Source organism: Clavelina lepadiformis, chromosome 4 (genome assembly GCF_947623445.1).
Source record: "Clavelina lepadiformis chromosome 4, kaClaLepa1.1, whole genome shotgun sequence".
Classification (NCBI taxonomy): Eukaryota; Metazoa; Chordata; class Ascidiacea; order Aplousobranchia; family Clavelinidae; genus Clavelina; species Clavelina lepadiformis.
Window position 1 is genome coordinate 13,208,811 of NC_135243.1, and position 288,358 is coordinate 13,497,168.

Here is a 288,358-nt window from a genome sequence, read left to right on the forward strand (position 1 = left end):
TTCTTTTAACGATAACAGACAAACCTTTTATTGGTTAACTGTTATACTTTTATTATTTACTTATTAGACTCTAATAAACATTTTGAGACCCGTTAGAACTTTTTGCAATGTGAATTGCACATTTGGCACCATATAGTTGACAAGGCACTTTTTAGGACCTATATAACTAATGTATAGTGAAAATTTTTTAGTTAAGTTCTTTTAACGATAACAGACAAACCTTTTATTGGTTAACTGTTATACTTTTATTATTTACTTATTAGACTCTAATAAACATTTTGAGACCCGTTAGAACTTTTTGCAATGTGAATTGCACATTTGGCACCATATAGTGGACAAGGCACTTTTTAGGACCTATATAACTAATGTATAGTGCAAATTTTTTAGTTAAGTTCTTTTAACGATAACAGACAAACCTTTTATTGGTTAACTGTTATACTTTTATTATTTACTTATTAGACTCTAATAAACATTTTGAGACCCGTTAGAACTTTTTGCAATGTGAATTACACATTTGGCACCATATAGTTCACAAGGCACTTTTTAGGACCTATATAACTAATGTATAGTGCAAATTTTTTAGTTAAGTTCTTTTAACGATAAGAGACAAACCTTTTATTGGTTAACTGTTATACTTTTATTATTTACTTATTAGACTCTAATAAACATTTTGAGACCCGTTAGAAATTTTTGCAATGTGAATTGCACATTTGGCACCATATAGTTGACAAGGCACTTTTTAGGACCTATATAACTAATGTATAGTGCAAATTTTTTAGTTAAGTTCTTTTAACGATAACAGACAAACCTTTTATTGGTTAACTGTTATACTTTTATTATTTACTTATTAGACTCTAATAAACATTTTGAGACCCGTGAGAACTTTTTGCAATGTGAATTGCACATTTGGCACCATATAGTTGACAAGGCACTTTTTAGGACCTATATAACTAATGTATAGTGCAAATTTTTTAGTTAAGTTCTTTTAACGATAACAGACAAACCTTTTATTGGTTAACTGTTATACTTTTATTATTTACTTATTAGACTCTAATAAACATTTTGAGACCAGTTAGAACTTTTTGCAATGTGAATTGCACATTTGGCACCATATAGTTCACAAGGCACTTTTTAGGACCTATAAAGCTAATGTATAGTGTAAATTTTTTAGTTAAGTTCTTTTAACGATAACAGACAAACCTTTTATTGGTTAACTGTTATACTTTTATCATTTACTTATTAGACTCTAATAAACATTTTGAGACCCGTTAGAACTTTTTGCAATGTGAATTGCACATTTGGCACCATATAGTTCACAAGGCACTTTTTAGGACCTATATAACTAATGTATAGTGCAAATTTTTTAGTTAAGTTCTTTTAACGATAACAGACAAACCTTTTATTGGTTAACTGTTATACTTTTATTATTTACTTATTAGACTCTAATAAACATTTTGAGACCCGTTAGAACTTTTTGCAATGTGAATTGCACATTTGGCACCATATAGTTCACAAGGCACTTTTTAGGACCTATAAAGCTAATGTATAGTGTAAATTTTTTAGTTAAGTTCTTTTAACGATAACAGACAAACCTTTTATTGGTTAACTGTTATACTTTTATCATTTACTTATTAGACTCTAATAAACATTTTGAGACCCGTTAGAACTTTTTGCAATGTGAATTGCACATTTGGCACCATATAGTTCACAAGGCACTTTTTAGGACCTATATAACTAATGTATAGTGCAAATTTTTTAGTTAAGTTCTTTTAACGATAACAGACAAACCTTTTATTGGTTAACTGTTATACTTTTATTATTTACTTATTAGACTCTACTAAACATTTTGAGACCCGTTAGAACTTTTTGCAATGTGAATTGCACATTTGGCACCATATAGTTCACAAGGCACTTTTTAGGACCTATATAACTAATGTATAGTGCAAATTTTTTAGTTAAGTTCTTTTAACGATAACAGTCAAACCTTTTATTGGTCAACTGTTATACTTTTATTATTTACTTATTAGACTCTAATAAACATTTTGAGACCCGTTAGAACTTTCTGCAATGTGAATTGCACATTTGGCACCATATAGTTCACAAGGCACTTTTTAGGACCTATATAACTAATGTATAGTGCAAATTTTTTAGTTAAGTTCTTTTAACGATAACAGACAAACCTTTTATTGGTTAACTGTTATACTTTTATTATTTACTTATTAGACTCTAATAAACATTTTGAGACCCGTTAGAACTTTTTGCAATGTGAATTGCACATTTGGCACCATATAGTTCACAAGGCACTTTTTAGGACCTATAAAGCTAATGTATAGTGTAAATTTTTTAGTTAAGTTCTTTTAACGATAACAGACAAACCTTTTATTGGTTAACTGTTATACTTTTATTATTTACTTATTAGACTCTAATAAACATTTTGAGACCCGTTAGAACTTTTTGCAATGTGAATTGCACATTTGGCACCATATAGTTGACAAGGCACTTTTTAGGACCTATATAACTAATGTATAGTGCAAATTTTTTAGTTAAGTTCTTTTAACGATAACAGACAAACCTTTTATTGGTTAACTGTTATACTTTTATTATTTACTTATTAGACTCTAATAAACATTTTGAGACCCGTTAGAACTTTTTGCAATGTGAATTGCACATTTGGCACCATATAGTGGACAAGGCACTTTTTAGGACCTATATAACTAATGTATAGTGCAAATTTTTTAGTTAAGTTCTTTTAACGATAACAGACAAACCTTTTATTGGTTAACTGTTATACTTTTATTATTTACTTATTAGACTCTAATAAACATTTTGAGACCCGTTAGAACTTTTTGCAATGTGAATTGCACATTTGGCACCATATAGTTCACAAGGCACTTTTTAGGACCTATATAACTAATGTATAGTGCAAATTTTTTAGTTAAGTTCTTTTAACGATAAGAGACAAACCTTTTATTGGTTAACTGTTATACTTTTATTATTTACTTATTAGACTCTAATAAACATTTTGAGACCCGTTAGAACTTTTTGCAATGTGAATTGCACATTTGGCACCATATAGTTCACAAGGCACTTTTTAGGACCTTTATAACTAATGTATAGTGGAAATTTTTTAGTTAAGTTCTTTTAACGATAACAGACAAACCTTTTATTGGTTAACTGTTATACTTTTATTATTTACTTATTAGACTCTAATAAACATTTTGAGACCCGTTAGAACTTTTTGCAATGTGAATTGCACATTTGGCACCATATAGTTGACAAGGCACTTTTTAGGATTTATATAACTAATGTATAGTGCAAATTTTTTAGTTAAGTTCTTTTAACGATAACAGACAAACCTTTTATTGGTTAACTGTTATACTTTTATTATTTACTTATTAGACTCTAATAAACATTTTGAGACCCGTTAGAACTTTCTGCAATGTGAATTGCACATTTGGCACCATATAGTTCACAAGGCACTTTTTAGGATTTATATAGCTAATGTACAGTGGAAATTTTTTAGTTAAGTTCTTTTAACGATAACAGACAAACCTTTTATTGGTTAACTGTTATACTTTTATTTTTTACTTATTAGACTCTAATAAACATTTTGAGACCCGTTAGAACTTTTTGCAATGTGAATTGCACCTTTGGCACCATATAGTTCACAAGGCACTTTTTAGGACCTATATAACTAATGTATAGTGCAAATTTTTTAGTTAAGTTCTTTTAACGATAACAGATAAACCTTTTATTGGTTAACTGTTATACTTTTATTATTTACTTATTAGACTCTAATAAACATTTTGAGACCCGTTAGAACTTTTTGCAATGTGAATTGCACATTTGGCACCATATAGTTGACAAGGCACTTTTTAGGACCTATATAACTAATGTATAGTGCAAATTTTTTAGTTAAGTTCTTTTAACGATAAGAGACAAACCTTTTATTGGTTAACTGTTATACTTTTATTATTTACTTATTAGACTCTAATAAACATTTTGAGACCCGTTAGAACTTTTTGCAATGTGAATTGCACATTTGGCACCATATAGTTGACAAGGCACTTTTTAGGACCTATATAACTAATGTATAGTGCAAATTTTTAGTTAAGTTCTTTTAACGATAACAGACAAACCTTTTCTTGGTTAACTGTTATACTTTTATTATTTACTTATTAGAATCTAATAAACATTTTGAGACCCGTGAGAACTTTTTGCAATGTGAATTGCACATTTGGCACCATATAGTTCACAAGGCACTTTTTAGGACCTATATAACTAATGTATAGTGTAAATTTTTTAGTTAAGTTCTTTTAACGATAACAGACAAACCTTTTATTTGTTAACTGTTATACTTTTATTATTTACTTATTAGACTCTAATAAACATTTTGAGACCCGTTAGAACTTTTTGCAATGTGAATTGCACATTTGGCACCATATAGTTCACAAGGCACTTTTTAGGACCTATATAACTAATGTATAGTGCAAATATTTTAGTTAAGTTCTTTTAACGATAACAGACAAACCTTTTATTGGTTAAATGTTATACTTTTATTATTTACTTATTAGACTCTAATAAACATTTTGAGACCAGTTAGAACTTTTTGCAATGTGAATTGCACATTTGGCACCATATAGTTGACAAGGCACTTTTTAGGACCTATAAAGCTAATGTATAGTGTAAATTTTTTAGTTAAGTTCTTTTAACGATAACAGACAAACCTTTTATTGGTTAACTGTTATACTTTTATCATTTACTTATTAGACTCTAATAAACATTTTGAGACCCGTTAGAACTTTTTGCAATGTGAATTGCACATTTGGCACCATATAGTTCACAAGGCACTTTTTAGGACCTATATAACTAATGTATAGTGCAAATTTTTTAGTTAAGTTCTTTTAACGATAACAGACAAACCTTTTATTGGTTAACTGTTATACTTTTATTATTTACTTATTAGACTCTACTAAACATTTTGAGACCCGTTAGAAATTTTTGCAATGTGAATTGCACATTTGGCACCATATAGTTGACAAAGCACTTTTTAGGACCTATATAACTAATGTAAAGTGCAAATTTTTTAGTTAAGTTCTTTTAACGATAACAGACAAACCTTTTATTGGTTAACTGTTATACTTTTATTATTTACTTATTAGACTCTAATAAACATTTTGAGACCCGTTAGAACTTTTTGCAATGTGAATTGCACATTTGGCACCATATAGTTCACAAGGCACTTTTTAGGACCTATATAACTAATGTATAGTGCAAATATTTTAGTTAAGTTCTTTTAACGATAACAGACAAACCTTTTATTGGTTAACTGTTATACTTTTATTATTTACTTATTAGACTCTAATAAACATTTTGAGATCCGTTAGAACTTTTTGCAATGTGAATTGCACATTTGGCACCATATAGTTGACAAGGCACTTTTTAGGACCTATATAACTAATGTATAGTGCAAATTTTTTAGTTAAGTTCTTTTAACGATAACAGACAAACCTTTTATTGGTTAACTGTTATACTTTTATTATTTACTTATTAGACTCTAATAAACATTTTGAGACCCGTTAGAACTTTTTGCAATGTGAATTGCACATTTGGCACCATATAGTTGACAAGGCACTTTTTAGGACCTATATAACTAATGTATAGTGCAAATTTTTTAGTTAAGTTCTTTTAACGATAACAGACAAACCTTTTATTGGTTAACTGTTATACTTTTATTATTTACTTATTAGACTCTAATAAACATTTTGAGACCCGTTAGAACTTTTTGCAATGTGAATTGCACATTTGGCACCATATAGTTCACAAGGCACTTTTTAGGACCTATATAACTAATGTATAGTGCAAATTTTTAGTTAAGTTCTTTTAACGATAACAGACAAACCTTTTATTGGTTAACTGTTATACTTTTATTATTTACTTATTAGACTCTAATAAACATTTTGAGACCCGTTAGAACTTTTTGCAATGTGAATTGCACATTTGGCACCATATAGTTGACAAGGCACTTTTTAGGACCTATATAACTAATGTATAGTGCAAATTTTTTAGTTAAGTTCTTTTAACGATAACAGACAAACCTTTTATTGGTTAACTGTTATACTTTTATTATTTACTTATTAGACTCTAATAAACATTTTGAGACCCGTTAGAACTTTTTGCAATGTGAATTGCACATTTGGCACCATATAGTGGACAAGGCACTTTTTAGGACCTATATAACTAATGTATAGTGCAAATTTTTTAGTTAAGTTCTTTTAACGATAACAGACAAACCTTTTATTGGTTAACTGTTATACTTTTATTATTTACTTATTAGACTCTAATAAACATTTTGAGACCCGTTAGAACTTTTTGCAATGTGAATTGCACATTTGGCACCATATAGTTCACAAGGCACTTTTTAGGACCTATATAACTAATGTATAGTGCAAATTTTTTAGTTAAGTTCTTTTAACGATAACAGACAAACCTTTTATTGGTTAACTGTTATACTTTTATTATTTACTTATTAGACTCTAATAAACATTTTGAGACCCGTTAGAACTTTTTGCAATGTGAATTGCACATTTGGCACCATATAGTTGACAAGGCACTTTTTAGGACCTATATAACTAATGTATAGTGCAAATTTTTTAGTTAAGTTCTTTTAACGATAACAGACAAACCTTTTATTGGTTAACTGTTATACTTTTATTATTTACTTATTAGACTCTAATAAACATTTTGAGACCCGTTAGAACTTTTTGCAATGTGAATTGCACATTTGGCACCATATAGTTGACAAGGCACTTTTTAGGACCTATATAACTAATGTATAGTGCAAATTTTTTAGTTAAGTTCTTTTAACGATAACAGACAAACCTTTTATTGGTTAACTGTTATACTTTTATTATTTACTTATTAGACTCTAATAAACATTTTGAGACCCGTTAGAACTTTCTGCAATGTGAATTGCACATTTGGCACCATATAGTTGACAAGGCACTTTTTAGGACCTATATAACTAATGTATAGTGCAAATTTTTTAGTTAAGTTCTTTTAACGATAAGAGACAAACCTTTTATTGGTTAACTGTTATACTTTTATTATTTACTTATTAGACTCTAATAAACATTTTGAGACCCGTTAGAACTTTTTGCAATGTGAATTGCACATTTGGCACCATATAGTTCACAAGGCACTTTTTAGGACCTTTATAACTAATGTATAGTGGAAATTTTTTAGTTAAGTTCTTTTAACGATAACAGACAAACCTTTTATTGGTTAACTGTTATACTTTTATTATTTACTTATTAGACTCTAATAAACATTTTGAGACCCGTTAGAACTTTTTGCAATGTGAATTGCACATTTGGCACCATATAGTTGACAAGGCACTTTTTAGGATTTATATAACTAATGTATAGTGCAAATTTTTTAGTTAAGTTCTTTTAACGATAACAGACAAACCTTTTATTGGTTAACTGTTATACTTTTATTATTTACTTATTAGACTCTAATAAACATTTTGAGACCCGTTAGAACTTTTTGCAATGTGAATTGCACATTTGGAACCATATAGTTCACAAGGCACTTTTTAGGACCTATATAACTAATGTATAGTGCAAATTTTTTAGTTAAGTTCTTTTAACGATAAGAGACAAACCTTTTATTGGTTAACTGTTATACTTTTATTATTTACTTATTAGACTCTAATAAACATTTTGAGACCCGTTAGAACTTTTTGCAATGTGAATTGCACATTTGGCACCATATAGTTGACAAGGCACTTTTTAGGACCTATATAACTAATGTATAGTGCAAATTTTTTAGTTAAGTTCTTTTAACGATAACAGACAAACCTTTTATTGGTTAACTGTTATACTTTTATTATTTACTTATTAGACTCTAATAAACATTTTGAGACCCGTTAGAACTTTTTGCAATGTGAATTGCACATTTGGCACCATATAGTTGACAAGGCACTTTTTAGGACCTATATAACTAATGTATAGTGCAAATTTTTTAGTTAAGTTCTTTTAACGATAACAGACAAACCTTTTATTGGTTAACTGTTATACTTTTATTATTTACTTATTAGACTCTAATAAACATTTTGAGACCCGTTAGAACTTTTTGCAATGTGAATTGCACATTTGGCACCATATAGTTCACAAGGCACTTTTTAGGACCTATATAACTAATGTATAGTGCATATTTTTAGTTAAGTTCTTTTAACGATAACAGACAAACCTTTTATTGGTTAACTGTTATACTTTTATTATTTACTTATTAGACTCTAATAAACATTTTGAGACCCGTTAGAACTTTTTGCAATGTGAATTGCACATTTGGCACCATATAGTTGACAAGGCACTTTTTAGGACCTATATAACTAATGTATAGTGCAAATTTTTTAGTTAAGTTCTTTTAACGATAACAGACAAACCTTTTATTGGTTAACTGTTATACTTTTATTATTTACTTATTAGACTCTAATAAACATTTTGAGACCCGTTAGAACTTTTTGCAATGTGAATTGCACATTTGGCACCATATAGTGGACAAGGCACTTTTTAGGACCTATATAACTAATGTATAGTGCAAATTTTTTAGTTAAGTTCTTTTAACGATAACAGACAAACCTTTTATTGGTTAACTGTTATACTTTTATTATTTACTTATTAGACTCTAATAAACATTTTGAGACCCGTTAGAACTTTTTGCAATGTGAATTGCACATTTGGCACCATATAGTTCACAAGGCACTTTTTAGGACCTATATAACTAATGTATAGTGCAAATTTTTTAGTTAAGTTCTTTTAACGATAACAGACAAACCTTTTATTGGTTAACTGTTATACTTTTATTATTTACTTATTAGACTCTAATAAACATTTTGAGACCCGTTAGAACTTTTTGCAATGTGAATTGCACATTTGGCACCATATAGTTCACAAGGCACTTTTTAGGACCTATATAACTAATGTATAGTGCAAATTTTTTAGTTAAGTTCTTTTAACGATAACAGACAAACCTTTTATTGGTTAACTGTTATACTTTTATTATTTACTTATTAGACTCTAATAAACATTTTGAGACCCGTTAGAACTTTTTGCAATGTGAATTGCACATTTGGCACCATATAGTTGACAAGGCACTTTTTAGGACCTATATAACTAATGTATAGTGCAAATTTTTTAGTTAAGTTCTTTTAACGATAACAGACAAACCTTTTATTGGTTAACTGTTATACTTTTATTATTTACTTATTAGACTCTAATAAACATTTTGAGACCCGTTAGAACTTTCTGCAATGTGAATTGCACATTTGGCACCATATAGTTCACAAGGCACTTTTTAGGATTTATATAGCTAATGTACAGTGGAAATTTTTTAGTTAAGTTCTTTTAACGATAAGAGACAAACCTTTTATTGGTTAACTGTTATACTTTTATTATTTACTTATTAGACTCTAATAAACATTTTGAGATCCGTTAGAACTTTTTGCAATGTGAATTGCACATTTGGCACCATATAGTTCACAAGGCACTTTTTAGGACCTATATAACTAATGTATAGTGCAAATTTTTTAGTTAAGTTCTTTTAACGATAACAGATAAACCTTTTATTGGTTAACTGTTATACTTTTATTATTTACTTATTAGACTCTAATAAACATTTTGAGACCCGTTAGAACTTTTTGCAATGTGAATTGCACATTTGGAACCATATAGTTCACAAGGCACTTTTTAGGACCTATATAACTAATGTATAGTGCAAATTTTTTAGTTAAGTTCTTTTAACGATAAGAGACAAACCTTTTATTGGTTAACTGTTATACTTTTATTATTTACTTATTAGACTCTAATAAACATTTTGAGACCCGTTAGAACTTTTTGCAATGTGAATTGCACATTTGGCACCATATAGTTGACAAGGCACTTTTTAGGACCTATATAACTAATGTATAGTGCAAATTTTTAGTTAAGTTCTTTTAACGATAACAGACAAACCTTTTATTGGTTAACTGTTATACTTTTATTATTTACTTATTAGACTCTAATAAACATTTTGAGACCCGTGAGAACTTTTTGCAATGTGAATTGCACATTTGGCACCATATAGTTCACAAGGCACTTTTTAGGACCTATATAACTAATGTATAGTGTAAATTTTTTAGTTAAGTTCTTTTAACGATAACAGACAAACCTTTTATTTGTTAACTGTTATACTTTTATTATTTACTTATTAGACTCTAATAAACATTTTGAGACCCGTTAGAACTTTTTGCAATGTGAATTGCACATTTGGCACCATATAGTTGACAAGGCACTTTTTAGGACCTATATAACTAATGTAGAGTGCAAATTTTTTAGTTAAGTTCTTTTAACGATAACAGACAAACCTTTTATTGGTTAACTGTTATACTTTTATTATTTACTTATTAGACTCTAATAAACATTTTGAGACCAGTTAGAACTTTTTGCAATGTGAATTGCACATTTGGCACCATATAGTTCACAAGGCACTTTTTAGGACCTATAAAGCTAATGTATAGTGTAAATTTTTTAGTTAAGTTCTTTTAACGATAACAGACAAACCTTTTATTGGTTAACTGTTATACTTTTATCATTTACTTATTAGACTCTAATAAACATTTTGAGACCCGTTAGAACTTTTTGCAATGTGAATTGCACATTTGGCACCATATAGTTCACAAGGCACTTTTTAGGACCTATATAACTAATGTATAGTGCAAATTTTTTAGTTAAGTTCTTTTAACGATAACAGACAAACCTTTTATTGGTTAACTGTTATACTTTTATTATTTACTTATTAGACTCTACTAAACATTTTGAGACCCGTTAGAAATTTTTGCAATGTGAATTGCACATTTGGCACCATATAGTTGACAAAGCACTTTTTAGGACCTATATAACTAATGTAAAGTGCAAATTTTTTAGTTAAGTTCTTTTAACGATAACAGACAAACCTTTTATTGGTTAACTGTTATACTTTTATTATTTACTTATTAGACTCTAATAAACATTTTGAGACCCGTTAGAACTTTTTGCAATGTGAATTGCACATTTGGCACCATATAGTTCACAAGGCACTTTTTAGGACCTATATAACTAATGTATAGTGCAAATATTTTAGTTAAGTTCTTTTAACGATAACAGACAAACCTTTTATTGGTTAACTGTTATACTTTTATTATTTACTTATTAGACTCTAATAAACATTTTGAGATCCGTTAGAACTTTTTGCAATGTGAATTGCACATTTGGCACCATATAGTTGACAAGGCACTTTTTAGGACCTATATAACTAATGTATAGTGCAAATTTTTTAGTTAAGTTCTTTTAACGATAACAGACAAACCTTTTATTGGTTAACTGTTATACTTTTATTATTTACTTATTAGACTCTAATAAACATTTTGAGACCCGTTAGAACTTTTTGCAATGTGAATTGCACATTTGGCACCATATAGTTGACAAGGCACTTTTTAGGACCTATATAACTAATGTAGAGTGCAAATTTTTTAGTTAAGTTCTTTTAACGATAACAGACAAACCTTTTATTGGTTAACTGTTATACTTTTATTATTTACTTATTAGACTCTAATAAACATTTTGAGACCCGTTAGAACTTTCTGCAATGTGAATTGCACATTTGGCACCATATAGTTGACAAGGCACTTTTTAGGACCTATATAACTAATGTATAGTGCAAATTTTTTAGTTAAGTTCTTTTAACGATAAGAGACAAACCTTTTATTGGTTAACTGTTATACTTTTATTATTTACTTATTAGACTCTAATAAACATTTTGAGACCCGTTAGAACTTTTTGCAATGTGAATTGCACATTTGGCACCATATAGTTCACAAGGCACTTTTTAGGACCTTTATAACTAATGTATAGTGGAAATTTTTTAGTTAAGTTCTTTTAACGATAACAGACAAACCTTTTATTGGTTAACTGTTATACTTTTATTATTTACTTATTAGACTCTAATAAACATTTTGAGACCCGTTAGAACTTTTTGCAATGTGAATTGCACATTTGGCACCATATAGTTGACAAGGCACTTTTTAGGATTTATATAACTAATGTATAGTGCAAATTTTTTAGTTAAGTTCTTTTAACGATAACAGACAAACCTTTTATTGGTTAACTGTTATACTTTTATTATTTACTTATTAGACTCTAATAAACATTTTGAGACCCGTTAGAACTTTTTGCAATGTGAATTGCACATTTGGAACCATATAGTTCACAAGGCACTTTTTAGGACCTATATAACTAATGTATAGTGCAAATTTTTTAGTTAAGTTCTTTTAACGATAAGAGACAAACCTTTTATTGGTTAACTGTTATACTTTTATTATTTACTTATTAGACTCTAATAAACATTTTGAGACCCGTTAGAACTTTTTGCAATGTGAATTGCACATTTGGCACCATATAGTTGACAAGGCACTTTTTAGGACCTATATAACTAATGTATAGTGCAAATTTTTTAGTTAAGTTCTTTTAACGATAACAGACAAACCTTTTATTGGTTAACTGTTATACTTTTATTATTTACTTATTAGACTCTAATAAACATTTTGAGACCCGTTAGAACTTTTTGCAATGTGAATTGCACATTTGGCACCATATAGTTGACAAGGCACTTTTTAGGACCTATATAACTAATGTATAGTGCAAATTTTTTAGTTAAGTTCTTTTAACGATAACAGACAAACCTTTTATTGGTTAACTGTTATACTTTTATTATTTACTTATTAGACTCTAATAAACATTTTGAGACCCGTTAGAACTTTTTGCAATGTGAATTGCACATTTGGCACCATATAGTTCACAAGGCACTTTTTAGGACCTATATAACTAATGTATAGTGCAAATTTTTAGTTAAGTTCTTTTAACGATAACAGACAAACCTTTTATTGGTTAACTGTTATACTTTTATTATTTACTTATTAGACTCTAATAAACATTTTGAGACCCGTTAGAACTTTTTGCAATGTGAATTGCACATTTGGCACCATATAGTTGACAAGGCACTTTTTAGGACCTATATAACTAATGTATAGTGCAAATTTTTTAGTTAAGTTCTTTTAACGATAACAGACAAACCTTTTATTGGTTAACTGTTATACTTTTATTATTTACTTATTAGACTCTAATAAACATTTTGAGACCCGTTAGAACTTTTTGCAATGTGAATTGCACATTTGGCACCATATAGTGGACAAGGCACTTTTTAGGACCTATATAACTAATGTATAGTGCAAATTTTTTAGTTAAGTTCTTTTAACGATAACAGACAAACCTTTTATTGGTTAACTGTTATACTTTTATTATTTACTTATTAGACTCTAATAAACATTTTGAGACCCGTTAGAACTTTTTGCAATGTGAATTGCACATTTGGCACCATATAGTTCACAAGGCACTTTTTAGGACCTATATAACTAATGTATAGTGCAAATTTTTTAGTTAAGTTCTTTTAACGATAACAGACAAACCTTTTATTGGTTAACTGTTATACTTTTATTATTTACTTATTAGACTCTAATAAACATTTTGAGACCCGTTAGAACTTTTTGCAATGTGAATTGCACATTTGGCACCATATAGTTCACAAGGCACTTTTTAGGACCTATATAACTAATGTATAGTGCAAATTTTTTAGTTAAGTTCTTTTAACGATAACAGACAAACCTTTTATTGGTTAACTGTTATACTTTTATTATTTACTTATTAGACTCTAATAAACATTTTGAGACCCGTTAGAACTTTTTGCAATGTGAATTGCACATTTGGCACCATATAGTTGACAAGGCACTTTTTAGGACCTATATAACTAATGTATAGTGCAAATTTTTTAGTTAAGTTCTTTTAACGATAACAGACAAACCTTTTATTGGTTAACTGTTATACTTTTATTATTTACTTATTAGACTCTAATAAACATTTTGAGACCCGTTAGAACTTTCTGCAATGTGAATTGCACATTTGGCACCATATAGTTCACAAGGCACTTTTTAGGATTTATATAGCTAATGTACAGTGGAAATTTTTTAGTTAAGTTCTTTTAACGATAAGAGACAAACCTTTTATTGGTTAACTGTTATACTTTTATTATTTACTTATTAGACTCTAATAAACATTTTGAGATCCGTTAGAACTTTTTGCAATGTGAATTGCACATTTGGCACCATATAGTTCACAAGGCACTTTTTAGGACCTATATAACTAATGTATAGTGCAAATTTTTTAGTTAAGTTCTTTTAACGATAACAGATAAACCTTTTATTGGTTAACTGTTATACTTTTATTATTTACTTATTAGACTCTAATAAACATTTTGAGACCCGTTAGAACTTTTTGCAATGTGAATTGCACATTTGGAACCATATAGTTCACAAGGCACTTTTTAGGACCTATATAACTAATGTATAGTGCAAATTTTTTAGTTAAGTTCTTTTAACGATAAGAGACAAACCTTTTATTGGTTAACTGTTATACTTTTATTATTTACTTATTAGACTCTAATAAACATTTTGAGACCCGTTAGAACTTTTTGCAATGTGAATTGCACATTTGGCACCATATAGTTGACAAGGCACTTTTTAGGACCTATATAACTAATGTATAGTGCAAATTTTTAGTTAAGTTCTTTTAACGATAACAGACAAACCTTTTATTGGTTAACTGTTATACTTTTATTATTTACTTATTAGACTCTAATAAACATTTTGAGACCCGTGAGAACTTTTTGCAATGTGAATTGCACATTTGGCACCATATAGTTCACAAGGCACTTTTTAGGACCTATATAACTAATGTATAGTGTAAATTTTTTAGTTAAGTTCTTTTAACGATAACAGACAAACCTTTTATTTGTTAACTGTTATACTTTTATTATTTACTTATTAGACTCTAATAAACATTTTGAGACCCGTTAGAACTTTTTGCAATGTGAATTGCACATTTGGCACCATATAGTTGACAAGGCACTTTTTAGGACCTATATAACTAATGTAGAGTGCAAATTTTTTAGTTAAGTTCTTTTAACGATAACAGACAAACCTTTTATTGGTTAACTGTTATACTTTTATTATTTACTTATTAGACTCTAATAAACATTTTGAGACCAGTTAGAACTTTTTGCAATGTGAATTGCACATTTGGCACCATATAGTTCACAAGGCACTTTTTAGGACCTATAAAGCTAATGTATAGTGTAAATTTTTTAGTTAAGTTCTTTTAACGATAACAGACAAACCTTTTATTGGTTAACTGTTATACTTTTATCATTTACTTATTAGACTCTAATAAACATTTTGAGACCCGTTAGAACTTTTTGCAATGTGAATTGCACATTTGGCACCATATAGTTCACAAGGCACTTTTTAGGACCTATATAACTAATGTATAGTGCAAATTTTTTAGTTAAGTTCTTTTAACGATAACAGACAAACCTTTTATTGGTTAACTGTTATACTTTTATTATTTACTTATTAGACTCTACTAAACATTTTGAGACCCGTTAGAAATTTTTGCAATGTGAATTGCACATTTGGCACCATATAGTTGACAAAGCACTTTTTAGGACCTATATAACTAATGTAAAGTGCAAATTTTTTAGTTAAGTTCTTTTAACGATAACAGACAAACCTTTTATTGGTTAACTGTTATACTTTTATTATTTACTTATTAGACTCTAATAAACATTTTGAGACCCGTTAGAACTTTTTGCAATGTGAATTGCACATTTGGCACCATATAGTTCACAAGGCACTTTTTAGGACCTATATAACTAATGTATAGTGCAAATATTTTAGTTAAGTTCTTTTAACGATAACAGACAAACCTTTTATTGGTTAACTGTTATACTTTTATTATTTACTTATTAGACTCTAATAAACATTTTGAGATCCGTTAGAACTTTTTGCAATGTGAATTGCACATTTGGCACCATATAGTTGACAAGGCACTTTTTAGGACCTATATAACTAATGTATAGTGCAAATTTTTTAGTTAAGTTCTTTTAACGATAACAGACAAACCTTTTATTGGTTAACTGTTATACTTTTATTATTTACTTATTAGACTCTAATAAACATTTTGAGACCCGTTAGAACTTTTTGCAATGTGAATTGCACATTTGGCACCATATAGTTGACAAGGCACTTTTTAGGACCTATATAACTAATGTATAGTGCAAATTTTTTAGTTAAGTTCTTTTAACGATAACAGACAAACCTTTTATTGGTTAACTGTTATACTTTTATTATTTACTTATTAGACTCTAATAAACATTTTGAGACCCGTTAGAACTTTTTGCAATGTGAATTGCACATTTGGCACCATATAGTTCACAAGGCACTTTTTAGGACCTATATAACTAATGTATAGTGCAAATTTTTAGTTAAGTTCTTTTAACGATAACAGACAAACCTTTTATTGGTTAACTGTTATACTTTTATTATTTACTTATTAGACTCTAATAAACATTTTGAGACCCGTTAGAACTTTTTGCAATGTGAATTGCACATTTGGCACCATATAGTTGACAAGGCACTTTTTAGGACCTATATAACTAATGTATAGTGCAAATTTTTTAGTTAAGTTCTTTTAACGATAACAGACAAACCTTTTATTGGTTAACTGTTATACTTTTATTATTTACTTATTAGACTCTAATAAACATTTTGAGACCCGTTAGAACTTTTTGCAATGTGAATTGCACATTTGGCACCATATAGTGGACAAGGCACTTTTTAGGACCTATATAACTAATGTATAGTGCAAATTTTTTAGTTAAGTTCTTTTAACGATAACAGACAAACCTTTTATTGGTTAACTGTTATACTTTTATTATTTACTTATTAGACTCTAATAAACATTTTGAGACCCGTTAGAACTTTTTGCAATGTGAATTGCACATTTGGCACCATATAGTTCACAAGGCACTTTTTAGGACCTATATAACTAATGTATAGTGCAAATTTTTTAGTTAAGTTCTTTTAACGATAAGAGACAAACCTTTTATTGGTTAACTGTTATACTTTTATTATTTACTTATTAGACTCTAATAAACATTTTGAGACCCGTTAGAACTTTTTGCAATGTGAATTGCACATTTGGCACCATATAGTTCACAAGGCACTTTTTAGGACCTATATAACTAATGTATAGTGCAAATTTTTTAGTTAAGTTCTTTTAACGATAACAGACAAACCTTTTATTGGTTAACTGTTATACTTTTATTATTTACTTATTAGACTCTAATAAACATTTTGAGACCCGTTAGAACTTTTTGCAATGTGAATTGCACATTTGGCACCATATAGTTCACAAGGCACTTTTTAGGACCTATATAACTAATGTATAGTGCAAATTTTTTAGTTAAGTTCTTTTAACGATAACAGACAAACCTTTTATTGGTTAACTGTTATACTTTTATTATTTACTTATTAGACTCTAATAAACATTTTGAGACCCGTTAGAACTTTCTGCAATGTGAATTGCACATTTGGCACCATATAGTTCACAAGGCACTTTTTAGGATTTATATAGCTAATGTACAGTGGAAATTTTTTAGTTAAGTTCTTTTAACGATAACAGACAAACCTTTTATTGGTTAACTGTTATACTTTTATTATTTACTTATTAGACTCTAATAAACATTTTGAGACCCGTTAGAACTTTTTGCAATGTGAATTGCACCTTTGGCACCATATAGTTCACAAGGCACTTTTTAGGACCTATATAACTAATGTATAGTGCAAATTTTTTAGTTAAGTTCTTTTAACGATAACAGATAAACCTTTTATTGGTTAACTGTTATACTTTTATTATTTACTTATTAGACTCTAATAAACATTTTGAGACCCGTTAGAACTTTTTGCAATGTGAATTGCACATTTGGCACCATATAGTTCACAAGGCACTTTTTAGGACCTATATAACTAATGTATAGTGCAAATTTTTTAGTTAAGTTCTTTTAACGATAAGAGACAAACCTTTTATTGGTTAACTGTTATACTTTTATTATTTACTTATTAGACTCTAATAAACATTTTGAGACCCGTTAGAACTTTTTGCAATGTGAATTGCACATTTGGCACCATATAGTTGACAAGGCACTTTTTAGGACCTATATAACTAATGTATAGTGCAAATTTTTAGTTAAGTTCTTTTAACGATAACAGACAAACCTTTTATTCGTTAACTGTTATACTTTTATTATTTACTTATTAGACTCTAATAAACATTTTGAGACCCGTTAGAACTTTTTGCAATGTGAATTGCACATTTGGCACCATATAGTTGACAAGGCACTTTTTAGGACCTATATAACTAATGTATAGTGCAAATTTTTTAGTTAAGTTCTTTTAACGATAACAGACAAACCTTTTATTGGTTAACTGTTATACTTTTATTATTTACTTATTAGACTCTAATAAACATTTTGAGACCCGTGAGAACTTTTTGCAATGTGAATTGCACATTTGGCACCATATAGTTCACAAGGCACTTTTTAGGACCTATATAACTAATGTATAGTGTAAATTTTTTAGTTAAGTTCTTTTAACGATAACAGACAAACCTTTTATTTGTTAACTGTTATACTTTTATTATTTACTTATTAGACTCTAATAAACATTTTGAGACCCGTTAGAACTTTTTGCAATGTGAATTGCACATTTGGCACCATATAGTTCACAAGGCACTTTTTAGGACCTATATAACTAATGTATAGTGCAAATAATTTAGTTAAGTTCTTTTAACGATAACAGACAAACCTTTTATTGGTTAAATGTTATACTTTTATTATTTACTTATTAGACTCTAATAAACATTTTGAGACCCGTTAGAACTTTTTGCAATGTGAATTGCACATTTGGCACCATATAGTTGACAAGGCACTTTTTAGGACCTATATAACTAATGTAGAGTGCAAATTTTTTAGTTAAGTTCTTTTAACGATAACAGACAAACCTTTTATTGGTTAACTGTTATACTTTTATTATTTACTTATTAGACTCTAATAAACATTTTGAGACCAGTTAGAACTTTTTGCAATGTGAATTGCACATTTGGCACCATATAGTTCACAAGGCACTTTTTAGGACCTATATAACTAATGTATAGTGCAATTTTTTTAATTAAGTTCTTTTAACGATAACAGACAAACCTTTTATTGGTTAACTGTTATACTTTTATTATTTACTTATTAGACTCTAATAAACATTTTGAGACCCGTTAGAACATTTTGCAATGTGAATTGCACATTTGGCACTATATAGTTGACAAGGCACTTTTTAGGACCTATATAACTAATGTATAGTGCAAATTTTTTAGTTAAGTTCTTTTAACGATAACAGACAAACCTTTTATTGGTTAACTGTTATACTTTTATTATTTACTTATTAGACTCTAATAAACATTTTGAGACCCGTTAGAACTTTCTGCAATGTGAATTGCACATTTGGCACCATATAGTTCACAAGGCACTTTTTAGGACCTATATAACTAATGTATAGTGCAAATTTTTTAGTTAAGTTCTTTTAACGATAACAGACAAACCTTTTATTGGTTAACTGTTATACTTTTATTATTTACTTATTAGACTCTAATAAACATTTTGAGACCCGTTAGAACTTTTTGCAATGTGAATTGCACATTTGGCACCATATAGTTGACAAGGCACTTTTTAGGACCTATATAACTAATGTATAGTGCAAATTTTTTAGTTAAGTTCTTTTAACGATAACAGACAAACCTTTTATTGGTTAACTGTTATACTTTTATTATTTACTTATTAGACTCTAATAAACATTTTGAGACCCGTTAGAACTTTTTGCAATGTGAATTGCACATTTGGCACCATATAGTTGACAAAGCACTTTTTAGGACCTATATAACTAATGTATAGTGCAAATTTTTTAGTTAAGTTCTTTTAACGATAACAGACAAACCTTTTATTGGTTAACTGTTATACTTTTATTATTTACTTATTAGACTCTAATAAACATTTTGAGACCCGTTAGAACTTTTTGCAATGTGAATTGCACATTTGGCACCATATAGTTCACAAGGCACTTTTTAGGACCTATATAACTAATGTATAGTGCAAATATTTTAGTTAAGTTCTTTTAACGATAACAGACAAACCTTTTATTGGTTAACTGTTATACTTTTATTATTTACTTATTAGACTCTAATAAACATTTTGAGACCCGTTAGAACTTTTTGCAATGTGAATTGCACATTTGGCACCATATAGTTGACAAGGCACTTTTTAGGACCTATATAACTAATGTATAGTGCAAATTTTTTAGTTAAGTTCTTTTAACGATAACAGACAAACCTTTTATTGGTTAACTGTTATACTTTTATTATTTACTTATTAGACTCTAATAAACATTTTGAGACCCGTTAGAATTTTTTGCAATGTGAATTGCACATTTTGCACCTTATAGTTCACAAGGCACTTTTTAGGACCTATATAGCTAATGTATAGTGTAAATTTTTTAGTTAAGTTCTTTTAACGATAACAGACAAACCTTTTATTGGTTAACTGTTATACTTTTATTATTTACTTATTAGACTCTAATAAACATTTTGAGACCCGTTAGAACTTTTTGCAATGTGAATTGCACATTTGGCACCATATAGTTGACAAGGCACTTTTTAGGACCTATATAACTAATGTATAGTGTAAATTTTTTAGTTAAGTTCTTTTAACGATAACAGACAAACCTTTTATTGGTTAACTGTTATACTTTTATTATTTACTTATTAGACTCTAATAAACATTTTGAGCCCCGTTAGAACTTTTTGCAATGTGAATTGCACATTTGGCACCATATAGTTGACAAGGCACTTTTTAGGACCTATATAACTAATGTATAGTGCAAATTTTTTAGTTAAGTTCTTCTAACGATAACAACAAACCTTTTATTGGTTAACTGTTATACTTTTATTATTTACTTATTAGACTCTAATAAACATTTTGAGACCCGTTAGAACTTTTTGCAATGTGAATTGCACATTTGGCACCATATAGTTGACAAGGCACTTTTTAGGACCTATATAACTAATGTATAGTGCAAATTTTTTAGTTAAGTTCTTTTAACGATAACAGACAAACCTTTTATTGGTTAACTGTTATACTTTTATTATTTACTTATTAGACTCTACTAAACATTTTGAGACCCGTTAGAACTTTTTGCAATGTGAATTGCACATTTGGCACCATATAGTTCACAAGGCACTTTTTAGGACCTATATAACTAATGTATAGTGCAAATTTTTTAGTTAAGTTCTTTTAACGATAACAGACAAACCTTTTATTGGTTAACTGTTATACTTTTATTATTTACTTATTAGACTCTAATAAACATTTTGAGACCCGTTAGAATATTTTGCAATGTGAATTGCACATTTGGCACCATATAGTTCACAAGGCACTTTTTAGGACCTATATAACTAATATATAGTGCAAATTTTTTAGTTAAGTTCTTTTAACGATAACAGACAAACCTTTTATTGGTTAACTGTTATACTTTTATTATTTACTTATTAGACTCTAATAAACATTTTGAGACCCGTTAGAAATTTTTGCAATGTGAATTGCACATTTGGCACCATATAGTTGACAAGGCACTTTTTAGGACCTATATAACTAATGTATAGTGCAAATTTTTAGTTAAGTTCTTTTAACGATAACAGACAAACCTTTTATTGGTTAACTGTTATACTTTTATTATTTACTTATTAGACTCTAATAAACATTTTGAGACCCGTGAGAACTTTTTGCAATGTGAATTGCACATTTGGCACCATATAGTTCACAAGGCACTTTTTAGGACCTATATAACTAATGTATAGTGTAAATTTTTTAGTTAAGTTCTTTTAACGATAACAGACAAACCTTTTATTGGTTAACTGTTATACTTTTATTATTTACTTATTAGACTCTAATAAACATTTTGAGACCCGTTAGAACTTTTTGCAATGTGAATTGCACATTTGGCACCATATAGTTCACAAGGCACTTTTTAGGACCTATATAACTAATGTATAGTGCAAATATTTTAGTTAAGTTCTTTTAACGATAACAGACAAACCTTTAATTGGTTAAATGTTATACTTTTATTATTTACTTATTAGACTCTAATAAACATTTTGAGACCCGTTAGAACTTTTTGCAATGTGAATTGCACATTTGGCACCATATAGTTGACAAGGCACTTTTTAGGACCTATATAACTAATGTAGAGTGCAAATTTTACAGTTAAGTTCTTTTAACGATAACAGACAAACCTTTTATTGGTTAACTGTTATACTTTTATTATTTACTTATTAGACTCTAATAAACATTTTGAGACCCGTTAGAACTTTTTGCAATGTGAATTGCACATTTGGCACCATATAGTTCACAAGGCACTTTTTAGGACCTATAAAGCTAATGTATAGTGTAAATTTTTTAGTTAAGTTCTTTAAACGATAACAGACAAACCTTTTATTGGTTAACTGTTATACTTTTATCATTTACTTATTAGACTCTAATAAACATTTTGAGACCCGTTAGAACTTTTTGCAATGTGAATTGCACATTTGGCACCATATAGTTCACAAGGCACTTTTTAGGACCTATATAACTAATGTATAGTGCAAATTTTTTAATTAAGTTCTTTTAACGATAACAGACAAACCTTTTATTGGTTAACTGTTATACTTTTATTATTTACTTATTAGACTCTAATAAACATTTTGAGACCCGTTAGAACATTTTGCAATGTGAATTGCACATTTGGCACTATATAGTTGACAAGGCACTTTTTAGGACCTATATAACTAATGTATAGTGCAAATTTTTTAGTTAAGTTCTTTTAACGATAACAGACAAACCTTTTATTGGTTAACTGTTATACTTTTATTATTTACTTATTAGACTCTAATAAACATTTTGAGACCCGTTAGAACTTTCTGCAATGTGAATTGCACATTTGGCACCATATAGTTGACAAGGCACTTTTTAGGACCTATATAACTAATGTATAGTGCAAATTTTTTAGTTAAGTTCTTTTAACGATAACAGACAAACCTTTTATTGGTTAACTGTTATACTTTTATTATTTACTTATTAGACTCTAATAAACATTTTGAGACCCGTTAGAACTTTTTGCAATGTGAATTGCACATTTGGCACCATATAGTTGACAAGGCACTTTTTAGGACCTATATAACTAATGTATAGTGCAAATTTTTTAGTTAAGTTCTTTTAACGATAACAGACAAACCTTTTATTGGTTAACTGTTATACTTTTATTATTTACTTATTAGACTCTAATAAACATTTTGAGACCCGTTAGAACTTTTTGCAATGTGAATTGCACATTTGGCACCATATAGTTGACAAAGCACTTTTTAGGACCTATATAACTAATGTATAGTGCAAATTTTTTAGTTAAGTTCTTTTAACGATAACAGACAAACCTTTTATTGGTTAACTGTTATACTTTTATTATTTACTTATTAGACTCTAATAAACATTTTGAGACCCGTTAGAATTTTTTGCAATGTGAATTGCACATTTGGCACCATATAGTTCACAAGGCACTTTTTAGGACCTATATAACTAATGTATAGTGCAAATATTTTAGTTAAGTTCTTTTAACGATAACAGACAAACCTTTTATTGGTTAACTGTTATACTTTTATTATTTACTTATTAGACTCTAATAAACATTTTGAGACCCGTTAGAACTTTTTGCAATGTGAATTGCACATTTGGCACCATATAGTTGACAAGGCACTTTTTAGGACCTATATAACTAATGTATAGTGCAAATTTTTTAGTTAAGTTCTTTTAACGATAACAGACAAACCTTTTATTGGTTAACTGTTATACTTTTATTATTTACTTATTAGACTCTAATAAACATTTTGAGACCCGTTAGAACTTTTTGCAATGTGAATTGCACATTTTGCACCATATAGTTCACAAGGCACTTTTTAGGACCTATATAGCTAATGTATAGTGTAAATTTTTTAGTTAAGTTCTTTTAACGATAACAGACAAACCTTTTATTGGTTAACTGTTATACTTTTATTATTTACTTATTAGACTCTAATAAACATTTTGAGACCCGTTAGAACTTTTTGCAATGTGAATTGCACATTTGGCACCATATAGTTGACAAGGCACTTTTTAGGACCTATATAACTAATGTATAGTGTAAATTTTTTAGTTAAGTTCTTTTAACGATAACAGACAAACCTTTTATTGGTTAACTGTTATACTTTTATTATTTACTTATTAGACTCTAATAAACATTTTGAGCCCCGTTAGAACTTTTTGCAATGTGAATTGCACATTTGGCACCATATAGTTCACAAGGCACTTTTTAGGACCTATATAACTAATGTATAGTGTAAATTTTTTAGTTAAGTTCTTTTAACGATAACAGACAAACCTTTTATTGGTTAACTGTTATACTTTTATTATTTACTTATTAGACTCTAATAAACATTTTGAGACCCGTTAGAACTTTTAGCAATGTGAATTGCACATTTTGCACCATATAGTTTACAAGGCACTTTTTAGGACCTATATAGCTAATGTATAGTGCAAATTTTTTAGTTAAGTTCTTTTAACGATAACAGACAAACCTTTTATTGGTTAACTGTTATACTTTTATTATTTACTTATTAGACTCTAATAAACATTTTGAGACCCGTTAGAACTTTTTGCAAAGTGAATTGCACATTTGGCACCATATAGTTGACAAGGCACTTTTTAGGACCTATATAACTAATGTATAGTGCAAATTTTTTAGTTAAGTTCTTCTAACGATAACAACAAACCTTTTATTGGTTAACTGTTATACTTTTATTATTTACTTATTAGACTCTACTAAACATTTTGAGACCCGTTAGAACTTTTTGCAATGTGAATTGCACATTTGGCACCATATAGTTGACAAGGCACTTTTTAGGACCTATATAACTAATGTATAGTGCAAATTTTTTAGTTAAGTTCTTTTAACGATAACAGACAAACCTTTTATTGGTTAACTGTTATACTTTTATTATTTACTTATTAGACTCTACTAAACATTTTGAGACCCGTTAGAACTTTTTGCAATGTGAATTGCACATTTGGCACCATATAGTTCACAAGGCACTTTTTAGGACCTATATAACTAATGTATAGTGCAAATTTTTTAGTTAAGTTCTTTTAACGATAACAGACAAACCTTTTATTGGTTAACTGTTATACTTTTATTATTTACTTATTAGACTCTAATAAACATTTTGAGACCCGTTAGAACTTTTTGCAATGTGAATTGCACATTTGGCACCATATAGTTCACAAGGCACTTTTTAGGACCTATATAACTAATGTATAGTGCAAATATTTTAGTTAAGTTCTTTTAACGATAACAGACAAACCTTTTATTGGTTAACTGTTATACTTTTATTTATTACTTATTAGACTCTAATAAACATTTTGAGACCCGTTAGAACTTTTTGCAATGTGAATTGCACATTTGGCACCATATAGTTCACAAGGCACTTTTTAGGACCTATATAACTAATGTATAGTGTAAATTTTTTAGTTAAGTTCTTTTAACGATAACAGACAAACCTTTTATTGGTTAACTGTTATACTTTTATTATTTACTTATTAGACTCTAATAAACATTTTGAGACCCGTTAGAACTTTTTGCAATGTGAATTGCACATTTGGCACCATATAGTTCACAAGGCACTTTTTAGGACCTATATAGCTAATGTATAGTGTAAATTTTTTAGTTAAGTTTTTTTAACGATAACAGACAAACCTTTTATTGGTTAACTGTTATACTTTTATTATTTACTTATTAGACTCTAATAAACATTTTGAGACCCGTTAGAACTTTTTGCAATGTGAATTGCACATTTGGCACCATATAGTTCACAAGGCACTTTTTAGGACCTATATAACTAATGTATAGTGTAAATTTTTTAGTTAAGTTCTTTTAACGATAACAGACAAACCTTTTATTGGTTAACTGTTATACTTTTATTATTTACTTATTAGACTCTAATAAACATTTTGAGACCCGTTAGAACTTTTTGCAATGTGAATTGCACATTTGGCACCATATAGTTCACAAGGCACTTTTTAGGACCTATATAGCTAATGTATAGTGTAAATTTTTTAGTTAAGTTCTTTTAACGATAACAGACAAACCTTTTATTGGTTAACTGTTATACTTTTATTATTTACTTATTAGACTCTACTAAACATTTTGAAACCCGTTAGAACTTTTTGCAATGTGAATTGCACATTTGGCACCATATAGTTCACAAGGCACTTTTTAGGACCTATATAACTAATATATAGTGCAAATTTTTTAGTTAAGTTCTTTTAACGATAACAGACAAACCTTTTATTGGATAACTGATATACTTTTATTATTTACTTATTAGACTCTAATAAACATTTTGAGACCCGTTAGAACTTTTTGCAATGTGAATTGCACATTTGGCACCATATAGTTCACAAGGCACTTTTTAGGACCTATATAACTAATGTATAGTGCAAATTTTTTAGTTAAGTTCTTTTAACGATAACAGACAAACCTTTTATTGGTTAACTGTTATACTTTTATTATTTACTTATTAGACTCTAATAAACATTTTGAGACCCGTTAGAACTTTTTGCAATGTGAATTGCACATTTGGCACCTTATAGTTTACAAGGCACTTTTTAGGACCTATATAACTAATGTATAGTGCAAATTTTTTAGTTAAGTTCTTTTAACGATAACAGACAAACCTTTTATTGGTTAACTGTTATACTTTTATTATTTACTTATTAGACTCTAATAAACATTTTGAGACCCGTTAGAACTTTTTGCAATGTGAATTGCACATTTGGCACCATATAGTTCACAAGGCACTTTTTAGGATTTATATAGCTAATGTACAGTGGAAATTTTTTAGTTAAGTTCTTTTAACGATAACAGACAAACCTTTTATTGGTTAACTGTTATACTTTTATTATTTACTTATTAGACTCTAATAAACATTTTGAGACCCGTTAGAACTTTTAGCAATGTGAATTGCACATTTTGCACCATATAGTTTACAAGGCACTTTTTAGGACCTATATAGCTAATGTATAGTGCAAATTTTTTAGTTAAGTTCTTTTAACGATAAGAGACAAACCTTTTATTGGTTAACTGTTATACTTTTATTATTTACTTATTAGACTCTAATAAACATTTTGAGACCCGTTAGAACTTTTTGCAATGTGAATTGCACATTTGGCACCATATAGTTGACAAGGCACTTTTTAGGACCTATATAACTAATGTATAGTGCAAATTTTTTAGTTAAGTTCTTCTAACGATAACAACAAACCTTTTATTGGTTAACTGTTATACTTTTATTATTTACTTATTAGACTCTACTAAACATTTTGAGACCCGTTAGAACTTTTTGCAATGTGAATTGCACATTTGGCACCATATAGTTGACAAGGCACTTTTTAGGACCTATATAACTAATGTATAGTGCAAATTTTTTAGTTAAGTTCTTTTAACGATAACAGACAAACCTTTTATTGGTTAACTGTTATACTTTTATTATTTACTTATTAGACTCTACTAAACATTTTGAGACCCGTTAGAACTTTTTGCAATGTGAATTGCACATTTGGCACCATATAGTTCACAAGGCACTTTTTAGGACCTATATAACTAATGTATAGTGCAAATTTTTTAGTTAAGTTCTTTTAACGATAACAGACAAACCTTTTATTGGTTAACTGTTATACTTTTATTATTTACTTATTAGACTCTAATAAACATTTTGAGACCCGTTAGAACTTTTTGCAATGTGAATTGCACATTTGGCACCATATAGTTCACAAGGCACTTTTTAGGACCTATATAACTAATGTATAGTGCAAATATTTTAGTTAAGTTCTTTTAACGATAACAGACAAACCTTTTATTGGTTAACTGTTATACTTTTATTTATTACTTATTAGACTCTAATAAACATTTTGAGACCCGTTAGAACTTTTTGCAATGTGAATTGCACATTTGGCACCATATAGTTGACAAGGCACTTTTTAGGACCTATATAACTAATGTAGAGTGCAAATTTTTTAGTTAAGTTCTTTTAACGATAACAGACAAACCTTTTATTAGTTAACTGTTATACTTTTATTATTTACTTATTAGACTCTAATAAACATTTTGAGACCAGTTAGAATTTTTTGCAATGTGAATTGCACATTTGGCACCATATAGTTCACAAGGCACTTTTTAGGACCTATAAAGCTAATGTATAGTGTAAATTTTTTAGTTAAGTTCTTTAAACGATAACAGACAAACCTTTTATTGGTTAACTGTTATACTTTTATCATTTACTTATTAGACTCTAATAAACATTTTGAGACCCGTTAGAACTTTTTGCAATGTGAATTGCACATTTGGCACCATATAGTTCACAAGGCACTTTTTAGGACCTATATAACTAATGTATAGTGCAAATTTTTTAATTAAGTTCTTTTAACGATAACAGACAAACCTTTTATTGGTTAACTGTTATACTTTTATTATTTACTTATTAGACTCTAATAAACATTTTGAGACCCGTTAGAACATTTTGCAATGTGAATTGCACATTTGGCACTATATAGTTGACAAGGCACTTTTTAGGACCTATATAACTAATGTATAGTGCAAATTTTTTAGTTAAGTTCTTTTAACGATAACAGACAAACCTTTTATTGGTTAACTGTTATACTTTTATTATTTACTTATTAGACTCTAATAAACATTTTGAGACCCGTTAGAACTTTCTGCAATGTGAATTGCACATTTGGCACCATATAGTTCACAAGGCACTTTTTAGGACCTATATAACTAATGTATAGTGCAAATTTTTTAGTTAAGTTCTTTTAACGATAACAGACAAACCTTTTATTGGTTAACTGTTATACTTTTATTATTTACTTATTAGACTCTAATAAACATTTTGAGACCCGTTAGAATTTTTTGCAATGTGAATTGCACATTTGGCACCATATAGTTGACAAGGCACTTTTTAGGACCTATATAACTAATGTATAGTGCAAATTTTTTAGTTAAGTTCTTTTAACGATAACAGACAAACCTTTTATTGGTTAACTGTTATACTTTTATTATTTACTTATTAGACTCTAATAAACATTTTGAGACCCGTTAGAACTTTTTGCAATGTGAATTGCACATTTGGCACCATATAGTTGACAAAGCACTTTTTAGGACCTATATAACTAATGTATAGTGCAAATTTTTTAGTTAAGTTCTTTTAACGATAACAGACAAACCTTTTATTGGTTAACTGTTATACTTTTATTATTTACTTATTAGACTCTAATAAACATTTTGAGACCCGTTAGAACTTTTTGCAATGTGAATTGCACATTTGGCACCATATAGTTCACAAGGCACTTTTTAGGACCTATATAACTAATGTATAGTGCAAATATTTTAGTTAAGTTCTTTTAACGATAACAGACAAACCTTTTATTGGTTAACTGTTATACTTTTATTATTTACTTATTAGACTCTAATAAACATTTTGAGACCCGTTAGAACTTTTTGCAATGTGAATTGCACATTTGGCACCATATAGTTGACAAGGCACTTTTTAGGACCTATATAACTAATGTATAGTGCAAATTTTTTAGTTAAGTTCTTTTAACGATAACAGACAAACCTTTTATTGGTTAACTGTTATACTTTTATTATTTACTTATTAGACTCTAATAAACATTTTGAGACCCGTTAGAACTTTTTGCAATGTGAATTGCACATTTTGCACCATATAGTTCACAAGGCACTTTTTAGGACCTATATAGCTAATGTATAGTGTAAATTTTTTAGTTAAGTTCTTTTAACGATAACAGACAAACCTTTTATTGGTTAACTGTTATACTTTTATTATTTACTTATTAGACTCTAATAAACATTTTGAGACCCGTTAGAACTTTTTGCAATGTGAATTGCACATTTGGCACCATATAGTTGACAAGGCACTTTTTAGGACCTATATAACTAATGTATAGTGTAAATTTTTTAGTTAAGTTCTTTTAACGATAACAGACAAACCTTTTATTGGTTAACTGTTATACTTTTATTATTTACTTATTAGACTCTAATAAACATTTTGAGCCCCGTTAGAACTTTTTGCAATGTGAATTGCACATTTGGCACCATATAGTTCACAAGGCACTTTTTAGGACCTATATAACTAATGTATAGTGTAAATTTTTTAGTTAAGTTCTTTTAACGATAACAGACAAACCTTTTATTGGTTAACTGTTATACTTTTATTATTTACTTATTAGACTCTAATAAACATTTTGAGACCCGTTAGAACTTTTAGCAATGTGAATTGCACATTTTGCACCATATAGTTTACAAGGCACTTTTTAGGACCTATATAGCTAATGTATAGTGCAAATTTTTTAGTTAAGTTCTTTTAACGATAACAGACAAACCTTTTATTGGTTAACTGTTATACTTTTATTATTTACTTATTAGACTCTAATAAACATTTTGAGACCCGTTAGAACTTTTTGCAAAGTGAATTGCACATTTGGCACCATATAGTTGACAAGGCACTTTTTAGGACCTATATAACTAATGTATAGTGCAAATTTTTTAGTTAAGTTCTTCTAACGATAACAACAAACCTTTTATTGGTTAACTGTTATACTTTTATTATTTACTTATTAGACTCTACTAAACATTTTGAGACCCGTTAGAACTTTTTGCAATGTGAATTGCACATTTGGCACCATATAGTTGACAAGGCACTTTTTAGGACCTATATAACTAATGTATAGTGCAAATTTTTTAGTTAAGTTCTTTTAACGATAACAGACAAACCTTTTATTGGTTAACTGTTATACTTTTATTATTTACTTATTAGACTCTACTAAACATTTTGAGACCCGTTAGAACTTTTTGCAATGTGAATTGCACATTTGGCACCATATAGTTCACAAGGCACTTTTTAGGACCTATATAACTAATGTATAGTGGAAATTTTTTAGTTAAGTTCTTTTAACGATAACAGACAAACCTTTTATTGGTTAACTGTTATACTTTTATTATTTACTTATTAGACTCTAATAAACATTTTGAGACCCGTTAGAACTTTTTGCAATGTGAATTGCACATTTGGCACCATATAGTTCACAAGGCACTTTTTAGGACCTATATAACTAATGTATAGTGCAAATTTTTTAGTTAAGTTCTTTTAACGATAACAGACAAACCTTTTATTGGTTAACTGTTATACTTTTATTATTTACTTATTAGACTCTAATAAACATTTTGAGACCCGTTAGAACTTTTTGCAATGTGAATTGCACATTTGGCACCATATAGTTCACAAGGCACTTTTTAGGACCTATATAACTAATGTATAGTGCAAATTTTTTAGTTAAGTTCTTTTAACGATAACAGACAAACCTTTTATTGGTTAACTGTTATACTTTTATTATTTACTTATTAGACTCTACTAAACATTTTGAGACCCGTTAGAACTTTTTGCAATGTGAATTGCACATTTGGCACCATATAGTTCACAAGGCACTTTTTAGGACCTATATAACTAATGTATAGTGCAAATTTTTTAGTTAAGTTCTTTTAACGATAACAGTCAAACCTTTTATTGGTCAACTGTTATACTTTTATTATTTACTTATTAGACTCTAATAAACATTTTGAGACCCGTTAGAACTTTCTGCAATGTGAATTGCACATTTGGCACCATATAGTTCACAAGGCACTTTTTAGGACCTATATAACTAATGTATAGTGCAAATTTTTTAGTTAAGTTCTTTTAACGATAACAGACAAACCTTTTATTGGTTAACTGTTATACTTTTATTATTTACTTATTAGACTCTAATAAACATTTTGAGACCCGTTAGAACTTTTTGCAATGTGAATTGCACATTTGGCACCATATAGTTCACAAGGCACTTTTTAGGACCTATAAAGCTAATGTATAGTGTAAATTTTTTAGTTAAGTTCTTTTAACGATAACAGACAAACCTTTTATTGGTTAACTGTTATACTTTTATTATTTACTTATTAGACTCTAATAAACATTTTGAGACCCGTTAGAACTTTTTGCAATGTGAATTGCACATTTGGCACCATATAGTTGACAAGGCACTTTTTAGGACCTATATAACTAATGTATAGTGCAAATTTTTTAGTTAAGTTCTTTTAACGATAACAGACAAACCTTTTATTGGTTAACTGTTATACTTTTATTATTTACTTATTAGACTCTAATAAACATTTTGAGACCCGTTAGAACTTTTTGCAATGTGAATTGCACATTTGGCACCATATAGTGGACAAGGCACTTTTTAGGACCTATATAACTAATGTATAGTGCAAATTTTTTAGTTAAGTTCTTTTAACGATAACAGACAAACCTTTTATTGGTTAACTGTTATACTTTTATTATTTACTTATTAGACTCTAATAAACATTTTGAGACCCGTTAGAACTTTTTGCAATGTGAATTGCACATTTGGCACCATATAGTTCACAAGGCACTTTTTAGGACCTATATAACTAATGTATAGTGCAAATTGTTTAGTTAAGTTCTTTTAACGATAAGAGACAAACCTTTTATTGGTTAACTGTTATACTTTTATTATTTACTTATTAGACTCTAATAAACATTTTGAGACCCGTTAGAACTTTTTGCAATGTGAATTGCACATTTGGCACCATATAGTTCACAAGGCACTTTTTAGGACCTTTATAACTAATGTATAGTGGAAATTTTTTAGTTAAGTTCTTTTAACGATAACAGACAAACCTTTTATTGGTTAACTGTTATACTTTTATTATTTACTTATTAGACTCTAATAAACATTTTGAGACCCGTTAGAACTTTTTGCAATGTGAATTGCACATTTGGCACCATATAGTTGACAAGGCACTTTTTAGGATTTATATAACTAATGTATAGTGCAAATTTTTTAGTTAAGTTCTTTTAACGATAACAGACAAACCTTTTATTGGTTAACTGTTATACTTTTATTATTTACTTATTAGACTCTAATAAACATTTTGAGACCCGTTAGAACTTTCTGCAATGTGAATTGCACATTTGGCACCATATAGTTCACAAGGCACTTTTTAGGATTTATATAGCTAATGTACAGTGGAAATTTTTTAGTTAAGTTCTTTTAACGATAACAGACAAACCTTTTATTGGTTAACTGTTATACTTTTATTTTTTACTTATTAGACTCTAATAAACATTTTGAGACCCGTTAGAACTTTTTGCAATGTGAATTGCACCTTTGGCACCATATAGTTCACAAGGCACTTTTTAGGACCTATATAACTAATGTATAGTGCAAATTTTTTAGTTAAGTTCTTTTAACGATAACAGATAAACCTTTTATTGGTTAACTGTTATACTTTTATTATTTACTTATTAGACTCTAATAAACATTTTGAGACCCGTTAGAACTTTTTGCAATGTGAATTGCACATTTGGCACCATATAGTTCACAAGGCACTTTTTAGGACCTATATAACTAATGTATAGTGCAAATTTTTTAGTTAAGTTCTTTTAACGATAAGAGACAAACCTTTTATTGGTTAACTGTTATACTTTTATTATTTACTTATTAGACTCTAATAAACATTTTGAGACCCGTTAGAACTTTTTGCAATGTGAATTGCACATTTGGCACCATATAGTTGACAAGGCACTTTTTAGGACCTATATAACTAATGTATAGTGCAAATTTTTAGTTAAGTTCTTTTAACGATAACAGACAAACCTTTTCTTGGTTAACTGTTATACTTTTATTATTTACTTATTAGAATCTAATAAACATTTTGAGACCCGTGAGAACTTTTTGCAATGTGAATTGCACATTTGGCACCATATAGTTCACAAGGCACTTTTTAGGACCTATATAACTAATGTATAGTGTAAATTTTTTAGTTAAGTTCTTTTAACGATAACAGACAAACCTTTTATTTGTTAACTGTTATACTTTTATTATTTACTTATTAGACTCTAATAAACATTTTGAGACCCGTTAGAACTTTTTGCAATGTGAATTGCACATTTGGCACCATATAGTTCACAAGGCACTTTTTAGGACCTATATAACTAATGTATAGTGCAAATATTTTAGTTAAGTTCTTTTAACGATAACAGACAAACCTTTTATTGGTTAAATGTTATACTTTTATTATTTACTTATTAGACTCTAATAAACATTTTGAGACCAGTTAGAACTTTTTGCAATGTGAATTGCACATTTGGCACCATATAGTTGACAAGGCACTTTTTAGGACCTATAAAGCTAATGTATAGTGTAAATTTTTTAGTTAAGTTCTTTTAACGATAACAGACAAACCTTTTATTGGTTAACTGTTATACTTTTATCATTTACTTATTAGACTCTAATAAACATTTTGAGACCCGTTAGAACTTTTTGCAATGTGAATTGCACATTTGGCACCATATAGTTCACAAGGCACTTTTTAGGACCTATATAACTAATGTATAGTGCAAATTTTTTAGTTAAGTTCTTTTAACGATAACAGACAAACCTTTTATTGGTTAACTGTTATACTTTTATTATTTACTTATTAGACTCTACTAAACATTTTGAGACCCGTTAGAAATTTTTGCAATGTGAATTGCACATTTGGCACCATATAGTTGACAAAGCACTTTTTAGGACCTATATAACTAATGTAAAGTGCAAATTTTTTAGTTAAGTTCTTTTAACGATAACAGACAAACCTTTTATTGGTTAACTGTTATACTTTTATTATTTACTTATTAGACTCTAATAAACATTTTGAGACCCGTTAGAACTTTTTGCAATGTGAATTGCACATTTGGCACCATATAGTTCACAAGGCACTTTTTAGGACCTATATAACTAATGTATAGTGCAAATATTTTAGTTAAGTTCTTTTAACGATAACAGACAAACCTTTTATTGGTTAACTGTTATACTTTTATTATTTACTTATTAGACTCTAATAAACATTTTGAGATCCGTTAGAACTTTTTGCAATGTGAATTGCACATTTGGCACCATATAGTTGACAAGGCACTTTTTAGGACCTATATAACTAATGTATAGTGCAAATTTTTTAGTTAAGTTCTTTTAACGATAACAGACAAACCTTTTATTGGTTAACTGTTATACTTTTATTATTTACTTATTAGACTCTAATAAACATTTTGAGACCCGTTAGAACTTTTTGCAATGTGAATTGCACATTTGGCACCATATAGTTGACAAGGCACTTTTTAGGACCTATATAACTAATGTATAGTGCAAATTTTTTAGTTAAGTTCTTTTAACGATAACAGACAAACCTTTTATTGGTTAACTGTTATACTTTTATTATTTACTTATTAGACTCTAATAAACATTTTGAGACCCGTTAGAACTTTTTGCAATGTGAATTGCACATTTGGCACCATATAGTTCACAAGGCACTTTTTAGGACCTATATAACTAATGTATAGTGCAAATTTTTAGTTAAGTTCTTTTAACGATAACAGACAAACCTTTTATTGGTTAACTGTTATACTTTTATTATTTACTTATTAGACTCTAATAAACATTTTGAGACCCGTTAGAACTTTTTGCAATGTGAATTGCACATTTGGCACCATATAGTTGACAAGGCACTTTTTAGGACCTATATAACTAATGTATAGTGCAAATTTTTTAGTTAAGTTCTTTTAACGATAACAGACAAACCTTTTATTGGTTAACTGTTATACTTTTATTATTTACTTATTAGACTCTAATAAACATTTTGAGACCCGTTAGAACTTTTTGCAATGTGAATTGCACATTTGGCACCATATAGTGGACAAGGCACTTTTTAGGACCTATATAACTAATGTATAGTGCAAATTTTTTAGTTAAGTTCTTTTAACGATAACAGACAAACCTTTTATTGGTTAACTGTTATACTTTTATTATTTACTTATTAGACTCTAATAAACATTTTGAGACCCGTTAGAACTTTTTGCAATGTGAATTGCACATTTGGCACCATATAGTTCACAAGGCACTTTTTAGGACCTATATAACTAATGTATAGTGCAAATTTTTTAGTTAAGTTCTTTTAACGATAACAGACAAACCTTTTATTGGTTAACTGTTATACTTTTATTATTTACTTATTAGACTCTAATAAACATTTTGAGACCCGTTAGAACTTTTTGCAATGTGAATTGCACATTTGGCACCATATAGTTCACAAGGCACTTTTTAGGACCTATATAACTAATGTATAGTGCAAATTTTTTAGTTAAGTTCTTTTAACGATAACAGACAAACCTTTTATTGGTTAACTGTTATACTTTTATTATTTACTTATTAGACTCTAATAAACATTTTGAGACCCGTTAGAACTTTTTGCAATGTGAATTGCACATTTGGCACCATATAGTTGACAAGGCACTTTTTAGGACCTATATAACTAATGTATAGTGCAAATTTTTTAGTTAAGTTCTTTTAACGATAACAGACAAACCTTTTATTGGTTAACTGTTATACTTTTATTATTTACTTATTAGACTCTAATAAACATTTTGAGACCCGTTAGAACTTTCTGCAATGTGAATTGCACATTTGGCACCATATAGTTCACAAGGCACTTTTTAGGATTTATATAGCTAATGTACAGTGGAAATTTTTTAGTTAAGTTCTTTTAACGATAAGAGACAAACCTTTTATTGGTTAACTGTTATACTTTTATTATTTACTTATTAGACTCTAATAAACATTTTGAGATCCGTTAGAACTTTTTGCAATGTGAATTGCACATTTGGCACCATATAGTTCACAAGGCACTTTTTAGGACCTATATAACTAATGTATAGTGCAAATTTTTTAGTTAAGTTCTTTTAACGATAACAGATAAACCTTTTATTGGTTAACTGTTATACTTTTATTATTTACTTATTAGACTCTAATAAACATTTTGAGACCCGTTAGAACTTTTTGCAATGTGAATTGCACATTTGGAACCATATAGTTCACAAGGCACTTTTTAGGACCTATATAACTAATGTATAGTGCAAATTTTTTAGTTAAGTTCTTTTAACGATAAGAGACAAACCTTTTATTGGTTAACTGTTATACTTTTATTATTTACTTATTAGACTCTAATAAACATTTTGAGACCCGTTAGAACTTTTTGCAATGTGAATTGCACATTTGGCACCATATAGTTGACAAGGCACTTTTTAGGACCTATATAACTAATGTAGAGTGCAAATTTTTTAGTTAAGTTCTTTTAACGATAACAGACAAACCTTTTATTGGTTAACTGTTATACTTTTATTATTTACTTATTAGACTCTAATAAACATTTTGAGACCCGTTAGAACTTTTTGCAAAGTGAATTGCACATTTGGCACCATATAGTTCACAAGGCACTTTTTAGGACCTATATAACTAATGTATAGTGCAAATTTTTTAGTTAAGTTCTTCTAACGATAACAACAAACCTTTTATTGGTTAACTGTTATACTTTTATTATTTACTTATTAGACTCTACTAAACATTTTGAGACCCGTTAGAACTTTTTGCAATGTGAATTGCACATTTGGCACCATATAGTTGACAAGGCACTTTTTAGGACCTATATAACTAATGTATAGTGCAAATTTTTTAGTTAAGTTCTTTTAACGATAACAGACAAACCTTTTATTGGTTAACTGTTATACTTTTATTATTTACTTATTAGACTCTACTAAACATTTTGAGACCCGTTAGAACTTTTTGCAATGTGAATTGCACATTTGGCACCATATAGTTCACAAGGCACTTTTTAGGACCTATATAACTAATGTATAGTGGAAATTTTTTAGTTAAGTTCTTTTAACGATAACAGACAAACCTTTTATTGGTTAACTGTTATACTTTTATTATTTACTTATTAGACTCTAATAAACATTTTGAGACCCGTTAGAACTTTTTGCAATGTGAATTGCACATTTGGCACCATATAGTTCACAAGGCACTTTTTAGGACCTATATAACTAATGTATAGTGCAAATTTTTTAGTTAAGTTCTTTTAACGATAACAGACAAACCTTTTATTGGTTAACTGTTATACTTTTATTATTTACTTATTAGACTCTAATAAACATTTTGAGACCCGTTAGAACTTTTTGCAATGTGAATTGCACATTTGGCACCATATAGTTCACAAGGCACTTTTTAGGACCTATATAACTAATGTATAGTGCAAATTTTTTAGTTAAGTTCTTTTAACGATAACAGACAAACCTTTTATTGGTTAACTGTTATACTTTTATTATTTACTTATTAGACTCTACTAAACATTTTGAGACCCGTTAGAACTTTTTGCAATGTGAATTGCACATTTGGCACCATATAGTTCACAAGGCACTTTTTAGGACCTATATAACTAATGTATAGTGCAAATTTTTTAGTTAAGTTCTTTTAACGATAACAGTCAAACCTTTTATTGGTCAACTGTTATACTTTTATTATTTACTTATTAGACTCTAATAAACATTTTGAGACCCGTTAGAACTTTCTGCAATGTGAATTGCACATTTGGCACCATATAGTTCACAAGGCACTTTTTAGGACCTATATAACTAATGTATAGTGCAAATTTTTTAGTTAAGTTCTTTTAACGATAACAGACAAACCTTTTATTGGTTAACTGTTATACTTTTATTATTTACTTATTAGACTCTAATAAACATTTTGAGACCCGTTAGAACTTTTTGCAATGTGAATTGCACATTTGGCACCATATAGTTCACAAGGCACTTTTTAGGACCTATAAAGCTAATGTATAGTGTAAATTTTTTAGTTAAGTTCTTTTAACGATAACAGACAAACCTTTTATTGGTTAACTGTTATACTTTTATTATTTACTTATTAGACTCTAATAAACATTTTGAGACCCGTTAGAACTTTTTGCAATGTGAATTGCACATTTGGCACCATATAGTTGACAAGGCACTTTTTAGGACCTATATAACTAATGTATAGTGCAAATTTTTTAGTTAAGTTCTTTTAACGATAACAGACAAACCTTTTATTGGTTAACTGTTATACTTTTATTATTTACTTATTAGACTCTAATAAACATTTTGAGACCCGTTAGAACTTTTTGCAATGTGAATTGCACATTTGGCACCATATAGTGGACAAGGCACTTTTTAGGACCTATATAACTAATGTATAGTGCAAATTTTTTAGTTAAGTTCTTTTAACGATAACAGACAAACCTTTTATTGGTTAACTGTTATACTTTTATTATTTACTTATTAGACTCTAATAAACATTTTGAGATCCGTTAGAACTTTTTGCAATGTGAATTGCACATTTGGCACCATATAGTTCACAAGGCACTTTTTAGGACCTATATAACTAATGTATAGTGCAAATTTTTTAGTTAAGTTCTTTTAACGATAACAGATAAACCTTTTATTGGTTAACTGTTATACTTTTATTATTTACTTATTAGACTCTAATAAACATTTTGAGACCCGTTAGAACTTTTTGCAATGTGAATTGCACATTTGGAACCATATAGTTCACAAGGCACTTTTTAGGACCTATATAACTAATGTATAGTGCAAATTTTTTAGTTAAGTTCTTTTAACGATAAGAGACAAACCTTTTATTGGTTAACTGTTATACTTTTATTATTTACTTATTAGACTCTAATAAACATTTTGAGACCCGTTAGAACTTTTTGCAATGTGAATTGCACATTTGGCACCATATAGTTGACAAGGCACTTTTTAGGACCTATATAACTAATGTATAGTGCAAATTTTTAGTTAAGTTCTTTTAACGATAACAGACAAACCTTTTATTGGTTAACTGTTATACTTTTATTATTTACTTATTAGACTCTAATAAACATTTTGAGACCCGTGAGAACTTTTTGCAATGTGAATTGCACATTTGGCACCATATAGTTCACAAGGCACTTTTTAGGACCTATATAACTAATGTATAGTGTAAATTTTTTAGTTAAGTTCTTTTAACGATAACAGACAAACCTTTTATTTGTTAACTGTTATACTTTTATTATTTACTTATTAGACTCTAATAAACATTTTGAGACCCGTTAGAACTTTTTGCAATGTGAATTGCACATTTGGCACCATATAGTTGACAAGGCACTTTTTAGGACCTATATAACTAATGTAGAGTGCAAATTTTTTAGTTAAGTTCTTTTAACGATAACAGACAAACCTTTTATTGGTTAACTGTTATACTTTTATTATTTACTTATTAGACTCTAATAAACATTTTGAGACCAGTTAGAACTTTTTGCAATGTGAATTGCACATTTGGCACCATATAGTTCACAAGGCACTTTTTAGGACCTATAAAGCTAATGTATAGTGTAAATTTTTTAGTTAAGTTCTTTTAACGATAACAGACAAACCTTTTATTGGTTAACTGTTATACTTTTATCATTTACTTATTAGACTCTAATAAACATTTTGAGACCCGTTAGAACTTTTTGCAATGTGAATTGCACATTTGGCACCATATAGTTCACAAGGCACTTTTTAGGACCTATATAACTAATGTATAGTGCAAATTTTTTAGTTAAGTTCTTTTAACGATAACAGACAAACCTTTTATTGGTTAACTGTTATACTTTTATTATTTACTTATTAGACTCTACTAAACATTTTGAGACCCGTTAGAAATTTTTGCAATGTGAATTGCACATTTGGCACCATATAGTTGACAAAGCACTTTTTAGGACCTATATAACTAATGTAAAGTGCAAATTTTTTAGTTAAGTTCTTTTAACGATAACAGACAAACCTTTTATTGGTTAACTGTTATACTTTTATTATTTACTTATTAGATTCTAATAAACATTTTGAGACCCGTTAGAACTTTTTGCAATGTGAATTGCACATTTGGCACCATATAGTTCACAAGGCACTTTTTAGGACCTATATAACTAATGTATAGTGCAAATATTTTAGTTAAGTTCTTTTAACGATAACAGACAAACCTTTTATTGGTTAACTGTTATACTTTTATTATTTACTTATTAGACTCTAATAAACATTTTGAGATCCGTTAGAACTTTTTGCAATGTGAATTGCACATTTGGCACCATATAGTTGACAAGGCACTTTTTAGGACCTATATAACTAATGTATAGTGCAAATTTTTTAGTTAAGTTCTTTTAACGATAACAGACAAACCTTTTATTGGTTAACTGTTATACTTTTATTATTTACTTATTAGACTCTAATAAACATTTTGAGACCCGTTAGAACTTTTTGCAATGTGAATTGCACATTTGGCACCATATAGTTGACAAGGCACTTTTTAGGACCTATATAACTAATGTATAGTGCAAATTTTTTAGTTAAGTTCTTTTAACGATAACAGACAAACCTTTTATTGGTTAACTGTTATACTTTTATTATTTACTTATTAGACTCTAATAAACATTTTGAGACCCGTTAGAACTTTTTGCAATGTGAATTGCACATTTGGCACCATATAGTTGACAAGGCACTTTTTAGGACCTATATAACTAATGTATAGTGCAAATTTTTTAGTTAAGTTCTTTTAACGATAACAGACAAACCTTTTATTGGTTAACTGTTATACTTTTATTATTTACTTATTAGACTCTAATAAACATTTTGAGACCCGTTAGAACTTTTTGCAATGTGAATTGCACATTTGGCACCATATAGTGGACAAGGCACTTTTTAGGACCTATATAACTAATGTATAGTGCAAATTTTTTAGTTAAGTTCTTTTAACGATAACAGACAAACCTTTTATTGGTTAACTGTTATACTTTTATTATTTACTTATTAGACTCTAATAAACATTTTGAGACCCGTTAGAACTTTTTGCAATGTGAATTGCACATTTGGCACCATATAGTTCACAAGGCACTTTTTAGGACCTATATAACTAATGTATAGTGCAAATTTTTTAGTTAAGTTCTTTTAACGATAAGAGACAAACCTTTTATTGGTTAACTGTTATACTTTTATTATTTACTTATTAGACTCTAATAAACATTTTGAGACCCGTTAGAACTTTTTGCAATGTGAATTGCACATTTGGCACCATATAGTTCACAAGGCACTTTTTAGGACCTATATAACTAATGTATAGTGCAAATTTTTTAGTTAAGTTCTTTTAACGATAACAGACAAACCTTTTATTGGTTAACTGTTATACTTTTATTATTTACTTATTAGACTCTAATAAACATTTTGAGACCCGTTAGAACTTTTTGCAATGTGAATTGCACATTTGGCACCATATAGTTGACAAGGCACTTTTTAGGACCTATATAACTAATGTATAGTGCAAATTTTTTAGTTAAGTTCTTTTAACGATAACAGACAAACCTTTTATTGGTTAACTGTTATACTTTTATTATTTACTTATTAGACTCTAATAAACATTTTGAGACCCGTTAGAACTTTCTGCAATGTGAATTGCACATTTGGCACCATATAGTTCACAAGGCACTTTTTAGGATTTATATAGCTAATGTACAGTGGAAATTTTTTAGTTAAGTTCTTTTAACGATAACAGACAAACCTTTTATTGGTTAACTGTTATACTTTTATTATTTACTTATTAGACTCTAATAAACATTTTGAGACCCGTTAGAACTTTTTGCAATGTGAATTGCACCTTTGGCACCATATAGTTCACAAGGCACTTTTTAGGACCTATATAACTAATGTATAGTGCAAATTTTTTAGTTAAGTTCTTTTAACGATAACAGATAAACCTTTTATTGGTTAACTGTTATACTTTTATTATTTACTTATTAGACTCTAATAAACATTTTGAGACCCGTTAGAACTTTTTGCAATGTGAATTGCACATTTGGCACCATATAGTTCACAAGGCACTTTTTAGGACCTATATAACTAATGTATAGTGCAAATTTTTTAGTTAAGTTCTTTTAACGATAAGAGACAAACCTTTTATTGGTTAACTGTTATACTTTTATTATTTACTTATTAGACTCTAATAAACATTTTGAGACCCGTTAGAACTTTTTGCAATGTGAATTGCACATTTGGCACCATATAGTTGACAAGGCACTTTTTAGGACCTATATAACTAATGTATAGTGCAAATTTTTAGTTAAGTTCTTTTAACGATAACAGACAAACCTTTTATTGGTTAACTGTTATACTTTTATCATTTACTTATTAGACTCTAATAAACATTTTGAGACCCGTGAGAACTTTTTGCAATGTGAATTGCACATTTGGCACCATATAGTTCACAAGGCACTTTTTAGGACCTATATAACTAATGTATAGTGTAAATTTTTTAGTTAAGTTCTTTTAACGATAACAGACAAACCTTTTATTTGTTAACTGTTATACTTTTATTATTTACTTATTAGACTCTAATAAACATTTTGAGACCCGTTAGAACTTTTTGCAATGTGAATTGCACATTTGGCACCATATAGTTCACAAGGCACTTTTTAGGACCTATATAACTAATGTATAGTGCAAATAATTTAGTTAAGTTCTTTTAACGATAACAGACAAACCTTTTATTGGTTAAATGTTATACTTTTATTATTTACTTATTAGACTCTAATAAACATTTTGAGACCCGTTAGAACTTTTTGCAATGTGAATTGCACATTTGGCACCATATAGTTGACAAGGCACTTTTTAGGACCTATATAACTAATGTAGAGTGCAAATTTTTTAGTTAAGTTCTTTTAACGATAACAGACAAACCTTTTATTGGTTAACTGTTATACTTTTATTATTTACTTATTAGACTCTAATAAACATTTTGAGACCAGTTAGAACTTTTTGCAATGTGAATTGCACATTTGGCACCATATAGTTCACAAGGCACTTTTTAGGACCTATATAACTAATGTATAGTGCAATTTTTTTAATTAAGTTCTTTTAACGATAACAGACAAACCTTTTATTGGTTAACTGTTATACTTTTATTATTTACTTATTAGACTCTAATAAACATTTTGAGACCCGTTAGAACATTTTGCAATGTGAATTGCACATTTGGCACTATATAGTTGACAAGGCACTTTTTAGGACCTATATAACTAATGTATAGTGCAAATTTTTTAGTTAAGTTCTTTTAACGATAACAGACAAACCTTTTATTGGTTAACTGTTATACTTTTATTATTTACTTATTAGACTCTAATAAACATTTTGAGACCCGTTAGAACTTTCTGCAATGTGAATTGCACATTTGGCACCATATAGTTCACAAGGCACTTTTTAGGACCTATATAACTAATGTATAGTGCAAATTTTTTAGTTAAGTTCTTTTAACGATAACAGACAAACCTTTTATTGGTTAACTGTTATACTTTTATTATTTACTTATTAGACTCTAATAAACATTTTGAGACCCGTTAGAACTTTTTGCAATGTGAATTGCACATTTGGCACCATATAGTTGACAAGGCACTTTTTAGGACCTATATAACTAATGTATAGTGCAAATTTTTTAGTTAAGTTCTTTTAACGATAACAGACAAACCTTTTATTGGTTAACTGTTATACTTTTATTATTTACTTATTAGACTCTAATAAACATTTTGAGACCCGTTAGAACTTTTTGCAATGTGAATTGCACATTTGGCACCATATAGTTGACAAAGCACTTTTTAGGACCTATATAACTAATGTATAGTGCAAATTTTTTAGTTAAGTTCTTTTAACGATAACAGACAAACCTTTTATTGGTTAACTGTTATACTTTTATTATTTACTTATTAGACTCTAATAAACATTTTGAGACCCGTTAGAACTTTTTGCAATGTGAATTGCACATTTGGCACCATATAGTTCACAAGGCACTTTTTAGGACCTATATAACTAATGTATAGTGCAAATATTTTAGTTAAGTTCTTTTAACGATAACAGACAAACCTTTTATTGGTTAACTGTTATACTTTTATTATTTACTTATTAGACTCTAATAAACATTTTGAGACCCGTTAGAACTTTTTGCAATGTGAATTGCACATTTGGCACCATATAGTTGACAAGGCACTTTTTAGGACCTATATAACTAATGTATAGTGCAAATTTTTTAGTTAAGTTCTTTTAACGATAACAGACAAACCTTTTATTGGTTAACTGTTATACTTTTATTATTTACTTATTAGACTCTAATAAACATTTTGAGACCCGTTAGAACTTTTTGCAATGTGAATTGCACATTTTGCACCTTATAGTTCACAAGGCACTTTTTAGGACCTATATAGCTAATGTATAGTGTAAATTTTTTAGTTAAGTTCTTTTAACGATAACAGACAAACCTTTTATTGGTTAACTGTTATACTTTTATTATTTACTTATTAGACTCTAATAAACATTTTGAGACCCGTTAGAACTTTTTGCAATGTGAATTGCACATTTGGCACCATATAGTTGACAAGGCACTTTTTAGGACCTATATAACTAATGTATAGTGTAAATTTTTTAGTTAAGTTCTTTTAACGATAACAGACAAACCTTTTATTGGTTAACTGTTATACTTTTATTATTTACTTATTAGACTCTAATAAACATTTTGAGCCCCGTTAGAACTTTTTGCAATGTGAATTGCACATTTGGCACCATATAGTTGACAAGGCACTTTTTAGGACCTATATAACTAATGTATAGTGCAAATTTTTTAGTTAAGTTCTTCTAACGATAACAACAAACCTTTTATTGGTTAACTGTTATACTTTTATTATTTACTTATTAGACTCTAATAAACATTTTGAGACCCGTTAGAACTTTTTGCAATGTGAATTGCACATTTGGCACCATATAGTTGACAAGGCACTTTTTAGGACCTATATAACTAATGTATAGTGCAAATTTTTTAGTTAAGTTCTTTTAACGATAACAGACAAACCTTTTATTGGTTAACTGTTATACTTTTATTATTTACTTATTAGACTCTAATAAACATTTTGAGACCCGTTAGAACTTTTTGCAATGTGAATTGCACATTTGGCACCATATAGTTCACAAGGCACTTTTTAGGACCTATATAACTAATGTATAGTGCAAATTTTTTAGTTAAGTTCTTTTAACGATAACAGACAAACCTTTTATTGGTTAACTGTTATACTTTTATTATTTACTTATTAGACTCTAATAAACATTTTGAGACCCGTTAGAATATTTTGCAATGTGAATTGCACATTTGGCACCATATAGTTCACAAGGCACTTTTTAGGACCTATATAACTAATATATAGTGCAAATTTTTTAGTTAAGTTCTTTTAACGATAACAGACAAACCTTTTATTGGTTAACTGTTATACTTTTATTATTTACTTATTAGACTCTAATAAACATTTTGAGACCCGTTAGAACTTTTTGCAATGTGAATTGCACATTTGGCACCATATAGTTGACAAGGCACTTTTTAGGACCTATATAACTAATGTATAGTGCAAATTTTTAGTTAAGTTCTTTTAACGATAACAGACAAACCTTTTATTGGTTAACTGTTATACTTTTATTATTTACTTATTAGACTCTAATAAACATTTTGAGACCCGTGAGAACTTTTTGCAATGTGAATTGCACATTTGGCACCATATAGTTCACAAGGCACTTTTTAGGACCTATATAACTAATGTATAGTGTAAATTTTTTAGTTAAGTTCTTTTAACGATAACAGACAAACCTTTTATTGGTTAACTGTTATACTTTTATTATTTACTTATTAGACTCTAATAAACATTTTGAGACCCGTTAGAACTTTTTGCAATGTGAATTGCACATTTGGCACCATATAGTTCACAAGGCACTTTTTAGGACCTATATAACTAATGTATAGTGCAAATATTTTAGTTAAGTTCTTTTAACGATAACAGACAAACCTTTAATTGGTTAAATGTTATACTTTTATTATTTACTTATTAGACTCTAATAAACATTTTGAGACCCGTTAGAACTTTTTGCAATGTGAATTGCACATTTGGCACCATATAGTTGACAAGGCACTTTTTAGGACCTATATAACTAATGTAGAGTGCAAATTTTACAGTTAAGTTCTTTTAACGATAACAGACAAACCTTTTATTGGTTAACTGTTATACTTTTATTATTTACTTATTAGACTCTAATAAACATTTTGAGACCCGTTAGAACTTTTTGCAATGTGAATTGCACATTTGGCACCATATAGTTCACAAGGCACTTTTTAGGACCTATAAAGCTAATGTATAGTGTAAATTTTTTAGTTAAGTTCTTTAAACGATAACAGACAAACCTTTTATTGGTTAACTGTTATACTTTTATCATTTACTTATTAGACTCTAATAAACATTTTGAGACCCGTTAGAACTTTTTGCAATGTGAATTGCACATTTGGCACCATATAGTTCACAAGGCACTTTTTAGGACCTATATAACTAATGTATAGTGCAAATTTTTTAATTAAGTTCTTTTAACGATAACAGACAAACCTTTTATTGGTTAACTGTTATACTTTTATTATTTACTTATTAGACTCTAATAAACATTTTGAGACCCGTTAGAACATTTTGCAATGTGAATTGCACATTTGGCACTATATAGTTGACAAGGCACTTTTTAGGACCTATATAACTAATGTATAGTGCAAATTTTTTAGTTAAGTTCTTTTAACGATAACAGACAAACCTTTTATTGGTTAACTGTTATACTTTTATTATTTACTTATTAGACTCTAATAAACATTTTGAGACCCGTTAGAACTTTCTGCAATGTGAATTGCACATTTGGCACCATATAGTTGACAAGGCACTTTTTAGGACCTATATAACTAATGTATAGTGCAAATTTTTTAGTTAAGTTCTTTTAACGATAACAGACAAACCTTTTATTGGTTAACTGTTATACTTTTATTATTTACTTATTAGACTCTAATAAACATTTTGAGACCCGTTAGAACTTTTTGCAATGTGAATTGCACATTTGGCACCATATAGTTGACAAGGCACTTTTTAGGACCTATATAACTAATGTATAGTGCAAATTTTTTAGTTAAGTTCTTTTAACGATAACAGACAAACCTTTTATTGGTTAACTGTTATACTTTTATTATTTACTTATTAGACTCTAATAAACATTTTGAGACCCGTTAGAACTTTTTGCAATGTGAATTGCACATTTGGCACCATATAGTTGACAAAGCACTTTTTAGGACCTATATAACTAATGTATAGTGCAAATTTTTTAGTTAAGTTCTTTTAACGATAACAGACAAACCTTTTATTGGTTAACTGTTATACTTTTATTATTTACTTATTAGACTCTAATAAACATTTTGAGACCCGTTAGAACTTTTTGCAATGTGAATTGCACATTTGGCACCATATAGTTCACAAGGCACTTTTTAGGACCTATATAACTAATGTATAGTGCAAATATTTTAGTTAAGTTCTTTTAACGATAACAGACAAACCTTTTATTGGTTAACTGTTATACTTTTATTATTTACTTATTAGACTCTAATAAACATTTTGAGACCCGTTAGAACTTTTTGCAATGTGAATTGCACATTTGGCACCATATAGTTGACAAGGCACTTTTTAGGACCTATATAACTAATGTATAGTGCAAATTTTTTAGTTAAGTTCTTTTAACGATAACAGACAAACCTTTTATTGGTTAACTGTTATACTTTTATTATTTACTTATTAGACTCTAATAAACATTTTGAGACCCGTTAGAACTTTTTGCAATGTGAATTGCACATTTGGCACCATATAGTTCACAAGGCACTTTTTAGGACCTATATAACTAATGTATAGTGCAAATTTTTTAGTTAAGTTCTTTTAACGATAACAGACAAACCTTTTATTGGTTAACTGTTATACTTTTATTATTTACTTATTAGACTCTACTAAACATTTTGAGACCCGTTAGAAATTTTTGCAATGTGAATTGCACATTTGGCACCATATAGTTGACAAAGCACTTTTTAGGACCTATATAACTAATGTAAAGTGCAAATTTTTTAGTTAAGTTCTTTTAACGATAACAGACAAACCTTTTATTGGTTAACTGTTATACTTTTATTATTTACTTATTAGACTCTAATAAACATTTTGAGACCCGTTAGAACTTTTTGCAATGTGAATTGCACATTTGGCACCATATAGTTCACAAGGCACTTTTTAGGACCTATATAACTAATGTATAGTGCAAATATTTTAGTTAAGTTCTTTTAACGATAACAGACAAACCTTTTATTGGTTAACTGTTATACTTTTATTATTTACTTATTAGACTCTAATAAACATTTTGAGATCCGTTAGAACTTTTTGCAATGTGAATTGCACATTTGGCACCATATAGTTGACAAGGCACTTTTTAGGACCTATATAACTAATGTATAGTGCAAATTTTTTAGTTAAGTTCTTTTAACGATAACAGACAAACCTTTTATTGGTTAACTGTTATACTTTTATTATTTACTTATTAGACTCTAATAAACATTTTGAGACCCGTTAGAACTTTTTGCAATGTGAATTGCACATTTGGCACCATATAGTTGACAAGGCACTTTTTAGGACCTATATAACTAATGTATAGTGCAAATTTTTTAGTTAAGTTCTTTTAACGATAACAGACAAACCTTTTATTGGTTAACTGTTATACTTTTATTATTTACTTATTAGACTCTAATAAACATTTTGAGACCCGTTAGAACTTTTTGCAATGTGAATTGCACATTTGGCACCATATAGTTGACAAGGCACTTTTTAGGACCTATATAACTAATGTATAGTGCAAATTTTTTAGTTAAGTTCTTTTAACGATAACAGACAAACCTTTTATTGGTTAACTGTTATACTTTTATTATTTACTTATTAGACTCTAATAAACATTTTGAGACCCGTTAGAACTTTTTGCAATGTGAATTGCACATTTGGCACCATATAGTGGACAAGGCACTTTTTAGGACCTATATAACTAATGTATAGTGCAAATTTTTTAGTTAAGTTCTTTTAACGATAACAGACAAACCTTTTATTGGTTAACTGTTATACTTTTATTATTTACTTATTAGACTCTAATAAACATTTTGAGACCCGTTAGAACTTTTTGCAATGTGAATTGCACATTTGGCACCATATAGTTCACAAGGCACTTTTTAGGACCTATATAACTAATGTATAGTGCAAATTTTTTAGTTAAGTTCTTTTAACGATAACAGACAAACCTTTTATTGGTTAACTGTTATACTTTTATTATTTACTTATTAGACTCTAATAAACATTTTGAGACCCGTTAGAACTTTTTGCAATGTGAATTGCACATTTGGCACCATATAGTTCACAAGGCACTTTTTAGGACCTATATAACTAATGTATAGTGCAAATTTTTTAGTTAAGTTCTTTTAACGATAACAGACAAACCTTTTATTGGTTAACTGTTATACTTTTATTATTTACTTATTAGACTCTAATAAACATTTTGAGACCCGTTAGAACTTTTTGCAATGTGAATTGCACATTTGGCACCATATAGTTGACAAGGCACTTTTTAGGACCTATATAACTAATGTATAGTGCAAATTTTTTAGTTAAGTTCTTTTAACGATAACAGACAAACCTTTTATTGGTTAACTGTTATACTTTTATTATTTACTTATTAGACTCTAATAAACATTTTGAGACCCGTTAGAACTTTCTGCAATGTGAATTGCACATTTGGCACCATATAGTTCACAAGGCACTTTTTAGGATTTATATAGCTAATGTACAGTGGAAATTTTTTAGTTAAGTTCTTTTAACGATAACAGACAAACCTTTTATTGGTTAACTGTTATACTTTTATTATTTACTTATTAGACTCTAATAAACATTTTGAGACCCGTTAGAACTTTTTGCAATGTGAATTGCACCTTTGGCACCATATAGTTCACAAGGCACTTTTTAGGACCTATATAACTAATGTATAGTGCAAATTTTTTAGTTAAGTTCTTTTAACGATAACAGATAAACCTTTTATTGGTTAACTGTTATACTTTTATTATTTACTTATTAGACTCTAATAAACATTTTGAGACCCGTTAGAACTTTTTTCAATGTGAATTGCACATTTGGCACCATATAGTTCACAAGGCACTTTTTAGGACCTATATAACTAATGTATAGTGCAAATTTTTTAGTTAAGTTCTTTTAACGATAAGAGACAAACCTTTTATTGGTTAACTGTTATACTTTTATTATTTACTTATTAGACTCTAATAAACATTTTGAGACCCGTTAGAACTTTTTGCAATGTGAATTGCACATTTGGCACCATATAGTTGACAAGGCACTTTTTAGGACCTATATAACTAATGTATAGTGCAAATTTTTAGTTAAGTTCTTTTAACGATAACAGACAAACCTTTTATTGGTTAACTGTTATACTTTTATTATTTACTTATTAGACTCTAATAAACATTTTGAGACCCGTGAGAACTTTTTGCAATGTGAATTGCACATTTGGCACCATATAGTTCACAAGGCACTTTTTAGGACCTATATAACTAATGTATAGTGTAAATTTTTTAGTTAAGTTCTTTTAACGATAACAGACAAACCTTTTATTTGTTAACTGTTATACTTTTATTATTTACTTATTAGACTCTAATAAACATTTTGAGACCCGTTAGAACTTTTTGCAATGTGAATTGCACATTTGGCACCATATAGTTCACAAGGCACTTTTTAGGACCTATATAACTAATGTATAGTGCAAATAATTTAGTTAAGTTCTTTTAACGATAACAGACAAACCTTTTATTGGTTAAATGTTATACTTTTATTATTTACTTATTAGACTCTAATAAACATTTTGAGACCCGTTAGAACTTTTTGCAATGTGAATTGCACATTTGGCACCATATAGTTGACAAGGCACTTTTTAGGACCTATATAACTAATGTAGAGTGCAAATTTTTTAGTTAAGTTCTTTTAACGATAACAGACAAACCTTTTATTGGTTAACTGTTATACTTTTATTATTTACTTATTAGACTCTAATAAACATTTTGAGACCAGTTAGAACTTTTTGCAATGTGAATTGCACATTTGGCACCATATAGTTCACAAGGCACTTTTTAGGACCTATATAACTAATGTATAGTGCAATTTTTTTAATTAAGTTCTTTTAACGATAACAGACAAACCTTTTATTGGTTAACTGTTATACTTTTATTATTTACTTATTAGACTCTAATAAACATTTTGAGACCCGTTAGAACATTTTGCAATGTGAATTGCACATTTGGCACTATATAGTTGACAAGGCACTTTTTAGGACCTATATAACTAATGTATAGTGCAAATTTTTTAGTTAAGTTCTTTTAACGATAACAGACAAACCTTTTATTGGTTAACTGTTATACTTTTATTATTTACTTATTAGACTCTAATAAACATTTTGAGACCCGTTAGAACTTTCTGCAATGTGAATTGCACATTTGGCACCATATAGTTCACAAGGCACTTTTTAGGACCTATATAACTAATGTATAGTGCAAATTTTTTAGTTAAGTTCTTTTAACGATAACAGACAAACCTTTTATTGGTTAACTGTTATACTTTTATTATTTACTTATTAGACTCTAATAAACATTTTGAGACCCGTTAGAACTTTTTGCAATGTGAATTGCACATTTGGCACCATATAGTTGACAAGGCACTTTTTAGGACCTATATAACTAATGTATAGTGCAAATTTTTTAGTTAAGTTCTTTTAACGATAACAGACAAACCTTTTATTGGTTAACTGTTATACTTTTATTATTTACTTATTAGACTCTAATAAACATTTTGAGACCCGTTAGAACTTTTTGCAATGTGAATTGCACATTTGGCACCATATAGTTGACAAAGCACTTTTTAGGACCTATATAACTAATGTATAGTGCAAATTTTTTAGTTAAGTTCTTTTAACGATAACAGACAAACCTTTTATTGGTTAACTGTTATACTTTTATTATTTACTTATTAGACTCTAATAAACATTTTGAGACCCGTTAGAACTTTTTGCAATGTGAATTGCACATTTGGCACCATATAGTTCACAAGGCACTTTTTAGGACCTATATAACTAATGTATAGTGCAAATATTTTAGTTAAGTTCTTTTAACGATAACAGACAAACCTTTTATTGGTTAACTGTTATACTTTTATTATTTACTTATTAGACTCTAATAAACATTTTGAGACCCGTTAGAACTTTTTGCAATGTGAATTGCACATTTGGCACCATATAGTTGACAAGGCACTTTTTAGGACCTATATAACTAATGTATAGTGCAAATTTTTTAGTTAAGTTCTTTTAACGATAACAGACAAACCTTTTATTGGTTAACTGTTATACTTTTATTATTTACTTATTAGACTCTAATAAACATTTTGAGACCCGTTAGAACTTTTTGCAATGTGAATTGCACATTTTGCACCTTATAGTTCACAAGGCACTTTTTAGGACCTATATAGCTAATGTATAGTGTAAATTTTTTAGTTAAGTTCTTTTAACGATAACAGACAAACCTTTTATTGGTTAACTGTTATACTTTTATTATTTACTTATTAGACTCTAATAAACATTTTGAGACCCGTTAGAACTTTTTGCAATGTGAATTGCACATTTGGCACCATATAGTTGACAAGGCACTTTTTAGGACCTATATAACTAATGTATAGTGTAAATTTTTTAGTTAAGTTCTTTTAACGATAACAGACAAACCTTTTATTGGTTAACTGTTATACTTTTATTATTTACTTATTAGACTCTAATAAACATTTTGAGCCCCGTTAGAACTTTTTGCAATGTGAATTGCACATTTGGCACCATATAGTTGACAAGGCACTTTTTAGGACCTATATAACTAATGTATAGTGCAAATTTTTTAGTTAAGTTCTTCTAACGATAACAACAAACCTTTTATTGGTTAACTGTTATACTTTTATTATTTACTTATTAGACTCTAATAAACATTTTGAGACCCGTTAGAACTTTTTGCAATGTGAATTGCACATTTGGCACCATATAGTTGACAAGGCACTTTTTAGGACCTATATAACTAATGTATAGTGCAAATTTTTTAGTTAAGTTCTTTTAACGATAACAGACAAACCTTTTATTGGTTAACTGTTATACTTTTATTATTTACTTATTAGACTCTACTAAACATTTTGAGACCCGTTAGAACTTTTTGCAATGTGAATTGCACATTTGGCACCATATAGTTCACAAGGCACTTTTTAGGACCTATATAACTAATGTATAGTGCAAATTTTTTAGTTAAGTTCTTTTAACGATAACAGACAAACCTTTTATTGGTTAACTGTTATACTTTTATTATTTACTTATTAGACTCTAATAAACATTTTGAGACCCGTTAGAATATTTTGCAATGTGAATTGCACATTTGGCACCATATAGTTCACAAGGCACTTTTTAGGACCTATATAACTAATATATAGTGCAAATTTTTTAGTTAAGTTCTTTTAACGATAACAGACAAACCTTTTATTGGTTAACTGTTATACTTTTATTATTTACTTATTAGACTCTAATAAACATTTTGAGACCCGTTAGAACTTTTTGCAATGTGAATTGCACATTTGGCACCATATAGTTGACAAGGCACTTTTTAGGACCTATATAACTAATGTATAGTGCAAATTTTTAGTTAAGTTCTTTTAACGATAACAGACAAACCTTTTATTGGTTAACTGTTATACTTTTATTATTTACTTATTAGACTCTAATAAACATTTTGAGACCCGTGAGAACTTTTTGCAATGTGAATTGCACATTTGGCACCATATAGTTCACAAGGCACTTTTTAGGACCTATATAACTAATGTATAGTGTAAATTTTTTAGTTAAGTTCTTTTAACGATAACAGACAAACCTTTTATTGGTTAACTGTTATACTTTTATTATTTACTTATTAGACTCTAATAAACATTTTGAGACCCGTTAGAACTTTTTGCAATGTGAATTGCACATTTGGCACCATATAGTTCACAAGGCACTTTTTAGGACCTATATAACTAATGTATAGTGCAAATATTTTAGTTAAGTTCTTTTAACGATAACAGACAAACCTTTAATTGGTTAAATGTTATACTTTTATTATTTACTTATTAGACTCTAATAAACATTTTGAGACCCGTTAGAACTTTTTGCAATGTGAATTGCACATTTGGCACCATATAGTTGACAAGGCACTTTTTAGGACCTATATAACTAATGTAGAGTGCAAATTTTACAGTTAAGTTATTTTAACGATAACAGACAAACCTTTTATTGGTTAACTGTTATACTTTTATTATTTACTTATTAGACTCTAATAAACATTTTGAGACCCGTTAGAACTTTTTGCAATGTGAATTGCACATTTGGCACCATATAGTTCACAAGGCACTTTTTAGGACCTATAAAGCTAATGTATAGTGTAAATTTTTTAGTTAAGTTCTTTAAACGATAACAGACAAACCTTTTATTGGTTAACTGTTATACTTTTATCATTTACTTATTAGACTCTAATAAACATTTTGAGACCCGTTAGAACTTTTTGCAATGTGAATTGCACATTTGGCACCATATAGTTCACAAGGCACTTTTTAGGACCTATATAACTAATGTATAGTGCAAATTTTTTAATTAAGTTCTTTTAACGATAACAGACAAACCTTTTATTGGTTAACTGTTATACTTTTATTATTTACTTATTAGACTCTAATAAACATTTTGAGACCCGTTAGAACATTTTGCAATGTGAATTGCACATTTGGCACTATATAGTTGACAAGGCACTTTTTAGGACCTATATAACTAATGTATAGTGCAAATTTTTTAGTTAAGTTCTTTTAACGATAACAGACAAACCTTTTATTGGTTAACTGTTATACTTTTATTATTTACTTATTAGACTCTAATAAACATTTTGAGACCCGTTAGAACTTTCTGCAATGTGAATTGCACATTTGGCACCATATAGTTGACAAGGCACTTTTTAGGACCTATATAACTAATGTATAGTGCAAATTTTTTAGTTAAGTTCTTTTAACGATAACAGACAAACCTTTTATTGGTTAACTGTTATACTTTTATTATTTACTTATTAGACTCTAATAAACATTTTGAGACCCGTTAGAACTTTTTGCAATGTGAATTGCACATTTGGCACCATATAGTTGACAAGGCACTTTTTAGGACCTATATAACTAATGTATAGTGCAAATTTTTTAGTTAAGTTCTTTTAACGATAACAGACAAACCTTTTATTGGTTAACTGTTATACTTTTATTATTTACTTATTAGACTCTAATAAACATTTTGAGACCCGTTAGAACTTTTTGCAATGTGAATTGCACATTTGGCACCATATAGTTGACAAAGCACTTTTTAGGACCTATATAACTAATGTATAGTGCAAATTTTTTAGTTAAGTTCTTTTAACGATAACAGACAAACCTTTTATTGGTTAACTGTTATACTTTTATTATTTACTTATTAGACTCTAATAAACATTTTGAGACCCGTTAGAACTTTTTGCAATGTGAATTGCACATTTGGCACCATATAGTTCACAAGGCACTTTTTAGGACCTATATAACTAATGTATAGTGCAAATATTTTAGTTAAGTTCTTTTAACGATAACAGACAAACCTTTTATTGGTTAACTGTTATACTTTTATTATTTACTTATTAGACTCTAATAAACATTTTGAGACCCGTTAGAACTTTTTGCAATGTGAATTGCACATTTGGCACCATATAGTTGACAAGGCACTTTTTAGGACCTATATAACTAATGTATAGTGCAAATTTTTTAGTTAAGTTCTTTTAACGATAACAGACAAACCTTTTATTGGTTAACTGTTATACTTTTATTATTTACTTATTAGACTCTAATAAACATTTTGAGACCCGTTAGAACTTTTTGCAATGTGAATTGCACATTTTGCACCATATAGTTCACAAGGCACTTTTTAGGACCTATATAGCTAATGTATAGTGTAAATTTTTTAGTTAAGTTCTTTTAACGATAACAGACAAACCTTTTATTGGTTAACTGTTATACTTTTATTATTTACTTATTAGACTCTAATAAACATTTTGAGACCCGTTAGAACTTTTTGCAATGTGAATTGCACATTTGGCACCATATAGTTGACAAGGCACTTTTTAGGACCTATATAACTAATGTATAGTGTAAATTTTTTAGTTAAGTTCTTTTAACGATAACAGACAAACCTTTTATTGGTTAACTGTTATACTTTTATTATTTACTTATTAGACTCTAATAAACATTTTGAGCCCCGTTAGAACTTTTTGCAATGTGAATTGCACATTTGGCACCATATAGTTCACAAGGCACTTTTTAGGACCTATATAACTAATGTATAGTGTAAATTTTTTAGTTAAGTTCTTTTAACGATAACAGACAAACCTTTTATTGGTTAACTGTTATACTTTTATTATTTACTTATTAGACTCTAATAAACATTTTGAGACCCGTTAGAACTTTTAGCAATGTGAATTGCACATTTTGCACCATATAGTTTACAAGGCACTTTTTAGGACCTATATAGCTAATGTATAGTGCAAATTTTTTAGTTAAGTTCTTTTAACGATAACAGACAAACCTTTTATTGGTTAACTGTTATACTTTTATTATTTACTTATTAGACTCTAATAAACATTTTGAGACCCGTTAGAACTTTTTGCAAAGTGAATTGCACATTTGGCACCATATAGTTGACAAGGCACTTTTTAGGACCTATATAACTAATGTATAGTGCAAATTTTTTAGTTAAGTTCTTCTAACGATAACAACAAACCTTTTATTGGTTAACTGTTATACTTTTATTATTTACTTATTAGACTCTACTAAACATTTTGAGACCCGTTAGAACTTTTTGCAATGTGAATTGCACATTTGGCACCATATAGTTGACAAGGCACTTTTTAGGACCTATATAACTAATGTATAGTGCAAATTTTTTAGTTAAGTTCTTTTAACGATAACAGACAAACCTTTTATTGGTTAACTGTTATACTTTTATTATTTACTTATTAGACTCTACTAAACATTTTGAGACCCGTTAGAACTTTTTGCAATGTGAATTGCACATTTGGCACCATATAGTTCACAAGGCACTTTTTAGGACCTATATAACTAATGTATAGTGCAAATTTTTTAGTTAAGTTCTTTTAACGATAACAGACAAACCTTTTATTGGTTAACTGTTATACTTTTATTATTTACTTATTAGACTCTAATAAACATTTTGAGACCCGTTAGAACTTTTTGCAATGTGAATTGCACATTTGGCACCATATAGTTCACAAGGCACTTTTTAGGACCTATATAACTAATGTATAGTGCAAATATTTTAGTTAAGTTCTTTTAACGATAACAGACAAACCTTTTATTGGTTAACTGTTATACTTTTATTTATTACTTATTAGACTCTAATAAACATTTTGAGACCCGTTAGAACTTTTTGCAATGTGAATTGCACATTTGGCACCATATAGTTCACAAGGCACTTTTTAGGACCTATATAACTAATGTATAGTGTAAATTTTTTAGTTAAGTTCTTTTAACGATAACAGACAAACCTTTTATTGGTTAACTGTTATACTTTTATTATTTACTTATTAGACTCTAATAAACATTTTGAGACCCGTTAGAACTTTTTGCAATGTGAATTGCACATTTGGCACCATATAGTTCACAAGGCACTTCTTAGGACCTATATAGCTAATGTATAGTGTAAATTTTTTAGTTAAGTTTTTTTAACGATAACAGACAAACCTTTTATTGGTTAACTGTTATACTTTTATTATTTACTTATTAGACTCTAATAAACATTTTGAGACCCGTTAGAACTTTTTGCAATGTGAATTGCACATTTGGCACCATATAGTTCACAAGGCACTTTTTAGGACCTATATAACTAATGTATAGTGTAAATTTTTTAGTTAAGTTCTTTTAACGATAACAGACAAACCTTTTATTGGTTAACTGTTATACTTTTATTATTTACTTATTAGACTCTAATAAACATTTTGAGACCCGTTAGAACTTTTTGCAATGTGAATTGCACATTTGGCACCATATAGTTCACAAGGCACTTTTTAGGACCTATATAGCTAATGTATAGTGTAAATTTTTTAGTTAAGTTCTTTTAACGATAACAGACAAACCTTTTATTGGTTAACTGTTATACTTTTATTATTTACTTATTAGACTCTACTAAACATTTTGAGACCCGTTAGAACTTTTTGCAATGTGAATTGCACATTTGGCACCATATAGTTCACAAGGCACTTTTTAGGACCTATATAACTAATATATAGTGCAAATTTTTTAGTTAAGTTCTTTTAACGATAACAGACAAACCTTTTATTGGATAACTGATATACTTTTATTATTTACTTATTAGACTCTAATAAACATTTTGAGACCCGTTAGAACTTTTTGCAATGTGAATTGCACATTTGGCACCATATAGTTCACAAGGCACTTTTTAGGACCTATATAACTAATGTATAGTGCAAATTTTTTAGTTAAGTTCTTTTAACGATAACAGACAAACCTTTTATTGGTTAACTGTTATACTTTTATTATTTACTTATTAGACTCTAATAAACATTTTGAGACCCGTTAGAACTTTTTGCAATGTGAATTGCACATTTGGCACCTTATAGTTTACAAGGCACTTTTTAGGACCTATATAACTAATGTATAGTGCAAATTTTTTAGTTAAGTTCTTTTAACGATAACAGACAAACCTTTTATTGGTTAACTGTTATACTTTTATTATTTACTTATTAGACTCTAATAAACATTTTGAGACCCGTTAGAACTTTTTGCAATGTGAATTGCACATTTGGCACCATATAGTTCACAAGGCACTTTTTAGGATTTATATAGCTAATGTACAGTGGAAATTTTTTAGTTAAGTTCTTTTAACGATAACAGACAAACCTTTTATTGGTTAACTGTTATACTTTTATTATTTACTTATTAGACTCTAATAAACATTTTGAGACCCGTTAGAACTTTTAGCAATGTGAATTGCACATTTTGCACCATATAGTTTACAAGGCACTTTTTAGGACCTATATAGCTAATGTATAGTGCAAATTTTTTAGTTAAGTTCTTTTAACGATAAGAGACAAACCTTTTATTGGTTAACTGTTATACTTTTATTATTTACTTATTAGACTCTAATAAACATTTTGAGACCCGTTAGAACTTTTTGCAATGTGAATTGCACATTTGGCACCATATAGTTGACAAGGCACTTTTTAGGACCTATATAACTAATGTATAGTGCAAATTTTTTAGTTAAGTTCTTCTAACGATAACAACAAACCTTTTATTGGTTAACTGTTATACTTTTATTATTTACTTATTAGACTCTACTAAACATTTTGAGACCCGTTAGAACTTTTTGCAATGTGAATTGCACATTTGGCACCATATAGTTGACAAGGCACTTTTTAGGACCTATATAACTAATGTATAGTGCAAATTTTTTAGTTAAGTTCTTTTAACGATAACAGACAAACCTTTTATTGGTTAACTGTTATACTTTTATTATTTACTTATTAGACTCTACTAAACATTTTGAGACCCGTTAGAACTTTTTGCAATGTGAATTGCACATTTGGCACCATATAGTTCACAAGGCACTTTTTAGGACCTATATAACTAATGTATAGTGCAAATTTTTTAGTTAAGTTCTTTTAACGATAACAGACAAACCTTTTATTGGTTAACTGTTATACTTTTATTATTTACTTATTAGACTCTAATAAACATTTTGAGACCCGTTAGAACTTTTTGCAATGTGAATTGCACATTTGGCACCATATAGTTCACAAGGCACTTTTTAGGACCTATATAACTAATGTATAGTGCAAATATTTTAGTTAAGTTCTTTTAACGATAACAGACAAACCTTTTATTGGTTAACTGTTATACTTTTATTTATTACTTATTAGACTCTAATAAACATTTTGAGACCCGTTAGAACTTTTTGCAATGTGAATTGCACATTTGGCACCATATAGTTGACAAGGCACTTTTTAGGACCTATATAACTAATGTAGAGTGCAAATTTTTTAGTTAAGTTCTTTTAACGATAACAGACAAACCTTTTATTGGTTAACTGTTATACTTTTATTATTTACTTATTAGACTCTAATAAACATTTTGAGACCAGTTAGAATTTTTTGCAATGTGAATTGCACATTTGGCACCATATAGTTCACAAGGCACTTTTTAGGACCTATAAAGCTAATGTATAGTGTAAATTTTTTAGTTAAGTTCTTTAAACGATAACAGACAAACCTTTTATTGGTTAACTGTTATACTTTTATCATTTACTTATTAGACTCTAATAAACATTTTGAGACCCGTTAGAACTTTTTGCAATGTGAATTGCACATTTGGCACCATATAGTTCACAAGGCACTTTTTAGGACCTATATAACTAATGTATAGTGCAAATTTTTTAATTAAGTTCTTTTAACGATAACAGACAAACCTTTTATTGGTTAACTGTTATACTTTTATTATTTACTTATTAGACTCTAATAAACATTTTGAGACCCGTTAGAACATTTTGCAATGTGAATTGCACATTTGGCACTATATAGTTGACAAGGCACTTTTTAGGACCTATATAACTAATGTAGAGTGCAAATTTTTTAGTTAAGTTCTTTTAACGATAACAGACAAACCTTTTATTGGTTAACTGTTATACTTTTATTATTTACTTATTAGACTCTAATAAACATTTTGAGACCCGTTAGAACTTTCTGCAATGTGAATTGCACATTTGGCACCATATAGTTGACAAGGCACTTTTTAGGACCTATATAACTAATGTATAGTGCAAATTTTTTAGTTAAGTTCTTTTAACGATAACAGACAAACCTTTTATTGGTTAACTGTTATACTTTTATTATTTACTTATTAGACTCTAATAAACATTTTGAGACCCGTTAGAACTTTTTGCAATGTGAATTGCACATTTGGCACCATATAGTTGACAAGGCACTTTTTAGGACCTATATAACTAATGTATAGTGCAAATTTTTTAGTTAAGTTCTTTTAACGATAACAGACAAACCTTTTATTGGTTAACTGTTATACTTTTATTATTTACTTATTAGACTCTAATAAACATTTTGAGACCCGTTAGAACTTTTTGCAATGTGAATTGCACATTTGGCACCATATAGTTGACAAAGCACTTTTTAGGACCTATATAACTAATGTATAGTGCAAATTTTTTAGTTAAGTTCTTTTAACGATAACAGACAAACCTTTTATTGGTTAACTGTTATACTTTTATTATTTACTTATTAGACTCTAATAAACATTTTGAGACCCGTTAGAACTTTTTGCAATGTGAATTGCACATTTGGCACCATATAGTTCACAAGGCACTTTTTAGGACCTATATAACTAATGTATAGTGCAAATATTTTAGTTAAGTTCTTTTAACGATAACAGACAAACCTTTTATTGGTTAACTGTTATACTTTTATTATTTACTTATTAGACTCTAATAAACATTTTGAGACCCGTTAGAACTTTTTGCAATGTGAATTGCACATTTGGCACCATATAGTTGACAAGGCACTTTTTAGGACCTATATAACTAATGTATAGTGCAAATTTTTTAGTTAAGTTCTTTTAACGATAACAGACAAACCTTTTATTGGTTAACTGTTATACTTTTATTATTTACTTATTAGACTCTAATAAACATTTTGAGACCCGTTAGAACTTTTTGCAATGTGAATTGCACATTTTGCACCATATAGTTCACAAGGCACTTTTTAGGACCTATATAGCTAATGTATAGTGTAAATTTTTTAGTTAAGTTCTTTTAACGATAACAGACAAACCTTTTATTGGTTAACTGTTATACTTTTATTATTTACTTATTAGACTCTAATAAACATTTTGAGACCCGTTAGAACTTTTTGCAATGTGAATTGCACATTTGGCACCATATAGTTGACAAGGCACTTTTTAGGACCTATATAACTAATGTATAGTGTAAATTTTTTAGTTAAGTTCTTTTAACGATAACAGACAAACCTTTTATTGGTTAACTGTTATACTTTTATTATTTACTTATTAGACTCTAATAAACATTTTGAGCCCCGTTAGAACTTTTTGCAATGTGAATTGCACATTTGGCACCATATAGTTCACAAGGCACTTTTTAGGACCTATATAACTAATGTATAGTGTAAATTTTTTAGTTAAGTTCTTTTAACGATAACAGACAAACCTTTTATTGGTTAACTGTTATACTTTTATTATTTACTTATTAGACTCTAATAAACATTTTGAGACCCGTTAGAACTTTTAGCAATGTGAATTGCACATTTTGCACCATATAGTTTACAAGGCACTTTTTAGGACCTATATAGCTAATGTATAGTGCAAATTTTTTAGTTAAGTTCTTTTAACGATAACAGACAAACCTTTTATTGGTTAACTGTTATACTTTTATTATTTACTTATTAGACTCTAATAAACATTTTGAGACCCGTTAGAACTTTTTGCAAAGTGAATTGCACATTTGGCACCATATAGTTGACAAGGCACTTTTTAGGACCTATATAACTAATGTATAGTGCAAATTTTTTAGTTAAGTTCTTCTAACGATAACAACAAACCTTTTATTGGTTAACTGTTATACTTTTATTATTTACTTATTAGACTCTACTAAACATTTTGAGACCCGTTAGAACTTTTTGCAATGTGAATTGCACATTTGGCACCATATAGTTGACAAGGCACTTTTTAGGACCTATATAACTAATGTATAGTGCAAATTTTTTAGTTAAGTTCTTTTAACGATAACAGACAAACCTTTTATTGGTTAACTGTTATACTTTTATTATTTACTTATTAGACTCTACTAAACATTTTGAGACCCGTTAGAACTTTTTGCAATGTGAATTGCACATTTGGCACCATATAGTTCACAAGGCACTTTTTAGGACCTATATAACTAATGTATAGTGCAAATTTTTTAGTTAAGTTCTTTTAACGATAACAGACAAACCTTTTATTGGTTAACTGTTATACTTTTATTATTTACTTATTAGACTCTAATAAACATTTTGAGACCCGTTAGAACTTTTTGCAATGTGAATTGCACATTTGGCACCATATAGTTCACAAGGCACTTTTTAGGACCTATATAACTAATGTATAGTGCAAATATTTTAGTTAAGTTCTTTTAACGATAACAGACAAACCTTTTATTGGTTAACTGTTATACTTTTATTTATTACTTATTAGACTCTAATAAACATTTTGAGACCCGTTAGAACTTTTTGCAATGTGAATTGCACATTTGGCACCATATAGTTCACAAGGCACTTTTTAGGACCTATATAACTAATGTATAGTGTAAATTTTTTAGTTAAGTTCTTTTAACGATAACAGACAAACCTTTTATTGGTTAACTGTTATACTTTTATTATTTACTTATTAGACTCTAATAAACATTTTGAGACCCGTTAGAACTTTTTGCAATGTGAATTGCACATTTGGCACCATATAGTTCACAAGGCACTTTTTAGGACCTATATAGCTAATGTATAGTGTAAATTTTTTAGTTAAGTTTTTTTAACGATAACAGACAAACCTTTTATTGGTTAACTGTTATACTTTTATTATTTACTTATTAGACTCTAATAAACATTTTGAGACCCGTTAGAACTTTTTGCAATGTGAATTGCACATTTGGCACCATATAGTTCACAAGGCACTTTTTAGGACCTATATAACTAATGTATAGTGTAAATTTTTTAGTTAAGTTCTTTTAACGATAACAGACAAACCTTTTATTGGTTAACTGTTATACTTTTATTATTTACTTATTAGACTCTAATAAACATTTTGAGACCCGTTAGAACTTTTTGCAATGTGAATTGCACATTTGGCACCATATAGTTCACAAGGCACTTTTTAGGACCTATATAGCTAATGTATAGTGTAAATTTTTTAGTTAAGTTCTTTTAACGATAACAGACAAACCTTTTATTGGTTAACTGTTATACTTTTATTATTTACTTATTAGACTCTACTAAACATTTTGAAACCCGTTAGAACTTTTTGCAATGTGAATTGCACATTTGGCACCATATAGTTCACAAGGCACTTTTTAGGACCTATATAACTAATATATAGTGCAAATTTTTTAGTTAAGTTCTTTTAACGATAACAGACAAACCTTTTATTGGATAACTGATATACTTTTATTATTTACTTATTAGACTCTAATAAACATTTTGAGACCCGTTAGAACTTTTTGCAATGTGAATTGCACATTTGGCACCATATAGTTCACAAGGCACTTTTTAGGACCTATATAACTAATGTATAGTGCAAATTTTTTAGTTAAGTTCTTTTAACGATAACAGACAAACCTTTTATTGGTTAACTGTTATACTTTTATTATTTACTTTTTAGACTCTAATAAACATTTTGAGACCCGTTAGAACTTTTTGCAATGTGAATTGCACATTTGGCACCATATAGTTTACAAGGCACTTTTTAGGACCTATATAACTAATGTATAGTGCAAATTTTTTAGTTAAGTTCTTTTAACGATAACAGACAAACCTTTTATTGGTTAACTGTTATACTTTTATTATTTACTTATTAGACTCTAATAAACATTTTGAGACCCGTTAGAACTTTTTGCAATGTGAATTGCACATTTGGCACCATATAGTTCACAAGGCACTTTTTAGGATTTATAAAGCTAATGTACAGTGGAAATTTTTTAGTTAAGTTCTTTTAACGATAACAGACAAACCTTTTATTGGTTAACTGTTATACTTTTATTATTTACTTATTAGACTCTAATAAACATTTTGAGACCCGTTAGAACTTTTAGCAATGTGAATTGCACATTTTGCACCATATAGTTTACAAGGCACTTTTTAGGACCTATATAGCTAATGTATAGTGCAAATTTTTTAGTTAAGTTCTTTTAACGATAACAGACAAACCTTTTATTGGTTAACTGTTATACTTTTATTATTTACTTATTAGACTCTAATAAACATTTTGAGACCCGTTAGAACTTTTTGCAATGTGAATTGCACATTTGGCACCATATAGTTGACAAGGCACTTTTTAGGACCTATATAACTAATGTATAGTGCAAATTTTTTAGTTAAGTTCTTCTAACGATAACAACAAACCTTTTATTGGTTAACTGTTATACTTTTATTATTTACTTATTAGACTCTACTAAACATTTTGAGACCCGTTAGAACTTTTTGCAATGTGAATTGCACATTTGGCACCATATAGTTGACAAGGCACTTTTTAGGACCTATATAACTAATGTATAGTGCAAATTTTTTAGTTAAGTTCTTTTAACGATAACAGACAAACCTTTTATTGGTTAACTGTTATACTTTTATTATTTACTTATTAGACTCTACTAAACATTTTGAGACCCGTTAGAACTTTTTGCAATGTGAATTGCACATTTGGCACCATATAGTTCACAAGGCACTTTTTAGGACCTATATAACTAATGTATAGTGCAAATTTTTTAGTTAAGTTCTTTTAACGAGAACAGACAAACCTTTTATTGGTTAACTGTTATACTTTTATTATTTACTTATTAGACTCTAATAAACATTTTGAGACCCGTTAGAACTTTTTGCAATGTGAATTGCACATTTGGCACCATATAGTTCACAAGGCACTTTTTAGGACCTATATAACTAATGTATAGTGCAAATATTTTAGTTAAGTTCTTTTAACGATAACAGACAAACCTTTTATTGGTTAACTGTTATACTTTTATTTATTACTTATTAGACTCTAATAAACATTTTGAGACCCGTTAGAACTTTTTGCAATGTGAATTGCACATTTGGCACCATATAGTTCACAAGGCACTTTTTAGGACCTATATAACTAATGTATAGTGTAAATTTTTTAGTTAAGTTCTTTTAACGATAACAGACAAACCTTTTATTGGTTAACTGTTATACTTTTATTATTTACTTATTAGACTCTAATAAACATTTTGAGACCCGTTAGAACTTTTTGCAATGTGAATTGCACATTTGGCACCATATAGTTCACAAGGCACTTTTTAGGACCTATATAGCTAATGTATAGTGTAAATTTTTTAGTTAAGTTTATTTAACGATAACAGACAAACCTTTTATTGGTTAACTGTTATACTTTTATTATTTACTTATTAGACTCTAATAAACATTTTGAGACCCGTTAGAACTTTTTGCAATGTGAATTGCACATTTGGCACCATATAGTTCACAAGGCACTTTTTAGGACCTATATAACTAATGTATAGTGTAAATTTTTTAGTTAAGTTCTTTTAACGATAACAGACAAACCTTTTATTGGTTAACTGTTATACTTTTATTATTTACTTATTAGACTCTAATAAACATTTTGAGACCCGTTAGAACTTTTTGCAATGTGAATTGCACATTTGGCACCATATAGTTCACAAGGCACTTTTTAGGACCTATATAGCTAATGTATAGTGTAAATTTTTTAGTTAAGTTCTTTTAACGATAACAGACAAACCTTTTATTGGTTAACTGTTATACTTTTATTATTTACTTATTAGACTCTACTAAACATTTTGAAACCCGTTAGAACTTTTTGCAATGTGAATTGCACATTTGGCACCATATAGTTCACAAGGCACTTTTTAGGACCTATATAACTAATGTATAGTGCAAATATTTTAGTTAAGTTCTTTTAACGATAACAGACAAACCTTTTATTGGTTAACTGTTATACTTTTATTATTTACTTATTAGACTCTACTAAACATTTTGAGACCCGTTAGAACTTTTTGCAATGTGAATTGCACATTTGGCACCATAAAGTTGACAAGGCACTTTTTAGGACCTATATAACTAATGTATAGTGCAAATTTTTTAGTTAAGTTCTTTTAACGATAACAGACAAACCTTTTATTGGTTAACTGTTATACTTTTATTATTTACTTATTAGACTCTAATAAACATTTTGAGACCCGTTAGAACTTTTTGCAATGTGAATTGCACATTTGGCACCATATAGTTGACAAGGCACTTTTTAGGACCTATATAACTAATGTATAGTGCAAATTTTTTAGTTAAGTTCTTTTAACGATAACAGACAAACCTTTTATTGGTTAACTGTTATACTTTTATTATTTACTTATTAGACTCTAATAAACATTTTGAGACCCGTTAGAACTTTCTGCAATGTGAATTGCACATTTGGCACCATATAGTTCACAAGGCACTTTTTAGGACCTATATAACTAATGTATAGTGCAAATTTTTTAGTTAAGTTCTTTTAACGATAACAGACAAACCTTTTATTGGTTAACTGTTATACTTTTATTATTTACTTATTAGACTCTAATAAACATTTTGAGACCCGTTAGAACTTTTTGCAATGTGAATTGCACATTTGGCACCATATAGTTCACAAGGCACTTTTTAGGACCTTTATAACTAATGTATAGTGCAAATTTTTTAGTTAAGTTCTTTTAACGATAACAGAAAAACCTTTTATTGGTTAACTGTTATACTTTTATTATTTACTTATTAGACTCTAATAAACATTTTGAGACCCGTTAGAACTTTTTGCAATGTGAATTGCACATTTGGCACCATATAGTTCACAAGGCACTTTTTAGGACCTATATAACTAATGTATAGTGCAAATTTTTTAGTTAAGTTCTTTTAACGATAACAGACAAACCTTTTATTGGTTAACTGTTATACTTTTATTATTTACTTATTAGACTCTAATAAACATTTTGAGACCCGTTAGAACTTTTTGCAATGTGAATTGCACATTTGGCACCATATAGTTCACAAGGCACTTTTTAGGACCTATATAACTAATATATAGTGCAAATTTTTTAGTTAAGTTCTTTTAACGATAACAGACAAACCTTTTATTGGATAACTGATATACTTTTATTATTTACTTATTAGACTCTAATAAACATTTTGAGACCCGTTAGAACTTTTTGCAATGTGAATTGCACATTTGGCACCATATAGTTCACAAGGCACTTTTTAGGACCTATATAACTAATGTATAGTGCAAATTTTTTAGTTAAGTTCTTTTAACGATAACAGACAAACCTTTTATTGGTTAACTGTTATACTTTTATTATTTACTTATTAGACTCTAATAAACATTTTGAGACCCGTTAGAACTTTTTGCAATGTGAATTGCACATTTGGCACCATATAGTTCACAAGGCACTTTTTAGGACCTATATAACTAATGTATAGTGTAAATTTTTTAGTTAAGTTCTTTTAACGATAACAGACAAACCTTTTATTGGTTAACTGTTATACTTTTATTATTTACTTATTAGACTCTAATAAACATTTTGAGACCCGTTAGAACTTTTTGCAATGTGAATTGCACATTTGGCACCATATAGTTGACAAGGCACTTTTTAGGACCTATATAACTAATGTATAGTGCAAATTTTTTAGTTAAGTTCTTTTAACGATAACAGACAAACCTTTTATTGGTTAACTGTTATACTTTTATTATTTACTTATTAGACTCTAATAAACATTTTGAGACCCGTTAGAACTTTCTGCAATGTGAATTGCACATTTGGCACCATATAGTTCACAAGGCACTTTTTAGGATTTATATAGCTAATGTACAGTGGAAATTTTTTAGTTAAGTTCTTTTAACGATAACAGACAAACCTTTTATTGGTTAACTGTTATACTTTTATTATTTACTTATTAGACTCTAATAAACATTTTGAGACCCGTTAGAACTTTTTGCAATGTGAATTGCACATTTGGCACCATATAGTTTACAAGGCACTTTTTAGGACCTATATAACTAATGTATAGTGCAAATTTTTTAGTTAAGTTCTTTTAACGATAACAGACAAACCTTTTATTGGTTAACTGTTATACTTTTATTATTTACTTATTAGACTCTAATAAACATTTTGAGACCGGTTAGAACTTTTTGCAATGTGAATTGCACATTTGGCACCATATAGTTCACAAGGCACTTTTTAGGATTTATATAGCTAATGTACAGTGGAAATTTTTTAGTTAAGTTCTTTTAACGATAACAGACAAACCTTTTATTGGTTAACTGTTATACTTTTATTATTTACTTATTAGACTCTAATAAACATTTTGAGACCCGTTAGAACTTTTTGCAATGTGAATTGCACATTTGGCACCATATAGTTCACAAGGCACTTTTTAGGACCTATATAACTAATGTATAGTGCAAATTTTTTAGTTAAGTTCTTTTAACGATAACAGACAAACCTTTTATTGGTTAACTGTTATACTTTTATTATTTACTTATTAGACTCTAATAAATATTTTGAGACCCGTTAGAACTTTTTGCAATGTGAATTGCACATTTGGCACCATATAGTTGACAAGGCACTTTTTAGGACCTATATAACTAATGTATAGTGCAAAATTTTTAGTTAAGTTCTTTTAACGATAACAGACAAACCTTTTATTGGTTAACTGTTATACTTTTATTATTTACTTATTAGACTCTAATAAACATTTTGAGACCCGTTAGAACTTTCTGCAATGTGAATTGCACATTTGGCACCATAAAGTTCACAAGGCACTTTTTAGGACCTATATAACTAATGTATAGTGGAAATTTTTTAGTTAAGTTCTTTTAACGATAACAGACAAACCTTTTATTGGTTAACTGTTATATTTTTATTATTTACTTATTAGACTCTAATAAACATTTTGAGACCCGTTAGAACTTTTTGCAATGTGAATTGCACATTTGGCACCATATAGTTCACAAGGCACTTTTTAGGACCTATATAACTAATGTATAGTGTAAATTTTTTAGTTAAGTTCTTTTAACGATAACAGACAAACCTTTTATTGGTTAACTGTTATACTTTTATTATTTACTTATTAGACTCTAATAAACATTTTGAGACCCGTTAGAACTTTTTGCAATGTGAATTGCACATTTGGCACCATATAGTTCACAAGGCACTTTTTAGGACCTATATAACTAATGTATAGTGCAAAATTTTTAGTTAAGTTCTTTTAACGATAACAGACAAACCTTTTATTGGTTAACTGTTATACTTTTAATATTTACTTATTAGACTCTAATAAACATTTTGAGACCAGTTAGAACTTTCTGCAATGTGAATTGCACATTTGGCACCATATATTTCACAAGGCACTTTTTAGGACCTATATAACTAATGTATAGTGCAAATTTTTTAGTTAAGTTCTTTTAACGATAACAGACAAACCTTTTATTGGTTAACTGTTATACTTTTATTATTTACTTATTAGACTCTAATAAACATTTTGAGACCCGTTAGAACTTTTTGCAATGTGAATTGCACATTTGGCACCATATAGTTGACAAGGCACTTTTTAGGACCTATATAACTAATGTATAGTGCAAATTTTTTAGTTAAGTTCTTTTAACGATAACAGACAAACCTTTTATTGGTTAACTGTTATACTTTTATTATTTACTTATTAGACTCTAATAAACATTTTGAGACCCGTTAGAACTTTCTGCAATGTGAATTGCACATTTGGCACCATATAGTTGACAAGGCACTTTTTAGGACCTATATAACTAATGTATAGTGGAAATTTTTTAGTTAAGTTCTTTTAACGATAACAGACAAACCTTTTATTGGTTAACTGTTATACTTTTATTATTTACTTATTAGACTCTAATAAACATTTTGAGACCCGTTAGAACTTTTTGCAATGTGAATTGCACATTTGGCACCATATAGTTCACAAGGCACTTTTTAGGACCTATATAACTAATGTATAGTGGAAATTTTTTAGTTAAGTTCTTTTAACGATAACAGACAAACCTTTTATTGGTTAACTGTTATACTTTTATTATTTACTTATTAGACTCTAATAAACATTTTGAGACCCGTTAGAACATTTTGCAATGTGAATTGCACATTTGGCACCATATAGTTCACAAGGCACTTTTTAGGACCTATATAACTAATGTATAGTGCAAATTTTTTAGTTAAGTTCTTTTAACGATAACAGACAAACCTTTTATTGGTTAACTGTTATACTTTTATTATTTACTTATTAGACTCTAATAAACATTTTGAGACCCGTTAGAACTTTTTGCAATGTGAATTGCACATTTGGCACCATATAGTTCACAAGGCACTTTTTAGGACCTTTATAACTAATGTATAGTGGAAATTTTTTAGTTAAGTTCTTTTAACGATAACAGAAAAACCTTTTATTGGTTAACTGTTATACTTTTATTATTTACTTATTAGACTCTAATAAACATTTTGAGACCCGTTAGAACTTTTTGCAATGTGAATTGCACATTTGGCACCATATAGTTGACAAGGCACTTTTTAGGACCTATATAACTAATGTATAGTGCAAATTTTTTAGTTAAGTTCTTTTAACGATAACAGACAAACCTTTTATTGGTTAACTGTTATACTTTTATTATTTACTTATTAGACTCTAATAAACATTTTGAGACCCGTTAGAACTTTTTGCAATGTGAATTGCACATTTGGCACCATATAGTTCACAAGGCACTTTTTAGGACCTATATAACTAATATATAGTGCAAATTTTTTAGTTAAGTTCTTTTAACGATAACAGACAAACCTTTTATTGGATAACTGATATACTTTTATTATTTACTTATTAGACTCTAATAAACATTTTGAGACCCGTTAGACTTTTTTGCAATGTGAATTGCACATTTGGCACCATATAGTTCACAAGGCACTTTTTAGGACCTATATAACTAATGTATAGTGCAAATTTTTTAGTTAAGTTCTTTTAACGATAACAGACAAACCTTTTATTGTTTAACTGTTATACTTTTATTATTTACTTATTAGACTCTAATAAACATTTTGAGACCCGTTAGAACTTTTTGCAATGTGAATTGCACATTTGGCACCATATAGTTCACAAGGCACTTTTTAGGACCTATATAACTAATGTATAGTGTAAATTTTTTAGTTAAGTTCTTTTAACGATAACAGACAAACCTTTTATTGGTTAACTGTTATACTTTTATTATTTACTTATTAGACTCTAATAAACATTTTGAGACCCGTTAGAACTTTTTGCAATGTGAATTGCACATTTGGCACCATATAGTTGACAAGGCACTTTTTAGGACCTATATAACTAATGTATAGTGCAAATTTTTTAGTTAAGTTCTTTTAACGATAACAGACAAACCTTTTATTGGTTAACTGTTATACTTTTATTATTTACTTATTAGACTCTAATAAACATTTTGAGACCCGTTAGAACTTTCTGCAATGTGAATTGCACATTTGGCACCATATAGTTCACAAGGCACTTTTTAGGATTTATATAGCTAATGTACAGTGGAAATTTTTTAGTTAAGTTCTTTTAACGATAACAGACAAACCTTTTATTGGTTAACTGTTATACTTTTATTATTTACTTATTAGACTCTAATAAACATTTTGAGACCCGTTAGAACTTTTTGCAATGTGAATTGCACATTTGGCACCATATAGTTTACAAGGCACTTTTTAGGACCTATATAACTAATGTATAGTGCAAATTTTTTAGTTAAGTTCTTTTAACGATAACAGACAAACCTTTTATTGGTTAACTGTTATACTTTTATTATTTACTTATTAGACTCTAATAAACATTTTGAGACCCGTTAGAACTTTTTGCAATGTGAATTGCACATTTGGCACCATATAGTTCACAAGGCACTTTTTAGGACCTATATAACTAATGTATAGTGCAAATTTTTTAGTTAAGTTCTTTTAACGATAACAGACAAACCTTTTATTGGTTAACTGTTATACTTTTATTATTTACTTATTAGACTCTACTAAACATTTTGAGACCCGTTAGAACTTTTTGCAATGTGAATTGCACATTTGGCACCATATAGTTGACAAGGCACTTTTTAGGACCTATATAACTAATGTATAGTGCAAAATTTTTAGTTAAGTTCTTTTAACGATAACAGACAAACCTTTTATTGGTTAACTGTTATACTTTTATTATTTACTTATTAGACTCTAATAAACATTTTGAGACCCGTTAGAACTTTCTGCAATGTGAATTGCACATTTGGCACCATATAGTTCACAAGGCACTTTTTAGGACCTATATAACTAATGTATAGTGGAAATTTTTTAGTTAAGTTCTTTTAACGATAACAGACAAACCTTTTATTGGTTAACTGTTATATTTTTATTATTTACTTATTAGACTCTAATAAACATTTTGAGACCCGTTAGAACTTTTTGCAATGTGAATTGCACATTTGGCACCATATAGTTCACAAGGCACTTTTTAGGACCTATATAACTAATGTATAGTGTAAATTTTTTAGTTAAGTTCTTTTAACGATAACAGACAAACCTTTTATTGGTTAACTGTTATACTTTTATTATTTACTTATTAGACTCTAATAAACATTTTGAGACCCGTTAGAACTTTTTGCAATGTGAATTGCACATTTGGCACCATATAGTTCACAAGGCACTTTTTAGGACCTATATAACTAATGTATAGTGCAAAATTTTTAGTTAAGTTCTTTTAACGATAACAGACAAACCTTTTATTGGTTAACTGTTATACTTTTAATATTTACTTATTAGACTCTAATAAACATTTTGAGACCAGTTAGAACTTTCTGCAATGTGAATTGCACATTTGGCACCATATATTTCACAAGGCACTTTTTAGGACCTATATAACTAATGTATAGTGCAAATTTTTTAGTTAAGTTCTTTTAACGATAACAGACAAACCTTTTATTGGTTAACTGTTATACTTTTATTATTTACTTATTAGACTCTAATAAACATTTTGAGACCCGTTAGAACTTTTTGCAATGTGAATTGCACATTTGGCACCATATAGTTGACAAGGCACTTTTTAGGACCTATATAACTAATGTATAGTGCAAATTTTTTAGTTAAGTTCTTTTAACGATAACAGACAAACCTTTTATTGGTTAACTGTTATACTTTTATTATTTACTTATTAGACTCTAATAAACATTTTGAGACCCGTTAGAACTTTCTGCAATGTGAATTGCACATTTGGCACCATATAGTTGACAAGGCACTTTTTAGGACCTATATAACTAATGTATAGTGGAAATTTTTTAGTTAAGTTCTTTTAACGATAACAGACAAACCTTTTATTGGTTAACTGTTATACTTTTATTATTTACTTATTAGACTCTAATAAACATTTTGAGACCCGTTAGAACTTTTTGCAATGTGAATTGCACATTTGGCACCATATAGTTCACAAGGCACTTTTTAGGACCTATATAACTAATGTATAGTGTAAATTTTTTAGTTAAGTTCTTTTAACGATAACAGACAAACCTTTTATTGGTTAACTGTTATACTTTTATTATTTACTTATTAGACTCTAATAAACATTTTGAGACCCGTTAGAACATTTTGCAATGTGAATTGCACATTTGGCACCATATAGTTCACAAGGCACTTTTTAGGACCTATATAACTAATGTATAGTGCAAATTTTTTAGTTAAGTTCTTTTAACGATAACAGACAAACCTTTTATTGGTTAACTGTTATACTTTTATTATTTACTTATTAGACTCTAATAAACATTTTGAGACCCGTTAGAACTTTTTGCAATGTGAATTGCACATTTGGCACCATATAGTTCACAAGGCACTTTTTAGGACCTTTATAACTAATGTATAGTGGAAATTTTTTAGTTAAGTTCTTTTAACGATAACAGAAAAACCTTTTATTGGTTAACTGTTATACTTTTATTATTTACTTATTAGACTCTAATAAACATTTTGAGACCCGTTAGAACTTTTTGCAATGTGAATTGCACATTTGGCACCATATAGTTGACAAGGCACTTTTTAGGACCTATATAACTAATGTATAGTGCAAATTTTTTAGTTAAGTTCTTTTAACGATAACAGACAAACCTTTTATTGGTTAACTGTTATACTTTTATTATTTACTTATTAGACTCTAATAAACATTTTGAGACCCGTTAGAACTTTTTGCAATGTGAATTGCACATTTGGCACCATATAGTTCACAAGGCACTTTTTAGGACCTATATAACTAATATATAGTGCAAATTTTTTAGTTAAGTTCTTTTAACGATAACAGACAAACCTTTTATTGGATAACTGATATACTTTTATTATTTACTTATTAGACTCTAATAAACATTTTGAGACCCGTTAGAACTTTTTGCAATGTGAATTGCACATTTGGCACCATATAGTTCACAAGGCACTTTTTAGGACCTATATAACTAATGTATAGTGCAAATTTTTTAGTTAAGTTCTTTTAACGATAACAGACAAACCTTTTATTGGTTAACTGTTATACTTTTATTATTTACTTATTAGACTCTAATAAACATTTTGAGACCCGTTAGAACTTTTTGCAATGTGAATTGCACATTTGGCACCATATAGTTCACAAGGCACTTTTTAGGACCTATATAACTAATGTATAGTGTAAATTTTTTAGTTAAGTTCTTTTAACGATAACAGACAAACCTTTTATTGGTTAACTGTTATACTTTTATTATTTACTTATTAGACTCTAATAAACATTTTGAGACCCGTTAGAACTTTTTGCAATGTGAATTGCACATTTGGCACCATATAGTTGACAAGGCACTTTTTAGGACCTATATAACTAATGTATAGTGCAAATTTTTTAGTTAAGTTCTTTTAACGATAACAGACAAACCTTTTATTGGTTAACTGTTATACTTTTATTATTTACTTATTAGACTCTAATAAACATTTTGAGACCCGTTAGAACTTTCTGCAATGTGAATTGCACATTTGGCACCATATAGTTCACAAGGCACTTTTTAGGATTTATATAGCTAATGTACAGTGGAAATTTTTTAGTTAAGTTCTTTTAACGATAACAGACAAACCTTTTATTGGTTAACTGTTATACTTTTATTATTTACTTATTAGACTCTAATAAACATTTTGAGACCCGTTAGAACTTTTTGCAATGTGAATTGCACATTTGGCACCATATAGTTTACAAGGCACTTTTTAGGACCTATATAACTAATGTATAGTGCAAATTTTTTAGTTAAGTTCTTTTAACGATAACAGACAAACCTTTTATTGGTTAACTGTTATACTTTTATTATTTACTTATTAGACTCTAATAAACATTTTGAGACCGGTTAGAACTTTTTGCAATGTGAATTGCACATTTGGCACCATATAGTTCACAAGGCACTTTTTAGGATTTATATAGCTAATGTACAGTGGAAATTTTTTAGTTAAGTTCTTTTAACGATAACAGACAAACCTTTTATTGGTTAACTGTTATACTTTTATTATTTACTTATTAGACTCTAATAAACATTTTGAGACCCGTTAGAACTTTTTGCAATGTGAATTGCACATTTGGCACCATATAGTTCACAAGGCACTTTTTAGGACCTATATAACTAATGTATAGTGCAAATTTTTTAGTTAAGTTCTTTTAACGATAACAGACAAACCTTTTATTGGTTAACTGTTATACTTTTATTATTTACTTATTAGACTCTAATAAATATTTTGAGACCCGTTAGAACTTTTTGCAATGTGAATTGCACATTTGGCACCATATAGTTGACAAGGCACTTTTTAGGACCTATATAACTAATGTATAGTGCAAAATTTTTAGTTAAGTTCTTTTAACGATAACAGACAAACCTTTTATTGGTTAACTGTTATACTTTTATTATTTACTTATTAGACTCTAATAAACATTTTGAGACCCGTTAGAACTTTCTGCAATGTGAATTGCACATTTGGCACCATATAGTTCACAAGGCACTTTTTAGGACCTATATAACTAATGTATAGTGGAAATTTTTTAGTTAAGTTCTTTTAACGATAACAGACAAACCTTTTATTGGTTAACTGTTATATTTTTATTATTTACTTATTAGACTCTAATAAACATTTTGAGACCCGTTAGAACTTTTTGCAATGTGATATGCACATTTGGCACCATATAGTTCACAAGGCACTTTTTAGGACCTATATAACTAATGTATAGTGTAAATTTTTTAGTTAAGTTCTTTTAACGATAACAGACAAACCTTTTATTGGTTAACTGTTATACTTTTATTATTTACTTATTAGACTCTAATAAACATTTTGAGACCCGTTAGAACTTTTTGCAATGTGAATTGCACATTTGGCACCATATAGTTCACAAGGCACTTTTTAGGACCTATATAACTAATGTATAGTGCAAAATTTTTAGTTAAGTTCTTTTAACGATAACAGACAAACCTTTTATTGGTTAACTGTTATACTTTTAATATTTACTTATTAGACTCTAATAAACATTTTGAGACCAGTTAGAACTTTCTGCAATGTGAATTGCACATTTGGCACCATATATTTCACAAGGCACTTTTTAGGACTTATATAACTAATGTATAGTGCAAATTTTTTAGTTAAGTTCTTTTAACGATAACAGACAAACCTTTTATTGGTTAACTGTTATACTTTTATTATTTACTTATTAGACTCTAATAAACATTTTGAGACCCGTTAGAACTTTTTGCAATGTGAATTGCACATTTGGCACCATATAGTTTACAAGGCACTTTTTAGGACCTATATAACTAATGTATAGTGCAAATTTTTTAGTTAAGTTCTTTTAACGATAACAGACAAACCTTTTATTGGTTAACTGTTATACTTTTATTATTTACTTATTAGACTCTAATAAACATTTTGAGACCCGTTAGAACTTTTTGCAATGTGAATTGCACATTTGGCACCATATAGTTCACAAGGCACTTTTTAGGACCTATATAACTAATGTATAGTGCAAATTTTTTAGTTAAGTTCTTTTAACGATAACAGACAAACCTTTTATTGGTTAACTGTTATACTTTTATTATTTACTTATTAGACTCTAATAAACATTTTGAGACCCGTTAGAACTTTTTGCAATGTGAATTGCACATTTGGCACCATATAGTTGACAAGGCACTTTTTAGGACCTATATAACTAATGTATAGTGCAAATTTTTTAGTTAAGTTCTTTTAACGATAACAGACAAACCTTTTATTGGTTAACTGTTATACTTTTATTATTTACTTATTAGACTCTAATAAACATTTTGAGACCCGTTAGAACTTTCTGCAATGTGAATTGCACATTTGGCACCATATAGTTCACAAGGCACTTTTTAGGATTTATATAGCTAATGTACAGTGGAAATTTTTTAGTTAAGTTCTTTTAACGATAACAGACAAACCTTTTATTGGTTAACTGTTATACTTTTATTATTTACTTATTAGACTCTAATAAACATTTTGAGACCCGTTAGAACTTTTTGCAATGTGAATTGCACATTTGGCACCATATAGTTTACAAGGCACTTTTTAGGACCTATATAACTAATGTATAGTGCAAATTTTTTAGTTAAGTTCTTTTAACGATAACAGACAAACCTTTTATTGGTTAACTGTTATACTTTTATTATTTACTTATTAGACTCTAATAAACATTTTGAGACCCGTTAGAACTTTTTGCAATGTGAATTGCACATTTGGCACCATATAGTTCACAAGGCACTTTTTAGGATTTATATAGCTAATGTACAGTGGAAATTTTTTAGTTAAGTTCTTTTAACGATAACAGACAAACCTTTTATTGGTTAACTGTTATACTTTTATTATTTACTTATTAGACTCTAATAAACATTTTGAGACCCGTTAGAACTTTTTGCAATGTGAATTGCACATTTGGCACCATATAGTTCACAAGGCACTTTTTAGGACCTATATAACTAATGTATAGTGCAAATTTTTTAGTTAAGTTCTTTTAACGATAACAGACAAACCTTTTATTGGTTAACTGTTATACTTTTATTATTTACTTATTAGACTCTAATAAACATTTTGAGACCCGTTAGAACTTTCTGCAATGTGAATTGCACATTTGGCACCATATAGTTGACAAGGCACTTTTTAGGACCTATATAACTAATGTATAGTGGAAATTTTTTAGTTAAGTTCTTTTAACGATAACAGACAAACCTTTTATTGGTTAACTGTTATACTTTTATTATTTACTTATTAGACTCTAATAAACATTTTGAGACCCGTTAGAACTTTTTGCAATGTGAACTGCACATTTGGCACCATATAGTTCACAAGGCACTTTTTAGGACCTATATAACTAATGTATAGTGTAAATTTTTTAGTTAAGTTCTTTTAACGATAACAGACAAACCTTTTATTGGTTAACTGTTATACTTTTATTATTTACTTATTAGACTCTAATAAACATTTTGAGACCCGTTAGAACATTTTGCAATGTGAATTGCACATTTGGCACCATATAGTTCACAAGGCACTTTTTAGGATTTATATAGCTAATGTACAGTGGAAATTTTTTAGTTAAGTTCTTTTAACGATAACAGACAAACCTTTTATTGGTTAACTGTTATACTTTTATTATTTACTTATTAGACTCTAATAAACATTTTGAGACCCGTTAGGACTTTTTGCAATGTGAATTGCACATTTGGCACCATATAGTTCACAAGGCACTTTTTAGGACCTATATAACTAATGTATAGTGCAAATTTTTTAATTAAGTTTATTTAACGATAACAGACAAACCTTTTATTGGTTAACTGTTATACTTTTATTATTTACTTATTAGACTCTAATAAACATTTTGAGACCCGTTAGAACTTTTTGCAATGTGAATTGCACATTTGGCACCATATAGTTCACAAGGCACTTTTTATGACCTATATAACTAATGTATAGTGTAAATTTTTTAGTTAAGTTCTTTTAACGATAACAGACAAACCTTTTATTGGTTAACTGTTATACTTTTATTATTTACTTATTAGACTCTAATAAACATTTTGAGACCCGTTAGAACTTTTTGCAATGTGAATTGCACATTTGGCACCATATAGTTGACAAAGCACTTTTTAGGACCTATATAACTAATGTATAGTGCAAATTTTTTAGTTAAGTTCTTTTAACGATAACAGACAAACCTTTTATTGGTTAACTGTTATACTTTTATTATTTACTTATTAGACTCTAATAAACATTTTGAGACCCGTTAGAACTTTTTGCAATGTGAATTGCACATTTGGCACCATATAGTTCACAAGGCACTTTTTAGGACCTATATAACTAATGTATAGTGCAAATATTTTAGTTAAGTTCTTTTAACGATAACAGACAAACCTTTTATTGGTTAACTGTTATACTTTTATTATTTACTTATTAGACTCTAATAAACATTTTGAGACCCGTTAGAACTTTTTGCAATGTGAATTGCACATTTGGCACCATATAGTTGACAAGGCACTTTTTAGGACCTATATAACTAATGTATAGTGCAAATTTTTTAGTTAAGTTCTTTTAACGATAACAGACAAACCTTTTATTGGTTAACTGTTATACTTTTATTATTTACTTATTAGACTCTAATAAACATTTTGAGACCCGTTAGAACTTTTTGCAATGTGAATTGCACATTTTGCACCATATAGTTCACAAGGCACTTTTTAGGACCTATATAGCTAATGTATAGTGTAAATTTTTTAGTTAAGTTCTTTTAACGATAACAGACAAACCTTTTATTGGTTAACTGTTATACTTTTATTATTTACTTATTAGACTCTAATAAACATTTTGAGACCCGTTAGAACTTTTTGCAATGTGAATTGCACATTTGGCACCATATAGTTCACAAGGCACTTTTTAGGATTTATATAACTAATGTATAGTGTAAATTTTTTAGTTAAGTTCTTTTAACGATAACAGACAAACCTTTTATTGGTTAACTGTTATACTTTTATTATTTACTTATTAGACTCTAATAAACATTTTGAGCCCCGTTAGAACTTTCTGCAATGTGAATTGCACATTTGGCACCATATAGTTCACAAGGCACTTTTTAGGACCTATATAACTAATGTATAGTGTAAATTTTTTAGTTAAGTTCTTTTAACGATAACAGACAAACCTTTTATTGGTTAACTGTTATACTTTTATTATTTACTTATTAGACTCTAATAAACATTTTGAGACCCGTTAGAACTTTTAGCAATGTGAATTGCACATTTTGCACCATATAGTTTACAAGGCACTTTTTAGGACCTATATAGCTAATGTATAGTGCAAATTTTTTAGTTAAGTTCTTTTAACGATAACAGACAAACCTTTTATTGGTTAACTGTTATACTTTTATTATTTACTTATTAGACTCTAATAAACATTTTGAGACCCGTTAGAACTTTTTGCAATGTGAATTGCACATTTGGCACCATATAGTTGACAAGGCACTTTTTAGGACCTATATAACTAATGTATAGTGCAAATTTTTTAGTTAAGTTCTTCTAACGATAACAACAAACCTTTTATTGGTTAACTGTTATACTTTTATTATTTACTTATTAGACTCTACTAAACATTTTGAGACCCGTTAGAACTTTTTGCAATGTGAATTGCACATTTGGCACCATATAGTTGACAAGGCACTTTTTAGGACCTATATAACTAATGTATAGTGCAAATTTTTTAGTTAAGTTCTTTTAACGATAACAGACAAACCTTTTATTGGTTAACTGTTATACTTTTATTATTTACTTATTAGACTCTACTAAACATTTTGAGACCCGTTAGAACTTTTTGCAATGTGAATTGCACATTTGGCACCATATAGTTCACAAGGCACTTTTTAGGACCTATATAACTAATGTATAGTGCAAATTTTTTAGTTAAGTTCTTTTAACGATAACAGACAAACCTTTTATTGGTTAACTGTTATACTTTTATTTATTACTTATTAGACTCTAATAAACATTTTGAGACCCGTTAGAACTTTTTGCAATGTGAATTGCACATTTGGCACCATATAGTTCACAAGGCACTTTTTAGGACCTATATAACTAATGTATAGTGTAAATTTTTTAGTTAAGTTCTTTTAACGATAACAGACAAACCTTTTATTGGTTAACTGTTATACTTTTATTATTTACTTATTAGACTCTAATAAACATTTTGAGACCCGTTAGAACTTTTTGCAATGTGAATTGCACATTTGGCACCATATAGTTCACAAGGCACTTTTTAGGACCTATATAGCTAATGTATAGTGTAAATTTTTTAGTTAAGTTTTTTTAACGATAACAGACAAACCTTTTATTGGTTAACTGTTATACTTTTATTATTTACTTATTAGACTCTAATAAACATTTTGAGACCCGTTAGAACTTTTTGCAATGTGAATTGCACATTTGGCACCATATAGTTCACAAGGCACTTTTTAGGACCTATATAACTAATGTATAGTGTAAATTTTTTAGTTAAGTTCTTTTAACGATAACAGACAAACCTTTTATTGGTTAACTGTTATACTTTTATTATTTACTTATTAGACTCTAATAAACATTTTGAGACCCGTTAGAACTTTTTGCAATGTGAATTGCACATTTGGCACCATATAGTTCACAAGGCACTTTTTAGGACCTATATAGCTAATGTATAGTGTAAATTTTTTAGTTAAGTTCTTTTAACGATAACAGACAAACCTTTTATTGGTTAACTGTTATACTTTTATTATTTACTTATTAGACTCTACTAAACATTTTGAAACCCGTTAGAACTTTTTGCAATGTGAATTGCACATTTGGCACCATATAGTTCACAAGGCACTTTTTAGGACCTATATAACTAATGTATAGTGCAAATATTTTAGTTAAGTTCTTTTAACGATAACAGACAAACCTTTTATTGGTTAACTGTTATACTTTTATTATTTACTTATTAGACTCTACTAAACATTTTGAGACCCGTTAGAACTTTTTGCAATGTGAATTGCACATTTGGCACCATAAAGTTGACAAGGCACTTTTTAGGACCTATATAACTAATGTATAGTGCAAATTTTTTAGTTAAGTTCTTTTAACGATAACAGACAAACCTTTTATTGGTTAACTGTTATACTTTTATTATTTACTTATTAGACTCTAATAAACATTTTGAGACCCGTTAGAACTTTCTGCAATGTGAATTGCACATTTGGCACCATATAGTTCACAAGGCACTTTTTAGGACCTATATAACTAATGTATAGTGCAAATTTTTTAGTTAAGTTCTTTTAACGATAACAGACAAACCTTTTATTGGTTAACTGTTATACTTTTATTATTTACTTATTAGACTCTAATAAACATTTTGAGACCCGTTAGAACTTTTTGCAATGTGAATTGCACATTTTGCACCATATAGTTCACAAGGCACTTTTTAGGACCTATATAGCTAATGTATAGTGTAAATTTTTTAGTTAAGTTCTTTTAACGATAACAGACAAACCTTTTATTGGTTAACTGTTATACTTTTATTATTTACTTATTAGACTCTAATAAACATTTTGAGACCCGTTAGAACTTTTTGCAATGTGAATTGCACATTTGGCACCATATAGTTCACAAGGCACTTTTTAGGATTTATATAACTAATGTATAGTGTAAATTTTTTAGTTAAGTTCTTTTAACGATAACAGACAAACCTTTTATTGGTTAACTGTTATACTTTTATTATTTACTTATTAGACTCTAATAAACATTTTGAGCCCCGTTAGAACTTTCTGCAATGTGAATTGCACATTTGGCACCATATAGTTCACAAGGCACTTTTTAGGACCTATATAACTAATGTATAGTGTAAATTTTTTAGTTAAGTTCTTTTAACGATAACAGACAAACCTTTTATTGGTTAACTGTTATACTTTTATTATTTACTTATTAGACTCTAATAAACATTTTGAGACCCGTTAGAACTTTTAGCAATGTGAATTGCACATTTTGCACCATATAGTTTACAAGGCACTTTTTAGGACCTATATAGCTAATGTATAGTGCAAATTTTTTAGTTAAGTTCTTTTAACGATAACAGACAAACCTTTTATTGGTTAACTGTTATACTTTTATTATTTACTTATTAGACTCTAATAAACATTTTGAGACCCGTTAGAACTTTTTGCAATGTGAATTGCACATTTGGCACCATATAGTTGACAAGGCACTTTTTAGGACCTATATAACTAATGTATAGTGCAAATTTTTTAGTTAAGTTCTTCTAACGATAACAACAAACCTTTTATTGGTTAACTGTTATACTTTTATTATTTACTTATTAGACTCTACTAAACATTTTGAGACCCGTTAGAACTTTTTGCAATGTGAATTGCACATTTGGCACCATATAGTTGACAAGGCACTTTTTAGGACCTATATAACTAATGTATAGTGCAAATTTTTTAGTTAAGTTCTTTTAACGATAACAGACAAACCTTTTATTGGTTAACTGTTATACTTTTATTATTTACTTATTAGACTCTACTAAACATTTTGAGACCCGTTAGAACTTTTTGCAATGTGAATTGCACATTTGGCACCATATAGTTCACAAGGCACTTTTTAGGACCTATATAACTAATGTATAGTGCAAATTTTTTAGTTAAGTTCTTTTAACGATAACAGACAAACCTTTTATTGGTTAACTGTTATACTTTTATTTATTACTTATTAGACTCTAATAAACATTTTGAGACCCGTTAGAACTTTTTGCAATGTGAATTGCACATTTGGCACCATATAGTTCACAAGGCACTTTTTAGGACCTATATAACTAATGTATAGTGTAAATTTTTTAGTTAAGTTCTTTTAACGATAACAGACAAACCTTTTATTGGTTAACTGTTATACTTTTATTATTTACTTATTAGACTCTAATAAACATTTTGAGACCCGTTAGAACTTTTTGCAATGTGAATTGCACATTTGGCACCATATAGTTCACAAGGCACTTTTTAGGACCTATATAGCTAATGTATAGTGTAAATTTTTTAGTTAAGTTTTTTTAACGATAACAGACAAACCTTTTATTGGTTAACTGTTATACTTTTATTATTTACTTATTAGACTCTAATAAACATTTTGAGACCCGTTAGAACTTTTTGCAATGTGAATTGCACATTTGGCACCATATAGTTCACAAGGCACTTTTTAGGACCTATATAACTAATGTATAGTGTAAATTTTTTAGTTAAGTTCTTTTAACGATAACAGACAAACCTTTTATTGGTTAACTGTTATACTTTTATTATTTACTTATTAGACTCTAATAAACATTTTGAGACCCGTTAGAACTTTTTGCAATGTGAATTGCACATTTGGCACCATATAGTTCACAAGGCACTTTTTAGGACCTATATAGCTAATGTATAGTGTAAATTTTTTAGTTAAGTTCTTTTAACGATAACAGACAAACCTGTTATTGGTTAACTGTTATACTTTTATTATTTACTTATTAGACTCTACTAAACATTTTGAAACCCGTTAGAACTTTTTGCAATGTGAATTGCACATTTGGCACCATATAGTTCACAAGGCACTTTTTAGGACCTATATAACTAATGTATAGTGCAAATATTTTAGTTAAGTTCTTTTAACGATAACAGACAAACCTTTTATTGGTTAACTGTTATACTTTTATTATTTACTTATTAGACTCTACTAAACATTTTGAGACCCGTTAGAACTTTTTGCAATGTGAATTGCACATTTGGCACCATAAAGTTGACAAGGCACTTTTTAGGACCTATATAACTAATGTATAGTGCAAATTTTTTAGTTAAGTTCTTTTAACGATAACAGACAAACCTTTTATTGGTTAACTGTTATACTTTTATTATTTACTTATTAGACTCTAATAAACATTTTGAGACCCGTTAGAACTTTTTGCAATGTGAATTGCACATTTGGCACCATATAGTTGACAAGGCACTTTTTAGGACCTTTATAACTAATGTATAGTGCAAATTTTTTAGTTAAGTTCTTTTAACGATAACAGACAAACCTTTTATTGGTTAACTGTTATACTTTTATTATTTACTTATTAGACTCTAATAAACATTTTGAGACCCGTTAGAACTTTCTGCAATGTGAATTGCACATTTGGCACCATATAGTTCACAAGGCACTTTTTAGGACCTATATAACTAATGTATAGTGCAAATTTTTTAGTTAAGTTCTTTTAACGATAACAGACAAACCTTTTATTGGTTAACTGTTATACTTTTATTATTTACTTATTAGACTCTAATAAACATTTTGAGACCCGTTAGAACTTTTTGCAATGTGAATTGCACATTTGGCACCATATAGTTCACAAGGCACTTTTTAGGACCTTTATAACTAATGTATAGTGCAAATTTTTTAGTTAAGTTCTTTTAACGATAACAGAAAAACCTTTTATTGGTTAACTGTTATACTTTTATTATTTACTTATTAGACTCTAATAAACATTTTGAGACCCGTTAGAACTTTTTGCAATGTGAATTGCACATTTGGCACCATATAGTTCACAAGGCACTTTTTAGGACCTATATAACTAAAGTATAGTGCAAATTTTTTAGTTAAGTTCTTTTAACGATAACAGACAAACCTTTTATTGGTTAACTGTTATACTTTTATTATTTACTTATTAGACTCTAATAAACATTTTGAGACCCGTTAGAACTTTTTGCAATGTGAATTGCACATTTGGCACCATATAGTTGACAAGGCACTTTTTAGGACCTATATAACTAATGTATAGTGCAAATTTTTTAGTTAAGTTCTTTTAACGATAACAGACAAACCTTTTATTGGTTAACTGTTATACTTTTATTATTTACTTATTAGACTCTAATAAACATTTTGAGACCCGTTAGAACTTTCTGCAATGTGAATTGCACATTTGGCACCATATAGTTGACAAGGCACTTTTTAGGACCTATATAACTAATGTATAGTGCAAATTTTTTAGTTAAGTTCTTTTAACGATAACAGACAAACCTTTTATTGGTTAACTGTTATACTTTTATTATTTACTTATTAGACTCTAATAAACATTTTGAGACCCGTTAGAACTTTCTGCAATGTGAATTGCACATTTGGCACCATATAGTTCACAAGGCACTTTTTAGGACCTATATAACTAATGTATAGTGCAAATTTTTTAGTTAAGTTCTTTTAACGATAACAGACAAACCTTTTATTGGTTAACTGTTATACTTTTATTATTTACTTATTAGACTCTAATAAACATTTTGAGACCCGTTAGAACTTTCTGCAATGTGAATTGCACATTTGGCACCATATAGTTCACAAGGCACTTTTTAGGACCTATATAACTAATGTATAGTGCAAATTTTTTAGTTAAGTTCTTTTAACGATAACAGACAAACCTTTTATTGGTTAACTGTTATACTTTTATTATTTACTTATTAGACTCTAATAAACATTTTCAGACCCGTTAGAACTTTTTGCAATGTGAATTGCACATTTGGCACCATATAGTTCACAAGGCACTTTTTAGGACCTATATAACTAATGTATAGTGCAAATTTTTTAGTTAAGTTCTTTTAACGATAACAGACAAACCTTTTATTGGTTAACTGTTATACTTTTATTATTTACTTATTAGACTCTAATAAACATTTTGAGACCCGTTAGAACTTTTTGCAATGTGAATTGCACATTTGGCACCATATAGTTGACAAGGCACTTTTTAGGACCTATATAACTAATGTATAGTGCAAATTTTTTAGTTAAGTTCTTTTAACGATAACAGACAAACCTTTTATTGGTTAACTGTTATACTTTTATTATTTACTTATTAGACTCTACTAAACATTTTGAGACCCGTTAGAACTTTTTGCAATGTGAATTGCACATTTGGCACCATATAGTTCACAAGGCACTTTTTAGGACCTATATAACTAATGTATAGTGCAAATTTTTTAGTTAAGTTCTTTTAACGATAACAGACAAACCTTTTATTGGTTAACTGTTATACTTTTATTTATTACTTATTAGACTCTAATAAACATTTTGAGACCCGTTAGAACTTTTTGCAATGTGAATTGCACATTTGGCACCATATAGTTCACAAGGCACTTTTTAGGACCTATATAACTAATGTATAGTGTAAATTTTTTAGTTAAGTTCTTTTAACGATAACAGACAAACCTTTTATTGGTTAACTGTTATACTTTTATTATTTACTTATTAGACTCTAATAAACATTTTGAGACCCGTTAGAACTTTTTGCAATGTGAATTGCACATTTGGCACCATATAGTTCACAAGGCACTTTTTAGGACCTATATAGCTAATGTATAGTGTAAATTTTTTAGTTAAGTTTTTTTAACGATAACAGACAAACCTTTTATTGGTTAACTGTTATACTTTTATTATTTACTTATTAGACTCTAATAAACATTTTGAGACCCGTTAGAACTTTTTGCAATGTGAATTGCACATTTGGCACCATATAGTTCACAAGGCACTTTTTAGGACCTATATAACTAATGTATAGTGTAAATTTTTTAGTTAAGTTCTTTTAACGATAACAGACAAACCTTTTATTGGTTAACTGTTATACTTTTATTATTTACTTATTAGACTCTAATAAACATTTTGAGACCCGTTAGAACTTTTTGCAATGTGAATTGCACATTTGGCACCATATAGTTCACAAGGCACTTTTTAGGACCTATATAGCTAATGTATAGTGTAAATTTTTTAGTTAAGTTCTTTTAACGATAACAGACAAACCTTTTATTGGTTAACTGTTATACTTTTATTATTTACTTATTAGACTCTACTAAACATTTTGAAACCCGTTAGAACTTTTTGCAATGTGAATTGCACATTTGGCACCATATAGTTCACAAGGCACTTTTTAGGACCTATATAACTAATGTATAGTGCAAATATTTTAGTTAAGTTCTTTTAACGATAACAGACAAACCTTTTATTGGTTAACTGTTATACTTTTATTATTTACTTATTAGACTCTACTAAACATTTTGAGACCCGTTAGAACTTTTTGCAATGTGAATTGCACATTTGGCACCATAAAGTTGACAAGGCACTTTTTAGGACCTATATAACTAATGTATAGTGCAAATTTTTTAGTTAAGTTCTTTTAACGATAACAGACAAACCTTTTATTGGTTAACTGTTATACTTTTATTATTTACTTATTAGACTCTAATAAACATTTTGAGACCCGTTAGAACTTTCTGCAATGTGAATTGCACATTTGGCACCATATAGTTCACAAGGCACTTTTTAGGACCTATATAACTAATGTATAGTGCAAATTTTTTAGTTAAGTTCTTTTAACGATAACAGACAAACCTTTTATTGGTTAACTGTTATACTTTTATTATTTACTTATTAGACTCTAATAAACATTTTGAGACCCGTTAGAACTTTTTGCAATGTGAATTGCACATTTTGCACCATATAGTTCACAAGGCACTTTTTAGGACCTATATAGCTAATGTATAGTGTAAATTTTTTAGTTAAGTTCTTTTAACGATAACAGACAAACCTTTTATTGGTTAACTGTTATACTTTTATTATTTACTTATTAGACTCTAATAAACATTTTGAGACCCGTTAGAACTTTTTGCAATGTGAATTGCACATTTGGCACCATATAGTTCACAAGGCACTTTTTAGGATTTATATAACTAATGTATAGTGTAAATTTTTTAGTTAAGTTCTTTTAACGATAACAGACAAACCTTTTATTGGTTAACTGTTATACTTTTATTATTTACTTATTAGACTCTAATAAACATTTTGAGCCCCGTTAGAACTTTCTGCAATGTGAATTGCACATTTGGCACCATATAGTTCACAAGGCACTTTTTAGGACCTATATAACTAATGTATAGTGTAAATTTTTTAGTTAAGTTCTTTTAACGATAACAGACAAACCTTTTATTGGTTAACTGTTATACTTTTATTATTTACTTATTAGACTCTAATAAACATTTTGAGACCCGTTAGAACTTTTAGCAATGTGAATTGCACATTTTGCACCATATAGTTTACAAGGCACTTTTTAGGACCTATATAGCTAATGTATAGTGCAAATTTTTTAGTTAAGTTCTTTTAACGATAACAGACAAACCTTTTATTGGTTAACTGTTATACTTTTATTATTTACTTATTAGACTCTAATAAACATTTTGAGACCCGTTAGAACTTTTTGCAATGTGAATTGCACATTTGGCACCATATAGTTGACAAGGCACTTTTTAGGACCTATATAACTAATGTATAGTGCAAATTTTTTAGTTAAGTTCTTCTAACGATAACAACAAACCTTTTATTGGTTAACTGTTATACTTTTTTTATTTACTTATTAGACTCTACTAAACATTTTGAGACCCGTTAGAACTTTTTGCAATGTGAATTGCACATTTGGCACCATATAGTTGACAAGGCACTTTTTAGGACCTATATAACTAATGTATAGTGCAAATTTTTTAGTTAAGTTCTTTTAACGATAACAGACAAACCTTTTATTGGTTAACTGTTATACTTTTATTATTTACTTATTAGACTCTACTAAACATTTTGAGACCCGTTAGAACTTTTTGCAATGTGAATTGCACATTTGGCACCATATAGTTCACAAGGCACTTTTTAGGACCTATATAACTAATGTATAGTGCAAATTTTTTAGTTAAGTTCTTTTAACGATAACAGACAAACCTTTTATTGGTTAACTGTTATACTTTTATTTATTACTTATTAGACTCTAATAAACATTTTGAGACCCGTTAGAACTTTTTGCAATGTGAATTGCACATTTGGCACCATATAGTTCACAAGGCACTTTTTAGGACCTATATAACTAATGTATAGTGTAAATTTTTTAGTTAAGTTCTTTTAACGATAACAGACAAACCTTTTATTGGTTAACTGTTATACTTTTATTATTTACTTATTAGACTCTAATAAACATTTTGAGACCCGTTAGAACTTTTTGCAATGTGAATTGCACATTTGGCACCATATAGTTCACAAGGCACTTTTTAGGACCTATATAGCTAATGTATAGTGTAAATTTTTTAGTTAAGTTTTTTTAACGATAACAGACAAACCTTTTATTGGTTAACTGTTATACTTTTATTATTTACTTATTAGACTCTAATAAACATTTTGAGACCCGTTAGAACTTTTTGCAATGTGAATTGCACATTTGGCACCATATAGTTCACAAGGCACTTTTTAGGACCTATATAACTAATGTATAGTGTAAATTTTTTAGTTAAGTTCTTTTAACGATAACAGACAAACCTTTTATTGGTTAACTGTTATACTTTTATTATTTACTTATTAGACTCTAATAAACATTTTGAGACCCGTTAGAACTTTTTGCAATGTGAATTGCACATTTGGCACCATATAGTTCACAAGGCACTTTTTAGGACCTATATAGCTAATGTATAGTGTAAATTTTTTAGTTAAGTTCTTTTAACGATAACAGACAAACCTTTTATTGGTTAACTGTTATACTTTTATTATTTACTTATTAGACTCTACTAAACATTTTGAAACCCGTTAGAACTTTTTGCAATGTGAATTGCACATTTGGCACCATATAGTTCACAAGGCACTTTTTAGGACCTATATAACTAATGTATAGTGCAAATATTTTAGTTAAGTTCTTTTAACGATAACAGACAAACCTTTTATTGGTTAACTGTTATACTTTTATTATTTACTTATTAGACTCTACTAAACATTTTGAGACCCGTTAGAACTTTTTGCAATGTGAATTGCACATTTGGCACCATAAAGTTGACAAGGCACTTTTTAGGACCTATATAACTAATGTATAGTGCAAATTTTTTAGTTAAGTTCTTTTAACGATAACAGACAAACCTTTTATTGGTTAACTGTTATACTTTTATTATTTACTTATTAGACTCTAATAAACATTTTGAGACCCGTTAGAACTTTTTGCAATGTGAATTGCACATTTGGCACCATATAGTTGACAAGGCACTTTTTAGGACCTTTATAACTAATGTATAGTGCAAATTTTTTAGTTAAGTTCTTTTAACGATAACAGACAAACCTTTTATTGGTTAACTGTTATACTTTTATTATTTACTTATTAGACTCTAATAAACATTTTGAGACCCGTTAGAACTTTCTGCAATGTGAATTGCACATTTGGCACCATATAGTTCACAAGGCACTTTTTAGGACCTATATAACTAATGTATAGTGCAAATTTTTTAGTTAAGTTCTTTTAACGATAACAGACAAACCTTTTATTGGTTAACTGTTATACTTTTATTATTTACTTATTAGACTCTAATAAACATTTTGAGACCCGTTAGAACTTTTTGCAATGTGAATTGCACATTTGGCACCATATAGTTCACAAGGCACTTTTTAGGACCTTTATAACTAATGTATAGTGCAAATTTTTTAGTTAAGTTCTTTTAACGATAACAGAAAAACCTTTTATTGGTTAACTGTTATACTTTTATTATTTACTTATTAGACTCTAATAAACATTTTGAGACCCGTTAGAACTTTTTGCAATGTGAATTGCACATTTGGCACCATATAGTTCACAAGGCACTTTTTAGGACCTATATAACTAAAGTATAGTGCAAATTTTTTAGTTAAGTTCTTTTAACGATAACAGACAAACCTTTTATTGGTTAACTGTTATACTTTTATTATTTACTTATTAGACTCTAATAAACATTTTGAGACCCGTTAGAACTTTTTGCAATGTGAATTGCACATTTGGCACCATATAGTTGACAAGGCACTTTTTAGGACCTATATAACTAATGTATAGTGCAAATTTTTTAGTTAAGTTCTTTTAACGATAACAGACAAACCTTTTATTGGTTAACTGTTATACTTTTATTATTTACTTATTAGACTCTAATAAACATTTTGAGACCCGTTAGAACTTTCTGCAATGTGAATTGCACATTTGGCACCATATAGTTGACAAGGCACTTTTTAGGACCTATATAACTAATGTATAGTGCAAATTTTTTAGTTAAGTTCTTTTAACGATAACAGACAAACCTTTTATTGGTTAACTGTTATACTTTTATTATTTACTTATTAGACTCTAATAAACATTTTGAGACCCGTTAGAACTTTCTGCAATGTGAATTGCACATTTGGCACCATATAGTTCACAAGGCACTTTTTAGGACCTATATAACTAATGTATAGTGCAAATTTTTTAGTTAAGTTCTTTTAACGATAACAGACAAACCTTTTATTGGTTAACTGTTATACTTTTATTATTTACTTATTAGACTCTAATAAACATTTTGAGACCCGTTAGAACTTTCTGCAATGTGAATTGCACATTTGGCACCATATAGTTCACAAGGCACTTTTTAGGACCTATATAACTAATGTATAGTGCAAATTTTTTAGTTAAGTTCTTTTAACGATAACAGACAAACCTTTTATTGGTTAACTGTTATACTTTTATTATTTACTTATTAGACTCTAATAAACATTTTCAGACCCGTTAGAACTTTTTGCAATGTGAATTGCACATTTGGCACCATATAGTTCACAAGGCACTTTTTAGGACCTATATAACTAATGTATAGTGCAAATTTTTTAGTTAAGTTCTTTTAACGATAACAGACAAACCTTTTATTGGTTAACTGTTATACTTTTATTATTTACTTATTAGACTCTAATAAACATTTTGAGACCCGTTAGAACTTTTTGCAATGTGAATTGCACATTTGGCACCATATAGTTGACAAGGCACTTTTTAGGACCTATATAACTAATGTATAGTGCAAATTTTTTAGTTAAGTTCTTTTAACGATAACAGACAAACCTTTTATTGGTTAACTGTTATACTTTTATTATTTACTTATTAGACTCTAATAAACATTTTGAGACCCGTTAGAACTTTTTGCAATGTGAATTGCACATTTGGCACCATATAGTTGACAAGGCACTTTTTAGGACCTATATAACTAATGTATAGTGCAAATTTTTTAGTTAAGTTCTTTTAACGATAACAGACAAACCTTTTATTGGTTAACTGTTATACTTTTATTATTTACTTATTAGACTCTAATAAACATTTTGAGACCCGTTAGAACTTTCTGCAATGTGAATTGCACATTTGGCACCATATAGTTCACAAGGCACTTTTTAGGACCTATATAACTAATGTATAGTGCAAATTTTTTAGTTAAGTTCTTTTAACGATAACAGACAAACCTTTTATTGGTTAACTGTTATACTTTTATTATTTACTTATTAGACTCTAATAAACATTTTGAGACCCGTTAGAACTTTTTGCAATGTGAATTGCACATTTGGCACCATATAGTTCACAAGGCACTTTTTAGGACCTATATAACTAATGTATAGTGCAAATATTTTAGTTAAGTTCTTTTAACGATAACAGACAAACCTTTTATTGGTTAACTGTTATACTTTTATTATTTACTTATTAGACTCTACTAAACATTTTGAGACCCGTTAGAACTTTTTGCAATGTGAATTGCACATTTGGCACCATATAGTTGACAAGGCACTTTTTAGGACCTATATAACTAATGTATAGTGGAAATTTTTTAGTTAAGTTCTTTTAACGATAACAGACAAACCTTTTATTGGTTAACTGTTATACTTTTATTATTTACTTATTAGACTCTAATAAACATTTTGAGACCCGTTAGAACTTTTTGCAATGTGAATTGCACATTTGGCACCATATAGTTCACAAGGCACTTTTTAGGACCTATATAACTAATATATAGTGCAAATTTTTTAGTTAAGTTCTTTTAACGATAACAGACAAACCTTTTATTGGTTAACTGTTATACTTTTATTATTTACTTATTAGACTCTAATAAACATTTTGAGACCCGTTAGAACTTTCTGCAATGTGAATTGCACATTTGGCACCATATAGTTCACAAGGCACTTTTTAGGACCTATATAACTAATGTATAGTGCAAATATTTTAGTTAAGTTCTTTTAACGATAACAGACAAACCTTGTATTGGTTAACTGTTATACTTTTATTATTTACTTATTAGACTCTACTAAACATTTTGAGACCCGTTAGAACTTTTTGCAATGTGAATTGCACATTTGGCACCATAAAGTTGACAAGGCACTTTTTAGGACCTATATAACTAATGTATAGTGCAAATTTTTTAGTTAAGTTCTTTTAACGATAACAGACAAACCTTTTATTGGTTAACTGTTATACTTTTATTATTTACTTATTAGACTCTAATAAACATTTTGAGACCCGTTAGAACTTTTTGCAATGTGAATTGCACATTTGGCACCATATAGTTGACAAGGCACTTTTTAGGACCTATATAACTAATGTATAGTGCAAATTTTTTAGTTAAGTTCTTTTAACGATAACAGACAAACCTTTTATTGGTTAACTGTTATACTTTTATTATTTACTTATTAGACTCTAATAAACATTTTGAGACCCGTTAGAACTTTCTGCAATGTGAATTGCACATTTGGCACCATATAGTTCACAAGGCACTTTTTAGGACCTATATAACTAATGTATAGTGCAAATTTTTTAGTTAAGTTCTTTTAACGATAACAGAAAAACCTTTTATTGGTTAACTGTTATACTTTTATTATTTACTTATTAGACTCTAATAAACATTTTGAGACCCGTTAGAACTTTCTGCAATGTGAATTGCACATTTGGCACCATATAGTTGACAAGGCACTTTTTAGGACCTATATAACTAATGTATAGTGCAAATTTTTTAGTTAAGTTCTTTTAACGATAACAGACAAACCTTTTATTGGTTAACTGTTATACTTTTATTATTTACTTATTAGACTCTAATAAACATTTTGAGACCCGTTAGAACTTTCTGCAATGTGAATTGCACATTTGGCACCATATAGTTGACAAGGCACTTTTTAGGACCTATATAACTAATGTATAGTGCAAATTTTTTAGTTAAGTTCTTTTAACGATAACAGACAAACCTTTTATTGGTTAACTGTTATACTTTTATTATTTACTTATTAGACTCTAATAAACATTTTGAGACCCGTTAGAACATTTTGCAATGTGAATTGCACATTTGGCACCATATAGTTCACAAGGCACTTTTTAGGACCTATATAACTAATGTATAGTGCAAATTTTTTAGTTAAGTTCTTTTAACGATAACAGACAAACCTTTTATTGGTTAACTGTTATACTTTTATTATTTACTTATTAGACTCTAATAAACATTTTGAGACCAGTTAGAACTTTCTGCAATGTGAATTGCACATTTGGCACCATATATTTCACAAGGCACTTTTTAGGACCTATATAACTAATGTATAGTGCAAATTTTTTAGTTAAGTTCTTTTAACGATAACAGACAAACCTTTTATTGGTTAACTGTTATACTTTTATTATTTACTTATTAGACTCTAATAAACATTTTGAGACCCGTTAGAACTTTCTGCAATGTGAATTGCACATTTGGCACCATATAGTTGACAAGGCACTTTTTAGGACCTATATAACTAATGTATAGTGCAAATTTTTTAGTTAAGTTCTTTTAACGATAACAGACAAACCTTTTATTGGTTAACTGTTATACTTTTATTATTTAGTTATTAGACTCTAATAAACATTTTGAGACCCGTTAGAACTTTTTGCAATGTGAATTGCACATTTGGCACCATATAGTTCACAAGGCACTTTTTAGGATTTATATAGCTAATGTACAGTGGAAATTTTTTAGTTAAGTTCTTTTAACGATAACAGACAAACCTTTTATTGGTTAACTGTTATACTTTTATTATTTACTTATTAGACTCTAATAAACATTTTGAGACCCGTTAGGACTTTTTGCAATGTGAATTGCACATTTGGCACCATATAGTTCACAAGGCACTTTTTAGGACCTATATAACTAATGTATAGTGCAAATTTTTTAGTTAAGTTCTTTTAACGATAACAGACAAACCTTTTATTGGTTAACTGTTATACTTTTATTATTTACTTATTAGACTCTAATAAACATTTTGAGACCCGTTAGAACTTTTTGCAATGTGAATTGCACATTTGGCACCATATAGTTCACAAGGCACTTTTTATGACCTATATAACTAATGTATAGTGTAAATTTTTTAGTTAAGTTCTTTTAACGATAACAGACAAACCTTTTATTGGTTAACTGTTATACTTTTATTATTTACTTATTAGACTCTAATAAACATTTTGAGACCCGTTAGAACTTTTTGCAATGTGAATTGCACATTTGGCACCATATAGTTGACAAAGCACTTTTTAGGACCTATATAACTAATGTATAGTGCAAATTTTTTAGTTAAGTTCTTTTAACGATAACAGACAAACCTTTTATTGGTTAACTGTTATACTTTTATTATTTACTTATTAGACTCTAATAAACATTTTGAGACCCGTTAGAACTTTTTGCAATGTGAATTGCACATTTGGCACCATATAGTTCACAAGGCACTTTTTAGGACCTATATAACTAATGTATAGTGCAAATATTTTAGTTAAGTTCTTTTAACGATAACAGACAAACCTTTTATTGGTTAACTGTTATACTTTTATTATTTACTTATTAGACTCTAATAAACATTTTGAGACCCGTTAGAACTTTTTGCAATGTGAATTGCACATTTGGCACCATATAGTTGACAAGGCACTTTTTAGGACCTATATAACTAATGTATAGTGCAAATTTTTTAGTTAAGTTCTTTTAACGATAACAGACAAACCTTTTATTGGTTAACTGTTATACTTTTATTATTTACTTATTAGACTCTAATAAACATTTTGAGACCCGTTAGAACTTTTTGCAATGTGAATTGCACATTTTGCACCATATAGTTCACAAGGCACTTTTTAGGACCTATATAGCTAATGTATAGTGTAAATTTTTTAGTTAAGTTCTTTTAACGATAACAGACAAACCTTTTATTGGTTAACTGTTATACTTTTATTATTTACTTATTAGACTCTAATAAACATTTTGAGACCCGTTAGAACTTTTTGCAATGTGAATTGCACATTTGGCACCATATAGTTCACAAGGCACTTTTTAGGATTTATATAACTAATGTATAGTGTAAATTTTTTAGTTAAGTTCTTTTAACGATAACAGACAAACCTTTTATTGGTTAACTGTTATACTTTTATTATTTACTTATTAGACTCTAATAAACATTTTGAGACCCGTTAGAACTTTCTGCAATGTGAATTGCACATTTGGCACCATATAGTTCACAAGGCACTTTTTAGGACCTATATAACTAATGTATAGTGTAAATTTTTTAGTTAAGTTCTTTTAACGATAACAGACAAACCTTTTATTGGTTAACTGTTATACTTTTATTATTTACTTATTAGACTCTAATAAACATTTTGAGACCCGTTAGAACTTTTAGCAATGTGAATTGCACATTTTGCACCATATAGTTTACAAGGCACTTTTTAGGACCTATATAGCTAATGTATAGTGCAAATTTTTTAGTTAAGTTCTTTTAACGATAACAGACAAACCTTTTATTGGTTAACTGTTATACTTTTATTATTTACTTATTAGACTCTAATAAACATTTTGAGACCCGTTAGAACTTTTTGCAATGTGAATTGCACATTTGGCACCATATAGTTGACAAGGCACTTTTTAGGACCTATATAACTAATGTATAGTGCAAATTTTTTAGTTAAGTTCTTCTAACGATAACAACAAACCTTTTATTGGTTAACTGTTATACTTTTATTATTTACTTATTAGACTCTACTAAACATTTTAAGACCCGTTAGAACTTTTTGCAATGTGAATTGCACATTTGGCACCATATAGTTGACAAGGCACTTTTTAGGACCTATATAACTAATGTATAGTGTAAATTTTTTAGTTAAGTTCTTTTAACGATAACAGACAAACCTTTTATTGGTTAACTGTTATACTTTTATTATTTACTTATTAGACTCTACTAAACATTTTGAGACCCGTTAGAACTTTTTGCAATGTGAATTGCACATTTGGCACCATATAGTTCACAAGGCACTTTTTAGGACCTATATAACTAATGTATAGTTCAAATTTTTTAGTTAAGTTCTTTTAACGATAACAGACAAACCTTTTATTGGTTAACTGTTATACTTTATTTATTACTTATTAGACTCTAATAAACATTTTGAGACCCGTTAGAACTTTTTGCAATGTGAATTGCACATTTGGCACCATATAGTTCACAAGGCACTTTTTAGGACCTATATAACTAATGTATAGTGTAAATTTTTTAGTTAAGTTCTTTTAACGATAACAGACAAACCTTTTATTGGTTAACTGTTATACTTTTATTATTTACTTATTAGACTCTAATAAACATTTTGAGACCCGTTAGAACTTTTTGCAATGTGAATTGCACATTTGGCACCATATAGTTCACAAGGCACTTTTTAGGACCTATATAGCTAATGTATAGTGCAAATTTTTTAGTTAAGTTCTTTTAACGATAACAGACAAACCTTTTATTGGTTAACTGTTATACTTTTATTATTTACTTATTAGACTCTAATAAACATTTTGAGACCCGTTAGAACTTTTTGCAATGTGAATTGCACATTTGGCACCATATAGTTCACAAGGCACTTTTTAGGACCTATATAGCTAATGTATAGTGTTAATTTTTTAGTAAAGTTCTTTTAACGATAACAGACAAACCTTTTATTGGTTAACTGTTATACTTTTATTATTTACTTATTAGACTCTAATAAACATTTTGAGACCCGTGAGAACTTTTTGCAATGTGAATTGCACATTTGGCACCATATAGTTCACAAGGCACTTTTTAGGACCTATATAACTAATGTATAGTGTAAATTTTTTAGTTAAGTTCTTTTAACGATAACAGACAAACCTTTTATTTGTTAACTGTTATACTTTTATTATTTACTTATTAGACTCTAATAAACATTTTGAGACCCGTTAGAACTTTTTGCAATGTGAATTGCACATTTGGCACCATATAGTTCACAAGGCACTTTTTAGGACCTATAAAGCTAATGTATAGTGTAAATTTTTTAGTTAAGTTCTTTTAACGATAACAGACAAACCTTTTATTGGTTAACTGTTATACTTTTATCATTTACTTATTAGACTCTAATAAACATTTTGAGACCAGTTAGAATTTTTTGCAATGTGAATTGCACATTTGGCACCATATAGTTTACAAGGCACTTTTTAGGACCTATATAGCTAATGTATAGTGGAAATTTTTTAGTTAAGTTCTTTTAACGATAACAGACAAACCTTTTATTGGTTAACTGTTATACTTTTATTATTTACTTATTAGACTCTAATAAACATTTTGAGACCCGTTAGAACTTTTTGCAATGTGAATTGCACATTTGGCACCATATAGTTCACAAGGCACTTTTTAGGACCTATATAACTAATGTATAGTGCAAATTTTTTAGTTAAGTTCTTTTAACGATAACAGACAAACCTTTTATTGGTTAACTGTTATACTTTTATTATTTACTTATTAGACTCTAATAAACATTTTGAGACCCGTTAGAACTTTTTGCAATGTGAATTGCACATTTGGCACCATATAGTTCACAAGGCACTTTTTAGGACCTTTATAACTAATGTATAGTGCAAATTTTTTAGTTAAGTTCTTTTAACGATAACAGACAAACCTTTTATTGGTTAACTGTTATACTTTTATTATTTACTTATTAGACTCTAATAAACATTTTGAGACCCGTTAGAACTTTTTGCAATGTGAATTGCACATTTGGCACCATATAGTTTACAAGGCACTTTTTAGGACCTATATAGCTAATGTATAGTGTAAGTTTTTTAGTTAAGTTCTTTTAACGATAACAGACAAACCTTTTATTGGTTAACTGTTATACTTTTATTATTTACTTATTAGACTCTAATAAACATTTTGAGACCCGTGAGAAATTTTTGCAATGTGAATTGCACATTTGGCACCATATAGTTCACAAGGCACTTTTTAGGACCTATATAACTAATGTATAGTGCAAATTTTTTAGTTAAGTTCTTTTAACGATAACAGACAAACCTTATATTGGTTAACTGTTATACTTTTATTATTTACTTATTATACTCTAATAAACATTTTGAGACCCGTTAGAAATTTTTGCAATGTGAATTGCACATTTGGCACCATATAGTTTACAAGGCACTTTTTAGGACCTATATAGCTAATGTATAGTGGAAATTTTTTAGTTAAGTTCTTTTAACGATAACAGACAAACCTTTTATTGGTTAACTGTTATACTTTTATTATTTACTTATTAGACTCTAATAAACATTTTGAGACCCGTGAGAACTTTTTGCAATGTGAATTGCACATTTGGCACCATATAGTTCACAAGGCACTTTTTAGGACCTATATAACTAATGTATAGTGTAAATTTTTTAGTTAAGTTCTTTTAACGATAACAGACAAACCTTTTATTTGTTAACTGTTATACTTTTATTATTTACTTATTAGACTCTAATAAACATTTTGAGACCCGTTAGAACTTTTTGCAATGTGAATTGCACATTTGGCACCATATAGTTCACAAGGCACTTTTTAGGACCTATAAAGCTAATGTATAGTGTAACATTTTTAGTTAAGTTCTTTTAACGATAACAGACAAACCTTTTATTGGTTAACTGTTATACTTTTATCATTTACTTATTAGACTCTAATAAACATTTTGAGACCAGTTGGAACTTTTTGCAATGTGAATTGCACATTTGGCACCATATAGTTTACAAGGCACTTTTTAGGACCTATATAGCTAATGTATAGTGGAAATTTTTTAGTTAAGTTCTTTTAACGATAACAGACAAACCTTTTATTGGTTAACTGTTATACTTTTATTATTTACTTATTAGACTCTAATAAACATTTTGAGACCCGTTAGAACTTTTTGCAATGTGAATTGCACATTTGGCACCATATAGTTCACAAGGCACTTTTTAGGACCTATATAGCTAATGTATAGTGTAAATTTTTTAGTTAAGTTCTTTTAACGATAACAGACAAACCTTTTATTGGTTAACTGTTATACTTTTATTATTTACTTATTAGACTCTAATAAACATTTTGAGACCCGTTTGAACTTTTTGCAATGTGAATTGCACATTTGGCACCATATAGTTTACAAGGCACTTTTTAGGACCTATATAGCTAATGTATAGTGGAAATTTTTTAGTTAAGTTCTTTTAACGATAACAGACAAACCTTTTATTGGTTAACTGTTATACTTTTATTATTTACTTATTAGACTCTAATAAACATTTTGAGACCCGTTAGAACTTTTTGCAATGTGAATTGCACATTTGGCACCATATAGTTCACAAGGCACTTTTTAGGACCTATATAACTAATGTATAGTGTAAATTTTTTAGTTAAGTTCTTTTAACGATAACAGACAAACCTTTTATTGGTTAACTGTTATACTTTTATTATTTACTTATTAGACTCTAATAAACATTTTGAGACCCGTTTGAACTTTTTGCAATGTGAATTGCACATTTGGCACCATATAGTTTACAAGGCACTTTTTAGGACCTATATAGCTAATGTATAGTGGAAATTTTTTAGTTAAGTTCTTTTAACGATAACAGACAAACCTTTTATTGGTTAACTGTTATACTTTTATTATTTACTTATTAGACTCTAATAAACATTTTGAGACCCGTTAGAACTTTTTGCAATGTGAATTGCACATTTGGCACCATATAGTTCACAAGGCACTTTTTAGGACCTATATAACTAATGTATAGTGTAAATTTTTTAGTTAAGTTCTTTTAACGATAACAGACAAACCTTTTATTGGTTAACTGTTATACTTTTATTATTTACTTATTAGACTCTACTAAACATTTTGAGACCCATTAGAACTTTTTGCAATGTGAATTGCACATTTGGCACCATATAGTTCACAAGGCACTTTTTAGGACCTATATAACTAATGTATAGTGCAAATTTTTTAGTTAAGTTCTTTTAACGATAACAGACAAACCTTTTATTGGTTAACTGTTATACTTTTATTATTTACTTATTAGACTCTAATAAACATTTTGAGACCCGATAGAACTTTCTGCAATGTGAATTGCACATTTGGCACCATATAGTTCACAAGGCACTTTTTAGGACCTATATAGCTAATGTATAGTGCAAATTTTTTAGTTAAGTTCTTTTAACGATAACAGACAAACCTTTTATTGGTTAACTGTTATACTTTTATTATTTACTTATTAGACTCTAATAAACATTTTGAGACCCGTTAGAACTTTTTGCAATGTGAATTGCACATTTGGCACCATATAGTTCACAAGGCACTTTTTAGGACCTATATAGCTAATGTATAGTGTTAATTTTTTAGTTAAGTTCTTTTAACGATAACAGACAAACCTTTTATTGGTTAACTGTTATACTTTTATTATTTACTTATTAGACTCTAATAAACATTTTGAGACCCGTGAGAACTTTTTGCAATGTGAATTGCACATTTGGCACCATATAGTTCACAAGGCACTTTTTAGGACCTATATAACTAATGTATAGTGTAAATTTTTTAGTTAAGTTCTTTTAACGATAACAGACAAACCTTTTATTTGTTAACTGTTATACTTTTATTATTTACTTATTAGACTCTAATAAACATTTTGAGACCCGTTAGAACTTTTTGCAATGTGAATTGCACATTTGGCACCATATAGTTCACAAGGCACTTTTTAGGACCTATAAAGCTAATGTATAGTGTAAATTTTTTAGTTAAGTTCTTTTAACGATAACAGACAAACCTTTTATTGGTTAACTGTTATACTTTTATCATTTACTTATTAGACTCTAATAAACATTTTGAGACCAGTTAGAACTTTTTGCAATGTGAATTGCACATTTGGCACCATATAGTTTACAAGGCACTTTTTAGGACCTATATAGCTAATGTATAGTGGAAATTTTTTAGTTAAGTTCTTTTAACGATAACAGACAAACCTTTTATTGGTTAACTGTTATACTTTTATTATTTACTTATTAGACTCTAATAAACATTTTGAGACCCGTTAGAACTTTTTGCAATGTGAATTGCACATTTGGCACCATATAGTTCACAAGGCACTTTTTAGGACCTATATAACTAATGTATAGTGCAAATTTTTTAGTTAAGTTCTTTTAACGATAACAGACAAACCTTTTATTGGTTAACTGTTATACTTTTATTATTTACTTATTAGACTCTAATAAACATTTTGAGACCCGTTAGAACTTTTTGCAATGTGAATTGCACATTTGGCACCATATAGTTCACAAGGCACTTTTTAGGACCTTTATAACTAATGTATAGTGCAAATTTTTTAGTTAAGTTCTTTTAACGATAACAGACAAACCTTTTATTGGTTAACTGTTATACTTTTATTATTTACTTATTAGACTCTAATAAACATTTTGAGACCCGTTAGAACTTTTTGCAATGTGAATTGCACATTTGGCACCATATAGTTTACAAGGCACTTTTTAGGACCTATATAGCTAATGTATAGTGTAAATTTTTTAGTTAAGTTCTTTTAACGATAACAGACAAACCTTTTATTGGTTAACTGTTATACTTTTATTATTTACTTATTAGACTCTAATAAACATTTTGAGACCCTTGAGAACTTTTTGCAATGTGAATTGCACATTTGGCACCATATAGTTCACAAGGCACTTTTTAGGACCTATATAACTAATGTATAGTGTAAATTTTTTAGTTAAGTTCTTTTAACGATAACAGACAAACCTTATATTGGTTAACTGTTATACTTTTATTATTTACTTATTATACTCTAATAAACATTTTGAGACCCGTTAGAAATTTTTGCAATGTGAATTGCACACTTGGCACCATATAGTTTACAAGGCACTTTTTAGGACCTATATAGCTAATGTATAGTGTAAATTTTTTAGTTAAGTTCTTTTAACGATAACAGACAAACCTTTTATTGGTTAACTGTTATACTTTTATTATTTACTTATTAGACTCTAATAAACATTTTGAGACCCGTTAGAACTTTTTGCAATGTGAATTGCACATTTGGCACCATATAGTTCACAAGGCACTTTTTAGGACCTATATAACTAATGTATAGTGTAAATTTTTTAGTTAAGTTCTTTTAACGATAACAGACAAACCTTTTATTGGTTAACTGTTATACTTTTATTATTTACTTATTAGACTCTAATAAACATTTTGAGACCCGTTAGAACTTTTTGCAATGTGAATTGCACATTTGGCACCATATAGTTCACAAGGCACTTTTTAGGACCTATATAGCTAATGTATAGTGTAAATTTTTTAGTTAAGTTCTTTTAACGATAACAGACAAACCTTTTATTGGTTAACTGTTATACTTTTAATATTTACTTATTAGACTCTAATAAACATTTTGAGACCCGATAGAACTTTCTGCAATGTGAATTGCACATTTGGCACCATATAGTTCACAAGGCACTTTTTAGGACCTATATAGCTAATGTATAGTGCAAATTTTTTAGTTAAGTTCTTTTAACGATAACAGACAAACCTTTTATTGGTTAACTGTTATACTTTTATTATTTACTTATTAGACTCTAATAAACATTTTGAGACCCGTTAGAACTTTTTGCAATGTGAATTGCACATTTGGCACCATATAGTTCACAAGGCACTTTTTAGGACCTATATAGCTAATGTATAGTGTAAATTTTTTAGTTAAGTTCTTTTAACGATAACAGACAAACCTTTTATTGGTTAACTGTTATACTTTTATTATTTACTTATTAGACTCTAATAAACATTTTGAGACCCGTTTGAACTTTTTGCAATGTGAATTGCACATTTGGCACCATATAGTTTACAAGGCACTTTTTAGGACCTATATAGCTAATGTATAGTGGAAATTTTTTGGTTAAGTTCTTTTAACGATAACAGACAAACCTTTTATTGGTTAACTGTTATACTTTTATTATTTACTTATTAGACTCTAATAAACATTTTGAGACCCGTTAGAACTTTTTGCAATGTGAATTGCACATTTGGCACCATATAGTTCACAAGGCACTTTTTAGGACCTATATAACTAATGTATAGTGTAAATTTTTTAGTTAAGTTCTTTTAACGATAACAGACAAACCTTATATTGGTTAACTGTTATACTTTTATTATTTACTTATTATACTCTAATAAACATTTTGAGACCCGTTAGAAATTTTTGCAATGTGAATTGCACATTTGGCACCATATAGTTTACAAGGCACTTTTTAGGACCTATATAGCTAATGTATAGTGTAAATTTTTTAGTTAAGTTCTTTTAACGATAACAGACAAACCTTTTATTGGTTAACTGTTATACTTTTATTATTTACTTATTAGACTCTAATAAATATTTTGAGACCCGTGAGAACTTTTTGCAATGTGAATTGCACATTTGGCACCATATAGTTCACAAGGCACTTTTTAGGACCTATATAACTAATGTATAGTGTAAATTTTTTAGTTAAGTTCTTTTAACGATAATAGACAAACCTTTTATTTGTTAACTGTTATACTTTTATTATTTACTTATTAGACTCTAATAAACATTTTGAGACCCGTTAGAACTTTTTGCAATGTGAATTGCACATTTGGCACCATATAGTTCACAAGGCACTTTTTAGGACCTATAAAGCTAATGTATAGTGTAAATTTTTTGGTTAAGTTCTTTTAACGATAACAGACAAACCTTTTATTGGTTAACTGTTATACTTTTATCATTTACTTATTAGACTCTAATAAACATTTTGAGACCAGTTAGAACTTTTTGCAATGTGAATTGCACATTTGGCACCATATAGTTTACAAGGCACTTTTTAGGACCTATATAGCTAATGTATAGTGGAAATTTTTTAGTTAAGTTCTTTTAACGATAACAGACAAACCTTTTATTGGTTAACTGTTATACTTTTATTATTTACTTATTAGACTCTAATAAACATTTTGAGACCCGTTAGAACTTTTTGCAATGTGAATTGCACATTTGGCACCATATAGTTCACAAGGCACTTTTTAGGACCTATATAACTAATGTATAGTGCAAATTTTTTAGTTAAGTTCTTTTAACGATAACAGACAAACCTTTTATTGGTTAACTGTTATACTTTTATTATTTACTTATTAGACTCTAATAAACATTTTGAGACCCGTTAGAACTTTTTGCAATGTGAATTGCACATTTGGCACCATATAGTTCACAAGGCACTTTTTAGGACCTTTATAACTAATGTATAGTGCAAATTTTTTAGTTAAGTTCTTTTAACGATAACAGACAAACCTTTTATTGGTTAACTGTTATACTTTTATTATTTACTTATTAGACTCTAATAAACATTTTGAGACCCGTTAGAACTTTTTGCAATGTGAATTGCACATTTGGCACCATATAGTTCACAAGGCACTTTTTAGGACCTATATAGCTAATGTATAGTGTAAATTTTTTAGTTAAGTTCTTTTAACGATAACAGACAAACCTTTTATTGGTTAACTGTTATACTTTTATTATTTACTTATTAGACTCTAATAAACATTTTGAGACCCGTTTGAACTTTTTGCAATGTGAATTGCACATTTGGCACCATATAGTTTACAAGGCACTTTTTAGGACCTATATAGCTAATGTATAGTGGAAATTTTTTGGTTAAGTTCTTTTAACGATAACAGACAAACCTTTTATTGGTTAACTGTTATACTTTTATTATTTACTTATTAGACTCTAATAAACATTTTGAGACCCGTTAGAACTTTTTGCAATGTGAATTGCACATTTGGCACCATATAGTTCACAAGGCACTTTTTAGGACCTATATAACTAATGTATAGTGTAAATTTTTTAGTTAAGTTCTTTTAACGATAACAGACAAACCTTTTATTGGTTAACTGTTATACTTTTATTATTTACTTATTAGACTCTACTAAACATTTTGAGACCCATTAGAACTTTTTGCAATGTGAATTGCACATTTGGCACCATATAGTTCACAAGGCACTTTTTAGGACCTATATAACTAATGTATAGTGCAAATTTTTTAGTTAAGTTCTTTTAACGATAACAGACAAACCTTTTATTGGTTAACTGTTATACTTTTATTATTTACTTATTAGACTCTAATAAACATTTTGAGACCCGATAGAACTTTCTGCAATGTGAATTGCACATTTGGCACCATATAGTTCACAAGGCACTTTTTAGGACCTATATAGCTAATGTATAGTGCAAATTTTTTAGTTAAGTTCTTTTAACGATAACAGACAAACCTTTTATTGGTTAACTGTTATACTTTTATTATTTACTTATTAGACTCTAATAAACATTTTGAGACCCGTTAGAACTTTTTGCAATGTGAATTGCACATTTGGCACCATATAGTTCACAAGGCACTTTTTAGGACCTATATAGCTAATGTATAGTGTTAATTTTTTAGTTAAGTTCTTTTAACGATAACAGACAAACCTTTTATTGGTTAACTGTTATACTTTTATTATTTACTTATTAGACTCTAATAAACATTTTGAGACCCGTGAGAACTTTTTGCAATGTGAATTGCACATTTGGCACCATATAGTTCACAAGGCACTTTTTAGGACCTATATAACTAATGTATAGTGTAAATTTTTTAGTTAAGTTCTTTTAACGATAACAGACAAACCTTTTATTTGTTAACTGTTATACTTTTATTATTTACTTATTAGACTCTAATAAACATTTTGAGACCCGTTAGAACTTTTTGCAATGTGAATTGCACATTTGGCACCATATAGTTCACAAGGCACTTTTTAGGACCTAAAAAGCTAATGTATAGTGTAAATTTTTTAGTTAAGTTCTTTTAACGATAACAGACAAACCTTTTATTGGTTAACTGTTATACTTTTATCATTTACTTATTAGACTCTAATAAACATTTTGAGACCAGTTAGAACTTTTTGCAATGTGAATTGCACATTTGGCACCATATAGTTTACAAGGCACTTTTTAGGACCTATATAGCTAATGTATAGTGGAAATTTTTTAGTTAAGTTCTTTTAACGATAACAGACAAACCTTTTATTGGTTAACTGTTATACTTTTATTATTTACTTATTATACTCTAATAAACATTTTGAGACCCGTTAGAACTTTTTGCAATGTGAATTGCACATTTGGCACCATATAGTTCACAAGGCACTTTTTAGGACCTATATAACTAATGTATAGTGCAAATTTTTTAGTTAAGTTCTTTTAACGATAACAGACAAACCTTTTATTGGTTAACTGTTATACTTTTATTATTTACTTATTAGACTCTAATAAACATTTTGAGACCCGTTAGAACTTTTTGCAATGTGAATTGCACATTTGGCACCATATAGTTCACAAGGCACTTTTTAGGACCTTTATAACTAATGTATAGTGCAAATTTTTTAGTTAAGTTCTTTTAACGATAACAGACAAACCTTTTATTGGTTAACTGTTATACTTTTATTATTTACTTATTAGACTCTAATAAACATTTTGAGACCCGTTAGAACTTTTTGCAATGTGAATTGCACATTTGGCACCATATAGTTTACAAGGCACTTTTTAGGACCTATATAGCTAATGTATAGTGTAAATTTTTTAGTTAAGTTCTTTTAACGATAACAGACAAACCTTTTATTGGTTAACTGTTATACTTTTATTATTTACTTATTAGACTCTAATAAACATTTTGAGACCCGTGAGAACTTTTTGCAATGTGAATTGCACATTTGGCACCATATAGTTCACAAGGCACTTTTTAGGACCTATATAACTAATGTATAGTGTAAATTTTTTAGTTAAGTTCTTTTAACGATAACAGACAAACCTTATATTGGTTAACTGTTATACTTTTATTATTTACTTATTAGACTCTAATAAACATTTTGAGACCCGTTAGAAATTTTTGCAATGTGAATTGCACATTTGGCACCATATAGTTTACAAGGCACTTTTTAGGACCTATATAGCTAATGTATAGTGTAAATTTTTTAGTTAAGTTCTTTTAACGATAACAGACAAACCTTTTATTGGTTAACTGTTATACTTTTATTATTTACTTATTAGACTCTAATAAATATTTTGAGACCCGTGAGAATTTTTTGCAATGTGAATTGCACATTTGGCACCATATAGTTCACAAGGCACTTTTTAGGACCTATATAACTAATGTATAGTGTAAATTTTTTAGTTAAGTTCTTTTAACGATAATAGACAAACCTTTTATTTGTTAACTGTTATACTTTTATTATTTACTTATTAGACTCTAATAAACATTTTGAGACCCGTTAGAACTTTTTGCAATGTGAATTGCACATTTGGCACCATATAGTTCACAAGGCACTTTTTAGGACCTATAAAGCTAATGTATAGTGTAAATTTTTTAGTTAAGTTCTTTTAACGATAACAGACAAACCTTTTATTGGTTAACTGTTATACTTTTATCATTTACTTATTAGACTTTAATAAACATTTTGAGACCAGTTAGAACTTTTTGCAATGTGAATTGCACATTTGGCACCATATAGTTTACAAGGCACTTTTTAGGACCTATATAGCTAATGTATAGTGGAAATTTTTTAGTTAAGTTCTTTTAACGATAACAGACAAACCTTTTATTGGTTAACTGTTATACTTTTATTATTTACTTATTAGACTCTAATAAACATTTTGAGACCCGTTAGAACTTTTTGCAATGTGAATTGCACATTTGGCACCATATAGTTCACAAGGCACTTTTTAGGACCTATATAACTAATGTATAGTGCAAATTTTTTAGTTAAGTTCTTTTAACGATAACAGACAAACCTTTTATTGGTTAACTGTTATACTTTTATTATTTACTTATTAGACTCTAATAAACATTTTGAGACCCGTTAGAACTTTTTGCAATGTGAATTGCACATTTGGCACCATATAGTTCACAAGGCACTTTTTAGGACCTTTATAACTAATGTATAGTGCAAATTTTTTAGTTAAGTTCTTTTAACGATAACAGACAAACCTTTTATTGGTTAACTGTTATACTTTTATTATTTACTTATTAGACTCTAATAAACATTTTGAGACCCGTTAGAACTTTTTGCAATGTGAATTGCACATTTGGCACCATATAGTTTACAAGGCACTTTTTAGGACCTATATAGCTAATGTATAGTGTAAATTTTTTAGTTAAGTTCTTTTAACGATAACAGACAAACCTTTTATTGGTTAACTGTTATACTTTTATTATTTACTTATTAGACTCTAATAAACATTTTGAGACCCGTTAGAACTTTTTGCAATGTGAATTGCACATTTGGCACCATATAGTTTACAAGGCACTTTTTAGGACCTATATAGCTAATGTATAGTGTAAATTTTTTAGTTAAGTTCTTTTAACGATAACAGACAAACCTTTTATTGGTTAACTGTTATACTTTTATTATTTACTTATTAGACTCTAATAAACATTTTGAGACCCGTGAGAACTTTTTGCAATGTGAATTGCACATTTGGCACCATATAGTTCACAAGGCACTTTTTAGGACCTATATAACTAATGTATTGTGTAAATTTTTTAGTTAAGTTCTTTTAACGATAACAGACAAACCTTATATTGGTTAACTGTTATACTTTTATTATTTACTTATTATACTCTAATAAACATTTTGAGACCCGTTAGAAATTTTTGCAATGTGAATTGCACACTTGGCACCATATAGTTTACAAGGCACTTTTTAGGACCTATATAGCTAATGTATAGTGTAAATTTTTTAGTTAAGTTCTTTTAACGATAACAGACAAACCTTTTATTGGTTAACTGTTATACTTTTATTATTTACTTATTAGACTCTAATAAACATTTTGAGACCCGTTAGAACTTTTTGCAATGTGAATTGCACATTTGGCACCATATAGTTCACAAGGCACTTTTTAGGACCTATATAACTAATGTATAGTGGAAATTTTTTAGTTAAGTTCTTTTAACGATAACAGACAAACCTTTTATTGGTTAACTGTTATACTTTTATTATTTACTTATTAGACTCTAATAAACATTTTAAGACCCGTTAGAACTTTTTGCAATGTGAATTGCACATTTGGCACCATATAGTTCACAAGGCACTTTTTAGGACCTATATAGCTAATGTATAGTGTAAATTTTTTAGTTAAGTTCTTTTAACGATAACAGACAAACCTTTTATTGGTTAACTGTTATACTTTTATTATTTACTTATTAGACTCTAATAAACTTTTTGAGACCCGATAGAACTTTCTGCAATGTGAATTGCACATTTGGCACCATATAGTTCACAAGGCACTTTTTAGGACCTATATAGCTAATGTATAGTGCAAATTTTTTAGTTAAGTTCTTTTAACGATAACAGACAAACCTTTTATTGGTTAACTGTTATACTTTTATTATTTACTTATTAGACTCTAATAAACATTTTGAGACCCGTTAGAACTTTTTGCAATGTGAATTGCACATTTGGCACCATATAGTTCACAAGGCACTTTTTAGGACCTATATAACTAATGTATAGTGTAAATTTTTTAGTTAAGTTCTTTTAACGATAATAGACAAACCTTTTATTTGTTAACTGTTATACTTTTATTATTTACTTATTAGACTCTAATAAACATTTTGAGACCCGTTAGAACTTTTTGCAATGTGAATTGCACATTTGGCACCATATAGTTCACAAGGCACTTTTTAGGACCTATAAAGCTAATGTATAGTGTAAATTTTTTAGTTAAGTTCTTTTAACGATAACAGACAAACCTTTTATTGGTTAACTGTTATACTTTTATCATTTACTTATTAGACTCTAATAAACATTTTGAGACCAGTTAGAACTTTTTGCAATGTGATTTGCACATTTGGCACCATATAGTTTACAAGGCACTTTTTAGGACCTATATAGCTAATGTATAGTGGAAATTTTTTAGTTAAGTTCTTTTAACGATAACAGACAAACCTTTTATTGGTTAACTGTTATACTTTTATTATTTACTTATTAGACTCTAATAAACATTTTGAGACCCGTTAGAACTTTTTGCAATGTGAATTGCACATTTGGCACCATATAGTTCACAAGGCACTTTTTAGGACCTATATAACTAATGTATAGTGCAAATTTTTTAGTTAAGTTCTTTTAACGATAACAGACAAACCTTTTATTGGTTAACTGTTATACTTTTATTATTTACTTATTAGACTCTAATAAACATTTTGAGACCCGTTAGAACTTTTTGCAATGTGAATTGCACATTTGGCACCATATAGTTCACAAGGCACTTTTTAGGACCTTTATAACTAATGTATAGTGCAAATTTTTTAGTTAAGTTCTTTTAACGATAACAGACAAACCTTTTATTGGTTAACTGTTATACTTTTATTATTTACTTATTAGACTCTAATAAACATTTTGAGACCCGTTAGAACTTTTTGCAATGTGAATTGCACATTTGGCACCATATAGTTTACAAGGCACTTTTTAGGACCTATATAGCTAATGTATAGTGTAAATTTTTTAGTTAAGTTCTTTTAACGATAACAGACAAACCTTTTATTGGTTAACTGTTATACTTTTATTATTTACTTATTAGACTCTAATAAACATTTTGAGACCCGTTAGAACTTTTTGCAATGTGAATTGCACATTTGGCACCATATAGTTCACAAGGCACTTTTTAGGACCTATATAACTAATGTATAGTGTAAATTTTTTAGTTAAGTTCTTTTAACGATAATAGACAAACCTTTTATTTGTTAACTGTTATACTTTTATTATTTACTTATTAGACTCTAATAAACATTTTGAGACCCGTTAGAACTTTTTGCAATGTGAATTGCACATTTGGCACCATATAGTTCACAAGGCACTTTTTAGGACCTATAAAGCTAATGTATAGTGTAAATTTTTTAGTTAAGTTCTTTTAACGATAACAGACAAACCTTTTATTGGTTAACTGTTATACTTTTATCATTTACTTATTAGACTCTAATAAACATTTTGAGACCAGTTAGAACTTTTTGCAATGTGAATTGCACATTTGGCACCATATAGTTTACAAGGCACTTTTTAGGACCTATATAGCTAATGTATAGTGTAAATTTTTTAGTTAAGTTCTTTTAACGATAACAGACAAACCTTATATTGGTTAACTGTTATACTTTTATTATTTACTTATTATACTCTAATAAACATTTTGAGACCCGTTAGAACTTTTTGCAATGTGAATTGCACACTTGGCACCATATAGTTTACAAGGCACTTTTTAGGACCTATATAGCTAATGTATAGTGTAAATTTTTTAGTTAAGTTCTTTTAACGATAACAGACAAACCTTTTATTGGTTAACTGTTATACTTTTATTATTTACTTATTAGACTCTAATAAACATTTTGAGACCCGTTAGAACTTTTTGCAATGTGAATTGCACATTTGGCACCATATAGTTCACAAGGCACTTTTTAGGACCTATATAACTAATGTATAGTGTAAATTTTTTAGTTAAGTTCTTTTAACGATAACAGACAAACCTTTTATTGGTTAACTGTTATACTTTTATTATTTACTTATTAGACTCTAATAAACATTTTGAGACCCGTTAGAACTTTTTGCAATGTGAATTGCACATTTGGCACCATATAGTTCACAAGGCACTTTTTAGGACCTATATAGCTAATGTATAGTGTAAATTTTTTAGTTAAGTTCTTTTAACGATAACAGACAAACCTTTTATTGGTTAACTGTTATACTTTTATTATTTACTTATTAGACTCTAATAAACATTTTGAGACCCGATAGAACTTTCTGCAATGTGAATTGCACATTTGGCACCATATAGTTCACAAGGCACTTTTTAGGACCTATATAGCTAATGTATAGTGCAAATTTTTTAGTTAAGTTCTTTTAACGATAACAGACAAACCTTTTATTGGTTAACTGTTATACTTTTATTATTTACTTATTAGACTCTAATAAACATTTTGAGACCCGTTAGAACTTTTTGCAATGTGAATTGCACATTTGGCACCATATAGTTCACAAGGCACTTTTTAGGACCTATATAGCTAATGTATAGTGTAAATTTTTTAGTTAAGTTCTTTTAACGATAACAGACAAACCTTTTATTGGTTAACTGTTATACTTTTATTATTTACTTATTAGACTCTAATAAACATTTTGAGACCCGTTTGAACTTTTTGCAATGTGAATTGCACATTTGGCACCATATAGTTTACAAGGCACTTTTTAGGACCTATATAGCTAATGTATAGTGGAAATTTTTTGGTTAAGTTCTTTTAACGATAACAGACAAACCTTTTATTGGTTAACTGTTATACTTTTATTATTTACTTATTAGACTCTAATAAACATTTTGAGACCCGTTAGAATTTTTTGCAATGTGAATTGCACATTTGGCACCATATAGTTCACAAGGCACTTTTTAGGACCTATATAACTAATGTATAGTGTAAATTTTTTAGTTAAGTTCTTTTAACGATAACAGACAAACCTTTTATTGGTTAACTGTTATACTTTTATTATTTACTTATTAGACTCTACTAAACATTTTGAGACCCATTAGAACTTTTTGCAATGTGAATTGCACATTTGGCACCATATAGTTCACAAGGCACTTTTTAGGACCTATATAACTAATGTATAGTGCAAATTTTTTAGTTAAATTCTTTTAACGATAACAGACAAACCTTTTATTGGTTAACTGTTATACTTTTATTATTTACTTATTAGACTCTAATAAACATTTTGAGACCCGATAGAACTTTCTGCAATGTGAATTGCACATTTGGCACCATATAGTTCACAAGGCACTTTTTAGGACCTATATAGCTAATGTATAGTGCAAATTTTTTAGTTAAGTTCTTTTAACGATAACAGACAAACCTTTTATTGGTTAACTGTTATACTTTTATTATTTACTTATTAGACTCTAATAAACATTTTGAGACCCGTGAGAACTTTTTGCAATGTGAATTGCACATTTGGCACCATATAGTTCACAAGGCACTTTTTAGGACCTATATAACTAATGTATAGTGTAAATTTTTTAGTTAAGTTCTTTTAACGATAACAGACAAACCTTTTATTTGTTAACTGTTATACTTTTATTATTTACTTATTAGACTCTAATAAACATTTTGAGACCCGTTAGAACTTTTTGCAATGTGAATTGCACATTTGGCACCATATAGTTCACAAGGCACTTTTTAGGACCTATAAAGCTAATGTATAGTGTAAATTTTTTAGTTAAGTTCTTTTAACGATAACAGACAAACCTTTTATTGGTTAACTGTTATACTTTTATCATTTACTTATTAGACTCTAATAAACATTTTGAGACCAGTTAGAACTTTTTGCAATGTGAATTGCACATTTGGCACCATATAGTTTACAAGGCACTTTTTAGGACCTATATAGCTAATGTATAGTGGAAATTTTTTAGTTAAGTTCTTTTAACGATAACAGACAAACCTTTTATTGGTTAACTGTTATACTTTTATTATTTACTTATTAGACTCTAATAAACATTTTGAGACCCGTTAGAACTTTTTGCAATGTGAATTGCACATTTGGCACCATATAGTTCACAAGGCACTTTTTAGGACCTATATAACTAATGTATAGTGCAAATTTTTTAGTTAAGTTCTTTTAACGATAACAGACAAACCTTTTATTGGTTAACTGTTATACTTTTATTATTTACTTATTAGACTCTAATAAACATTTTGAGACCCGTTAGAACTTTTTGCAATGTGAATTGCACATTTGGCACCATATAGTTCACAAGGCACTTTTTAGGACCTTTATAACTAATGTATAGTGCAAATTTTTTAGTTAAGTTCTTTTAACGATAACAGACAAACCTTTTATTGGTTAACTGTTATACTTTTATTATTTACTTATTAGACTCTAATAAACATTTTGAGACCCGTTAGAACTTTTTGCAATGTGAATTGCACATTTGGCACCATATAGTTTACAAGGCACTTTTTAGGACCTATATAGCTAATGTATAGTGTAAATTTTTTAGTTAAGTTCTTTTAACGATAACAGACAAACCTTTTATTGGTTAACTGTTATACTTTTATTATTTACTTATTAGACTCTAATAAACATTTTGAGACCCGTGAGAACTTTTTGCAATGTGAATTGCACATTTGGCACCATATAGTTCACAAGGCACTTTTTAGGACCTATATAACTAATGTATAGTGTAAATTTTTTAGTTAAGTTCTTTTAACGATAACAGACAAACCTTTTATTGGTTAACTGTTATACTTTTATTATTTACTTATTAGACTCTAATAAACATTTTGAGACCCGTGAGAACTTTTTGCAATGTGAATTGCACATTTGGCACCATATAGTTCACAAGGCACTTTTTAGGACCTATATAACTAATGTATAGTGTAAATTTTTTAGTTAAGTTCTTTTAACGATAACAGACAAACCTTATATTGGTTAACTGTTATACTTTTATTATTTACTTATTATACTCTAATAAACATTTTGAGACCCGTTAGAAATTTTTGCAATGTGAATTGCACATTTGGCACCATATAGTTTACAAGGCACTTTTTAGGACCTATATAGCTAATGTATAGTGTAAATTTTTTAGTTAAGTTCTTTTAACGATAACAGACAAACCTTTTATTGGTTAACTGTTATACTTTTATTATTTACTTATTAGACTCTAATAAACATTTTGAGACCCGTGAGAACTTTTTGCAATGTGAATTGCACATTTGGCACCATATAGTTCACAAGGCACTTTTTAGGACCTATATAACTAATGTATAGTGTAAATTTTTTAGTTAAGTTCTTTTAACGATAACAGACAAACCTTTTATTTGTTAACTGTTATACTTTTATTATTTACTTATTAGACTCTAATAAACATTTTGAGACCCGTTAGAACTTTTTGCAATGTGAATTGCACATTTGGCACCATATAGTTCACAAGGCACTTTTTAGGACCTATAAAGCTAATGTATAGTGTAAATTTTTTAGTTAAGTTCTTTTAACGATAACAGACAAACCTTTTATTGGTTAACTGTTATACTTTTATCATTTACTTATTAGACTCTAATAAACATTTTGAGACCAGTTAGAACTTTTTGCAATGTGAATTGCACATTTGGCACCATATAGTTTACAAGGCACTTTTTAGGACCTATATAGCTAATGTATAGTGGAAAATTTTTAGTTAAATTCTTTTAACGATAACAGACAAACCTTTTATTGGTTAACTGTTATACTTTTATTATTTACTTATTAGACTCTAATAAACATTTTGAGACCCGTTAGAACTTTTTGCAATGTGAATTGCACATTTGGCACCATATAGTTCACAAGGCACTTTTTAGGACCTATATAACTAATGTATAGTGCAAATTTTTTAGTTAAGTTCTTTTAACGATAACAGACAAACCTTTTATTGGTTAACTGTTATACTTTTATTATTTACTTATTAGACTCTAATAAACATTTTGAGACCCGTTAGAACTTTTTGCAATGTGAATTGCACATTTGGCACCATATAGTTCACAAGGCACTTTTTAGGACCTTTATAACTAATGTATAGTGCAAATTTTTTAGTTAAGTTCTTTTAACGATAACAGACAAACCTTTTATTGGTTAACTGTTATACTTTTATTATTTACTTATTAGACTCTAATAAACATTTTGAGACCCGTTAGAACTTTTTGCAATGTGAATTGCACATTTGGCACCATATAGTTTACAAGGCACTTTTTAGGACCTATATAGCTAATGTAAAGTGTAAATTTTTTAGTTAAGTTCTTTTAACGATAACAGACAAACCTTTTATTGGTTAACTGTTATACTTTTATTATTTACTTATTAGACTCTAATAAACATTTTGAGACCCGTTAGAACTTTTTGCAATGTGAATTGCACATTTGGCACCATATAGTTCACAAGGCACTTTTTAGGACCTATAAAGCTAATGTATAGTGTAAATTTTTTAGTTAAGTTCTTTTAACGATAACAGACAAACCTTTTATTGGTTAACTGTTATACTTTTATCATTTACTTATTAGACTCTAATAAACATTTTGAGACCAGTTAGAACTTTTTGCAATGTGAATTGCACATTTGGCACCATATAGTTTACAAGGCACTTTTTAGGACCTATATAGCTAATGTATAGTGGAAATTTTTTAGTTAAGTTCTTTTAACGATAACAGACAAACCTTTTATTGGTTAACTGTTATACTTTTATTATTTACTTATTAGACTCTAATAAACATTTTGAGACCCGTTAGAACTTTTTGCAATGTGAATTGCACATTTGGCACCATATAGTTCACAAGGCACTTTTTAGGACCTATATAACTAATGTATAGTGCAAATTTTTTAGTTAAGTTCTTTTAACGATAACAGACAAACCTTTTATTGGTTAACTGTTATACTTTTATTATTTACTTATTAGACTCTAATAAACATTTTGAGACCCGTTAGAACTTTTTGCAATGTGAATTGCACATTTGGCACCATATAGTTCACAAGGCACTTTTTAGGACCTTTATAACTAATGTATAGTGCAAATTTTTTAGTTAAGTTCTTTTAACGATAACAGACAAACCTTTTATTGGTTAACTGTTATACTTTTATTATTTACTTATTAGACTCTAATAAACATTTTGAGACCCGTTAGAACTTTTTGCAATGTGAATTGCACATTTGGCACCATATAGTTTACAAGGCACTTTTTAGGACCTATATAGCTAATGTATAGTGTAAATTTTTTAGTTAAGTTCTTTTAACGATAACAGACAAACCTTTTATTGGTTAACTGTTATACTTTTATTATTTACTTATTAGACTCTAATAAACATTTTGAGACCCGTGAGAACTTTTTGCAATGTGAATTGCACATTTGGCACCATATAGTTCACAAGGCACTTTTTAGGACCTATATAACTAATGTATAGTGTAAATTTTTTAGTTAAGTTCTTTTAACGATAACAGACAAACCTTTTATTGGTTAACTGTTATACTTTTATTATTTACTTATTAGACTCTAATAAACATTTTGAGACCCGTGAGAACTTTTTGCAATGTGAATTGCACATTTGGCACCATATAGTTCACAAGGCACTTTTTAGGACCTATATAACTAATGTATAGTGTAAATTTTTTAGTTAAGTTCTTTTAACGATAACAGACAAACCTTATATTGGTTAACTGTTATACTTTTATTATTTACTTATTATACTCTAATAAACATTTTGAGACCCGTTAGAAATTTTTGCAATGTGAATTGCACATTTGGCACCATATAGTTTACAAGGCACTTTTTAGGACCTATATAGCTAATGTATAGTGTAAATTTTTTAGTTAAGTTCTTTTAACGATAACAGACAAACCTTTTATTGGTTAACTGTTATACTTTTATTATTTACTTATTAGACTCTAATAAACATTTTGAGACCCGTGAGAACTTTTTGCAATGTGAATTGCACATTTGGCACCATATAGTTCACAAGGCACTTTTTAGGACCTATATAACTAATGTATAGTGTAAATTTTTTAGTTAAGTTCTTTTAACGATAACAGACAAACCTTTTATTTGTTAACTGTTATACTTTTATTATTTACTTATTAGACTCTAATAAACATTTTGAGACCCGTTAGAACTTTTTGCAATGTGAATTGCACATTTGGCACCATATAGTTCACAAGGCACTTTTTAGGACCTATAAAGCTAATGTATAGTGTAAATTTTTTAGTTAAGTTCTTTTAACGATAACAGACAAACCTTTTATTGGTTAACTGTTATACTTTTATCATTTACTTATTAGACTCTAATAAACATTTTGAGACCAGTTAGAACTTTTTGCAATGTGAATTGCACATTTGGCACCATATAGTTTACAAGGCACTTTTTAGGACCTATATAGCTAATGTATAGTGGAAAATTTTTAGTTAAATTCTTTTAACGATAACAGACAAACCTTTTATTGGTTAACTGTTATACTTTTATTATTTACTTATTAGACTCTAATAAACATTTTGAGACCCGTTAGAACTTTTTGCAATGTGAATTGCACATTTGGCACCATATAGTTCACAAGGCACTTTTTAGGACCTATATAACTAATGTATAGTGCAAATTTTTTAGTTAAGTTCTTTTAACGATAACAGACAAACCTTTTATTGGTTAACTGTTATACTTTTATTATTTACTTATTAGACTCTAATAAACATTTTGAGACCCGTTAGAACTTTTTGCAATGTGAATTGCACATTTGGCACCATATAGTTCACAAGGCACTTTTTAGGACCTTTATAACTAATGTATAGTGCAAATTTTTTAGTTAAGTTCTTTTAACGATAACAGACAAACCTTTTATTGGTTAACTGTTATACTTTTATTATTTACTTATTAGACTCTAATAAACATTTTGAGACCCGTTAGAACTTTTTGCAATGTGAATTGCACATTTGGCACCATATAGTTTACAAGGCACTTTTTAGGACCTATATAGCTAATGTAAAGTGTAAATTTTTTAGTTAAGTTCTTTTAACGATAACAGACAAACCTTTTATTGGTTAACTGTTATACTTTTATTATTTACTTATTAGACTCTAATAAACATTTTGAGACCCGTGAGAACTTTTTGCAATGTGAATTGCACATTTGGCACCATATAGTTCACAAGGCACTTTTTAGGACCTATATAACTAATGTATAGTGTAAATTTTTTAGTTAAGTTCTTTTAACGATAACAGACAAACCTTATATTGGTTAACTGTTATACTTTTATTATTTACTTATTATACTCTAATAAACATTTTGAGACCCGTTAGAAATTTTTGCAATGTGAATTGCACATTTGGCACCATATAGTTTACAAGGCACTTTTTAGGACCTATATAGCTAATGTATAGTGTAAATTTTTTAGTTAAGTTCTTTTAACGATAACAGACAAACCTTTTATTGGTTAACTGTTATACTTTTATTATTTACTTATTAGACTCTAATAAACATTTTGAGACCCGTTAGAACTTTTTGCAATGTGAATTGCACATTTGGCACCATATAGTTCACAAGGCACTTTTTAGGACCTATATAACTAATGTATAGTGTAAATTTTTTAGTTAAGTTCTTTTAACGATAACAGACAAACCTTTTATTGGTTAACTGTTATACTTTTATTATTTACTTATTAGACTCTAATAAACATTTTGAGACCCGTTAGAACTTTTTGCAATGTGAATTGCACATTTGGCACCATATAGTTCACAAGGCACTTTTTAGGACCTATATAGCTAATGTATAGTGTAAATTTTTTAGTTAAGTTCTTTTAACGATAACAGACAAACCTTTTATTGGTTAACTGTTATACTTTTATTATTTACTTATTAGACTCTAATAAACATTTTGAGACCCGTTAGAACTTTTTGCAATGTGAATTGCACATTTGGCACCATATAGTTCACAAGGCACTTTTTAGGACCTATATAACTAATGTATAGTGCAATTTTTTTAGTTAAGTTCTTTTAACGATAACAGACAAACCTTTTATTGGTTAACTGTTATACTTTTATTATTTACTTATTAGACTCTACTAAACATTTTGAGACCCATTAGAACTTTTTGCAATGTGAATTGCACATTTGGCACCATATAGTTGACAAGGCACTTTTTAGGACCTATATAACTAATGTATAGTGTAAATTTTTTAGTTAAGTTCTTTTAACGATAACAGACAAACCTTTTATTGGTTAACTGTTATACTTTTATTATTTACTTATTAGACTCTAATAAACATTTTGAGATCCGATAGAACTTTCTGCAATGTGAATTGCACATTTGGCACCATATAGTTCACAAGGCACTTTTTAGGACCTATATAACTAATGTATAGTGCAAATTTTTAGTTAAGTTCTTTTAACGATAACAGACAAACCTTTTATTGGTTAATTGTTATACTTTTATTATTTACTTATTAGACTCTGATAAACATTTTGAGACCCGTTAGAACTTTTTGCAATGTGAATTGCACATTTGGCACCATATAGTTCACAAGGCACTTTTTAGGACCTATATAACTAATGTATAGTGCAAATATTTTAGTTAAGTTCTTTTAACGATAACAGACAAACCTTTTATTGGTTAACTGTTATACTTTTATTATTTACTTATTAGACTCTAATAAACATTTTGAGACCCGTTAAAACTTTTTGCAATGTGAATTGCACATTTGGCACCATATAGTTGACAAGGCACTTTTTAGGACCTATATAGTTAATGTATAGTGTAAATTTTTTAGTTAAGTTCTTTTAACGATAACAGACAAACCTTTTATTGGTTAACTGTTATACTTTTATTATTTACTTATTAGACTCTAATAAACATTTTGAGACCCGTTAGAACTTTTTGCAATGTGAATTGCACATTTGGCACCATATAGTTCAAAAGGCACTTTTTAGGACCTATATAACTAATGTATAGTGCAAATTTTTTAGTTAAGTTCTTTTAACGATAACAGACAAACCTTTTATTGGTTAACTGTTATACTTTTATTATTTACTTATTAGACTCTAATAAACATTTTGAGACCCGTTAGAACTTTTTGCAATGTGAATTGCACATTTGGCACCATATAGTTCACAAGGCACTTTTTAGGACCTATATAGCTAATGTATAATGTAAATTTTTTAGTTAAGTTCTTTTAACGATAACAGACAAACCTTTTATTGGTTAACTGTTATACTTTTATTATTTACTTATTATACTCTAATAAACATTTTGAGACCCGTTAGAAATTTTTGCAATGTGAATTGCACATTTGGCACCATATAGTTTACAAGGCACTTTTTAGGACCTATATAGCTAATGTATAGTGTAAATTTTTTAGTTAAGTTCTTTTAACGATAACAGACAAACCTTTTATTGGTTAACTGTTATACTTTTATTATTTACTTATTAGACTCTAATAAACATTTTGAGACCCGTTAGAACTTTTTGCAATGTGAATTGCACATTTGGCACCATATAGTTCACAAGGCACTTTTTAGGACCTATATAACTAATGTATAGTGTAAATTTTTTAGTTAAGTTCTTTTAACGATAACAGACAAACCTTTTATTGGTTAACTGTTATACTTTTATTATTTACTTATTAGACTCTAATAAACATTTTGAGACCCGTTAGAACTTTTTGCAATGTGAATTGCACATTTGGCACCATATAGTTGACAAGGCACTTTTTAGGACCTATATAGCTAATGTATAGTGTAAATTTTTTAGTTAAGTTCTTTTAACGATAACAGACAAACCTTTTATTGGTTAACTGTTATACTTTTATTATTTACTTATTAGACTCTAATAAACATTTTGAGACCCGTTTGAACTTTTTGCAATGTGAATTGCACATTTGGCACCATATAGTTTACAAGGCACTTTTTAGGACCTATATAGCTAATGTATAGTGGAAATTTTTTAGTTAAGTTCTTTTAACGATAACAGACAAACCTTTTATTGGTTAACTGTTATACTTTTATTATTTACTTATTAGACTCTAATAAACATTTTGAGACCCGTTAGAACTTTTTGCAATGTGAATTGCACATTTGGCACCATATAGTTTACAAGGCACTTTTTAGGACCTATATAACTAATGTATAGTGTAAATTTTTTAGTTAAGTTCTTTTAACGATAACAGACAAACCTTTTATTGGTTAACTGTTATACTTTTATTATTTACTTATTAGACTCTACTAAACATTTTGAGACCCATTAGAACTTTTTGCAATGTGAATTGCACATTTGGCACCATATAGTTCACAAGGCACTTTTTAGGACCTATATAACTAATGTATAGTGCAAATTTTTTAGTTAAGTTCTTTTAACGATAACAGACAAACCTTTTATTGGTTAACTGTTATACTTTTATTATTTACTTATTAGACTCTAATAAACATTTTGAGACCCGATAGAACTTTCTGCAATGTGAATTGCACATTTGGCACCATATAGTTCACAAGGCACTTTTTAGGACCTGTATAGCTAATGTATAGTGCAAATTTTTTAGTTAAGTTCTTTTAACGATAACAGACAAACCTTTTATTGGTTAACTGTTATACTTTTATTATTTACTTATTAGACTCTAATAAACATTTTGAGACCCGTTAGAACTTTTTGCAATGTGAATTGCACATTTGGCACCATATAGTTCACAAGGCACTTTTTAGGACCTATATAGCTAATGTATAGTGTAAATTTTTTAGTTAAGTTCTTTTAACGATAACAGACAAACCTTTTATTGGTTAACTGTTATACTTTTATTATTTACTTATTAGACTCTAATAAACATTTTGAGACCCGTTTGAACTTTTTGCAATGTGAATTGCACATTTGGCACCATATAGTTTACAAGGCACTTTTTAGGACCTATATAGCTAATGTACAGTGGAAATTTTTTAGTTAAGTTCTTTTAACGATAACAGACAAACCTTTTATTGGTTAACTGTTATACTTTTATTATTTACTTATTAGACTCTAATAAACATTTTGAGACCCGTTAGAACTTTTTGCAATGTGAATTGCACATTTGGCACCATATAGTTCACAAGGCACTTTTTAGGACCTATATAACTAATGTATAGTGTAAATTTTTTAGTTAAGTTCTTTTAACGATAACAGACAAACCTTTTATTGGTTAACTGTTATACTTTTATTATTTACTTATTAGACTCTACTAAACATTTTGAGACCCATTAGAACTTTTTGCAATGTGAATTGCACATTTGGCACCATATAGTTCACAAGGCACTTTTTAGGACCTATATAACTAATGTATAGTGCAAATTTTTTAGTTAAGTTCTTTTAACGATAACAGACAAACCTTTTATTGGTTAACTGTTATACTTTTATTATTTACTTATTAGACTCTAATAAACATTTTGAGACCCGATAGAACTTTCTGCAATGTGAATTGCACATTTGGCACCATATAGTTCACAAGGCACTTTTTAGGACCTATAAAGCTAATGTATAGTGCAAATTTTTTAGTTAAGTTCTTTTAACGATAACAGACAAACCTTTTATTGGTTAACTGTTATACTTTTATTATTTACTTATTAGACTCTAATAAACATTTTGAGACCCGTTAGAACTTTTTGCAATGTGAATTGCACATTTGGCACCATATAGTTCACAAGGCACTTTTTAGGACCTATATAGCTAATGTATAGTGTAAATTTTTTAGTTAAGTTCTTTTAACGATAACAGACAAACCTTTTATTGGTTAACTGTTATACTTTTATTATTTACTTATTAGACTCTAATAAACATTTTGAGACCCGTTTGAACTTTTTGCAATGTGAATTGCACATTTGGCACCATATAGTTTACAAGGCACTTTTTAGGACCTATATAGCTAATGTACAGTGGAAATTTTTTAGTTAAGTTCTTTTAACGATAACAGACAAACCTTTTATTGGTTAACTGTTATACTTTTATTATTTACTTATTAGACTCTAATAAACATTTTGAGACCCGTTAGAACTTTTTGCAATGTGAATTGCACATTTGGCACCATATAGTTCACAAGGCACTTTTTAGGACCTATATAACTAATGTATAGTGTAAATTTTTTAGTTAAGTTCTTTTAACGATAACAGACAAACCTTTTATTGGTTAACTGTTATACTTTTATTATTTACTTATTAGACTCTACTAAACATTTTGAGACCCATTAGAACTTTTTGCAATGTGAATTGCACATTTGGCACCATATAGTTCACAAGGCACTTTTTAGGACCTATATAACTAATGTATAGTGCAAATTTTTTAGTTAAGTTCTTTTAACGATAACAGACAAACCTTTTATTGGTTAACTGTTATACTTTTATTATTTACTTATTAGACTCTAATAAACATTTTGAGACCCGATAGAACTTTCTGCAATGTGAATTGCACATTTGGCACCATATAGTTCACAAGGCACTTTTTAGGACCTATATAGCTAATGTATAGTGCAAATTTTTTAGTTAAGTTCTTTTAACGATAACAGACAAACCTTTTATTGGTTAACTGTTATACTTTTATTATTTACTTATTAGACTCTAATAAACATTTTGAGACCCGTTAGAACTTTTTGCAATGTGAATTGCACATTTGGCACCATATAGTTCACAAGGCACTTTTTAGGACCTATATAGCTAATGTATAGTGTTAATTTTTTAGTTAAGTTCTTTTAACGATAACAGACAAACCTTTTATTGGTTAACTGTTATACTTTTATTATTTACTTATTAGACTCTAATAAACATTTTGAGACCCGATAGAACTTTTTGCAATGTGAATTGCACATTTGGCACCATATAGTTCACAAGGCACTTTTTAGGACCTATATAACTAATGTAGAGTGTAAATTTTTTAGTTAAGTTCTTTTAACGATAACAGACAAACCTTTTATTGGTTAACTGTTATACTTTTATTATTTACTTATTAGACTCTAATAAACATTTTGAGACCCGATAGAACTTTCTGCAATGTGAATTGCACATTTGGCACCATATAGTTCACAAGGCACTTTTTAGGACCTATATAACTAATGTATAGTGCAAATTTTTAGTTAAGTTCTTTTAACGATAACAGACAAACCTTTTATTGGTTAATTGTTATACTTTTATTATTTACTTATTAGACTCTGATAAACATTTTGAGACCCGTTAGAACTTTTTGCAATGTGAATTGCACATTTGGCACCATATAGTTCACAAGGCACTTTTTAGGACCTATATAACTAATGTATAGTGCAAATATTTTAGTTAAGTTCTTTTAACGATAACAGACAAACCTTTTATTGGTTAACTGTTATACTTTTATTATTTACTTATTAGACTCTAATAAACATTTTGAGACCCGTTAAAACTTTTTGCAATGTGAATTGCACATTTGGCACCATATAGTTGACAAGGCACTTTTTAGGACCTATATAGTTAATGTATAGTGTAAATTTTTTAGTTAAGTTCTTTTAACGATAACAAACAAACCTTTTATTGGTTAACTGTTATACTTTTATTATTTACTTATTAGACTCTAATAAACATTTTGAGACCCGTTAGAACTTTTTGCAATGTGAATTGCACATTTGGCACCATATAGTTCAAAAGGCACTTTTTAGGACCTATATAACTAATGTATAGTTTAAATTTTTTAGTTAAGTTCTTTTAACGATAACAGACAAACCTTTTATTGGTTAACTGTTATACTTTTATTATTTACTTATTAGATTCTAATAAACATTTTGAGACCCGTTAGAACTTTTTGCAATGTGAATTGCACATTTGGCACCATATAGTTCACAAGGCACTTTTTAGGACCTATATAGCTAATGTATAATGTAAATTTTTTAGTTAAGTTCTTTTAACGATAACAGACAAACCTTTTATTGGTTAACTGTTATACTTTTATTATTTACTTATTATACTCTAATAAACATTTTGAGACCCGTTAGAAATTTTTGCAATGTGAATTGCACATTTGGCACCATATAGTTTACAAGGCACTTTTTAGGACCTATATAGCTAATGTATAGTGTAAATTTTTTAGTTAAGTTCTTTTAACGATAACAGACAAACCTTTTATTGGTTAACTGTTATACTTTTATTATTTACTTATTAGACTCTAATAAACATTTTGAGACCCGTTAGAACTTTTTGCAATGTGAATTGCACATTTGGCACCATATAGTTCACAAGGCACTTTTTAGGACCTATATAACTAATGTATAGTGCAAATTTTTTAGTTAAGTTCTTTTAACGATAACAGACAAACCTTTTATTGGTTAACTGTTATACTTTTATTATTTACTTATTAGACTCTAATAAACATTTTGAGACCCGATAGAACTTTCTGCAATGTGAATTGCACATTTGGCACCATATAGTTCACAAGGCACTTTTTAGGACCTATATAGCTAATGTATAGTGCAAATTTTTTAGTTAAGTTCTTTTAACGATAACAGACAAACCTTTTATTGGTTAACTGTTATACTTTTATTATTTACTTATTAGACTCTAATAAACATTTTGAGACCCGTTAGAACTTTTTGCAATGTGAATTGCACATTTGGCACCATATAGTTCACAAGGCACTTTTTAGGACCTATATAGCTAATGTATAGTGTAAATTTTTTAGTTAAGTTCTTTTAACGATAACAGACAAACCTTTTATTGGTTAACTGTTATACTTTTATTATTTACTTATTAGACTCTAATAAACATTTTGAGACCCGTTTGAACTTTTTGCAATGTGAATTGCACATTTGGCACCATATAGTTTACAAGGCACTTTTTAGGACCTATATAGCTAATGTATAGTGGAAATTTTTTAGTTAAGTTCTTTTAACGATAACAGACAAACCTTTTATTGGTTAACTGTTATACTTTTATTATTTACTTATTAGACTCTAATAAACATTTTGAGACCCGTTAGAACTTTTTGCAATGTGAATTGCACATTTGGCACCATATAGTTCACAAGGCACTTTTTAGGACCTATATAACTAATGTATAGTGTAAATTTTTTAGTTAAGTTCTTTTAACGATAACAGACAAACCTTTTATTGGTTAACTGTTATACTTTTATTATTTACTTATTAGACTCTACTAAACATTTTGAGACCCATTAGAACTTTTTGCAATGTGAATTGCACATTTGGCACCATATAGTTCACAAGGCACTTTTTAGGACCTATATAACTAATGTATAGTGCAAATTTTTTAGTTAAGTTCTTTTAACGATAACAGACAAACCTTTTATTGGTTAACTGTTATACTTTTATTATTTACTTATTAGACTCTAATAAACATTTTGAGACCCGATAGAACTTTCTGCAATGTGAATTGCACATTTGGCACCATATAGTTCACAAGGCACTTTTTAGGACCTATGAAGCTAATGTATAGTGCAAATTTTTTAGTTAAGTTCTTTTAACGATAACAGACAAACCTTTTATTGGTTAACTGTTATACTTTTATTATTTACTTATTAGACTCTAATAAACATTTTGAGACCCGTTAGAACTTTTTGCAATGTGAATTGCACATTTGGCACCATATAGTTCACAAGGCACTTTTTAGGACCTATATAGCTAATGTATAGTGTTAATTTTTTAGTTAAGTTCTTTTAACGATAACAGACAAACCTTTTATTGGTTAACTGTTATACTTTTATTATTTACTTATTAGACTCTAATAAACATTTTGAGACCCGTGAGAACTTTTTGCAATGTGAATTGCACATTTGGCACCATATAGTTGACAAGGCACTTTTTAGGACCTATATAACTAATGTATAGTGCAAATTTTTTAGTTAAGTTCTTTTAACGATAACAGACAAACCTTTTATTGGTTAACTGTTATACTTTTATTATTTACTTATTAGACTCTAATAAACATTTTGAGACCCGTTAGAACTTTTTGCAATGTGAATTGCACATTTGGCACCATATAGTTCACAAGGCACTTTTGAGGACCTATATAGCTAATGTATAGTGTAAATTTTTTAGTTAAGTTCTTTTAACGATAACAGACAAACCTTTTATTGGTTAACTGTTATACTTTTATTATTTACTTATTAGACTCTAATAAACATTTTGAGACCCGTGAGAACTTTTTGCAATGTGAATTGCACATTTGGCACCATATAGTTCACAAGGCACTTTTTAGGACCTATATAACTAATGTATAGTGTAAATTTTTTAGTTAAGTTCTTTTAACGATAACAGACAAACCTTTTATTTGTTAACTGTTATACTTTTATTATTTACTTATTAGACTCTAATAAACATTTTGAGACCCGTTAGAACTTTTTGCAATGTGAATTGCACATTTGGCACCATATAGTTCACAAGGCACTTTTTAGGACCTATATAACTAATGTATAGTGCAAATATTTTAGTTAAGTTCTTTTAACGATAACAGACAAACCTTTTATTGGTTAACTGTTATACTTTTATTATTTACTTATTAGACTCTAATAAACATTTTGAGACCCGTTAGAACTTTTTGCAATGTGAATTGCACATTTGGCACCATATAGTTCACAAGGCACTTTTTAGGACCTATAAAGCTAATGTATAGTGCAAATTTTTTAGTTAAGTTCTTTTAACGATAACAGACAAACCTTTTATTGGTTAACTGTTATACTTTTATCATTTACTTATTAGACTCTAATAAACATTTTGAGACCCGTTAGAACTTTTTGCAATGTGAATTGCACATTTGGCACCATATAGTTCACAAGGCACTTTTTAGGACCTATATAACTAATGTATAGTGCAAATTTTTTAGTTAAGTTCTTTTAACGATAACAGACAAACATTTTATTGGTTAACTGTTATACTTTTATTATTTACTTATTAGACTCTAATAAACATTTTGAGACCCGTTAGAACTTTTTGCAATGTGAATTGCACATTTGGCATCATATAGTTCACAAGGCACTTTTTAGGATTTATATAGCTAATGTACAGTGGAAATTTTTTAGTTAAGTTCTTTTAACGATAACAGACAAACCTTTTATTGGTTAACTGTTATACTTTTATTATTTACTTATTAGACTCTAATAAACATTTTGAGACCCGTCAGAACTTTTTGCAATGTGAATTGCACATTTGGCACCATATAGTTGACAAGGCACTTTTTAGGACCTATATAACTAATGTATAGTGCAAATTTTTTAGTTAAGTTCTTTTAACGATAACAGACAAACCTTTTATTGGTTAACTGTTATACTTTTATTATTTACTTATTAGACTCTAATAAACATTTTGAGACCCGTTAGAACTTTTTGCAATGTGAATTGCACATTTGGCACCATATAGTTCACAAGGCACTTTTTAGGACCTATATAACTAATGTATAGTGCAAATATTTTAGTTAAGTTCTTTTAACGATAACAGACAAACCTTTTATTGGTTAACTGTTATACTTTTATTATTTACTTATTAGACTCTAATAAACATTTTGAGACCCGTTAGAACTTTTTGCAATGTGAATTGCACATTTGGCACCATATAGTTCACAAGGCACTTTTTAGGACCTATATAACTAATGTATAGTGCAAATTTTTTAGTTAAGTTCTTTTAACGATAACAGACAAACCTTTTATTGGTTAACTGTTATACTTTTATTATTTACTTATTAGACTCTAATAAACATTTTGAGACCCGTTAGAACTTTTTGCAATGTGAATTGCACATTTGGCATCATATAGTTCACAAGGCACTTTTTAGGATTTATATAGCTAATGTACAGTGGAAATTTTTTAGTTAAGTTCTTTTAACGATAACAGACAAACCTTTTATTGGTTAACTGTTATACTTTTATTATTTACTTATTAGACTCTAATAAACATTTTGAGACCCGTTAGAACTTTTTGCAATGTGAATTGCACATTTGGCACCATATAGTTGACAAGGCACTTTTTAGGACCTATATAACTAATGTATAGTGCAAATTTTTTAGTTAAGTTCTTTTAACGATAACAGACAAACCTTTTATTGGTTAACTGTTATACTTTTATTATTTACTTATTAGACTCTAATAAACATTTTGAGACCCGTTAGAACTTTTTGCAATGTGAATTGCACATTTGGCACCATATAGTTCACAAGGCACTTTTTAGGACCTATATAACTAATGTATAGTGCAAATTTTTTAGTTAAGTTCTTTTAACGATAACAGACAAACCTTTTATTGGTTAACTGTTATACTTTTATTATTTACTTATTAGACTCTAATAAACATTTTGAGACCCGTTAGAACTTTCTGCAATGTGAATTGCACATTTGGCACCATATAGTTCACAAGGCACTTTTTAGGACCTATATAACTAATGTATATTGCAAATTTTTTAGTTAAGTTCTTTTAACGATAACAGACAAACCTTTTATTGGTTAACTGTTATACTTTTATTATTTACTTATTAGACTCTAATAAACATTTTGAGACCCGTTAGAACATTTTGCAATGTGAATTGCACATTTGGCACCATATAGTTCACAAGGCACTTTTTAGGATTTATATAGCTAATGTACAGTGGAAATTTTTTAGTTAAGTTCTTTTAACGATAACAGACAAACCTTTTATTGGTTAACTGTTATACTTTTATTATTTACTTATTAGACTCTAATAAACATTTTGAGACCCGTTAGAACTTTTTGCAATGTGAATTGCACATTTGGCACCATATAGTTGACAAGGCACTTTTTAGGACCTATATAACTAATGTATAGTGCAAATTTTTTAGTTAAGTTCTTTTAACGATAACAGACAAACCTTTTATTGGTTAACTGTTATACTTTTATTATTTACTTATTAGACTCTAATAAACATTTTGAGACCCGTTAGAACTTTTTGCAATGTGAATTGCACATTTGGCACCATATAGTTCACAAGGCACTTTTTAGGACCTATATAACTAATGTATAGTGTAAATTTTTTAGTTAAGTTCTTTTAACGATAACAGACAAACCTTTTATTGGTTAACTGTTATACTTTTATTATTTACTTATTAGACTCTAATAAACATTTTGAGACCCGATAGAACTTTCTGCAATGTGAATTGCACATTTGGCACCATATAGTTCACAAGGCACTTTTTAGGACCTATATAGCTAATGTATAGTGCAAATTTTTTAGTTAAGTTCTTTTAACGATAACAGACAAACCTTTTATTGGTTAACTGTTATACTTTTATTATTTACTTATTAGACTCTAATAAACATTTTGAGACCCGTTAGAACTTTTTGCAATGTGAATTGCACATTTGGCACCATATAGTTCACAAGGCACTTTTTAGGACCTATATAGCTAATGTATAGTGTTAACTTTTTAGTTAAGTTCTTTTAACGATAACAGACAAACCTTTTATTGGTTAACTGTTATACTTTTATTATTTACTTATTAGACTCTAATAAACATTTTGAGACCCGTGAGAACTTTTTGCAATGTGAATTGCACATTTGGCACCATATAGTTGACAAGGCACTTTTTAGGACCTATATAACTAATGTATAGTGCAAATTTTTTAGTTAAGTTCTTTTAACGATAACAGACAAACCTTTTATTGGTTAACTGTTATACTTTTATTATTTACTTATTAGACTCTAATAAACATTTTGAGACCCGTTAGAACTTTTTGCAATGTGAATTGCACATTTGGCACCATATAGTTCACAAGGCACTTTTGAGGACCTATATAGCTAATGTATAGTGTAAATTTTTTAGTTAAGTTCTTTTAACGATAACAGACAAACCTTTTATTGGTTAACTGTTATACTTTTATTATTTACTTATTAGACTCTAATAAACATTTTGAGACCCGTGAGAACTTTTTGCAATGTGAATTGCACATTTGGCACCATATAGTTCACAAGGCACTTTTTAGGACCTATATAACTAATGTATAGTGTAAATTTTTTAGTTAAGTTCTTTTAACGATAACAGACAAACCTTTTATTTGTTAACTGTTATACTTTTATTATTTACTTATTAGACTCTAATAAACATTTTGAGACCCGTTAGAACTTTTTGCAATGTGAATTGCACATTTGGCACCATATAGTTCACAAGGCACTTTTTAGGACCTATATAACTAATGTATAGTGCAAATATTTTAGTTAAGTTCTTTTAACGATAACAGACAAACCTTTTATTGGTTAACTGTTATACTTTTATTATTTACTTATTAGACTCTAATAAACATTTTGAGACCAGTTAGAACTTTTTGCAATGTGAATTGCACATTTGGCACCATATAGTTCACAAGGCACTTTTTAGGACCTATAAAGCTAATGTATAGTGTAAATTTTTTAGTTAAGTTCTTTTAACGATAACAGACAAACCTTTTATTGGTTAACTGTTATACTTTTATCATTTACTTATTAGACTCTAATAAACATTTTGAGACCCGTTAGAACTTTTTGCAATGTGAATTGCACATTTGGCACCATATAGTTCACAAGGCACTTTTTAGGACCTATATAACTAATGTATAGTGCAAATTTTTTAGTTAAGTTCTTTTAACGATAACAGACAAACATTTTATTGGTTAACTGTTATACTTTTATTATTTACTTATTAGACTCTAATAAACATTTTGAGACCCGTTAGAACTTTTTGCAATGTGAATTGCACATTTGGCATCATATAGTTCACAAGGCACTTTTTAGGATTCAATAGCTAATGTACAGTGGAAATTTTTTAGTTAAGTTCTTTTAACGATAACAGACAAACCTTTTATTGGTTAACTGTTATACTTTTATTATTTACTTATTAGACTCTAATAAACATTTTGAGACCCGTTAGAACTTTTTGCAATGTGAATTGCACATTTGGCATCATATAGTTCACAAGGCACTTTTTAGGATTTATATAGCTAATGTACAGTGGAAATTTTTTAGTTAAGTTCTTTTAACGATAACAGACAAACCTTTTATTGGTTAACTGTTATACTTTTATTATTTACTTATTAGACTCTACTAAACATTTTGAGACCCGTTAGAACTTTTTGCAATGTGAATTGCACATTTGGCATCATATAGTTCACAAGGCACTTTTTAGGATTTATATAGCTAATGTACAGTGGAAATTTTTTAGTTAAGTTCTTTTAACGATAACAGACAAACCTTTTATTGGTTAACTGTTATACTTTTATTATTTACTTATTAGACTCTAATAAACATTTTGAGACCCGTTAGAACTTTTTGCAATGTGAATTGCACATTTGGCACCATATAGTTGACAAGGCACTTTTTAGGACCTATATAACTAATGTATAGTGCAAATTTTTTAGTTAAGTTCTTTTAACGATAACAGACAAACCTTTTATTGGTTAACTGTTATACTTTTATTATTTACTTATTAGACTCTAATAAACATTTTGAGACCCGTTAGAACTTTTTGCAATGTGAATTGCACATTTGGCACCATATAGTTCACAAGGCACTTTTTAGGACCTATATAACTAATGTATAGTGCAAATATTTTAGTTAAGTTCTTTTAACGATAACAGACAAACCTTTTATTGGTTAACTGTTATACTTTTATTATTTACTTATTAGACTCTAATAAACATTTTGAGACCCGTTAGAACTTTTTGCAATGTGAATTGCACATTTGGCACCATATAGTTCACAAGGCACTTTTTAGGACCTATATAACTAATGTATAGTGCAAATATTTTAGTTAAGTTCTTTTAACGATAACAGACAAACCTTTTATTGGTTAACTGTTATACTTTTATTATTTACTTATTAGACTCTAATAAACATTTTGAGACCAGTTAGAACTTTTTGCAATGTGAATTGCACATTTGGCACCATATAGTTCACAAGGCACTTTTTAGGACCTATAAAGCTAATGTATAGTGTAAATTTTTTAGTTAAGTTCTTTTAACGATAACAGACAAACCTTTTATTGGTTAACTGTTATACTTTTATCATTTACTTATTAGACTCTAATAAACATTTTGAGACCCGTTAGAACTTTTTGCAATGTGAATTGCACATTTGGCACCATATAGTTCACAAGGCACTTTTTAGGACCTATATAACTAATGTATAGTGCAAATATTTTAGTTAAGTTCTTTTAACGATAACAGACAAACATTTTATTGGTTAACTGTTATACTTTTATTATTTACTTATTAGACTCTAATAAACATTTTGAGACCCGTTAGAACTTTTTGCAATGTGAATTGCACATTTGGCATCATATAGTTCACAAGGCACTTTTTAGGATTTATATAGCTAATGTACAGTGGAAATTTTTTAGTTAAGTTCTTTTAACGATAACAGACAAACCTTTTATTGGTTAACTGTTATACTTTTATTATTTACTTATTAGACTCTAATAAACATTTTGAGACCCGTTAGAACTTTTTGCAATGTGAATTGCACATTTGGCACCATATAGTTGACAAGGCACTTTTTAGGACCTATATAACTAATGTATAGTGCAAATTTTTTAGTTAAGTTCTTTTAACGATAACAGACAAACCTTTTATTGGTTAACTGTTATACTTTTATTATTTACTTATTAGACTCTAATAAACATTTTGAGACCCGTTAGAACTTTTTGCAATGTGAATTGCACATTTGGCACCATATAGTTCACAAGGCACTTTTTAGGACCTATATAACTAATGTATAGTGCAAATTTTTAGTTAAGTTCTTTTAACGATAACAGACAAACCTTTTATTGGTTAACTGTTATACTTTTATTATTTACTTATTAGACTCTAATAAACATTTTGAGACCCGTTAGAACTTTTTGCAATGTGAATTGCACATTTGGCACCATATAGTTGACAAGGCACTTTTTAGGACCTATATAACTAATGTATAGTGAAAATTTTTTAGTTAAGTTCTTTTAACGATAACAGACAAACCTTTTATTGGTTAACTGTTATACTTTTATTATTTACTTATTAGACTCTAATAAACATTTTGAGACCCGTTAGAACTTTTTGCAATGTGAATTGCACATTTGGCACCATATAGTGGACAAGGCACTTTTTAGGACCTATATAACTAATGTATAGTGCAAATTTTTTAGTTAAGTTCTTTTAACGATAACAGACAAACCTTTTATTGGTTAACTGTTATACTTTTATTATTTACTTATTAGACTCTAATAAACATTTTGAGACCCGTTAGAACTTTTTGCAATGTGAATTACACATTTGGCACCATATAGTTCACAAGGCACTTTTTAGGACCTATATAACTAATGTATAGTGCAAATTTTTTAGTTAAGTTCTTTTAACGATAAGAGACAAACCTTTTATTGGTTAACTGTTATACTTTTATTATTTACTTATTAGACTCTAATAAACATTTTGAGACCCGTTAGAACTTTTTGCAATGTGAATTGCACATTTGGCACCATATAGTTCACAAGGCACTTTTTAGGACCTATATAACTAATGTATAGTGCAAATTTTTTAGTTAAGTTCTTTTAACGATAACAGACAAACCTTTTATTGGTTAACTGTTATACTTTTATTATTTACTTATTAGACTCTAATAAACATTTTGAGACCCGTTAGAACTTTCTGCAATGTGAATTGCACATTTGGCACCATATAGTTCACAAGGCACTTTTTAGGACCTATATAACTAATGTATATTGCAAATTTTTTAGTTAAGTTCTTTTAACGATAACAGACAAACCTTTTATTGGTTAACTGTTATACTTTTATTATTTACTTATTAGACTCTAATAAACATTTTGAGACCCGTTAGAACTTTTTGCAATGTGAATTGCACATTTGGCATCATATATGTCACAAGGCACTTTTTAGGATTTATATAGCTAATGTACAGTGGAAATTTTTTAGTTAAGTTCTTTTAACGATAACAGACAAACCTTTTATTCGTTAACTGTTATACTTTTATTATTTACTTATTAGACTCTAATAAACATTTTGAGACCCGTTAGAACTTTTTGCAATGTGAATTGCACATTTGGCACCATATAGTTGACAAGGCACTTTTTAGGACCTATATAACTAATGTATAGTGCAAATTTTTTAGTTAAGTTCTTTTAACGATAACAGACAAACATTTTATTGGTTAACTGTTATACTTTTATTATTTACTTATTAGACTCTAATAAACATTTTGAGACCCGTTAGAACTTTTTGCAATGTGAATTGCACATTTGGCATCATATAGTTCACAAGGCACTTTTTAGGATTTATATAGCTAATGTACAGTGGAAATTTTTTAGTTAAGTTCTTTTAACGATAACAGACAAACCTTTTATTCGTTAACTGTTATACTTTTATTATTTACTTATTAAACTCTAATAAACATTTTGAGACCCGTTAGAACTTTTTGCAATGTGAATTGCACATTTGGCACCATATAGTTGACAAGGCACTTTTTAGGACCTATATAACTAATGTATAGTGCAAATTTTTTAGTTAAGTTCTTTTAACGATAACAGACAAACATTTTATTGGTTAACTGTTATACTTTTATTATTTACTTATTAGACTCTAATAAACATTTTGAGACCCGTTAGAACTTTTTGCAATGTGAATTGCACATTTGGCATCATATAGTTCACAAGGCACTTTTTAGGATTTATATAGCTAATGTACAGTGGAAATTTTTTAGTTAAGTTCTTTTAACGATAACAGACAAACCTTTTATTCGTTAACTGTTATACTTTTATTATTTACTTATTAGACTCTAATAAACATTTTGAGACCCGTTAGAACTTTTTGCAATGTGAATTGCACATTTGGCACCATATAGTTCACAAGGCACTTTTTAGGACCTATATAACTAATGTATAGTGCAAATTTTTAGTTAAGTTCTTTTAACGATAACAGACAAACCTTTTATTGGTTAACTGTTATACTTTTATTATTTACTTATTAGACTCTAATAAACATTTTGAGACCCGTTAGAACTTTTTGCAATGTGAATTGCACATTTGGCACCATATAGTTCACAAGGCACTTTTTAGGACCTATATAACTAATGTATAGTGTAAATTTTTTAGTTAAGTTCTTTTAACGATAACAGACAAACCTTTTATTGGTTAACTGTTATACTTTTATTATTTACTTATTAGACTCTAATAAACATTTTGAGACCCGTTAGAACTTTTTGCAATGTGAATTGCACATTTGGCACCATATAGTTCACAAGGCACTTTTTAGGACCTATATAACTAATTTTTACTGCAAATTTTTTAGTTAAGTTCTTTTAACGATAACAGACAAACCTTTTATTGGTTAACTGTTATACTTTTATCATTTACTTATTAGACTCTAATAAACATTTTGAGACCCGTTAGAACTTTTTGCAATGTGAATTGCACATTTGGCACCATATAGTTGACAAGGCACTTTTTAGGACCTATATAACTAATGTATAGTGCAAATTTTTTAGTTAAGTTCTTTTAACGATAACAGACAAACATTTTATTGGTTAACTGTTATACTTTTATTATTTACTTATTAGACTCTAATAAACATTTTGAGACCCGTTAGAACTTTTTGCAATGTGAATTGCACATTTGGCATCATATAGTTCACAAGGCACTTTTTAGGATTTATATAGCTAATGTACAGTGGAAATTTTTTAGTTAAGTTCTTTTAACGATAACAGACAAACCTTTTATTCGTTAACTGTTATACTTTTATTATTTACTTATTAGACTCTAATAAACATTTTGAGACCCGTTAGAACTTTTTGCAATGTGAATTGCACATTTGGCACCATATAGTTGACAAGGCACTTTTTAGGACCTATATAACTAATGTATAGTGCAAATTTTTTAGTTAAGTTCTTTTAACGATAACAGACAAACCTTTTATTCGTTAACTGTTATACTTTTATTATTTACTTATTAGACTCTAATAAACATTTTGAGACCCGTTAGAACTTTCTGCAATGTGAATTGCACATTTGGCACCATATAGTTCACAAGGAACTTTTTAGGACCTATATAACTAATGTATAGTGTAAATTTTTTAGTTAAGTTCTTTTAACGATAACAGACAAACCTTTTATTGGTTAACTGTTATATTTTTATTATTTACTTATTATACTCTAATAAACATTTTGAGACCCGTTAGAACTTTTTGCAATGTGAATTGCACATTTGGCACCATATAGTTCACAAGGCACTTTTTAGGACCTATATAACTAATGTATAGTGCAAATTTTTTAGTTAAATTCTTTTAACGATAACAGACAAACCTTTTATTGGTTAACTGTTATACTTTTATTATTTACTTATTAGACTCTAATAAACATTTTGAGACCCGTTAGAACTTTCTGCAATGTGAATTGCACATTTGGCACCATATAGTTGACAAAGCACTTTTTAGGACCTATATAACTAATGTATAGTGCAAATTTTTTAGTTAAGTTCTTTTAACGATAACAGACAAACCTTTTATTGGTTAACTGTTATACTTTTATTATTTACTTATTAGACTCTAATAAACATTTTGAGACCCGTTAGAACTTTTTGCAATGTGAATTGCACATTTGGCACCATATAGTTCACAAGGCACTTTTTAGGACCTATATAACTAATGTATAGTGCAAATATTTTAGTTAAGTTCTTTTAACGATAACAGACAAACCTTTTATTGGTTAACTGTTATACTTTTATTATTTACTTATTAGACTCTACTAAACATTTTGAGATCCGTTAGAACTTTTTGCAATGTGAATTGCACATTTGGCACCATATAGTTGACAAGGCACTTTTTAGGACCTATATAACTAATGTATAGTGCAAATTTTTTAGTTAAGTTCTTTTAACGATAACAGACAAACCTTTTATTGGTTAACTGTTATACTTTTATTATTTACTTATTAGACTCTAATAAACATTTTGAGACCCGTTAGAACTTTTTGCAATGTGAATTGCACATTTGGCACCATATAGTTCACAAGGCACTTTTTAGGACCTATATAACTAATGTGTAGTGCAAATTTTTTAGTTAAGTTCTTTTAACGATAACAGACAAACCTTTTATTGGTTAACTGTTATACTTTTATTATTTACTTATTAGACTCTAATAAACATTTTGAGACCCGTTAGAACTTTTTGCAATGTGAATTGCACATTTGGCACCATATAGTTCACAAGGCACTTTTTAGGACCTATATAACTAATGTATAGTGCAAATATTTTAGTTAAGTTCTTTTAACGATAACAGACAAACCTTTTATTGGTTAACTGTTATACTTTTATTATTTACTTATTAGACTCTAATAAACATTTTGAGACCCGTTAGAACTTTTTGCAATTTGAATTGCACATTTGGCACCATATAGTTTACAAGGCACTTTTTAGGACCTATATAGCTAATGTATAGTGTAAATTTTTTAGTTAAGTTCTTTTAACGATAACAGACAAACCATTTATTGGTTAACTGTTATACTTTTATTATTTACTTATTAGACTCTACTAAACATTTTGAGACCCGTTAGAGCTTTTTGCAATGTGAATTGCACATTTGGCACCATAAAGTTGACAAGGCACTTTTGAGGACCTATATAACTAATTTTTACTGCAAATTTTTTAGTTAAGTTATTTTAACGATAACAGACAAACCTTTTATTGGTTAACTGTTATACTTTTATTATTTACTTATTAGACTCTAATAAACATTTTGAGACCCGTTAGAACTTTTTGCAATGTGAATTGCACATTTGGCACCATATAGTTCACAAGGCACTTTTTAGGACCTATATAACTAATGTATAGTGTAAATTTTTTAGTTAAGTTCTTTTAACGATAACAGACAAACCTTTTATTGGTTAACTGTTATACTTTTATTATTTACTTATTAGACTCTAATAAACATTTTGAGACCCGTTAGAACTTTTTGCAATGTGAATTGCACATTTGGCACCATATAGTTCACAAGGCACTTTTTAGGACCTATAAAGCTAATGTATAGTGTAAATTTTTTAGTTAAGTTCTTTTAACGATAACAGACAAACCTTTTATTGGTTAACTGTTATACTTTTATCATTTACTTATTAGACTCTAATAAACATTTTGAGACCCGTTAGAACTTTTTGCAATGTGAATTGCACATTTGGCACCATATAGTTCACAAGGCACTTTTTAGGACCTATATAACTAATGTATAGTGCAAATTTTTTAGTTAAGTTCTTTTAACGATAACAGACAAACATTTTATTGGTTAACTGTTATACTTTTATTATTTACTTATTAGACTCTAATAAACATTTTGAGACCCGTTAGAACTTTTTGCAATGTGAATTGCACATTTGGCATCATATAGTTCACAAGGCACTTTTTAGGATTTATATAGCTAATGTACAGTGGAAATTTTTTAGTTAAGTTCTTTTAACGATAACAGACAAACCTTTTATTCGTTAACTGTTATACTTTTATTATTTACTTATTAGACTCTAATAAACATTTTGAGACCCGTTAGAACTTTTTGCAATGTGAATTGCACATTTGGCACCATATAGTTGACAAGGCACTTTTTAGGACCTATATAACTAATGTATAGTGCAAATTTTTTAGTTAAGTTCTTTTAACGATAACAGACAAACCTTTTATTCGTTAACTGTTATACTTTTATTATTTACTTATTAGACTCTAATAAACATTTTGAGACCCGTTAGAACTTTCTGCAATGTGAATTGCACATTTGGCACCATATAGTTCACAAGGAACTTTTTAGGACCTATATAACTAATGTATAGTGTAAATTTTTTAGTTAAGTTCTTTTAACGATAACAGACAAACCTTTTATTGGTTAACTGTTATACTTTTATTATTTACTTATTATACTCTAATAAACATTTTGAGACCCGTTAGAACTTTTTGCAATGTGAATTGCACATTTGGCACCATATAGTTGACAAGGCACTTTTTAGGACCTATATAACTAATGTATAGTGCAAATTTTTTAGTTAAGTTCTTTTAACGATAACAGACAAACATTTTATTGGTTAACTGTTATACTTTTATTATTTACTTATTAGACTCTAATAAACATTTTGAGACCCGTTAGAACTTTTTGCAATGTGAATTGCACATTTGGCATCATATAGTTCACAAGGCACTTTTTAGGATTTATATAGCTAATGTACAGTGGAAATTTTTTAGTTAAGTTCTTTTAACGATAACAGACAAACCTTTTATTCGTTAACTGTTATACTTTTATTATTTACTTATTAGACTCTAATAAACATTTTGAGACCCGTTAGAACTTTTTGCAATGTGAATTGCACATTTGGCACCATATAGTTCACAAGGCACTTTTTAGGACCTATATAACTAATGTATAGTGCAAATTTTTAGTTAAGTTCTTTTAACGATAACAGACAAACCTTTTATTGGTTAACTGTTATACTTTTATTATTTACTTATTAGACTCTAATAAACATTTTGAGACCCGTTAGAACTTTTTGCAATGTGAATTGCACATTTGGCACCATATAGTTCACAAGGCACTTTTTAGGACCTATATAACTAATGTATAGTGTAAATTTTTTAGTTAAGTTCTTTTAACGATAACAGACAAACCTTTTATTGGTTAACTGTTATACTTTTATTATTTACTTATTAGACTCTAATAAACATTTTGAGACCCGTTAGAACTTTTTGCAATGTGAATTGCACATTTGGCACCATATAGTTCACAAGGCACTTTTTAGGACCTATATAACTAATTTTTACTGCAAATTTTTTAGTTAAGTTCTTTTAACGATAACAGACAAACCTTTTATTGGTTAACTGTTATACTTTTATCATTTACTTATTAGACTCTAATAAACATTTTGAGACCCGTTAGAACTTTTTGCAATGTGAATTGCACATTTGGCACCATATAGTTGACAAGGCACTTTTTAGGACCTATATAACTAATGTATAGTGCAAATTTTTTAGTTAAGTTCTTTTAACGATAACAGACAAACATTTTATTGGTTAACTGTTATACTTTTATTATTTACTTATTAGACTCTAATAAACATTTTGAGACCCGTTAGAACTTTTTGCAATGTGAATTGCACATTTGGCATCATATAGTTCACAAGGCACTTTTTAGGATTTATATAGCTAATGTACAGTGGAAATTTTTTAGTTAAGTTCTTTTAACGATAACAGACAAACCTTTTATTCGTTAACTGTTATACTTTTATTATTTACTTATTAGACTCTAATAAACATTTTGAGACCCGTTAGAACTTTTTGCAATGTGAATTGCACATTTGGCACCATATAGTTGACAAGGCACTTTTTAGGACCTATATAACTAATGTATAGTGCAAATTTTTTAGTTAAGTTCTTTTAACGATAACAGACAAACCTTTTATTCGTTAACTGTTATACTTTTATTATTTACTTATTAGACTCTAATAAACATTTTGAGACCCGTTAGAACTTTCTGCAATGTGAATTGCACATTTGGCACCATATAGTTCACAAGGAACTTTTTAGGACCTATATAACTAATGTATAGTGTAAATTTTTTAGTTAAGTTCTTTTAACGATAACAGACAAACCTTTTATTGGTTAACTGTTATATTTTTATTATTTACTTATTATACTCTAATAAACATTTTGAGACCCGTTAGAACTTTTTGCAATGTGAATTGCACATTTGGCACCATATAGTTCACAAGGCACTTTTTAGGACCTATATAACTAATGTATAGTGCAAATTTTTTAGTTAAATTCTTTTAACGATAACAGACAAACCTTTTATTGGTTAACTGTTATACTTTTATTATTTACTTATTAGACTCTAATAAACATTTTGAGACCCGTTAGAACTTTCTGCAATGTGAATTGCACATTTGGCACCATATAGTTGACAAAGCACTTTTTAGGACCTATATAACTAATGTATAGTGCAAATTTTTTAGTTAAGTTCTTTTAACGATAACAGACAAACCTTTTATTGGTTAACTGTTATACTTTTATTATTTACTTATTAGACTCTAATAAACATTTTGAGACCCGTTAGAACTTTTTGCAATGTGAATTGCACATTTGGCACCATATAGTTCACAAGGCACTTTTTAGGACCTATATAACTAATGTATAGTGCAAATATTTTAGTTAAGTTCTTTTAACGATAACAGACAAACCTTTTATTGGTTAACTGTTATACTTTTATTATTTACTTATTAGACTCTACTAAACATTTTGAGATCCGTTAGAACTTTTTGCAATGTGAATTGCACATTTGGCACCATATAGTTGACAAGGCACTTTTTAGGACCTATATAACTAATGTATAGTGCAAATTTTTTAGTTAAGTTCTTTTAACGATAACAGACAAACCTTTTATTCGTTAACTGTTATACTTTTATTATTTACTTATTAGACTCTAATAAACATTTTGAGACCCGTTAGAACTTTTTGCAATGTGAATTGCACATTTGGCACCATATAGTTCACAAGGCACTTTTTAGGACCTATATAACTAATGTGTAGTGCAAATTTTTTAGTTAAGTTCTTTTAACGATAACAGACAAACCTTTTATTGGTTAACTGTTATACTTTTATTATTTACTTATTAGACTCTAATAAACATTTTGAGACCCGTTAGAACTTTTTGCAATGTGAATTGCACATTTGGCACCATATAGTTCACAAGGCACTTTTTAGGACCTATATAACTAATGTATAGTGCAAATATTTTAGTTAAGTTCTTTTAACGATAACAGACAAACCTTTTATTGGTTAACTGTTATACTTTTATTATTTACTTATTAGACTCTAATAAACATTTTGAGACCCGTTAGAACTTTTTGCAATTTGAATTGCACATTTGGCACCATATAGTTTACAAGGCACTTTTTAGGACCTATATAGCTAATGTATAGTGTAAATTTTTTAGTTAAGTTCTTTTAACGATAACAGACAAACCTTTTATTGGTTAACTGTTATACTTTTATTATTTACTTATTAGACTCTACTAAACATTTTGAGACCCGTTAGAGCTTTTTGCAATGTGAATTGCACATTTGGCACCATAAAGTTGACAAGGCACTTTTGAGGACCTATATAACTAATTTTTACTGCAAATTTTTTAGTTAAGTTATTTTAACGATAACAGACAAACCTTTTATTGGTTAACTGTTATACTTTTATTATTTACTTATTAGACTCTAATAAACATTTTGAGACCCGTTAGAACTTTTTGCAATGTGAATTGCACATTTGGCACCATATAGTTCACAAGGCACTTTTTAGGACCTATATAACTAATGTATAGTGTAAATTTTTTAGTTAAGTTCTTTTAACGATAACAGACAAACCTTTTATTGGTTAACTGTTATACTTTTATTATTTACTTATTAGACTCTAATAAACATTTTGAGACCCGTTAGAACTTTTTGCAATGTGAATTGCACATTTGGCACCATATAGTTCACAAGGCACTTTTTAGGACCTATAAAGCTAATGTATAGTGTAAATTTTTTAGTTAAGTTCTTTTAACGATAACAGACAAACCTTTTATTGGTTAACTGTTATACTTTTATCATTTACTTATTAGACTCTAATAAACATTTTGAGACCCGTTAGAACTTTTTGCAATGTGAATTGCACATTTGGCACCATATAGTTCACAAGGCACTTTTTAGGACCTATATAACTAATGTATAGTGCAAATTTTTTAGTTAAGTTCTTTTAACGATAACAGACAAACATTTTATTGGTTAACTGTTATACTTTTATTATTTACTTATTAGACTCTAATAAACATTTTGAGACCCGTTAGAACTTTTTGCAATGTGAATTGCACATTTGGCATCATATAGTTCACAAGGCACTTTTTAGGATTTATATAGCTAATGTACAGTGGAAATTTTTTAGTTAAGTTCTTTTAACGATAACAGACAAACCTTTTATTCGTTAACTGTTATACTTTTATTATTTACTTATTAGACTCTAATAAACATTTTGAGACCCGTTAGAACTTTTTGCAATGTGAATTGCACATTTGGCACCATATAGTTGACAAGGCACTTTTTAGGACCTATATAACTAATGTATAGTGCAAATTTTTTAGTTAAGTTCTTTTAACGATAACAGACAAACCTTTTATTCGTTAACTGTTATACTTTTATTATTTACTTATTAGACTCTAATAAACATTTTGAGACCCGTTAGAACTTTCTGCAATGTGAATTGCACATTTGGCACCATATAGTTCACAAGGAACTTTTTAGGACCTATATAACTAATGTATAGTGTAAATTTTTTAGTTAAGTTCTTTTAACGATAACAGACAAACCTTTTATTGGTTAACTGTTATACTTTTATTATTTACTTATTATACTCTAATAAACATTTTGAGACCCGTTAGAACTTTTTGCAATGTGAATTGCACATTTGGCACCATATAGTTCACAAGGCACTTTTTAGGACCTATATAACTAATGTATAGTGCAAATTTTTTAGTTAAGTTCTTTTAACGATAACAGACAAACCTTTTATTGGTTAACTGTTATACTTTTATTATTTACTTATTAGACTCTAATAAACATTTTGAGACCCGTTAGAACTTTCTGCAATGTGAATTGCACATTTGGCACCATATAGTTGACAAAGCACTTTTTAGGACCTATATAACTAATGTATAGTGCAAATTTTTTAGTTAAGTTCTTTTAACGATAACAGACAAACCTTTTATTGGTTAACTGTTATACTTTTATTATTTACTTATTAGACTCTAATAAACATTTTGAGACCCGTTAGAACTTTTTGCAATGTGAATTGCACATTTGGCACCATATAGTTCACAAGGCACTTTTTAGGACCTATATAACTAATGTATAGTGCAAATATTTTAGTTAAGTTCTTTTAACGATAACAGACAAACCTTTTATTGGTTAACTGTTATACTTTTATTATTTACTTATTAGACTCTACTAAACATTTTGAGATCCGTTAGAACTTTTTGCAATGTGAATTGCACATTTGGCACCATATAGTTCACAAGGCACTTTTTAGGACCTATATAACTAATGTATAGTGCAAATTTTTTAGTTAAGTTCTTTTAACGATAACAGACAAACCTTTTATTCGTTAACTGTTATACTTTTATTATTTACTTATTAGACTCTAATAAACATTTTGAGACCCGTTAGAACTTTTTGCAATGTGAATTGCACATTTGGCACCATATAGTTCACAAGGCACTTTTTAGGACCTATATAACTAATGTGTAGTGCAAATTTTTTAGTTAAGTTCTTTTAACGATAACAGACAAACCTTTTATTGGTTAACTGTTATACTTTTATTATTTACTTATTAGACTCTAATAAACATTTTGAGACCCGTTAGAACTTTTTGCAATGTGAATTGCACATTTGGCACCATATAGTTCACAAGGCACTTTTTAGGACCTATATAACTAATGTATAGTGCAAATATTTTAGTTAAGTTCTTTTAACGATAACAGACAAACCTTTTATTGGTTAACTGTTATACTTTTATTATTTACTTATTAGACTCTAATAAACATTTTGAGACCCGTTAGAACTTTTTGCAATTTGAATTGCACATTTGGCACCATATAGTTTACAAGGCACTTTTTAGGACCTATATAGCTAATGTATAGTGTAAATTTTTTAGTTAAGTTCTTTTAACGATAACAGACAAACCATTTATTGGTTAACTGTTATACTTTTATTATTTACTTATTAGACTCTACTAAACATTTTGAGACCCGTTAGAGCTTTTTGCAATGTGAATTGCACATTTGGCACCATAAAGTTGACAAGGCACTTTTTAGGACCTATATAACTAATTTTTACTGCAAATTTTTTAGTTAAGTTATTTTAACGATAACAGACAAACCTTTTATTGGTTAACTGTTATACTTTTATTATTTACTTATTAGACTCTAATAAACATTTTGAGACCCGTTAGAACTTTTTGCAATGTGAATTGCACATTTGGCACCATATAGTTCACAAGGCACTTTTTAGGACCTATATAGCTAATGTATAGTGTAAATTTTTTAGTTAAGTTCTTTTAACGATAACAGACAAACCTTTTATTGGTTAACTGTTATACTTTTATTATTTACTTATTAGACTCTACTAAACATTTTGAGATCCGTTAGAACTTTTTGCAATGTGAATTGCACATTTGGCACCATATAGTTGACAAGGCACTTTTTAGGACCTATATAACTAATGTATAGTGCAAATTTTTTAGTTAAGTTCTTTTAACGATAACAGACAAACCTTTTATTCGTTAACTGTTATACTTTTATTATTTACTTATTAGACTCTAATAAACATTTTGAGACCCGTTAGAACTTTTTGCAATGTGAATTGCACATTTGGCACCATATAGTTCACAAGGCACTTTTTAGGACCTATATAACTAATGTGTAGTGCAAATTTTTTAGTTAAGTTCTTTTAACGATAACAGACAAACCTTTTATTGGTTAACTGTTATACTTTTATTATTTACTTATTAGACTCTAATAAACATTTTGAGACCCGTTAGAACTTTTTGCAATGTGAATTGCACATTTGGCACCATATAGTTCACAAGGCACTTTTTAGGACCTATATAACTAATGTATAGTGCAAATATTTTAGTTAAGTTCTTTTAACGATAACAGACAAACCTTTTATTGGTTAACTGTTATACTTTTATTATTTACTTATTAGACTCTAATAAACATTTTGAGACCCGTTAGAACTTTTTGCAATTTGAATTGCACATTTGGCACCATATAGTTTACAAGGCACTTTTTAGGACCTATATAGCTAATGTATAGTGTAAATTTTTTAGTTAAGTTCTTTTAACGATAACAGACAAACCATTTATTGGTTAACTGTTATACTTTTATTATTTACTTATTAGACTCTAATAAACATTTTGAGACCCGTTAGAGCTTTTTGCAATGTGAATTGCACATTTGGCACCATATAGTTGACAAGGCACTTTTTAGGACCTATATAACTAATGTATAGTGCAAATTTTTTAGTTAAGTTCTTTTAACGATAACAGACAAACCTTTTATTGGTTAACTGTTATACTTTTATTATTTATTTATTAGACTCTACTAAACATTTTGAGACCCGTTAGAACTTTTTGCAATGTGAATTGCACATTTGGCACCATATAGTTGACAAGGCACTTTTTAGGACCTATATAACTAATGTATAGTGCAAATTTTTTAGTTAAGTTCTTTTAACGATAACAGACAAACCTTTTATTGGTTAACTGTTATACTTTTATTATTTACTTATTAGACTCTACTAAACATTTTGAGACCCGTTAGAACTTTCTGCAATGTGAATTGCACATTTGGCACCATATAGTTCACAAGGCACTTTTTAGGACCTATATAGCTAATGTATAGTGTTAATTTTTTAGTTAAGTTCTTTTAACGATAACAGACAAACCTTTTATTGGTTAACTGTTATACTTTTATTATTTACTTATTAGACTCTAATAAACATTTTGAGACCCGTTAGAACTTTTAGCAATGTGAATTGCACATTTGGCACCATATAGTTTACAAGGCACTTTTTAGGACCTATATAGCTAATGTATAGTGTAAATTTTTTAGTTAAGTTCTTTTAACGATAACAGACAAACCATTTATTGGTTAACTGTTATACTTTTATTATTTACTTATTAGACTCTAATAAACATTTTGAAACCCGTTAGAACTTTTTGCAATGTGAATTGCACAATTGGCACCATATAGTTCACAAGGCACTGTTTAGGACCTATATAACTAATGTATAGTGCAAATTTTTTAGTTAAGTTCTTTTAACGATAACAGACAAACCTTTTATTGGTTAACTGTTATACTTTTAATATTTACTTATTAGACTCTAATAAACATTTTGAGACCCGTTAGAACTTTTAGCAATGTGAATTGCACATTTGGCACCATATAGTTTACAAGGCACTTTTTAGGACCTATATAGCTAATGTATAGTGTAAATTTTTTAGTTAAGTTCTTTTAACGATAACAGACAAACCATTTATTGGTTAACTGTTATACTTTTATTATTTACTTATTAGACTCTACTAAACATTTTGAGACCCGTTAGAGCTTTTTGCAATGTGAATTGCACATTTGGCACCATAAAGTTGACAAGGCACTTTTTAGGACCTATATAACTAATGTATACTGCAAATTTTTTAGTTAAGTTATTTTAACGATAACAGACAAACCTTTTATTGGTTAACTGTTATACTTTTATTATTTACTTATTAGACTCTAATAAACATTTTGAGACCCGTTAGAACTTTTTGCAATGTGAATTGCACATTTGGCACCATATAGTTCACAAGGCACTTTTTAGGACCTATATAGCTAATGTATAGTGTAAATTTTTTAGTTAAGTTCTTTTAACGATAACAGACAAACCTTTTATTGGTTAACTGTTATACTTTTATTATTTACTTATTAGACTCTAATAAACATTTTGAGACCCATTAGAACTTTTTGCAATGTGAATTGCACATTTGGCACCATATAGTTCACAAGGCACTTTTTAGGACCTATATAACTAATGTATAGTGCAAATTTTTTAGTTAAGTTCTTTTAACGATAACAGACAAACCTTTTATTGGTTAACTGTTATACTTTTATTATTTACTTATTAGACTCTAATAAACATTTTGAGATCCGATAGAACTTTTTGCAATGTAAATTGCACATTTGGCACCATATAGTTCACAAGGCACTTTTTAGGACCTATATAACTAATGTGTAGTGCAAATTTTTTAGTTAAGTTCTTTTAACGATAACAGACAAACCTTTTATTGGTTAACTGTTATACTTTTATTATTTACTTATTAGACTCTAATAAACATTTTGAGACCCGTTAGAACTTTTTGCAATGTGAATTGCACATTTGGCACCATATAGTTCACAAGGCACTTTTTAGGACCTATATAACTAATGTATAGTGCAAATATTTTAGTTAAGTTCTTTTAACGATAACAGACAAACCTTTTATTCGTTAACTGTTATACTTTTATTATTTACTTATTAGACTCTAATAAACATTTTGAGACCCGTTAGAACTTTTTGCAATGTGAATTGCACATTTGGCACCATATAGTTCACAAGGCACTTTTTAGGACCTATATAACTAATGTGTAGTGCAAATTTTTTAGTTAAGTTCTTTTAACGATAACAGACAAACCTTTTATTGGTTAACTGTTATACTTTTATTATTTACTTATTAGACTCTACTAAACATTTTGAGACCCGTTAGAGCTTTTTGCAATGTGAATTGCACATTTGGCACCATAAAGTTGACAAGGCACTTTTTAGGACCTATATAACTAATGTATAGTGTAAATTTTTTAGTTAAGTTCTTTTAACGATAACAGACAAACCTTTTATTGGTTAACTGTTATACTTTTATCATTTACTTATTAGACTCTAATAAACATTTTGAGACCCGTTAGAACTTTTTGCAATGTGAATTGCACATTTGGCACCATATAGTTCACAAGGCACTTTTTAGGACCTATATAACTAATGTATAGTGCAAATTTTTTAGTTAAGTTCTTTTAACGATAACAGACAAACATTTTATTGGTTAACTGTTATACTTTTATTATTTACTTATTAGACTCTAATAAACATTTTGAGACCCGTTAGAACTTTTTGCAATGTGAATTGCACATTTGGCATCATATAGTTCACAAGGCACTTTTTAGGATTTATATAGCTAATGTACAGTGGAAATTTTTTAGTTAAGTTCTTTTAACGATAACAGACAAACCTTTTATTCGTTAACTGTTATACTTTTATTATTTACTTATTAGACTCTAATAAACATTTTGAGACCCGTTAGAACTTTTTGCAATGTGAATTGCACATTTGGCACCATATAGTTGACAAGGCACTTTTTAGGACCTATATAACTAATGTATAGTGCAAATTTTTTAGTTAAGTTCTTTTAACGATAACAGACAAACCTTTTATTCGTTAACTGTTATACTTTTATTATTTACTTATTAGACTCTAATAAACATTTTGAGACCCGTTAGAACTTTCTGCAATGTGAATTGCACATTTGGCACCATATAGTTCACAAGGAACTTTTTAGGACCTATATAACTAATGTATAGTGTAAATTTTTTAGTTAAGTTCTTTTAACGATAACAGACAAACCTTTTATTGGTTAACTGTTATACTTTTATTATTTACTTATTATACTCTAATAAACATTTTGAGACCCGTTAGAACTTTTTGCAATGTGAATTGCACATTTGGCACCATATAGTTCACAAGGCACTTTTTAGGACCTATATAACTAATGTATAGTGCAAATTTTTTAGTTAAATTCTTTTAACGATAACAGACAAACCTTTTATTGGTTAACTGTTATACTTTTATTATTTACTTATTAGACTCTAATAAACATTTTGAGACCCGTTAGAACTTTCTGCAATGTGAATTGCACATTTGGCACCATATAGTTGACAAAGCACTTTTTAGGACCTATATAACTAATGTATAGTGCAAATTTTTTAGTTAAGTTCTTTTAACGATAACAGACAAACCTTTTATTGGTTAACTGTTATACTTTTATTATTTACTTATTAGACTCTAATAAACATTTTGAGACCCGTTAGAACTTTTTGCAATGTGAATTGCACATTTGGCACCATATAGTTCACAAGGCACTTTTTAGGACCTATATAACTAATGTATAGTGCAAATATTTTAGTTAAGTTCTTTTAACGATAACAGACAAACCTTTTATTGGTTAACTGTTATACTTTTATTATTTACTTATTAGACTCTACTAAACATTTTGAGATCCGTTAGAACTTTTTGCAATGTGAATTGCACATTTGGCACCATATAGTTGACAAGGCACTTTTTAGGACCTATATAACTAATGTATAGTGCAAATTTTTTAGTTAAGTTCTTTTAACGATAACAGACAAACCTTTTATTCGTTAACTGTTATACTTTTATTATTTACTTATTAGACTCTAATAAACATTTTGAGACCCGTTAGAACTTTTTGCAATGTGAATTGCACATTTGGCACCATATAGTTCACAAGGCACTTTTTAGGACCTATATAACTAATGTGTAGTGCAAATTTTTTAGTTAAGTTCTTTTAACGATAACAGACAAACCTTTTATTGGTTAACTGTTATACTTTTATTATTTACTTATTAGACTCTAATAAACATTTTGAGACCCGTTAGAACTTTTTGCAATGTGAATTGCACATTTGGCACCATATAGTTCACAAGGCACTTTTTAGGACCTATATAACTAATGTATAGTGCAAATATTTTAGTTAAGTTCTTTTAACGATAACAGACAAACCTTTTATTGGTTAACTGTTATACTTTTATTATTTACTTATTAGACTCTAATAAACATTTTGAGACCCGTTAGAACTTTTTGCAATTTGAATTGCACATTTGGCACCATATAGTTTACAAGGCACTTTTTAGGACCTATATAGCTAATGTATAGTGTAAATTTTTTAGTTAAGTTCTTTTAACGATAACAGACAAACCATTTATTGGTTAACTGTTATACTTTTATTATTTACTTATTAGACTCTACTAAACATTTTGAGACCCGTTAGAGCTTTTTGCAATGTGAATTGCACATTTGGCACCATAAAGTTGACAAGGCACTTTTTAGGACCTATATAACTAATTTTTACTGCAAATTTTTTAGTTAAGTTATTTTAACGATAACAGACAAACCTTTTATTGGTTAACTATTATACTTTTATTATTTACTTATTAGACTCTAATAAACATTTTGAGACCCGTTAGAACTTTTTGCAATGTGAATTGCACATTTGGCACCATATAGTTCACAAGGCACTTTTTAGGACCTATATAGCTAATGTATAGTGTAAATTTTTTAGTTAAGTTCTTTTAACGATAACAGACAAACCTTTTATTGGTTAACTGTTATACTTTTATTATTTACTTATTAGACTCTAATAAACATTTTGAGACCCATTAGAACTTTTTGCAATGTGAATTGCACATTTGGCACCATATAGTTCACAAGGCACTTTTTAGGACCTATATAACTAATGTATAGTGCAAATTTTTTAGTTAAGTTCTTTTAACGATAACAGACAAACCTTTTATTGGTTAACTGTTATACTTTTATTATTTACTTATTAGACTCTAATAAACATTTTGAGATCCGATAGAACTTTTTGCAATGTAAATTGCACATTTGGCACCATATAGTTCACAAGGCACTTTTTAGGACCTATATAACTAATGTATAGTGCAAATTTTTTAGTTAAGTTCTTTTAACGATAACAGACAAACCTTTTATTGGTTAACTGTTATACTTTTATTATTTACTTATTAGACTCTAATAAACATTTTGAGACCCGTTAGAACTTTTTGCAATGTGAATTGCACATTTGGCACCATATAGTTCACAAGGCACTTTTTAGGACCTATATAACTAATGTATAGTGCAAATATTTTAGTTAAGTTCTTTTAACGATAACAGACAAACCTTTTATTGGTTAACTGTTATACTTTTATTATTTACTTATTAGACTCTAATAAACATTTTGAGACCCGTTAGAACTTTTTGCAATTTGAATTGCACATTTGGCACCATATAGTTCACAAGGCACTTTTTAGGACCTATATAACTAATGTATAGTGCAAATTTTTTAGTTAAGTTCTTTTAACGATAACAGACAAACCTTTTATTGGTTAACTGTTATACTTTTATTATTTACTTATTAGACTCTAATAAACATTTTGAGACCCGTTAGAACTTTTTGCAATGTGAATTGCACATTTGGCACCATATAGTTCACAAGGCACTTTTTAGGACCTATATAACTAATGTATAGTGCAAATTTTTAGTTAAGTTCTTTTAACGATAACAGACAAACCTTTTATTGGTTAACTGTTATACTTTTATTATTTACTTATTAGACTCTAATAAACATTTTGAGACCCGTTAGAACTTTTTGCAATGTGAATTGCACATTTGGCACCATATAGTTCACAAGGCACTTTTTAGGACCTATATAGCTAATGTATAGTGTAAATTTTTTAGTTAAGTTCTTTTAACGATAACAGACAAACCTTTTATTGGTTAACTGTTATACTTTTATTATTTACTTATTAGACTCTAATAAACATTTTGAGACCCATTAGAACTTTTTGCAATGTGAATTGCACATTTGGCACCATATAGTTCACAAGGCACTTTTTAGGACCTATATAACTAATGTATAGTGCAAATTTTTTAGTTAAGTTCTTTTAACGATAACAGACAAACCTTTTATTGGTTAACTGTTATACTTTTATTATTTACTTATTAGACTCTAATAAACATTTTGGGATCCGATAGAACTTTTTGCAATGTAAATTGCACATTTGGCACCATATAGTTCACAAGGCACTTTTTAGGACCTATATAACTAATGTGTAGTGCAAATTTTTTAGTTAAGTTCTTTTAACGATAACAGACAAACCTTTTATTGGTTAACTGTTATACTTTATTATTTACTTATTAGACTCTAATAAACATTTTGAGACCCGTTAGAACTTTTTGCAATTTGAATTGCACATTTGGCACCATATAGTTTACAAGGCACTTTTTAGGACCTATATAGCTAATGTATAGTGTAAATTTTTTAGTTAAGTTCTTTTAACGATAACAGACAAACCATTTATTGGTTAACTGTTATACTTTTATTATTTACTTATTAGACTCTACTAAACATTTTGAGACCCGTTAGAGCTTTTTGCAATGTGAATTGCACATTTGGCACCATAAAGTTGACAAGGCACTTTTTAGGACCTATATAACTAATTTTTACTGCAAATTTTTTAGTTAAGTTATTTTAACGATAACAGACAAACCTTTTATTGGTTAACTGTTATACTTTTATTATTTACTTATTAGACTCTAATAAACATTTTGAGACCCGTTAGAACTTTTTGCAATGTGAATTGCACATTTGGCACCATATAGTTCACAAGGCACTTTTTAGGACCTATATAGCTAATGTATAGTGTAAATATTTTAGTTAAGTTCTTTTAACGATAACAGACAAACCTTTTATTGGTTAACTGTTATACTTTTATTATTTACTTATTAGACTCTAATAAACATTTTGAGACCCATTAGAACTTTTTGCAATGTGAATTGCACATTTGGCACCATATAGTTCACAAGGCACTTTTTAGGACCTATATAACTAATGTATAGTGCAAATTTTTTAGTTAAGTTCTTTTAACGATAACAGACAAACCTTTTATTGGTTAACTGTTATACTTTTATTATTTACTTATTAGACTCTAATAAACATTTTGAGATCCGATAGAACTTTTTGCAATGTAAATTGCACATTTGGCACCATATAGTTCACAAGGCACTTTTTAGGACCTATATAACTAATGTATAGTGCAAATTTTTTAGTTAAGTTCTTTTAACGATAACAGACAAACCTTTTATTGGTTAACTGTTATACTTTTATTATTTACTTATTAGACTCTAATAAACATTTTGAGACCCGTTAGAACTTTTTGCAATGTGAATTGCACATTTGGCACCATATAGTTCACAAGGCACTTTTTAGGACCTATATAACTAATGTATAGTGCAAATATTTTAGTTAAGTTCTTTTAACGATAACAGACAAACCTTTTATTGGTTAACTGTTATACTTTTATTATTTACTTATTAGACTCTAATAAACATTTTGAGACCCGTTAGAACTTTTTGCAATTTGAATTGCACATTTGGCACCATATAGTTCACAAGGCACTTTTTAGGACCTATATAACTAATGTATAGTGCAAATTTTTTAGTTAAGTTCTTTTAACGATAACAGACAAACCTTTTATTGGTTAACTGTTATACTTTTATTATTTACTTATTAGACTCTAATAAACATTTTGAGACCCGTTAGAACTTTTTGCAATGTGAATTGCACATTTGGCACCATTTAGTTCACAAGGCACTTTTTAGGACCTATATAACTAATGTATAGTGCAAATATTTTAGTTAAGTTCTTTTAACGATAACAGACAAACCTTTTATTGGTTAACTGTTATACTTTTATTATTTACTTATTAGACTCTAATAAACATTTTGAGACCCGTTAGAACTTTTTGCAATGTGAATTGCACATTTGGCACCATATAGTTCACAAGGTACTTTTTAGGACCTATATAACTAATGTATAGTGTAAATTTTTTAGTTAAGTTCTTTTAACGATAACAGACAAACCTTTTATTGGTTAACTGTTATACTTTTATTATTTACTTATTAGACTCTAATAAACATTTTGAGACCCGTTAGAACTTTTTGCAATGTGAATTGCACATTTGGCACCATATAGTTCACTAGGCACTTTTTAGGACCTATATAACTAATGTATAGTGCAAATTTTTTAGTTAAGTTCTTTTAACGATAACAGACAAACCTTTTATTGGTTAACTGTTATACTTTTATTATTTACTTATTAGACTCTAATAAACATTTTGAGACCCGTTAGAACTTTTTGCAATGTGAATTGCACATTTGGCACCATATAGTTCACAAGGCACTTTTTAGGACCTATATAACTAATGTATAGTGCAAATTTTTAGTTAAGTTCTTTTAACGATAACAGACAAACCTTTTATTGGTTAACTGTTATACTTTTATTATTTACTTATTAGACTCTAATAAACATTTTGAGACCCGTTAGAACTTTTTGCAATGTGAATTGCACATTTGGCACCATATAGTTCACAAGGCACTTTTTAGGACCTATATAACTAATGTATAGTGTAAATTTTTTAGTTAAGTTCTTTTAACGATAACAGACAAACCTTTTATTGGTTAACTGTTATACTTTTATTATTTACTTATTAGACTCTAATAAACATTTTGAGACCCGTTAGAACTTTTTGCAATGTGAATTGCACATTTGGCACCATATAGTTCACAAGGCACTTTTTAGGACCTATAAAGCTAATGTATAGTGTAAGTTTTTTAGTTAAGTTCTTTTAACGATAACAGACAAACCTTTTATTGGTTAACTGTTATACTTTTATCATTTACTTATTAGACTCTAATAAACATTTTGAGACCCGTTAGAACTTTTTGCAATGTGAATTGCACATTTGGCACCATATAGTTCACAAGGCACTTTTTAGGACCTATATAACTAATGTATAGTGCAAATTTTTTAGTTAAGTTCTTTTAACGATAACAGACAAACATTTTATTGGTTAACTGTTATACTTTTATTATTTACTTATTAGACTCTAATAAACATTTTGAGACCCGTTAGAACTTTTTGCAATGTGAATTGCACATTTGGCATCATATAGTTCACAAGGCACTTTTTAGGATTTATATAGCTAATGTACAGTGGAAATTTTTTAGTTAAGTTCTTTTAACGATAACAGACAAACCTTTTATTCGTTAACTGTTATACTTTTATTATTTACTTATTAGACTCTAATAAACATTTTGAGACCCGTTAGAACTTTTTGCAATGTGAATTGCACATTTGGCACCATATAGTTGACAAGGCACTTTTTAGGACCTATATAACTAATGTATAGTGCAAATTTTTTAGTTAAGTTCTTTTAACGATAACAGACAAACCTTTTATTCGTTAACTGTTATACTTTTATTATTTACTTATTAGACTCTAATAAACATTTTGAGACCCGTTAGAACTTTCTGCAATGTGAATTGCACATTTGGCACCATATAGTTCACAAGGAACTTTTTAGGACCTATATAACTAATGTATAGTGTAAATTTTTTAGTTAAGTTCTTTTAACGATAACAGACAAACCTTTTATTGGTTAACTGTTATACTTTTATTATTTACTTATTATACTCTAATAAACATTTTGAGACCCGTTAGAACTTTTTGCAATGTGAATTGCACATTTGGCACCATATAGTTCACAAGGCACTTTTTAGGACCTATATAACTAATGTATAGTGCAAATTTTTTAGTTAAATTCTTTTAACGATAACAGACAAACCTTTTATTGGTTAACTGTTATACTTTTATTATTTACTTATTAGACTCTAATAAACATTTTGAGACCCGTTAGAACTTTTTGCAATGTGAATTGCACATTTGGCACCATATATTTCACAAGGCACTTTTTAGGACCTATATAACTAATGTATAGTGCAAATTTTTTAGTTAAGTTCTTTTAACGATAACAGACAAACCTTTTATTGGTTAACTGTTATACTTTTATTATTTACTTATTAGACTCTAATAAACATTTTGAGACCCGTTAGAACTTTTTGCAATGTGAATTGCACATTTGGCACCATATAGTTCACAAGGAACTTTTTAGGACCTATATAACTAATGTATAGTGTAAATTTTTTAGTTAAGTTCTTTTAACGATAACAGACAAACCTTTTATTGGTTAACTGTTATACTTTTATTATTTACTTATTAGACTCTAATAAACATTTTGAGACCCGTTAGAACTTTTTGCAATGTGAATTGCACATTTGGCACCATATAGTTCACAAGGCACTTTTTAGGACCTATATAACTAATGTATAGTGCAAATTTTTTAGTTAAGTTCTTTTAACGATAACAGACAAACCTTTTATTGGTTAACTGTTATACTTTTATTATTTACTTATTAGACTCTAATAAACATTTTGAGACCCGTTAGAACTTTTTGCAATGTGAATTGCACATTTGGCACCATATAGTTCACAAGGCACTTTTTAGGACCTATATAACTAATGTATAGTGTAAATTTTTTAGTTAAGTTCTTTTAACGATAACAGACAAACCTTTATTGGTTAACTGTTATACTTTTATTATTTACTTATTAGACTCTAATAAACATTTTGAGACCCGTTAGAACTTTCTGCAATGTGAATTGCACATTTGGCACCATATAGTTCACAAGGCACTTTTTAGGACCTATATAACTAATGTATAGTGCAAATTTTTTAGTTAAGTTCTTTTAACGATAACAGACAAACCTTTTATTGGTTAACTGTTATACTTTTATTATTTACTTATTAGACTCTAATAAACATTTTGAGACCCGTTAGAACTTTCTGCAATGTGAATTGCACATTTGGCACCATATAGTTCACAAGGCACTTTTTAGGATTTATATAGCTAATGTACAGTGGAAATTTTTTAGTTAAGTTCTTTTAACGATAACAGACAAACCTTTTATTGGTTAACTGTTATACTTTTATTATTTACTTATTAGACTCTAATAAACATTTTGAGACCCGTTAGAACTTTCTGCAATGTGAATTGCACATTTGGCACCATATAGTTCACAAGGCACTTTTTAGGATTTATATAGCTAATGTACAGTGGAAATTTTTTAGTTAAGTTCTTTTAACGATAACAGACAAACCTTTTATTGGTTAACTGTTATACTTTTATTATTTACTTATTAGACTCTAATAAACATTTTGAGACCCGTTAGAACTTTTTGCAATGTGAATTGCACATTTGGCACCATATAGTTCACAAGGCACTTTTTAGGACCTATATAACTAATGTATAGTGCAAATTTTTTAGTTAAGTTCCTTTAACGATAACAGACAAACCTTTTATTGGTTAACTGTTATACTTTTATTATTTACTTATTAGACTCTAATAAACATTTTGAGACCAGTTAGAACTTTTTGCAATGTGAATTGCACATTTGGCACCATATAGTTCACAAGGCACTTTTTAGGACCTATAAAGCTAATGTATAGTGTAAATTTTTTAGTTAAGTTCTTTTAACGATAACAGACAAACCTTTTATTGGTTAACTGTTATACTTTTATCATTTACTTATTAGACTCTACTAAACATTTTGAGACCCGTTAGAACTTTTTGCAATGTGAATTGCACATTTGGCACCATATAGTTCACAAGGCACTTTTTAGGACCTATATAGCTAATGTATAGTGTAAATTTTTTAGTTAAGTTCTTTTAACGATAACAGACAAACCTTTTATTGGTTAACTGTTATACTTTTATTATTTACTTATTAGACTCTAATAAACATTTTGAGACCCGTTAGAACTTTTTGCAATGTGAATTGCACATTTGGCACCATATAGTTCACAAGGAACTTTTTAGGACCTATATAACTAATGTATAGTGTAAATTTTTTAGTTAAGTTCTTTTAACGATAACAGACAAACCTTTTATTGGTTAACTGTTATACTTTTATTATTTACTTATTAGACTCTAATAAACATTTTGAGACCCGTTAGAACTTTTTGCAATGTGAATTGCACATTTGGCACCATATAGTTGACAAGGCACTTTTTAGGACCTATATAACTAATGTATAGTGCAAATTTTTTAGTTAAGTTCTTTTAACGATAACAGACAAACCTTTTATTGGTTAACTGTTATACTTTTATTATTTACTTATTAGACTCTAATAAACATTTTGAGACCCGTTAGAACTTTCTGCAATGTGAATTTCACATTTGGCACCATATAGTTGACAAGGCACTTTTTAGGACCTATATAACTAATGTATAGTGCAAATTTTTTAGTTAAGTTCTTTTAACGATAACAGACAAACCTTTTATTGGTTAACTGTTATACTTTTATTATTTACTTATTAGACTCTAATAAACATTTTGAGACCCGTTAGAACTTTCTGCAATGTGAATTGCACATTTGGCACCATATAGTTCACAAGGCACTTTTTAGGATTTATATAGCTAATGTACAGTGGAAATTTTTTAGTTAAGTTCTTTTAACGATAACAGACAAACCTTTTATTGGTTAACTGTTATACTTTTATTATTTACTTATTAGACTCTAATAAACATTTTGAGACCCGTTAGAACTTTTTGCAATGTGAATTGCACATTTGGCACCATATAGTTCACAAGGCACTTTTTAGGACCTATATAACTAATGTATAGTGCAAATTTTTTAGTTAAGTTCTTTTAACGATAACAGACAAACCTTTTATTGGTTAACTGTTATACTTTTATTATTTACTTATTAGACTCTAATAAACATTTTGAGACCAGTTAGAACTTTTTGCAATGTGAATTGCACATTTGGCACCATATAGTTCACAAGGCACTTTTTAGGACCTATAAAGCTAATGTATAGTGTAAATTTTTTAGTTAAGTTCTTTTAACGATAACAGACAAACCTTTTATTGGTTAACTGTTATACTTTTATTATTTACTTATTAGACTCTAATAAACATTTTGAGACCCGTTAGAACTTTTTGCAATGTGAATTGCACATTTGGCACCATATAGTTCACAAGGCACTTTTTAGGACCTATATAGCTAATGTATAGTGTAAATTTTTTAGTTAAGTTCTTTTAACGATAACAGACAAACCTTTTATTGGTTAACTGTTATACTTTTATTATTTACTTATTAGACTCTAATAAACATTTTGAGACCCGTTAGAACTTTTTGCAATGTGAATTGCACATTTGGCACCATATAGTTCACAAGGAACTTTTTAGGACCTATATAACTAATGTATAGTGTAAATTTTTTAGTTAAGTTCTTTTAACGATAACAGACAAACCTTTTATTGGTTAACTGTTATACTTTTATTATTTACTTATTAGACTCTAATAAACATTTTGAGACCCGTTAGAACTTTTTGCAATGTGAATTGCACATTTGGCACCATATAGTTCACAAGGCACTTTTTAGGACCTATATAACTAATGTATAGTGCAAATTTTTTAGTTAAATTCTTTTAACGATAACAGACAAACCTTTTATTGGTTAACTGTTATACTTTTATTATTTACTTATTAGACTCTAATAAACATTTTGAGACCCGTTAGAACTTTCTGCAATGTGAATTGCACATTTGGCACCATATAGTTGACAAAGCACTTTTTAGGACCTATATAACTAATGTATAGTGCAAATTTTTTAGTTAAGTTCTTTTAACGATATCAGACAAACCTTTTATTGGTTAACTGTTATACTTTTATTATTTACTTATTAGACTCTACTAAACATTTTGAGATCCGTTAGAACTTTTTGCAATGTGAATTGCACATTTGGCACCATATAGTTGACAAGGCACTTTTTAGGACCTATATAACTAATGTATAGTGCAAATTTTTTAGTTAAGTTCTTTTAACGATAACAGACAAACCTTTTATTCGTTAACTGTTATACTTTTATTATTTACTTATTAGACTCTAATAAACATTTTGAGACCCGTTAGAACTTTTTGCAATGTGAATTGCACATTTGGCACCATATAGTTGACAAGGCACTTTTTAGGACCTATATAACTAATGTATAGTGCAATTTTTTTAGTTAAGTTCTTTTAACGATAACAGACAAACCTTTTATTGGTTAACTGTTATACTTTTATTATTTACTTATTAGACTCTAATAAACATTTTGAGACCCGTTAGAACTTTCTGCAATGTGAATTGCACATTTGGCACCATATAGTTCACAAGGCACTTTTTAGGACCTATATAACTAATGTATAGTGCAAATTTTTTAGTTAAGTTCTTTTAACGATAACAGACAAACCTTTTATTGGTTAACTGTTATACTTTTATTATTTACTTATTAGACTCTAATAAACATTTTGAGACCCGTGAGAACTTTTTGCAATGTGAATTGCACATTTGGCACCATATAGTTCACAAGGCACTTTTTAGGACCTATATAACTAATGTATAGTGTAAATTTTTTAGTTAAGTTCTTTTAACGATAACAGACAAACCTTTTATTTGTTAACTGTTATACTTTTATTATTTACTTATTAGACTCTAATAAACATTTTGAGACCCGTTAGAACTTTTTGCAATGTGAATTGCACATTTGGCACCATATAGTTCACAAGGCACTTTTTAGGACCTATATAACTAATGTATAGTGCAAATATTTTAGTTAAGTTCTTTTAACGATAACAGACAAACCTTTTATTGGTTAAATGTTATACTTTTATTATTTACTTATTAGACTCTAATAAACATTTTGAGACCCGTTAGAACTTTTTGCAATGTGAATTGCACATTTGGCACCATATAGTTCACAAGGCACTTTTTAGGACCTATATAACTAATGTATAGTGCAAATTTTTTAGTTAAGTTCTTTTAACGATAACAGACAAACCTTTTATTGGTTAACTGTTATACTTTTATTATTTACTTATTAGACTCTAATAAACATTTTGAGACCCGTTAGAACTTTTTGCAATGTGAATTGCACATTTGGCACCATATAGTTGACAAGGCACTTTTTAGGACCTATATAACTAATGTATAGTGCAAATTTTTTAGTTAAGTTCTTTTAACGATAACAGACAAACCTTTTATTGGTTAACTGTTATACTTTTATTATTTACTTATTAGACTCTAATAAACATTTTGAGACCCGTTAGAACTTTTTGCAATGTGAATTGCACATTTGGCACCATATAGTTTACAAGGCACTTTTTAGGACCTATATAGCTAATGTATAGTGGAAATTTTTTAGTTAAGTTCTTTTAACGATAACAGACAAACCTTTTATTGGTTAACTGTTATACTTTTATTATTTACTTATTAGACTCTAATAAACATTTTGAGACCCGTTAGAACTTTTTGCAATGTGAATTGCACATTTGGCACCATATAGTTGACAAGGCACTTTTTAGGACCTATATAACTAATGTATAGTGCAAATTTTTTAGTTAAGTTCTTTTAACGATAACAGACAAACCTTTTATTGGTTAACTGTTATACTTTTATTATTTACTTATTAGACTCTAATAAACATTTTGAGACCCGTTAGAACTTTTTGCAATGTGAATTGCACATTTGGCACCATATAGTTCACAAGGCACTTTTTAGGACCTATATAGCTAATGTATAGTGTAAATTTTTTAGTTAAGTTCTTTTAACGATAACAGACAAACCTTTTATTGGTTAACTGTTATACTTTTATTATTTACTTATTAGACTCTAATAAACATTTTGAGACCCGTGAGAACTTTTTGCAATGTGAATTGCACATTTGGCACCATATAGTTCACAAGGCACTTTTTAGGACCTATATAACTAATGTATAGTGTAAATTTTTTAGTTAAGTTCTTTTAACGATAACAGACAAACCTTTTATTTGTTAACTGTTATACTTTTATTATTTACTTATTAGACTCTAATAAACATTTTGAGACCCGTTAGAACTTTTTGCAATGTGAATTGCACATTTGGCACCATATAGTTCACAAGGCACTTTTTAGGACCTATATAACTAATGTATAGTGCAAATATTTTAGTTAAGTTCTTTTAACGATAACAGACAAACCTTTTATTGGTTTAATGTTATACTTTTATTATTTACTTATTAGACTCTAATAAACATTTTGAGACCCGTTAGAACTTTTTGCAATGTGAATTGCACATTTGGCACCATATAGTTGTCAAGGCACTTTTTAGGACCTATATAACTAATGTATAGTGCAAATTTTTTAGTTAAGTTCTTTTAACGATAACAGACAAACCTTTTATTGGTTATTTGTTATACTTTTATTATTTACTTATTAGACTCTAATAAACATTTTGAGACCAGTTAGAACTTTTTGCAATGTGAATTGCACATTTGGCACCATATAGTTCACAAGGCACTTTTTAGGACCTATAAAGCTAATGTATAGTGTAAATTTTTTAGTTAAGTTCTTTTAACGATAACAGACAAACCTTTTATTGGTTAACTGTTATACTTTTATCATTTACTTATTAGACTCTAATAAACATTTTGAGACCCGTTAGAACTTTTTGCAATGTGAATTGCACATTTGGCACCATATAGTTCACAAGGCACTTTTTAGGACCTATATAACTAATGTATAGTGCAAATTTTTTAGTTAAGTTCTTTTAACGATAACAGACAAACCTTTTATTGGTCAACTGTTATACTTTTATTATTTACTTATTAGACTCTAATAAACATTTTGAGACCCGTTAGAACTTTCTGCAATGTGAATTGCACATTTGGCACCATATAGTTCACAAGGCACTTTTTAGGACCTTTTTAACTAATGTATAGTGCAAATTTTTTAGTTAAGTTCTTTTAACGATAACAGACAAACCTTTTATTGGTTAACTGTTATACTTTTATTATTTACTTATTAGACTCTAATAAACATTTTGAGACCCGTTAGAACTTTTTGCAATGTGAATTGCACATTTGGCACCATATAGTTTACAAGGCACTTTTTAGGACCTATATAACTAATGTATAGTGCAAATTTTTTAGTTAAGTTCTTTTAACGATAACAGACAAACCTTTTATTGGTTAACTGTTATACTTTTATTATTTACTTATTAGACTCTAATAAACATTTTGAAACCCGTTAGAACTTTTTGCAATGTGAATTGCACATTTGGCACCATATAGTTGACAAGGCACTTTTTAGGACCTATATAACTAATGTATAGTGCAAATTTTTTAGTTAAGTTCTTTTAACGATAACAGACAAACCTTTTATTGGTTAACTGTTATACTTTTATTATTTACTTATTAGACTCTAATAAACATTTTGAGACCCGTTAGAACTTTTTGCAATGTGAATTGCACATTTGGCACTATATAGTTCACAAGGCACTTTTTTGGACCTATATAACTAATGTATAGTGCAAATTTTTTAGTTAAGTTCTTTTAACGATAACAGACAAACCTTTTATTGGTTAACTGTTATACTTTTATTATTTACTTATTAGACTCTAATAAACATTTTGAGACCCGTTAGAACTTTTTGCAATGTGAATTGCACATTTGGCACCATATAGTTGACAAGGCACTTTTTAGGACCTATATAACTAATGTATAGTGCAAATTTTTTAGTTATGTTCTTTTAACGATAACAGACAAACCTTTTATTGGTTAACTGTTATACTTTTATTATTTACTTATTAGACTCTAATAAACATTTTGAGACCCGTTAGAACTTTCTGCAATGTGAATTGCACATTTGGCACCATATAGTTCACAAGGCACTTTTTAGGACCTATATAACTAATGTATAGTGCAAATTTTTTAGTTAAGTTCTTTTAACGATAACAGACAAACCTTTTATTGGTTAACTGTTATACTTTTATTATTTACTTATTAGACTCTAATAAACATTTTGAGACCCGTTAGAACTTTTTGCAATGTGAATTGCACATTTGGCACCATATAGTTCACAAGGAACTTTTTAGGACCTATATAGCTAATGTATAGTGTAAATTTTTTAGTTAAGTTCTTTTAACGATAACAGACAAACCTTTTATTGGTTAACTGTTATACTTTTATTATTTACTTATTAGACTCTAATAAACATTTTGAGACCCGTTAGAACTTTTTGCAATGTGAATTGCACATTTGGCACCATATAGTTCACAAGGCACTTTTTAGGACCTATATAACTAATGTATAGTGTAAATTTTTTAGTTAAGTTCTTTTAACGATAACAGACAAACCTTTTATTGGTTAACTGTTATACTTTTATTATTTACTTATTAGACTCTAATAAACATTTTGAGACCCGTTAGAACTTTTTGCAATGTGAATTGCACATTTGGCACCATATAGTTCACAAGGCACTTTTTAGGACCTATATAACTAATGTATAGTGCAAATTTTTTAGTTAAGTTCTTTTAACGATAACAGACAAACCTTTTATTGGTTAACTGTTATACTTTTATTATTTACTTATTAGACTCTAATAAACATTTTGAGACCCGTTAGAACTTTCTGCAATGTGAATTGCACATTTGGCACCATATAGTTGACAAAGCACTTTTTAGGACCTATATAACTAATGTAAAGTGCAAATTTTTTAGTTAAGTTCTTTTAACGATAACAGACAAACCTTTTATTGGTTAACTGTTATACTTTTATTATTTACTTATTAGACTCTAATAAACATTTTGAGACCCGTTAGAACTTTTTGCAATGTGAATTGCACATTTGGCACCATATAGTTCACAAGGCACTTTTTAGGACCTATATAACTAATGTATAGTGCAAATATTTTAGTTAAGTTCTTTTAACGATAACAGACAAACCTTTTATTGGTTAACTGTTATACTTTTATTATTTACTTATTAGACTCTAATAAACATTTTGAGATCCGTTAGAACTTTTTGCAATGTGAATTGCACATTTGGCACCATATAGTTGACAAGGCACTTTTTAGGACCTATATAACTAATGTATAGTGCAAATTTTTTAGTTAAGTTCTTTTAACGATAACAGACAAACCTTTTATTGGTTAACTGTTATACTTTTATTATTTACTTATTAGACTCTAATAAACATTTTGAGACCCGTTAGAACTTTTTGCAATGTGAATTGCACATTTGGCACCATATAGTTGACAAGGCACTTTTTAGGACCTATATAACTAATGTATAGTGCAAATTTTTTAGTTAAGTTCTTTTAACGATAACAGACAAACCTTTTATTGGTTAACTGTTATACTTTTATTATTTACTTATTAGACTCTAATAAACATTTTGAGACCCGTTAGAACTTTTTGCAATGTGAATTGCACATTTGGCACCATATAGTTCACAAGGCACTTTTTAGGACCTATATAACTAATGTATAGTGCAAATTTTTAGTTAAGTTCTTTTAACGATAACAGACAAACCTTTTATTGGTTAACTGTTATACTTTTATTATTTACTTATTAGACTCTAATAAACATTTTGAGACCCGTTAGAACTTTTTGCAATGTGAATTGCACATTTGGCACCTTATAGTTGACAAGGCACTTTTTAGGACCTATATAACTAATGTATAGTGCAAATTTTTTAGTTAAGTTCTTTTAACGATAACAGACAAACCTTTTATTGGTTAACTGTTATACTTTTATTATTTACTTATTAGACTCTAATAAACATTTTGAGACCCGTTAGAACTTTTTGCAATGTGAATTGCACATTTGGCACCATATAGTTTACAAGGCACTTTTTAGGACCTATATAACTAATGTATAGTGCAAATTTTTTAGTTAAGTTCTTTTAACGATAACAGACAAACCTTTTATTGGTTAACTGTTATACTTTTATTATTTACTTATTAGACTCTAATAAACATTTTGAAACCCGTTAGAACTTTTTGCAATGTGAATTGCACATTTGGCACCATATAGTTGACAAGGCACTTTTTAGGACCTATATAACTAATGTATAGTGCAAATTTTTTAGTTAAGTTCTTTTAACGATAACAGACAAACCTTTTATTGGTTAACTGTTATACTTTTATTATTTACTTATTAGACTCTAATAAACATTTTGAGACCCGTTAGAACTTTTTGCAATGTGAATTGCACATTTGGCACCATATAGTTCACAAGGCACTTTTTTGGACCTATATAACTAATGTATAGTGCAAATTTTTTAGTTAAGTTCTTTTAACGATAACAGACAAACCTTTTATTGGTTAACTGTTATACTTTTATTATTTACTTATTAGACTCTAATAAACATTTTGAGACCCGTTAGAACTTTTTGCAATGTGAATTGCACATTTGGCACCATATAGTTGACAAGGCACTTTTTAGGACCTATATAACTAATGTATAGTGCAAATTTTTTAGTTATGTTCTTTTAACGATAACAGACAAACCTTTTATTGGTTAACTGTTATACTTTTATTATTTACTTATTAGACTCTAATAAACATTTTGAGACCCGTTAGAACTTTTTGCAATGTGAATTGCACATTTGGCACCATATAGTTCACAAGGCACTTTTTAGGACCTATATAACTAATGTATAGTGCAAATTTTTTAGTTAAGTTCTTTTAACGATAACAGACAAACCTTTTATTGGTTAACTGTTATACTTTTATTATTTACTTATTAGACTCTAATAAACATTTTGAGACCCGTTAGAACTTTTTGCAATGTGAATTGCACATTTGGCACCATATAGTTCACAAGGAACTTTTTAGGACCTATATAGCTAATGTATAGTGCAAATTTTTTAGTTAAGTTCTTTTAACGATAACAGACAAACCTTTTATTGGTTAACTGTTATACTTTTATTATTTACTTATTAGACTCTAATAAACATTTTGAGACCCGTTAGAACTTTTTGCAATGTGAATTGCACATTTGGCACCATATAGTTCACAAGGCACTTTTTAGGACCTATATAACTAATGTATAGTGTAAATTTTTTAGTTAAGTTCTTTTAACGATAACAGACAAACCTTTTATTGGTTAACTGTTATACTTTTATTATTTACTTATTAGACTCTAATAAACATTTTGAGACCCGTTAGAACTTTTTGCAATGTGAATTGCACATTTGGCACCATATAGTTCACAAGGCACTTTTTAGGACCTATATAACTAATGTATAGTGCAAATTTTTTAGTTAAGTTCTTTTAACGATAACAGACAAACCTTTTATTGGTTAACTGTTATACTTTTATTATTTACTTATTAGACTCTAATAAACATTTTGAGACCCGTTAGAACTTTCTGCAATGTGAATTGCACATTTGGCACCATATAGTTGACAAAGCACTTTTTAGGACCTATATAACTAATGTAAAGTGCAAATTTTTTAGTTAAGTTCTTTTAACGATAACAGACAAACCTTTTATTGGTTAACTGTTATACTTTTATTATTTACTTATTAGACTCTAATAAACATTTTGAGACCCGTTAGAACTTTTTGCAATGTGAATTGCACATTTGGCACCATATAGTTCACAAGGCACTTTTTAGGACCTATATAACTAATGTATAGTGCAAATATTTTAGTTAAGTTCTTTTAACGATAACAGACAAACCTTTTATTGGTTAACTGTTATACTTTTATTATTTACTTATTAGACTCTAATAAACATTTTGAGATCCGTTAGAACTTTTTGCAATGTGAATTGCACATTTGGCACCATATAGTTGACAAGGCACTTTTTAGGACCTATATAACTAATGTATAGTGCAAATTTTTTAGTTAAGTTCTTTTAACGATAACAGACAAACCTTTTATTGGTTAACTGTTATACTTTTATTATTTACTTATTAGACTCTAATAAACATTTTGAGACCCGTTAGAACTTTTTGCAATGTGAATTGCACATTTGGCACCATATAGTTGACAAGGCACTTTTTAGGACCTATATAACTAATGTATAGTGCAAATTTTTTAGTTAAGTTCTTTTAACGATAACAGACAAACCTTTTATTGGTTAACTGTTATACTTTTATTATTTACTTATTAGACTCTAATAAACATTTTGAGACCCGTTAGAACTTTTTGCAATGTGAATTGCACATTTGGCACCATATAGTTCACAAGGCACTTTTTAGGACCTATATAACTAATGTATAGTGCAAATTTTTAGTTAAGTTCTTTTAACGATAACAGACAAACCTTTTATTGGTTAACTGTTATACTTTTATTATTTACTTATTAGACTCTAATAAACATTTTGAGACCCGTTAGAACTTTTTGCAATGTGAATTGCACATTTGGCACCTTATAGTTGACAAGGCACTTTTTAGGACCTATATAACTAATGTATAGTGCAAATTTTTTAGTTAAGTTCTTTTAACGATAACAGACAAACCTTTTATTGGTTAACTGTTATACTTTTATTATTTACTTATTAGACTCTAATAAACATTTTGAGACCCGTTAGAACTTTTTGCAATGTGAATTGCACATTTGGCACCATATAGTGGACAAGGCACTTTTTAGGACCTATATAACTAATGTATAGTGCAAATTTTTTAGTTAAGTTCTTTTAACGATAACAGACAAACCTTTTATTGGTTAACTGTTATACTTTTATTATTTACTTATTAGACTCTAATAAACATTTTGAGACCCGTTAGAACTTTTTGCAATGTGAATTGCACATTTGGCACCATATAGTTCACAAGGCACTTTTTAGGACCTATAAAGCTAATGTATAGTGCAAATTTTTTAGTTAAGTTCTTTTAACGATAAGAGACAAACCTTTTATTGGTTAACTGTTATACTTTTATTATTTACTTATTAGACTCTAATAAACATTTTGAGACCCGTTAGAACTTTTTGCAATGTGAATTGCACATTTGGCACCATATAGTTCACAAGGCACTTTTTAGGACCTATATAACTAATGTATAGTGCAAATTTTTAGTTAAGTTCTTTTAACGATAACAGACAAACCTTTTATTGGTTAACTGTTATACTTTTATTATTTACTTATTAGACTCTAATAAACATTTTGAGACCCGTTAGAACTTTTTGCAATGTGAATTGCACATTTGGCACCATATAGTTGACAAGGCACTTTTTAGGACCTATATAACTAATGTATAGTGCAAATTTTTTAGTTAAGTTCTTTTAACGATAACAGACAAACCTTTTATTGGTTAACTGTTATACTTTTATTATTTACTTATTAGACTCTAATAAACATTTTGAGACCCGTTAGAACTTTTTGCAATGTGAATTGCACATTTGGCACCATATAGTGGACAAGGCACTTTTTAGGACCTATATAACTAATGTATAGTGCAAATTTTTTAGTTAAGTTCTTTTAACGATAACAGACAAACCTTTTATTGGTTAACTGTTATACTTTTATTATTTACTTATTAGACTCTAATAAACATTTTGAGACCCGTTAGAACTTTTTGCAATGTGAATTACACATTTGGCACCATATAGTTCACAAGGCACTTTTTAGGACCTATATAACTAATGTATAGTGCAAATTTTTTAGTTAAGTTCTTTTAACGATAAGAGACAAACCTTTTATTGGTTAACTGTTATACTTTTATTATTTACTTATTAGACTCTAATAAACATTTTGAGACCCGTTAGAAATTTTTGCAATGTGAATTGCACATTTGGCACCATATAGTGGACAAGGCACTTTTTAGGACCTATATAACTAATGTATAGTGCAAATTTTTTAGTTAAGTTCTTTTAACGATAACAGACAAACCTTTTATTGGTTAACTGTTATACTTTTATTATTTACTTATTAGACTCTAATAAACATTTTGAGACCCGTGAGAACTTTTTGCAATGTGAATTGCACATTTGGCACCATATAGTTGACAAGGCACTTTTTAGGACCTATATAACTAATGTATAGTGCAAATTTTTTAGTTAAGTTCTTTTAACGATAACAGACAAACCTTTTATTGGTTAACTGTTATACTTTTATTATTTACTTATTAGACTCTAATAAACATTTTGAGACCAGTTAGAACTTTTTGCAATGTGAATTGCACATTTGGCACCATATAGTTCACAAGGCACTTTTTAGGACCTATAAAGCTAATGTATAGTGTAAATTTTTTAGTTAAGTTCTTTTAACGATAACAGACAAACCTTTTATTGGTTAACTGTTATACTTTTATCATTTACTTATTAGACTCTAATAAACATTTTGAGACCCGTTAGAACTTTTTGCAATGTGAATTGCACATTTGGCACCATATAGTTCACAAGGCACTTTTTAGGACCTATATAACTAATGTATAGTGCAAATTTTTTAGTTAAGTTCTTTTAACGATAACAGACAAACCTTTTATTGGTTAACTGTTATACTTTTATTATTTACTTATTAGACTCTACTAAACATTTTGAGACCCGTTAGAACTTTTTGCAATGTGAATTGCACATTTGGCACCATATAGTTGACAAGGCACTTTTTAGGACCTATATAACTAATGTATAGTGCAAATTTTTTAGTTAAGTTCTTTTAACGATAACAGTCAAACCTTTTATTGGTCAACTGTTATACTTTTATTATTTACTTATTAGACTCTAATAAACATTTTGAGACCCGTTAGAACTTTCTGCAATGTGAATTGCACATTTGGCACCATATAGTTCACAAGGCACTTTTTAGGACCTATATAACTAATGTATAGTGCAAATTTTTTAGTTAAGTTCTTTTAACGATAACAGACAAACCTTTTATTGGTTAACTGTTATACTTTTATTATTTACTTATTAGACTCTAATAAACATTTTGAGACCAGTTAGAACTTTTTGCAATGTGAATTGCACATTTGGCACCATATAGTTCACAAGGCACTTTTTAGGACCTATAAAGCTAATGTATAGTGTAAATTTTTTAGTTAAGTTCTTTTAACGATAACAGACAAACCTTTTATTGGTTAACTGTTATACTTTTATCATTTACTTATTAGACTCTAATAAACATTTTGAGACCCGTTAGAACTTTTTGCAATGTGAATTGCACATTTGGCACCATATAGTTCACAAGGCACTTTTTAGGACCTATATAACTAATGTATAGTGCAAATTTTTTAGTTAAGTTCTTTTAACGATAACAGACAAACCTTTTATTGGTTAACTGTTATACTTTTATTATTTACTTATTAGACTCTACTAAACATTTTGAGACCCGTTAGAACTTTTTGCAATGTGAATTGCACATTTGGCACCATATAGTTCACAAGGCACTTTTTAGGACCTATATAACTAATGTATAGTGCAAATTTTTTAGTTAAGTTCTTTTAACGATAACAGTCAAACCTTTTATTGGTCAACTGTTATACTTTTATTATTTACTTATTAGACTCTAATAAACATTTTGAGACCCGTTAGAACTTTCTGCAATGTGAATTGCACATTTGGCACCATATAGTTCACAAGGCACTTTTTAGGACCTATATAACTAATGTATAGTGCAAATTTTTTAGTTAAGTTCTTTTAACGATAACAGACAAACCTTTTATTGGTTAACTGTTATACTTTTATTATTTACTTATTAGACTCTAATAAACATTTTGAGACCCGTTAGAACTTTTTGCAATGTGAATTGCACATTTGGCACCATATAGTTCACAAGGCACTTTTTAGGACCTATATAACTAATGTATAGTGCAAATTTTTTAGTTAAGTTCTTTTAACGATAACAGACAAACCTTTTATTGGTTAACTGTTATACTTTTATTATTTACTTATTAGACTCTAATAAACATTTTGAGACCCGTTAGAACTTTTTGCAATGTGAATTGCACATTTGGCACCATATAGTTGACAAGGCACTTTTTAGGACCTATATAACTAATGTATAGTGCAAATTTTTTAGTTAAGTTCTTTTAACGATAACAGACAAACCTTTTATTGGTTAAATGTTATACTTTTATTATTTACTTATTAGACTCTAATAAACATTTTGAGACCCGTGAGAACTTTTTGCAATGTGAATTGCACATTTGGCACCATATAGTTCACAAGGCACTTTTTAGGACCTATATAACTAATGTATAGTGCAAATTTTTTAGTTAAGTTCTTTTAACGATAACAGACAAACCTTTTATTGGTTAACTGTTATACTTTTATTATTTACTTATTAGACTCTAATAAACATTTTGAGACCCGTTAGAACTTTTTGCAATGTGAATTACACATTTGGCACCATATAGTTGACAAGGCACTTTTTAGGACCTATATAACTAATGTATAGTGCAAATTTTTTAGTTAAGTTCTTTTAACGATAACAGACAAACCTTTTATTGGTTAACTGTTATACTTTTATTATTTACTTATTAGACTCTAATAAACATTTTGAGACCCGTTAGAACTTTCTGCAATGTGAATTGCACATTTGGCACCATATAGTTCACAAGGCACTTTTTAGGACCTATATAACTAATGTATAGTGCAAATTTTTTAGTTAAATTCTTTTAACGATAACAGACAAACCTTTTATTGGTTAACTGTTATACTTTTATTATTTACTTATTAGACTCTAATAAACATTTTGAGACCCGTTAGAACTTTTTGCAATGTGAATTGCACATTTGGCACCATATAGTTCACAAGGCACTTTTTAGGACCTATATAGCTAATGTATAGTGCAAATTTTTTAGTTAAGTTCTTTTAACGATAACAGACAAACCGTTTATTGGTTAACTGTTATACTTTTATTATTTACTTATTAGACTCTAATAAACAGTTTGAGACCCGTTAGAACTTTTTGCAATGTGAATTGCACATTTGGCACCATATAGTTGACAAGGCACTTTTTAGGACCTATATAACTAATGTATAGTGTAAATTTTTTAGTTAAGTTCTTTTAACGATAACAGACAAACCTTTTATTGGTTAACTGTTATACTTTTATTATTTACTTATTAGACTCTAATAAACATTTTGAGACCCGTTAGAACTTTTTGCAATGTGAATTGCACATTTGGCACCATATAGTTCACAAGGCACTTTTTAGGACCTATATAACTAATGTATAGTGCAAATTTTTTAGTTAAGTTCTTTTAACGATAACAGACAAACCTTTTATTGGTTAACTGTTATACTTTTATTATTTACTTATTAGACTCTACTAAACATTTTGAGACCCGTTAGAACTTTTTGCAATGTGAATTACACATTTGGCACCATATAGTTGACAAGGCACTTTTTAGGACCTATATAACTAATGTATAGTGCAAATTTTTTAGTTAAGTTCTTTTAACGATAACAGACAAACCTTTTATTGGTTAACTGTTATACTTTTATTATTTACTTATTAGACTTTATTAAACATTTTGAGACCCGTTAGAACTTTCTGCAATGTAAATTGCACATTTGGCACCATATAGTTCACAAGGCACTTTTTAGGACCTATATAACTAATGTATAGTGCAAATTTTTTAGTTAAATTCTTTTAACGATAACAGACAAACCTTTTATTGGTTAACTGTTATACTTTTATTATTTACTTATTAGACTCTAATAAACATTTTGAGACCCGTTAGAACTTTTTGCAATGTGAATTGCACATTTGGCACCATATAGTTCACAAGGCACTTTTTAGGACCTATATAGCTAATGTATAGTGTAAATTTTTTAGTTAAGTTCTTTTAACGATAACAGACAAACCTTTTATTGGTTAACTGTTATACTTTTATTATTTACTTATTAGACTCTAATAAACATTTTGAGACCCGTTAGAACTTTTTGCAATGTGAATTGCACATTTGGCACCATATAGTTCACAAGGCACTTTTTAGGACCTATATAACTAATGTATAGTGTAAATTTTTTAGTTAAGTTCTTTTAACGATAACAGACAAACCTTTTATTGGTTAACTGTTATACTTTTATTATTTACTTATTAGACTCTAATAAACATTTTGAGACCCGTTAGAACTTTTTGCAATGTGAATTGCACATTTGGCACCATATAGTTCACAAGGCACTTTTTAGGACCTATATAACTAATGTATAGTGCAAATTTTTTAGTTAAGTTCTTTTAACGATAACAGACAAACCTTTTATTGGTTAACTGTTATACTTTTATTATTTACTTATTAGACTCTACTAAACATTTTGAGACCCGTTAGAACTTTTTGCAATGTGAATTGCACATTTGGCACCATATAGTTGACAAAGCACTTTTTAGGACCTATATAACTAATGTAAAGTGCAAATTTTTTAGTTAAGTTCTTTTAACGATAACAGACAAACCTTTTATTGGTTAACTGTTATACTTTTATTATTTACTTATTAGACTCTAATAAACATTTTGAGATCCGTTAGAACTTTTTGCAATGTGAATTGCACATTTGGCACCATATAGTTCACAAGGCACTTTTTAGGACCTATATAACTAATGTATAGTGTAAATTTTTTAGTTAAGTTCTTTTAACGATAACAGACAAACCTTTTATTGGTTAACTGTTATACTTTTATTATTTACTTATTAGACTCTAATAAACATTTTGAGACCCGTTAGAACTTTTTGCAATGTGAATTGCACATTTGGCACCATATAGTTCACAAGGCACTTTTTAGGATCTATATAACTAATGTATAGTGCAAATTTTTTAGTTAAGTTCTTTTAACGATAACAGACAAACCTTTTATTGGTTAACTGTTATACTTTTATTATTTACTTATTAGACTCTACTAAACATTTTGAGACCCGTTAGAAATTTTTGCAATGTGAATTGCACATTTGGCACCATATAGTTGACAAAGCACTTTTTAGGACCTATATAACTAATGTAAAGTGCAAATTTTTTAGTTAAGTTCTTTTAACGATAACAGACAAACCTTTTATTGGTTAACTGTTATACTTTTATTATTTACTTATTAGACTCTAATAAACATTTTGAGACCCGTTAGAACTTTTTGCAATGTGAATTGCACATTTGGCACCATATAGTTCACAAGGCACTTTTTAGGACCTATATAACTAATGTATAGTGCAAATATTTTAGTTAAGTTCTTTTAACGATAACAGACAAACCTTTTATTGGTTAACTGTTATACTTTTATTATTTACTTATTAGACTCTAATAAACATTTTGAGATCCGTTAGAACTTTTTGCAATGTGAATTGCACATTTGGCACCATATAGTTCACAAGGCACTTTTTAGGACCTATATAACTAATGTATAGTGCAAATTTTTTAGTTAAGTTCTTTTAACGATAACAGACAAACCTTTTATTGGTTAACTGTTATACTTTTATTATTTACTTATTAGACTCTAATAAACATTTTGAGACCCGTTAGAACTTTTTGCAATGTGAATTGCACATTTGGCACCATATAGTTGACAAGGCACTTTTTAGGACCTATATAACTAATGTATAGTGCAAATTTTTTAGTTAAGTTCTTTTAACGATAACAGACAAACCTTTTATTGGTTAACTGTTATACTTTTATTATTTACTTATTAGACTCTAATAAACATTTTGAGACCCGTTAGAACTTTTTGCAATGTGAATTGCACATTTGGCACCATATAGTTCACAAGGCACTTTTTAGGACCTATATAACTAATGTATAGTGCAAATTTTTTAGTTAAGTTCTTTTAACGATAACAGACAAACCTTTATTGGTTAACTGTTATACTTTTATTATTTACTTATTAGACTCTAATAAACATTTTGAGACCCGTTAGAACTTTTTGCAATGTGAATTGCACATTTGGCACCATATAGTTGACAAGGCACTTTTTAGGACCTATATAACTAATGTATAGTGCAAATTTTTTAGTTAAGTTCTTTTAACGATAACAGACAAACCTTTTATTGGTTAACTGTTATACTTTTATTATTTACTTATTAGACTCTAATAAACATTTTGAGACCCGTTAGAACTTTTTGCAATGTGAATTGCACATTTGGCACCATATAGTGGACAAGGCACTTTTTAGGACCTATATAACTAATGTATAGTGCAAATTTTTTAGTTAAGTTCTTTTAACGATAACAGACAAACCTTTTATTGGTTAACTGTTATACTTTTATTATTTACTTATTAGACTCTAATAAACATTTTGAGACCCGTTAGAACTTTTTGCAATGTGAATTGCACATTTGGCACCATATAGTTCACAAGGCACTTTTTAGGACCTATATAACTAATGTATAGTGCAAATTTTTTAGTTAAGTTCTTTTAACGATAAGAGACAAACCTTTTATTGGTTAACTGTTATACTTTTATTATTTACTTATTAGACTCTAATAAACATTTTGAGACCCGTTAGAACTTTTTGCAATGTGAATTGCACATTTGGCACCATATAGTTCACAAGGCACTTTTTAGGACCTATATAACTAATGTATAGTGTAAATTTTTTAGTTAAGTTCTTTTAACGATAACAGACAAACCTTTTATTGGTTAACTGTTATACTTTTATTATTTACTTATTAGACTCTAATAAACATTTTGAGACCCGTTAGAACTTTTTGCAATGTGAATTGCACATTTGGCACCATATAGTTCACAAGGCACTTTTTAGGACCTATATAACTAATGTATAGTGCAAATTTTTTAGTTAAGTTCTTTTAACGATAACAGACAAACCTTTTATTGGTTAACTGTTATACTTTTATTATTTACTTATTAGACTCTACTAAACATTTTGAGACCCGTTAGAACTTTTTGCAATGTGAATTGCACATTTGGCACCATATAGTTGACAAAGCACTTTTTAGGACCTATATAACTAATGTAAAGTGCAAATTTTTTAGTTAAGTTCTTTTAACGATAACAGACAAACCTTTTATTGGTTAACTGTTATACTTTTATTATTTACTTATTAGACTCTAATAAACATTTTGAGATCCGTTAGAACTTTTTGCAATGTGAATTGCACATTTGGCACCATATAGTTCACAAGGCACTTTTTAGGACCTATATAACTAATGTATAGTGTAAATTTTTTAGTTAAGTTCTTTTAACGATAACAGACAAACCTTTTATTGGTTAACTGTTATACTTTTATTATTTACTTATTAGACTCTAATAAACATTTTGAGACCCGTTAGAACTTTTTGCAATGTGAATTGCACATTTGGCACCATATAGTTCACAAGGCACTTTTTAGGACCTATATAACTAATGTATAGTGCAAATTTTTTAGTTAAGTTCTTTTAACGATAACAGACAAACCTTTTATTGGTTAACTGTTATACTTTTATTATTTACTTATTAGACTCTACTAAACATTTTGAGACCCGTTAGAAATTTTTGCAATGTGAATTGCACATTTGGCACCATATAGTTGACAAAGCACTTTTTAGGACCTATATAACTAATGTAAAGTGCAAATTTTTTAGTTAAGTTCTTTTAACGATAACAGACAAACCTTTTATTGGTTAACTGTTATACTTTTATTATTTACTTATTAGACTCTAATAAACATTTTGAGACCCGTTAGAACTTTTTGCAATGTGAATTGCACATTTGGCACCATATAGTTCACAAGGCACTTTTTAGGACCTATATAACTAATGTATAGTGCAAATATTTTAGTTAAGTTCTTTTAACGATAACAGACAAACCTTTTATTGGTTAACTGTTATACTTTTATTATTTACTTATTAGACTCTAATAAACAATTTGAGATCCGTTAGAACTTTTTGCAATGTGAATTGCACATTTGGCACCATATAGTTGACAAGGCACTTTTTAGGACCTATATAACTAATGTATAGTGCAAATTTTTTAGTTAAGTTCTTTTAACGATAACAGACAAACCTTTTATTGGTTAACTGTTATACTTTTATTATTTACTTATTAGACTCTAATAAACATTTTGAGACCCGTTAGAACTTTTTGCAATGTGAATTGCACATTTGGCACCATATAGTTGACAAGGCACTTTTTAGGACCTATATAACTAATGTATAGTGCAAATTTTTTAGTTAAGTTCTTTTAACGATAACAGACAAACCTTTTATTGGTTAACTGTTATACTTTTATTATTTACTTATTAGACTCTAATAAACATTTTGAGACCCGTTAGAACTTTTTGCAATGTGAATTGCACATTTGGCACCATATAGTTCACAAGGCACTTTTTAGGACCTATATAACTAATGTATAGTGCAAATTTTTAGTTAAGTTCTTTTAACGATAACAGACAAACCTTTATTGGTTAACTGTTATACTTTTATTATTTACTTATTAGACTCTAATAAACATTTTGAGACCAGTTAGAACTTTTTGCAATGTGAATTGCACATTTGGCACCATATAGTTCACAAGGCACTTTTTAGGACCTATATAACTAATGTATAGTGCAAATTTTTTAGTTAAGTTCTTTTAACGATAACAGACAAACCTTTTATTGGTTAACTGTTATACTTTTATTATTTACTTATTAGACTCTAATAAACATTTTGAGACCCGTTAGAACTTTTTGCAATGTGAATTGCACATTTGGCACCATATAGTGGACAAGGCACTTTTTAGGACCTATATAACTAATGTATAGTGCAAATTTTTTAGTTAAGTTCTTTTAACGATAACAGACAAACCTTTTATTGGTTAACTGTTATACTTTTATTATTTACTTATTAGACTCTAATAAACATTTTGAGACCCGTTAGAACTTTTTGCAATGTGAATTGCACATTTGGCACCATATAGTTCACAAGGCACTTTTTAGGACCTATATAACTAATGTATAGTGCAAATTTTTTAGTTAAGTTCTTTTAACGATAAGAGACAAACCTTTTATTGGTTAACTGTTATACTTTTATTATTTACTTATTAGACTCTAATAAACATTTTGAGACCCGTTAGAACTTTTTGCAATGTGAATTGCACATTTGGCACCATATAGTTCACAAGGCACTTTTTAGGACCTATATAACTAATGTATAGTGCAAATTTTTTAGTTAAGTTCTTTTAACGATAACAGACAAACCTTTTATTGGTTAACTGTTATACTTTTATTATTTACTTATTAGACTCTAATAAACATTTTGAGACCCGTTAGAACTTTTTGCAATGTGAATTGCACATTTGGCACCATATAGTTGACAAGGCACTTTTTAGGACCTATATAACTAATGTATAGTGCAAATTTTTTAGTTAAGTTCTTTTAACGATAACAGACAAACCTTTTATTGGTTAACTGTTATACTTTTATTATTTACTTATTAGACTCTAATAAACATTTTGAGACCCGTTAGAACTTTCTGCAATGTGAATTGCACATTTGGCACCATATAGTTCACAAGGCACTTTTTAGGATTTATATAGCTAATGTACAGTGGAAATTTTTTAGTTAAGTTCTTTTAACGATAACAGACAAACCTTTTATTGGTTAACTGTTATACTTTTATTATTTACTTATTAGACTCTAATAAACATTTTGAGACCCGTTAGAACTTTTTGCAATGTGAATTGCACCTTTGGCACCATATAGTTCACAAGGCACTTTTTAGGACCTATATAACTAATGTATAGTGCAAATTTTTTAGTTAAGTTCTTTTAACGATAACAGATAAACCTTTTATTGGTTAACTGTTATACTTTTATTATTTACTTATTAGACTCTAATAAACATTTTGAGACCCGTTAGAACTTTTTGCAATGTGAATTGCACATTTGGCACCATATAGTTCACAAGGCACTTTTTAGGACCTATATAACTAATGTATAGTGCAAATTTTTTAGTTAAGTTCTTTTAACGATAAGAGACAAACCTTTTATTGGTTAACTGTTATACTTTTATTATTTACTTATTAGACTCTAATAAACATTTTGAGACCCGTTAGAACTTTTTGCAATGTGAATTGCACATTTGGCACCATATAGTTGACAAGGCACTTTTTAGGACCTATATAACTAATGTATAGTGCAAATTTTTAGTTAAGTTCTTTTAACGATAACAGACAAACCTTTTATTGGTTAACTGTTATACTTTTATTATTTACTTATTAGAATCTAATAAACATTTTGAGACACGTGAGAACTTTTTGCAATGTGAATTGCACATTTGGCACCATATAGTTCACAAGGCACTTTTTAGGACCTATATAACTAATGTATAGTGTAAATTTTTTAGTTAAGTTCTTTTAACGATAACAGACAAACCTTTTATTTGTTAACTGTTATACTTTTATTATTTACTTATTAGACTCTAATAAACATTTTGAGACCCGTTAGAACTTTTTGCAATGTGAATTGCACATTTGGCACCATATAGTTCACAAGGCACTTTTTAGGACCTATATAACTAATGTATAGTGCAAATATTTTAGTTAAGTTCTTTTAACGATAACAGACAAACCTTTTATTGGTTAAATGTTATACTTTTATTATTTACTTATTAGACTCTAATAAACATTTTGAGACCCGTTAGAACTTTTTGCAATGTGAATTGCACATTTGGCACCATATAGTTGACAAGGCACTTTTTAGGACCTATATAACTAATGTAGAGTGCAAATTTTTTAGTTAAGTTCTTTTAACGATAACAGACAAACCTTTTATTGGTTAACTGTTATACTTTTATTATTTACTTATTAGACTCTAATAAACATTTTGAGACCAGTTAGAACTTTTTGCAATGTGAATTGCACATTTGGCACCATATAGTTGACAAGGCACTTTTTAGGACCTATAAAGCTAATGTATAGTGTAAATTTTTTAGTTAAGTTCTTTTAACGATAACAGACAAACCTTTTATTGGTTAACTGTTATACTTTTATTATTTACTTATTAGACTCTAATAAACATTTTGAGACCCGTTAGAACTTTTTGCAATGTGAATTGCACATTTGGCACCATATAGTTCACAAGGCACTTTTTAGGACCTATATAACTAATGTATAGTGCAAATTTTTTAGTTAAGTTCTTTTAACGATAACAGACAAACCTTTTATTGGTTAACTGTTATACTTTTATTATTTATTTATTAGACTCTAATAAACATTTTGAGACCCGTTAGAACTTTTTGCAATGTGAATTGCACATTTGGCACCATATAGTGGACAAGGCACTTTTTAGGACCTATATAACTAATGTATAGTGCAAATTTTTTAGTTAAGTTCTTTTAACGATAACAGACAAACCTTTTATTGGTTAACTGTTATACTTTTATTATTTACTTATTAGACTCTAATAAACATTTTGAGACCCGTTAGAACTTTTTGCAATGTGAATTGCACATTTGGCACCATATAGTTCACAAGGCACTTTTTAGGACCTATATAACTAATGTATAGTGCAAATTTTTTAGTTAAGTTCTTTTAACGATAAGAGACAAACCTTTTATTGGTTAACTGTTATACTTTTATTATTTACTTATTAGACTCTAATAAACATTTTGAGACCCGTTAGAACTTTTTGCAATGTGAATTGCACATTTGGCACCATATAGTTCACAAGGCACTTTTTAGGACCTATATAACTAATGTATAGTGCAAATTTTTTAGTTAAGTTCTTTTAACGATAACAGACAAACCTTTTATTGGTTAACTGTTATACTTTTATTATTTACTTATTAGACTCTAATAAACATTTTGAGACCCGTTAGAACTTTTTGCAATGTGAATTGCACATTTGGCACCATATAGTTGACAAGGCACTTTTTAGGACCTATATAACTAATGTATAGTGCAAATTTTTTAGTTAAGTTCTTTTAACGATAACAGACAAACCTTTTATTGGTTAACTGTTATACTTTTATTATTTACTTATTAGACTCTAATAAACATTTTGAGACCCGTTAGAACTTTCTGCAATGTGAATTGCACATTTGGCACCATATAGTTCACAAGGCACTTTTTAGGATTTATATAGCTAATGTACAGTGGAAATTTTTTAGTTAAGTTCTTTTAACGATAACAGACAAACCTTTTATTGGTTAACTGTTATACTTTTATTATTTACTTATTAGACTCTAATAAACATTTTGAGACCCGTTAGAACTTTTTGCAATGTGAATTGCACCTTTGGCACCATATAGTTCACAAGGCACTTTTTAGGACCTATATAACTAATGTATAGTGCAAATTTTTTAGTTAAGTTCTTTTAACGATAACAGACAAACCTTTTATTGGTTAACTGTTATACTTTTATTATTTACTTATTAGACTCTAATAAACATTTTGAGACCCGTTAGAACTTTTTGCAATGTGAATTGCACATTTGGCACCATATAGTTCACAAGGCACTTTTTAGGACCTATATAACTAATGTATAGTGCAAATTTTTTAGTTAAGTTCTTTTAACGATAAGAGACAAACCTTTTATTGGTTAACTGTTATACTTTTATTATTTACTTATTAGACTCTAATAAACATTTTGAGACCCGTTAGAACTTTTTGCAATGTGAATTGCACATTTGGCACCATATAGTTGACAAGGCACTTTTTAGGACCTATATAACTAATGTATAGTGCAAATTTTTAGTTAAGTTCTTTTAACGATAACAGACAAACCTTTTCTTGGTTAACTGTTATACTTTTATTATTTACTTATTAGAATCTAATAAACATTTTGAGACCCGTGAGAACTTTTTGCAATGTGAATTGCACATTTGGCACCATATAGTTCACAAGGCACTTTTTAGGACCTATATAACTAATGTATAGTGTAAATTTTTTAGTTAAGTTCTTTTAACGATAACAGACAAACCTTTTATTTGTTAACTGTTATACTTTTATTATTTACTTATTAGACTCTAATAAACATTTTGAGACCCGTTAGAACTTTTTGCAATGTGAATTGCACATTTGGCACCATATAGTTCACAAGGCACTTTTTAGGACCTATATAACTAATGTATAGTGCAAATATTTTAGTTAAGTTCTTTTAACGATAACAGACAAACCTTTTATTGGTTAAATGTTATACTTTTATTATTTACTTATTAGACTCTAATAAACATTTTGAGACCAGTTAGAACTTTTTGCAATGTGAATTGCACATTTGGCACCATATAGTTGACAAGGCACTTTTTAGGACCTATAAAGCTAATGTATAGTGTAAATTTTTTAGTTAAGTTCTTTTAACGATAACAGACAAACCTTTTATTGGTTAACTGTTATACTTTTATCATTTACTTACTAGATTCTAATAAACATTTTGAGACCCGTTAGAACTTTTTGCAATGTGAATTGCACATTTGGCACCATATAGTTCACAAGGCACTTTTTAGGACCTATATAATTAATGTATAGTGCAAATTTTTTAGTTAAGTTCTTTTAACGATAACAGACAAACCTTTTATTGGTTAACTGTTATACTTTTATTATTTACTTATTAGACTCTACTAAACATTTTGAGACCCGTTAGAAATTTTTGCAATGTGAATTGCACATTTGGCACCATATAGTTGACAAAGCACTTTTTAGGACCTATATAACTAATGTAAAGTGCAAATTTTTTAGTTAAGTTCTTTTAACGATAACAGACAAACCTTTTATTGGTTAACTGTTATACTTTTATTATTTACTTATTAGACTCTAATAAACATTTTGAGACCCGTTAGAACTTTTTGCAATGTGAATTGCACATTTGGCACCATATAGTTCACAAGGCACTTTTTAGGACCTATATAACTAATGTATAGTGCAAATATTTTAGTTAAGTTCTTTTAACGATAACAGACAAACCTTTTATTGGTTAACTGTTATACTTTTATTATTTACTTATTAGACTCTAATAAACATTTTGAGATCCGTTAGAACTTTTTGCAATGTGAATTGCACATTTGGCACCATATAGTTGACAAGGCACTTTTTAGGACCTATATAACTAATGTATAGTGCAAATTTTTTAGTTAAGTTCTTTTAACGATAACAGACAAACCTTTTATTGGTTAACTGTTATACTTTTATTATTTACTTATTAGACTCTAATAAACATTTTGAGACCCGTTAGAACTTTTTGCAATGTGAATTGCACATTTGGCACCATATAGTTGACAAGGCACTTTTTAGGACCTATATAACTAATGTATAGTGCAAATTTTTTAGTTAAGTTCTTTTAACGATAACAGACAAACCTTTTATTGGTTAACTGTTATACTTTTATTATTTACTTATTAGACTCTAATAAACATTTTGAGACCCGTTAGAACTTTCTGCAATGTGAATTGCACATTTGGCACCATATAGTTCACAAGGCACTTTTTAGGATTTATATAGCTAATGTACAGTGGAAATTTTTTAGTTAAGTTCTTTTAACGATAACAGACAAACCTTTTATTGGTTAACTGTTATACTTTTATTATTTACTTATTAGACTCTAATAAACATTTTGAGACCCGTTAGAACTTTTTGCAATGTGAATTGCACCTTTGGCACCATATAGTTGACAAGGCACTTTTTAGGACCTATATAACTAATGTATAGTGCAAATTTTTAGTTAAGTTCTTTTAACGATAACAGACAAACCTTTTCTTGGTTAACTGTTATACTTTTATTATTTACTTATTAGAATCTAATAAACATTTTGAGACCCGTTAGAACTTTTTGCAATGTGAATTGCACATTTGGCACCATATAGTTCACAAGGCACTTTTTAGGACCTATATAACTAATGTATAGTGTAACTTTTTTAGTTAAGTTCTTTTAACGATAACAGACAAACCTTTTATTTGTTAACTGTTATACTTTTATTATTTACTTATTAGACTCTAATAAACATTTTGAGACCCGTTAGAACTTTTTGCAATGTGAATTGCACATTTGGCACCATATAGTTCACAAGGCACTTTTTAGGACCTATATAACTAATGTATAGTGCAAATATTTTAGTTAAGTTCTTTTAACGATAACAGACAAACCTTTTATTGGTTAAATGTTATACTTTTATTATTTACTTATTAGACTTTAATAAACATTTTGAGACCCGTTAGAACTTTTTGCAATGTGAATTGCACATTTGGCACCATATAGTTGACAAGGCACTTTTTAGGACCTATATAACTAATGTAGAGTGCAAATTTTTTAGTTAAGTTCTTTTAACGATAACAGACAAACCTTTTATTGGTTAACTGTTATACTTTTATTATTTACTTATTAGACTCTAATAAACATTTTGAGACCAGTTAGAACTTTTTGCAATGTGAATTGCACATTTGGCACCATATAGTTGACAAGGCACTTTTTAGGACCTATAAAGCTAATGTATAGTGTAAATTTTTTAGTTAAGTTCTTTTAACGATAACAGACAAACCTTTTATTGGTTAACTGTTATACTTTTATCATTTACTTATTAGACTCTAATAAACATTTTGAGACCCGTTAGAACTTTTTGCAATGTGAATTGCACATTTGGCACCATATAGTTCACAAGGCACTTTTTAGGACCTATATAACTAATGTATAGTGCAAATTTTTTAGTTAAGTTCTTTTAACGATAACAGACAAACCTTTTATTGGTTAACTGTTATACTTTTATTATTTACTTATTAGACTCTACTAAACATTTTGAGACCCGTTAGAAATTTTTGCAATGTGAATTGCACATTTGGCACCATATAGTTGACAAAGCACTTTTTAGGACCTATATAACTAATGTAAAGTGCAAATTTTTTAGTTAAGTTCTTTTAACGATAACAGACAAACCTTTTATTGGTTAACTGTTATACTTTTATTATTTACTTATTAGACTCTAATAAACATTTTGAGACCCGTTAGAACTTTTTGCAATGTGAATTGCACATTTGGCACCATATAGTTCACAAGGCACTTTTTAGGACCTATATAACTAATGTATAGTGCAAATATTTTAGTTAAGTTCTTTTAACGATAACAGACAAACCTTTTATTGGTTAACTGTTATACTTTTATTATTTACTTATTAGACTCTAATAAACATTTTGAGATCCGTTAGAACTTTTTGCAATGTGAATTGCACATTTGGCACCATATAGTTGACAAGGCACTTTTTAGGACCTATATAACTAATGTATAGTGCAAATTTTTTAGTTAAGTTCTTTTAACGATAACAGACAAACCTTTTATTGGTTAACTGTTATACTTTTATTATTTACTTATTAGACTCTAATAAACATTTTGAGACCCGTTAGAACTTTTTGCAATGTGAATTGCACATTTGGCACCATATAGTTGACAAGGCACTTTTTAGGACCTATATAACTAATGTATAGTGCAAATTTTTTAGTTAAGTTCTTTTAACGATAACAGACAAACCTTTTATTGGTTAACTGTTATACTTTTATTATTTACTTATTAGACTCTAATAAACATTTTGAGACCCGTTAGAACTTTTTGCAATGTGAATTGCACATTTGGCACCATATAGTTCACAAGGCACTTTTTAGGACCTATAAAACTAATGTATAGTGCAAATTTTTAGTTAAGTTCTTTTAACGATAACAGACAAACCTTTTATTGGTTAACTGTTATACTTTTATTATTTACTTATTAGACTCTAATAAACATTTTGAGACCCGTTAGAACTTTTTGCAATGTGAATTGCACATTTGGCACCATAAAGTTGACAAGGCACTTTTTAGGACCTATATAACTAATGTATAGTGCAAATTTTTTAGTTAAGTTCTTTTAACGATAACAGACAAACCTTTTATTGGTTAACTGTTATACTTTTATTATTTACTTATTAGACTCTAATAAACATTTTGAGACCCGTTAGAACTTTTTGCAATGTGAATTGCACATTTGGCACCATATAGTGGACAAGGCACTTTTTAGGACCTATATAACTAATGTATAGTGCAAATTTTTTAGTTAAGTTCTTTTAACGATAACAGACAAACCTTTTATTGGTTAACTGTTATACTTTTATTATTTACTTATTAGACTCTAATAAACATTTTGAGACCCGTTAGAACTTTTTGCAATGTGAATTGCACATTTGGCACCATATAGTTGACAAGGCACTTTTTAGGACCTATATAACTAATGTATAGTGCAAATTTTTTAGTTAAGTTCTTTTAACGATAACAGACAAACCTTTTATTGGTTAACTGTTATACTTTTATTATTTACTTATTAGACTCTAATAAACATTTTGAGACCCGTTAGAACTTTTTGCAATGTGAATTGCACATTTGGCACCATATAGTTCACAAGGCACTTTTTAGGACCTATATAACTAATGTATAGTGCAAATTTTTTAGTTAAGTTCTTTTAACGATAACAGACAAACCTTTTATTGGTTAACTGTTATACTTTTATTATTTACTTATTAGACTCTAATAAACATTTTGAGACCCGTTAGAACTTTTTGCAATGTGAATTGCACATTTGGCACCATATAGTTGACAAGGCACTTTTTAGGACCTATATAACTAATGTATAGTGCAAATTTTTTAGTTAAGTTCTTTTAACGATAACAGACAAACCTTTTATTGGTTAACTGTTATACTTTTATTATTTACTTATTAGACTCTAATAAACATTTTGAGACCCGTTAGAACTTTTTGCAATGTGAATTGCACATTTGGCACCATATAGTTCACAAGGCACTTTTTAGGATTTATATAGCTAATGTACAGTGGAAAATTTTTAGTTAAGTTCTTTTAACGATAAGAGACAAACCTTTTATTGGTTAACTGTTATACTTTTATTATTTACTTATTAGACTCTAATAAACATTTTGAGACCCGTTAGAACTTTTTGCAATGTGAATTGCACCTTTGGCACCATATAGTTCACAAGGCACTTTTTAGGACCTATATAACTAATGTATAGTGCAAATTTTTTAGTTAAGTTCTTTTAACGATAACAGATAAACCTTTTATTGGTTAACTGTTATACTTTTATTATTTACTTATTAGACTCTAATAAACATTTTGAGACCCGTTAGAACTTTTTGCAATGTGAATTGCACATTTGGAACCATATAGTTCACAAGGCACTTTTTAGGACCTATATAACTAATGTATAGTGCAAATTTTTTAGTTAAGTTCTTTTAACGATAAGAGACAAACCTTTTATTGGTTAACTGTTATACTTTTATTATTTACTTATTAGACTCTAATAAACATTTTGAGACCCGTTAGAACTTTTTGCAATGTGAATTGCACATTTGGCACCATATAGTTGACAAGGCACTTTTTAGGACCTATATAACTAATGTACAGTGCAAATTTTTAGTTAAGTTCTTTTAACGATAACAGACAAACCTTTTATTGGTTAACTGTTATACTTTTATTATTTACTTATTAGACTCTAATAAACATTTTGAGACCCGTTAGAACTTTTTGCAATGTGAATTGCACATTTGGCACCATATAGTTCACAAGGCACTTTTTAGGACCTATATAACTAATGTATAGTGTAAATTTTTTAGTTAAGTTCTTTTAACGATAACAGACAAACCTTTTATTTGTTAACTGTTATACTTTTATTATTTACTTATTAGACTCTAATAAACATTTTGAGACCCGTTAGAACTTTTTGCAATGTGAATTGCACATTTGGCACCATATAGTTGACAAGGCACTTTTTAGGACCTATATAACTAATGTATAGTGCAAATTTTTTAGTTAAGTTCTTTTAACGATAACAGACAAACCTTTTATTGGTTAAATGTTATACTTTTATTATTTACTTATTAGACTCTAATAAACATTTTGAGACCCGTTAGAACTTTTTGCAATGTGAATTGCACATTTGGCACCATATAGTTGACAAGGCACTTTTTAGGACCTATATAACTAATGTAGAGTGCAAATTTTTTAGTTAAGTTCTTTTAACGATAACAGACAAACCTTTTATTGGTTAACTGTTATACTTTTATTATTTACTTATTAGACTCTAATAAACATTTTGAGACCAGTTAGAACTTTTTGCAATGTGAATTGCACATTTGGCACCATATAGTTCACAAGGCACTTTTTAGGACCTATAAAGCTAATGTATAGTGTAAATTTTTTAGTTAAGTTCTTTTAACGATAACAGACAAACCTTTTATTGGTTAACTGTTATACTTTTATCATTTACTTATTAGACTCTAATAAACATTTTGAGACCCGTTAGAACTTTTTGCAATGTGAATTGCACATTTGGCACCATATAGTTCACAAGGCACTTTTTAGGACCTATATAACTAATGTATAGTGCAAATTTTTTAGTTAAGTTCTTTTAACGATAACAGACAAACCTTTTATTGGTTAACTGTTATACTTTTATTATTTACTTATTAGACTCTACTAAACATTTTGAGACCCGTTAGAAATTTTTGCAATGTGAATTGCACATTTGGCACCATATAGTTGACAAAGCACTTTTTAGGACCTATATAACTAATGTAAAGTGCAAATTTTTTAGTTAAGTTCTTTTAACGATAACAGACAAACCTTTTATTGGTTAACTGTTATACTTTTATTATTTACTTATTAGACTCTAATAAACATTTTGAGACCCGTTAGAACTTTTTGCAATGTGAATTGCACATTTGGCACCATATAGTTCACAAGGCACTTTTTAGGACCTATATAACTAATGTATAGTGCAAATATTTTAGTTAAGTTCTTTTAACGATAACAGACAAACCTTTTATTGGTTAACTGTTATACTTTTATTATTTACTTATTAGACTCTAATAAACATTTTGAGATCCGTTAGAACTTTTTGCAATGTGAATTGCACATTTGGCACCATATAGTTGACAAGGCACTTTTTAGGACCTATATAACTAATGTATAGTGCAAATTTTTTAGTTAAGTTCTTTTAACGATAACAGACAAACCTTTTATTGGTTAACTGTTATACTTTTATTATTTACTTATTAGACTCTAATAAACATTTTGAGACCCGTTAGAACTTTTTGCAATGTGAATTGCACATTTGGCACCATATAGTTCACAAGGCACTTTTTAGGACCTATATAACTAATGTATAGTGCAAATTTTTAGTTAAGTTCTTTTAACGATAACAGACAAACCTTTTATTGGTTAACTGTTATACTTTTATTATTTACTTATTAGACTCTAATAAACATTTTGAGACCCGTTAGAACTTTTTGCAATGTGAATTGCACATTTGGCACCATATAGTTGACAAGGCACTTTTTAGGACCTATATAACTAATGTATAGTGCAAATTTTTTAGTTAAGTTCTTTTAACGATAACAGACAAACCTTTTATTGGTTAACTGTTATACTTTTATTATTTACTTATTAGACTCTAATAAACATTTTGAGACCCGTTAGAACTTTTTGCAATGTGAATTGCACATTTGGCACCATATAGTGGACAAGGCACTTTTTAGGACCTATATAACTAATGTATAGTGCAAATTTTTTAGTTAAGTTCTTTTAACGATAACAGACAAACCTTTTATTGGTTAACTGTTATACTTTTATTATTTACTTATTAGACTCTAATAAACATTTTGAGACCCGTTAGAACTTTTTGCAATGTGAATTGCACATTTGGCACCATATAGTTCACAAGGCACTTTTTAGGACCTATATAACTAATGTATAGTGCAAATTTTTTAGTTAAGTTCTTTTAACGATAAGAGACAAACCTTTTATTGGTTAACTGTTATACTTTTATTATTTACTTATTAGACTCTAATAAACATTTTGAGACCCGTTAGAACTTTTTGCAATGTGAATTGCACATTTGGCACCATATAGTTCACAAGGCACTTTTTAGGACCTATATAACTAATGTATAGTGCAAATTTTTTAGTTAAGTTCTTTTAACGATAACAGACAAACCTTTTATTGGTTAACTGTTATACTTTTATTATTTACTTATTAGACTCTAATAAACATTTTGAGACCCGTTAGAACTTTTTGCAATGTGAATTGCACATTTGGCACCATATAGTTGACAAGGCACTTTTTAGGACCTATATAACTAATGTATAGTGCAAATTTTTTAGTTAAGTTCTTTTAACGATAACAGACAAACCTTTTATTGGTTAACTGTTATACTTTTATTATTTACTTATTAGACTCTAATAAACATTTTGAGACCCGTTAGAACTTTCTGCAATGTGAATTGCACATTTGGCACCATATAGTTCACAAGGCACTTTTTAGGATTTATATAGCTAATGTACAGTGGAAATTTTTTAGTTAAGTTCTTTTAACGATAACAGACAAACCTTTTATTGGTTAACTGTTATACTTTTATTATTTACTTATTAGACTCTAATAAACATTTTGAGACCCGTTAGAACTTTTTGCAATGTGAATTGCACCTTTGGCACCATATAGTTCACAAGGCACTTTTTAGGACCTATATAACTAATGTATAGTGCAAATTTTTTAGTTAAGTTCTTTTAACGATAACAGATAAACCTTTTATTGGTTAACTGTTATACTTTTATTATTTACTTATTAGACTCTAATAAACATTTTGAGACCCGTTAGAACTTTTTGCAATGTGAATTGCACATTTGGCACCATATAGTTCACAAGGCACTTTTTAGGACCTATATAACTAATGTATAGTGCAAATTTTTTAGTTAAGTTCTTTTAACGATAAGAGACAAACCTTTTATTGGTTAACTGTTATACTTTTATTATTTACTTATTAGACTCTAATAAACATTTTGAGACCCGTTAGAACTTTTTGCAATGTGAATTGCACATTTGGCACCATATAGTTGACAAGGCACTTTTTAGGACCTATATAACTAATGTATAGTGCAAATTTTTAGTTAAGTTCTTTTAACGATAACAGACAAACCTTTTATTGGTTAACTGTTATACTTTTATTATTTACTTATTAGACTCTAATAAACATTTTGAGACCCGTGAGAACTTTTTGCAATGTGAATTGCACATTTGGCACCATATAGTTCACAAGGCACTTTTTAGGACCTATATAACTAATGTATAGTGTAAATTTTTTAGTTAAGTTCTTTTAACGATAACAGACAAACCTTTTATTTGTTAACTGTTATACTTTTATTATTTACTTATTAGACTCTAATAAACATTTTGAGACCCGTTAGAACTTTTTGCAATGTGAATTGCACATTTGGCACCATATAGTTCACAAGGCACTTTTTAGGACCTATATAACTAATGTATAGTGCAAATATTTTAGTTAAGTTCTTTTAACGATAACAGACAAACCTTTTATTGGTTAAATGTTATACTTTTATTATTTACTTATTAGACTCTAATAAACATTTTGAGACCCGTTAGAACTTTTTGCAATGTGAATTGCACATTTGGCACCATATAGTTGACAAGGCACTTTTTAGGACCTATATAACTAATGTAGAGTGCAAATTTTTTAGTTAAGTTCTTTTAACGATAACAGACAAACCTTTTATTGGTTAACTGTTATACTTTTATTATTTACTTATTAGACTCTAATAAACATTTTGAGACCAGTTAGAACTTTTTGCAATGTGAATTGCACATTTGGCACCATATAGTTCACAAGGCACTTTTTAGGACCTATAAAGCTAATGTATAGTGTAAATTTTTTAGTTAAGTTCTTTAAACGATAACAGACAAACTTTTTATTGGTTAACTGTTATACTTTTATCATTTACTTATTAGACTCTAATAAACATTTTGAGACCCGTTAGAACTTTTTGCAATGTGAATTGCACATTTGGCACCATATAGTTCACAAGGCACTTTTTAGGACCTATATAACTAATGTATAGTGCAAATTTTTTAGTTAAGTTCTTTTAACGATAACAGACAAACCTTTTATTGGTTAACTGTTATACTTTTATTATTTACTAATTAGACTCTAATAAACATTTTGAGACCCGTTAGAACATTTTGCAATGTGAATTGCACATTTGGCACTATATAGTTGACAAGGCACTTTTTAGGACCTATATAACTAATGTATAGTGCAAATTTTTTAGTTAAGTTCTTTTAACGATAACAGACAAACCTTTTATTGGTTAACTGTTATACTTTTATTATTTACTTATTAGACTCTAATAAACATTTTGAGACCCGTTAGAACTTTCTGCAATGTGAATTGCACATTTGGCACCATATAGTTCACAAGGCACTTTTTAGGACCTATATAACTAATGTATAGTGCAAATTTTTTAGTTAAGTTCTTTTAACGATAACAGACAAACCTTTTATTGGTTAACTGTTATACTTTTATTATTTACTTATTAGACTCTAATAAACATTTTGAGACCCGTTAGAACTTTTTGCAATGTGAATTGCACATTTGGCACCATATAGTTGACAAGGCACTTTTTAGGACCTATATAACTAATGTATAGTGCAAATTTTTTAGTTAAGTTCTTTTAACGATAACAGACAAACCTTTTATTGGTTAACTGTTATACTTTTATTATTTACTTATTAGACTCTAATAAACATTTTGAGACCCGTTAGAACTTTTTGCAATGTGAATTGCACATTTGGCACCATATAGTTGACAAAGCACTTTTTAGGACCTATATAACTAATGTATAGTGCAAATTTTTTAGTTAAGTTCTTTTAACGATAACAGACAAACCTTTTATTGGTTAACTGTTATACTTTTATTATTTACTTATTAGACTCTAATAAACATTTTGAGACCCGTTAGAACTTTTTGCAATGTGAATTGCACATTTGGCACCATATAGTTCACAAGGCACTTTTTAGGACCTATATAACTAATGTATAGTGCAAATATTTTAGTTAAGTTCTTTTAACGATAACAGACAAACCTTTTATTGGTTAACTGTTATACTTTTATTATTTACTTATTAGACTCTAATAAACATTTTGAGACCCGTTAAAACTTTTTGCAATGTGAATTGCACATTTGGCACCATATAGTTGACAAGGCACTTTTTAGGACCTATATAACTAATGTATAGTGCAAATTTTTTAGTTAAGTTCTTTTAACGATAACAGACAAACCTTTTATTGGTTAACTGTTATACTTTTATTATTTACTTATTAGACTCTAATAAACATTTTGAGACCCGTTAGAACTTTTTGCAATGTGAATTGCACATTTTGCACCTTATAGTTCACAAGGCACTTTTTAGGACCTATATAGCTAATGTATAGTGTAAATTTTTTAGTTAAGTTCTTTTAACGATAACAGACAAACCTTTTATTGGTTAACTGTTATACTTTTATTATTTACTTATTAGACTCTAATAAACATTTTGAGACCCGTTAGAACTTTTTGCAATGTGAATTGCACATTTGGCACCATATAGTTGACAAGGCACTTTTTAGGACCTATATAACTAATGTAAAGTGCAAATTTTTTAGTTAAGTTCTTTTAACGATAAGAGACAAACCTTTTATTGGTTAACTGTTATACTTTTATTATTTACTTATTAGACTCTAATAAACATTTTGAGCCCCGTTAGAACTTTCTGCAATGTGAATTGCACATTTGGCACCATATAGTTGACAAGGCACTTTTTAGGACCTATATAACTAATGTATAGTGCAAATTTTTTAGTTAAGTTCTTCTAACGATAACAACAAACCTTTTATTGGTTAACTGTTATACTTTTATTATTTACTTATTAGACTCTACTAAACATTTTGAGACCCGTTAGAACTTTTTGCAATGTGAATTGCACATTTGGCACCATATAGTTGACAAGGCACTTTTTAGGACCTATATAACTAATGTATAGTGCAAATTTTTTAGTTAAGTTCTTTTAACGATAACAGACAAACCTTTTATTGGTTAACTGTTATACTTTTATTATTTACTTATTAGACTCTACTAAACATTTTGAGACCCGTTAGAACTTTTTGCAATGTGAATTGCACATTTGGCACCATATAGTTCACAAGGCACTTTTTAGGACCTATATAACTAATGTATAGTGCAAATTTTTTAGTTAAGTTCTTTTAACGATAACAGACAAACCTTTTATTGGTTAACTGTTATACTTTTATTATTTACTTATTAGACTCTAATAAACATTTTGAGACCCGTTAGAACTTTTTGCAATGTGAATTGCACATTTGGCACCATATAGTTCACAAGGCACTTTTTAGGACCTATATAACTAATGTATAGTGCAAATATTTTAGTTAAGTTCTTTTAACGATAACAGACAAACCTTTTATTGGTTAACTGTTATACTTTTATTTATTACTTATTAGACTCTAATAAACATTTTGAGACCCGTTAGAACTTTTTGCAATGTGAATTGCACATTTGGCACCATATAGTTCACAAGGCACTTTTTAGGACCTATATAACTAATGTATAGTGTAAATTTTTTAGTTAAGTTCTTTTAACGATAACAGACAAACCTTTTATTGGTTAACTGTTATACTTTTATTATTTACTTATTAGACTCTAATAAACATTTTGAGACCCGTTAGAACTTTTTGCAATGTGAATTGCACATTTGGCACCATATAGTTCACAAGGCACTTTTTAGGACCTATATAGCTAATGTATAGTGTAAATTTTTTAGTTAAGTTTTTTTAACAATAACAGACAAACCTTTTATTGGTTAACTGTTATACTTTTATTATTTACTTATTAGACTCTAATAAACATTTTGAGACCCGTTAGAACTTTTTGCAATGTGAATTGCACATTTGGCACCATATAGTTCACAAGGCACTTTTTAGGACCTATATAACTAATGTATAGTGCAAATTTTTTAGTTAAGTTCTTTTAACGATAACAGACAAACCTTTTATTGGTTAACTGTTATACTTTTATTATTTACTTATTAGACTCTAATAAACATTTTGAGACCCGATAGAACTTTCTGCAATGTGAATTGCACATTTGGCACCATATAGTTCACAAGGCACTTTTTAGGACCTATATAACTAATGTATAGTGCAAATATTTTAGTTAAGTTCTTTTAACGATAACAGACAAACCTTTTATTGGTTAACTGTTATACTTTTATTATTTACTTATTAGACTCTACTAAACATTTTGAGACCCGTTAGAACTTTTTGCAATGTGAATTGCACATTTGGCACCATATAGTTCACAAGGCACTTTTTAGGACCTATATAACTAATGTATAGTGCAAATTTTTTAGTTAAGTTCTTTTAACGATAACAGACAAACCTTTTATTGGTTAACTGTTATACTTTTATTATTTACTTATTAGACTCTAATAAACATTTTGAGACCCGTTAGAACTTTTTGCAATGTGAATTGCACATTTGGCACCATATAGTTGACAAGGCACTTTTTAGGACCTATATAACTAATGTATAGTGCAAATTTTTTAGTTAAGTTCTTTTAACGATAACAGACAAACCTTTTATTGGTTAACTGTTATACTTTTATTATTTACTTATTAGACTCTAATAAACATTTTGAGACCCGTTAGAACTTTCTGCAATGTGAATTGCACATTTGGCACCATATAGTTCACAAGGCACTTTTTAGGACCTATATAACTAATGTATAGTGCAAATTTTTTAGTTAAGTTCTTTTAACGATAACAGACAAACCTTTTATTGGTTAACTGTTATACTTTTATTATTTACTTATTAGACTCTAATAAACATTTTGAGACCCGTTAGAACTTTTTGCAATGTGAATTGCACATTTGGCACCATATAGTTCACAAGGCACTTTTTAGGACCTTTATAACTAATGTATAGTGCAAATTTTTTAGTTAAGTTCTTTTAACGATAACAGAAAAACCTTTTATTGGTTAACTGTTATACTTTTATTATTTACTTATTAGACTCTAATAAACATTTTGAGACCCGTTAGAACTTTTTGCAATGTGAATTGCACATTTGGCACCATATAGTTCACAAGGCACTTTTTAGGACCTATATAACTAATGTATAGTGCAAATTTTTTAGTTAAGTTCTTTTAACGATAACAGACAAACCTTTTATTGGTTAACTGTTATACTTTTATTATTTACTTATTAGACTCTAATAAACATTTTGAGACCCGTTAGAACTTTTTGCAATGTGAATTGCACATTTGGCACCATATAGTTCACAAGGCACTTTTTAGGACCTATTTAACTAATATATAGTGCAAATTTTTTAGTTAAGTTCTTTTAACGATAACAGACAAACCTTTTATTGGTTAACTGTTATACTTTTATTATTTACTTATTAGACTCTAATAAACATTTTGAGACCCGTTAGAACTTTTTGCAATGTGAATTGCACATTTGGCACCATATAGTTGACAAGGCACTTTTTAGGACCTATATAACTAATGTATAGTGCAAATTTTTAGTTAAGTTCTTTTAACGATAACAGACAAACCTTTTATTGGTTAACTGTTATACTTTTATTATTTACTTATTAGACTCTAATAAACATTTTGAGACCCGTGAGAACTTTTTGCAATGTGAATTGCACATTTGGCACCATATAGTTGACAAAGCACTTTTTAGGACCTATATAACTAATGTATAGTGCAAATTTTTTAGTTAAGTTCTTTTAACGATAACAGACAAACCTTTTATTGGTTAACTGTTATACTTTTATTATTTACTTATTAGACTCTAATAAACATTTTGAGACCCGTTAGAATTTTTTGCAATGTGAATTGCACATTTGGCACCATATAGTTCACAAGGCACTTTTTAGGACCTATATAACTAATGTATAGTGCAAATATTTTAGTTAAGTTCTTTTAACGATAACAGACAAACCTTTTATTGGTTAACTGTTATACTTTTATTATTTACTTATTAGACTCTAATAAACATTTTGAGACCCGTTAGAACTTTTTGCAATGTGAATTGCACATTTGGCACCATATAGTTGACAAGGCACTTTTTAGGACCTATATAACTAATGTATAGTGCAAATTTTTTAGTTAAGTTCTTTTAACGATAACAGACAAACCTTTTATTGGTTAACTGTTATACTTTTATTATTTACTTATTAGACTCTAATAAACATTTTGAGACCCGTTAGAACTTTTTGCAATGTGAATTGCACATTTTGCACCTTATAGTTCACAAGGCACTTTTTAGGACCTATATAGCTAATGTATAGTGTAAATTTTTTAGTTAAGTTCTTTTAACGATAACAGACAAACCTTTTATTGGTAAACTGTTATACTTTTATTATTTACTTATTAGACTCTAATAAACATTTTGAGACCCGTTAGAACTTTTTGCAATGTGAATTGCACATTTGGCACCATATAGTTGACAAGGCACTTTTTAGGACCTATATAACTAATGTATAGTGTAAATTTTTTAGTTAAGTTCTTTTAACGATAACAGACAAACCTTTTATTGGTTAACTGTTATACTTTTATTATTTACTTATTAGACTCTAATAAACATTTTGAGCCCCGTTAGAACTTTTTGCAATGTGAATTGCACATTTGGCACCATATAGTTGACAAGGCACTTTTTAGGACCTATATAACTAATGTATAGTGCAAATTTTTTAGTTAAGTTCTTCTAACGATAACAACAAACCTTTTATTGGTTAACTGTTATACTTTTATTATTTACTTATTAGACTCTACTAAACATTTTGAGACCCGTTAGAACTTTTTGCAATGTGAATTGCACATTTGGCACCATATAGTTGACAAGGCACTTTTTAGGACCTATATAACTAATGTATAGTGCAAATTTTTTAGTTAAGTTCTTTTAACGATAACAGACAAACCTTTTATTGGTTAACTGTTATACTTTTATTATTTACTTATTAGACTCTACTAAACATTTTGAGACCCGTTAGAACTTTTTGCAATGTGAATTGCACATTTGGCACCATATAGTTCACAAGGCACTTTTTAGGACCTATATAACTAATGTATAGTGCAAATTTTTTAGTTAAGTTCTTTTAACGATAACAGACAAACCTTTTATTGGTTAACTGTTATACTTTTATTATTTACTTATTAGACTCTAATAAACATTTTGAGACCCGTTAGAACTTTTTGCAATGTGAATTGCACATTTGGCACCATATAGTTCACAAGGCACTTTTTAGGACCTATATAACTAATGTATAGTGCAAATATTTTAGTTAAGTTCTTTTAACGATAACAGACAAACCTTTTATTGGTTAACTGTTATACTTTTATTTATTACTTATTAGACTCTAATAAACATTTTGAGACCCGTTAGAACTTTTTGCAATGTGAATTGCACATTTGGCACCATATAGTTCACAAGGCACTTTTTAGGACCTATATAACTAATGTATAGTGTAAATTTTTTAGTTAAGTTCTTTTAACGATAACAGACAAACCTTTTATTGGTTAACTGTTATACTTTTATTATTTACTTATTAGACTCTAATAAACATTTTGAGACCCGTTAGAACTTTTTGCAATGTGAATTGCACATTTGGCACCATATAGTTCACAAGGCACTTTTTAGGACCTATATAGCTAATGTATAGTGTAAATTTTTTAGTTAAGTTTTTTTAACGATAACAGACAAACCTTTTATTGGTTAACTGTTATACTTTTATTATTTACTTATTAGACTCTAATAAACATTTTGAGACCCGTTAGAACTTTTTGCAATGTGAATTGCACATTTGGCACCATATAGTTCACAAGGCACTTTTTAGGACCTATATAACTAATGTATAGTGTAAATTTTTTAGTTAAGTTCTTTTAACGATAACAGACAAACCTTTTATTGGTTAACTGTTATACTTTTATTATTTACTTATTAGACTCTAATAAACATTTTGAGACCCGTTAGAACTTTTTGCAATGTGAATTGCACATTTGGCACCATATAGTTGACAAGGCACTTTTTAGGACCTATATAACTAATGTATAGTGCAAATTTTTTAGTTAAGTTCTTTTAACGATAACAGACAAACCTTTTATTGGTTAACTGTTATACTTTTATTATTTACTTATTAGACTCTAATAAACATTTTGAGACCCGTTAGAACTTTCTGCAATGTGAATTGCACATTTGGCACCATATAGTTCACAAGGCACTTTTTAGGACCTATATAACTAATGTATAGTGCAAATTTTTTAGTTAAGTTCTTTTAACGATAACAGACAAACCTTTTATTGGTTAACTGTTATACTTTTATTATTTACTTATTAGACTCTAATAAACATTTTGAGACCCGTTAGAACTTTTTGCAATGTGAATTGCACATTTGGCACCATATAGTTCACAAGGCACTTTTTAGGGCCTATATAACTAATATATAGTGCAAATTTTTTAGTTAAGTTCTTTTAACGATAACAGACAAACCTTTTATTGGTTAACTGTTATACTTTTATTATTTACTTATTAGACTCTAATAAACATTTTGAGACCCGTTAGAACTTTTTGCAATGTGAATTGCACATTTGGCACCATATAGTTGACAAGGCACTTTTTAGGACCTATATAACTAATGTATAGTGCAAATTTTTAGTTAAGTTCTTTTAACGATAACAGACAAACCTTTTATTGGTTAACTGTTATACTTTTATTATTTACTTATTAGACTCTAATAAACATTTTGAGACCCGTGAGAACTTTTTGCAATGTGAATTGCACATTTGGCACCATATAGTTCACAAGGCACTTTTTAGGACCTTTATAACTAATGTATAGTGCAAATTTTTTAGTTAAGTTCTTTTAACGATAACAGAAAAACCTTTTATTGGTTAACTGTTATACTTTTATTATTTACTTATTAGACTCTAATAAACATTTTGAGACCCGTTAGAACTTTTTGCAATGTGAATTGCACATTTGGCACCATATAGTTCACAAGGCACTTTTTAGGACCTATATAACTAATGTATAGTGCAAATTTTTTAGTTAAGTTCTTTTAACGATAACAGACAAACCTTTTATTGGTTAACTGTTATACTTTTATTATTTACTTATTAGACTCTAATAAACATTTTGAGACCCGTTAGAACTTTTTGCAATGTGAATTGCACATTTGGCACCATATAGTTCACAAGGCACTTTTTAGGGCCTATATAACTAATATATAGTGCAAATTTTTTAGTTAAGTTCTTTTAACGATAACAGACAAACCTTTTATTGGTTAACTGTTATACTTTTATTATTTACTTATTAGACTCTAATAAACATTTTGAGACCCGTTAGAACTTTTTGCAATGTGAATTGCACATTTGGCACCATATAGTTGACAAGGCACTTTTTAGGACCTATATAACTAATGTATAGTGCAAATTTTTAGTTAAGTTCTTTTAACGATAACAGACAAACCTTTTATTGGTTAACTGTTATACTTTTATTATTTACTTATTAGACTCTAATAAACATTTTGAGACCCGTGAGAACTTTTTGCAATGTGAATTGCACATTTGGCACCATATAGTTCACAAGGCACTTTTTAGGACCTATATAACTAATGTATAGTGTAAATTTTTTAGTTAAGTTCTTTTAACGATAACAGACAAACCTTTTATTTGTTAACTGTTATACTTTTATTATTTACTTATTAGACTCTAATAAACATTTTGAGACCCGTTAGAACTTTTTGCAATGTGAATTGCACATTTGGCACCATATAGTTCACAAGGCACTTTTTAGGACCTATATAACTAATGTATAGTGCAAATATTTTAGTTAAGTTCTTTTAACGATAACAGACAAACCTTTTATTGGTTAAATGTTATACTTTTATTATTTACTTATTAGACTCTAATAAACATTTTGAGACCCGTTAGAACTTTTTGCAATGTGAATTGCACATTTGGCACCATATAGTTGACAAGGCACTTTTTAGGACCTATATAACTAATGTATAGTGCAAATTTTTTAGTTAAGTTCTTTTAACGATAACAGACAAACCTTTTATTGGTTAACTGTTATACTTTTATTATTTACTTATTAGACTCTAATAAACATTTTGAGACCCGTTAGAACTTTCTGCAATGTGAATTGCACATTTGGCACCATATAGTTCACAAGGCACTTTTTAGGACCTATATAACTAATGTATAGTGCAAATTTTTTAGTTAAGTTCTTTTAACGATAACAGACAAACCTTTTATTGGTTAACTGTTATACTTTTATTATTTACTTATTAGACTCTAATAAACATTTTGAGACCCGTTAGAACTTTTTGCAATGTGAATTGCACATTTGGCACCATATAGTTCACAAGGCACTTTTTAGGACCTTTATAACTAATGTATAGTGCAAATTTTTTAGTTAAGTTCTTTTAACGATAACAGAAAAACCTTTTATTGGTTAACTGTTATACTTTTATTATTTACTTATTAGACTCTAATAAACATTTTGAGACCCGTTAGAACTTTTTGCAATGTGAATTGCACATTTGGCACCATATAGTTCACAAGGCACTTTTTAGGACCTATATAACTAATGTATAGTGCAAATTTTTTAGTTAAGTTCTTTTAACGATAACAGACAAACCTTTTATTGGTTAACTGTTATACTTTTATTATTTACTTATTAGACTCTAATAAACATTTTGAGACCCGTTAGAACTTTTTGCAATGTGAATTGCACATTTGGCACCATATAGTTCACAAGGCACTTTTTAGGGCCTAAATAACTAATATATAGTGCAAATTTTTTAGTTAAGTTCTTTTAACGATAACAGACAAACCTTTTATTGGTTAACTGTTATACTTTTATTATTTACTTATTAGACTCTAATAAACATTTTGAGACCCGTTAGAACTTTTTGCAATGTGAATTGCACATTTGGCACCATATAGTTGACAAGGCACTTTTTAGGACCTATATAACTAATGTATAGTGCAAATTTTTAGTTAAGTTCTTTTAACGATAACAGACAAACCTTTTATTGGTTAACTGTTATACTTTTATTATTTACTTATTAGACTCTAATAAACATTTTGAGACCCGTGAGAACTTTTTGCAATGTGAATTGCACATTTGGCACCATATAGTTCACAAGGCACTTTTTAGGACCTATATAACTAATGTATAGTGTAAATTTTTTAGTTAAGTTCTTTTAACGATAACAGACAAACCTTTTATTTGTTAACTGTTATACTTTTATTATTTACTTATTAGACTCTAATAAACATTTTGAGACCCGTTAGAACTTTTTGCAATGTGAATTGCACATTTGGCACCATATAGTTCACAAGGCACTTTTTAGGACCTATATAACTAATGTATAGTGCAAATATTTTAGTTAAGTTCTTTTAACGATAACAGACAAACCTTTTATTGGTTAAATGTTATACTTTTATTATTTACTTATTAGACTCTAATAAACATTTTGAGACCCGTTAGAACTTTTTGCAATGTGAATTGCACATTTGGCACCATATAGTTGACAAGGCACTTTTTAGGACCTATATAACTAATGTAGAGTGCAAATTTTTTAGTTAAGTTCTTTTAACGATAACAGACAAACCTTTTATTGGTTAACTGTTATACTTTTATTATTTACTTATTAGACTCTAATAAACATTTTGAGACCAGTTAGAACTTTTTGCAATGTGAATTGCACATTTGGCACCATATAGTTCACAAGGCACTTTTTAGGACCTATAAAGCTAATGTATAGTGTAAATTTTTTAGTTAAGTTCTTTAAACGATAACAGACAAACCTTTTATTGGTTAACTGTTATACTTTTATCATTTACTTATTAGACTCTAATAAACATTTTGAGACCCGTTAGAACTTTTTGCAATGTGAATTGCACATTTGGCACCATATAGTTCACAAGGCACTTTTTAGGACCTATATAACTAATGTATAGTGCAAATTTTTTAATTAAGTTCTTTTAACGATAACAGACAAACCTTTTATTGGTTAACTGTTATACTTTTATTATTTACTTATTAGACTCTAATAAACATTTTGAGACCCGTTAGAACATTTTGCAATGTGAATTGCACATTTGGCACTATACAGTTGACAAGGCACTTTTTAGGACCTATATAACTAATGTATAGTGCAAATTTTTTAGTTAAGTTCTTTTAACGATAACAGACAAACCTTTTATTGGTTAACTGTTATACTTTTATTATTTACTTATTAGACTCTAATAAACATTTTGAGACCCGTTAGAACTTTCTGCAATGTGAATTGCACATTTGGCACCATATAGTTCACAAGGCACTTTTTAGGACCTATATAACTAATGTATAGTGCAAATTTTTTAGTTAAGTTCTTTTAACGATAACAGACAAACCTTTTATTGGTTAACTGTTATACTTTTATTATTTACTTATTAGACTCTAATAAACATTTTGAGACCCGTTAGAACTTTTTGCAATGTGAATTGCACATTTGGCACCATATAGTTCACAAGGCACTTTTTAGGACCTATATAACTAATGTATAGTGCAAATTTTTTAGTTAAGTTCTTTTAACGATAACAGACAAACCTTTTATTGGTTAACTGTTATACTTTTATTATTTACTTATTAGACTCTAATAAACATTTTGAGACCCGTTAGAACTTTTTGCAATGTGAATTGCACATTTGGCACCATATAGTTGACAAAGCACTTTTTAGGACCTATATAACTAATGTATAGTGCAAATTTTTTAGTTAAGTTCTTTTAACGATAACAGACAAACTTTTTATTGGTTAACTGTTATACTTTTATTATTTACTTATTAGACTCTAATAAACATTTTGAGACCCGTTAGAACTTTTTGCAATGTGAATTGCACATTTGGCACCATATAGTTCACAAGGCACTTTTTAGGACCTATATAACTAATGTATAGTGCAAATATTTTAGTTAAGTTCTTTTAACGATAACAGACAAACCTTTTATTGGTTAACTGTTATACTTTTATTATTTACTTATTAGACTCTAATAAACATTTTGAGACCCGTTAGAACTTTTTGCAATGTGAATTGCACATTTGGCACCATATAGTTGACAAGGCACTTTTTAGGACCTATATAACTAATGTATAGTGCAAATTTTTTAGTTAAGTTTTTTTAACGATAACAGACAAACCTTTTATTGGTTAACTGTTATACTTTTATTATTTACTTATTAGACTCTAATAAACATTTTGAGACCCGTTAGAACTTTTTGCAATGTGAATTGCACATTTTGCACCATATAGTTCACAAGGCACTTTTTAGGACCTATATAGCTAATGTATAGTGTAAATTTTTTAGTTAAGTTCTTTTAACGATAACAGACAAACCTTTTATTGGTTAACTGTTATACTTTTATTATTTACTTATTAGACTCTAATAAACATTTTGAGACCCGTTAGAACTTTTTGCAATGTGAATTGCACATTTGGCACCATATAGTTGACAAGGCACTTTTTAGGACCTATATAACTAATGTATAGTGTAAATTTTTTAGTTAAGTTCTTTTAACGATAACAGACAAACCTTTTATTGGTTAACTGTTATACTTTTATTATTTACTTATTAGACTCTAATAAACATTTTGAGCCCCGTTAGAACTTTTTGCAATGTGAATTGCACATTTGGCACCATATAGTTCACAAGGCACTTTTTAGGACCTATATAACTAATGTATAGTGTAAATTTTTTAGTTAAGTTCTTTTAACGATAACAGACAAACCTTTTATTGGTTAACTGTTATACTTTTATTATTTACTTATTAGACTCTAATAAACATTTTGAGACCCGTTAGAACTTTTAGCAATGTGAATTGCACATTTTGCACCATATAGTTTACAAGGCACTTTTTAGGACCTATATAGCTAATGTATAGTGCAAATTTTTTAGTTAAGTTCTTTTAACGATAACAGACAAACCTTTTATTGGTTAACTGTTATACTTTTATTATTTACTTATTAGACTCTAATAAACATTTTGAGACCCGTTAGAACTTTTTGCAATGTGAATTGCACATTTGGCACCATATAGTTGACAAGGCACTTTTTAGGACCTATATAACTAATGTATAGTGCAAATTTTTTAGTTAAGTTCTTCTAACGATAACAACAAACCTTTTATTGGTTAACTGTTATACTTTTATTATTTACTTATTAGACTCTACTAAACATTTTGAGACCCGTTAGAACTTTTTGCAATGTGAATTGCACATTTGGCATCATATAGTTGACAAGGCACTTTTTAGGACCTATATAACTAATGTATAGTGCAAATTTTTTAGTTAAGTTCTTTTAACGATAACAGACAAACCTTTTATTGGTTAACTGTTATACTTTTATTATTTACTTATTAGACTCTACTAAACATTTTGAGACCCGTTAGAACTTTTTGCAATGTGAATTGCACATTTGGCACCATATAGTTCACAAGGCACTTTTTAGGACCTATATAACTAATGTATAGTGCAAATTTTTTAGTTAAGTTCTTTTAACGATAACAGACAAACCTTTTATTGGTTAACTGTTATACTTTTATTATTTACTTATTAGACTCTAATAAACATTTTGAGACCCGTTAGAACTTTTTGCAATGTGAATTGCACATTTGGCACCATATAGTTCACAAGGCACTTTTTAGGACCTATATAACTAATGTATAGTGCAAATATTTTAGTTAAGTTCTTTTAACGATAACAGACAAACCTTTTATTGGTTAACTGTTATACTTTTATTTATTACTTATTAGACTCTAATAAACATTTTGAGACCCGTTAGAACTTTTTGCAATGTGAATTGCACATTTGGCACCATATAGTTCACAAGGCACTTTTTAGGACCTATATAACTAATGTATAGTGTAAATTTTTTAGTTAAGTTCTTTTAACGATAACAGACAAACCTTTTATTGGTTAACTGTTATACTTTTATTATTTACTTATTAGACTCTAATAAACATTTTGAGACCCGTTAGAACTTTTTGCAATGTGAATTGCACATTTGGCACCATATAGTTCACAAGGCACTTTTTAGGACCTATATAGCTAATGTATAGTGTAAATTTTTTAGTTAAGTTTTTTTAACGATAACAGACAAACCTTTTATTGGTTAACTGTTATACTTTTATTATTTACTTATTAGACTCTAATAAACATTTTGAGACCCGTTAGAACTTTTTGCAATGTGAATTGCACATTTGGCACCATATAGTTCACAAGGCACTTTTTAGGACCTATATAACTAATGTATAGGGTAAATTTTTTAGTTAAGTTCTTTTAACGATAACAGACAAACCTTTTATTGGTTAACTGTTATACTTTTATTATTTACTTATTAGACTCTAATAAACATTTTGAGACCCGTTAGAACTTTTTGCAATGTGAATTGCACATTTGGCACCATATAGTTCACAAGGCACTTTTTAGGACCTATATAGCTAATGTATAGTGTAAATTTTTTAGTTAAGTTCTTTTAACGATAACAGACAAACCTTTTATTGGTTAACTGTTATACTTTTATTATTTACTTATTAGACTCTACTAAACATTTTGAAACCCGTTAGAACTTTTTGCAATGTGAATTGCACATTTGGCACCATATAGTTCACAAGGCACTTTTTAGGACCTATATAACTAATGTATAGTGCAAATATTTTAGTTAAGTTCTTTTAACGATAACAGACAAACCTTTTATTGGTTAACTGTTATACTTTTATTATTTACTTATTAGACTCTACTAAACATTTTGAGACCCGTTAGAACTTTTTGCAATGTGAATTGCACATTTGGCACCATAAAGTTGACAAGGCACTTTTTAGGACCTATATAACTAATGTATAGTGCAAATTTTTTAGTTAAGTTCTTTTAACGATAACAGACAAACCTTTTATTGGTTAACTGTTATACTTTTATTATTTACTTATTAGACTCTAATAAACATTTTGAGACCCGTTAGAACTTTTTGCAATGTGAATTGCACATTTGGCACCATATAGTTGACAAGGCACTTTTTAGGACCTATATAACTAATGTATAGTGTAAATTTTTTAGTTAAGTTCTTTTAACGATAACAGACAAACCTTTTATTGGTTATCTGTTATACTTTTATTATTTACTTATTAGACTCTAATAAACATTTTGAGCCCCGTTAGAACTTTTTGCAATGTGAATTGCACATTTGGCACCATATAGTTTACAAGGCACTTTTTAGGACCTATATAACTAATGTATAGTGTAAATTTTTTAGTTAAGTTCTTTTAACGATAACAGACAAACCTTTTATTGGTTAACTGTTATACTTTTATTATTTACTTATTAGACTCTAATAAACATTTTGAGACCCGTTAGAACTTTTAGCAATGTGAATTGCACATTTTGCACCATATAGTTTACAAGGCACTTTTTAGGACCTATATAGCTAATGTATAGTGCAACTTTTTAGTTAAGTTCTTTTAACGATAACAGACAAACCTTTTATTGGTTAACTGTTATACTTTTATTATTTACTTATTAGACTCTAATAAACATTTTGAGACCCGTTAGAACTTTTTGCAATGTGAATTGCACATTTGGCACCATATAGTTGACAAGGCACTTTTTAGGACCTATATAACTAATGTATAGTGCAAATTTTTTAGTTAAGTTCTTCTAACGATAACAACAAACCTTTTATTGGTTAACTGTTATACTTTTATTATTTACTTATTAGACTCTACTAAACATTTTGAGACCCGTTAGAACTTTTTGCAATGTGAATTGCACATTTGGCATCATATAGTTGACAAGGCACTTTTTAGAACCTATATAACTAATGTATAGTGCAAATTTTTTAGTTAAGTTCTTTTAACGATAACAGACAAACCTTTTATTGGTTAACTGTTATACTTTTATTATTTACTTATTAGACTCTACTAAACATTTTGAGACCCGTTAGAACTTTTTGCAATGTGAATTGCACATTTGGCACCATATAGTTCACAAGGCACTTTTTAGGACCTATATAACTAATGTATAGTGCAAATTTTTTAGTTAAGTTCTTTTAACGATAACAGACAAACCTTTTATTGGTTAACTGTTATACTTTTATTATTTACTTATTAGACTCTAATAAACATTTTGAGACCCGTTAGAACTTTTTGCAATGTGAATTGCACATTTGGCACCATATAGTTCACAAGGCACTTTTTAGGACCTATATAACTAATGTATAGTGCAAATATTTTAGTTAAGTTCTTTTAACGATAACAGACAAACCTTTTATTGGTTAACTGTTATACTTTTATTTATTACTTATTAGACTCTAATAAACATTTTGAGACCCGTTAGAACTTTTTGCAATGTGAATTGCACATTTGGCACCATATAGTTCACAAGGCACTTTTTAGGACCTATATAACTAATGTATAGTGTAAATTTTTTAGTTAAGTTCTTTTAACGATAACAGACAAACCTTTTATTGGTTAACTGTTATACTTTTATTATTTACTTATTAGACTCTAATAAACATTTTGAGACCCGTTAGAACTTTTTGCAATGTGAATTGCACATTTGGCACCATATAGTTCACAAGGCACTTTTTAGGACCTATATAGCTAATGTATAGTGTAAATTTTTTAGTTAAGTTTTTTTAACGATAACAGACAAACCTTTTATTGGTTAACTGTTATACTTTTATTATTTACTTATTAGACTCTAATAAACATTTTGAGACCCGTTAGAACTTTTTGCAATGTGAATTGCACATTTGGCACCATATAGTTCACAAGGCACTTTTTAGGACCTATATAACTAATGTATAGTGTAAATTTTTTAGTTAAGTTCTTTTAACGATAACAGACAAACCTTTTATTGGTTAACTGTTATACTTTTATTATTTACTTATTAGACTCTAATAAACATTTTGAGACCCGTTAGAACTTTTTGCAATGTGAATTGCACATTTGGCACCATATAGTTCACAAGGCACTTTTTAGGACCTATATAGCTAATGTATAGTGTAAATTTTTTAGTTAAGTTCTTTTAACGATAACAGACAAACCTTTTATTGGTTAACTGTTATACTTTTATTATTTACTTATTAGACTCTACTAAACATTTTGAAACCCGTTAGAACTTTTTGCAATGTGAATTGCACATTTGGCACCATATAGTTCACAAGGCACTTTTTAGGACCTATATAACTAATGTATAGTGCAAATATTTTAGTTAAGTTCTTTTAACGATAAAAGACAAACCTTTTATTGGTTAACTGTTATACTTTTATTATTTACTTATTAGACTCTACTAAACATTTTGAGACCCGTTAGAACTTTTTGCAATGTGAATTGCACATTTGGCACCATAAAGTTGACAAGGCACTTTTTAGGACCTATATAACTAATGTATAGTGCAAATTTTTTAGTCAAGTTCTTTTAACGATAACAGACAAACCTTTTATTGGTTAACTGTTATACTTTTATTATTTACTTATTAGACTCTAATAAACATTTTGAGACCCGTTAGAACTTTTTGCAATGTGAATTGCACATTTGGCACCATATAGTTGACAAGGCACTTTTTAGGACCTATATAACTAATGTATAGTGCAAATTTTTTAGTTAAGTTCTTTTAACGATAACAGACAAACCTTTTATTGGTTAACTGTTATACTTTTATTATTTACTTATTAGACTCTAATAAACATTTTGAGACCCGTTAGAACTTTCTGCAATGTGAATTGCACATTTGGCACCATATAGTTCACAAGGCACTTTTTAGGACCTATATAACTAATGTATAGTGCAAATTTTTTAGTTAAGTTCTTTTAACGATAACAGACAAACCTTTTATTGGTTAACTGTTATACTTTTATTATTTACTTATTAGACTCTAATAAACATTTTGAGACCCGTTAGAACTTTTTGCAATGTGAATTGCACATTTGGCACCATATAGTTCACAAGGCACTTTTTAGGACCTTTATAACTAATGTATAGTGCAAATTTTTTAGTTAAGTTCTTTTAACGATAACAGAAAAACCTTTTATTGGTTAACTGTTATACTTTTATTATTTACTTATTAGACTCTAATAAACATTTTGAGACCCGTTAGAACTTTTTGCAATGTGAATTGCACATTTGGCACCATATAGTTCACAAGGCACTTTTTGGGACCTATATAACTAATGTATAGTGCAAATTTTTTAGTTAAGTTCTTTTAACGATAACAGACAAACCTTTTATTGGTTAACTGTTATACTTTTATTATTTACTTATTAGACTCTAATAAACATTTTGAGACCCGTTAGAACTTTTTGCAATGTGAATTGCACATTTGGCACCATATAGTTCACAAGGCACTTTTTAGGACCTATATAACTAATATATAGTGCAAATTTTTTAGTTAAGTTCTTTTAACGATAACAGACAAACCTTTTATTGGTTAACTGATATACTTTTATTATTTACTTATTAGACTCTAATAAACATTTTGAGACCCGTTAGAACTTTTTGCAATGTGAATTGCACATTTGGCACCATATAGTTCACAAGGCACTTTTTAGGACCTATATAACTAATGTATAGTGCAAATTTTTTAGTTAAGTTCTTTTAACGATAACAGACAAACCTTTTATTGGTTAACTGTTATACTTTTATTATTTACTTATTAGACTCTAATAAACATTTTGAGACCCGTTAGAACTTTTTGCAATGTGAATTGCACATTTGGCACCATATAGTTCACAAGGCACTTTTTAGGACCTATATAACCAATGTATAGTGCAAATTTTTTAGTTAAGTTCTTTTAACGATAACAGACAAACCTTTTATTGGTTAACTGTTATACTTTTATTATTTACTTATTAGACTCTAATAAACATTTTGAGACCCGTTAGAACTTTTTGCAATGTGAATTGCACATTTGGCACCATATAGTTGACAAGGCACTTTTTAGGACCTATATAACTAATGTATAGTGCAAATTTTTTAGTTAAGTTCTTTTAACGATAACAGACAAACCTTTTATTGGTTAACTGTTATACTTTTATTATTTACTTATTAGACTCTAATAAACATTTTGAGACCCGTTAGAACTTTCTGCAATGTGAATTGCACATTTGGCACCATATAGTTCACAAGGCACTTTTTAGGACCTATATAGCTAATGTACAGTGGAAATTTTTTAGTTAAGTTCTTTTAACGATAACAGACAAACCTTTTATTGGTTAACTGTTATACTTTTATTATTTACTTATTAGACTCTAATAAACATTTTGAGACCCGTTAGAACTTTTTGCAATGTGAATTGCACATTTGGCACCATATAGTTTACAAGGCACTTTTTAGGACCTATATAACTAATGTATAGTGCAAATTTTTTAGTTAAGTTCTTTTAACGATAACAGACAAACCTTTTATTGGTTAACTGTTATACTTTTATTATTTACTTATTAGACTCTAATAAACATTTTGAGACCCGTTAGAACTTTTTGCAATGTGAATTGCACATTTGGCACCATATAGTTCACAAGGCACTTTTTAGGATTTATATAGCTAATGTACAGTGGAAATTTTTTAGTTAAGTTCTTTTAACGATAACAGACAAACCTTTTATTGGTTAACTGTTATACTTTTATTATTTACTTATTAGACTCTAATAAACATTTTGAAACCCGTTAGAACTTTTTGCAATGTGAATTGCACATTTGGCACCATATAGTTCACAAGGCACTTTTTAGGACCTATATAACTAATGTATAGTGCAAATTTTTTAGTTAAGTTCTTTTAACGATAACAGACAAACCTTTTATTGGTTAACTGTTATACTTTTATTATTTACTTATTAGACTCTAATAAATATTTTGAGACCCGTTAGAACATTTTGCAATGTGAATTGCACATTTGGCACCATATAGTTGACAAGGCACTTTTTAGGACCTATATAACTAATGTATAGTGCAAATTTTTTAGTTAAGTTCTTTTAACGATAACAGACAAACCTTTTATTGGTTAACTGTTATACTTTTATTATTTACTTATTAGACTCTAATAAACATTTTGAGACCCGTTAGAACTTCCTGCAATGTGAATTGCACATTTGGCACCATATAGTTCACAAGGCACTTTTTAGGACCTATATAACTAATGTATAGTGGAAATTTTTTAGTTAAGTTCTTTTAACGATAACAGACAAACCTTTTATTGGTTAACTGTTATACTTTTATTATTTACTTATTAGACTCTAATAAACATTTTGAGACCCGTTAGAACTTTTTGCAATGTGAATTGCACATTTGGCACCATATAGTTGACAAGGCACTTTTTAGGACCTATATAACTAATGTATAGTGTAAATTTTTTAGTTAAGTTCTTTTAACGATAACAGACAAACCTTTTATTGGTTAACTGTTATACTTTTATTATTTACTTATTAGACTCTAATAAACATTTTGAGACCCGTTAGAACATTTTGCAATGTGAATTGCACATTTGGCACCATATAGTTCACAAAGCACTTTTTAGGACCTATATAACTAATGTATAGTGCAAATTTTTTAGTTAAGTTCTTTTAACGATAACAGACAAACCTTTTATTGGTTAACTGTTATACTTTTATTATTTACTTATTAGACTCTAATAAACATTTTGAGACCCGTTAGAACTTTTTGCAATGTGAATTGCACATTTGGCACCATATAGTTCACAAGGCACCTTTTAGGACCTATATAGCTAATGTATAGTGTAAATTTTTTAGTTAAGTTCTTTTAACGATAACAGACAAACCTTTTATTGGTTAACTGTTATACTTTTATTATTTACTTATTAGACTCTAATAAACATTTTGAGACCCGTTAGAACTTTTTGCAATGTGAATTGCACATTTGGCACCATATAGTTTACAAGGCACTTTTTAGGACCTATATAACTAATGTATAGTGCAAATTTTTTAGTTAAGTTCTTTTAACGATAACAGACAAACCTTTTATTGGTTAACTGTTATACTTTTATTATTTACTTATTAGACTCTAATAAACATTTTGAGACCCGTTAGAACTTTTTGCAATGTGAATTGCACATTTGGCACCATATAGTTCACAAGGCACTTTTTAGGACCTATATAACTAATGTATAGTGCAAATTTTTTAGTTAAGTTCTTTTAACGATAACAGACAAACCTTTTATTGGTTAACTGTTATACTTTTATTATTTACTTATTAGACTCTAATAAACATTTTGAGACCCGTTAGAACTTTTTGCAATGTGAATTGCACATTTGGCACCATATAGTTGACAAGGCACTTTTTAGGACCTATATAACTAATGTATAGTGCAAATTTTTTAGTTAAGTTCTTTTAACGATAACAGACAAACCTTTTATTGGTTAACTGTTATACTTTTATTATTTACTTATTAGACTCTAATAAACATTTTGAGACCCGTTAGAACTTTCTGCAATGTGAATTGCACATTTGGCACCATATAGTTCACAAGGCACTTTTTAGGATTTATATAGCTAATGTACAGTGGAAATTTTTTAGTTAAGTTCTTTTAACGATAACAGACAAACCTTTTATTGGTTAACTGTTATACTTTTATTATTTACTTATTAGACTCTAATAAACATTTTGAGACCCGTTAGAACTTTTTGCAATGTGAATTGCACATTTGGCACCATATAGTTTACAAGGCACTTTTTAGGACCTATATAACTAATGTATAGTGTAAATTTTTTAGTTAAGTTCTTTTAACGATAACAGACAAACCTTTTATTGGTTAACTGTTATACTTTTATTATTTACTTATTAGACTCTAATAAACATTTTGAGACCCGTTAGAACATTTTGCAATGTGAATTGCACATTTGGCACCATATAGTTCACAAGGCACTTTTTAGGACCTATATAACTAATGTATAGTGCAAATTTTTTAGTTAAGTTCTTTTAACGATAACAGACAAACCTTTTATTGGTTAACTGTTATACTTTTATTATTTACTTATTAGACTCTAATAAACATTTTGAGACCCGTTAGAACTTTTTGCAATGTGAATTGCACATTTGGCACCATATAGTTCACAAGGCACTTTTTAGGACCTATATAGCTAATGTATAGTGTAAATTTTTTAGTTAAGTTCTTTTAACGATAACAGACAAACCTTTTATTGGTTAACTGTTATACTTTTATTATTTACTTATTAGACTCTAATAAACATTTTGAGACCCGTTAGAACTTTTTGCAATGTGAATTGCACATTTGGCACCATATAGTTTACAAGGCACTTTTTAGGACCTATATAACTAATGTATAGTGCAAATTTTTTAGTTAAGTTCTTTTAACGATAACAGACAAACCTTTTATTGGTTAACTGTTATACTTTTATTATTTACTTATTAGACTCTAATAAACATTTTGAGACCCGTTAGAACTTTTTGCAATGTGAATTGCACATTTGGCACCATATAGTTCACAAGGCACTTTTTAGGACCTATATAACTAATGTATAGTGCAAATTTTTTAGTTAAGTTCTTTTAACGATAACAGACAAACCTTTTATTGGTTAACTGTTATACTTTTATTATTTACTTATTAGACTCTAATAAACATTTTGAGACCCGTTAGAACTTTTTGCAATGTGAATTGCACATTTGGCACCATATAGTTGACAAGGCACTTTTTAGGACCTATATAACTAATGTATAGTGCAAATTTTTTAGTTAAGTTCTTTTAACGATAACAGACAAACCTTTTATTGGTTAACTGTTATACTTTTATTATTTACTTATTAGACTCTAATAAACATTTTGAGACCCGTTAGAACTTTCTGCAATGTGAATTGCACATTTGGCACCATATAGTTCACAAGGCACTTTTTAGGATTTATATAGCTAATGTACAGTGGAAATTTTTTAGTTAAGTTCTTTTAACGATAACAGACAAACTTTTTATTGGTTAACTGTTATACTTTTATTATTTACTTATTAGACTCTAATAAACATTTTGAGACCCGTTAGAACTTTTTGCAATGTGAATTGCACATTTGGCACCATATAGTTTACAAGGCACTTTTTAGGACCTATATAACTAATGTATAGTGCAAATTTTTTAGTTAAGTTCTTTTAACGATAACAGACAAACCTTTTATTGGTTAACTGTTATACTTTTATTATTTACTTATTAGACTCTAATAAACATTTTGAGACCCGTTAGAACTTTTTGCAATGTGAATTGCACATTTGGCACCATATAGTTCACAAGGCACTTTTTAGGACCTATATAACTAATGTATAGTGCAAATTTTTTAGTTAAGTTCTTTTAACGATAACAGACAAACCTTTTATTGGTTAACTGTTATACTTTTATTATTTACTTATTAGACTCTAATAAATATTTTGAGACCCGTTAGAACTTTTTGCAATGTGAATTGCACATTTGGCACCATATAGTTGACAAGGCACTTTTTAGGACCTATATAACTAAAGTATAGTGCAAATTTTTTAGTTAAGTTCTTTTAACGATAACAGACAAACCTTTTATTGGTTAACTGTTATACTTTTATTATTTACTTATTAGACTCTAATAAACATTTTGAGACCCGTTAGAACTTTCTGCAATGTGAATTGCACATTTGGCACCATATAGTTCACAAGGCACTTTTTAGGACCTATATAACTAATGTATAGTGCAAATTTTTTAGTTAAGTTCTTTTAACGATAACAGACAAACCTTTTATTGGTTAACTGTTATACTTTTATTATTTACTTATTAGACTCTAATAAACATTTTGAGACCCGTTAGAACTTTTTGCAATGTGAATTGCACATTTGGCACCATATAGTTCACAAGGCACTTTTTAGGACCTATATAACTAATGTACAGTGGAAATTTTTTAGTTAAGTTCTTTTAACGATAACAGACAAACCTTTTATTGGTTAACTGTTATACTTTTATTATTTACTTATTAGACTCTAATAAACATTTTGAGACCCGTTAGAACATTTTGCAATGTGAATTGCACATTTGGCACCATATAGTTCACAAGGCACTTTTTAGGACCTATATAACTAATGTATAGTGCAAATTTTTTAGTTAAGTTCTTTTAACGATAACAGACAAACCTTTTATTGGTTAACTGTTATACTTTTAATATTTACTTATTAGACTCTAATAAACATTTTGAGACCAGTTAGAACTTTCTGCAATGTGAATTGCACATTTGGCACCATATATTTCACAAGGCACTTTTTAGGACCTATATAACTAATGTATAGTGCAAATTTTTTAGTTAAGTTCTTTTAACGATAACAGACAAACCTTTTATTGGTTAACTGTTATACTTTTATTATTTACTTATTAGACTCTAATAAACATTTTGAGACCCGTTAGAACTTTTTGCAATGTGAATTGCACATTTGGCACCATATAGTTGACAAGGCACTTTTTAGGACCTATATAACTAATGTATAGTGCAAATTTTTTAGTTAAGTTCTTTTAACGATAACAGACAAACCTTTTATTGGTTAACTGTTATACTTTTATTATTTAGTTATTAGACTCTAATAAACATTTTGAGACCCGTTAGAACTTTTTGCAATGTGAATTGCACATTTGGCACCATATAGTTCACAAGGCACTTTTTAGGATTTATATAGCTAAAGTACAGTGGAAATTTTTTAGTTAAGTTCTTTTAACGATAACAGACAAACCTTTTATTGGTTAACTGTTATACTTTTATTATTTACTTATTAGACTCTAATAAACATTTTGAGACCCGTTAGGACTTTTTGCAATGTGAATTGCACATTTGGCACCATATAGTTCACAAGGCACTTTTTAGGACCTATATAACTAATGTATAGTGCAAATTTTTTAGTTAAGTTCTTTTAACGATAACAGACAAACCTTTTATTGGTTAACTGTTATACTTTTATTATTTACTTATTAGACTCTAATAAACATTTTGAGACCCGTTAGAACTTTTTGCAATGTGAATTGCACATTTGGCACCATATAGTTCACAAGGCACTTTTTATGACCTATATAACTAATGTATAGTGTAAATTTTTTAGTTAAGTTCTTTTAACGATAACAGACAAACCTTTTATTGGTTAACTGTTATACTTTTATTATTTACTTATTAGACTCTAATAAACATTTTGAGACCCGTTAGAACTTTTTGCAATGTGAATTGCACATTTGGCACCATATAGTTGACAAAGCACTTTTTAGGACCTATATAACTAATGTATAGTGCAAATTTTTTAGTTAAGTTCTTTTAACGATAACAGACAAACCTTTTATTGGTTAACTGTTATACTTTTATTATTTACTTATTAGACTCTAATAAACATTTTGAGACCCGTTAGAACTTTTTGCAATGTGAATTGCACATATGGCACCATATAGTTCACAAGGCACTTTTTAGGACCTATATAACTAATGTATAGTGCAAATATTTTAGTTAAGTTCTTTTAACGATAACAGACAAACCTTTTATTGGTTAACTGTTATACTTTTATTATTTACTTATTAGACTCTAATAAACATTTTGAGACCCGTTAGAACTTTTTGCAATGTGAATTGCACATTTGGCACCATATAGTTGACAAGGCACTTTTTAGGACCTATATAACTAATGTATAGTGCAAATTTTTTAGTTAAGTTCTTTTAACGATAACAGACAAACCTTTTATTGGTTAACTGTTATACTTTTATTATTTACTTATTAGACTCTAATAAACATTTTGAGACCCGTTAGAACTTTTTGCAATGTGAATTGCACATTTGGCACCATATAGTTCACAAGGCACTTTTTAGGACCTATATAGCTAATGTATAGTGTAAATTTTTTAGTTAAGTTCTTTTAACGATAACAGACAAACCTTTTATTGGTTAACTGTTATACTTTTATTATTTACTTATTAGACTCTAATAAACATTTTGAGACCCGTTAGAACTTTTTGCAATGTGAATTGCACATTTGGCACCATATAGTTCACAAAGCACTTTTTAGGATTTATATAACTAATGTATAGTGTAAATTTTTTAGTTAAGTTCTTTTAACGATAACAGACAAACCTTTTATTGGTTAACTGTTATACTTTTATTATTTACTTATTAGACTCTAATAAACATTTTGAGCCCCGTTAGAACTTTCTGCAATGTGAATTGCACATTTGGCACCATATAGTTCACAAGGCACTTTTTAGGACCTATATAACTAATGTATAGTGTAAATTTTTTAGTTAAGTTCTTTTAACGATAACAGACAAACCTTTTATTGGTTAACTGTTATACTTTTATTATTTACTTATTAGACTCTAATAAACATTTTGAGACCCGTTAGAACTTTTAGCAATGTGAATTGCACATTTTGCACCATATAGTTTACAAGGCACTTTTTAGGACCTATATAGCTAATGTATAGTGCAAATTTTTTAGTTAAGTTCTTTTAACGATAACAGACAAACCTTTTATTGGTTAACTGTTATACTTTTATTATTTACTTATTAGACTCTAATAAACATTTTGAGACCCGTTAGAACTTTTTGCAATGTGAATTGCACATTTGGCACCATATAGTTGACAAGGCACTTTTTAGGACCTATATAACTAATGTATAGTGCAAATTTTTTAGTTAAGTTCTTCTAACGATAACAACAAACCTTTTATTGGTTAACTGTTATACTTTTATTATTTACTTATTAGACTCTACTAAACATTTTGAGACCCGTTAGAACTTTTTGCAATGTGAATTGCACATTTGGCACCATATAGTTGACAAGGCACTTTTTAGGACCTATATAACTAATGTATAGTGCAAATTTTTTAGTTAAGTTCTTTTAACGATAACAGACAAACCTTTTATTGGTTAACTGTTATACTTTTATTATTTACTTATTAGACTCTACTAAACATTTTGAGACCCGTTAGAACTTTTTGCAATGTGAATTGCACATTTGGCACCATATAGTTCACAAGGCACTTTTTAGGACCTATATAACTAATGTATAGTGCAAATTTTTTAGTTAAGTTCTTTTAACGATAACAGACAAACCTTTTATTGGTTAACTGTTATACTTTTATTTATTACTTATTAGACTCTAATAAACATTTTGAGACCCGTTAGAACTTTTTGCAATGTGAATTGCACATTTGGCACCATATAGTTCACAAGGCACTTTTTAGGACCTATATAACTAATGTATAGTGTAAATTTTTTAGTTAAGTTCTTTTAACGATAACAGACAAACCTTTTATTGGTTAACTGTTATACTTTTATTATTTACTTATTAGACTCTAATAAACATTTTGAGACCCGTTAGAACTTTTTGCAATGTGAATTGCACATTTGGCACCATATAGTTCACAAGGCACTTTTTAGGACCTATATAGCTAATGTATAGTGTAAATTTTTTAGTTAAGTTTTTTTAACGATAACAGACAAACCTTTTATTGGTTAACTGTTATACTTTTATTATTTACTTATTAGACTCTAATAAACATTTTGAGACCCGTTAGAACTTTTTGCAATGTGAATTGCACATTTGGCACCATATAGTTCACAAGGCACTTTTTAGGACCTATATAACTAATGTATAGTGTAAATTTTTTAGTTAAGTTCTTTTAACGATAACAGACAAACCTTTTATTGGTTAACTGTTATACTTTTATTATTTACTTATTAGACTCTAATAAACATTTTGAGACCCGTTAGAACTTTTTGCAATGAGAATTGCACATTTGGCACCATATAGTTCACAAGGCACTTTTTAGGACCTATATAGCTAATGTATAGTGTAAATTTTTTAGTTAAGTTCTTTTAACGATAACAGACAAACCTTTTATTGGTTAACTGTTATACTTTTATTATTTACTTATTAGACTCTACTAAACATTTTGAGACCCGTTAGAACTTTTTGCAATGTGAATTGCACATTTGGCACCATATAGTTCACAAGGCACTTTTTAGGACCTATATAACTAATGTATAGTGCAAATATTTTAGTTAAGTTCTTTTAACGATAACAGACAAACCTTTTATTGGTTAACTGTTATACTTTTATTATTTACTTATTAGACTCTACTAAACATTTTGAGACCCGTTAGAACTTTTTGCAATGTGAATTGCACATTTGGCACCATAAAGTTGACAAGGCACTTTTTAGGACCTATATAACTAATGTATAGTGCAAATTTTTTAGTTAAGTTCTTTTAACGATAACAGACAAACCTTTTATTGGTTAACTGTTATACTTTTATTATTTACTTATTAGACTCTAATAAACATTTTGAGACCCGTTAGAACTTTTTGCAATGTGAATTGCACATTTGGCACCATATAGTTGACAAGGCACTTTTTAGGACCTATATAACTAATGTATAGTGCAAATTTTTTAGTTAAGTTCTTTTAACGATAACAGACAAACCTTTTATTGGTTAACTGTTATACTTTTATTATTTACTTATTAGACTCTAATAAACATTTTGAGACCCGTTAGAACTTTTTGCAATGTGAATTGCACATTTGGCACCATATAGTTCACAAGGCACTTTTTAGGACCTTTATAACTAATGTATAGTGCAAATTTTTTAGTTAAGTTCTTTTAACGATAACAGAAAAACCTTTTATTGGTTAACTGTTATACTTTTATTATTTACTTATTAGACTCTAATAAACATTTTGAGACCCGTTAGAACTTTTTGCAATGTGAATTGCACATTTGGCACCATATAGTTCACAAGGCACTTTTTAGGACCTATATAACTAATGTATAGTGCAAATTTTTTAGTTAAGTTCTTTTAACGATAACAGACAAACCTTTTATTGGTTAACTGTTATACTTTTATTATTTACTTATTAGACTCTAATAAACATTTTGAGACCCGTTAGAACTTTTTGCAATGTGAATTGCACATTTGGCACCATATAGTTGACAAGGCACTTTTTAGGACCTATATAACTAATGTATAGTGTAAATTTTTTAGTTAAGTTCTTTTAACGATAACAGACAAACCTTTTATTGGTTAACTGTTATACTTTTATTATTTACTTATTAGACTCTAATAAACATTTTGAGACCCGTTAGAACTTTCTGCAATGTGAATTGCACATTTGGCACCATATAGTTGACAAGGCACTTTTTAGGACCTATATAACTAATGTATAGTGCAAATTTTTTAGTTAAGTTCTTTTAACGATAACAGACAAACCTTTTATTGGTTAACTGTTATACTTTTATTATTTACTTATTAGACTCTAATAAACATTTTGAGACCCGTTAGAACTTTCTGCAATGTGAATTGCACATTTGGCACCATATAGTTCACAAGGCACTTTTTAGGACCTATATAACTAATGTATAGTGCAAATTTTTTAGTTAAGTTCTTTTAACGATAACAGACAAACCTTTTATTGGTTAACTGTTATACTTTTATTATTTACTTATTAGACTCTAATAAACATTTTCAGACCCGTTAGAACTTTTTGCAATGTGAATTGCACATTTGGCACCATATAGTTCACAAGGCACTTTTTAGGACCTATATAACTAATGTATAGTGCAAATTTTTTAGTTAAGTTCTTTTAACGATAACAGACAAACCTTTTATTGGTTAACTGTTATACTTTTATTATTTACTTATTAGACTCTAATAAACATTTTGAGACCCGTTAGAACTTTTTGCAATGTGAATTGCACATTTGGCACCATATAGTTGACAAGGCACTTTTTAGGACCTATATAACTAATGTATAGTGCAAATTTTTTAGTTAAGTTCTTTTAACGATAACAGACAAACCTTTTATTGGTTAACTGTTATACTTTTATTATTTACTTATTAGACTCTAATAAACATTTTGAGACCCGTTAGAACTTTTTGCAATGTGAATTGCACATTTGGCACCATATAGTTGACAAGGCACTTTTTAGGACCTATATAACTAATGTATAGTGCAAATTTTTTAGTTAAGTTCTTTTAACGATAACAGACAAACCTTTTATTGGTTAACTGTTATACTTTTATTATTTACTTATTAGACTCTAATAAACATTTTGAGACCCGTTAGAACTTTTTGCAATGTGAATTGCACATTTGGCACCATATAGTTCACAAGGCACTTTTTAGGACCTATATAACTAATGTATAGTGCAAATTTTTTAGTTAAGTTCTTTTAACGATAACAGACAAACCTTTTATTGGTTAACTGTTATACTTTTATTATTTACTTATTAGACTCTAATAAACATTTTGAGACCCGTTAGAACTTTTTGCAATGTGAATTGCACATTTGGCACCATATAGTTCACAAGGCACTTTTTAGGACCTATATAACTAATGTATAGTGCAAATATTTTAGTTAAGTTCTTTTAACGATAACAGACAAACCTTTTATTGGTTAACTGTTATACTTTTATTATTTACTTATTAGACTCTACTAAACATTTTGAGACCCGTTAGAACTTTTTGCAATGTGAATTGCACATTTGGCACCATATAGTTCACAAGGCACTTTTTAGGACCTATATAACTAATGTATAGTGCAAATTTTTTAGTTAAGTTCTTTTAACGATAACAGACAAACCTTTTATTGGTTAACTGTTATACTTTTATTATTTACTTATTAGACTCTAATAAACATTTTGAGACCCGTTAGAACTTTTTGCAATGTGAATTGCACATTTGGCACCATATAGTTCACAAGGCACTTTTTAGGACCTATATAACTAATATATAGTGCAAATTTTTTAGTTAAGTTCTTTTAACGATAACAGACAAACCTTTTATTGGTTAACTGTTATACTTTTATTATTTACTTATTAGACTCTAATAAACATTTTGAGACCCGTTAGAACTTTCTGCAATGTGAATTGCACATTTGGCACCATATAGTTCACAAGGCACTTTTTAGGACCTATATAACTAATGTATAGTGCAAATATTTTAGTTAAGTTCTTTTAACGATAACAGACAAACCTTGTATTGGTTAACTGTTATACTTTTATTATTTACTTATTAGACTCTACTAAACATTTTGAGACCCGTTAGAACTTTTTGCAATGTGAATTGCACATTTGGCACCATAAAGTTGACAAGGCACTTTTTAGGACCTATATAACTAATGTATAGTGCAAATTTTTTAGTTAAGTTCTTTTAACGATAACAGACAAACCTTTTATTGGTTAACTGTTATACTTTTATTATTTACTTATTAGACTCTAATAAACATTTTGAGACCCGTTAGAACTTTTTGCAATGTGAATTGCACATTTGGCACCATATAGTTGACAAGGCACTTTTTAGGACCTATATAACTAATGTATAGTGCAAATTTTTTAGTTAAGTTCTTTTAACGATAACAGACAAACCTTTTATTGGTTAACTGTTATACTTTTATTATTTACTTATTAGACTCTAATAAACATTTTGAGACCCGTTAGAACTTTCTGCAATGTGAATTGCACATTTGGCACCATATAGTTCACAAGGCACTTTTTAGGACCTATATAACTAATGTATAGTGCAAATTTTTTAGTTAAGTTCTTTTAACGATAACAGACAAACCTTTTATTGGTTAACTGTTATACTTTTATTATTTACTTATTAGACTCTAATAAACATTTTGAGACCCGTTAGAACTTTTTGCAATGTGAATTGCACATTTGGCACCATATAGTTCACAAGGCACTTTTTAGGACCTTTATAACTAATGTATAGTGCAAATTTTTTAGTTAAGTTCTTTTAACGATAACAGAAAAACCTTTTATTGGTTAACTGTTATACTTTTATTATTTACTTATTAGACTCTAATAAACATTTTGAGACCCGTTAGAACTTTCTGCAATGTGAATTGCACATTTGGCACCATATAGTTGACAAGGCACTTTTTAGGACCTATATAACTAATGTATAGTGCAAATTTTTTAGTTAAGTTCTTTTAACGATAACAGACAAACCTTTTATTGGTTAACTGTTATACTTTTATTATTTACTTATTAGACTCTAATAAACATTTTGAGACCCGTTAGAACTTTCTGCAATGTGAATTGCACATTTGGCACCATATAGTTCACAAGGCACTTTTTAGGACCTATATAACTAATGTATAGTGCAAATTTTTTAGTTAAGTTCTTTTAACGATAAGAGACAAACCTTTTATTGGTTAACTGTTATACTTTTATTATTTACTTATTAGACTCTAATAAACATTTTGAGACCCGTTAGAACTTTCTGCAATGTGAATTGCACATTTGGCACCATATAGTTCACAAGGCACTTTTTAGGACCTATATAACTAATGTATAGTGCAAATTTTTTAGTTAAGTTCTTTTAACGATAACAGACAAACCTTTTATTGGTTAACTGTTATACTTTTATTATTTACTTATTAGACTCTAATAAACATTTTCAGACCCGTTAGAACTTTTTGCAATGTGAATTGCACATTTGGCACCATATAGTTCACAAGGCACTTTTTAGGACCTATATAACTAATGTATAGTGCAAATTTTTTAGTTAAGTTCTTTTAACGATAACAGACAAACCTTTTATTGGTTAACTGTTATACTTTTATTATTTACTTATTAGACTCTAATAAACATTTTGAGACCCGTTAGAACTTTTTGCAATGTGAATTGCACATTTGGCACCATATAGTTGACAAGGCACTTTTTAGGACCTATATAACTAATGTATAGTGCAAAATTTTTAGTTAAGTTCTTTTAACGATAACAGACAAACCTTTTATTGGTTAACTGTTATACTTTTATTATTTACTTATTAGACTCTAATAAACATTTTGAGACCCGTTAGAACTTTTTGCAATGTGAATTGCACATTTGGCACCATATAGTTGACAAGGCACTTTTTAGGACCTATATAACTAATGTATAGTGCAAATTTTTTAGTTAAGTTCTTTTAACGATAACAGACAAACCTTTTATTGGTTAACTGTTATACTTTTATTATTTACTTATTAGACTCTAATAAACATTTTGAGACCCGTTAGAACTTTCTGCAATGTGAATTGCACATTTGGCACCATATAGTTCACAAGGCACTTTTTAGGACCTATATAACTAATGTATAGTGCAAATTTTTTAGTTAAGTTCTTTTAACGATAACAGACAAACCTTTTATTGGTTAACTGTTATACTTTTATTATTTACCTATTAGACTCTAATAAACATTTTGAGACCCGTTAGAACTTTTTGCAATGTGAATTGCACATTTGGCACCATATAGTTGACAAGGCACTTTTTAGGACCTATATAACTAATGTATAGTGCAAATATTTTAGTTAAGTTCTTTTAACGATAACAGACAAACCTTTTATTGGTTAACTGTTATACTTTTATTATTTACTTATTAGACTCTACTAAACATTTTGAGACCCGTTAGAACTTTTTGCAATGTGAATTGCACATTTGGCACCATATAGTTCACAAGGCACTTTTTAGGACCTATATAACTAATGTATAGTGCAAATTTTTTAGTTAAGTTCTTTTAACGATAACAGACAAACCTTTTATTGGTTAACTGTTATACTTTTATTATTTACTTATTAGACTCTAATAAACATTTTGAGACCCGTTAGAACTTTTTGCAATGTGAATTGCACATTTGGCACCATATAGTTCACAAGGCACTTTTTAGGACCTATATAACTAATATATAGTGCAAATTTTTTAGTTAAGTTCTTTTAACGATAACAGACAAACCTTTTATTGGTTAACTGTTATACTTTTATTATTTACTTATTAGACTCTAATAAACATTTTGAGACCCGTTAGAACTTTTTGCAATGTGAATTGCACATTTGGCACCATATAGTTCACAAGGCACTTTTTAGGACCTATATAACTAATGTATAGTGCAAATTTTTTAGTTAAGTTCTTTTAACGATAACAGACAAACCTTTTATTGGTTAACTGTTATACTTTTATTATTTACTTATTAGACTCTAATAAACATTTTGAGACCCGTTAGAACTTTTTGCAATGTGAATTGCACATTTGGCACCATATAGTTGACAAGGCACTTTTTAGGACTTATATAACTAATGTATAGTGCAAATTTTTTAGTTAAGTTCTTTTAACGATAACAGACAAACCTTTTATTGGTTAACTGTTATACTTTTATTATTTACTTATTAGACTCTAATAAACATTTTGAGACTCGTTAGAACTTTTTGCAATGTGAATTGCACATTTGGCACCATATAGTTCACAAGGCACTTTTTAGGATTTATATAACTAATGTATAGTGCAAATTTTTTAGTTAAGTTCTTTTAACGATAACAGACAAACCTTTTATTGGTTAACTGTTATACTTTTATTATTTACTTATTAGACTCTAATAAACATTTTGAGACCCGTTAGAACTTTTTGCAATGTGAATTGCACATTTGGCACCATATAGTTGACAAGGCACTTTTTAGGACCTATATAACTAATGTATAATGTTATTTTTTTAGTTAAGTTCTTTTAACGATAACAGACAAACCTTTTATTGGTTAACTGTTATACTTTTATTATTTACTTATTAGACTCTAATAAACATTTTGAGACCCGTGAGAACTTTTTGCAATGTGAATTGCACATTTGGCACCATATAGTTCACAAGGCACTTTTTAGGACCTATATAACTAATGTATAGTGTAAATTTTTTAGTTAAGTTCTTTTAACGATAACAGACAAACCTTTTATTTGTTAACTGTTATACTTTTATTATTTACTTATTAGACTCTAATAAACATTTTGAGACCCGTTAGAACTTTTTGCAATGTGAATTGCACATTTGGCACCATATAGTTCACAAGGCACTTTTTAGGACCTATATAACTAATGTATAGTGCAAATGTTTTAGTTAAGTTCTTTTAACGATAACAGACAAACCTTTTATTGGTTAACTGTTATACTTTTATCATTTACTTATTAGACTCTAATAAACATTTTGAGACCCGTTAGAACTTTTTGCAATGTGAATTGCACATTTGGCACCATATAGTTTACAAGGCACTTTTTAGGACCTATAAAGCTAATGTCTAGTGTAAATTTTTTAGTTAAGTTCTTTTAACGATAACAGACAAACCTTTTATTGGTTAACTGTTATACTTTTATCATTTACTTATTAGACTCTAATAAACATTTTGAGACCCGTTAGAACTTTTTGCAATGTTAATTGCACATTTGGCACCATATAGTTCACAAGGCACTTTTTAGGACCTATAAAGCTAATGTATAGTGTAAATTTTTTAGTTAAGTTCTTTTAACGATAACAGACAAACCTTTTATTGGTTAACTGTTATACTTTTATCATTTACTTATTAGACTCTAATAAACATTTTGAGACCCGTTAGAACTTTTTGCAATGTGAATTGCACATTTGGCACCATATAGTTTACAAGGCACTTTTTAGGACCTATATAGCTAATGTATAGTGGAAATTTTTTAGTTAAGTTCTTTTAACGATAACAGACAAACCTTTTATTGGTTAACTGTTATACTTTTATTATTTACTTATTAGACTCTAATAAACATTTTGAGACCCGTTAGAACTTTTTGCAATGTGAATTGCACATTTGGCACCATATAGTTCACAAGGCACTTTTTAGGACCTATATAACTAATGTATAGTGCAAATTTTTTAGTTAAGTTCTTTTAACGATAACAGACAAACCTTTTATTGGTTAACTGTTATACTTTTATTATTTACTTATTAGACTCTAATAAACATTTTGAGACCCGTTAGAACTTTTTGCAATGTGAATTGCACATTTGGCACCATATAGTTGACAAGGCACTTTTTAGGACCTATATAACTAATGTATAGTGCAAATTTTTTAGTTAAGTTCTTTTAACGATAACAGACAAACCTTTTATTGGTTAACTGTTATACTTTTATTATTTACTTATTAGACTCTAATAAACATTTTGAGACCCGTGAGAACTTTTTGCAATGTGAATTGCACATTTGGCACCATATAGTTCACAAGGCACTTTTTAGGACCTATATAACTAATGTATAGTGTAAATTTTTTAGTTAAGTTCTTTTAACGATAACAGACAAACCTTTTATTTGTTAACTGTTATACTTTTATTATTTACTTATTAGACTCTAATAAACATTTTGAGACCCGTTAGAACTTTTTGCAATGTGAATTGCACATTTGGCACCATATAGTTCACAAGGCACTTTTTAGGACCTATATAACTAATGTATAGTGCAAATATTTTAGTTAAGTTCTTTTAACGATAACAGACAAACCTTTTATTGGTTAAATGTTATACTTTTATTATTTATTTATTAGACTCTAATAAACATTTTGAGACCCGTTAGAACTTTTTGCAATGTGAATTGCACATTTGGCACCATATAGTTGACAAGGCACTTTTTAGGACCTATATAACTAATGTATAGTGCAAATTTTTTAGTTAAGTTCTTTTAACGATAACAGACAAACCTTTTATTGGTTAACTGTTATACTTTTATTATTTACTTATTAGACTCTACTAAACATTTTGAGACCCGTTAGAACTTTTTGCATTGTGAATTGCACATTTGGCACCATATAGTTCACAAGGCACTTTTTAGGACCTATATAACTAATGTATAGTGCAAATTTTTTAGTTAAGTTCTTTTAACGATAACAGACAAACCTTTTATTGGTTAACTGTTATACTTTTATTATTTACTTATTAGACTCTAATAAACATTTTGAGACCCGTTAGAACTTTTTGCAATGTGAATTGCACATTTGGCACCATATAGTTGACAAGGCACTTTTTAGGACCTATATAACTAATGTATAGTGCAAATTTTTTAGTTAAGTTCTTTTAACGATAACAGACAAACCTTTTATTGGTTAACTGTTATACTTTTATCATTTACTTATTAGACTCTAATAAACATTTTGAGACCCGTTAGAACTTTTTGCATTGTGAATTGCACATTTGGCACCATATAGTTCACAAGGCACTTTTTAGGACCTATATAACTAATGTATAGTGCAAATTTTTTAATTAAGTTCTTTTAACGATAACAGACAAACCTTTTATTGGTTAACTGTTATACTTTTATTATTTACTTATTAGACTCTAATAAACATTTTGAGACCCGTTAGAACATTTTGCAATGTGAATTGCACATTTGGCACCATATAGTTGACAAGGCACTTTTTAGGACCTATATAACTAATGTATAGTGCAAATTTTTTAGTTAAGTTCTTTTAACGATAACAGACAAACCTTTTATTGGTTAACTGTTATACTTTTATTATTTACTTATTAGACTCTAATAAACATTTTGAGACCCGTTAGAACTTTCTGCAATGTGAATTGCACATTTGGCACCATATAGTTCACAAGGCACTTTTTAGGGTCTATATAACTAATGTATAGTGCAAATTTTTTAGTTAAGTTCTTTTAACGATAACAGACAAACCTTTTATTGGTTAACTGTTATACTTTTATTATTTACTTATTAGACTCTAATAAACATTTTGAGACCCGTTAGAACTTTTTGCAATGTGAATTGCACATTTGGCACCATATAGTTGACAAGGCACTTTTTAGGACCTATATAACTAATGTATAGTGTAAATTTTTTAGTTAAGTTCTTTTAACGATAACAGACAAACCTTTTATTGGTTAAATGTTATACTTTTATTATTTATTTATTAGACTCTAATAAACATTTTGAGACCCGTTAGAACTTTTTGCAATGTGAATTGCACATTTGGCACCATATAGTTGACAAGGCACTTTTTAGGACCTATATAACTAATGTATAGTGCAAATTTTTTAGTTAAGTTCTTTTAACGATAACAGACAAACCTTTTATTGGTTAACTGTTATACTTTTATTATTTACTTATTAGACTCTACTAAACATTTTGAGACCCGTTAGAACTTTTTGCATTGTGAATTGCACATTTGGCACCATATAGTTCACAAGGCACTTTTTAGGACCTATATAACTAATGTATAGTGCAAATTTTTTAGTTAAGTTCTTTTAACGATAAGAGACAAACCTTTTATTGGTTAACTGTTATACTTTTATTATTTACTTATTAGACTCTAATAAACATTTTGAGACCCGTTAGAACTTTTTGCAATGTGAATTGCACATTTGGCACCATATAGTTGACAAGGCACTTTTTAGGACCTATATAACTAATGTATAGTGCAAATTTTTTAGTTAAGTTCTTTTAACGATAACAGACAAACCTTTTATTGGTTAACTGTTATACTTTTATCATTTACTTATTAGACTCTAATAAACATTTTGAGACCAGTTAGAACTTTTTGCAATGTGAATTGCACATTTGGCACCATATAGTTCACAAGGCACTTTTTAGGACCTATATAACTAATGTATAGTGCAAATTTTTTAATTAAGTTCTTTTAACCATAACAGACAAACCTTTTATTGGTTAACTGTTATACTTTTATTATTTACTTATTAGACTCTAATAAACATTTTGAGACCCGTTAGAACATTTTGCAATGTGAATTGCACATTTGGCACCATATAGTTGACAAGGCACTTTTTAGGACCTATATAACTAATGTATAGTGCAAATTTTTTAGTTAAGTTCTTTTAACGATAACAGACAAACCTTTTATTGGTTAACTGTTATACTTTTATTATTTACTTATTAGACTCTAATAAACATTTTGAGACCCGTTAGAACTTTCTGCAATGTGAATTGCACATTTGGCACCATATAGTTCACAAGGCACTTTTTAGGGTCTATATAACTAATGTATAGTGCAAATTTTTTAGTTAAGTTCTTTTAACGATAACAGACAAACCTTTTATTGGTTAACTGTTATACTTTTATTATTTACTTATTAGACTCTAATAAACATTTTGAGACCCGTTAGAACTTTTTGCAATGTGAATTGCACATTTGGCACCATATAGTTGACAAGGCACTTTTTAGGACCTATATAACTAATGTATAGTGCAAATTTTTTAGTTAAGTTCTTTTAACGATAACAGACAAACCTTTTATTGGTTAACTGTTATACTTTTATTATTTACTTATTAGATACTAATAAACATTTTGAGACCCGTTAGAACTTTCTGCAATGTGAATTGCACATTTGGCACCATATAGTTCACAAGGCACTTTTTAGGATTTATATAGCTAATGTACAGTGGAAATTTTTTAGTTAAGTTCTTTTAACGATAACAGACAAACCTTTTATTGGTTAACTGTTATACTTTTATTATTTACTTATTAGACTCTAATAAACATTTTGAGACCCGTTAGAACTTTTTGCAATGTGAATTGCACATTTGGCACCATATAGTTCACAAGGCACTTTTTAGGACCTATATAACTAATGTATAGTGCAAATTTTTTAGTTAAGTTCTTTTAACGATAACAAACAAACCTTTTATTGGTTAACTGTTATACTTTTATTATTTACTTATTAGACTCTAATAAACATTTTGAGACCCGTTAGAACTTTTTGCAATGTGAATTGCACATTTGGCACCATATAGTTCACAAGGCACTTTTTAGGACCTATATAACTAATGTATAGTGCAAATTTTTTAGTTAAGTTCTTTTAACGATAACAGACAAACCTTTTATTGGTTAACTGTTATACTTTTATTATTTACTTATTAGACTCTAATAAACATTTTGAGACCCGTTAGAACTTTCTGCAATGTGAATTGCACATTTGGCACCATATAGTTCACAAAGCACTTTTTAGGACCTATATAACTAATGTATAGTGTAAATTTTTTAGTTAAGTTCTTTTAACGATAACAGACAAACCTTTTATTGGTTAACTGTTATACTTTTATTATTTACTTATTAGACTCTAATAAACATTTTGAGACCCGTTAGAACTTTTTGCAATGTGAATTGCACATTTGGCACCATATAGTTCACAAGGCACTTTTTACGACCTATATAACTAATGTATAGTGCAAATATTTTAGTTAAGTTCTTTTAACGATAACAGACAAACCTTTTATTGGTTAACTGTTATACTTTTATTATTTACTTATTAGACTCTAATAAACATTTTGAGACCCGTTAGAACTTTTTGCAATGTATATTGCACATTTGGCACCATATAGTTGACAAGGCACTTTTTAGGACTTATATAACTAATGTATAGTGCAAATTTTTTAGTTAAGTTCTTTTAACGATAACAGACAAACCTTTTATTGGTTAACTGTTATACTTTTATTATTTACTTATTAGACTCTAATAAACATTTTGAGACCCGTTAGAACTTTCTGCAATGTGAATTGCACATTTGGCACCATATAGTTCACAAGGCACTTTTTAGGACCTATATAACTAATGTATAGTGCAAATTTTTTAGTTAAGTTCTTTTAACGATAACAGACAAACCTTTTATTGGTTAACTGTTATACTTTTATTATTTACTTATTAGACTCTACTAAACATTTTGAGACCCGTTAGAACTTTCTGCAATGTGAATTGCACATTTGGCACCATATAGTTCACAAGGCACTTTTTAGGACCTATATAACTAATGTATAGTGCAAATTTTTTAGTTAAGTTCTTTTAACGATAACAGACAAACCTTTTATTGGTTAACTGTTATACTTTTATTATTTACTTATTAGACTCTAATAAACATTTTGAGACCCGTTAGAACTTTTTGCAATGTGAATTGCACATTTGGCACCATATAGTTCACAAGGCACTTTTTAGGACCTATATAACTAATGTATAGTGCAAATTTTTTAATTAAGTTCTTTTAACGATAACAGACAAACCTTTTATTGGTTAACTGTTATACTTTTATTATTTACTTATTAGACTCTAATAAACATTTTGAGACCCGTTAGAACTTTTTGCAATGTGAATTGCACATTTGGCACCATATAGTTCACAAGACACTTTTTAGGACCTATATAACTAATGTATAGTGTAAATTTTTCAGTTAAGTTCTTTTAACGATAACAGACAAACCTTTTATTGGTTAACTGTTATACTTTTATTATTTACTTATTAGACTCTAATAAACATTTTGAGACCCGTTAGAACTTTTTGCAATGTGAATTGCACATTTGGCATCATATAGTTCACAAGGCACTTTTTAGGATTTATATAGCTAATGTACAGTGGAAATTTTTTAGTTAAGTTCTTTTAACGATAACAGACAAACCTTTTATTGGTTAACTGTTATACTTTTATTATTTACTTATTAGACTCTAATAAACATTTTGAGACCCGTTAGAACTTTTTGCATTGTGAATTGCACATTTGGCACCATATAGTTCACAAGGCACTTTTTAGGACCTATATAACTAATGTATAGTGCAAATTTTTTAGTTAAGTTCTTTTAACGATAACAGACAAACCTTTTATTGGTTAACTGTTATACTTTTATTATTTACTTATTAGACTCTAATAAACATTTTGAGACCCGTTAGAACTTTTTGCAATGTGAATTGCACATTTGGCACCATATAGTTCACAAGGCACTTTTTAGGACCTATATAACTAATGTATAGTGCAAATTTTTTAGTTAAGTTCTTTTAACGATAAGAGACAAACCTTTTATTGGTTAATTGTTATACTTTTATTATTTACTTATTAGACTCTACTAAACATTTTGAGACCCGTTAGAACTTTTTGCAATGTGAATTGCACATTTGGCACCATATAGTTCACAAGGCACTTTTTAGGACCTATATAACTAATATATAGTGCAAACTTTTTAGTTGAGTTCTTTTAACGATAACAGACAAACCTTTTATTGGTTAACTGTTATACTTTTATTATTTACTTATTAGACTCTAATAAACATTTTGAGACCCGTTAGAACTTTTTGCAATGTGAATTGCACATTTGGCACCATATAGTTGACAAGGCACTTTTTAGGACCTATATAACTAATGTATAGTGCAAATTTTTTAGTTAAGTTCTTTTAACGATAACAGACAAACCTTTTATTGGTTAACTGTTATACTTTTATTATTTACTTATTAGACTCTAATAAACATTTTGAGACCCGTTAGAACTTTTTGCAATGTGAATTGCACATTTGGCACCATATAGTTCACAAGGCACTTTTTAGGACCTATATAACTAATGTATAGTGCAAATTTTTTAGTTAAGTTCTTTTAACGATAAGAGACAAACCTTTTATTGGTTAACTGTTATACTTTTATTATTTACTTATTAGACTCTAATAAACATTTTGAGACCCGTTAGAACTTTTTGCAATGTGAATTGCACATTTGGCACCATATAGTTCACAAGGCACTTTTTAGGACCTATATAACTAATGTATAGTGCAAATTTTTTAGTTAAGTTCTTTTAACGATAACAGACAAACCTTTTATTGGTTAACTGTTATACTTTTATTATTTACTTATTAGACTCTAATAAACATTTTGAGACCCGTGAGAACTTTTTGCAATGTGAATTGCACATTTGGCACCATATAGTTCACAAGGCACTTTTTAGGACCTATATAACTAATGTATAGTGTAAATTTTTTAGTTAAGTTCTTTTAACGATAACAGACAAACCTTTTATTTGTTAACTGTTATACTTTTATTATTTACTTATTAGACTCTAATAAACATTTTGAGACCCGTTAGAACTTTTTGCAATGTGAATTGCACATTTGGCACCATATAGTTCACAAGGCACTTTTTAGGACCTATATAACTAATGTATAGTGCAAATATTTTAGTTAAGTTCTTTTAACGATAACAGACAAACCTTTTATTGGTTAAATGTTATACTTTTATTATTTATTTATTAGACTCTAATAAACATTTTGAGACCCGTTAGAACTTTTTGCAATGTGAATTGCACATTTGGCACCATATAGTTGACAAGGCACTTTTTAGGACCTATATAACTGATGTATAGTGCAAATTTTTTAGTTAAGTTCTTTTAACGATAACAGACAAACCTTTTATTGGTTAACTGTTATACTTTTATTATTTACTTATTAGACTCTACTAAACATTTTGAGACCCGTTAGAACTTTTTGCATTGTGAATTGCACATTTGGCACCATATAGTTGACAAGGCACTTTTTAGGACCTATATAACTAATGTATAGTGCAAATTTTTTAGTTAAGTTCTTTTAACGATAACAGACAAACCTTTTATTGGTTAACTGTTATACTTTTATCATTTACTTATTAGACTCTAATAAACATTTTGAGACCCGTTAGAACTTTTTGCAATGTGAATTGCACATTTGGCACCATATAGTTCACAAGGCACTTTTTAGGACCTATATAACTAATGTATAGTGCAAATTTTTTAATTAAGTTCTTTTAACGATAACAGACAAACCTTTTATTGGTTAACTGTTATACTTTTATTATTTACTTATTAGACTCTAATAAACATTTTGAGACCCGTTAGAACATTTTGCAATGTGAATTGCACATTTGGCACCATATAGTTGACAAGGCACTTTTTAGGACCTATATAACTAATGTATAGTGCAAATTTTTTAGTTAAGTTCTTTTAACGATAACAGACAAACCTTTTATTGGTTAACTGTTATACTTTTATTATTTACTTATTAGACTCTAATAAACATTTTGAGACCCGTTAGAACTTTCTGCAATGTGAATTGCACATTTGGCACCATATAGTTCACAAGGCACTTTTTAGGGTCTATATAACTAATGTATAGTGCAAATTTTTTAGTTAAGTTCTTTTAACGATAACAGACAAACCTTTTATTGGTTAACTGTTATACTTTTATTATTTACTTATTAGACTCTAATAAACATTTTGAGACCCGTTAGAACTTTTTGCAATGTGAATTGCACATTTGGCACCATATAGTTGACAAGGCACTTTTTAGGACCTATATAACTAATGTATAGTGCAAATTTTTTAGTTAAGTTCTTTTAACGATAACAGACAAACCTTTTATTGGTTAACTGTTATACTTTTATTATTTACTTATTAGACTCTAATAAACATTTTGAGACCCGTTAGAACTTTCTGCAATGTGAATTGCACATTTGGCACCATATAGTTCACAAGGCACTTTTTAGGATTTATATAGCTAATGTACAGTGGAAATTTTTTAGTTAAGTTCTTTTAACGATAACAGACAAACCTTTTATTGGTTAACTGTTATACTTTTATTATTTACTTATTAGACTCTAATAAACATTTTGAGACCCGTTAGAACTTTTTGCAATGTGAATTGCACATTTGGCACCATATAGTTCACAAGGCACTTTTTAGGACCTATATAACTAATGTATAGTGCAAATTTTTTAGTTAAGTTCTTTTAACGATAACAGACAAACCTTTTATTGGTTAACTGTTATACTTTTATTATTTACTTATTAGACTCTAATAAACATTTTGAGACCCGTTAGAACTTTTTGCAATGTGAATTGCACATTTGGCACCATATAGTTCACAAGGCACTTTTTAGGACCTATATAACTAATGTATAGTGCAAATTTTTTAGTTAAGTTCTTTTAACGATAACAGACAAACCTTTTATTGGTTAACTGTTATACTTTTATTATTTACTTATTAGACTCTAATAAACATTTTGAGACCCGTTAGAACTTTCTGCAATGTGAATTGCACATTTGGCACCATATAGTTCACAAAGCACTTTTTAGGACCTATATAACTAATGTATAGTGCAAATTTTTTAGTTAAGTTCTTTTAACGATAACAGACAAACCTTTTATTGGTTAACTGTTATACTTTTATTATTTACTTATTAGACTCTAATAAACATTTTGAGACCCGTTAGAACTTTTTGCAATGTGAATTGCACATTTGGCACCATATAGTTCACAAGGCACTTTTTAGGACCTATATAACTAATGTATAGTGCAAATTTTTTAGTTAAGTTCTTTTAACGATAACAGACAAACCTTTTATTGGTTAACTGTTATACTTTTATTATTTACTTATTAGACTCTAATAAACATTTTGAGACCCGTTAGAACTTTTTGCAATGTATATTGCACATTTGGCACCATATAGTTCACAAGGCACTTTTTAGGACCTATATAACTAATGTATAGTGCAAATTTTTTAGTTAAGTTCTTTTAACGATAACAGACAAACCTTTTATTGGTTAACTGTTATACTTTTATTATTTACTTATTAGACTCTAATAAACATTTTGAGACCCGTTAGAACTTTCTGCAATGTGAATTGCACATTTGGCACCATATAGTTCACAAGGCACTTTTTAGGACCTATATAACTAATGTATAGTGCAAATTTTTTAGTTAAGTTCTTTTAACGATAACAGACAAACCTTTTATTGGTTAACTGTTATACTTTTATTATTTACTTATTAGACTCTAATAAACATTTTGAGACCCGTTAGAACTTTTTGCAATGTGAATTGCACATTTGGCACCATATAGTTCACAAGGCACTTTTTAGGACCTATATAACTAATGTATAGTGCAAATTTTTTAATTAAGTTCTTTTAACGATAACAGACAAACCTTTTATTGGTTAACTGTTATACTTTTATTATTTACTTATTAGACTCTAATAAACATTTTGAGACCCGTTAGAACTTTTTGCAATGTGAATTGCACATTTGGCACCATATAGTTCACAAGACACTTTTTAGGACCTATATAACTAATGTATAGTGTAAATTTTTCAGTTAAGTTCTTTTAACGATAACAGACAAACCTTTTATTGGTTAACTGTTATACTTTTATTATTTACTTATTAGACTCTAATAAACATTTTGAGACCCGTTAGAACTTTTTGCAATGTGAATTGCACATTTGGCATCATATAGTTCACAAGGCACTTTTTAGGATTTATATAGCTAATGTACAGTGGAAATTTTTTAGTTAAGTTCTTTTAACGATAACAGACAAACCTTTTATTGGTTAACTGTTATACTTTTATTATTTACTTATTAGACTCTAATAAACATTTTGAGACCCGTTAGAACTTTTTGCATTGTGAATTGCACATTTGGCACCATATAGTTCACAAGGCACTTTTTAGGACCTATATAACTAATGTATAGTGCAAATTTTTTAGTTAAGTTCTTTTAACGATAACAGACAAACCTTTTATTGGTTAACTGTTATACTTTTATTATTTACTTATTAGACTCTAATAAACATTTTGAGACCCGTTAGAACTTTTTGCAATGTGAATTGCACATTTGGCACCATATAGTTGACAAGGCACTTTTTAGGACCTATATAACTAATGTATAGTGCAAATTTTTTAGTTAAGTTCTTTTAACGATAACAGACAAACCTTTTATTGGTTAACTGTTATACTTTTATTATTTACTTATTAGACTCTAATAAACATTTTGAGACCCGTGAGAACTTTTTGCAATGTGAATTGCACATTTGGCACCATATAGTTCACAAGGCACTTTTTAGGACCTATATAACTAATGTATAGTGTAAATTTTTTAGTTAAGTTCTTTTAACGATAACAGACAAACCTTTTATTTGTTAACTGTTATACTTTTATTATTTACTTATTAGACTCTAATAAACATTTTGAGACCCGTTAGAATATTTTGCAATGTGAATTGCACATTTGGCACCATATAGTTCACAAGGCACTTTTTAGGACCTATATAACTAATGTATAGTGCAAATATTTTAGTTAAGTTCTTTTAACGATAACAGACAAACCTTTTATTGGTTAAATGTTATACTTTTATTATTTACTTATTAGACTCTAATAAACATTTTGAGACCCGTTAGAACTTTTTGCAAGTGAATTGCACATTTGGCACCATATAGTTGACAAGGCACTTTTTAGGACCTATATAACTAATGTAGAGTGCAAATTTTTTAGTTAAGTTCTTTTAACGATAACAGACAAACCTTTTATTGGTTAACTGTTATACTTTTATTATTTACTTATTAGACTCTAATAAACATTTTGAGACCAGTTAGAACTTTTTGCAATGTGAATTGCACATTTGGCACCATATAGTTCACAAGGCACTTTTTAGGACCTATAAAGCTAATGTATAGTGTAAATTTTTTAGTTAAGTTCTTTTAACGATAACAGACAAACCTTTTATTGGTTAACTGTTATACTTTTATCATTTACTTATTAGACTCTAATAAACATTTTGAGACCCGTTAGAACTTTTTGCAATGTGAATTGCACATTTGGCACCATATAGTTCACAAGGCACTTTTTAGGACCTATATAACTAATGTATAGTGCAAATTTTTTAATTAAGTTCTTTTAACGATAACAGACAAACCTTTTATTGGTTAACTGTTATACTTTTATTATTTACTTATTAGACTCTAATAAACATTTTGAGACCCGTTAGAACATTTTGCAATGTGAATTGCACATTTGGCACCATATAGTTGACAAGGCACTTTTTAGGACCTATATAACTAATGTATAGTGCAAATTGTTTAGTTAAGTTCTTTTAACGATAACAGACAAACCTTTTATTGGTTAACTGTTATACTTTTATTATTTACTTATTAGACTCTAATAAACATTTTGAGACCCGTTAGAACTTTCTGCAATGTGAATTGCACATTTGGCACCATATAGTTCACAAGGCACTTTTTAGGACCTATATAACTAATGTAAAGTGCAAATTTTTTAGTTAAGTTCTTTTAACGATAACAGACAAACCTTTTATTGGTTAACTGTTATACTTTTATTATTTACTTATTAGACTCTAATAAACATTTTGAGACCCGTTAGAACTTTTTGCAATGTGAATTGCACATTTGGCACCATATAGTTGACAAGGCACTTTTTAGGACCTATATAACTAATGTATAGTGCAAATTTTTTAGTTAAGTTCTTTTAACGATAACAGACAAACCTTTTATTGGTTAACTGTTATACTTTTATTATTTACTTATTAGACTCTAATAAACATTTTGAGACCCGTTAGAACTTTCTGCAATGTGAATTGCACATTTGGCACCATATAGTTCACAAGGCACTTTTTAGGATTAATATAGCTAATGTACAGTGGAAATTTTTTAGTTAAGTTCTTTTAACGATAACAGACAAACCTTTTATTGGTTAACTGTTATACTTTTATTATTTACTTATTAGACTCTAATAAACATTTTGAGACCCGTTAGAACTTTTTGCAATGTGAATTGCACATTTGGCACCATATAGTTCACAAGGCACTTTTTAGGACCTATATAACTAATGTATAGTGCAAATTTTTTAGTTAAGTTCTTTTAACGATAACAGACAAACCTTTTATTGGTTAACTGTTATACTTTTATTATTTACTTATTAGACTCTAATAAACATTTTGAGACCCGTTAGAACTTTCTGCAATGTGAATTGCACATTTGGCACCATATAGTTCACAAGGCACTTTTTAGGACCTATATAACTAATGTATAGTGGAAATTTTTTAGTTAAGTTCTTTTAACGATAACAGACAAATCTTTTATTGGTTAACTGTTATACTTTTATTATTTACTTATTAGACTCTAATAAACATTTTGAGACCCGTTAGAACTTTTTGCAATGTGAATTGCACATTTGGCACCATATAGTTCACAAGGCACTTTTTAGGACCTATATAACTAATGTATAGTGTAAATTTTTTAGTTAAGTTCTTTTAACGATAACAGACAAACCTTTTATTGGTTAACTGTTATACTTTTATTATTTACTTATTAGACTCTAATAAACATTTTGAGACCCGTTAGAACTTTTTGCAATGTGAATTGCACATTTGGCACCATATAGTTCACAAGGCACTTTTTAGGACCTATATAACTAATGTATATTGTAAATTTTTTAGTTAAGTTCTTTTAACGATAACAGACAAACCTTTTATTGGTTAACTGTTATACTTTTATTATTTACTTATTAGACTCTAATAAACATTTTGAGACCCGTTAGAACTTTTTGCAATGTGAATTGCACATTTGGCACCATATAGTTCACAAGGCACTTTTTAGGACCTATATAACTAATGTATAGTGCAAATTTTTTAATTAAGTTCTTTTAACGATAACAGACAAACCTTTTATTGGTTAACTGTTATACTTTTATTATTTACTTATTAGACTCTAATAAACATTTTGAGACCCGTTAGAACATTTTGCAATGTGAATTGCACATTTGGCACCATATAGTTGACAAGGCACTTTTTAGGACCTATATAACTAATGTATAGTGCAAATTGTTTAGTTAAGTTCTTTTAACGATAACAGACAAACCTTTTATTGGTTAACTGTTATACTTTTATTATTTACTTATTAGACTCTAATAAACATTTTGAGACCCGTTAGAACTTTCTGCAATGTGAATTGCACATTTGGCACCATATAGTTCACAAGGCACTTTTTAGGACCTATATAACTAATGTAAAGTGCAAATTTTTTAGTTAAGTTCTTTTAACGATAACAGACAAACCTTTTATTGGTTAACTGTTATACTTTTATTATTTACTTATTAGACTCTAATAAACATTTTGAGACCCGTTAGAACTTTTTGCAATGTGAATTGCACATTTGGCACCATATAGTTGACAAGGCACTTTTTAGGACCTATATAACTAATGTATAGTGCAAATTTTTTAGTTAAGTTCTTTTAACGATAACAGACAAACCTTTTATTGGTTAACTGTTATACTTTTATTATTTACTTATTAGACTCTAATAAACATTTTGAGACCCGTTAGAACTTTCTGCAATGTGAATTGCACATTTGGCACCATATAGTTCACAAGGCACTTTTTAGGATTAATATAGCTAATGTACAGTGGAAATTTTTTAGTTAAGTTCTTTTAACGATAACAGACAAACCTTTTATTGGTTAACTGTTATACTTTTATTATTTACTTATTAGACTCTAATAAACATTTTGAGACCCGTTAGAACTTTTTGCAATGTGAATTGCACATTTGGCACCATATAGTTCACAAGGCACTTTTTAGGACCTATATAACTAATGTATAGTGCAAATTTTTTAGTTAAGTTCTTTTAACGATAACAGACAAACCTTTTATTGGTTAACTGTTATACTTTTATTATTTACTTATTAGACTCTAATAAACATTTTGAGACCCGTTAGAACTTTCTGCAATGTGAATTGCACATTTGGCACCATATAGTTCACAAGGCACTTTTTAGGACCTATATAACTAATGTATAGTGGAAATTTTTTAGTTAAGTTCTTTTAACGATAACAGACAAATCTTTTATTGGTTAACTGTTATACTTTTATTATTTACTTATTAGACTCTAATAAACATTTTGAGACCCGTTAGAACTTTTTGCAATGTGAATTGCACATTTGGCACCATATAGTTCACAAGGCACTTTTTAGGACCTATATAACTAATGTATAGTGTAAATTTTTTAGTTAAGTTCTTTTAACGATAACAGACAAACCTTTTATTGGTTAACTGTTATACTTTTATTATTTACTTATTAGACTCTAATAAACATTTTGAGACCCGTTAGAACTTTTTGCAATGTGAATTGCACATTTGGCACCATATAGTTGACAAAGCACTTTTTAGGACCTATATAACTAATGTATACTGCAAATTTTTTAGTTAAGTTCTTTTAACGATAACAGACAAACCTTTTATTGGTTAACTGTTATACTTTTATTATTTACTTATTAGACTCTAATAAACATTTTGAGACCCGTGAGAACTTTTTGCAATGTGAATTGCACATTTGGCACCATATAGTTCACAAGGCACTTTTTAGGACCTATATAACTAATGTATAGTGCAAATATTTTAGTTAAGTTCTTTTAACGATAACAGACAAACCTTTTATTGGTTAACTGTTATACTTTTATTATTTACTTATTAGACTCTAATAAACATTTTGAGACCCGTTAGAACTTTTTGCAATGTGAATTGCACATTTGGCACCATATAGTTCACAAGGCACTTTTTAGGACCTATATAACTAATGTATATTGTAAATTTTTTAGTTAAGTTCTTTTAACGATAACAGACAAACCTTTTATTGGTTAACTGTTATACTTTTATTATTTACTTATTAGACTCTAATAAACATTTTGAGACCCGTTAGAACTTTCTGCAATGTGAATTGCACATTTGGCACCATATAGTTCACAAGGCACTTTTTAGGACCTATATAACTAATGTATAGTGTAAATTTTTTAGTTAAGTTCTTTTAACGATAACAGACAAACCTTTTATTGGTTAACTGTTATACTTTTATTATTTACTTATTAGACTCTAATAAACATTTTGAGCCCCGTTAGAACTTTTTGCAATGTGAATTGCACATTTGGCACCATATAGTTCACAAGGCACTTTTTAGGACCTATATAACTAATGTATAGTGCAAATTTTTTAGTTAAGTTCTTTTAACGATAACAGACAAACCTTTTATTGGTTAACTGTTATACTTTTATTATTTACTTATTAGACTCTAATAAACATTTTGAGCCCCGTTAGAACTTTTTGCAATGTGAATTGCACATTTGGCACCATATAGTTCACAAGGCACTTTTTAGGACCTATATAGCTAATGTATAGTGCAAATTTTTTAGTTAAGTTCTTTTAACGATAACAGACAAACCTTTTATTGGTTAACTGTTATACTTTTATTATTTACTTATTAGACTCTAATAAACATTTTGAGACCCGTTAGAACTTTTTGCAATGTGAATTGCACATTTGGCACCATATAGTTCACAAGGCACTTTTTAGGACCTATATAACTAATGTACAGTGCAAATTTTTTAGTTAAGTTCTTCTAACGATAACAGACAAACCTTTTATTGGTTAACTGTTATACTTTTATTATTTACTTATTCGACTCTACTAAACATTTTGAGACCCGTTAGAACTTTTTGCAATGTGAATTGCACATTTGGCACCATATAGTTGACAAGGCACTTTTTAGGACCTATATAACTAATGTATAGTGCAAATTTTTTAGTTAAGTTCTTTTAACGATAACAGACAAACCTTTTATTGGTTAACTGTTATACTTTTATTATTTACTTATTAGACTCTAATAAACATTTTGAGACCCGTTAGAACTTTTTGCAATGTGAATTGCACATTTGGCACCATATAGTTCACAAGGCACTTTTTAGGACCTATATAACTAATGTATAGTGCAAATTTTTTAGTTAAGTTCTTTTAACGATAACAGACAAACCTTTTATTGGTTAACTGTTATACTTTTATTATTTACTTATTAGACTCTAATAAACATTTTGAGACCCGTTAGAACTTTTTGCAATGTGAATTGCACATTTGGCACCATATAGTTGACAAGGCACTTTTTAGGACCTATATAACTAATGTATAGTGTAAATTTTTCAGTTAAGTTCTTTTAACGATAACAGACAAACCTTTTATTGGTTAACTGTTATACTTTTATTATTTACTTATTAGACTCTAATAAACATTTTGAGACCCGTCAGAACTTTTTGCAATGTGAATTGCACATTTGGCACCATATAGTTGACAAGGCACTTTTTAGGACCTATATAACTAATGTATAGTGCAAATTTTTTAGTTAAGTTCTTTTAACGATAACAGACAAACCTTTTATTGGTTAACTGTTATACTTTTATTATTTACTTATTAGACTCTAATAAACATTTTGAGACCCGTTAGAACTTTCTGCAATGTGAATTGCACATTTGGCACCATATAGTTCACAAGGCACTTTTTAGGACCTATATAACTAATGTATAGTGGAAATTTTTTAGTTAAGTTCTTTTAACGATAACAGACAAACCTTTTATTGGTTAACTGTTATACTTTTATTATTTACTTATTAGACTCTAATAAACATTTTGAGACCCGTTAGAACTTTTTGCAATGTGAATTGCACATTTGGCACCATATAGTTGACAAGGCACTTTTTAGGACCTATATAACTAATGTATAGTGCAAATTTTTTAGTTAAGTTCTTTTAACGATAACAGACAAACCTTTTATTGGTTAACTGTTATACTTTTATTATTTACTTATTGGACTCTAATAAACATTTTGAGACCCGTTAGAACTTTTTGCAATGTGAATTGCACATTTGGCACCATATAGTTCACAAGGCACTTTTTAGGACCTATATAACTAATGTATAGTGCAAATTTTTTAGTTAAGTTCTTTTAACGATAAGAGACAAACCTTTTATTGGTTAACTGTTATACTTTTATTATTTACTTATTAGACTCTACTAAACATTTTGAGACCCGTTAGAACTATTTGCAATGTGAATTGCACATTTGGCACCATATAGTTGACAAGGCACTTTTTAGGACCTATATAACTAATGTAGAGTGCAAATTTTTTAGTTAAGTTCTTTTAACGATAACAGACAAACCTTTTATTGGTTAACTGTTATACTTTTTTTATTTACTTATTAGACTCTAATAAACATTTTGAGACCCGATAGAACTTTTTGCAATGTGAATTGCACATATGGCACCATATAGTTGACAAGGCACTTTTTAGGACCTATATAACTAATGTATAGTGCAAATTTTTTAGTTAAGTTCTTTTAACGATAACAGACAAACCTTTTATTGGTTAACTGTTATACTTTTATTATTTACTTATTAGACTCTAATAAACATTTTGAGACCCGTTAGAACTTTCTGCAATGTGAATTGCACATTTGGCACCATATAGTTCACAAGGCACTTTTTAGGATTTATATAGCTAATGTACAGTGGAAATTTTTTAGTTAAGTTCTTTTAACGATAACAGACAAACCTTTTATTGGTTAACTGTTATACTTTTATTATTTACTTATTAGACTCTAATAAACATTTTGAGACCCGTTAGAACTTTTTGCAATGTGAATTGCACATTTGGCACCATATAGTTCACAAGGCACTTTTTAGGACCTATATAACTAATGTATAGTGCAAATTTTTTAGTTAAGTTCTTTTAACGATAACAGACAAACCTTTTATTGGTTAACTGTTATACTTTTATTATTTACTTATTAGACTCTAATAAACATTTTGAGACCCGTTAGAACTTTTTGCAATGTGAATTGCACATTTGGCACCATATAGTTCACAAGGCACTTTTTAGGACCTATATAACTAATGTATAGTGCAAATTTTTTAGTTAAGTTCTTTTAACGATAACAGACAAACCTTTTATTGGTTAACTGTTATACTTTTATTATTTACTTATTAGACTCTAATAAACATTTTGAGACCCGTTAGAACTTTCTGCAATGTGAATTGCACATTTGGCACCATATAGTTCACAAGGCACTTTTTAGGACCTATATAACTAATGTATAGTGCAAATTTTTTAGTTAAGTTCTTTTAACGATAACAGACAAACCTTTTATTGGTTAACTGTTATACTTTTATTATTTACTTATTAGACTCTAATAAACATTTTGAGACCCGTTAGAACTTTTTGCAATGTGAATTGCACATTTGGCACCATATAGTTCACAAGGCACTTTTTACGACCTATATAACTAATGTATAGTGCAAATTTTTTAGTTAAGTTCTTTTAACGATAACAGACAAACCTTTTATTGGTTAACTGTTATACTTTTATTATTTACTTATTAGACTCTAATAAACATTTTGAGACCCTTTAGAACTTTTTGCAATGTATATTGCACATTTGGCACCATATAGTTGACAAGGCACTTTTTAGGGCCTATATAACTAATGTATAGTGCAAATTTTTTAGTTAAGTTCTTTTAACGATAACAGACAAACCTTTTATTGGTTAACTGTTATACTTTTATTATTTACTTATTAGACTCTAATAAACATTTTGAGACCCGTTAGAACTTTTTGCAATGTGAATTGCACATTTGGCACCATATAGTTCACAAGGCACTTTTTAGGACCTATATAACTAATGTATAGTGCAAATTTTTTAGTTAAGTTCTTTTAACGATAACAGACAAACCTTTTATTGGTTAACTGTTATACTTTTATTATTTACTTATTAGACTCTACTAAACATTTTGAGACCCGTTAGAACTTTCTGCAATGTGAAATGCACATTTGGCACCATATAGTTCACAAGGCACTTTTTAGGACCTATATAACTAATGTATAGTGCAAATTTTTTAATTAAGTTCTTTTAACGATAACAGACAAACCTTTTATTGGTTAACTGTTATACTTTTATTATTTACTTATTAGACTCTAATAAACATTTTGAGACCCGTTAGAACTTTTTGCAATGTGAATTGCACATTTGGCACCATATAGTTCACAAGACACTTTTTAGGACCTATATAACTAATGTATAGTGTAAATTTTTCAGTTAAGTTCTTTTAACGATAACAGACAAACCTTTTATTGGTTAACTGTTATACTTTTATTATTTACTTATTAGACTCTAATAAACATTTTGAGACCCGTTAGAACTTTTTGCAATGTGAATTGCACATTTGGCATCATATAGTTCACAAGGCACTTTTTAGGATTTATATAGCTAATGTACAGTGGAAATTTTTTAGTTAAGTTCTTTTAACGATAACAGACAAACCTTTTATTGGTTAACTGTTATACTTTTATTATTTACTTATTAGACTCTAATAAACATTTTGAGACCCGTTAGAACTTTTTGCATTGTGAATTGCACATTTGGCACCATATAGTTCACAAGGCACTTTTTAGGACCTATATAACTAATGTATAGTGCAAATTTTTTAGTTAAGTTCTTTTAACGATAACAGACAAACCTTTTATTGGTTAACTGTTATACTTTTATTATTTACTTATTAGACTCTACTAAACATTTTGAGACCCGTTAGAACTATTTGCAATGTGAATTGCACATTTGGCACCATATAGTTGACAAGGCACTTTTTAGGACCTATATAACTAATGTAGAGTGCAAATTTTTTAGTTAAGTTCTTTTAACGATAACAGACAAACCTTTTATTGGTTAACTGTTATACTTTTTTTATTTACTTATTAGACTCTAATAAACATTTTGAGACCCGATAGAACTTTTTGCAATGTGAATTGCACATATGGCACCATATAGTTGACAAGGCACTTTTTAGGACCTATATAACTAATGTATAGTGCAAATTTTTTAGTTAAGTTCTTTTAACGATAACAGACAAACCTTTTATTGGTTAACTGTTATACTTTTATTATTTACTTATTAGACTCTACTAAACATTTTGAGACCCGTTAGAACTATTTGCAATGTGAATTGCACATTTGGCACCATATAGTTGACAAGGCACTTTTTAGGACCTATATAACTAATGTAGAGTGCAAATTTTTTAGTTAAGTTCTTTTAACGATAACAGACAAACCTTTTATTGGTTAACTGTTATACTTTTTTTATTTACTTATTAGACTCTAATAAACATTTTGAGACCCGATAGAACTTTTTGCAATGTGAATTGCACATATGGCACCATATAGTTCACAAGGCACTTTTTAGGACCTATATAACTAATGTATAGTGCAAATTTTTTAGTTAAGTTCTTTTAACGATAACAGACAAACCTTTTATTGGTTAACTGTTATACTTTTATTATTTACTTATTAGACTCTACTAAACATTTTGAGACCCGTTAGAACTTTCTGCAATGTGAAATGCACATTTGGCACCATATAGTTCACAAGGCACTTTTTAGGACCTATATAACTAATGTATAGTGCAAATTTTTTAATTAAGTTCTTTTAACGATAACAGACAAACCTTTTATTGGTTAACTGTTATACTTTTATTATTTACTTATTAGACTCTAATAAACATTTTGAGACCCGTTAGATATTTTTGCAATGTGAATTGCACATTTGGCACCATATAGTTCACAAGACACTTTTTAGGACCTATATAACTAATGTATAGTGTAAATTTTTCAGTTAAGTTCTTTTAACGATAACAGACAAACCTTTTATTGGTTAACTGTTATACTTTTATTATTTACTTATTAGACTCTAATAAACATTTTGAGACCCGTTAGAACTTTTTGCAATGTGAATTGCACATTTGGCATCATATAGTTCACAAGGCACTTTTTAGGATTTATATAGCTAATGTACAGTGGAAATTTTTTAGTTAAGTTCTTTTAACGATAACAGACAAACCTTTTATTGGTTAACTGTTATACTTTTATTATTTACTTATTAGACTCTAATAAACATTTTGAGACCCGTTAGAACTTTTTGCATTGTGAATTGCACATTTGGCACCATATAGTTCACAAGGCACTTTTTAGGACCTATATAACTAATGTATAGTGCAAATTTTTTAGTTAAGTTCTTTTAACGATAACAGACAAACCTTTTATTGGTTAACTGTTATACTTTTATTATTTACTTATTAGACTCTACTAAACATTTTGAGACCCGTTAGAACTATTTGCAATGTGAATTGCACATTTGGCACCATATAGTTGACAAGGCACTTTTTAGGACCTATATAACTAATGTAGAGTGCAAATTTTTTAGTTAAGTTCTTTTAACGATAACAGACAAACCTTTTATTGGTTAACTGTTATACTTTTTTTATTTACTTATTAGACTCTAATAAACATTTTGAGACCCGATAGAACTTTTTGCAATGTGAATTGCACATATGGCACCATATAGTTGACAAGGCACTTTTTAGGACCTATATAACTAATGTATAGTGCAAATTTTTTAGTTAAGTTCTTTTAACGATAACAGACAAACCTTTTATTGGTTAACTGTTATACTTTTATTATTTACTTATTAGACTCTAATAAACATTTTGAGACCCGTTAGAACTTTCTGCAATGTGAATTGCACATTTGGCACCATATAGTTCACAAGGCACTTTTTAGGACCTATATAACTAATGTATAGTGCAAAAATTTTAGTTGAGTTCTTTTAACGATAACAGACAAACCTTTTATTGGTTAACTGTTATACTTTTATTATTTACTTATTAGACTCTAATAAACATTTTGAGACCCGTTAGAACTTTTTGCAATGTGAATTGCACATTTGGCACCATATAGTTGACAAGGCACTTTTTAGGACCTATATAACTAATGTATAGTGCAAATTTTTTAGTTAAGTTCTTTTAACGATAACAGACAAACCTTTTATTGGTTAACTGTTATACTTTTATTATTTACTTATTAGACTCTAATAAACATTTTGAGACCCGTTAGAACTTTCTGCAATGTGAATTGCACATTTGGCACCATATAGTTCACAAGGCACTTTTTAGGATTTATATAGCTAATGTACAGTGGAAATTTTTTAGTTAAGTTCTTTTAACGATAACAGACAAACCTTTTATTGGTTAACTGTTATACTTTTATTATTTACTTATTAGACTCTAATAAACATTTTGAGACCCGTTAGAACTTTTTGCAATGTGAATTGCACATTTGGCACCATATAGTTCACAAGGCACTTTTTAGGACCTATATAACTAATGTATAGTGCAAATTTTTTAGTTAAGTTCTTTTAACGATAACAGACAAACCTTTTATTGGTTAACTGTTATACTTTTATTATTTACTTATTAGACTCTAATAAACATTTTGAGACCCGTTAGAACTTTTTGCAATGTGAATTGCACATTTGGCACCATATACTTCACAAGGCACTTTTTAGGACCTATATAACTAATGTATAGTGCAAATTTTTTAGTTAAGTTCTTTTAACGATAACAGACAAACCTTTTATTGGTTAACTGTTATACTTTTATTATTTACTTATTAGACTCTAATAAACATTTTGAGACCCGTTAGAACTTTCTGCAATGTGAATTGCACATTTGGCACCATATAGTTCACAAAGCACTTTTTAGGACCTATATAACTAATGTATAGTGCAAATTTTTTAGTTAAGTTCTTTTAACGATAACAGACAAACCTTTTATTGGTTAACTGTTATACTTTTATTATTTACTTATTAGACTCTAATAAACATTTTGAGACCCGTTAGAACTTTTTTCAATGTGAATTTCACATTTGGCACCATATAGTTCACAAGGCACTTTTTAGGACCTATATAGCTAATGTATAGTGTAAATTTTTTAGTTAAGTTCTTTTAACGATAACAGACAAACCTTTTATTGGTTAACTGTTATACTTTTATTTTTTACTTATTAGACTCTAATAAACATTTTGAGACCCGTTAGAACTTTTTGCAATGTGAATTGCACATTTGGCACCATATAGTTGACAAGGCACTTTTTAGGACCTATATAGCTAATGTATAGTGGGAATTTTTTAGTTAAGTTCTTTTAACGATAACAGACAAACCTTTTATTGGTTAACTGTTATACTTTTATTATTTACTTATTAGACTCTAATAAACATTTTGAGACCCGTTAGAACTTTTTGCAATGTGAATTGCACATTTGGCACCATATAGTTCACAAGGCACTTTTTAGGACCTATATAACTAATGTATAGTGCAAATTTTTTAGTTAAGTTCTTTTAACGATAACAGACAAACCTTTTATTGGTTAACTGTTATACTTTTATTATTTACTTATTAGATTCTAATAAACATTTTGAGACCCGTTAGAACTTTTTGCAATGTGAATTGCACATTTGGCACCATATAGTTCACAAGGCACTTTTTAGGACCTATATAACTAATGTATAGTGCAAATATTTTAGTTAAGTTCTTTTAACGATAACAGACAAACCTTTTATTGGTTAACTGTTATACTTTTATTATTTACCTTTTAGACTCTAATAAACATTTTGAGACCCGTTAGAACTTTTTGCAATGTGAATTGCACATTTGGCACCATATAGTTCACAAGGCAATTTTTAGGACCTATATAACTAATATATAGTGCAAACTTTTTAGTTGAGTTCTTTTAACGATAACAGACAAACCTTTTATTGGTTAACTGTTATACTTTTATTATTTACTTATTAGACTCTAATAAACATTTTGAGACCCGTTAGAACTTTTTGCAATGTGAATTGCACATTTGGCACCATATAGTTCACAAGGCACTTTTTAGGACCTATTTAACTAATGTATAGTGCAAATTTTTTAGTTAAGTTCTTTTAACGATAACAGACAAACCTTTTATTGGTTAACTGTTATACTTTTATTATTTACTTATTAGACTCTAATAAACATTTTGAGACCCGTTAGAACTTTTTGCAATGTGAATTGCACATTTGGCACCATATAGTTCACAAGGCACTTTTTAGGACCTATATAACTAATGTATAGTGCAAATTTTTTAGTTAAGTTCTTTTAACGATAACAGACAAACCTTTTATTGGTTAACTGTTATACTTTTGATATTTACTTATTAGACTCTAATAAACATTTTGAGACCCGTTAGAACTTTTTGCAATGTGAATTGCACATTTGGCACCATATAGTTCACAAGGAACTTTTTAGGACCTATATAACTAATGTATAGTGCAAATTTTTTAGTTAAGTTCTTTTAACGATAACAGACAAACCTTTTATTGGTTAACTGTTATACTTTTATTATTTACTTATTAGACTCTAATAAACACTTTGAGACCCGTTAGAACTTTTTGCAATGTGAATTGCACATTTGGCACCATATAGTTCACAAGGCACTTTTTAGGACCTATATAACTAATGTATAGTGCAAATTTTTGAGTTAAGTTCTTTTAACGATAACAGACAAACCTTTTATTGGTTAACTGTTATACTTTTATTATTTACTTATTAGACTCTAATAAACATTTTGAGACCCGTTAGAACTTTTTGCAATGTGAATTGCACATTTGGCACCATATAGTTCACAAGGCACTTTTTAGGACCTATATAACTAATGTATAGTGCAAATTTTTTAGTTAAGTTCTTTTAACGATAACAGACAAACCTTTTATTGGTTAACTGTTATACTTTTATTATTTACTTATTAGACTCTAATAAACATTTTGAGACCCGTTAGAACTTTTTGCAATGTTAATTGCACATTTGGCACCATATAGTTCACAAGGCACTTTTTAGGACCTATATAACTAATGTATAGTGCAAATTTTTTAGTTAAGTTGTTTTAACGATAACAGACAAACCTTTTATTGGTTAACTGTTATACTTTTATTATTTACTTATTAGACTCTAATAAACATTTTGAGACCCGTTAGAACTTTTTGCAATGTGATTTGCACATTTGGCACCATATAGTTCACAAAACACTTTTTAGGACCTATTTAACTAATGTATAGTGCAAATATTTTAATTAAGTTCTTTTAACGATAACAGACAAACCTTTTATTGGTTAACTGTTATACTTTTATTATTTACTTATTAGACTCTAATAAACATTTTGAGACCCGTTAGAACTTTTTGCAATGTGAATTGCACATTTGGCACCATATAGTTCACAAGGCACTTTTTAGGACCTATATAACTAATGTATAGTGCAAATTTTTTAGTTAAGTTCTTTTAACGATAACAGACAAACCTTTTATTGGTTAACTGTTATACTTTTATTATTTACTTATTAGATTCTAATAAACATTTTGAGACCCGTTAGAACTTTTTGCAATGTGAATTGCACATTTGGCACCATATAGTTCACAAGGCACTTTTTAGGACCTATATAACTAATGTATAGTGCAAATTTTTTAGTTAAGTTCTTTTAACGATAACAGACAAACCTTTTATTGGTTAACTGTTATACTTTTATTATTTACTTATTAGATTCTAATAAACATTTTGAGACCCGTTAGAACTTTTTGCAATGTGAATTGCACATTTGGCACCATATAGTTCACAAGGCACTTTTTAGGACCTATATAACTAATGTATAGTGCAAATATTTTAGTTAAGTTCTTTTAACGATAACAGACAAACCTTTTATTGGTTAACTGTTATACTTTTATTATTTACCTTTTAGACTCTAATAAACATTTTGAGACCCGTTAGAACTTTTTGCAATGTGAATTGCACATTTGGCACCATATAGTTCACAAGGCACTTTTTAGGACCTATATAACTAATATATAGTGCAAACTTTTTAGTTGAGTTCTTTTAACGATAACAGACAAACCTTTTATTGGTTAACTGTTATACTTTTATTATTTACTTATTAGACTCTAATAAACATTTTGAGACCCGTTAGAACTTTTTGCAATGTGAATTGCACATTTGGCACCATATAGTTCACAAGGCACTTTTTAGGACCTATATAACTAATGTATAGTGCAAATTTTTTAGTTAAGTTCTTTTAACGATAACAGACAAACCTTTTATTGGTTAACTGTTATACTTTTATTATTTACTTATTAGACTCTAATAAACATTTTGAGACCCGTTAGAACTTTTTGCAATGTGAATTGCACATTTGGCACCATATAGTTCACAAGGCACTTTTTAGGACCTATATAACTAATGTATAGTGCAAATTTTTTAGTTAAGTTCTTTTAACGATAACAGACAAACCTTTTATTGGTTAACTGTTATACTTTTGATATTTACTTATTAGACTCTAATAAACATTTTGAGACCCGTTAGAACTTTTTGCAATGTGAATTGCACATTTGGCACCATATAGTTCACAAGGAACTTTTTACGACCTATATAACTAATGTATAGTGCAAATTTTTTAGTTAAGTTCTTTTAACGATAACAGACAAACCTTTTATTGGTTAACTGTTATACTTTTATTATTTACTTATTAGACTCTAATAAACACTTTGAGACCCGTTAGAACTTTTTGCAATGTGAATTGCACATTTGGCACCATATAGTTCACAAGGCACTTTTTAGGACCTATATAACTAATGTATAGTGCAAATTTTTGAGTTAAGTTCTTTTAACGATAACAGACAAACCTTTTATTGGTTAACTGTTATACTTTTATTATTTACTTATTAGACTCTAATAAACATTTTGAGACCCGTTAGAACTTTTTGCAATGTGAATTGCACATTTGGCACCATATAGTTCACAAGGCACTTTTTAGGACCTATATAACTAATGTATAGTGCAAATTTTTTAGTTAAGTTCTTTTAACGATAACAGACAAACCTTTTATTGGTTAACTGTTATACTTTTATTATTTACTTATTAGACTCTAATAAACATTTTGAGACCCGTTAGAACTTTTTGCAATGTTAATTGCACATTTGGCACCATATAGTTCACAAGGCACTTTTTAGGACCTATATAACTAATGTATAGTGCAAATTTTTTAGTTAAGTTGTTTTAACGATAACAGACAAACCTTTTATTGGTTAACTGTTATACTTTTATTATTTACTTATTAGACTCTAATAAACATTTTGAGACCCGTTAGAACTTTTTGCAATGTGAATTGCACATTTGGCACCATATAGTTCACAAAACACTTTTTAGGACCTATTTAACTAATGTATAGTGCAAATATTTTAATTAAGTTCTTTTAACGATAACAGACAAACCTTTTATTGGTTAACTGTTATACTTTTATTATTTACTTATTAGACTCTAATAAACATTTTGAGACCAGTTAGAACTTTTTGCAATGTGAATTGCACATTTGGCACCATATAGTTCACAAGGCACTTTTTAGGACCTATATAACTAATGTATAGTGCAAACTTTTTAGTTGAGTTCTTTTAACGATAACAGACAAACCTTTTATTGGTTAACTGTTATACTTTTATTATTTACTTATTAGACTCTAATAAACATTTTGACACCCGTTAGAACTTTTTGCAATGTGAATTGCACATTTGGCACCATATAGTTGACAAGGCACTTTTTAGGACCTATATAACTAATGTATAGTGCAAATTTTTTAGTTAAGTTCTTTTAACGATAACAGACAAACCTTTTATTGGTTAACTGTTATAATTTTATTATTTACTTATTAGACTCTAATAAACATTTTGAGACCCGTTAGAACTTTTTGCAATTTGAATTGCACATTTGGCACCATATAGTTCACAAGGCACTTTTTAGAACCTATATAACTATAGTATAGTGCAAATTTTTTAGTTAAGTTCTTTTAACGATAACAGACAAACCTTTTATTGGTTAACTGTTATACTGTTATTATTTACTTATTAGACTCTAATAAACATTTTGAGAGCAGTTAGAACTTTTTGCAATGTGAATTGCACATTTGGCACCTTATAGTTCACAAGGCACTTTTTAGGACCTATATAACTAATGTATAGTGCAAATTTTTTAGTTAAGTTCTTTTAACGATAACAGACAAACCTTTTATTGGTTAACTGTTATACTTTTATTATTTACTTATTAGACTCTAATAAACATTTTGAGACCCGTTAGAACTTTTTGCAATGTGAATTGCACATTTGGCACCATATAGTTCACAAGGCACTTTTTAGGACCTATATAACTAATGTATAGTGCAAATTTTTTAGTTAAGTTCTTTTAACGATAACAGACAAACCTTTTATTGGTTAACTGTTATACTTTTATTATTTACTTATTAGACTCTAATAAACATTTTGAGACCCGTTAGAACTTTTTGCAATGTGAATTGCACATTTGGCACCATATAGTTCACAAGGCACTTTTTAGGACCTATATAACTAATGTATAGTGCAAATATTTTAGTTAAGTTCTTTTAACGATAACAGACAAACCTTTTATTGGTTAACTGTTATACTTTTATTATTTACTTATTAGACTCTAATAAACATTTTGAGACCCGTTAGAACTTTTTGCAATGTGAATTGCACATTTGGCACCATATAGTTCACAAGGCACTTTTTAGGACCTATATAACTAATGTATAGTGCAAATTTTTTAGTTGTGTTCTATTAACGATAACAGACAAACCTTTTATTGGTTAACTGTTATACTTTTATTATTTACTTATTAGACTCTAATAAACATTTTGACACCCGTTAGAACTTTTTGCAATGTGAATTGCACATTTGGCACCATATAGTTCACAAGGCACTTTTTAGGACCTATATAACTAATGTATAGTGCAAATATTTTAGTTAAGTTCTTTTAACGATAACAGACAAACCTTTTATTGGTTAACTGTTATACTTTTATTATTTACTTATTAGACTCTAATAAACATTTTGAGACCCGTTAGAACTTTTTGCAATGTGAATTGCACATTTGGCACCATATAGTTCACAAGACACTTTTTAGGACCTATATAACTAATGTATAGTGCAAACTTTTTAGTTGTGTTCTATTAACGATAACAGACAAACCTTTTATTGGTTAACTGTTATACTTTTATTATTTACTTATTAGACTCTAATAAACATTTTGAGACCCGTTAGAACTTTTTGCAATGTGAATTGCACATTTGGCACCATATAGTTCACAAGGCACTTTTTAGGACCTATATAACTAATGTATAGTGCAAATTTTTTAGTTAAGTTCTTTTAACGATAACAGACAAACCTTTTATTGGTTAACTGTTATACTTTTATTATTTACTTATTAGACTCTAATAAACATTTTGAGACCCGTTAGAACTTTTTGCAATGTGAATTGCACATTTGGCACCATATAGTTCACAAGGCACTTTTTAGGACCTATATAACTAATGTATAGTGGAAATTTTTTAGTTAAGTTCTTTTAACGATAACAGACAAACCTTTTATTGGTTAACTGTTATACTTTTATTATTTACTTATTAGACTCTAATAAACATTTTGAGACCCGTTAGAACTTTTTGCAATGTGAATTGCACATTTGGCACCATATAGTTCACAAGGCACTTTTTAGGACCTATATAACTAATGTATAATGCAAATTTTTTAGTTAAGTTCTTTTAACGATAACAGACAAACCTTTTATTGGTTAACTGTTATACTTTTATTATTTACTTATTAGACTCTAATAAACATTTTGAGACCCGTTAGAACTTTCTGCAATGTGAATTGCACATTTGGCACCATATAGTTCACAAGGCACTTTTTAGGACCTATATAACTAATGTATAGTGCAAATTTTTTAGTTAAGTTCTTTTAACGATAACAGACAAACCTTTTATTGGTTAACTGTTATACTTTTATTATTTACTTATTAGACTCTAATAAACATTTTGAGACTCGTTAGAACTTTTTGCAATGTGAATTGCACATTTGGCACCATATAGTTCACAAGGCACTTTTTAGGACCTATATAACTAATGTATAGTGCAAATTTTTTAGTTAAGTTCTTTTAACGATAACAGACAAACCTTTTATTGGTTAACTGTTATACTTTTATTATTTACTTATTAGACTCTAATAAACATTTTGAGACCCGTTAGAACTTTTTGCAATGTGAATTGCACATTTGGCACCATATACTTCACAAGGCACTTTTTAGGACCTATATAACTAATGTATAGTGCAAATTTTTTAGTTAAGTTCTTTTAACGATAACAGACAAACCTTTTATTGGTTAACTGTTATACTTTTATTATTTACTTATTAGACTCTAATAAACATTTTGAGACCCGTTAGAACTTTTTGCAATGTGAATTGCACATTTGGCACCATATAGTTCACAAGGCACTTTTTAGGACCTTTATAACTAATGTATAGTGCAAATATTTTAGTTAAGTTCTTTTAACGATAACAGACAAACCTTTTATTGGTTAACTGTTATACTTTTATTATTTACTTATTAGACTCTAATAAACATTTTGAGACCCGTTAGAACTTTTTGCAATGTGAATTGCACATTTGGCACCATATAGTTCACAAGGCACTTTTTAGGACCTATATAACTAATGTATAGTGCAAACTTTTTAGTTGTGTTCTATTAACGATAACAGACAAACCTTTTATTGGTTAACTGTTATACTTTTATTATTTACTTATTAGACTCTAATAAACATTTTGACACCCGTTAGAACTTTTTGCAATGTGAATTGCACATTTGGCACCATATAGTTCACAAGGCACTTTTTAGGACCTATATAACTAATGTATAGTGCAAATATTTTAGTTAAGTTCTTTTAACGATAACAGACAAACCTTTTATTGGTTAACTGTTATACTTTTATTATTTACTTATTAGACTCTAATAAACATTTTGAGACCCGTTAGAACTTTTTGCAATGTGAATTGCACATTTGGCACCATATAGTTCACAAGACACTTTTTAGGACCTATATAACTAATGTATAGTGCAAACTTTTTAGTTGTGTTCTATTAACGATAACAGACAAACCTTTTATTGGTTAACTGTTATACTTTTATTATTTACTTATTAGACTCTAATAAACATTTTGAGACCCGTTAGAACTTTTTGCAATGTGAATTGCACATTTGGCACCATATAGTTCACAAGGCACTTTTTAGGACCTATATAACTAATGTATAGTGCAAATTTTTTAGTTAAGTTCTTTTAACGATAACAGACAAACCTTTTATTGGTTAACTGTTATACTTTTATTATTTACTTATTAGACTCTAATAAACATTTTGAGACCCGTTAGAACTTTTTGCAATGTGAATTGCACATTTGGCACCATATAGTTCACAAGGCACTTTTTAGGACCTATATAACTAATGTATAGTGGAAATTTTTTAGTTAAGTTCTTTTAACGATAACAGACAAACCTTTTATTGGTTAACTGTTATACTTTTATTATTTACTTATTAGACTCTAATAAACATTTTGAGACCCGTTAGAACTTTTTGCAATGTGAATTGCACATTTGGCACCATATAGTTCACAAGGCACTTTTTAGGACCTATATAACTAATGTATAATGCAAATTTTTTAGTTAAGTTCTTTTAACGATAACAGACAAACCTTTTATTGGTTAACTGTTATACTTTTATTATTTACTTATTAGACTCTAATAAACATTTTGAGACCCGTTAGAACTTTTTGCAATGTGAATTGCACATTTGGCACCATATAGTTCACAAGGCACTTTTTAGGACCTATATAACTAATGTATAGTGCAAATTTTTTAGTTAAGTTCTTTTAACGATAACAGACAAACCTTTTATTGGTTAACTGTTATACTTTTATTATTTACTTATTAGACTCTACTAAACATTTTGAGACCCGTTAGAACTTTTTGCAATGTGAATTGCACATTTGGCACCATATAGTTCACAAGGCACTTTTTAGGACCTATATAACTAATGTATAGTGCAAATTTTTTAGTTAAGTTCTTTTAACGATAACAGACAAACCTTTTATTGGTTAACTGTTATACTTTTATTATTTACTTATTAGACTCTAATAAACATTTTGAGACCCGTTAGAACTTTTTGCAATGTGAATTGCACATTTGGCACCATATAGTTCACAAGGCACTTTTTAGGACCTATATAACTAATGTATAGTGCAAATTTTTGAGTTAAGTTCTTTTAACGATAACAGACAAACCTTTTATTGGTTAACTGTTATACTTTTATTATTTACTTATTAGACTCTAATAAACATTTTGAGACCCGTTAGAACTTTTTGCAATGTGAATTGCACATTTGGCACCATATAGTTCACAAGGCACTTTTTAGGACCTATATAACTAATGTATAGTGCAAATTTTTTAGTTAAGTTCTTTTAACGATAACAGACAAACCTTTTATTGGTTAACTGTTATACTTTTATTATTTACTTATTAGACTCTAATAAACATTTTGAGACCCGTTAGAACTTTTTGCAATGTTAATTGCACATTTGGCACCATATAGTTCACAAGGCACTTTTTAGGACCTATATAACTAATGTATAGTGCAAATTTTTTAGTTAAGTTGTTTTAACGATAACAGACAAACCTTTTATTGGTTAACTGTTATACTTTTATTATTTACTTATTAGACTCTAATAAACATTTTGAGACCCGTTAGAACTTTTTGCAATGTGAATTGCACATTTGGCACCATATAGTTCACAAAACACTTTTTAGGACCTATTTAACTAATGTATAGTGCAAATAGTTTAATTAAGTTCTTTTAACGATAACAGACAAACCTTTTATTGGTTAACTGTTATACTTTTATTATTTACTTATTAGACTCTAATAAACATTTTGAGACCCGTTAGAACTTTTTGCAATGTGAATTGCACATTTGGCACCATATAGTTCACAAGGCACTTTTTAGGACCTATATAACTAATGTATAGTGCAAATTTTTTAGTTAAGTTCTTTTAACGATAACAGACAAACCTTTTATTGGTTAACTGTTATACTTTTATTATTTACTTATTAGATTCTAATAAACATTTTGAGACCCGTTAGAACTTTTTGCAATGTGAATTGCACATTTGGCACCATATAGTTCACAAGGCACTTTTTAGGACCTATATAACTAATGTATAGTGCAAATTTTTTAGTTAAGTTCTTTTAACGATAACAGACAAACCTTTTATTGGTTAACTGTTATACTTTTATTATTTACTTATTAGATTCTAATAAACATTTTGAGACCCGTTAGAACTTTTTGCAATGTGAATTGCACATTTGGCACCATATAGTTCACAAGGCACTTTTTAGGACCTATATAACTAATGTATAGTGCAAATATTTTAGTTAAGTTCTTTTAACGATAACAGACAAACCTTTTATTGGTTAACTGTTATACTTTTATTATTTACTTATTAGACTCTAATAAACATTTTGACACCCGTTAGAACTTTTTGCAATGTGAATTGCACATTTGGCACCATATAGTTCACAAGGCACTTTTTAGGACCTATATAACTAATATATAGTGCAAACTTTTTAGTTGAGTTCTTTTAACGATAACAGACAAACCTTTTATTGGTTAACTGTTATACTTTTATTATTTACTTATTAGACTCTAATAAACATTTTGAGACCCGTTAGAACTTTTTGCAATGTGAATTGCACATTTGGCACCATATAGTTCACAAGGCACTTTTTAGGACCTATATAACTAATGTATAGTGCAAATTTTTTAATTAAGTTCTTTTAACGATAACAGACAAACCTTTTATTGGTTAACTGTTATACTTTTATTATTTACTTATTAGACTCTAATAAACATTTTGAGACCCGTTAGAACTTTTTGCAATGTGAATTGCACATTTGGCACCATATAGTTCACAAGGCACTTTTTAGGACCTATATAACTAATGTATAGTGCAAATTTTTTAGTTAAGTTCTTTTAACGATAACAGACAAACCTTTTATTGGTTAACTGTTATACTTTTGATATTTACTTATTAGACTCTAATAAACATTTTGAGACCCGTTAGAACTTTTTGCAATGTGAATTGCACATTTGGCACCATATAGTTCACAAGGAACTTTTTACGACCTATATAACTAATGTATAGTGCAAATTTTTTAGTTAAGTTCTTTTAACGATAACAGACAAACCTTTTATTGGTTAACTGTTATACTTTTATTATTTACTTATTAGACTCTAATAAACACTTTGAGACCCGTTAGAACTTTTTGCAATGTGAATTGCACATTTGGCACCATATAGTTCACAAGGCACTTTTTAGGACCTATATAACTAATGTATAGTGCAAATTTTTGAGTTAAGTTCTTTTAACGATAACAGACAAACCTTTTATTGGTTAACTGTTATACTTTTATTATTTACTTATTAGACTCTAATAAACATTTTGAGACCCGTTAGAACTTTTTGCAATGTGAATTGCACATTTGGCACCATATAGTTCACAAGGCACTTTTTAGGACCTATATAACTAATGTATAGTGCAAATTTTTTAGTTAAGTTCTTTTAACGATAACAGACAAACCTTTTATTGGTTAACTGTTATACTTTTATTATTTACTTATTAGACTCTAATAAACATTTTGAGACCCGTTAGAACTTTTTGCAATGTGAATTGCACATTTGGCACCATATAGTTCACAAGGCACTTTTTAGGACCTATATAACTAATGTATAGTGCAAATATTTTAGTTAAGTTCTTTTAACGATAACAGACAAACCTTTTATTGGTTAACTGTTATACTTTTATTATTTACTTATTAGACTCTAATAAACATTTTGAGACCCGTTAGAACTTTTTGCAATGTGAATTGCACATTTGGCACCATATAGTTCACAAGGCACTTTTTAGGACCTATATAACTAATGTATAGTGCAAACTTTTTAGTTGTGTTCTATTAACGATAACAGACAAACCTTTTATTGGTTAACTGTTATACTTTTATTATTTACTTATTAGACTCTAATAAACATTTTGAGACCCGTTAGAACTTTTTGCAATGTGAATTGCACATTTGGCACCATATAGTTCACAAGACACTTTTTAGGACCTATATAACTAATGTATAGTGCAAACTTTTTAGTTGTGTTCTATTAACGATAACAGACAAACCTTTTATTGGTTAACTGTTATACTTTTATTATTTACTTATTAGACTCTAATAAACATTTTGAGACCCGTTAGAACTTTTTGCAATGTGAATTGCACATTTGGCACCATATAGTTCACAAGGCACTTTTTAGGACCTATATAACTAATGTATAGTGCAAACTTTTTAGTTGTGTTCTTTTAACGATAACAGACAAACCTTTTATTGGTTAACTGTTATACTTTTATTATTTACTTATTAGATTCTAATAAACATTTTGAGACCCGTTAGAACTTTTTGCAATGTGAATTGCACATTTGGCACCATATAGTTCACAAGGCACTTTTTAGGACCTATATAACTAATGTATAGTGCAAATATTTTAGTTAAGTTCTTTTAACGATAACAGACAAACCTTTTATTGGTTAACTGTTATACTTTTATTATTTACTTATTAGACTCTAATAAACATTTTGACACCCGTTAGAACTTTTTGCAATGTGAATTGCACATTTGGCACCATATAGTTCACAAGGCACTTTTTAGGACCTATATAACTAATGTATAGTGCAAATTTTTGAGTTAAGTTCTTTTAACGATAACAGACAAACCTTTTATTGGTTAACTGTTATACTTTTATTATTTACTTATTAGACTCTAATAAACACTTTGAGACCCGTTAGAACTTTTTGCAATGTGAATTGCACATTTGGCACCATATAGTTCACAAGGCACTTTTTAGGACCTATATAACTAATGTATAGTGCAAATTTTTGAGTTAAGTTCTTTTAACGATAACAGACAAACCTTTTATTGGTTAACTGTTATACTTTTATTATTTACTTATTAGACTCTAATAAACATTTTGAGACCCGTTAGAACTTTTTGCAATGTGAATTGCACATTTGGCACCATATAGTTCACAAGGCACTTTTTAGGACCTATATAACTAATGTATAGTGCAAATTTTTTAGTTAAGTTCTTTTAACGATAACAGACAAACCTTTTATTGGTTAACTGTTATACTTTTATTATTTACTTATTAGACTCTAATAAACATTTTGAGACCCGTTAGAACTTTTTGCAATGTTAATTGCACATTTGGCACCATATAGTTCACAAGGCACTTTTTAGGACCTATATAACTAATGTATAGTGCAAATTTTTTAGTTAAGTTGTTTTAACGATAACAGACAAACCTTTTATTGGTTAACTGTTATACTTTTATTATTTACTTATTAGACTCTAATAAACATTTTGAGACCCGTTAGAACTTTTTGCAATGTGAATTGCACATTTGGCACCATATAGTTCACAAAACACTTTTTAGGACCTATTTAACTAATGTATAGTGCAAATATTTTAATTAAGTTCTTTTAACGATAACAGACAAACCTTTTATTGGTTAACTGTTATACTTTTATTATTTACTTATTAGACTCTAATAAACATTTTGAGACCAGTTAGAACTTTTTGCAATGTGAATTGCACATTTGGCACCATATAGTTCACAAGGCACTTTTTAGGACCTATATAACTAATGTATAGTGCAAACTTTTTAGTTGAGTTCTTTTAACGATAACAGACAAACCTTTTATTGGTTAACTGTTATACTTTTATTATTTACTTATTAGACTCTAATAAACATTTTGACACCCGTTAGAACTTTTTGCAATGTGAATTGCACATTTGGCACCATATAGTTGACAAGGCACTTTTTAGGACCTATATAACTAATGTATAGTGCAAATTTTTTAGTTAAGTTCTTTTAACGATAACAGACAAACCTTTTATTGGTTAACTGTTATAATTTTATTATTTACTTATTAGACTCTAATAAACATTTTGAGACCCGTTAGAACTTTTTGCAATGTGAATTGCACATTTGGCACCATATAGTTCACAAGGCACTTTTTAGAACCTATATAACTATAGTATAGTGCAAATTTTTTAGTTAAGTTCTTTTAACGATAACAGACAAACCTTTTATTGGTTAACTGTTATACTGTTATTATTTACTTATTAGACTCTAATAAACATTTTGAGAGCAGTTAGAACTTTTTGCAATGTGAATTGCACATTTGGCACCATATAGTTCACAAGGCACTTTTTAGGACCTATATAACTAATGTATAGTGCAAATTTTTTAGTTAAGTTCTTTTAACGATAACAGACAAACCTTTTATTGGTTAACTGTTATACTTTTATTATTTACTTATTAGACTCTAATAAACATTTTGAGACCCGTTAGAACTTTTTGCAATGTGAATTGCACATTTGGCACCATATACTTCACAAGGCACTTTTTAGGACCTATATAACTAATGTATAGTGCAAATTTTTTAGTTAAGTTCTTTTAACGATAACAGACAAACCTTTTATTGGTTAACTGTTATACTTTTATTATTTACTTATTAGACTCTAATAAACATTTTGAGACCCGTTAGAACTTTTTGCAATGTGAATTGCACATTTGGCACCATATAGTTCACAAGGCACTTTTTAGGACCTATATAACTAATGTATAGTGCAAATATTTTAGTTAAGTTCTTTTAACGATAACAGACAAACCTTTTATTGGTTAACTGTTATACTTTTATTATTTACTTATTAGACTCTAATAAACATTTTGAGACCCGTTAGAACTTTTTGCAATGTGAATTGCACATTTGGCACCATATAGTTCACAAGGCACTTTTTAGGACCTATATAACTAATGTATAGTGCAAACTTTTTAGTTGTGTTCTATTAACGATAACAGACAAACCTTTTATTGGTTAACTGTTATACTTTTATTATTTACTTATTAGACTCTAATAAACATTTTGAGACCCGTTAGAACTTTTTGCAATGTGAATTGCACATTTGGCACCATATAGTTCACAAGACACTTTTTAGGACCTATATAACTAATGTATAGTGCAAACTTTTTAGTTGTGTTCTATTAACGATAACAGACAAACCTTTTATTGGTTAACTGTTATACTTTTATTATTTACTTATTAGACTCTAATAAACATTTTGACACCCGTTAGAACTTTTTGCAATGTGAATTGCACATTTGGCACCATATAGTTCACAAGGCACTTTTTAGGACCTATATAACTAATGTATAGTGCAAATTTTTTAGTTAAGTTCTTTTAACGATAACAGACAAACCTTTTATTGGTTAACTGTTATACTTTTATTATTTACTTATTAGACTCTAATAAACATTTTGAGACCCGTTAGAACTTTTTGCAATGTGAATTGCACATTTGGCACCATATAGTTCACAAGGCACTTTTTAGGACCTATATAACTAATGTATAGTGGAAATTTTTTAGTTAAGTTCTTTTAACGATAACAGACAAACCTTTTATTGGTTAACTGTTATACTTTTATTATTTACTTATTAGACTCTAATAAACATTTTGAGACCCGTTAGAACTTTTTGCAATGTGAATTGCACATTTGGCACCATATAGTTCACAAGGCACTTTTTAGGACCTATATAACTAATGTATAATGCAAATTTTTTAGTTAAGTTCTTTTAACGATAACAGACAAACCTTTTATTGGTTAACTGTTATACTTTTATTATTTACTTATTAGACTCTAATAAACATTTTGAGACCCGTTAGAACTTTCTGCAATGTGAATTGCACATTTGGCACCATATAGTTCACAAGGCACTTTTTAGGACCTATATAACTAATGTATAGTGCAAATTTTTTAGTTAAGTTCTTTTAACGATAACAGACAAACCTTTTATTGGTTAACTGTTATACTTTTATTATTTACTTATTAGACTCTACTAAACATTTTGAGACCCGTTAGAACTTTTTGCAATGTGAATTGCACATTTGGCACCATATAGTTCACAAGGCACTTTTTAGGACCTATATAACTAATGTATAGTGCAAATATTTTAGTTAAGTTCTTTTAACGATAACAGACAAACCTTTTATTGGTTAACTGTTATACTTTTATTATTTACTTATTAGACTCTAATAAACACTTTGAGACCCGTTAGAACTTTTTGCAATGTGAATTGCACATTTGGCACCATATAGTTCACAAGGCACTTTTTAGGACCTATATAACTAATGTATAGTGCAAATTTTTGAGTTAAGTTCTTTTAACGATAACAGACAAACCTTTTATTGGTTAACTGTTATACTTTTATTATTTACTTATTAGACTCTAATAAACATTTTGAGACCCGTTAGAACTTTTTGCAATGTGAATTGCACATTTGGCACCATATAGTTCACAAGGCACTTTTTAGGACCTATATAACTAATGTATAGTGCAAATTTTTTAGTTAAGTTCTTTTAACGATAACAGACAAACCTTTTATTGGTTAACTGTTATACTTTTATTATTTACTTATTAGACTCTAATAAACATTTTGAGACCCGTTAGAACTTTTTGCAATGTTAATTGCACATTTGGCACCATATAGTTCACAAGGCACTTTTTAGGACCTATATAACTAATGTATAGTGCAAATTTTTTAGTTAAGTTGTTTTAACGATAACAGACAAACCTTTTATTGGTTAACTGTTATACTTTTATTATTTACTTATTAGACTCTAATAAACATTTTGAGACCCGTTAGAACTTTTTGCAATGTGAATTGCACATTTGGCACCATATAGTTCACAAAACACTTTTTAGGACCTATTTAACTAATGTATAGTGCAAATATTTTAATTAAGTTCTTTTAACGATAACAGACAAACCTTTTATTGGTTAACTGTTATACTTTTATTATTTACTTATTAGACTCTAATAAACATTTTGAGACCCGTTAGAACTTTTTGCAATGTGAATTGCACATTTGGCACCATATAGTTCACAAGGCACTTTTTACGACCTATATAACTAATGTATAGTGCAAATTTTTTAGTTAAGTTCTTTTAACGATAACAGACAAACCTTTTATTGGTTAACTGTTATACTTTTATTATTTACTTATTAGATTCTAATAAACATTTTGAGACCCGTTAGAACTTTTTGCAATGTGAATTGCACATTTGGCACCATATAGTTCACAAGGCACTTTTTAGGACCTATATAACTAATGTATAGTGCAAATTTTTTAGTTAAGTTCTTTTAACGATAACAGACAAACCTTTTATTGGTTAACTGTTATACTTTTATTATTTACTTATTAGATTCTAATAAACATTTTGAGACCCGTTAGAACTTTTTGCAATGTGAATTGCACATTTGGCACCATATAGTTCACAAGGCACTTTTTAGGACCTATATAACTAATGTATAGTGCAAATATTTTAGTTAAGTTCTTTTAACGATAACAGACAAACCTTTTATTGGTTAACTGTTATACTTTTATTATTTACCTTTTAGACTCTAATAAACATTTTGAGACCCGTTAGAACTTTTTGCAATGTGAATTGCACATTTGGCACCATATAGTTCACAAGGCACTTTTTAGGACCTATATAACTAATATATAGTGCAAACTTTTTAGTTGAGTTCTTTTAACGATAACAGACAAACCTTTTATTGGTTAACTGTTATACTTTTATTATTTACTTATTAGACTCTAATAAACATTTTGAGACCCGTTAGAACTTTTTGCAATGTGAATTGCACATTTGGCACCATATAGTTCACAAGGCACTTTTTAGGACCTATATAACTAATGTATAGTGCAAATTTTTTAGTTAAGTTCTTTTAACGATAACAGACAAACCTTTTATTGGTTAACTGTTATACTTTTATTATTTACTTATTAGACTCTAATAAACATTTTGAGACCCGTTAGAACTTTTTGCAATGTGAATTGCACATTTGGCACCATATAGTTCACAAGGCACTTTTTAGGACCTATATAACTAATGTATAGTGCAAATTTTTTAGTTAAGTTCTTTTAACGATAACAGACAAACCTTTTATTGGTTAACTGTTATACTTTTGATATTTACTTATTAGACTCTAATAAACATTTTGAGACCCGTTAGAACTTTTTGCAATGTGAATTGCACATTTGGCACCATATAGTTCACAAGGAACTTTTTACGACCTATATAACTAATGTATAGTGCAAATTTTTTAGTTAAGTTCTTTTAACGATAACAGACAAACCTTTTATTGGTTAACTGTTATACTTTTATTATTTACTTATTAGACTCTAATAAACACTTTGAGACCCGTTAGAACTTTTTGCAATGTGAATTGCACATTTGGCACCATATAGTTCACAAGGCACTTTTTAGGACCTATATAACTAATGTATAGTGCAAATTTTTGAGTTAAGTTCTTTTAACGATAACAGACAAACCTTTTATTGGTTAACTGTTATACTTTTATTATTTACTTATTAGACTCTAATAAACATTTTGAGACCCGTTAGAACTTTTTGCAATGTGAATTGCACATTTGGCACCATATAGTTCACAAGGCACTTTTTAGGACCTATATAACTAATGTATAGTGCAAATTTTTTAGTTAAGTTCTTTTAACGATAACAGACAAACCTTTTTTATTATTTACTTATTAGACTCTAATAAACATTTTGAGACCCGTTAGAACTTTTTGCAATGTTAATTGCACATTTGGCACCATATAGTTCACAAGGCACTTTTTAGGACCTATATAACTAATGTATAGTGCAAATTTTTTAGTTAAGTTGTTTTAACGATAACAGACAAACCTTTTATTGGTTAACTGTTATACTTTTATTATTTACTTATTAGACTCTAATAAACATTTTGAGACCCGTTAGAACTTTTTGCAATGTGAATTGCACATTTGGCACCATATAGTTCACAAAACACTTTTTAGGACCTATTTAACTAATGTATAGTGCAAATATTTTAATTAAGTTCTTTTAACGATAACAGACAAACCTTTTATTGGTTAACTGTTATACTTTTATTATTTACTTATTAGACTCTAATAAACATTTTGAGACCAGTTAGAACTTTTTGCAATGTGAATTGCACATTTGGCACCATATAGTTCACAAGGCACTTTTTAGGACCTATATAACTAATGTATAGTGCAAACTTTTTAGTTGAGTTCTTTTAACGATAACAGACAAACCTTTTATTGGTTAACTGTTATACTTTTATTATTTACTTATTAGACTCTAATAAACATTTTGACACCCGTTAGAACTTTTTGCAATGTGAATTGCACATTTGGCACCATATAGTTGACAAGGCACTTTTTAGGACCTATATAACTAATGTATAGTGCAAATTTTTTAGTTAAGTTCTTTTAACGATAACAGACAAACCTTTTATTGGTTAACTGTTATACTTTTATTATTTACTTATTAGACTCTAATAAACATTTTGAGACCCGTTAGAACTTTTTGCAATTTGAATTGCACATTTGGCACCATATAGTTCACAAGGCACTTTTTAGAACCTATATAACTATAGTATAGTGCAAATTTTTTAGTTAAGTTCTTTTAACGATAACAGACAAACCTTTTATTGGTTAACTGTTATACTGTTATTATTTACTTATTAGACTCTAATAAACATTTTGAGAGCAGTTAGAACTTTTTGCAATGTGAATTGCACATTTGGCACTTTATAGTTCACAAGGCACTTTTTAGGACCTATATAACTAATGTATAGTGCAAATTTTTTAGTTAAGTTCTTTTAACGATAACAGACAAACCTTTTATTGGTTAACTGTTATACTTTTATTATTTACTTATTAGACTCTAATAAACATTTTGAGACCCGTTAGAACTTTTTGCAATGTGAATTGCACATTTGGCACCATATACTTCACAAGGCACTTTTTAGGACCTATATAACTAATGTATAGTGCAAATTTTTTAGTTAAGTTCTTTTAACGATAACAGACAAACCTTTTATTGGTTAACTGTTATACTTTTATTATTTACTTATTAGACTCTAATAAACATTTTGAGACCCGTTAGAACTTTTTGCAATGTGAATTGCACATTTGGCACCATATAGTTCACAAGGCACTTTTTAGGACCTATATAACTAATGTATAGTGCAAATATTTTAGTTAAGTTCTTTTAACGATAACAGACAAACCTTTTATTGGTTAACTGTTATACTTTTATTATTTACTTATTAGACTCTAATAAACATTTTGAGACCCGTTAGAACTTTTTGCAATGTGAATTGCACATTTGGCACCATATAGTTCACAAGGCACTTTTTAGGACCTATATAACTAATGTATAGTGCAAACTTTTTAGTTGTGTTCTATTAACGATAACAGACAAACCTTTTATTGGTTAACTGTTATACTTTTATTATTTACTTATTAGACTCTAATAAACATTTTGACACCCGTTAGAACTTTTTGCAATGTGAATTGCACATTTGGCACCATATAGTTCACAAGGCACTTTTTAGGACCTATATAACTAATGTATAGTGCAAATATTTTAGTTAAGTTCTTTTAACGATAACAGACAAACCTTTTATTGGTTAACTGTTATACTTTTATTATTTACTTATTAGACTCTAATAAACATTTTGAGACCCGTTAGAACTTTTTGCAATGTGAATTGCACATTTGGCACCATATAGTTCACAAGACACTTTTTAGGACCTATATAACTAATGTATAGTGCAAACTTTTTAGTTGTGTTCTATTAACGATAACAGACAAACCTTTTATTGGTTAACTGTTATACTTTTATTATTTACTTATTAGACTCTAATAAACATTTTGACACCCGTTAGAACTTTTTGCAATGTGAATTGCACATTTGGCACCATATAGTTCACAAGGCACTTTTTAGGACCTATATAACTAATGTATAGTGCAAATTTTTTAGTTAAGTTCTTTTAACGATAACAGACAAACCTTTTTTTGGTTAACTGTTATACTTTTATTATTTACTTATTAGACTCTAATAAACATTTTGAGACCCGTTAGAACTTTTTGCAATGTGAATTGCACATTTGGCACCATATAGTTCACAAGGCACTTTTTAGGACCTATATAACTAATGTATAGTGGAAATTTTTTAGTTAAGTTCTTTTAACGATAACAGACAAACCTTTTATTGGTTAACTGTTATACTTTTATTATTTACTTATTAGACTCTAATAAACATTTTGAGACCCGTTAGAACTTTTTGCAATGTGAATTGCACATTTGGCACCATATAGTTCACAAGGCACTTTTTAGGACCTATATAACTAATGTATAATGCAAATTTTTTAGTTAAGTTCTTTTAACGATAACAGACAAACCTTTTATTGGTTAACTGTTATACTTTTATTATTTACTTATTAGACTCTAATAAACATTTTGAGACCCGTTAGAACTTTCTGCAATGTGAATTGCACATTTGGCACCATATAGTTCACAAGGCACTTTTTAGGACCTATATAACTAATGTATAGTGCAAATTTTTTAGTTAAGTTCTTTTAACGATAACAGACAAACCTTTTATTGGTTAACTGTTATACTTTTATTATTTACTTATTAGACTCTAATAAACATTTTGAGACTCGTTAGAACTTTTTGCAATGTGAATTGCACATTTGGCACCATATAGTTCACAAGGCACTTTTTAGGACCTATATAACTAATGTATAGTGCAAATTTTTTAGTTAAGTTCTTTTAACGATAACAGACAAACCTTTTATTGGTTAACTGTTATACTTTTATTATTTACTTATTAGACTCTAATAAACATTTTGAGACCCGTTAGAACTTTTTGCAATGTGAATTGCACATTTGGCACCATATAGTTCACAAGGCACTTTTTAGGACCTATATAACTAATGTATAGTGCAAATTTTTTAGTTAAGTTCTTTTAACGATAACAGACAAACCTTTTATTGGTTAACTGTTATACTTTTATTATTTACTTATTAGACTCTAATAAACATTTTGAGACACGTTAGAACTTTTTGCAATGTGAATTGCACATTTGGCACCATATACTTCACAAGGCACTTTTTAGGACCTATATAACTAATGTATAGTGCAAATTTTTTAGTTAAGTTGTTTTAACGATAACAGACAAACCTTTTATTGGTTAACTGTTATACTTTTGATATTTACTTATTAGACTCTAATAAACATTATGAGACCCGTTAGAACTTTTTGCAATGTGAATTGCACATTTGGCACCATATAGTTCACAAGGCACTTTTTAGGACCTATATAGCTAATGTATAGTGGGAATTTTTTAGTTAAGTTCTTTTAACGATAACAGACAAACCTTTTATTGGTTAACTGTTATACTGTAATTATTTACTTATTAGACTCTAATAAACATTTTGAGACCCGTTAGAACTTTTTGCAATGTGAATTGCACATTTGGCACCATATAGTTCACAAGGCACTTTTTAGGACCTATATAACTAATGTATAGTGCAAAAATTTTAGTTAAGTTCTTTTAACGATAACAGACAAACCTTTTATTGGTTAACTGTTATACTTTTATTATTTACTTATTAGACTCTAATAAACATTTTGAGACCAGTTAGAACTTTTTGCAATGTGAATTGCACATTTGGCACCATATAGTTCACAAGGCACTTTTTAGGACCTATATAACTAATGTATAGTGCAAACATTTTTGTTGAGTTCTTTTAACGATAACAGACAAACCTTTTATTGGTTAAATGTTATACTTTTATTATTTACTTATTAGACTCTAATAAACATTTTGAGACCCGTTAGAACTTTTTGCAATGTGAATTGCACATTTGGCACCATATAGTTCACAAGGCACTTTTTAGGACCTATATAACTAATGTATAGTGCAAATTTTTTAGTTAAGTTCTTTTAACGATAACAGACAAACCTTTTATTGGTTAACTGTTATACTTTTATTATTTACTTATTAGACTCTAATAAACATTTTGAGACCCGTTAGAACTTTTTGCAATGTGAATTGCACATTTGGCACTATATAGTTCACAAGGCACTTTTTAGGACCTATATAACTAATGTATAGTGCAAATTTTTTAGTTAAGTTCTTTTAACGATAACAGACAAACCTTTTATTGGTTAACTGTTATACTTTTATTATTTACTTATTAGACTCTAATAAACATTTTGAGACCCGTTAGAACTTTTTGCAATGTGAATTGCACATTTGGCACCATATAGTTCACAAGGCACTTTTTAGGACCTATAAAACTAATGTATAGTGCAAATTTTTTAGTTAAGTTCTTTTAACGATAACAGACAAACCTTTTATTGGTTAACTGTTATACTTTTATTATTTACTTATTAGACTCTAATAAACATTTTGAGACCCGTTAGAACTTTTTGCAATGTGAATTGCACATTTGGCACCATATAGTTCACAAGGCACTTTTTAGGACCTATATAACTAATGTATAGTGCAAATTTTTTAGTTAAGTTCTTTTAACGATAACAGACAAACCTTTTATTGGTTAACTGTTATACTTTTATTATTTACTTATTAGACTCTAATAAACATTTTGAGACCAGTTAGAACTTTTTGCAATGTGAATTGCACATTTGGCACCATATAGTTCACAAGGCACTTTTTAGGACCTATATAACTAATGTATAGTGCAAACTTTTTAGTTGAGTTCTTTTAACGATAACAGACAAACCTTTTATTGGTTAAATGTTATACTTTTATTATTTACTTATTAGACTCTAATAAACATTTTGAGACCCGTTAGAACTTTCTGCAATGTGAATTGCACATTTGGCACCATATAGTTCACAAGGCACTTTTTAGGACCTATATAACTAATGTATAGTGCAAATTTTTTAGTTAAGTTCTTTTAACGATAACAGGCAAACCTTTTATTGGTTAACTGTTATACTTTTATTATTTACTTATTAGACTCTAATAAACATTTTGAGACCCGTTAGAACTTTCTGCAATGTATATTGCACATTTGGCACCTTATAGTTCACAAGGCACTTTTTAGGACCTATATAACTAATGTATAGTGCAAATTTTTTAGTTAAGTTTTTTTAACGATAACAGACAAACCTTTTATTGGTTAACTGTTATACTGTTATTATTTACTTATTAGACTCTAATAAACATTTTGAGACCCGTTAGAACTTTTTGCAATGTGAATTGCACATTTGGCACCATATAGTTCACAAGGCACTTTTTAGGACCTATATAACTAATGTATAGTGCACATTTTTTAGTTAAGTTCTTTTAACGATAACAGACAAACCTTTTATTGGTTAACTGTTATACTTTTATTATTTACTTATTAGACTCTAATAAACATTTTGAGACCAGTTAGAACTTTTTGCAATGTGAATTGCACATTTGGCACCATATAGTTCACAAGGCACTTTTTAGGACCTATATAACTAATGTATAGTGCAAATATTTTAGTTAAGTTCTTTTAACGATAACAGACAAACCTTTTATTGGTTAACTGTTATACTTTTATTATTTACTTATTAGACTCTAATAAACATTTTGAGACCCGTTAGAACTTTTTGCAATGTGAATTGCACATTTGGCACCATATAGTTCACAAGGCACTTTTTAGGACCTATATAACTAATGTATAGTGCAAATTTTTTAGTTAAGTTCTTTTAACGATAACAGACAAACCTTTTATTGGTTAACTGTTATACTTTTATTATTTACTTATTAGACTCTAATAAACATTTTGAGACCCGTTAGAACTTTTTGCAATGTGAATTGCACATTTGGCACCATATAGTTCACAAGGCACTTTTTAGGACCTATAAAACTAATGTATAGTGCAAATTTTTTAGTTAAGTTCTTTTAACGATAACAGACAAACCTTTTATTGGTTAACTGTTATACTTTTATTATTTACTTATTAGACTCTAATAAACATTTTGAGACCCGTTAGAACTTTTTGCAATGTGAATTGCACATTTGGCACCATATAGTTCACAAGGCACTTTTTAGGACCTATATAACTAATGTATAGTGCAAAAATTTTAGTTAAGTTCTTTTAACGATAACAGACAAACCTTTTATTGGTTAACTGTTATACTTTTATTATTTACTTATTAGACTCTAATAAACATTTTGAGACCAGTTAGAACTTTTTGCAATGTGAATTGCACATTTGGCACCATATAGTTCACAAGGCACTTTTTAGGACCTATAAAACTAATGTATAGTGCAAATTTTTTAGTTAAGTTCTTTTAACGATAACAGACAAACCTTTTATTGGTTAACTGTTATACTTTTATTATTTACTTATTAGACTCTAATAAACATTTTGAGACCCGTTAGAACTTTTTGCAATGTGAATTGCACATTTGGCACCATATAGTTCACAAGGCACTTTTTAGGACCTATATAACTAATGTATAGTGCAAAAATTTTAGTTAAGTTCTTTTAACGATAACAGACAAACCTTTTATTGGTTAACTGTTATACTTTTATTATTTACTTATTAGACTCTAATAAACATTTTGAGACCAGTTAGAACTTTTTGCAATGTGAATTGCACATTTGGCACCATATAGTTCACAAGGCACTTTTTAGGACCTATATAACTAATGTATAGTGCAAATTTTTTAGTTAAGTTCTTTTAACGATAACAGACAAACCTTTTATTGGTTAACTGTTATACTGTTATTATTTACTTATTAGACTCTAATAAACATTTTGAGACCAGTTAGAACTTTTTGCAATGTGAATTGCACATTTGGCACCATATAGTTCACAAGGCACTTTTTAGGACCTATATAACTAATGTATAGTGCAAACATTTTTGTTGAGTTCTTTTAACGATAACAGACAAACCTTTTATTGGTTAAATGTTATACTTTTATTATTTACTTATTAGACTCTAATAAACATTTTGAGACCCGTTAGAACTTTTTGCAATGTGAATTGCACATTTGGCACCATATAGTTCACAAGGCACTTTTTAGGACCTATATAACTAATGTATAGTGCAAATTTTTTAGTTAAGTTCTTTTAACGATAACAGACAAACCTTTTATTGGTTAACTGTTATACTTTTATTATTTACTTATTAGACTCTAATAAACATTTTGAGACCCGTTAGAACTTTTTGCAATGTGAATTGCACATTTGGCACCATATAGTTCACAAGGCACTTTTTAGGACCTATAAAACTAATGTATAGTGCAAATTTTTTAGTTAAGTTCTTTTAACGATAACAGACAAACCTTTTATTGGTTAACTGTTATACTTTTATTATTTACTTATTAGACTCTAATAAACATTTTGAGACCCGTTAGAACTTTTTGCAATGTGAATTGCACATTTGGCACCATATAGTTCACAAGGCACTTTTTAGGACCTATATAACTAATGTATAGTGCAAAAATTTTAGTTAAGTTCTTTTAACGATAACAGACAAACCTTTTATTGGTTAACTGTTATACTTTTATTATTTACTTATTAGACTCTAATAAACATTTTGAGACCAGTTAGAACTTTTTGCAATGTGAATTGCACATTTGGCACCATATAGTTCACAAGGCACTTTTTAGGACCTATATAACTAATGTATAGTGCAAATTTTTTAGTTAAGTTCTTTTAACGATAACAGACAAACCTTTTATTGGTTAACTGTTATACTGTTATTATTTACTTATTAGACTCTAATAAACATTTTGAGACCCGTTAGAACTTTTTGCAATGTGAATTGCACATTTGGCACCATATAGTTCACAAGGCACTTTTTAGGACCTATATAACTAATGTATAGTGCACATTTTTTAGTTAAGTTCTTTTAACGATAACAGACAAACCTTTTATTGGTTGACTGTTATACTTTTATTATTTACTTATTAGACTCTAATAAACATTTTGAGACCCGATAGAACTTTTTGCAATGTGAATTGCACATTTGGCACCATATAGTTCACAAGGCATTTTTTAGGACCTATATAACTAATGTATAGTGCAAATATTTTAGTTAAGTTCTTTTAACGATAACAGACAAACCTTTTATTGGTTAACTGTTATACTTTTATTATTTACTTATTAGACTCTAATAAACATTTTGAGACCCGTTAGAACTTTTTGCAATTTGAATTGCACATTTGGCACCATATAGTTCACAAGGCACTTTTTAGGACCTATATAACTAATGTATAGTGCAAATTTTTTAGTTAAGTTCTTTTAACGATAACAGACAAACCTTTTATTGGTTAACTGTTATACTTTTATTATTTACTTATTAGACTCTAATAAACATTTTGAGACCCGTTAGAACTTTTTGCAATGTGAATTGCACATTTGGCACCATATAGTTCACAAGGCACTTTTTAGGACCTATATAACTAATGTATAGTGCAAATATTTTAGTTAAGTTCTTTTAACGATAACAGACAAACCTTTTATTGGTTAACTGTTATACTGTTATTATTTACTTATTAGACTCTACTAAACATTTTGAGACCAGTTAGAACTTTTTGCAATGTGAATTGCACATTTGGCACCATATAGTTCACAAGGCACTTTTTAGGACCTATATAACTAATGTATAGTGCAAATTTTTTAGTTGAGTTCTTTTAACGATAACAGACAAACATTTTATTGGTTAACTGTTATACTTTTATTATTTACTTATTAGACTCTAATAAACATTTTGAGACCAGTTAGAACTTTTTGCAATGTGAATTGCACATTTGGCACCATATAGTTCACAAGGCACTTTTTAGGACCTATATAACTAATATATAGTGCAAACTTTTTAGTTGAGTTCTTTTAACGATAACAGACAAACCTTTTATTGGTTAACTGTTATACTTTTATTATTTACTTATTAGACTCTAATAAACATTTTGAGACCCGTTAGAACTTTTTGCAATGTGAATTGCACATTTGGCACCATATAGTTCACAAGGCACTTTTTAGGACCTATATAACTAATGTATAGTGCAAATTTTTTAGTTAAGTTCTTTTAACGATAACAGACAAACCTTTTATTGGTTAACTGTTATACTTTTATTATTTACTTATTAGACTCTAATAAACATTTTGAGACCCGTTAGAACTTTTTGCAATGTGAATTGCACATTTGGCACCATATAGTTCACAAGGCACTTTTTAGGACCTATATAACTAATGTATAGTGCAAATTTTTTAGTTAAGTTCTTTTAACGATAACAGACAAACCTTTTATTGGTTAACTGTTATACTTTTGATATTTACTTATTAGACTCTAATAAACATTTTGAGACCCGTTAGAACTTTTTGCAATGTGAATTGCACATTTGGCACCATATAGTTCACAAGGCACTTTTTAGGACCTATAAAACTAATGTATAGTGCAAATTTTTTAGTTAAGTTCTTTTAACGATAACAGACAAACCTTTTATTGGTTAACTGTTATACTTTTATTATTTACTTATTAGACTCTAATAAACATTTTGAGACCCGTTAGAACTTTTTGCAATGTGAATTGCACATTTGGCACCATATAGTTCACAAGGCACTTTTTAGGACCTATATAACTAATGTATAGTGCAAAAATTTTAGTTAAGTTCTTTTAACGATAACAGACAAACCTTTTATTGGTTAACTGTTATACTTTTATTATTTACTTATTAGACTCTAATAAACATTTTGAGACCAGTTAGAACTTTTTGCAATGTGAATTGCACATTTGGCACCATATAGTTCACAAGGCACTTTTTAGGACCTATATAACTAATGTATAGTGCAAATTTTTTAGTTAAGTTCTTTTAACGATAACAGACAAACCTTTTATTGGTTAACTGTTATACTGTTATTATTTACTTATTAGACTCTAATAAACATTTTGAGACCCGTTAGAACTTTTTGCAATGTGAATTGCACATTTGGCACCATATAGTTCACAAGGCACTTTTTAGGACCTATATAACTAATGTATAGTGCACATTTTTTAGTTAAGTTCTTTTAACGATAACAGACAAACCTTTTATTGGTTGACTGTTATACTTTTATTATTTACTTATTAGACTCTAATAAACATTTTGAGACCCGATAGAACTTTTTGCAATGTGAATTGCACATTTGGCACCATATAGTTCACAAGGCATTTTTTAGGACCTATATAACTAATGTATAGTGCAAATATTTTAGTTAAGTTCTTTTAACGATAACAGACAAACCTTTTATTGGTTAACTGTTATACTTTTATTATTTACTTATTAGACTCTAATAAACATTTTGAGACCCGTTAGAACTTTTTGCAATTTGAATTGCACATTTGGCACCATATAGTTCACAAGGCACTTTTTAGGACCTATATAACTAATGTATAGTGCAAATTTTTTAGTTAAGTTCTTTTAACGATAACAGACAAACCTTTTATTGGTTAACTGTTATACTTTTATTATTTACTTATTAGACTCTAATAAACATTTTGAGACCCGTTAGAACTTTTTGCAATGTGAATTGCACATTTGGCACCATATAGTTCACAAGGCACTTTTTAGGACCTATATAACTAATGTATAGTGCAAATATTTTAGTTAAGTTCTTTTAACGATAACAGACAAACCTTTTATTGGTTAACTGTTATACTGTTATTATTTACTTATTAGACTCTACTAAACATTTTGAGACCAGTTAGAACTTTTTGCAATGTGAATTGCACATTTGGCACCATATAGTTCACAAGGCACTTTTTAGGACCTATATAACTAATGTATAGTGCAAATTTTTTAGTTGAGTTCTTTTAACGATAACAGACAAACATTTTATTGGTTAACTGTTATACTTTTATTATTTACTTATTAGACTCTAATAAACATTTTGAGACCAGTTAGAACTTTTTGCAATGTGAATTGCACATTTGGCACCATATAGTTCACAAGGCACTTTTTAGGACCTATATAACTAATATATAGTGCAAACTTTTTAGTTGAGTTCTTTTAACGATAACAGACAAACCTTTTATTGGTTAACTGTTATACTTTTATTATTTACTTATTAGACTCTAATAAACATTTTGAGACCCGTTAGAACTTTTTGCAATGTGAATTGCACATTTGGCACCATATAGTTCACAAGGCACTTTTTAGGACCTATATAACTAATGTATAGTGCAAATTTTTTAGTTAAGTTCTTTTAACGATAACAGACAAACCTTTTATTGGTTAACTGTTATACTTTTATTATTTACTTATTAGACTCTAATAAACATTTTGAGACCCGTTAGAACTTTTTGCAATGTGAATTGCACATTTGGCACCATATAGTTCACAAGGCACTTTTTAGGACCTATATAACTAATGTATAGTGCAAATTTTTTAGTTAAGTTCTTTTAACGATAACAGACAAACCTTTTATTGGTTAACTGTTATACTTTTGATATTTACTTATTAGACTCTAATAAACATTTTGAGACCCGTTAGAACTTTTTGCAATGTGAATTGCACATTTGGCACCATATAGTTCACAAGGCACTTTTTAGGACCTATATAACTAATGTATAGTGCAAACTTTTTAGTTAAGTTCTTTTAACGATAACAGACAAACCTTTTATTGGTTAACTGTTATACTTTTATTATTTACTTATTAGACTCTAATAAACACTTTGAGACCCGTTAGAACTTTTTGCAATGTGAATTGCACATTTGGCA